This window comes from Biomphalaria glabrata, chromosome 2, assembly GCF_947242115.1.
Source record: "Biomphalaria glabrata chromosome 2, xgBioGlab47.1, whole genome shotgun sequence".
Classification (NCBI taxonomy): domain Eukaryota; kingdom Metazoa; phylum Mollusca; class Gastropoda; family Planorbidae; genus Biomphalaria; species Biomphalaria glabrata.
Genome location: NC_074712.1, coordinates 28,772,934 through 29,061,291, shown reverse-complemented (window position 1 = coordinate 29,061,291; position 288,358 = coordinate 28,772,934). Strand labels below are relative to the sequence as shown.

Below are 288,358 nucleotides of genomic sequence, written 5' to 3'. Positions count from 1 at the left end.
CACATGACGAGGCACTAGCTACAGGGGCCACCGCATCACACGATGCAATAAGTTCCATTGGACAAGTGGCGATAACATTCTTCTTCTGAAGGTTGCAAGCTTGAGTGTCAAACTTCATAACACGACCAGGTACCCATCGGTCGTTTCTATTAACAGCCAGTATTCTCCTCACAGGCAGTCTACTGCGAGCTTCCTTCGACTGCTCTATAAGGCTTGCGATAGACACAGGATCATTACCGTCTATTATGTCACAAATAATGGCTTCAGACTGTGCGGGTATGCTGGTACCTCTGGTTATCAAGACCCTATCTATCTATTCTTCTTCCATGTCGTTTCCCAGCAACGGAATTTCAAGATTTCCATATTGCACTGTGCCACCCCCAATGTTCAAGGAGAGTCCAAATAACTACACGAAGTCTAGTCCAAGAATACACTCATCCATGATATTGGCGACCAAGAATTCATGACTAAAAGGTTGATTTGCTATCTCAATGTTTACAGTGATCTGTCCTAAAACTGTGAAAAGTTCACCACTAGCTGTTTTTATAGACTAGCCACTTGTTTCATGTATTACGTTATTCTCAATAAGACTAGGATGAATTATCGATCTCGATGCGCCCGTATCTAATAGAAATCTGCAAAAACGAACTCCTATTTTCACTTGTACCCTCAGACTTCTATTTTTTCCTAGCACAGCTACTGGGATGATAAGCCTAGGGATTCCTGTGAATCTCGCTGCCTGTCTCCGCCCCATGATACCGGCAGAATCTAGTTTTCCTGGTTCTGAGATTGGATACTGGCCTGGTGACTACCCAATCCCTGTCTCTCTCTTGGTGGGCCTGCATATCCTCGGGTACAATTTTTCTGAATGTGGCCAGGAGCATTGCAACTCCAACAGTGAACGACCGGTCTATTTGGTCTATGCATTTGCTGAGATCGTCGGTCATCTATAGTTTCCACTACTTGTCTGATGATATCCGTGAGGTCCTCCTCCTGAACATGAAGCCCCTGACTGAAATGGGTCGTTTTTTATGCGTCTTTAGCTGCCTCAAAAGATAAGGCGTATACCAAAGCATCGCTTGCCTCTCTTTTTCCACTTAATCTGATAGCCTTCTTCAATTCGGGGTCACGAACACCATCAATAAACGGGTCTATTATGAGAACTTCTAAGATCTCCTGGGTCAAGGTTGGATAAGCCGGCGCGTGCCAGTCGTTCGATATCAGCCATCAACTCCTGTAGTGTCTCGCCTGGTTTTTGCTGCCGAGTCTTCAATTGCACTCTATAAACCTCCTTCATGTGTTCGTCCCCAAATCGCAATTCCTTTGTTCTAACAATGGCCTCGTAATCTTGCTGATCGTTAACTATCTGTAGCAAATCAGAGGCTTTCCCTCGCAAGGCTAACATTAATCCAGTTGCTTTTTTCTCGTTCGTACTCCAGTTGTTCACTTTAGTAGCCGCCTCAAATTGTCTTTTATAGACTGTCCACGAGAATGTACCATCAGAAATAGGTGGCTTGACTTTCCAAGTTGCTTCGCTCGATCCTGAATTTGTTTTTAAGCGTTGAACTTTGCCTAGCTCGACCTTGACTGCCTGGACCTCGTCGTTAAGGGCTTTAATCTTTTGCTCCATCTCTGCTGTAAGATGTGACTTCACAGCGGCTTCGCAGCTTTTGTAAACGAATGTATTAAAAATGCTTTAGAAAACCAAATTAGAATGTAAATTTGATCAAAATATGAAATGAATGGACTATATTTAGTATGTTCAAGTGTTAAAGTATAAAACTATCTGTGCGAAGAGAAGTTATATCATATTAGAGTTTTAGACCTAGGAATGGAATGTGCAACATTACGGTATTATCTAATGAAAGAATGTTCGTCAGGAAATCTATTGTCACAAATATAAGGAACTAATTTATGTAAAAAAATGATTTTGAAGCACAAATTTGAAGGTTAATTTTATTATATAATGAAATCAATGGACCTTTTTTGTATTTTCATGTTTCAAAGTAAAAAACTATCTGCGCAAAGTGTATTTCTTAAAAGTAGAACTAGATCTAAATCCTTTCGATCTTTTGTCATGTCAACATTGTAAACATGGCCTAGATCCATTAATACTATAGCTTTAATAGAGTCGGACAACTTTTTTTTTTTTGAGGGTCTTAAGTTTGTTTTAGTGCTACAATACATATACTACGGTCTACGTTAGTACCCAAGGAACATTCCTGCCTAGTTTGATCAAGATTGGTCAAGAGGTTTTGATTTCTATTCGTCATATACACACATACATACATACGCCTCACATTTTACTTTATAGTATAAGATATAAATAAACTGCTTGAATAATAGTTTATGTCTTCTATTTTTCCCTTGGCCTCTTCTAGATGACCTATCCGTTTAATATATCACTCGACATGTGTTTAGATAATCTGGTTTCGTTAGATCAAAGAAGCCTCTATCAAATGTTGGTCAACATCAGGAGTCAAGGTCAAGACAGTGACAGTAACTATGGACTCTCCAACTGTAGTGACACAAACTGGGATGCACTCAATGTTGGTATTAATTATTGTTACGATATTTGTTGCCTAGTTAGGGCAGCACATCTTACATAAATGTGTTTAGTTAGATTCTTGACCGAATACTATGTTTTAGATGTAGCGTTTTATGCCTAAACTAAATAAAGCGGTTACGTCTTACCTAAATATAGTGTTTAAAGTCTTATCGAAAAGGAACTATTCATATCTAATCAAATTATAGAGTTTAACGTCTTATCTCAATGTAGCTCTATACGCCTTATCTCATTGTAGAATCTAATTGGTCTACTTAATTTTTTCCTCCCTCTTCCAGATTATTTTGTTCCGACCTTTAAATTATAGTAATCTAACAAAACGAAGTTACAAACAGGCGTATTGAACAAAATGATCATTTAATAATCAAAATCATCATCAACATTGTCATCAAACTCCATTTGAGTGAGGGCTTGAGAGGCTCAAATCCTCTCTAGCAAAAGCCCTGGACAGAAACCTTGCTGTCTTGCATAGTGCATACATGTCACCATAGAGATAGAGAATTTTGGGTTTCCTACACCTGTTGAAACGGAGATCAGCAAGTCTAGGGCAGTCAAAAAGAATATGAGACACTGCTTCATCTTCTTCCACGAAGCGGGGGCTACGTGAGTCAAAATTTGACTATAGCCGTGAGAAATACGAGCCTACAGGACAGTGGCCTGTCCTGCACTGCGCTATAATAGCTTGCTCAGGCCTGGACAGCCTCCACCACGGGGAAGTGCGGTCAGGGTGCCTCATGCGCTTCCAGACTCCACGGGCTTTTTGGGACTTGTCCCAGCACTCAAACCACTTTTCCATTTCTGTTATTTGAATTATAGCCAGAGCATGCTGAAGACTCGCAGCCTGTTTGGTGGGTGGTGTTTGCCCTCCCTGATGGGCCAAGGAGTCTGCAAAGGTGTTGCCAGTCGCACCTATGTGACTCTGTACCCACTGCATTATTATATGGGTACCCTATCGTTGCTTTATGTTCTGTGAAGCCATGATGACAGTGTCGATTTGGGGGGGGGGGGTCATGGTCCAGGGCTTTGCAAAGCATGTAGTACCGGCGGTTTTGAGTCAGTGACCACAACAATCTGTGTTGCCTTCTAATGTCCCTCGCTGAGTTGAGAGTCAATGGCTTTTAATGCTTTATAGACTGCCATGGTCTCCGCATCAAAACTGGTCCAAAGATTTTGACTTAGTCAAAGCCCAAAAACTCGTGAATCTATCGAAGCCAGCCCATTATTATATTAAAAAAATGGGTTTGAAGGCATTAATGGTCTCCAGTGCTAGAATATGAAGGTCGATAGAGACTTAGCTTAGTGGCATTAGGGTCTACTAGTTTCATGCGTATGTCTGGGGTCGTTGGGCGACACCAAGGGGAAGGGTGATGAAAACGTTGAATTTTTTGTTTGTTGGTGAAGAGGCCAGCTTTATCAGATAGTCTAGTGGCATGATACATAAAATACTGCATCTGGATAGGCCTACGTCTTCTGCATCTTCAACCATCCACTAGTTTTCTAGCTGGGAGGTATTCATCCAGCCTTTTCTACCGCTCAAAGCAAGTCAGTATTGACCGTTTCCTCTTAAGGTTTAGTGGATCTACATTAGCCATTATTTCAGCCGCATTTACTGGGCTTGTCCTAAATGAAAATAATAGAATTTATAGAACAAAATGAACCATTGAATACTTAATGTTTATTTATAGAGATGCTGTTGAGAAACATTTAACATTGTTCACTTCTAAATGAACGTTTTTTTCAAATATCATTTTATGGAAATAGACTTTTGAGTCTTGTCTAAATCTAATGTTGGAAGTTACTCAATTATAAAAAGAAAAATGTATAAAACAGTAAAATATTGTTTGTAAAATTTTTGACATGTTTCGGATGTTCCTTCAGAGTTAACTTCCTAGTCCAAACCTCCCACAGAACGAAGGGGGATGGGAGCGGGAAGGGTTTGAATCCGGGACCATTGATAAATCTGAACGACAATCCAGCGCGCAAACCGCACGACCAGGCAGCCAGGCGACCATCCAAACATTGCAACATTCCTATGTCAAATCAAATCAAACGTATTCAAATAAAATTAACAACAATATTAAAAAAAAAGAAACGAAACGAAACATCAAACAAATGTAACTGACCAAATATTATTTTTATTTCAATAGAAATCGATAAGTTACCAAAGATACGATTCCATTCATTCATAAGTCATATTTATTTCATTCAAAAGATCTCAGAATCATTGTGCTATTTATTTATTTTATTAGATTTTTAAAAGAGTTATGTGCTATTTATATCATCTTATATCATTTATTGAATAGAAATAGCCTCCTTTATTGATGTATCTAACATGATCTATCATCAGGGTGAGTGTCTTGAACTGCGATGTTCTCCTGGCAAGACATTAAAGGCTGGAACTTGTACTTCCATATTTCAAGACATTAAAGGTTTGGTCTATAGAGTGAGGGCGTTACTTGTATTTACTGACAATGATTGTGCCAGTAAATATTTGACAAACTCCATCTTACTGGACCTGGCCGAACTGCAGGTAGATGATGTTGACTAGAGTAAATGTGAGTTTTGTATTCTTTCAAGCATAACAATATTTCGTAGCACGTGTGCTTCACGTGGAGGGGAATGCCTCCCCAGAACTGGACTCTAAAGCCACATTGACAAATTCTACGAGATAAACCATAGTCGTTGAAACCACTGAAGAGAGACAACCATTATGTGAAAAATAATGGCACCGATTTAACACGCGACCTTACGAATAACACTAGGCCCCTCAGTGTTGAGACTTTCATAGCTTGATGTCATTTTTGTTTCAACGAAGACTATGTAGTGCACTGCGAAATAAAAACAAACAACAACAAGCAAAATATAAACATCCTTTAAAAAACAACAACAACAAAGCTTATCAAAAGGGGAAGAATCCACCCTTAAAACAATTTCTATTATTCGATATCACAAGATAATTAATTACCAAAAATTAATTGACAAATTGGGTATTTTTTAAATTGATTCTCTTTTTTCTTTTTTGTAAAATACATTATTGTTTAAAGTATCAACTTGGACGAGAATACATAATGGAGAAGTAGCGTTAACAATTATTTTGGGGACTAAACCCAACAAATATAGCCAGATGTGTGAATATTGAAGGACTAGTTTTCCTTATTCACATTGGATCAAGTTAAAAATTGACACAATTATTCATTGTCGATAACAACACTAGAATCAATATAAAAAAAGTTAACCAATATCAATTAGTCGTAATTAATTTATTTTTTAAAGTATATAACGTGCACTATGCTAAGGAGAGATTAACCTAGTGTAGAGAATTAGATCGTTTGTTTAAAACTGTAAACTACAGACCAAGATACCTTTTTTTTTTTTAACTACTTGAATACTTCAATTTCAAGCAGGTCGGCCTTTCATTGCATTCAGACTCGAGCAACTTAAAAAAAAAAATAGCTAATGAAAAGGCAGCAGGGAAACCTTCTCCCAGATACCCCCTCACACCAACTGGTCCACAAAAGTGATTGAGCCATAGTGCACCAAGCATGAAAAGTTGCGTTGAACAAAAAAACTATTCATAAAACTATTTCCTATTGCACACATTTATTATTTGTTAGTCTAGATCAGCGATGCCCAACCTAATGCGATGAGCGGGCCATTTTAATTTCCAACACTCATGTCGCGGGCCACATCACCGAAAAGTTACAAAAACGAAATGAAAATGACCTGAAACAATTATTTTTAGAAACCTGTGAATCTAGTATTTACATTAATTAATGAGATATCTGAAAGTTATCTGTTTTCAAACGTCGGAAAAGTGCTTCATTTCTCTACTTAAAATGTGAGCAACTTTGAACTAACTTTACCAACGACTCATTTTCTGGTCTCTTTTAGCTAAATATTCCTATCTATCTTCCAATGTCTAGGCTGCTGAAACAAAGAATGACGTCATATTTGTGTTACAGTGATTATTTCTTGTTCATTTTCTTTACAAATAAAATAAACAGGACTTATCACCATGTTCCACGAAAAAAAGTAAAGATCCGTTTACTTTTCCTGGTAGATTATAAATTTAGAGTACACTTGTACTTTCTTCGGCTCTCTCATTCATAAACTTACAAATTTTTAAGGTTATAGTACCAATTCTACCAATCCATCAGAGAGAAAGTGGGTGCCTTAACTTAGGTATGATACATTTAAAAACCTTTTTTTTCTTCTAAAAAAAAAAGGGGGGGGGGGCGTTCTACACTTAGTGCCGACGTGTCAGCGGGCCGGATAGAACCACGTCGCGGGCCGGACGTAGCCCGCGAGCCGTATTTTGGGCATCACTGCTCTAGATCTATTACAAATTAATGACATGATCGATTCAAATAATTGATGCATTTTCTTTCAATATAAGCTTTACTTAAAAAAAAGAAGTATTTAAAAAAATGTTTGACTTGTAACTTGTGCAGATAAAACAAGATATCTCCACTAGAAGTGATGGCTACATATATGAAGTTGGAGTTGCCCAGGAATGGAATAGAACTGTCACTGATAGAGCAACTCCTGTCTTGTGGGCAGACATTTATGTTTTAGCTTCAAGGTTACTGACAAGAGATTCTTTTGAGAACATTGCTCTGGACATTTTCTTTGGGAGCCGATACAAGCTAGGAGGAAATACTTTTGTCTATTATAACCTATTAACTGAAGCTATCTCTAGCTTTACGAACACATCAGGTCTGAAGAGAGGAAATATTGGAGTTGATAAAGCTTACATTGACTTTCTGATTCTTGGTTTGAAACATTCCCTTACCCTGTCCTCAACTCTGACTTGCAGTTTTCTCACATTTCAACAAACAAACTTTACTGTCCAGTGGAACAAATTTAACGAAGTAGAAAACATTCTAGTGACCCTGGATGTGGGTGGGACAAAGCTAAACATTTCTAACATGTCAGATTTCAATAGCATGGAAGTGACCAGAAACAACGAATTACATGTTTGTGCTAAGATCTTGGACAAATATGTGAAAAAATCAAGAGAATCAAGGAATGTTAATAGACCAATGAACGAGGCTCTGAATATTTTAACTTATGCATGTATGGGTGCCTCAGAGTTATGTCTCCTGCTTACCTTGGTTACGTACCTTGCATTTCCTGAACTGAGAACTGTTCCAGGCATCAACAACATGTTCCTGAGTTTAAGTCTACTTCTGGCACAGCTGGCGTTGATTCTAGCTTCCAACAGGTACGAAATTATACTTCACAGCTTTTTTTTTTCTGTTTCTCTAATTTTCTAGAAAAAAATATCAATTTGTTTATCATCGATGAATATCCAACGTCTAAATTTAGCCAAAGAACAAACCAACGAGATAAAACGAATAACAAATAAAAAAAATCTAAAAGAAAGTCTCAATGCCTATACATGAAGTAATGAAAATAAAAGACATTTCGTTAAATGAAACAGTTTGTTACTTATGTGTTTTGTTATATATTGTTATTTTATTTTTACAGCTATGGACCCAGTACACTCTGTACATGTATTGGTATTGTGACACATTTCTTGTGGCTGTGGCACTTCACTTGGAGTTTCCTGTGCAGCCTTCACATGTTTAGAGTCTTTACTGCCAAGATTCCAAGTCATGTAACCAAAGATGATAACTTTTGGTTGCGGCTTTTGAAATTGACTTCAGTGTCATTGCTTGGTCCAGTGTTGATAGTGATTTCAGTTGTTGTGTACTCCTACGTCACGTCAAAGACCATTGGGTATGGACAGTATTTGTGCTATCTGGACTCCCCGAGTAGTATTGGTACGTAGTAAAAGCTTATATGTTTCAGCATTAGTACCTTCAGAGATGAAGATCATCTCGTCCAAGACTTTCGGACCAGAGGCATGAAGATGGCAGCCGGTTGGGTTCGAACTGGTTTCGAAACATTGTGACAACAGTCTGGAGCGCATTCCTGACAGCCATCTACATGCCCGCGTTGTCAGTGCATTCAATAGAAATACAAAGATTAATGAATCAATCTCTAATTGGCACTAACTCCTGAAAGCGTTGAACATGCTCAAACTAGCAAGTTTCAAGTTAAAATGATTAAGAGCTTTAGTCAATTCTTGAACAGGGGCGGATTAACCAATAGGCAATATAAGCATTAGATTAGGGTCCCTAATTAATACTTAGCACTGCTATGACCCTTCTAGATGCCATGCAAGAGTAGAAACAGATCACACTACCTGGCCAGTATGCATTGGGCTTTCTGGAATTGACAAGTTGAATGATAACAAAGTCTGCTTGAATTATGTGTATACCACAAACTCTGCATTACCAACACATACTTTTGGACAAAACCAAAGCACTGTGTCTAATGGAGGCATTCTAGGTCTGGGCACTGGCACCAGCTGGGTATGATACTGACACGGAAAAGGGACATTGGAAACATACTGCTGACACTTAGCTTTCAAAGTGCGGATTGTGATACTGACCACACTTTAGTGTCCTGCCGGACAAGACTGCTGTCTCCTAAGATCTACACATCACAGAGAAAAAGAAAACCACGCCTGAATACCACAAATACAAACAATCCTGATCTTGCATGGAATTTACGAACATAGTAGAGAAAGCTTTTAAAAACATTTCAGTGACTGAAGTAGAAAAACGTTGGACGTCCCTACTTAATGCTATGTACTGATCACTGGTCTTTGGGAACAAAATAATGAAAAAAAGAGGACTAGTTTGAAGCGAGTCTGCCAGAAATGGAAACTGATACATGGAACAAGAAAGTGGCCATGCTAAAATACAAGAGAGAGCCCACCCCCCAAGTAACTTAGAAGCGCTAGATCTACACGGAACAACTACCAAAGAATAGTGAGACAGTACGCTAACAAATACTGGCAGGACCTATGTGAAAACATCCAATCTTGTGCCGACTGTGGTAACACCAGAGGACTGTACGAGGGCATGACAAAGGCCTTTGGACCTCACACCAGCAGACGAAACCAAAACCAGTGACACATCTGGGCGCATACATTGTCTTCCGAGACAGCAAGAGCCATACAACTGGTACATATTATCTGGACTTATAAAGGGCCCTAAAAGAGCTTCATATCTCATATATCTTAGGGCCATTTTAAATCTAAATACGGCAATGTTCTTGAATTTTCTAGATCTGTTTTAGTACGTTATAAGACGCTAACAGTTCCTATCAGATTAGGTTCTTGTATGTTTTGTTTTGATTGTACTTTGTTTTTTTTAAAGTAAAACTAGTGGTTAAGAACATTTTAATCTTCTTAGTGGTTCTAGTTATTTTCAAACCAGTACAACAGAGTTGACCTCATTAGCGGTCATATAGAACGTTATATATTGTAATCAGGGGCGCCCGCAGGATTTATTGCAGGATTTATTGCAGGGGGGTGCAAGTTGCGACCCATGTTTTTTGCCGTAGCTTTAACTTTCTTATTACTTTCAAGAAATTCATTGATTTGAAGCTGCAAATATTGGCTCGAATTCAGATACTCATAATCCAGGGGGGGGGGATGCACGTGCACGACTTTGCACCCCCCCCTGTGGGTGCCCATGATTGTAATATGTTTAGATCGTCTAGTCAGTTTCTGAAGCGTTTTTGAAGAGTGCTTTCCATTATATCATGCAGGAAATGCGGTAAATCTTTATGCTAACCAGTCAACACTTTCATTAAACTTTGGCTGCAGCTAACCAATTAATACTTTCATTAACCTTTGGCTGCAGCTAAGTGAGAACTATGTCATTGGAGCTTCAGAGTTGAATAAAATGTATTACTTTAGAGTAAAATGAAACTTATTACTTTAGGGTAGAATACAACTTATTGCTTTAAAAATGTTTTTGATATTTGACCTCCCCAGGTGTGTCCGTGGTTGCTCCAGTCTGTTTGGTTTCATTCTGTAACTTGATATTTCTGGCAATAACAATCGCAAGCATACACCAAGTCAATGCACTGTTGACCTTTGTGTCCGTAAAGATAGACCAGTACCACAATCTGGTTCTCTACGTCAAGCTGTCATCTGTGACCGGGGCTTTTTGGATTGTGACCATTGTTGCTGAAGTCGGGGATATCGATGTGTTAAGGTAGGAAGTTATTAAGTTGCTTACAATAATAAATAGGGAAAGAAAAAAGCAACAACAAAATACAAAAAAATATACTTAAAAAAACAAGGTTACAAAGACTGTGTGAAACACAAGCTCAAAATCGGCCCCCGAAGTGGTCCACCCAGAGACAAATGACAGAGAAGAATGGAGAAAGAAGGTTGACTGATCGTGTATGGTGCCCCAGCGGTCCAGCAGACCAAAGGATAAGGAAAAGTGAATGTGAAGAATAAAGAAAGAAGGTTGACTGATCTTGTGTAGGTGAAAATGAGGGCAAAGTTGGATGTGAACCTGGCCTGATGTCTTATAATGAATGTCTAGTTGATCTAATTGTTTTGTAAAGGGTCAATCTATTATTCAAAGCCTCAAGACAAAAACATTTCCGTAAAATTTAAAAAAAAAAAATCTTGTAGTTAAGTGTACAGGGTGGTTTATTTGCTATCGCAGTTTACGCGATATTATGAAAAACTACTTATTAATTGTTGTTTTAAATTATGTCCAACTTATAGTCATACTCAATAGATTTTTTTCTTTAAAAAAGTAAACATTTTTTGTGTAAATGTAGTAGTTAGTATGATAGAACTTATTTATCTTAGCAATACAAATGTAAAGAAACTTATTTTTTTGACTAAAAAAAACAACAACATTTGCATAAATGTGTTACAAATATGATATATGGCCTTCTCCCCTACTAAAGAGCCTTCTGTGTTTGTTACTATTAATAGTGAATAGTTGTAAAAGTGGTGTATTTTTATGAAAAAACTGCTTGCATAAGTTATTTAAAAAATTAGATTTTTCGCTTTTAGAAAATAAAAAAGTAGCCGTTGCATCAGAACTCTGAATGGACTAATATGTTATGACGTCGGATTCTCACTATTTTTTCTAGTTTACGAGATCTAAACGGGACAGAAGGACAGACATTCCACACAAAACTAATAGCATCTTTTCCCCTTTCGGAGGCCGCTAAAAGAACAAAACAAATCTTACACAAGGTGTATCAATTAGTTTGGATCAGTCATGTCATTTAATATGTAATAGACCTAGACTAACAATAACTGTGTGATAGGAAATATTTCTTGACCAATTGTTTTTGATTAGAGCTATTTCATGCTTTTGGCTTTCATAATACGCTATGATCCCATCACTGTCTGGATCAGTTGGAAAGGGGTAGGGTGGAGAAAAATGGACTAATTCAGCTTATACCATCACTTCAGTCAAGTACAATTTCTTTTCCTTGTTTGAGATCCCAAACAAAATAATTTATTACCAATAGTTAATTAACTAATTGGTTAATTTTTAAAATATTTCTTGTGTTGTCAGGTAAAAGAAATAGTTGTGCAAAATTTCATCTGATTTGGTTGAGGGAGAAATATCGTGTACAAACTTTTAGCCAGACAGACAGACAGACAGACAGACAGATATTACCTTTGTAAAAAAAAATACCCTGCTCATATTTAAACTCATTGAAAAGTAGGTAATAAAATAAAAAATAAAGCTTTGGGTGCGTTTGGTATGAGTTAAAGTGAAATTTACACCCAACGCGTTCAATTTTATTATTTCATTTTCTCCTTTTTATAGTGCCTTTTAGAATGAGCACTTTTTTTTTTAATCAATAAAATGTTTATAATTTCACGTTAGGATCTTTTTCATTCACTGCCGTTACTGTTGTTACTCCAACAATGTAACAGCCAAACATACAGCCTATGTGTGCTATAAATAGGTCTTACCATTCGCCAAGAGAAGTCACACAGATGTGTAACGTTGTTGTTTACCTTAGTACATTTTCTATATAAAAACAAAATTTTTTAATTACGACTAACTAATTTATTAATTGATTTTTTAAAATTAATTCATGAGTTGTCATCGAGCATGAGCTTATATGCGAAAAATTGATTGAAAAAATCTAAAAAGACAAGAAACATACATTATGATATAAAATAAGCGTTGTGAAAATAAATGTATGTCTTCTGGATTACTTATATTCAAATATTTCTTCCGTTGGTTAAAAATTGGTTTATTGTGTGCCCTACTGCTTTTTTTCCCCCCTATTGCCAACTATACAGATTTTTAACCTTTCCTTTGTATTGTCAACTTTCTCTTGTACTGCCACTTAGTGTGCTCAAAGCTATACTGCAATAAATATATTAATATCATTTGATTCTCAAACTGTTTGACAGGATCCTTGCAATTCTGTTCAATGGACTTCAAGGTGTCTCCATTTTCATCTCCTACATCTGCAACCCAAGAGTTTATCATTTGTATTTCAAGAGGTCTCCTCAACAGACTTCCTCGGCGCCACCAACAACAGAGACACTTGACTAAATGTACACTACAGGAACTATATCTGTACATCGGACATTTTGTCTCATTACATTATTGTAGCCTTTGTTTAATTACATTATTGTAGCCTTTGTCTAATTACATTATTGTAGCCTTTGTCTCATTACATTATTGTAGCATTTATCTCTTCACATTATTGTAGCAGCATTGCATTTAACAAAACACTTTGGCTGCATTTCAATGTAATTCAACCATTAATTTACACACTCTCGGCCACTCTCAGCTATTCTCAATGTTGGGCCAACCCTCACCACCCCCAGAGATACAAATATATAAGAAAGTAAGACTTTTTGTGGTCATAAAGTACACAGTGTTTTATTTGAGTTCTTCTAATGGACTTGTACATCTAACCGTGAGCAAGTGCAGCCACGACTTGCTCTAAAGTCTCTGGTAAAATAAAAAAAAAAGTCATGCCACGTTTTTACAACCATCATTTATTGTTATGTCGCGTTGTCTAATGTTGTTCAGCTATATAGTCAACGTATGGGCAAGTAACTCGAATATTATACAAAGTAGGGTAATTAAATGGAGTTACGTCGCTTCATTTTTCTACGGTGATTTTGTTTCAGCGGGTTGGTAGTAATGCATTTAAAGGCGTTTACAAAAACTTCTGCAACGACTAGGAATGCTTGCACTATCTGGGTAGATCTAGGGTTTTGGTTGGAATAAACGTAGTTCTAGGATTTGGGTTGAAACAACTTAGATCTAGGGTAAATATACGAACAGATTTGTGAAAGTTTTATTTCTTTAACAGCTTTTGTTATAAACATGCCAGTGCAGTGTGTGTGTGTGTGTCTGTGTGTGCCAAGGTCTAGTCAAGAAATGTTATTGCATCGTTTTTGTAGAGAAAATGTTACTTAAAAGGGACTTAGAGTTGCCCAGTCAGACTCAAGGGTTGTCCAGTCAGACTTAAGGGCTGTCCAGTCAGATTCAATGAATGTCAAGCTAGACTCAGAGGTTGTCAAGTCAGACTTGTTCAGTCAGGCCAATATAAATATACTAGTCGACCGCCGGCGTAGCATACGCCGCTATTTTGCAGGGCCGGCCTTAGGCCACTGCAACCTATGCGACCGCAGTAAGGCCAACACTTTCATAGAACCCACGCTAATTTTAGGTGTATAAATTATTAAATTAAACCATTTTATAACTTATAACAGATTTCCCGCGGCCTACTGTTGATTTACCAGGAGCTCCTGGAAATCTCCTGAAATTGCAAAATATATGGAAAGTCATGGAAATCTCCGGATATTATAAAAAATCTTTTGAAAACTCATACAAATCTCATGAAATACATAGACAAAAATTGTCATTCTGGGGTGTCATTCAATATGGCAAACGCCAATCCTAAGCCCGATTAAAAAAAAAACACGTTATTATGCATTACCCGTAATTGTGTAATCTGGTGAAAGAAGCTTCTCGCGCCTCAAACTAATGAAGAAGTACTTGAGGTCAAGAATTCTCGTACATAGATTGAGCGTGATATACTGTATTAGTTCGCAACACGCAAGGCTCATAAAGTATTTCTGTACGTAGTAATGAATGAATAAAATGCTAAGACAAATTTATTTTCTAATACAAACTCTTAAATTTCACTTATAATCCGTATCCCTACCCAAATTTGGCCTCCGTTTCGCATAGAGCCCCACAACGGTTGAGTCCGGCTCTTTTGTTTAGTGAAGGGTGAATACAGAGTAGATTACTTGTTCTCCCCTCCTTTTTTTTCGCTGCTAAAGTTTCGTGGTGTAACTCTAGTCCGACATGCAGAAATAAAAGAGTGATCTTACCTTTACTTCTTTTTGTCCAAACTGTTGAACCATGAAGAGAATTATATATATATATTCAGCCCACGACCTAAGATACGCGCTATTTTGCAGGACCGGCCGTAGGCCACTGAAACTTATGCGACCTCAGTGGGCACCACACTTTCATAGGATCCGCGCTAATTCTAGGTGTAAATTATTTAATTAAACCATTTTATAACATATAACAGATTTCCCGCGGGCGCCTGATTTACAAGAAGCTCCTGAAATTACAAAATATACGAAAAAGTCCTGGAAATCTCTGGAAATTATTAAAATCTTTTGAAAACTCATCCAATCTCATGAAATATATATAGACAAAAATTGTCTTTTTGGGGTGTCATTCAATATGGAAAACACCAATCCTATGCTTGATAAATAAAAACAGCATTATGCATTACCAGTAATTGTGTAATCTGGTGAAAGAAACTTCTCGCGCCTAAAAATAATGAAGAAGTACTTGAGGTCAACAATTCTCGTAGATAGATTGAGACATTTGGTAATTCTTGCTATTGAACGTGATCTATGTAGGAAATACAATTTTTATGATATACTGTATGACTTCGCTACATGCAAGGCTCGTAAAGTAGTCCTGTACGTAGTAAAGAATGAATAAAATGCAGCGACAAATTTATTTTTCTAACACAAACTATTAAATTTCACTTATTATCCGTATCCCTACCCAAACTTGGCCCCGCGAAATCCGTTTCTCATAGGGCCCCACAATGGTTAAGTCCGGACCTGCTATTTAGTGACGGGTGAATACAGAGTAGATTACTTGTTCTCCTCTCCCTTCCTTTCTTTTTTCGCAGACCGCTAAAACTACGTGGGGTAGAAATAAAAAAGAGTGATCTTTCCATGACTTCTTGGTCACAACGGTTACGTCCGGCCCTGCTATTTTGTGACGGGTGAATACTACTTGTTCTCCCCCCCCCTCTTTTTTTTTTTCGCATGGTAACTCTTGTTCGTCCGACTTGCAGAAATAAAAGAGTGATCTTTCCATTACCTCTTCTTGCGTCTCCAAACTCTTGAGCCATGAAGAGAATTATATATGTATAGATATGTTATACCATTATAAGGAAGGAATTAGCTTAAAGGTATATAACTAGTACATAGAATCACAAACATATCAAAGATTTAAGTAGCTTTAGCTAAAGTAGTCATCTCAAAGTCTAATGTTGATAACAGATAAGTTCTATATGGTTTTTTTTAATATACAGAAAGAGAGAGAGAGAGAGAGAGAGAGAACAAGAAGACCACATACTTCATACTAAAAAAAAAATTAACTATTTTGAGTACTCAAATAAGCATGTAGCTCATTTTTAAAGTTATTAAATTGAACAATTGTAGAAGCCATTCATGTTAAAGCAACACAACCATTAATAAACTAAATAGAGACATAACCTTACAGTAAAAACACGTTCTGACCCATGCATCATCCTACAAGTAACAGAACCTGAAAAGGAGAAGAGCAGGCAAAAGAAACAATAGAAATTAAGAAATGGACGTGTCCTTAGTGAGACACTTGTGAGTAGTGACTAGTCAATTAGATTGGAAATAAGTAATCTAGAATAAAATATCCGAAGTAATGAATTTACATGAATTAGCTACCTTGAAAACATTTACATGAATTGTCTCTCTTTGAAAGTAATCTATTTGTATTGCAATATTTGGTAAAAAAACAACACCACCTATTATTATTAGTAATATTTTAGGTATTAGTTTACGTAAGACGATACCTAGAGTCATGCCTATATATTATTTAAAGAATTAGTAATAAAATGGAGATTACCATTATGTAATTTGTTTTACCAGGAGGCAGATAGTTTTTGAAATATTAGTAAAATGTAATATCTTTTGACAATATATAGTCTATGGAAATATACTATTTCTTTCTTAATGACCAGCACTAGATAATCTCCCCAGTAGTAGCCAACTTTTTCTGCAAAATGAGGGAGCTAGAGTTAGGTTAGTCTACACTACAGTCCTTACATTAAATAGCAGATAAAAAAATTAAAACACGTTTTTTTTTTGTTTTTTTTTTTTGCAATACCCCTATTCAAGAACTTCATGCAACCTTCAGGAATCTGGAACCTGCATGGACACTAATATCAAAAACGGCTCTAACATAGTTCCTAGAAATTTAACAGTTAATATATATTCATCAACATCATCGCATGGCCTCAACGCTCGCTGTAGGGGTGCTGTGGGGTGCTGTGACAGCTCGCTGTAGGGGTGCTGTGGGGTGCTGTGACAGCTCGCTGTAGGGGTGCTGTGGGGTGCTGTGACAGCTCGCTGTAGGGGTGCTGTGGGGTGCTGTGACAGCTCGCTGTAGGGGTGCTGTGGGGTGCTGTGACAGCTCGCTGTAGGGGTGCTGTGGGGTGCTGTGACAGCTCGCTGTAGGGGTGCTGTGACAGCTCGCTGTAGGGGTGCTGTGGGGTGCTGTGACAGCTCGCTGTAGGGGTGCTGTGGGGTGCTGTGACAGCTCGCTGTAGGGGTGCTGTGGGGTGCTGTGACAGCTCGCTGTAGGGGTGCTGTGACAGCTCGCTGTAGGGGTGCTGTGGGGTGCTGTGACAGCTCGCTGTAGGGGTGCTGTGGGGTGCTGTGACAGCTCGCTGTAGGGGTGCTGTGACAGCTAGTTGTAGGGGTGCTGTGACAGCTCGCTGTAGGGGTACTGTTGGGTGCTGTGACAGCTCGCTGTAGGGGTGCTGTGACAGCTCGCTGTAGGGGTGCTGTGACAGCTCGTTGTAGGGGTGCTGTGACAGCTCGCTGTAGGGGTGCTGTGACAGCTCGTTGTAGGGGTGCTGTGGGGTGCTGTGACATCTCACTGTAGGGGTGCTGTGACAGCTCGCTGTAGGGGTGCTGTGACAGCTCGCTGTAGGGGTGCTGTGACAGCTCGTTGTAGGGGTGCTGTGGGATGCTGTGACATCTCACTGTAGGGGTGCTGTGACAGCTCGCTGTAGGGGTGCTGTGACAGCTCGTTGTAGGGGTGCTGTGGGGTGCTGTGACATCTCACTGTAGGGGTGCTGTGACAGCTCGCTGTAGGGGTGCTGTGACAGCTCGTTGTAGGGGTGCTGTGACAGCTCGTTGTAGGGGTGCTGTGACAGCTCGCTGTAGGGGTGCTGTGACAGCTCGCTGTAGGGGTACTGTGACAGCTCGCTGTAGGGGTGCTGTGACAGCTCGCTGTAGGGGTGCTGTGACAGCTCGCGATTCGATGGTCCAGAACCTATAATGACATTTCATTGGGTGGCATCCATCGCCTCTCCAAAGATACAATGTCTTGCATGACTAATAAGCTCCATCTGCTCATTCCTTTTTACAATACCTCTTTTCAAGTCACATAGTTCTCGAAAACGGCTTTAAGGATTTTCCTAGCAATTTGATATTTGTATATTGTTGGTAAAAGAATTACTAGCTCGCGGGGAAAACAGTAGTTTGACCGTTATAATTTTTCTAAGTAAAAATAAATAAATGTAAATTTGGCTTGAGTACTAGACTCAAATCTAGAGTTAATCTAATCTCAGAGTATCCATCGCCCCCTGGCAGAATCAGTAACATCGTTCTAGCAGCTGGCGTGTTATAATCACAGGTTCGAAACCCGGTTCGAACAAATTTTTTTTTTCATTATATTTTAACTTTAAAATGGAAATATTCTATATATATATATTTAAGAAATGTATTTCAAAAATGTTTTTCTTGTTTCTAAATAATGTTAAGGGTTATGGACTAGGAAACAGAGGTTAGGACTTGGGTTAGGTAACACAGATTAAGGTAAAGGTTCGGAAATTTAAATTTAATTACTAAAACTCCTCGCGTGTTTCGACATTTGTTTACTTGTATAATAACTTTGTGTCTAGAGCAGTGCTATTTAGCCATTTTCGGTCCAGGGTTATAAGTTTCATAGGTCTAAACAACAAAAATATGGTACCTATTTTCTGGCTGAAATTTCCATGTACCGGAGAGCACCGCATCAAGAATCAAATATAGCTGCATTAATATGACTGAATATTGTGCCTGGTCGTGCAGTATGCGCGCTGGACTGTCGTTCTGTCATCTCGATGGTCCAGGGTTCATACACTGCCTGCTGCTAACCCCGTCATTCTGCAGGTGGTTTGGACTGAGAAGAAGATTACCTTCAACTCTGAAGGATCATCCTTATACTGTCATTTCTCAGCTCCCATAATTCATTTTCTTGCTTCCTGTTCCCAAAGTCTTCCTCTTAAGGTACAGAGGATTATATTAGTTCTCCAGAAGATAAAATGCTGCACATTAGACACTAGCTGACACTATCCCAGCGACATATTAGTTCTCCAGAAGATAAAATGCTGCACATTAGACACTAGCTGACACTATCCCAGCGACATATTAGTTCTCCAGAAGATAAAATGCTGCACATTAGACACTAGCTGACACTATCCCAGCGACATATTAGGTCTCGTAAAACTACATTTTCCCTTTACAATTTCTCATGTGATTGAAGAGGCCAAGCCTTGATACACAGCTGGGGTCACAGGTTGAGCATCACCAGGCGCTGTTGCACTTTCACCCTTCTTTCTGCTTCTAGTGTGTATACCATCTGCAACCCAGGACCTTCCTTTATCTTTGTTCTCCTTGTGGATCTATTCATATTACTGACACTATGTAATATATATTGATGACTAAATTAGGTCACACGTGCAAGTTTTCTCTCTTGTTATTTCTTCTCGTTGGGACAAATATGTGCTTCATTAGGCAGATGTCATCCTTTACAGAGTAAAAACTTTTTTTCAATTCCTTCTATTTACTATTTACTGCTTCTATTTACTATTAACTTAAACTTTAGTCATAGTTGAAAAGAAAGATTTTTAAATAATTTATTTTGACAACTTTTCATTATTATATTGAGATATAATTTCGCACTTAGACTCGTGCTGCGTGACAACACATTTGATTACAACTTTAGAAAGATCGCTTCATTAATAGTGCAATTAATTAGAAAAATAAATGCATTTACCGTTAAAGCCTAGTGTTCCATCTAGGGGAACTAATTACCAACATTTCAAAGCATCAAAGAGATGAAAGTCAAGAGTTTTGTTAGGTGCACACAGTTCAACGTTTCCATTCCCTCAGGACCAGGTTTTATAAGGCCCTAGGCTATTTGAGATAGGGACATTTCAATTTAGACAACAATATTAGCCAATTTTCCTTTGCTCTTTCTTCAAGAGGATTAAAAATATCAATGTAACCTATTAGAAGGGGGGGCATTGAGACATTTTGTTTTGCCTATAAGTAAATGCAGCACTGCATTCCCTTTGCTTTTGCAGCATTGGCGTCCACCAATTTTCTATTACACATGGCAGCATTGGCGTCCACCAATTTTCTATTACACATGGCAGCATTGGCGTCCACCAATTTTCTATTACACATGGCAGCATTGGCGTCCACCAATTTTCTATTACACATGGCAGCATTGGCGTCCACCAATTTTCTATTACACATGGCAGCATTGGCGTCCACCAATTTTCTATTACACATGGCAGCATTGGCGTCCACCAATTTTCTATTACACATGGCAGCATTGGCGTCCACCAATTTTCTATTACACATGGCAGCATTGGCGTCCACCAATTTTCTATTACACATGGCAGCATTGAAAGTATGTCCTATAGTTCTAGATGACATTTCCCCCAGGTTGATAGAATGAGTGCATTGATCCTAGCCAGACTATTTGTATTCTACAACACACAGACAAAAACACACACCCAAGCAACTCAAAGCAACACACAATCTCAAGTTTTAAATTAATACACACACACACATGAGGACATGAGTTTGACTTATTGACTTGGCAATGTGCTAAAAGGATGTCATTGTCAAAAGTATCGGCTATGCTAAACCTTATTTCGTCGCCTCGGGGAAGCAACAAATCTTGTGTGTTGTGAGTTTCTGTCAAATGTGCACATTTCTCTTGTCATCGAAGCCAGTTTATCTCTACTGTTTCTCAGGGCTTTTATTTAACTTGCTATCAAAGTTGGTAGGTCGTGATCAATGAGGGATATAAGGGTCAGTACGTCTGGATACTGGTGATTTGGATAGTTAGGTCATGATACTGGAGATCTGGATTCTGGGGATTTGGATAGGTAGGTCATGATACTGGAGATCTGGATACTGGGGATTTGGATAGGTAGGTCATGATACTGGAGATCTGGATTCTGGGGATTTGGATAGGTAGGTCATGATACTGGAGATCTGGATACTGGGGATCTGAATAACTAGATCTTGATCGATGCTGGCTTTCGATATTGACAAAACGTCTGAAGGCCAGGATAAATGCCATCTTCTGAATTGGTAGGTCATGATAAATATTGGCCAATCTGTAGTCAGCTTTCAAAATGTCGGCGAAAACAAGAACCGAAACGAAATTATTTTGTACAATTTGAATGGGAAAATATAAAAAAAATTGAAACCGTTTTATTTCTTAGAACTTCTTTTTTGGACGATAAAAAAACTTTGACTCAGAAACGATTATTGAGCAAAAAGGATTGTTGTGCAAAAAGGATTATGGAGCAAAAAGGATTATGGAGCAAAAAGGATTATGGAGCAAAAAGGATTATAGAGCAAAAAGGATTATAGAGCAAAAAAGATTGCGGAGCAAAAAGGATTGTGGAGCAAAAAGGATTATGGAGCAAAAAGGATTATGGAGCAAAAAGGATTATAGAGCAAAAAAGATTGCGGAGCAAAAAGGATTGTGGAGCAAAAAGGATTATGGAGCATAGAGGATTGTGGAGCAAAAAGGATTGTGGAGCAAAGAGGATTGTGGAGCAAAAGGATTGTGGAGCAAAAAGGATTATGGAGCATAGAGGATTGTGGAGCATAGAGGATTGTGGAGCAAAAGGATTGTGGAGCATATTATTAATTATATACAAGTGCCCCATTTTTTTTCTATACGCAAAATCTAAAAGCTTTTAATCAATCTCCAGAAACCTACCTTTTCATATAAAGACTACTGTTAGAGTCTCACAGACATTAAAGAATGAATCCATCAGTTAAGTGCTTCATGCAATCAGCACAACGATACAACACTTTCCTTGTTATCCATCTGAGATTGTGGAGAACTCTAAAAAAAGGTTCAAGTTCCCAGTAACAATCTGAGTCCCCACCACGATTATTGCACACACACTTGTGAAATTCCACCAGGGGCCAGTTGCACCTATATGTGAATACATACCCAGTGCTAAACCTATAAAGAGTTCAGGATGACCTTGCTCACTCAATTTTGAAAGTGAATTTTTTTTAAAAATAAGACTACCCAACGCATAGGTAATATACAAAATGGACAGACTGGCAGCTCAAATTTAGAACGGCTTTTTCTGCCGGGGACTACAAAATGTGTGCAAATTACTGCAATTACGAGAACTATTGTGCAGATAGTCAAATCCATGGCGATGTGACCTCTCTAAACACTAGTTTGTTAATAACCAGGAAGTGCTTTACTACTTTCTTATCGGGCCTCGTTTTGGCTTATTACTTTTCTTGTGTTTACAACACCGAGGACATAACAAACTTAAAAAAAAATCTTTTCAGCTTTCTTTCCATCTCCCCACAATCAGCATGTAGGCCTACAATTCTTTCATCAACTTCCCTGCCATTCCAATGTAGTGTTCCCTGGACTTCGACATCTCTTCATTATTCCGACATCTCTGTAGCATCAAGAGACTCAACGTCTCGTTCCCTTGTGTTGTCGTCTGCTAATGACCAGCTCACAGTCACGAAACATGGGACCTTTACAACTGTCAGTGGATACATTCACAGAGCTCTTTCTTTCAATCAACTCGAAAGATGTTTTTTTTTTCTAATATCTCACTACCTCTCTCTACCTCTCTTTTTTTCTCTCTCACTCTCTCTCCATATATCTCCCTCTTTTTATCTCCTAACCTCTCTCTCTCTCTTTCTCTACCTACCTCTGTTTATTTTTGTCTCCCTACCTCATTCTTTCTCCATACCTCTCTCTTTCTCTCTACCTACCTATCTTTTTATCTCCCTACCTCTCTCTCTCTCTCTTTCTCTCTCCCTACCATTCTCTCATTCTCTCTCCCGTCTCTCCATGTTCTTTCTCTTTCTCTCCTTTTCGCTTACTCCTTCATTTTTTCCTCTTTCTCTCACTTTTCTTGAGTAAATACTTAGTTCAAATGAACCTTTAGTTTTGATAAATACTTAGTTCAAATGAACCTTTAGTTTTGATAAATACTTAGTTCAAATGAACCTTTAGTTTTGATAAATATTTAGTTCAAATGAACCTTTAGTTTTGATAAATATTTAGTTCAAATGAACCTTTAGTTTTGATAAATATTTAGTTCAAATGAACCTTTAGTTTTGATAAATACTTAGTTCAAATGAACCTTTAGTTTTGATAAATATTTAGTTCAAATGAATCTTTAGTTTTGATAAATACTTAGTTCAAATGAACCTTTAGTTTTGATAAATATTTAGTTCAAATGAACCTTTAGTTTTGATAAATACTTAGTTCAAATGAACCTTTAGTTTTGATAAATATTTAGTTGAAACAAACCTTTAGCTTTGATAAATACTTAGTTCAAATGAACCTTTAGTTTTGATAAATACTTAGTTCAAATGAACCTTTAGTTTTGATAAATACTTAGTTGAAATGAACCTTTAGTTTTGATAAATATTTAGTTGAAACGAACCTTTAGCTTTGATAAATACTTAGTTCAAATGAACCTTTAGTTTTGATAAATACTTAGTTCAAATGAACCTTTAGTTTTGATAAATATTTAGTTCAAATGAACCTTTAGTTTTGATAAATACTTAGTTGAAATGAACCTTTAGTTTTGATAAATATTTAGTTGAAACGAACCTTTAGCTTTGATAAATACTTAGTTCAAATGAACCTTTAGTTTTGATAAATACTTAGTTCAAATGAACCTTTAGTTTTGATAAATATTTAGTTGAAACGAACCTTTAGCTTTGATAAATACTTAGTTCAAATGAACCTTTAGTTTTGATAAATACTTAGTTCAAATGAACCTTTAGTTTTGATAAATACTTAGTTCAAATGAACCTTTAGTTTTGATAAATATTTAGTTCAAATGAACCTTTAGTTTTGATAAATACTTAGTTGAAATGAACCTTTAGTTTTGATAAATATTTAGTTGAAACGAACCTTTAGCTTTGATAAATACTTAGTTCAAATGAACCTTTAGTTTTGATAAATACTTAGTTCAAATGAACCTTTAGTTTTGATAAATATTTAGTTGAAACGAACCTTTAGCTTTGATAAATACTTAGTTCAAATGAACCTTTAGTTTTGATAAATACTTAGTTCAAATGAACCTTTAGTTTTGATAAATACTTAGTTGAAATGAACCTTTAGTTTTGATAAATATTTAGTTGAAACGAACCTTTAGCTTTGATAAATACTTAGTTCAAATGAACCTTTAGTTTTGATAAATACTTAGTTCAAATGAACCTTTAGTTTTGATAAATATTTAGTTCAAATGAACCTTTAGTTTTGATAAATACTTAGTTGAAATGAACCTTTAGTTTTGATAAATATTTAGTTGAAACGAACCTTTAGCTTTGATAAATACTTAGTTCAAATGAACCTTTAGTTTTGATAAATACTTAGTTCAAATGAACCTTTAGTTTTGATAAATATTTAGTTCAAATGAACCTTTAGTTTTGATAAATACTTAGTTGAAATGAACCTTTAGTTTTGATAAATATTTAGTTCAAATGAACCTTTAGTTTTGATAAATACTTAGTTGAAATGAACCTTTAGTTTTGATAAATATTTAGTTCAAATGAACCTTTAGTTTTGATAAATACTTAGTTGAAATGAACCTCTAGTTATGATAAATACTTAGTTCAAATGAACCTCTATTTATGATAAATCTCGCTTTTTAGACAGTTATTTTAAAATTCGAACTCTAATAGAAATGCTCACCATCAAAGGTTTTTGAGTCTACAAACAACTTCTTCTACCACTACTACTAAATGTACCGTCGTAACAGAAAGCATTTACATTTTAATATCAAAATCTACAAATTATTTAATTTTTATCCACCACACTTATCGACATTGCGGGGTACTATCTGTCACTATCTGACAATGTCAAAAAGTAAATGACAGGATAACATAGAAAGCCACGTGTCACTGTACAGTTGTAGTTACTTCAAAGACATTTGTAATCTTGTTTTTCAATGGTATTACATGGATGTATACATCATGATATTACAAAGAAATTCATATTCCAAAAGTCGATGCAGACGCTTGTGAGATGGGATTTTGAATATTCACAAAGCACTTTCCGTTGTGACTAAAGGATCTACTGAAGAAAAACGAAATCTGAAACCATACTGCTATCAATCACTTTTGAAAGGCTTACAATTTCTGCTGTAACCACAAAGTCGTTAAAGAACCATATCTGTAAATTAAATTGAAAAGCAAAAAAAAAAAAAAAAAAAAAAAAATTAGCAAAAATATGTACAAATTTAGTTTTTAAATAAAGTCAAGTCTTTTCCTATGCGAGCACTGACCTATATACTAACTTCGTGGGAAACGTCTACAAGAAGAGCGACTCTCAACGATTTCTTGCAGACGATTTTACTAATAAAAATCACACATTGCACTCCTAACGTTTTAAAGTAACCCTAACTCTTACCAGAATAGTTTTGCACTTTCTTTAGTACCATTTTATTTATTTAATTTCGATTTTACTTCAGGCTGTAGTATCCGTGTGACCTGAAATTCAGAATTTTGTTTAACAAATCAGTGTTAATAACTCCTTGCTAATGCGCCATCTCCGGCATTTTCTACCAACCACAGACACGTGAAAGAGATGCGGTAGTGGAGCGGTAAAGCACTTGGCTTCCAGGGGTCCCGGGTTCGAAGGCTTGTGAAGACTGGAATTTTTAATTTCGGGATCTGTGGGCACCTCTGAGTTCACCCATCTCTTATTGGTAGCTGACAGTAGTTGGGGAAAAGTAAAGGTGGTTGGTAGTTGGGGAAAAGTAAAGGCGGTTGGTAGTTGTGGAAAAGTAAAGGCGGTTGGTAGTTGTGGAAAAGTAAAGGTGGTTGGTAGTTGTGGAAAAGTAAAGGTGGTTGGTAGTTGTGGAAAAGTAAAGGTGGTTGGTAGTTGTGGAAATGTAAAGGTGGTTGGTAGTTGGGGAAAAGTAAAGGCAGTTGGTAGTTGTGGGAAAAGTAAAGGTGGTTGGTAGTTGTGGGAAAAGTAAAGGTGGTTGGTAGTTGTGGAAAAGTAAAGGTGGTTGGTAGTTATGGAAAAGTAAAGTCGGTTGGTAGTTGTGGAAAAGTAAAGACAGTTGGTAGTTGTGGAAAAGTAAAGGTGGTTGGTAGTTGTGGAAAAGTAAAGGCAGTTGGTAGTTGTGGAAAAGTAAAGGTGGTTGGTAGTTGGGGAAAAGTAAAGGCGGTTGGTAGTTGTGGAAAAGTAAAGGTGGTTGGTAGTTGTGGAAAAGTAAAGGTGGTTGGTAGTTGTGGAAAAGTAAAGGTGGTTGGTAGTTGTGGGAAAGTAAAGGTGGTTGGTAGTTGTGGAAAAGTAAAGGTGGTTGGTAGTTGTGGAAAAGTAAAGGTGGTTGGTAGTTGGGGAAAAGTAAAGGCAGTTGGTAGTTGGGGAAAAGTAAAGTTGGTTGGTAGTTGTGGAAAAGTAAAGGTGGTTGGTAGTTGTGGAAAAGTAAAGGTGGTTGGTAGTTGTGGAAAAGTAAAGGTGGTTGGTAGTTGTGGAAAAGTAAAGGCCGTTGGTAGTTGTGGAAAAGTAAAGGCGGTTGGTAGTTGTGGAAAAGTAAAGGTGGTTGGTAGTTGTGGAAAAGTAAAGGTGGTTGGTAGTTGTGGAAAAGTAAAGGTGGTTGGTAGTTGTGGAAAAGTAAAGGTGGTTGGTAGTTGTGGAAAAATAAAGGTGGTTGGTAGTTGGGGAAAAGTAAAGGCAGTTGGTAGTTGTGGGAAAAGTAAAGGTGGTTGGTAGTTGGGGAAAAGTAAAGGTGGTTGGTAGTTGTGGAAAAGTAAAGGTGGTTGGTAGTTGGGGAAAAGTAAAGGCAGTTGGTAGTTAGGGAAAAGTAAAGTTGGTTGGTAGTTGTGGAAAAGTAAAGGTGGTTGGTAGTTGTGGAAAAGTAAAGGCGGTTGGTAGTTGTGGAAAAGTAAAGGTGGTTGGTAGTTGTGGAAATGTAAAGGCGGTTGGTAGTTGTGGAAAAGTAAAGGTGGTTGGTAGTTGTGGAAAAGTAAAGGCGGTTGGTAGTTGGGGAAAAGTAAAGGCGGTTGGTAGTTGTGGAAAAGTAAAGGTGGTTGGTAGTTGTGGGAAAGTAAAGGTGGTTGGTAGTTGTGGAAAAGTAAAGGTGGTTGGTAGTTGTGGAAAAGTAAAGGTGGTTGGTAGTTGTGGAAAAGTAAAGGTGGTTGGTAGTTGGGGAAAAGTAAAGGTGGTTGGTAGTTGTGGAAAAGTAAAGGTGGTTGGTAGTTGTGGGAAAGTAAAGGTGGTTGGTAGTTGGGGAAAAGTAAAGGTGGTTGGTAGTTGGGGAAAAGTAAAGGCGGTTGGTAGTTGTGGAAAAGTAAAGGTGGTTGGTAGTTGTGGGAAAGTAAAGGTGGTTGGTAGTTGTGGAAAAGTAAAGGTGGTTGGTAGTTGTGGAAAAGTAAAGGTGGTTGGTAGTTGTGGAAAAATAAAGGTGGTTGGTAGTTGGGGAAAAGTAAAGGCAGTTGGTAGTTGGGGAAAAGTAAAGGTGGTTGGTAGTTGTGGAAAAGTAAAGGTGGTTGGTAGTTGTGGAAAAGTAAAGGTGGTTGGTAGTTGTGTAAAAGTAAAGGTGGTTGGTAGTTGTGGAAAAGTAAAGGTGGTTGGTAGTTGTGGAAAAGTAAAGGCGGTTGGTAGTTGGGGAAAAGTAAAGTCGGTTGGTAGTTGTGGAAAAGTAAAGGTGGTTGGTAGTTGTGGAAAAGTAAAGGCGGTTGGTAGTTGTGGAAAAGTAAAGGTGGTTGGTAGTTGGGGAAAAGTAAAGGCGGTTGGTAGTTGTGGAAAAGTAAAGGTGGTTGGTAGTTGTGGAAAAGTAAAGGCGGTTGGTAGTTGGGGAAAAGTAAAGGTGGTTGGTAGTTGTGGAAAAGTAAAGGCAGTTGGTAGTTGGGGAAAAGTAAAGGTGGTTGGTAGTTGTGAAAAGTAAAGGTGGTTGGTAGTTGTGGAAAAGTAAAGGTGGTTGGTAGTTGATGAAACTCGTTAGAGCCGTATTTGAGATCAGCTGTCCACCCACCCTCCAAGGTATTGTAAAAAGTTATTAATTTTTAAAGACCATTCCTCATTTACGAAGGTGACGACTTTCTATTAAGAACGATTACTTTGCTCTTGATATGGCAACATTAAAAGACAGATTCTAGTTACCTGACAGGCTCATTGATCCAGACTTACAATACAAATGCTCATGAACTTTTATTTATTTATTTCACTCTTTAATGAAAATCCGCTGACGTGTGTCTAAAAGATAAATCTTGTCTAGACCTCCAGGTCCAATGGCGTAGCGGGGGGGGGGGGGGGCGGGGTTTGTCTGAGGTTTAATCTGGTGGCTGTTATTTGCTTTAATTATTTTTGGAGTCGAGTTTGTAATGCTAAACCATCACTTGCCCAGCGCATCTAAGTGGGGTTTTGCGTTTAAAATCCACATACAGGATTTGTGAGTTTGAAACTCCCAACTGATGGATTTGACGATAAAACTACCTTTTTGGATATAAAGTCTCAAGTCTAACTACAGTCACCGAATTTCATGAGCGTAGCCAAGAAAAGTTTACAGGTTACCCTCCCCCTTCCAACAATAAGAAAAGCAAAGGTACAATTACTAGCTTTCATGAGTGTAGCCAAATTGTTTTGTTGTTTTGTTTGGTTACCCTCCCCCTCGACTAAAACGCTAAAGCCAAACTATAGTTACCAATATCTATCAGTTGCTGAGTTCCATTTATAGAGTAGAGTGAATTGCAGAGTTTTTTTTTATACCTATAATTTTTTTTTTATTGAAAAGTAGCAGGATAATGCACTGTAGATACCTCAGAACATGTTTTTGTTTCCTTAGTTTTAAATAGCGAAATAATGCTTGGAGCCGACTGGGGAGCTCACAGCACTCCCTTAGACTTTCTGTCTTGCATGGTTTGGCTGTCTACTGTCTACTCCACTAACTTAAGAAAGAATCTATTCTAGTGGCTAGCAAGGTCGGGCTGTCTACTGTCTACTCCACTAACTTAAGAAAGAATCTATTCTAGTGGCTAGCAAGGTCGGGCTGTCTACAGTCTAATGCACTAACTTAAGAAAGAATCTATTCTAGTGGCTAGCAAGGTCGGGCTGTCTACAGTCTACTGCACTAACTTAAGAAAGAATCTAACTTAGTGGCTAGCAAGGTCGGGCTGTCTACAGTCTACTCCACTAACTTAAGAAAGAATCTATTCTAGTGGCTAGCAAGGTCGGGCTGTCTACTGTCTACTGCACTAACTTAAGAAAGAATCTATTCTAGTGGCTAGCAAGGTCGGGCTGTCTACAGTCTACTGCACTAACTTAAGAAAGAATCTATTCTAGTGGCTAGCAAGGTCGGGCTGTCTACAGTCTACTGCACTAACTTAAGAAAGAATCTATTCTAGTGGCTAGCAAGGTCGGGCTGTCTACTGTCTACTGCAATAACTTAAGAAAGAATCTATTCTAGTGGCTAGCAAGGTCGGGCTGTCTACAGTCTACTACACTAACTTAAGAAAGAATCTATTCTAGTGGCTAGCAAGGTCGGGCTGTCTACAGTCTACTGCACTAACTTAAGAAAGAATCTATTCTAGTGGCTAGCAAGGTCGGGCTGTCTACAGTCTACTGCACTAACTTAAGAAAGAATCTATTCTAGTGGCTAGCAAGGTCGGGCTGTCTACAGTCTACTGCACTAACTTAAGAAAGAATCTATTCTAGTGGCTAGCAAGGTCGGGCTGTCTACTGTCTACTGCACTAACTTAAGAAAGAATCTATTCTAGTGGCTAGCAAGGTCGGGCTGTCTACAGTCTACTGCACTAACTTAAGAAAGAATCTATTCTAGTGGCTAGCAAGGTCGGGCTGTCTACAGTCTACTGCACTAACTTAAGAAAGAATCTATTCTAGTGGCTAGCAAGGTCGGGCTGTCTACAGTCTACTGCACTAACTTAAGAAAGAATCTATTCTAGTGGCTAGCAAGGTCGGGCTGTCTACTGTCTACTGCACTAACTTAAGAAAGAATCTATTCTAGTGGCTAGCAAGGTCGGGCTGTCTACAGTCTACTGCACTAACTTAAGAAAGAATCTATTCTAGTGGCTAGCAAGGTCGGGCTGTCTACTGTCTACTGCACTAACTTAAGAAAGAATCTATTCTAGTGGCTAGCAAGGTCGGGCTGTCTACAGTCTACTGCACTAACTTAAGAAAGAATCTATTCTAGTGGCTAGCAAGGTCGGGCTGTCTACTGTCTACTGCACTAACTTAAGAAAGAATCTATTCTAGTGGCTAGCAAGGTCGGGCTGTCTACAGTCTACTGCACTAACTTAAGAAAGAATCTATTCTAGTGGCTAGCAAGGTCGGGCTGTCTACAGTCTACTCCACTAACTTAAGAAAGAATCTATTCTAGTGGCTAGCAAGGTCGGGCTGTCTACTGTCTACTGCACTAACTTAAGAAAGAATCTATTCTATTGGCTAGCAAGGTCGGGCTGTCTACTGTCTACTGCACTAACTTAAGAAAGAATATATTCTAGTGGCTAGCAAGGTCGGGCTGTCTACAGTCTACTGCACTAACTTAAGAAAGAATCTATTCTAGTGGCTAGCAAGGTCGGGCTGTCTACAGTCTACTGCACTAACTTAAGAAAGAATCTATTCTAGTGGCTAGCAAGGTCGGGCTGTCTACAGTCTACTGCACTAACTTAAGAAAGAATCTATTCTAGTGGCTAGCAAGGTCGGGCTGTCTACTGTCTACTGCACTAACTTAAGAAAGAATCTATTCTAGTGGCTAGCAAGGTCGGGCTGTCTACTGTCTACTGCACTAACTTAAGAAAGAATCTATTCTAGTGGCTAGCAAGGTCGGGCTGTCTACTGTCTACTGCACTAACTTAAGAAAGAATCTATTCTAGTGGCTAGCAAGGTCGGGCTGTCTACAGTCTACTGCACTAACTTAAGAAAGAATCTATTCTAGTGGCTAGCAAGGTCGGGCTGTCTACAGTCTACTGCACTAACTTAAGAAAGAATCTATTCTAGTGGCTAGCAAGGTCGGGCTGTCTACAGTCTACTGCACTAACTTAAGAAAGAATCTATTCTAGTGGCTAGCAAGGTCGGGCTGTCTACTGTCTACTGCACTAACTTAAGAAAGAATCTATTCTAGTGGCTAGCAAGGTCGGGCTGTCTACTGTCTACTGCACTAACTTAAGAAAGAATCTATTCTAGTGGCTAGCAAGGTCGGGCTGTCTACTGTCTACTGCACTAACTTAAGAAAGAATCTATTCTAGTGGCTAGCAAGGTCGGGCTGTCTACAGTCTACTGCACTAACTTAAGAAAGAATCTATTCTAGTGGCTAGCAAGGTCGGGCTGTCTACAGTCTACTGCACTAACTTAAGAAAGAATCTATTCTAGTGGCTAGCAAGGTCGGGCTGTCTACAGTCTACTCCACTAACTTAAGAAAGAATCTATTCTAGTGGCTAGCAAGGTCGGGCTGTCTACAGTCTACTGCACTAACTTAAGAAAGAATCTATTCTAGTGGCTAGCAAGGTCGGGCTGTCTACAGTCTACTGCACTAACTTAAGAAAGAATCTATTCTAGGGTATATAAAAAAAACGTCCGTAAGGACGAAGAATCAGAAGGTAATGAATATTAATTACGTACACAAACACACACACAAATATTTACATATTTATATGTGAGGGGGCCAGAAAACAAATTCTGGCTACACCCATGTCCAGGACAAATTCTGGCTACACCCATGTCCAGGACAAATTCTGGCTACACCCATGTCCAGGACAAATTCGATTATACTTCAAAGATCAAAGAAGGAGAAGAGCTCCCCGTTTACAGCAATGTATCTCATTAATGTAAGATTTATTTTCCCCTTTTCAACATCAAACAAATATAATTAATTACTTATTTATTCATTAAGGTCTTGACTGATTGATGTTTTGCTAGAAACAATGACAAATTGTGCAAAGTTTCAACTTGATCTGAGACTGGGAAGTGGGAGAAATATTGTGTTCAAAGTTGTACCATACAGACAGAGTGAGTTGATGTAAGATTTGTAAAAATGAAAACAAACGAAACATGGCCTAAAAATAAAATAAATATTTATTTTTCACAAGAAAATCTACAATGAGTGGCAGGTTTATTCTTTGACCTAGTTCCTCGTAATGTATAAGATAAGAAGATATGATAATCTCATCAAAATTTTAGCGTAATACACTTGACAAGAACCAAGTCTTCAAAGTCACATATGACGTCAGTCTCTCTAATGACTTAAACTCATTGCTAGCAAACACATTTTCTAAAATTTTGATTTGGTACGAGTACTGAGCTACTATTGACTAGCGCAATGCAATAAATAGATAATTGTATCCACAGACTAAAGCTTGTCCAATACACCAAAGTGAACAAATACAATTAGATCTGAAACTAAGCTCATCACCAAACAACACATTTCAAAGCATACAATTAGATCTGAAACTAAGCTCATCACCAAACAACAGATTTCAAAGCATGAAAACCAGTGAAAAAAAATTGACCAAGACACTAAAAAAAAATCTTTATATTACATCATCAATATTTGAGCTTCAAACCAAAAGTGATGTGGACAGATGTTACTTTTTGTTTCGTCCATTATTAAAGTTGTTTTTTTTAATTTCCCTGTCACAAAATAAAAATGTTAACAAATATCCACTGGTGTTTTGTAAAAAAAAAACCTGGCTAGGATTTATTTATAAATGATCATTAGCTCTCGCCAGTTCCTGTTCCCTGCTGCAATATAAAGGCAATTAGTGTTTGGGCTACTCATGTTTCATGTTAGAACAAAGGTACGCCATGTACAATAATACTTAGACCAGTTGGTCAAGTGAAACAATCCATTTATGTCCTGAAGCTGTGTTCTGTCGGACACTCTGGCCTTTCCCCTGAATCCGTGTTTATCTGGGTTTTTACGGTTATTCGAGTGACTTTGTTGTTGTTTTTTTGACCATGCTAATTCATGCAAACCATTTTGTATGTGTCTATAAAAGTACTTGCATGTATTTTTTTTTTAAATTCAACAACAATTAATTATATTTTAAAATTCTTTTCCGTGTAAAGGATACAAAAAGAGAGATTCATAATTTCAAAATTTTGTATTGAAGGTAATTTCATCCTTAGTCTCCCCTTAATAATGAAATAATGAACTAAACAAATCAACAGGTATCTATTTCGACGTCACAATGAAAAGTCATCATCTAACACAGACAATTATTTTAAAGTCATCATTTAACACAGACAAATATTTTAAAGTCATCATCTAGCACAGACAGATATTAAATTTTGTAAAGTTAAATGTGTCACACGTGTGTTGAACAAGTTGTTGATTGATTTCAAGTTAAAAAAATATTTGTTGACGAATTCCCAATGGAGGTTGTAATTGAACCGATATTTGTACATTGTTAATTTCTGTAGACAAAGAGCACCTTCATGTCAGTCCAATGTTTCTACAAACTGCACAATCACTTGCAGCGAAAGAGAATGTCAGGAGTGATAATAGTTTTCAAAGTGCATTTAGTTACACACGCGGTCAATGGGGATTAGCTTTGTCTAACGGACAGTGGACCTTTATTGATTCTCTACTTCATTGAACAAGTGTTTACATCGCTGTGACCTCTTTCCTTCTTATCTTTTTAGAGGGGATATGCCTTCATTTAACAAGTTCAAGCGTTTGAGTTTTGTCTTTCAAGGGAGCGAATAAAGCAAACTGTTTTCTAGCATTAGGTCATGGGAAGTAACTCAGCTAGTTATTGATTTCTAAATGGAGATTCAAACATAGTCGGAAATGGTCTCAATGGGTTTGGATTGCGACTAAGCTTGTCAATATTTTGTGGTTTAGTTTTAAGACTTCAATTCACACAGAAGGAGAATTTCGTCAAACTGAGTGTCATGGAATCAAATAGAGTTATAGCCACAAAATAAGTTCCGTTGTCAATATTACACAGGCAACCAATTGTTATATTAAGACACTTTATACACGTAGCAGCTTGCTGTAAATGTTCAATATGTAAACCAGTCACTTAGTGGAATGAAGCCAAATATTTGAAAAACAATGTAGCCAGATACTGCCAAAATCTGGCCAGAAAGTTCAAAGGAATGTAGTCAGAAATATATATACTGGTTGACTTTGGTTATATCTCAAGAACCTGTCTGACCAAGTGTCTGTAAAGCTTAGGAAGACCAAGAGGGAACAGGATCCATGGAAGAAGTGCTACTAACATAACTAGTGACATAAAAAAAAAAAAATAAAAGTTAGTCACTCGAAAATTTGAAATTTTTGAAAACCTTGATCAACGTTCGACTGCTCAACAAACTTTGGAGTGTTCTAATATCAAGTAACTAACTTATAAGGGCTCTAATGTCAAGACAACTTCCGAGTGCTCTAATGTCAAGACAACTTCCGAGTGCTCTAATGTCAAGACAACTTCCGAGTGCTCTAATGTCAAGACAACTTCCGAGTGCTCTAATGTCAAGACAACTTCCGAGTGCTCTAATGTCAAGACAACTTCCGAGTGCTCTAATGTCAAGACAACTTCCGAGTGCTCTAATGTCAAGACAACTTCCGAGTGCTCTAATGTCAAGTTTAAACTGTCGCACGTCCAGTAAACGTGAAATGCGACTATTGTGAGATGTTGCATGTTGAAATACAAAAAACAAAGACAGCTATTGTGAGATGTTGCATGTTGAAATACAAAAAACAAAGACAGCTATTGTGAGATGTTGCATGTTGAAATACAAAAAACAAAGACAGCTATTGTGAGATGTTGCATGTTGAAATACAAAAACAAAGACAGCTATTGTGAGATGTTGCATGTTGAAATATAAAAACAAAGACAGCTATTGTGAGATGTTGCATGTTGAAATACAAAAAACAAAGACAGCTATTGTGAGACGTTGCATGTTGAAATACAAAAACAAAGACAGCTATTGTGAGATGTTGCATGTTGAAATACAAAAACAAAGACAGCTATTGTGAGATGTTGCATGTTGAAATACAAAAAACAAAGACAGCTATTGTGAGATGTTGCATGTTGAAATACAAAAACAAAGACAGCTATTGTGAGATGTTGCATGTTGAAATACAAAAACAAAGACAGCTATTGTGAGATGTTGCATGTTGAAATACAAAAAACAAAGACAGCTATTGTGAGATGTTGCATGTTGAAATACAAAAACAAAGACAGCTATTGTGAGATGTTGCATGTTGAAATACAAAAAACAAAGACAGCTATTGTGAGATGTTGCATGTTGAAATACAAAAAACAAAGACAGCTATTGTGAGATGTTGCATGTTGAAATACAAAAACAAAGACAGCTATTGTGAGATGTTGCATGTTGAAATACAAAACAAAGACAGCTATTGTGAGATGTTGCATGTTGAAATACAAAAAACAAAGACAGCTATTGTGAGATGTTGCATGTTGAAATACAAAAACAAAGACAGCTATTGTGAGATGTTGCATGTTGAAATACAAAAACAAAGACAGCTATTGTGAGATGTTGCATGTTGAAATACAAAAAACAAAGACAGCTATTGTGAGATGTTGCATGTTGAAATACAAAAACAAAGACAGCTATTGTGAGATGTTGCATGTTGAAATACAAAAAACAAAGACAGCTATTGTGAGATGTTGCATGTTGAAATACAAAAAACAAAGACAGCTATTGTGAGATGTTGCATGTTGAAATACAAAAACAAAGACAGCTATTGTGAGATGTTGCATGTTGAAATACAAAAACAAAGACAGCTATTGTGAGATGTTGCATGTTGAAATACAAAAACAAAGACAGCTATTGTGAGATGTTGCATGTTGAAATACAAAAACAAAGACAGTTATTGTGAGATGTTGCATGTTGAAATACAAAAACAAAGACAGCTATTGTGAGATGTTGCATGTTGAAATACAAAAACAAAGACAGCTTGCATGCGTGTACCAGAATGGAAGTCAGATTTAGTGCTCTCAGGACAACTCCGCCAACAGATCGATCGAGAACGCTAAGCCCACCAGATCTTGAAAGAGTTTTTTTGTTGTTGTTTCCTTGAACAGTGACAACAGAGCAACCAAGTAGTTCCTTCCCTTTGAAAGCTACATCTATAATGCTTTTAACATTGTCCCATATTGTCTTCTCAAATTGTAAGACTATTCCATTGTAAACAGCGTGCGTTTTGTTTTTGTTATTGAATGAATAGAGCACATAATGAAAGGGAGACAATGTCTGTATGTACATAACAGCCTTGTGTTAACCACCAACTATGAGAGAGGCATTGCCTGTATGCCACATAACATATTTGTGCTATTACCAACTATGGGGGAGGAAATCTCTTTAACGTAGATAACAGCTTTGTGTAAATCCCCCAACAATGGGGGAGACAATGTATTATCATTGCATGACGCCTACGTTATTTATACACCTGGTCACCTTTATGCAACTTAGAGTTAGAAATAGGGAGTATCGATATTGAATACAGTTTCATGTAATCATTCCATAATATAGTCAAAATCGATACCAGCTGTACCAAACATACGCTCAATTATCATATGTATTCCTAATTCTGTTATGTCTAGTAGATCCAATCGTATGTATTCCTAATTCTATTATGTCTAGTAGATCCAATCATATGTATTCCTAATTCTGTTATGTCTAGTAGATCCAATCATATGTATTCCTAATTCTGTTATGTCTAGTAGATCCAATCATATGTATTCCTAATTCTGTTATGTCTAGTAGATCCAATCATATGTATTCCTAATTCTGTTATGTCTAGTAGATCCAATCATATGTATTCCTAATTCTGTTATGTCTAGTAGATCCAATCATATGTATTCCTAATTCTGTTATGTCTAGTAGATCCAATCATAAACCGTACAATAAAAGTTACAAGATAAGGAATAAATAAATGACATAATATAAATAAATTAAAAGTCCATAATAAAGACACAAATGTTATATTAATAGGAAAAATACCAGTCCAACAAGAGACAAAGAAAGCAAAGAATTATTACATAATGCGAAGACAATATAACACTATGTACACATATATTGGTCAAAGATAAAATTTTTCTAATATATTATGGATGCATTCATGAAGGTATTGCATGAGCTTGTAGATTGTAAATAAAAGAAATATCGGCTACATTGATTATGTACATAATTTACAGACCAGATGTTGTCATCGGAGTTATATAGGAAAATACACTGATCTTAACTTGCATTGTAGATGCAAACGATGTCCCAACAGATTTGTTAAATATTCTAGTATATATTAAAACCTGCCTTTGATGGCTAGACATGTTATATCACATCCGTATCAGACTATCATGCTCTTTGAAACAACAATATCGTACTACAGATGGCAGTCTAGAAGCTCGTGCCAACTATGACCCTTGACCTTTCAATTTCAATATTTAAATGCACAATGTTACTTAGGTCAAAGATTTTTGTACACTATCTATACACACGGATAAACGTATTAAACAATTCTTTCTACAAGACATTTCAGTTATTCGTTACAAATCACACAACTGATCTTCAAAGTAATTCCTAGCCGATGTATAATGTCAACTACAGGGCCATGACTGAGCCATGACATTGTTTTTCCGTACATTTTGTTGGCTCCAAGACAGTGTCTTAATATATAAATATTAAGACACTCAATGGTCTTCCTGACACCCAGCTATTTTCACATAAACGTGCTATCTAGGGCATTAGCACCACATATTATTCTTAAGCCTTCATGAACTATTATTTTTAGATCGACTGAGCCATGGTATTGTCATAGCATATTACTATTGAGCCATATCATATTAAGATTGATCCATCGTATTAATTTCACATAATAAGCCATGGCATCCATGTCACAGCCTTTATATATTTAAAAGAGTTTAATAAATTAAAAGTGATCCATAATAAGTATCTTTCATAAAGCAATGAGTCAATTGAGGAATGAGCAGAGTTATCTTCACATTTAAATGTATTATGCTAAAAGGGTCCCCTTCTGTTGTTCAAAGTTAATGACTCTAATGTTAAAACGACTACAATTTATGCGTATCTAAAACAATTTATTCTGCATGTGATCTCATAGAGTCACTCCAGACCATCATATCACAGAGATAGAGTGAGACACATCCTGCCATCACATTACATAGACATAGAATTAAGACACACATTATGCCATCACATTAAATAGACATAGAGTCGAGACACACATCATGCCATCGAATTATTTTGAACTGAGACACACATTAGGCTATGACATCACACACAGTCGAGACACACATCACATCACATAGACACAATACTAACACATTACATGAAGTTAGAGCGCAGCCACGTGGAGCTATCTACTCAAAGAGAGCGAGAGAGAAAGCCACAACTACCATATTACATAACCACACCACGCGCTACCATATTACATAACCACACCAAGTGTTCAGGTCACAAAACCACACACATTCATTGCATCACACAGAGGAAGAGTACAGCCACACTAGGCCATCACATCACAATACCACATATGGCTATCACGTTACATAACCAAACAAGGCCATCACATCACAATACCACATATGGCTATCACGTTACATAACCAAACAAGGCCATCACATCACAATACCACATATGGCTATCACGTTACATAACCAAACAAGGCCATCACATCACAATACCACATATGGCTATCACGTTACATAACCAAACAAGGCCATCACATCACAAAACCACATATGGCTATCACGTTACATAACCACACAAGGCCATCACATCACAATACCACATATGGCTATCACGTTACATAACCACACAAGGCCATCACATCACAATATCAAACATGGCTATCACATCACATAACCACACAAGGCCATCACATCACAATACCAAACATTTCTATCACATTACATAACCACACAAGGCCATCACATCACAATACCAAACATGGCTATCACATTACATAACCACACAAGGCCATCACATCACAATACCACACTAGGCAAAAACATCTCAATGACATTAATACAAAAGATTTACTTCAAAGAATGTTTTTTTGAATACTTCCTGAGAAACCAGGCACAAGCTAAAGAAAATAATAAAGTTTATTCTCTGTGTGTGTGTGTGTATACCTTACAACACAAAAATCACTCCGAATTTCCCACAAACTTTAGGTACTTGTTGTCTTCAAACTCTCTAGTGGATACAAATAGAAAACTATAAGCCTATAATCGATACTCTGATTTCCATTTCTCAATATAACCAAATAAATATCTGTTCTAGACAAGTCTGGGCAGTTATAATTTGCATATTGAAAGACAGAATAAAGAAAACAAAGGGGGGAGAAAGACAGGGGAAGACAATAGGTAAAAAGGGTTTGCAATAATACATGAGTTAACACGCTTTGGAAGAGCTGACATATTGGCGAGTGACAATGAATGTTAGAAGACGATGAAATAAGGCGTTACGAGAAAACATATTTAGAAATGATCAACAGAAATGAAATAGGCATACAAAAATAAACAATTTCTGACGATCACCATGGGAACAGTGCTCCAGGAATGTTCGCTTAAGGCAGCCGCAAGCCAGATCTTAATGACTGAATCATGGATTGAATGATTGGGATGAAGATTGGTTATTCTAGTTAATGACTAAAATTTCATTGAGTTGAGGATTTCTACTTGAGTCAATCCAATGTTTGATATCACGTTTTGATGGCTTTAAAAAGGAAATAAACATAAATGCTGAACGACTTCGTATTTTCAACTGGCTACTGATACTAGATAAAGGCATCTTTTATATTGTGTTAACAGGGCTGAATTTACGTAGATAGAGGCAGTGTGCAGGATTTCGCCCTTTTTTTTTTAAAACAGGGTAACGATACATTGAAGTACATGTACACTCGTTATATATATATATATATATATATATATATATATATATATATATATATATATTCAGAAGACCCACTTTAAGGACAAGGCCCTTGGTGGCGCACTGTCTGCGTTGCCATAAATCCGGCCCTGTTGTTTTTTTTATTATCTACGTACACTTGATGAGATATTTAGAAAAGCAGTAAACAAGAAAGAAACGGAGAAATCTGATGGGCAGATCTTTTGTGGTGGCCCAACATTTCAACAGACTTTAGAACAAGGTGGGTAGGTCAAATGCATCTTCTGTTCTGGCATAGATATTTAATTGTTATTCTAGATATTCATTTTTCGTTTGAATAACATAACACTAAATCACTTTTTTTTTCTAACTCTAGTCAAAGTCAGCCAAAGAGTAACTATTAAAGATATGTTTGCAGATGAAGACAGACAGAAGCTGAAATCTTATTCATTATGAAACGGAGCTTGGGAGAAGCTTTTCAATTGAACAACAAATATATTCAAAAGAAAATTAAAAAAAAAACGTTTTTCACTAGTTTTCACAGTATTGAGTGGTACGTAACCATTACAGTACTGTGAGATACTTAATCATTACAGTACTGCGTGATACAGAGCAATAATAGCAGAGAGTGGCTCTCAAGGTACAAATACTGTAAGGCACTAGACTGTTAATTTGATATTCATTTAGTAGTTACATATATAGAATCCTTTAGTGGCTTCATAGTCAAGAAGATTTTTTATAAATAAAATAAATAAATATTTCATCAACCATTCCTGTCTCATTACAGCCTAGTTCAGACTCTTCACTTTGTTCAAAAACAGAAATGTTTCCTGAACTAATCAGATAGTCTCCCTTTACTTCTATCACAGCAATGCTATTGCCACTAAACCTAGAAAAAAGAAACTGGGTGGTTACAGGATAGGACAAGGTCATCAGCATATTGCTACATGAGCAAAGTTCAAAGTTCAAAGAGGTAACGTGATTTTTGTCTGGCCACCAAAATGAAAATACAACAACCAATGAAGTTGAAAGGACTCGGTAATATATTGCAACACGCACACTTATAGACGAACACACTCATAGACATAAATAGAATCTCCACAAAAATAATAATAATGTCAAAGAAATGCCAGACTATAAAACTGGTGCAATGCAGACAACAGTCGAGTTTGTCTGATTGGGCCATAGATGAAGGAAAGATCCTAGGAAATAATTCTGAGAAACATGAAAACCTACCACTTAGTAGTTAAGTGCTAGCAAAGGTTAAGACAGAGGAGCGAGAGAGAGAGAGAGAGAGAGAGAGAAAGAGAGAGAGAGATGAGTCATATAAGACATCTCTCTAAAAGCAAGACATATGTCCAGACATCTCACCCAAAAAACAACAACTCTATTATACGAAGTACATTTAAAGGTCTATTCCATAGCCATTGCTAAAGAGTGATAAAAGTTGATAGGTCAAAGTAAGTAAATTTGTGAAAGTATTAGACGTCTCTTTCTGTGGTTAGAATAATTTAAGCAATTAAGTTCTATAGAATTAATGCTTATCAGGTAAATAGAATTTAAATAGGCCTATATATTATATTTTTTGTATTATTCATTATTAAAGCGAAAAAAAAAATATGACAATATCAAAAAGATGTTCTAAAAATAATTTAAAAATCATATCACTCGTTATCTTTTCAGCATCTAATTGTTAGCACACAATCGTTTCCGACTCTTCTGGAATATTTAGTAGGCCATATCTAAATCCAGTCCAATATTTAGCAGGCCATATCTAAATCCAGTCCAATATTTAGCAGGCCATATCTAAATCCAGTCCAATATTTAGCAGGCCATATCTAAATCCAGTCCAATATTTCTTTGTGTTACGCGTAAGAAATGAGTTCCCTCTCCAAAAAAGGAGAAACAAAGAGAAATGAGTTTGAGAACTTGCCTTTAGTGCAAAGTTTTCCCTTCATTCACCTGGTAATATTACACTCAAGTTTAAAAGCTTTTTTTCTATTGTTTTAAAATTTCACGTGCAATTATTTGGTAAACATGAAATGCACTTGGTCCTAGCTAATGTGCGCCTAGTTCACTTGCATTCTAACAAGTTTAGATAAAATGAATCTAGTCCAAAAAATGCACATAATGCATGCAAAATTCACCTAGTACACAAGGAATGCACCTAGTAAACAAGGAATGCACCTAGTAAACAAGGAATGCACCCAGTAAACAAGGAATGCACCTAGTACACAAGGAATGCACCTAGTAAACAAGGAATGCACCTAGTAAACAAGGAATGCACCTAGTCTCGTGAAATGCACCTAATCCAAGTGAAAGTCCAGTAGAAGGTCATCAAGTTCATGTGGTTTATCATCCCAATTTAAAAACAAACGCCGCGGAAGTCCTACCTATTCACAGCATCACGAGTCAAATAAACCACAAGAATTTTCTATGGCACTCTGGGAAGCCTCCCGAAGGCCACCCACACTCAGGTCGGAGCCCTCATTGGCGTCGTCCCACTCGCCGTCGACATTTCCTCCAGAGGTATCCTCGAATTTGTACGGGGGCGTCTCCCCCCTCATGTTACATATAACGTTGGATAACGCCTTGATGTAGTTTTTGGCCAAGGTCAATGTCTCAATCTTAGACAGCTTCCTATCCAGATTGACATGGGGGATAACTTCCCGGAGGCCCTGAAATGCGTCATTGAGCGAGTGCATCCTCATTCGCTCCCTTTCATTGCTCTCCAGCCGTCTCAGATTTCGCTCGCGAGCACTGACGCCTTTCCGCCTTTTAGCGTTCTTCCGGCCATTGCGACTTTTCTTTTCCGAAGGCTCGTCCAAATTTGAGCTGCTTGAGTCTGTTGGTGAGCCCGGATTGTCTCTCTTTCCTGCAGCTCCAGATCTTCGTTTGCGGGATGCAAAATCACTGCCGGTGTCCGTTTCGTCCCATGCGGAAGGGTCCAGGGTCAAGTCTTGATGCAGTTCTAAATCCATTTTGTTACTCTGTGTTGGTTAATTCATTACCTGGAAGAAGACATATAAATAATGAGCTCATTGTCTTATTACAAAATAAAGTTTATATCAATGTGTTTCTTGGAATAATTTAGATCTGTGTTCAGGGAGTTAGGGTTAGGGTTAGTTGGTGTTTTTTTTACAAAACGTATATCAACTCACTCTGTCTATATGTCTGACTGTTAAAAGTCTGGTAAAAAGTTTGAACATGTTTTTATCCCATTTTCCATTCTCGGATCAAGTTAAAAGTTTGCACAGTTATTCATTGAACCTGACAAGACATGAATCAATCAAAAAAAAATTCCAAATAAATAATTATTCGTGATTAATTATTTTGTTTGAAATCGAAATAAGGGAAATAAATGCAACTTAATGAGAGATGTGGATGTATATATGGATTTAATCACATTATTACTTTTGACGCGTTTTTTTTCTCCAACTTCCCAATCTCGGATCAATTTGAAACTTTGCTTAATTATTCACAGTCGATGACAATACAGGAATCAATCCAAAAATTTACCAATAAGCAGGGGCGGACTGGCTATATTGGCAAACGGGCAAATGCCCGGTGGGCCGGTATCAAATGGGCCGGTCTGGTCGCGACCAAAGAAAAAAAAATTCTTTGCAGACAACTTTAAAAAAAAAGTGACAGCAGCAAGACACAAAGGCCCGAACACGTTTTCTTGTGTTTTTTTTTTTTTTTTAAATTCTTATTACAATTAATTTTGTTTGAAATTCAACAAGAATATTAAGAAAAATACACTGTACACTGTACGTATTATCATTTGCAAAACGTTAGACCGTACTTTCTGCTATGCAGAGCGGAATGGACTGCTTTGATATCTTCATTGTGCTGGTCGGCATGGGCCTTTGATGGCACTTCCATTTTTTTTTTTTTTGCTCCTTCCCTCCCCCGTCTTTTAATGGTTCCAATGAAATTTAACCAAAAAGAGGGATGGACAATTAGCTCTTTAACAATACTTAATAGAAATTAACTTTAACACATACACACAGCCGCGAAGTTGCAAACCACCCAACTTGTTCACAGCTCAATATGGGTATAAAGCTCTACTTTCTGCGATTTGAAAAGAAAAGTAAGTTTCTTTTTGTTTTTTTTTAATAACATAGATCTAAAAATACAACACTTAAGGCTTACAAAAAAATGTTTAATTAAAAAATAAATCTAGATCTAAATCAATTTTTATACTATTATAATTAAGGACAAACTTATGCTTAGCATGAAGTCATTAATGATGAAAATTATTATAACTAGTCGACCGGTGGCGTAGCATACGCCGCTATTTTGCAGGGCCAGCCTTAGGCCACTGCAACCTATGCGACCGCAGTAGGACCCGCACTTTCATTGGACTCGCAATTTAATAGCACCCGCGCTAATTCAATGTGTATCAAATATTAAATTAAACCATTTTATAACTTAAAACAGATTTCCCGCGCCCTCCTGTCGATTTACCAGGAGCCCCTGGAAATCTCCCGAAATAGCAAAATATAAGAAAGAGTCCATAAAATATATGGAAATATATAGACAGAAGTTGTTATTTTGGGGTGTCACTCAATATGGAAAACACCAATCCAACGCGCGATAAATAAAAACGGTATTATGCATAAGCGTAATTGTGTAATCTGATAAAGAAGCTTCTCGCGCCTCAAACTAATGAAGAATTACTTGAGGTCAACAATTCTTAAAGATAGATTGAAACATTTGGTAATTCATGCTATTGAGCGTAATCTATGAAGGAAACAGAATTATTATGATATACTGAATGACTTTGCTACACGCAAGGCTCGTAAAGTAGTTCTGTACGTAGTAAAGAAGGAATAAAATGCATAGACGAATTTATTTTTTAATACAAACTCTTAAATTTTACTTAGTGTCCGCGTCCTTACCCAAACTTGACCCCGCGAAATCTGTTTCGCATAGGGCCCCACAATGGTTAAGTTCGGCCCTGCTATCTAGTGTTTGTAAAATGTTTATTTGTAAAATGTTTTACATGTTTCGGATGTTCCTTCAGAGTTGAAGATAGTTTACTTTTTAGTCCAAACCTCCCGCAAGACGAAGGGGGATGGGAGCAGGCAGGGTTTGACAGTCCAGCACGCAGCTATTTTTATCGACGTGTGAATACCCACGTGTTCTTCCCCCTTCCCTTTTGTTATTTCGTGGGGTGACTCCGCAAAAATAATAGAGTGATCTTTCCTTTACTTCTTGCTTCTCGTCCAAACTCTATTTAATGAAAGGAGATTTATCTTTTGATGGAATGGGTTGCCTGAGTCAGCCAGGGAAACCAATGATTTAGCATATTTTAAGTCACAGATCAACATGCATGACTAGATTGACACATGAAATGCGTAAGACGTAACAATCTTATTTTTTGAAGAAACGTCAGTAATCTATAAGTAATACCAAAAAGCTTCAAACTCATTAGGCTGCTATTGTTTTGTTTATAGTTTTCAGACTACATACATGTATAAATAGAATACATTATGTAATCCTACGAATGCATATATCCAGTTTTCGATGCATTATCAAACGTTATATATTTTGTAGAGAATTAGGCTTACACCTATAATATAACACATGGGCGTAGCCGGGAGGGGAGGGTCTTCAAACCATAACTTGCCTCAGACCTCATTGTCTGAAAGGGAAACTTTACTTACTGCCCCGGTGCTGCCAACGTAAACAAACCACAGTCACCAAATTTCATAAGCGTAGCCAAAAGGGGTTTGTGGTTTCCCTTCCCCCTCCAATACAACAAACTAAAGTATTTTTACCATTTTCTACCAGTCGCTGGACTCTACTTAATAGCAGATTTGGTTTTTGAATTTTTTTAGCGGAAGAGTAGCAGGCTAACTTGCACAGTAGATACCTCAGAATATGCATTTTTTAAGCTTAAAATAACGGAAATAATGCTTGGTTCCGGACACCACTGGGGGTAGCTCACAGCGCTCCCCAGGGCTCCCTAGCTGCCCTTTGCCGGTGTGTACTGTCTTTCCACTAATTATAGGAAAAGAGTATTCTAGGGTAGAAAAAAACGTTTGAAAGAATGAAAGATCAGAATGTAATGAAGATTAATTACATATACACACACACTAATATATATATATATATAAATTGCGGAGTGGGGTAAAAATCCCCCCCCCCCCCGAAAATAAATGACGCCATTTGTGGGCCGGTTTATATGGTAATGCCCGGGCCGATTTTGATACCCAGTCCGCCCCTGCCAATAAGTTAATCATTGTTCTTGTTCCATATGCTAGGACAAATTTGTACAAATGCTCCTTCTTCCCTTGTGCTATTAGAGCATGGAATGGGTTGCCTGAGCCAGCCAGGAAAACCAGTGACTTGGCAGAATTTAAGTCATTGGTTAACATGGATGACTAGATGGACCTAGGAACTCGCGTAGGACATAACCATCTTCTTTTTTGAAGTAACGTCTGTATCTTATAAGAAAAGATAGGATATAGATAGATAGTTAAATAGTTAAATATATGTATATTCATTTATATATATTCATTATATTTATTCATTATACTCTCTCTCTATATATATATAGAGAGAGATAGATAGATAGATAGATAGATAGATAGATAGATAGATAGATAGATAGATAGATAGATAGATAGATAGATAGATAGATTTAAAGATAGATATAAATAGATACCCTAAACATACACTATAATTTCCCTCCCACGCATATGACCTAATTCTTGTTGCATACATCGGGAATCTCTGAAACAAATAAAATTCACACACAAAATATAAAAAACAAAAATGAACAGAAAATCGATATTGTGCAGGGGCCCGGCTTCCGTTCAGTGGAATCCCTTAATAGCCAGTTGAACGCAAACCAGATGTGTCTGTCTGTGTAAGTTTAGGCCTTCCCTTTGTAATGAAACGTTGTGACTAGTGGGCTAGGGAGAACAAGTGTACAAGTGAGAGCACCTGTACAAGTGACAATGAGAAAACCGGAACGAGTGAGAGCACCTGTACAAGTGACTATGAGAAAACCGGAACGAGTGAGAGCACCTGTACAAGTGACTATGAGAAAACCGGAACGAGTGAGAGCACCTGTACAAGTGACTATGAGAAAACCGGAACGAGTGAGAGCACCTGTACAAGTGACTATGAGAAAACCGGAACGAGTGAGAGCACCTGTACAAGTGACTATGAGAAAACCGGAACGAGTGAGAGCACCTGTACAAGTGACTATGAGAAAACCGGAACGAGTGAGAACACCTGTACAAGTGACTATGAGAAAACCGGAACGAGTGAGAGCACCTGTACAAGTGACTATGAGAAAACCGGAACGAGTGAGAACACCTGTACAAGTGACTATGAGAAAACCGGAACGAGTGAGAACACCTGTACTAATGAGAACACCACTAGGAGGAGAACACCTTTAGGAAAAATACACATGCCAAACGCCTGCCAACAGACAGAAGAATTATATCATGCCATCTCTGAATTCCATTTTTAAGCAATTAGTTGACTGACTAGACGTTCTCTAATCAAGATCAGCAGTTCTACACTGTCAAAGTCCAAGCGCCAGGGGCGTAGCAGCTAGGAATTTTCCATTGTTTGGGGGTCTAAGGGGCTTGACCTCTTTTGGGGCCCCTGTATTTTGCATAGTATTTAATTTTTAATGTAATAAACACTCATTTGGAGCCCCTCTCAAGTGGGAACCCGGAGGGATTATCAAATTCTCCCCCCTCCTCCCCAACCCTAGCTACGCCACTGCCATAATAAAGTGAAGTTAGAAGTTAGAAGTTAGAAGTTAGAAGTTAGAAGTTAGAAGTTAGAAATACACATATATTAAAACATAGTATTCTATTTGTTTTCCCTTTCAGTTGTATATGTTTTGTGTTTTTTTGTGTGCTTTAAAATTCAAGAAAGTTAACAACTAATGAATACAGAATCATAGACAAGTCTTTTAAGTAGCATTAGTAGTTGTCTTCCTTTGACTAATGAAGAAGAGTTACTGAAGACAACATCCAATAATGAGCGGACCTATCATTGAAAGAGATTCTATTCAATGTGAAGACAGGAACGCATAAAAACGACCGACAGATCATGTCATGTTCAACACACTGATTGGTGAAGGAGAAGTTATTGAAAACAAAGTGACAAAGACAGTTTGTGTGGAAACACAAACTCGAAATCGGCCCCCGAAGTGGTCCACCTAGAGTCTTCACCAGGATTCGAACACGGGACTTCCGGTACCAAATACTTTACCCCTCAGCCACAGCATCTCCACATTTTCATTTAGCGTACACTTATAATTTTTTAAATAATAATTATTAACCTTATCCATACATTCAAAATTATCAACATGTTAGCCTACATGTAATAAAGAGAAACTAAAAAAGATTTATTCTTCTTACCAAATTTGATAAATTGGCAACACGAAAAAAAAAAATCTTGACCTATTTTAGCACTTTAGGGAGTGAGCTAGCTACAGAGTAAAGATGTATAGAAATGGCTTGACAAGCAAGACTTTCCCCTCGCAAATAAAAATTAATATCTCCATTGTCATTTGTCATACAAACTAGACATAGATCTATCTAGATATAGACCTAGTTTTAGATCTAAATCTAGATTCAAGATCTAAGTCTAGGTCTAGAACTAGATCTAAGTCTAGATCTAGAAATAGATCTAAGTCTAGATCTAGAAATAGATCTAAGTCTAGATCTAGAAATAGATCTAAGTCTAGATCTAGAAATAGATCTTAGTCTAGATCTAGAACTAGATATAGAATCTTGATATAGAATCTACTGTATCTAGACTAGAACTTGTATGATTTACACGTTTAATCTTAAAACTACTAGACCTAGGCCAATGTTATGATCATGAATAGTAGGCCTTTTGTTACTGGGTAAAGGTGTAGGTGTGCTGTTCGTATCCGATTCATTTCTTAATGTGATACTACTGTTTACATTATAAATAAATCTGCAACCCTAAGCTGTCAGATGATAAGTTATTGCCTTAATAATTTTATCAATACATTTATAATATATATATATATTATAAATATATTTAGATCTGGTTTAGACTTGTTTAGAATGTCAAGTGTAGGCCCCTAGAATGAGGATTTGTCAAAACTACGCGCTATATAGGTAGTTCGATTTTTTTAAACTTTCAACTAAAACGAGGTTCGTATTAAAATTATTTTTTAAAACAACATTTGAATCAGTATTTTACTCTATGAGTTAGTTAATAAATGGAAAATATATTTTATAATGATCCATTAACACTTTTACCATTGTGACCTTAGATGCAAATTTTTTGTACCAATGCGCGAATCTATGAATGAAGCCTGATTTATTAATACAAAAGTCTGTGACCTTTTTAAAAATTTTACCTACATAGAAGTTTTTCATTGAAAAGTGGTGTATCGTTTTGATAAATCTGCTTGCATAGATAATTTTAAAAATTAGATGGTTCACTTGCGGAAAAAAAAAGTAGCCCTTGCATCAAAACTTTGAATGATCTAAAATATCATGACGTCCGATTTTCATTTTCTCTTCTAGTTTCCGAGATCTAAACGGGACGGACGGACAGACAGGCCGCAAAAATAATAGCGTCTTTTCCCCTTTCGGGGGCCGCTAAAAATACAATGCAAATTTGTTAAATCCTACATTTTAACAACGGTTGCACCAAGCCTACTATTAATAACTGGTGCTCTAAGCCTACTATTAATAACTGGTGCTCTAAGCCTACTATTAATAACTGGTGCTCTAAGCCTACTATTAATAACTGGTGCTCTAAGCCTACTATTAATAACTGGTGCTCTAAGCCTACTATTAATAACTGGTGCTCTAAGCCTACTATTAATAACTGGTGCTCTAAGCCTACTATTAATAACTGGTGCTCTAAGCCTACTATTAATAACTGGTGCTCTAAGCCTACTATTAATAACTGGTGCTCTAAGCCTACTATTAATAACTGGTGCTCTAAGCCTACTCGCAACAACAAGTGCAATACGCCTACTCGCAACAGTTTAATGCACAAAGATTACTCGCAATAACTGATGCTCTAAGCCTACTCGCAACAGTTGGTGCACAATAACTGATGCACGAAGTCCACTTTCAGAAGCGAGTGCACCAAACCTAATCGCAATAATTGTTGCACCGAGTCTACTTGCAGTATCTGGTGCACAAAACCTAATCATAATAACTGGTGCACATAACCTACTGCCCGTGAGTATCACGTGAAATGTTAAGAATTGAGTTGACATGAAGATGTGAGAGACTGAATTAGATGAAACAGGTGTGAAAGTAGAACACGAGCTCTGAAGAGTTCAAGTCCCAAGTTAAACTTTATGACAAAAGATCATTTGACAACCTTCTACTTCTGATTATGATTAGACGACCAACACAGTCTATACACACACACTTCCTACAGTCTATTGAGTACATTTCGATATTTGTGGTTAACCATCAGTACTGCTGAGCAAGGAACTCACCAATCAAAGGGATGTGATCTTCCATGTCGTAACAAAGTTACTGGTCATTTCAAGACAGTAGAAAAGAGAGAGAGAGAGACCAGTGCAGACGTCATGATGTGTAACTAGTGTGTTGTAGTGTGTGTGTGTGTGTGTGTGTGTCTCGGAGTATTTAGTGTTTAATTGAGGTGGATGTGGGTGGCGTGGGGAGTGTAACTCGTAAGTTATTTGTTTTATATCAGAAGGCAAACTGAGGGATGGCTTGGCCTATTAAGTGTTTGAGTAAGAGAGAGAGAGAGAGAGAGAGATAGGAAATACACAGAAGGAAAGAGAGAGAGAGAGAGAGAGAAGAAATACAGAGAGAAAGAGAGAGAGAGAGAGAGAGAGAAGAAATACAGAGAGAGAGAGAGAGAGAGAGCCATAAGTGACTTGTCGAAAAAAAAACACACTGTTGGCGGGGAAAGAAACAAAACCCAAATCAATAGTCAGATAGTGAACATATCGATAATTCACCATTACTTAGTGACTGTCTGGTCATTCAGTGTGTAATAATCTGTCTGGTCATTCAATGTGTAATAATTCCTGGTCATCCAGTGTATAATATACATATCTGGTGTCATTTGTCTGTCTGGTCATTCAGTGTTTTATAATTTGTCTGGTCATTCAGTATGTTATAATTCGTCAGTTTTGTCCATCAGTACATTTTTATTTTGTCTAGTTATTCCATTGATCAATGTGTTTGTCTGACCAGTCATTATGTCTTTGATCTTCCGGAATTATTGTTAGTTGGAATAGTCGATATTTATATTTTGTTTCATACCCATACTCCATCTTTTTAACATCGGTCATTTTTATGGACATTTCGTTTTCTTCCGCTGGACTCCAGTCTTTTATTTTACCTTGTCATTTCGTCTTAGAGTTGGCCTCTTTTAATGCAATTGTTTAGTCATTTACTTTTCATATTTTGACATTTTAGTTCGTCAATAAATATTTGCTATTATAATGTTGCGTATTATCCGTCTAGTCATAGTATATAGTACTATTCCTATTGTCTGATTAGTCAAGTTAATATCTCAAACCAATCAATTGTCTCAATAGTCATGCTATATTGCACTTCAAAAGTCTGAATAGTCATGCTATATGCATTTTGTTTGTCTGAATAGTGTCATGCTATATTACACTTCAGTGGTCTGAATAGTCTTGTTATAATGCACTTTAAATGTCTGAATAGTCTTACTATGTCAACCTCAAATGTTTTTACAGACATGCTAATATAACATTTCTATTATCTGTCTAGATACACTGTATTAAATTTCAATTGACTGAATAGTCAAGTAATATTACACTTCAATTTTCTGAATAGTAAAGTAATATTAGAGTTCAATTTTCAGTCGTGCCATGCCATATTAATCCCGTTTTCTGATTTGTCCTATTAAATTTCCTTTTAACTGTCTGAATGGATGTGCTATGTTTCATAACCCTTGTCTGTCTAGTCATGTAATGTTAGACTTAAATTGTCTAAATAGACATGTAATATTATACTTCAATTGTCTGTCTGTTTGCATTTTTTTTAGATTCTGATTTTAGTGATCAATCAAATCTCTTAATGTTTTAGTTTGTACTTTTACTTATCTCAACTCTCTCCTCAACTCTCCCTCAACTCTCCCTCCTCACTCATTTTTCATCCTCTTATATTTGAATCATCTTTTATTTCATTATTCCAAAGCCTTTCAGATTTCCTCTTTCTCAAAAAAAAAAAAAAGTCTCAGACGACATCGAATGTGGGAGTTAAATGATTGCCTGGCTTCAGTTTCTAAAAATAGATATTGGCTCATAAAGTGGCTATTTAAAAAGAACATTTGACCAGAAATAGCCCAATACATGCATAGATTGGAGTTTGTTTTTTTTTGTTAAAGGGAATATCATAAAATGATTATTCAACGGAAACTATTGATCATCTGAACCCCGCCAGTGCTTTAGTTATTTGTACAGTGAAAACAGAGGCGTTACATTATTTAGTCATGTCTTTTTTTTTAAATCTTTTTTTTTACATCTGTCGAAACCTAAGGCTTTATTCAGTCGCGAAGCGATTAAGAATTATATATCATAGAAATGAGATGAAAGCCTAGACATGAGCTAAGGTAGGAACGATGTCGCCCAAAAAGCAGCTCTATCCTCTGCAGCTGATGTGTCCAAAGGATAGGCAGGCACCGATACAGTTTGGGATCAGCGGCGTCGCAGTTTCTGCTATAGTGCTTGCAAGCAACCTAAGGGTCACCAGCTCCTGAAGGTTGACTCGCCTTTCCCATTTTTCAGTATAACCGCAAGGCAGCAGAGTTTTTCTTCTCCTATCGGGAAAGCCAGCCAAGGCTTATGAGCCCCATCTGCTCGAAGCTTACTGGTTTAGGCGCCGCCTTTGTCACTTCTCTTGTCAGTAAATATCAGAGCCAGACGTGTGGGCCAGGAGTTGGAATGGTTGTTAGAAGCTTTTGAGACGTATGCTATTGGAGTGCTTATTTCAATACCACTTTCCGTTATAACAACATTACGGAACAATGGAAATAACAAACTATTAAATTCCCATTCTTTCAAGTTGGAAATTATGTTAATACCATTAAATTTAATTGATATTCTTTCCTGTGCATTCAAGTACTAAATTATAACCTTTTATGTGCATGCAAGTGTTACATTATAATCTTTCATGTGTATTTTAGCATTCAATTTTAATCTTTCATGTGTATTATGTATTCAGTTATAATCTTTCATGTATATTTTAGCATTCAATTTTAATCTTTCATGTGTATTCAAGTATTCAGTTTTAATCTGACTTGCTTGAGGATCAAACCTTAAAAAAATAGATTTATGTAAATTATCATAAAAGTTGAGCTCAATAACTGTCAGCATCTGTAAGAATTATTTTAACGCTAATCATGGCGCGGTGGCTGAGTGGTTAAGCGCTTGGCTTCCGAACCTGGGGTCCTTGGTTCAAATCTCGGGGAAGACTGGAATTTTGAAATCTGGGATTTTTAGGGCGCCTCTAAGTCCACCAGCTCTAATGGGCACCTGACTTTAGTTGGGGAAAGTAAAGATGGTTGGTCGTTGTGCTGGCCACATGACACCCTGCTCGCTAACCGTTGGCTAAAGAAACAGATGATCTTAACATCATCTGCCCCACAGATCGCAAGATCTAAAAGGGAAATTTACTTTTTTTTTTTAATCATGACACCCTCTATAGAATATGCCCAGGTCTCAGGTCTTAAAGAGGTACTAGTCACTAATGTTTGAAGATTTTGTTAAAGGACTTTGTGCCAATGTATGTGCGTTGTTTGTATATGTTCGTTAAAAAAGAAGATTCAGTCTACACTATTATCTCGTCAGCTGTTGGCTGTTGTCCGTTTAACTCACTTTAACAAGGATGACCTTTCTAGTTCTACGAATGACGTTTATCAGACAAAAACATAACTTTAGACAATTCATCAATGGATGGTTGGACAATTGATGGATGGACGAATACATAGATTTAGTGATAGAGTGATATATATAAACATATGTGATACATATATATGTACTGAGATTGATCGATCGATAGATAGATAGATAGATAGATAGACAGATAGAAAGATAGATAGATAGATAGATAGATAGATAGATAGATAGATAGATAGATAGATAGATAGATAGGTAGAGGTAGATAGATAGATAGGTAGATAGATGATAGATAGATAGATAGATGATAGATAGATAGATAGATAGATAGATAGATAGATAGATAGATAGATAGATAGATAGATAGATAGATAGATAGATAGATAGATAGGTAGGTAGGTAGGTAGGTAGGTATATAGATAGATAGATAGAACTTGAATCAATACGATTTTAGCAATCAATAGTAACTAAAATGGTAGATTGCTAAAACATGCAAAAAGTTACGCCAAAGACTTGCCTTGAAAGCTGCTACCACGGCGGCAATGAATTCCTAAGACCAGATACTGAAGTTTTGTGACATGAAAAAAACAACTCTATTTCATTAGCTTCTATTGTATCGAGACCGATCCCACAACTCCACAATCACATCTTCAGCACAGCTGGTCCATAAACATCTGTAGGGATACTTTATGAGGGACTGGGGGAGGGTGGGGGGCGATGAGACTTCAATATTCCAACACAGGATTAAACAAATACAATGATAGAAAAAAAGATAATTTGATGTCATAGCAGTCAGGGTCTTTCTAAAGTAGAATGGGGGAAAGTGGGAGGTAGTGGCGTCACCAGTGAGTAGGGTTCATGAAGGAGAGACTAATTATAAGATCATTGACCTTCTAGTTAACATTGATTTCTCGTGGGTTATCAAACCCTACTGTAATGTAGGATTCTTGTCTAGTAATTAGTTTGCAGCCCTCAACCTCTACATTATGAATAGAGACGACTGTTGCTACTCGTATTGTCAAATGTATCAATTCATTATCAGGTTCGTCACTCTATAAATAGAAAGAAAACTCATGAAATGTTTGAGGTTTTAAAAACAGCATCAACATTTTTAGTGTTTTTTTTTGCTGACTTAATAATCCACTAGGAAAACTGATTGAATGACCCACTAGGAAAACTGACTGAATGACCCACTAGGAAAACTGACTGAATGACCCACTAGGAAAACTGACTGAATGACCCACTAGGAAAACTGACTGAATGACCCACTAGGAAAACTGACTGAATGACCCACTAGGAAAACTGACTGAATGACCCACTAGGAAAACTGACTGAATGACCCACTAGGAAAACTGACTGAATGACCCACTAGGAAAACTGACTGAATGACCTACTAGGAAAACTGACTGAATAACCCACTAGGAAAACAGATGTAATTACCCACTAGGAAAACTGACTGAATGACCCACTAGGAAAACTAACTGAATGACCCACTAGGAAAACTGACTGAATGACTCACTAGGAAAACAGATGTAATGACCCACTAGGAAAACTGACTGAATGACCCACTAGGAAAACTGACTGAATGACCCACTAGGAAAACTGACTGAATGACTCACTAGGAAAACAGATGTAATGATCCACTAGGAAAACTGACTGAATGACCCACTAGGAAAACTGACTGAATGACTCACTAGGAAAACAGATGTAATGATCCACTAGGAAAACTGACGTAACATTCCACTAGCAAGTATCGTTTTAACAATTCAAATTTTTCAAGTGGACTTAAATCTAAATAAAAAAGGACTCATCCACCATCTTTATCACTCGTTGAATAAGGTCTAAGGTTAGGAGAACTCTCTAATGTTGCATTGTCAGGGGAGAATTGATTTGAAGTTCTTGTTAGTGTATTAACAGCACTATAATCCATCGATACAATACTGTACGAGTAATGAAGGCATATAGACATATATCAGACAATGATTCTGTATACATGTATCATAGAAATGTTTATATATATATAGTTATATATATATAAACACTTCTAGGATAAACAGCTGCATCATTCTAAAGCATCACTTAACATTAAAGCGTCTATAAACTTTCTATTCTTTTTTCCATTCTGTTTACATCAAAGACACACCAGAAAAACGTGTTCATGTCATGAAGCCTCGAGTCCGGGAGGTACAGACTGACGACAATCAACAAATCATACAACAAGCGACTGGCAAACAACAAAAAAACATTTTCTAAAAAATTACAACGGAACGACGCAAGGCTGAAAAAAAATCAATATTTTGACAATATCATATTCACGATGATGTCTTTATTTCTTTTTGTTTTGAAGAGTGGCACGACCACTCTCGATCAATACTAAGACTCCTTATAGAAAAGATTTCATTAGTGTCATATTACGAGGTTAGGCAAGCTGGCGAGTTTTGTATAGACACATTTTTTTTTTGGAATTTTTAATTCATCAAACATTTACGTTCTTCAAAACTGGTAGACATTATTGTTTAGGCCTTGTAGAGCTTAATATCATGAGCCATACAGAAAGATACATTTCTTATTCCCTATTCCAGGCAGTGGCACCCGCAGGATTTTTTGAAGGGTGGTACAAGTTGGCACTTATGGCTCAAAGTCGTAGCTTCAACTTAGCAGGAGATGAACGCTTCTCGTGCAGTTCTGATATTCTTCTTTACATACCAGCTCTTGTATCGCATAGGACGAAGACGAAACAGGATGAACAGAGCATTTAATTATTGCTCGAAAAGTGAGACGTTAATGAAGAAACGAACCAATAAAGCCGTTTTCTGTAATAACTCCCAAAATCCAAACATGTGGTTTTGGCCCGATGTATCTGTCGACCGCCAATTCTAGGCAGCACCAACCCAATACAAACTGCCCCCCCCCCACTGCCCGTATTTTGTTGGCTTCTTCCTCGAACGATGGCATGCAATTTACTTTTTGTATCCCCTGCCATCGTAAACTGGTGTGGACAGGTCTGTGGTTTGAGTCATCGTCCTGGCTTATTGTAGTGCTTCAATCATACGCTACTTTTATGTTTATTGATGACAAGTAGTGTGAATATAACAGTCGATAATATTACAACTGTAATAGATTAGGATCCCAAACCAGAGGCGTAGTGGGGAGGGGGGGGCACAATGCTCCGGGCGCTATCTTAAGGGGGGCGCCTATATTGGTTCATGGAAAATGGGGAGTGGGGCGCCAATAAAGTACTTTGCCCCAGGCGCACGTTTTGCTCGCTACGCCTCTGTCCCAAACCCCCAGCTATATGACACTACCCTCAGTTATATGACCCCCCCCCCCCCCACACCAGTTATATCATCCCACTACCCCAGTTATTTGACCCCACTCATCTAGTTAAATGGCGTCATTCACTCAGTTTTATGACCCCTTCCTTTCACACTACCAGTTAAATGAACCACTCCCCCCCCCCCACCACACATGCCTTAGAAAACAGGAGAAGGGTGTGACATGATCACCTGGAAGATCTTGTGTAAGAAAGACTTTCAAATGATTCGGCGTTGACCGAAACGACGCTGAGAAGATTCCACCAGACAGAAAGAACTCAGAGATGAATGGCTGACCAGTGCGAAGTGACATGGTTCATAATACTACTACTCACACAGAGAACAAGAAAGTCGCAGGCGGTCCAGTGCCACGTATGATGTGTATAGGCCATACATGACCAGTACATGATGTGTATAGGCCATACATGACCAGTACATGATGTGTATAGGCCATACATGACCAGTACATGATGTGCGTGCTGGTATAGCAGTACGTAACTATACAAGTAATTAACCAGAGAAGATATTCGATAGAATGAAAGACCAAATATTTTTATCCAACAGAATAGTCATTGCTTCACAATGTCTACCTAAAACTTGTTGAAAACATTTTTAGTCTTTATTATTATATTATTATTTTTAAACACGTTAATTTTTATAATAAATAATCTGAATTATCAGTTTCAAATATTAAAGTGTTTTTTTCTCGTGCATCTACATTATTGTTTTTTTATAGACTTGTTTAGTACCTGGCGCCCCGAGCAACAGAGCCCTTGAACCAAGTAGACCTAGAGTCAACAAGCACTACACCTACCATTTTCTAATACTGAAGGTTATGTTACAAAATATAATTTAGACACTTATTCAAACCGACCTGTCTATTTTTTTTCCCTGGATCTAGGAGTCTAAAAATAGATCTTGCATGAAGTCCCAGAATGCAACTAGTGAGTTCACGTTACAAGGAAAATATTCGCCACAGACCACGTGACCGTCCAACACGCGCTGATCCAATGTCTAGAACTAAAGGCTAGATACGGGATTACCGTTCTCAGTGCTGCTAGAAACTCAACAACAGAAGATGAAAGAACCATTCGGTGCTGACCATATGTCACTAGCGGCGGTCACACAACTCAGCTTTTACGCGCGTGTGCTGTCGCAGAGGAAGAAGGGGGCGGAGGGGGAGTGAGCAGAGTAATAATAATTACAACTGGCCTCGGGTTTGTAGAAGCGTGGGCGATGTAAACCAGAGCGCAACATCTCCATCCACCCCACTTCAACAACATAATTTTATTTTTGGTAAAGTCCAGCTCGTTTTATGGTGACGCAAGAAACCTATGCATACACACACAAACATATACAAACACACGCACAAATATATACAAACACATATACAAGTAGAATAATCGAGATGAAATGCGTTCAAAAAAAAAGAAACGGTCACTCTATTACTCTTACTGAATGGAACCAGAGCACCGAGGGTCAACTGTAGGGAGAAGGCGAGGCGGCTAGCAGCGACACGGTTGCGACATACCTCCGTTCACCCACGCACTTGAAAATCAAAACGTTTTTTTTTACAATTATTTTCGTTGGTGCTGCGGTTAGCCGAACCAGTGACGCCAATCTGGCTGTTTGAAAGCTAGGCACAAATGATTGCGTGTTTCTAGCATCAGGGTTGTGTGGGCGGACGTGAGGGAGGTAGAGCCCATGGCTACACTAAAGCTGGGGGGGGGGAGGTAGAGCCCATGGCTACACTAAAGCTGGGGGGGGGAGGTAGAGCCCATGGCTACACTAAAGCTGGGGGGGGGGGAGGTAGAGCCCATGGCTACACTAAAGCTGGGGGGGGGAGGTAGAGCCAATGGCTACACTAAAGCTGGGGGGGGGGGGAGGTAGAGCCCATGGCTACACTAAAGCTGGGGGGGGGGGGAGGTAGAGCCCATGGCTACACTAAAGCTGGGGGGGGGGAGGTAGAGCCCATGGCTACACTAAAGCTGGGGGGGGGGAGGTAGAGCCCATGGCTACACTAAAGCTGGGGGGGGAGGTAGAGCCCATGGCTACACTAAAGCTGGGGGGGGGGGAGGTAGAGCCCATGGCTACACTAAAGCTGGGGGGGGGTGTTCACTATCAAGAGAAAGAAGGTAACACACAAATAGACAAAGAAGAAAAAAAAGGTTAAAATATGAATTGACTAACGACTATTTCTGGACACAAAGATCTATATGAATGTGTGCTACAAGATAGGTGGCCAGATAAATAGATAGATAGATAGATAGACAGACAGATAGATAGATAGATAGATAGATAGATAGATAGATAGACAGACAGACAGATAGATAGATAGATAGATGGATAGATAGATAGATAGATAGATAGATAGATAGATGTAGATGGTCAGAATAATGTAAATAATATCTTAATAAAATTACCTAGACTCTAACTATAATTTAAACAAAAGTACTACTTTTGTAAGGTCAACATATATTCCTGTATATTTATCAAACATAGCTCTCTAAAGATTAAGTTTTACACTATCTGTTATTACCCTATATATTTTATATTAATAACCCGGAGAAATGATTTTTCATAAATATTAACTCTTAGAAGGTGAGGGCTTCTTGACATTTTGTTTCAAGAAAAAGTGTATTAACTGTAATATATGTACTTATAAAAGAGACCATACAGATGTTACAGCATCAATACAATTATGTTCAGACATAGCCTGTAACACTGACGGAACATAACCAACAATGATAAACCGATGTCAATGAACTGACTTTGAATAAGGAACACAATGAATAAACAGTCTTCTACACAAACATCTCAGACGTAACAAATTATGTTAGCCATATGACGTATACATAACGTGACAGAATTAGCAAACAGATGGCATAAAAAAGTAGCTTCTTTAAAGGACGAAATGTGACCAGTGGTGAGAACCCTCGAGATGCCCAATAGCACTGTATCATGTGGCCAGTGGGGAGAAGCTTCTAAGAGCCCAATAGCACAGCATCCTGTGCCCAATGTGGAAGTGGGGAGAAGCTTAAAGGAGCCGAATGGCACTGTATAATGTGCCCAATGTGGCCAGTGGGAAGAAGCTTATAGGAGCCGAATGCACTGTATCATGGGCCCAATGTGGCCAGTGGGGAGAAGCTTATAGGAGCCGAATGGCACTGTATCATGGGCCCAATGTGGCCAGTGGGGAGAAGCTTAAAGGAGCCGAATGGCACTGTATCATGGGCCCAATGTGGCCAGTGGGGAGAAGCTTAAAGGAGCCGAATGGCACTGTATCATGGGCCCAATGTGGCCAGTGGGGAGAAGCTTAAAGGAGCCGAATGCACTGTATCATGGGCCCAATGTGGAAGTGGGGAGAAGCTTATAGAAGCCGAATGGCACTGTATAATGTGCCCAATGTGGCCAGTGGGGAGAAGCTTAAAGGAGCCGAATGCACTGTATCATGGGCCCAATGTGGCAAGTGGGGAGAAGCTTATAGGAGCCGAATGCACTGTATCATGGGCCCAATGTGGAAGTGGGGAGAAGCTTATAGGAGCCGAATGGCACTGTATAATGTGCCCAATGTGGCCAGTGGGGAGAAGCTTAAAGGAGCCGAATGCACTGTATCATGGGCCCAATGTGGCCAGTGGGGAGAAGCTTAAAGGAGCCGAATGGCACTGTATCCTGTGCCCAATGTGGCCAGTGGGGAGAAGCTTAAAGGAGCCGAATGCACTGTATCATGGGCCCAATGTGGCAAGTGGGGAGAAGCTTATAGGAGCCGAATGGCACTGTATCATGGGCCCAATGTGGAAGTGGGGAGAAGCTTATAGGAGCCGAATGCACTGTATCATGGGCCCAATGTGGAAGTGGGGAGAAGCTTATAGGAGCCGAAAGCACTGTATCATGGGCCCAATGTGGAAGTGGGGAGAAGCTTATAGGAGCCGAATGCACTGTATCATGGGCCCAATGTGGCAAGTGGGGAGAAGCTTATAGGAGCCGAATGGCACTGTATCATGGGCCCAATGTCACCAGTGGGGAGAAGCTTATAGGAGCCGAATGGCACTGTATCATGGGCCCAATGTGGCCAGTGGGGAGAAGCTTATAGGAGCCGAATGCACTGTATCATGGGCCCAATGTGGCCAGTGGGGAGAAGCTTATAGGAGCCGAATGGCACTGTATCATGGGCCCAATGTGGCCAGTGGGGAGAAGCTTATAGGAGCCGAATGGCACTGTATCATGGGCCCAATGTGGCCAGTGGGGAGAAGCTTAAAGGAGCCGAATGCACTGTATCATGGGCCCAATGTGGCAAGTGGGGAGAAGCTTAAAGGAGTCGAATGCACTGTATCATGGGCCCAATGTGGAAGTGGGGAGAAGCTTATAGGAGCCGAATGCACTGTATCATGGGCCCAATGTGGCCAGTGGGGAGAAGCTTAAAGGAGCCGAATGCACTGTATAATGTGCCCAATGTGGCCAGTGGGGAGAAGCTTATAGGAGCCGAATGGCACTGTATCATGGGCCCAATGTCGAAGTGGGGAGAAGCTTATAGAAGCCGAATGGCACTGTACCATGGGCCCAATGTGGCCAGTGGGGAGAAGCTTCTAAGAGCCCAATAGCACAGCATCCTGTGCCCAATGTGGCCAGTGGGGAGAAGCTTATAGGAGCCGAATGGCACTGTATCCTGTGCCCAATGTGGCCAGTGGGGAGAACTTTTTCACTTTACGTTCCATTAGAAGCGATTTCTGATTATCTTTCTTTCTTTCTATCTATATCAATATATTAATATATCTATATTAGGTTCCCTGACATCTCAACATACAAGACATTTCATCATTGCAACATTTCATAACCATAACATTTCATCATTGCAACATTTCATAACCATAACATTTCATCATTGTATAAAGTGCTTTTTGCAAACATAAGTCCATGTAGGTGTAATTAAGTCATTAACATACTGAGCAAGTTAACCCTAACCCTAACCTTAACCCTCACCCTAACTCTAAATGATGCATTGCTATAATGAATAAATTATGCGCACGGCCATCCAGGCTAGTGCAGAGATGCGCACTTCTAGTAACCAGACGAGATAGTTTGCCATAGACCATGGATCCCTTCCTTTTTTTTCGTTTTACTTTGAACACTTTCTGGCTATAAAGTCAACGGCCCCCCCGCCGCCACTGGCCAAGTCATTCAAGTATCTTTTACGATAAATTGGATTTTTTTTTTTTGACCTGGGCTCTTTTTTATTCCTACATCCTGCAAATGCTCACATAATACTTCCCATCCTTATCTTTATGCACTTTCAATGAAACTGCCCGCATTTCAATAACCCCCCCCCTTTATAGTATGTGGTACGTTTAATTAGAACGGGCCACTTTAAATCGCCCCCACCCCCCCTCCCAAATACAATCCTTTCAGTCCTGTGAACTTTATTTCAATTTTCTCTTCACCGCCCCCCTCCTGCCCCTGAAAACACTTTAAGTATATGTTGGCACGTCCCGCTTTATAATGCTACACCTCCGAAACAGTTTTTTGTTCTCCAGTATCACTTATTCCCCACCCACCCCCCACCCCCCACTATATGCCTTAAAAATAGTCCTACAGACTTTTCAGCTTTATATCAAAATATTTGAAAGACTTTTCTGATGCTGAAATCAAATGTTAAAAATCATTTTAAGATCGCGATTAAATATTTCGTTTCAACTTTTATGTACATCCTGTTTTTAAAATGAAATTGTGAGAAAAACGTATTATAAAAATTATTTTATAAATTTAGCAAAAAGTTTTCGCTCGATTAGGGAATTGAACCCATGACCCTCAGATTTAGTCTAATGCTCTACCGACTGAGCTACACGAGTGTCATTTATATCAAAAGAAATTACGCACAAAAAGAAAAGTGCTTAAAAAACGTTTAGAGTATCATCTTGCACTTTTCAAAATGTCTGCCTTTTTTTTGTTCGACATTGCGACTAAAGTTTCTCGTATCTGGTAGATTGAACGGTTACTAACTGATGCGGTTAGGGTCATGAAAATATCTTAGTTGTTCTAGATACCAGAGATAAAAGGTTAGATTTTCATATTCTTTTGTCCACAGCAACAGGGAGAAGTAGTATTAGCGAATCAATCAAAGAGGGCCCTTTTAAATATAATATAGATTATAGATTATGACTCCTGGAATGTTGATGGATTTGAAGAAAAAAGTAGTACAAACCTTTTTTGTTTTGTTGCAAAATAAACTATTAACAAAACAAACTGCTCACAAAACAAACTGCTCACGAAACAAACTGCTCATAAAATAATTTGCTCATAAAATAACTGCTCACAAAAAAATACTCACAAAACAAACTGCTCACAAAATAAAATAAACTGCTTCTCAAAATATATCTTACTCACAAAGCAATATGTTCAGAATACGGATACACATCTGACACTTTACCATTGAACAAACCCGTTCTACAAAATATTACAACTTATTTAAATATCAAAAAAGTTTTTTTCAAATGAAGATTGTACACAACAGTTAGCAGTAAGCTCTTACCCCAGCAGACGCTCCAATCTTTTGCTATGGTAGAAGAAATGCCATCATAGTGATGACGTCGTCCTTAAGTCGCTACGAAATGGTTTTTTAATATCAACATAGGAACAAAAGGGAGGGCAAGGGTCCATTTTATTATCTCAACTTATTGACTTAAAACGGTGTTCCCACGGGCAAACGAGATCACAGTAGTTAGTTGTCATAATTCTTTATCAACACTCCATCAAGTGGAGATTGAAACTCAATTGCTTTAATAGAAAAAAAATGAATAATTTATGAGTTCAAATGAAAGGGAGTTAACTAGGAAAGGGTAACAATAAATGAGAAGAGAACTCTTGTTGACTTCATTACTTTTGACGTGAATTTAAACTGTACGGACATTTCCTAGAAGATTTAATTCAGTAATCACTTCCGGTTATATAAGATAAGTAAGAATAATAAATTTAAGGTACAATAGAATAGAAAAGATAGATTTTAAAAAATGTAGAGCTTATAAAGTAAACTTGTCAATAGGCACAGTACTATCAGAGTTCAAATACTGCTGAAAGTAGGTTGATCATTACAATAAACATATTGGCAGTGCGTGAACTGTGAATCAAATGCTCCGTGGACCATTAATTCTGGCAAGGAACTTCCAATTTTATTAAGTTTAAGAGAAACATCATTGCAGAAAGTTTTCCAAAACACTGAATCTGATAGTATGACTATAGTATTCAAATTAAGATCAGCACATGTAGAGTAGTAACATTAGCTCTTTTGATGATCCACGATTATTTAAAGGAGAATAATAAAGACTATGTTAGAAAAACAAAGTCGTAAAGGTCACGTAAAGGTCACTAATTATGACGAAAAAGTAAAATAAAACTTCTATACATAGGTCACAATTTTGAGAAGTGAGAATTCATTACAAAATCTAAAACTTAACTAAAGTAAGCAAAATATTAAAAAAAAATTTTTAAACAATTTTTACACAAGGGAAGAACTGCATATATCTCAATACTGTAAGATTTATTTCCTTTTTCTAAATAACAAAAATCTATTGGTTATTTTAAAAATTTATGTATGTTTTGCTAGGGACAACACAACGAATAATCGTGCAAAGTTCCAACTTCCTACGAGATTGGGAAGTGAAAGAAATTACATGAACGAAATTCGTACCAGACAGACGGAATAAGTTGATATAAGCCTTGTAACATGGGCTTAGCCAGGATTTTTTTCGGGGGGGGGGGTTCGGGGTTCAAACCCCACCCGAAGGGGGGCAGTTGGAATTTAGTGACTGATTTTTTGCTTTGATTTTGTTTATTTTAGTTGAGATTTTAATACTAAACCATCACTTGCCCCAGCACAACCAAAGGGTTTTTGAGTTTAAACCCCCTAGCAGGGGGGTTCGAGTTTAAAACCCCTACCAGAGGGGTTCGAGTTTAAAACCCCCTACCAGGGGTTTTGAGTTTTAAACCCTTTACTTGGGGTTTTTGCAGTTAACTCCCCCTCTTCTATAAAACAAAAAAAGATGCAAACGAAAATCCCCTTATTCCAAGAGCACTGCTAGTTAAGATTTTGATTTTAAATTCCCCTCTAAAATTTACGATAAACCCACTCTTCAATATAAAAAAAAGCTAATTACGCACTCAAAATGTTATGAGCGTAGCTAAATGGGTTTTGACTCAGTTTTGAGTTTAAACCCCACTTCAGCGGGGTTTGAAGGTAAAAAAATACCTCTTTAATAATAAAAACAAAGCAAATTATACACTCAAAATGTTATGAGTGTAGTCAAAGGGGTTTTGAGTTTAAACTCCCCTCCAGTGGAGTTTGAAGCTAAAAAGTACCTCTTCAATATAAATAAAAGCAAATTACTCACTCTAAAATCTATGAGCGTAGCCAAAGAGGTTTTGAGTTTAAACCCCCCTCCAGGGGGGTTTGAGGATAAAAAATACATCTTCAGTGTAAGAAAAAAAGCAAATTACGCACTCAAAATGCTATGAGCGTTGCCAAAAGGGGTTTTGAGTTTAAACCCTCATTTAGAGGGGTTTGATGCTAAAAATACCTCTTCATTATAAAAAAAAAGCAAATTACACACTAAAATTATTAGAGCGTAGCCAATCCAATCGGGGGTTTTGAGTTTAAACCCCTCTTCTACTGATGGCTTTTTTTTAAAGTTTAAAACCTCTCCAGATGGTTTCGAGTTTAAGATCCCCCACAACAGATGATTTTGACGATAAAACGTCTCTTTTTGATATAAAATCTAAAGCAAACTACAGTCACTTAATTCCAAAAGCGTATTCAAGAGAGGTTACACATTTTTACCAGTGGCAGGGCTCCATTAATAAACTGCAGTGAATAGTCATCTGCCTAAATTGAAAAACACTAAATGTGGCTCAACAAAGATGGCTAAGACAGATTTTAGGAGTCAGTTATAGAGATCGGGTCTAAATCAAGGAAATCCTATGCCGAACTAGGAGTCGACCCCTTAGTAAGATTGTGAGAGAGCGACGCATGAGGTATGCGGGACATTTTTTCCGACAAAATGAATTACGCATAAGAAGAGTTGCAATGATATCCTAGTACAACTTGACGCCACTCGTTCGTGGAGGTCCTCATGGTAGGTGGGAAGAGGCTTCAGACATTACCAGTGACAGATTTTTATGGAAACAGCTAAACAGCAAATGCGCCGAACGGCGCAGGAGGATCTAAGTCAGTAAGAATAGCACATTAGGGTTTTGAAATAAAACTTTTTAATAACAGGAAAATGCAGTGTAGATACGAATATGCATTTTGTTGGTTTTCAATATCAGAAATAGTGCTTTGCGGCGGGGCTTCGCCCCGCGCTGGGGGAGCTCCTAGCGCTCCCCCAGACCCCCTTGCTAGCAATGGCGGGGAATTTTTCCACTAACTCATGGAGAAACCTATTCTAGGGCACAATAAACGTCTTCCGAAAGAATGAAGGGTTAGAATGTAATAAAGATTATGTACACACACACACATAAATACATATAATTTTTTTTTCGCGGGGGGGGGGGGGGGGGTCGGGGGGGGGGAGAGAGAAAAAAATCCACCCCCAAACACCACCACCCCCCCGAAAAAAAATCCTGGCTACGCCCATGTAATATATATATACATATATATACATATATATGTGTGTGTGTCTGTGTATTTGTGTGTATCTATATATAATTAATCTTTATTACATTCTGACCCTTCATTCTATCGGAAGATGTTTATTATACCCTAGAGAAAGTTCTATTTCCGGTATTGAAAGCCTAAAAAATGCATATTCTGAGGTATCTACAGTGCATTATTCTGCATGGAAAACCTACTCCCAGATCCCCCCTCCCCCCACTGGTCCACAAATGAGATTGGACCATAGCGCTCTGAGCATGTTATAAGCATGAAAGTAGCGCTATATAAAAGCTATATATATATATATATATATTAAAAGTTTTATTTCAAAACCTGTGCTATTATTACTGACTCCTATCGCGCTGTTCGGCTCATTGAGCTGCAAGCTGTTTCCACAAAAATAAATCTGTCATTGGCAATGTCTGAAGCCTCTTTCCACCTGCTCTGAGGACCTCAGTGTGAAAGTGTGGCGTGAAGTTGTACTAGGATGTTCCTGTTTGCGATTTCCTCATAATGTCCTCCATGTCATTGCAACTCTTATTATGCGTAATTCATTTTGTCAGAATACATGTCCCGCAAACCTCATGCGACGCTCTGTCAAAACCTTACCAATGGGTCGACTCCCAGTTCGGCAAAGCATTTACTTGATTGAGACCCGATCTCTATAACTGACTCCTAAAATCCGTCTTAGCCATCTTTGTTGAGCCACATTTAGTCTTTTTCAATTTAGGCAGAAGACTATCCATTGCACTTTATTAATGGAGTCCAGCCACTGGTAGAAATTTTGTAACCATCTCTTCGCTACGCTCTTGGAATTAGGTGACGATAGTTTGCTTTAGATTTTATATCGAAAAGGGAAGTTTTATTGTCAAAATCATCTGTTGTGGGGTTTTAAACTAATTCAAAACCCCATTTAGTTACGCACGTAGAATCTGGTGATTGTAGTTTTCTTTAAATAATATTGAAGAGGGGGTTGTCAACCTCAAAACTCTCTGTAGGGGGAATTTTAAACTCAAAAACATCTGGAGTGGTTTTAAACTAAAAAAAAAAAAGCCATCTGGAGGAGGGGGTTTAAACTCAAAACCCTCTTTGGCTACGCTCATAGCATTTTGAGTGTGTAATTTGCTTTTTTCTTTTTATAGAATTTGTATTTTTCGCTTCAAAACCCGCTGAAGGGGGGTTTAAACTTAAAACCCCTTTAGTTACTCGCAAAGATTTTTGAGTGTGTAATTTGCTTTTTTTTATATTGAAGAGGTATTTTTTAGCTTCAACTCAAAACTCATCACCCTCTTTGGCTACACTCATAGAATTTGGAGTATGTAATTTGCTTCTTTTTTATATTGAAGAGGGGGTTTTATAGTAAATTTCGGAAGGGGTTTTAAAAATCAAAATCTTCCTTAGCTGTGCTCTTGGAAAATGGGGATTGTCGTTTGCGTTATTTTTTGTTTGTTTTGTTTTAAAGATGAGGGGAATTTAACTGCAAAACCCCCTGGTAAGGGTTTTAAACTCAGAACCCCCTTGGCTGCGCTGGGTCAAGTGATGGTTTAGTATCAAAATCTCACTAAAATAAACAAAATCAAAGCAAAAAATCAGTCACTAAAGTCCGTCTCCCCCCCCCTCTCCCTGCGAGGGGGGATTTCATTTCAGGGTGGGGGGTTATACCCCCGAAACCCCCCATGGCTACGCCCATGCCTTGTAATAATACAAAACAAATGGGAAACTGAAACTAAACATAGTTTAAATCAACAACATCTCTATAAGTGTAGGACAATTGTTGGAGCAAACTGTTTGTAGTTTCTTTTTTTTTTTTTCGAGATGTCAAAAACTTTTGATTCTTTGTTTTCATTCACACATATTTTTGTTTTGGTTTCTATTAACGACAGCCTAACTTATGCAGACAACCTAACTTATGCAGACAACCTAACTTATGCAGACAACCTAACTTATGCAGACAACCTAACTTATGCAGACAACCTAACTTATGCAGACAACCTAACTTATGCAGACAACCTAACTTATGCAGACAACCTAACTTATGCAGACAACCTAACTTATGCAGACAACCTAACTTATGCAGACAACCTAACTTATGCAGACAACCTAACTTATGCAGACAACCTAACTTATGCAGACAACCTAACTTATGCAGACAACCTAACTTATGCAGACAACCTAACTTGTGCAGACAACCTAACTTATGCAGACAACCTAACTTATGCAGACAACCTAACTTATGCAGACAACCTAACTTATGCAGACAACCTAACTTATGCAGACAACCTAACTTATGCAGACAACCTAACTTGTGCAGACAACCTAACTTATGCAGACAACCTAACTTATGCAGACAACCTAACTTATGCAGACAACCTAACTTATGCAGACAACCTAACTTATGCAGACAACCTAACTTATGCAGACAACCTAACGCAAGCAGACAACCTAACTTATGCAGACAACCTAACTTATGCAGACAACCTAACTTATGCAGACAACCTAACTTATGCAGACAACCTAACGCAAGCAGACAACTTAACTTATGCAGACACATTTTGTAAAACATATCAATCAGCATTTCTCCATTCCCCTCGCCAAAAAAAATGTTTTTCCCAAAAGATTATTTATTTATTTATTTCGTTTATAAAACAAAAGACACATTTTTTAAAAAGTCAAGCGGACTGATTATCCCGCAGGCATCCAGATTAAATTTAATCTGAGATTAAGTTCTTTCTGAAATCACTTTTGAGGCCATGGTCTGGACATTTATGTCAATATGGATTAAAACTAATTGACTTTAATCAAAGCCAATTAGTTGTGTATTTCAAAACATCGCGTGGCTACACAGATGAATTTAAACACTTGAATGTTAAAATAGAATAGTCTCACAACACACCATAGTGTGTATGTACAGTTCTGTCTCGGAATATAATTTTCCTTAAAACGGCTCAATAAAACACACACTAAAAACCCTAAGAAGATTCTTTGATGTCTGTCAGAGGGCGGTGTTGCTAGGCCACAGTTACCACCACAATAAATTGTGCCAGAGAATATATTTTTTTTATCCTTAAGAAATGTACAAAACGCTTTAACAATGACGCGTAGGACGTAATCATCTTCTTTTTTGAAGTAACGTCTGTATTATATAAGATAAGATAAGAAGACAAAATGTACGTGCATACTACATTCAAACTTTCAATGAGAATTTAATATTAGAAACTTGGCTTGTATTTAGTACAAATTTAAATAAAAGGGTGTCCAGTGTCTCACTATGCCCCAGAATGGACCAGAGATGAGATCATGGCATTCAGTAGAGAAAATAAAATATCAAAAATAAAAAATAAACAATTCTTAAACAACTTTTCGCCTTTCAACAATACAACAAAAAACCGTTACTAGGGGTCACTGAATTCAATACTATACACCTGTGTACATGCAATCGAGATTATCAGTAAAAGTATGTGATGTTCAGTTGCGAGTCCTGGCTTTATGAATAGAGCGAAAAATACTTCATGATATAAATGCAGGGCGAGCCTATCAACCGTGCCATAGGAATAATTATAAAGTCTGTCTCAGTCAAATTGGTTTCACTTCCCTGTTGTCTGTCTGTCTATCTATCTATCTGTCTGTAGTCTGTCTGTCTATCTATCTATCTGTGTGTCTGTCTATCTATCTATCTTTCTATCTATCTATCTATCTATCTATCTATCTATCTATCTATCTATCTATCTATCTATCTATCTTTCTATCTATCTATCTATCTATCTATCTATCTTTCTATCTATCTATCTATCTATCTATCTATCTATCTATCTATCTATCTTTCTATCTATCTATCTATCTATCTATCTATCTATCTATCTATCTATCTATCTATCTATCTATCTTTCTATCTATCTATCTATCTATCTATCTATCTATCTTTCTATCTATCTTTCTATCTATCTATCTATCTATCTATCTATCTATCTATCTATCTATCTATCTATCTATCTATCTATCTATCTATCTTTCTATCTATCTACCTATCTATCTATCTATCTATATATCTATCTATCTATCTATCTATCTATCTATCTATCTATCTATCTTTCTATCTATCTATCTATCTATCTATCTATCTATCTATCTATCTATCTATCTATCTATCTATCTATCTATCTATATATCTATCTATCTATCTATCTATCTATCTAATTGTATCCTATTTATTTCTCTTTGCGCCTATTTATAAGTCCATCTATCTCTAAATGTAGACCTATATATTTATACTCCTATCTCTAAATTAGGTAGCGACCAGATGTCACTTCTCATAGTTAAGTCGTTAGTTCGACCTTGTTGGAAATGTTGTCACACACACACCTGACACACGCTCTCCAGTTATTGATTTACTTCACCAGTCAAAGTTTGGCAAATTTTTATAGATGGAAACAAAGGAACAGAAGGAACAGAAATGGTTGAATGACAATATGCTGAGATGGTAGAGATAGGAGATGTCATGATTTTGTTTTCAAGGCTTTAAGGTTATAGAGTCTAATGTGCTATAAGAGTTAGACGGAGTTTAAAAGATCCATACAGCAACATTTTGTATTGACCACTCAGTCACAAACAATGGTCAATAGTTTGATCCTTATTAATTCTGTCTTAATGACTTCCTTTATTTAGATCCATCTTCCACTTCTTTCTCTCACTTGTTTAGTCTACATTCTTTATTCTGTCACCGCTCTATAATCCCTCTCTCTCTCTCACCACTCTTTCTATAATCCCTCTCTCTTTCGCCTCTTTCTAATCTCCCTCTCTCCATCTATTTCACCTCTTTCTATAATCCCGCTCTCTCTTTCACCACTCTTTCTATAATCCCTCTCTCTTTCACCACTCTTTCTATAATCCCGCTCTCTCTTTCACCACTCTTTCTATAATCCCGCTCTCTCTTTCACCTCTCTTTCTATAATCCCTTTCTTTCTCACCTCTTTCTATTATCTCTATTTCTTTCATCTCTCTCTATTGTCTCTGTCTCGCTCACCTCTCTCTCTAATCCCTCTCTCTCTCTCAACTCTTTTTAGAATCCCTCACTCTCTTTCATTATTCTAGCCTATAATCCCTCTTTCCCTATTTCCTCCCTTCTCCCTCTCTCTGCTTCACTCTCCTTCATGTCTCTATCCTCCTCCTCTCTATTTCCCTCTCACCAATCCACTTTCTCAATATGTTTATGTTCATACTTTTTTTAATTTACACTTTTTTTCAGCACAATATTTTTTGTGTGAAAACATCTGTTCTTTATATAAGGTTTCGGTCTACCTGAGTCTATTATTCAATTCCCTCTTATCAAAGTGATCAAATCAACAGTGACCACAGGAAATAAAATGTTAGCCAAATCTAGCCAAATCTAGATGTGTAAACTTGCCAAGACTGAAAAACAAAATGAAGCCAATCGATTCTGTGAAATGAGCTCACAGTTCTTAAAAGTTAGCAATACTAGATCTTGTATTCACATTTAGAGTTATCTTTCTGTTTGTCTCGTGCGTTAATTTTAAGTTCAAGAAATTGAAAATCACCTTAATGTGTCCACATTGATGGAATTACAGGTTTCCCTTAGATCTGGGCTTGTAAGCTAGTTGAATTGAAAGGGTTAAATAAAAGTTTGTTGAATTGATTGGGGCTATAAGCTAGTCGAATTGATGGGGGGCTATAAGCTAGTCGAATTGATGGGGGCTATAAGCTAGTCGAATTGATGGGGGGCTATAAGTTAGTCGAATTGATGGGGCTATAAGTTAGTGGAATAATTCGGGCAATAAGTTAGTGGAATTGATGGGGGCTATAAGTTAGTGGAATTGATGGGGGCTATAAGTTAGTGGAATTGATGGGGGCTATAAGTTAGTGGAATTGATGGGGGCTATAAGTTAGTGGAATTGATGGGGGCTATAAGTTAGTGGATTTGATGGGGGCTATAAGTTATTGGAATTGATGGGGGCTATAAGTTAGTGGAATTGATGGGGGCTATAAGTTAGTGGAATTGATGGGGGCTATAAGTTAGTGGATTTGATGGGGGCTATAAGTTAGTGGAATTGATGGGGGCTATAAGTTAGTGGAATTGATGGGGGCTATAAGTTAGTGGAATTGATGGGGGCTATAAGTTAGTGGAATTGATGGGGGCTATAAGTTAGTGGAATTGATGGTGGCTATAAGTTAGTGGAATTGATGGTGGCTATAAGTTAGTGGAATTGATGGGGGCTATAAGTTAGTGGAATTGATGGGGGCTATAAGTTAGTGGAATTGATGGGGGCTATAAGTTAGTGGAATTGATGGGGGCTATAAGTTAGTGGATTTGATGGGGGCTATAAGTTAAAGGAATTGATGGGTGCTATAAGTTAGTGGAATTGATGGGGGCTATAAGTTAGTGGAATTGATGGTGGCTTTAAGCTAGTAGAATTGATGGTGGCTATAAGTTAGTAGAATTGATGGGGGCTATAAGTTAGTAGAATTGATGATGGCTATAAGTTAGTGGAATTGATGGTGGCTATAAGCTAGTGGAATTGATGGGGGCTATAAGTTAGTGGAATTGATGGGAGCTATAAGTTAGTGGAATTGATGGGGGCTATAAGTTAGTGGAATTGATATGGGCTATAAGTTAGTGGATTTGATGGGGGCTATAAGTTAGTGGAATTGATGGGGGCTATAAGTTAGTGGAATTGATGGGGGCTATAAGTTAGTGGATTTGATGGGGGCTATAAGTTAGTGGAATTGATGGGGGCTATAAGTTAGTGGAATTGATTGGGGCTATAAGTTAGTGGAATTGATGGGGGCTATAAGTTAGTGGATTTGATGGGGGCTATAAGTTAGTGGAATTGATGGGGGCTATAAGTTAGTGGAATTGATGGGGGCTATAAGTTAGTGGAATTGATGGGGGCTATAAGTTAGTGGATTTGATGGGGGCTATAAGTTAGTGGAATTGATGGGGGCTATAAGTTAGTGGAATTGATTGGGGCTATAAGTTAGTGGAATTGATGGGGGCTATAAGTTAGTGGATTTGATGGGGGCTATAAGTTAGTGGAATTGATGGGGGCTATAAGTTAGTGGAATTGATGGTAGCTATAAGTTAGTGGAATTGATGGGGGCTATAAGTTAGTCGATTAATGGGGGCTATAAATTAGTGGAATTGATGGTGGCTATAAGTTAGTGGAAATAATGGGGGCTATAAGTTAGTGGAATTGATTGGGGCTATAAGTTTGTGGAATTGATGGGGGCTATAAGTTAGTGGAATTGATGGGGGCTATAAGTTAGTGGAATTGATGGGGGCTATAAGTTAGTGGAATTGATATGGGCTATAAGTTAGTGGAATTGATGGGGGCTATAAGTTAGTGGATTTGATGGGGGCTATAAGTTAGTGGAATTGATGGGGGCTATAAGTTAGTGGAATTGATGGAGGCTATAAGTTAGTGGATTTGATGGGGGCTATAAGTTAGTGGAATTGATGGGGGCTATAAGTTAGTGGAATTGATTGGGGCTATAAGTTAGTGGAATTGATGGGGGCTATAAGTTAGTGGATTTGATGGGGGCTATAAGTTAGTGGATTTGATGGGGGCTATAAGTTAGTGGAATTGATGGGGGCTATAAGTTAGTGGAATTGATGGGGGCTATATGTTAGTGGATTTGATGGGGGCTATAAGTTAGTGGAATTGATGGGGGCTATAAGTTAGTGGAATTGATGGGGGCTATAAGTTAGTGGAATTGATGGGGGCTATAAGTTAGTGGATTTGATGGGGGCTATAAGTTAGTGGAATTGATGGGGGCTATAAGTTAGTGGAATTGATGGCAGCTATAAGTTAGTGGAATTGATGGGGGCTATAAGTTAGTCGATTAATGGGGGCTATAAATTAGTGGAATTGATGGTGGCTATAAGTTAGTGGAATTGATTGGGGCTATAAGTTAGTGGAATTGATGGGGGCTATAAGTTAGTGGAATTGATTGGGGCTATAAGTTAGTGGAATTGATGGGGGCTATAAGTTAGTGGAATTGATGGGGGCTATAAGTTAGTGGAATTGATGGGGGCTATAAGTTAGTGGAATTGATGGGGGCTATAAGTTAGTGGAATTGATTGGGGCTATAAGTTAGTGGAATTGATGGAGGCTATAAGTTAGTGGAATTAATGGGGGCTATAAGTTAGTAGAATTGATGGGGGCTATAAGTTAGTGGAATTGATGGGGGCTATAAGTTAGTGGAATTGATGGGGGCTATAAGTTAGTGGAATTGATGGGGGCTATAAGTTAGTGGAATTGATGTTGTTACAAGTTAATCGAAGTGATCGTGTTATCAATTAGTGAAATTAATGTGTGTTATAAATTAGTCAATTAATGTGTGTTATAAATTAGTCAAATTAATGTGTGTTATAAGTTAGTCGAATTGATGGGGTTATAAGTTGACTACGTTGATGGGGTTAGCACATGACTAGTATTATAAATTGCCTACAGTTATTGGGTTATAAGTTAAATATAATGACTGGGTTATGAGTTGCCTAGATTAATGCTGGTACAGGTAGCTCGTTAGTTTCGTAGATTAATGCTGTTACAGGTAGCCCGTTAGTTGCCTAGATTAATGCTGTTACAGGTAGCCCGTTAGTTGCCTAGATTAATGCTGTTACAGGTAGCCCGTTAGTTGCCTAGATTAATGCTGTTACAGGTAGCCCGTTAGTTGCCTAGATTAATGCTGTTACAGGTAGCCCGTTAGTTGCCTAGATTAATGCTGTTACAGGTAGCCCGTTAGTTGCCTAGATTAATGCTGTTACAGGTAGCCCGTTAGTTGCCTAGATTAATGCTGTTACAGGTAGCCCGTTAGTTGCCTAGATAAATGCTGTTACAGGTAGCCCGTTAGTTGCCTAGATTAATGCTGTTACAGGTAGCCCGTTAGTTGCCTAGATTAATGGGGATGTACAGATTAGGTTGTACGTTGAACCTATTGTCATCATTTTGAAGATAACAAAAACAAAAAGAGTTGAAAAGATCTCTCCTACAATTGTACATGCCCATCAATGACCACATGCGTTGAACATTCAAACATCATTCTTATTTGAAGACTTTGTTTATGAAGATAAAACCGGCTGTCGACTAAAAAACGCGTTTTTACGTTAAACCATAAGCAGCCATTTCAACTATTTTTTTGTGCGCATACGACAATCTAAAATTATGACCTAAGATAGAATAAATAAGAATTGATATTGTCGTCATGTTTTCAAAATGATTTTCACGTTACTTTATAATTCATACAGAATAACAAAAGGTTAATGCAGTCGTATAAATATTGAAATCTTACCGAAACATATTTTTAAACTCACTTCATTCTGGTTAAAATTAATTAAGATTCATGTAACATTATTAACTCTTTCTTTCCTAATCGACAATACCATCGGTGATTTTTACCTCATTAAATTAAATTTATGTTTACTTTTTAAACTTGACTTTGAATTATTTAAAAAGAGCATGCATTTCCCTTTAATTCTAGACCAAACACAACATTTTCTGAAACAAACAACAAAGCTATTAAAGCCCAATCATAACAGGGTAGTGAAATAGTAGAGCAAAATGAAGAATTCCTTCAAAATGTGGAAAAATAATTACGGAGAGAAAGAGTTAATAAGGTAAAAAAAAATGTTCATTGTTATATGACAGTACTGTGTTTGTATATTTTGTTTTCTAGAGTTGTACTGTTTTGTTTGGTGTCTTGCACACATGGTTAGACAATTTCCTTTTGTATAATATAGATTATTATTATTATTATTATTAGTACTAACTGTAACTGTGTATGACTATGAGGGATAGTATTTTGGGATAAAAAAACAAAATAAAACAAAAAACACACGACAGCAAAGACGTCATTCAAGCTCAATTTGTATTACTGTATGAGTTCTTTGACCCTTGACGTCTTGCTCGATTGACGTGAACCAAAAATACAAATAGAAATAATGTATAAATTATTCATAAGCCTGAGCATAGCAGACCTGCTGACGTTTTCAATACTTAATGATGCAAGGTCAGGATAAACTTAGCAAAGGTTGAAGGGCTTCAGGATGGTCATAAAACAAGAAGTTATTTGCTTAAAAACTACCTAAAGCTGATTTGTTATTTAAATATACAGCCTTAGTTGAATTTAATGGGTGTCTAAGATTGTATTTCATTAGGCCCATGCTACGGTTATATTAAATAGTATTGGTATATTTGTTTCAGAAAATATGAAAAATAGGTTTTAAATTCTGAAATTTTAATTTAGACCTAAAAGAATAAAAAGAAAAAAAACACCTTGACTTAATAAAACTATTCGGGGAGTTAACACTGGGATTTCGTCCTGCAATAATCTATAACTTGCGTAAAGGAATTGAATCGTGAAATATAAACATGTTTCCTTCTTGAACGATAGAAAAACAATTATTAAACAAATAGATCTAGTGCCGGGTTTGAGTAAGTAGAGGCCCTTCAATAAAAATCCACTGAGTAAAAGTAATAACTAAATCATATCTTAGTTGTGAAGAAAAAGTAGAGTGCTTGTGAATGTAGTATTATTTCTCTTATTTTCTTATATTTAATAGGCATATTTTGTAACGAAAAACACGCGAGATATTTTTTAGGCCCCCCTTTAAGAGTTGGGCCCCGGAGCGGCCTCATAATCTAGTACTGCCGTAAATCCGTCCCTGCTTGTATAACTACTGACATTCTCAGATTATAGAGAGTTCTGCTTTGAGCCAGTGACTACAAATAATTATTGACCATGCAAGCATATTACAAACACAAGTTGAAACAATGATGTAATCGTAAGCTCCTTTGTCAGAATGTAGATTGAAGCTAATGCCTTCTCGTGCAGTGCGTAGGTGTAATCTGAGCCCATTGGCTTGTGTGTCTATTTGACTAGCTGTTCTAGAGGTAGCAGGTGCTACTCTTCAAATCGTTAGTATCTCAATACGCTTGTTATTCAGGGTTGTTTAATGTATACATTTTGTGCAACCTATTCTCTTAATATAACAATTGCAGAGTGTCTGACAATAGTCGAGTCCTACTATGAAGTTAGAAAACATCGGGAATAAGAGACTAGCTCTTCATTGACCCTTCTGTCAGGCAATCTCATCAACTACAGGAATAAGAGACTAGCTCTTCATTGACCCTTCTGTCAGGCAATCTCATCAACTACAGGAATAAGAGACTAGCTCTTCATTGACCCTTCTGTCAGGCAATCTCATCAACTACAGGAATAAGAGACTAGCTCTTCATTGACCCTTCTGTCAGGCAATCTCATCAACTACAGGAATAAGAGACTAGCTCTTCATTGACCCTTCTGTCAGGCAATCTCATCAACTACAGGAATAAGAGACTAGCTCTTCATTGACCCTTCTGTCAGGCAATCTCATCAACTACAGGAATAAGAGACTAGCTCTTCATTGACCCTTCTGTCAGGCAATCTCATCAACTACAGGAATAAGAGACTAGCTCTTCATTGACCCTTCTGTCAGGCAATCTCATCAACTACAGGAATAAGAGACTAGCTCTTCATTGACCCTTCTGTCAGGAAATCTCATCAACTACAGGAATAAGAGACTAGCTCTTCATTGACCCTTCTGTCAGGCAATCTCATCAACTACAGGAATAAGAGACTAGCTCTTCATTGACCCTTCTGTCAGGCAATCTCATCAACTACAGGAATAAGAGACTAGCTCTTCATTGACCCTTCTGTCAGGCAATCTCATCAACTACAGGAATAAGAGACTAGCTCTTCATTGACCCTTCTGTCAGGCAATCTCATCAACTACAGGAATAAGAGACTAGCTCTTCATTGACCCTTCTGTCAGGCAATCTCATCAACTACAGGAATAAGAGACTAGCTCTTCATTGACCCTTCTGTCAGGCAATCTCATCAACTACAGGAATAAGAGACTAGCTCTTCATTGACCCTTCTGTCAGGCAATCTCATCAACTACAGGAATAAGAGACTAGCTCTTCATTGACCCTTCTGTCAGGAAATCTCATCAACTACAGGAATAAGAGACTAGCTCTTCATTGACCCTCCTGTCAGGCAATCTCATCAACTACAGGAATAAGAGACTAGCTCTTCATTGACCCTCCTGTCAGGCAATCTCATCAACTACAGGAATAAGAGACTAGCTCTTCATTGACCCTTCTGTCAGGCAATCTCATCAACTACAGGAATAAGAGACTAGCTCTTCATTGACCCTTCTGTCAGGCAATCTCATCAACTACAGGAATAAGAGACTAGCTCTTCATTGACCCTTCTGTCAGGCAATCTCATCAACTACAGGAATAAGAGACTAGCTCTTCATTGACCCTTCTGTCAGGCAATCTCATCAACTACAGGAATAAGAGACTAGCTCTTCATTGACCCTTCTGTCAGGCAATCTCATCAACTACAGGAATAAGAGACTAGCTCTTCATTGACCCTTCTGTCAGGCGATCTCATCAACTACAGGAATAAGAGACTAGCTCTTCATTGACCCTTCTGTCAGGCAATCTCATCAACTACAGGAATAAGAGACTAGCTCTTCATTGACTCTTCTGTCAGGAAATCTCATCAACTACAGGAATAAGAGACTAGCTCTTCATTGACCCTTCTGTCAGGCAATCTCATCAACTACAGGAATAAAAGACTAGCTCTTTATTGACCCTCCTGTCAGGAAATCTCATCAACTACAGGAATAAGAGACTAGCTCTTTATTGACCCTCCTGTCGGAAAATCTCATCAACTACAGGAATAAGAGACTAGCTCTTCATTGGCCCTTCTGTCAGGCAATCTCATCAACTACAGGAATAAGAGACTAGCTCTTTATTGACCCTCCTGTCGGAAAATCTCATCAACTACAGGAATAAGAGACTAGCTCTTCATTGGCCCTTCTGTCAGGCAATCTCATCAACTACAGGAATAAGAGACTAGCTCTTCATTGACCCTTCTGTCAGGAAATCTCATCAACTACAGGAATAAGAGACTAGCTCTTCATTGGCCCTTCTATCAGGCAATCTCATCAACTACAGGAATAAGAGACTAGCTCTTCATTGACCCTTCTGTTAGACAATCTCATCAACTACAGGAATAATAAGAGACTAGCTCTTTATTGACCCTCCTGTCAGGCAATCTCATCAACTACAGGAATAAGAGACTAGCTCTTCATTGGCCCTTCTGTCAGGCAATCTCATCAACTACAGGAATAAGAGACTAGCTCTTCATTGACCCTTCTGTTAGACAATCTCATCAACTACAGGAATAATAAGAGACTAGCTCTTTATTGACCCTCCTGTCAGGCAATCTCATCAACTACAGGAATAAGAGACTAGCTCTTCATTGGCCCTTCTGTCAGGCAATCTCATCAACTACAGGACCATTGTTTTTTCACATTCGTTTATTCTGAGGCCAATATTTCTAAAGTCTAACCGGTTCTAACTGTCCGGCAAGTGGAAGACAAGAGTTCCACGAGGGATTCCTACGTATTCCTTCTCTGTACCGTCACTAACCATGAGAAGACCTTCACGGCTTACAACCCCGGTAAGGGAGAGCGGGCCTTTCTTTCTTCCACTCTACGTGCAAGTTAGTTCGCAAGAACTTGCTGTAGAAGCCCCCCCCCACCCCCGTGTTAATTGTGTTTACATGCTGACTTAACTATCTTCTCTAAAAAACGTTTTCACGAGGATGTCATGCCAGTAAAAGAGTACCAACGTTAAACATTCATTTCTAAGGATCGTCCAATGGAAAGATAGTAACATGGCACTATTCAGTTATTTGGATAAACCTGACAATGTGCAGACAGGTAAAAATAAGAAAAGAAATGATAGGTATGAACTACGAGGTAGATGGCTCATCTAAGGCCTTTTGTAACAGAACAAAGACCAGCCGCATACATGTCCAGAATTCGTTTGAGTTCGATGAACTCAAATAGGAGGAGGGGGGGGTGCTAAAAAAAAGTCTGAAATTCAAAATCCTTCCCCCCTTAATTCGGAAGCCAAGCATTTCAGCACTGGGCCACCATATCGTTAAGATCAGCATCAAGAATAGTGTACGATTTTAAGTGTGTCATTACGACAGAAGTCAAGAAAGAAAGGAGGGCGGGAACTGGTCATCCGAGTCATCTTCTGTGACCTACCCTCCTGACAGAATCAAAAGGTAAGGTATCAGTATCATGAATGTATGTCACATAAACATTTCAAGATCTAATATCATCGGAAGAAATAGCTGAAATTTACACCCACAACAGATATAGATAAACAGGTATTATAAACCTGATATTAATCATCGTTAGAGATATTTTTTGAATATCAAATGTCCTCTCAATTTAGATTTGGAAGTAAAAAAAAAAGGAAATTAATTGTCTAGACAAGTTTACAATTATTTGCTATTCAGAACTGGGAATAAAATCTACCTATCATGCTTCTATAAAGCTTATATCAACTTACTCAGTATGTCTGTCTGTCTGTCTGGTACAAATTTTGAACACGTTATTTCTCTCACACCCAATCTCGGATCAAGTTGAAACTTTGCACACCTGTTTATTGTACCTAACAAGACAAGAACCATTTTAAAAATTGACTAATTAGTAAAAAAATTAACGGTAATTATTTTTTTAATACAAAAAAGGGAAAATAATCCTCCAGTATTAAGAGATACGGCTAAACATGTGGGGTTTAGTCCCCTTAGATAATTGCACATGTAAATTCTCCCTTTTTCCGATCAAGTTGAAAATTTACAGTTATTTATTGTACCTAACAAAACATGAACCATTTTTTTTAATTCAATTAATAATTGGTAATGAATTATTATGTTTGATAGTCAAAAGGGAAATAAATTCTACATTGAGATATATAGTTGATAATATTTAGTTCTTCTAAGATATTTTTTTTCAAAATATTTGTTTATTTTTTTCTATTTCGTTTCGTTTTTGTGGTTAGAAATAATTGTTTCGGCTATTTGGCTGGTTTTATTTTTTAGTTCCATCGTGTCTTTAGGATGAATAAAAAAAACTCGGAGAAGACATATTTTCCAACTTATTGAAGAGAAAAGATTTACAGGATCTCCACAATTGAAGTTCAAATCAATGGTTGCAGACATGCTCACAAACACCGCCTACAAGCAGTAAAAAGGTTATCTGGAGATAGATTATCAAGAAATTGGATATCTGAAGATAGATTATCTGGAGATAGATTTGCAGGAAATAAGAATATGTGGAAATATATTACCAGGAAATAGATTATCAGGAGATAGATAGATAGATAGATAGATAGATAGATAGATAGATTATTGTAATTTGTATTTTGCGCGCTTCGTTTCATGCTTTAGAGGTTAACATTTTATTATTGGAAAAAAAAAACTATTTAAAAACAAAACAAATCAGGCAAATGAATCGTTCGGGCGTCAGTGCGGACTATTTTACTGGAAAATATAGTCCAGTCTGCTATTTGTTCCATGATGTCTTCCACCAATCTTCACTTCTGCCCTTCTTCGTCATGCCTGGTTTCCACGCATCGTTTTCACAAGTGATCGGTCATCGTATTGTGCGACCGCATCGCAGATGTTTCTGGCTTCAATGTTAGTGTCTATTGTCTCTGAAACCTCGTGTAGGTGTCTCAGGTCTCAATGTAGGTGTCTCAGGTCTCAATGTAGGTGTCTCTGGTCTCAATGTAGGTGTCTCTGGTCTCAATGTTGGTGTCTCTGGTCTCAATGTAGGTGTCTCTCGTCTCAATGTAGGTGTTTCTGGTCTCAATGCTAGTGTCTCTGGTCTCAATATAGGTGTCTCTGGTCTCAATGTAGGTGTCTCTGGTCTCAATGTAGGTGTCTCTGGTCTCGATATAGGTGTCTCTAGTCTCACTATAGGTGTCTCTGGTCTCAATATAGGTATCTCTGGTCTCAATGTAGGTGTCTCTGGTCTCAATGTAGGTGTCTCTCGTCTCAATATAGGTGTCTCTGGTCTCAATGTAGGTGTCTCTGGTCTCAATGTAGGTGTCTCTGGTCTCAATGTTGGTGTTTCTGGTCTCAATGTAGGTGTCTCTGGTCTCAATGTAGGTGTCTCTGGTCTCAATGTAGGTGCCTCTGGTCTCAATATAGGTGTCTCTGGTCTCAATGTAGGTGTCTCAGGTTTCAATATAGGTGTTATCTGGCCAAGAGAATGCGGGAGAACATTCTGAAGTCATGGACTGGACTCTCAGACTAAATGAGAACAGCAAAGAACTGGTCAGAGAACGCTGCACAGGTTTATTCAATAGGATAGACGCAACCATAAAGTGTTATTCTTAAGTTTATTTTAGCTGACATGTTTGTAATCAAATTTACTCTTGGGTTTTGTGATTGAATAATTCAAACTGCTCAAGAAAGTTGGCGATTTTATGTCTGGGTTTTCTTTTCACTTCGTTTCTCAGTTTTTTTAACGCTTATATACAACAGAAATAGGAAGAGAGAGAGAGAGAGAGAGAGAAACGACTGAGGGGAGGGGGGTTATTCTAATGTTGCTTCTCTCCCCTTTCCTCTTCATGCGAAGAGTCAAACAAACAAGATTCTGTGCTTCGATGTTGGCCTGTTTGTGGTCAAGGTTGTAACAGAGTGCAATTAGCAAAGCCGGTTAAATATTGTAATTATCCATCTAAACCTGTGTATATATGTCTGTGTGAGAGTGCATTCGACTGTGTTTGTGAGTGACAGTGTGTGTGTGTGTGTGTAATCGTTCTCACGTGTGTTGAATATGAGATGAAAGGTTGTTTGCCCCTTCGCGTGCACGCACAGACTTATTACACATGTCTTGTTGAGCTTAACCAGCACGCGAGAAACTCGCTAATCACACGTTTACATATAGTGTTCACACACACACACGTGTACACTTACACATATACACACGTTTACACATTCACACTTTTACACATACACACGTACACACGAATACACATACACACATACACACGTTTACACAAGGGAGAACACTTTGAAGAGTGAGTGGAGGGACAGATGTTCATCAAGATGTGAGAATTTTTGTAAGAGAGAAAAAGAATGTAAATGAAATAGAGAGAGAGAGAGAGAGAGAGAGAGAGAGTGAGAGCAAGAGCGACAGTCAGAGAGAGAAAGAGCAAAAGAGAGAACACGAGAGAGTGAGAGCGAGAGACAGAAACAAAAGAGAGAGAGAATGATAAAGATTGAGAGAAAGAGCGAAAGTCAGAGAGAGAGAGAAAGAGAGAGAATGAGAGAGAAAGAGAGAGATGCAGAGTGAGAGAAAAAGAGAAAGAAAGGGAAAGAGATAATGAGAGAGTGAGAGAAAGAGAAATAGGCAGTGAGAGAGAGAGAAAGTGAGAAACAACGAGAGAGAGAGAAAGAGAGTGAGAGAGACAGAGAGAGACAGAGAGAGAGACAGAGAGAGACAGAGACAGAGAGAGAGACAGAGAGAGAGAGACAAGAGACAGAGAGAGACAGAGAGAGAGAGACAAGAGACAGAGAGAGAGACAGAGAGAGAGAGAGACAAGAGACAGAGAGAGAGACAGAGAGAGAGACAAGAAACAGAGAGAGAGACAGAGAGAGAGACAGAGAGAGACAGAGAGAGAGACAGAGAGAGAGACAGAGAGAGAGACAGAGAGAGAGACAGAGAGAGAGAGACAGAGACAGAGACAGAGAGAGACAGAGACAGAGAGAGAGACAGAGACAGAGAGAGACAGAGACATAGAGAGACAGAGAGACAAAGTGAGAGACATAGAGAGACAGAGAGAGACAGAGAGAAACAGAGAGAGACAGAGACAGAGAGAGAGACAGAGACAGAGAGAGAGACAGAGAGAGACAGAGACAGAGAGAGACAGAGAGAGACAGAGAGAGACAGAGAGAGACAGAGACAGAGAGAGACATAGAGAGACAGAGAGACAAAGTGAGAGACATAGAGAGACAGAGAGAGAGACAGAGACACAGACAGAGAGAGACAAAGTGAGAGACATAGAGAGAGAAAGAGAGAGAAAGAAGGCGGCAGATGTGGAGAGACAGAAAAGATAATAGAGACAAACATGGTTATAGAAGAAGAGATCAAGATTGTAAGAAGCGAGAGAGAAAAGGAAGAGTCAAAGAAGGAAGTAACTGCAAAAAAGAGTTCAAGAAAATAAGGCTTAACAGGGGAGGGAAATCAGTAAAAATCAATAGAATAGTTGTCTTCCCTTTTTGTAGGAGAAGCTTTTAATTGCAATATTGTGTAAAGGCAAACCATAACATTAGGTTGAAAGAAAAAAAGAAGAGCGTATTTTTAGTAACATTATTACTATGCAATGGGACCAAAGTGTTCCCTGAAACATCCTGCTTCCGGTGAAATGATCTAGATCAGTGTTTCCCAAACTGTGTTCAGCGGAACACAAGGGTTCCGCAAGGCCTGACTAGGTGTCCCACGAGCTATTGGAGTCATTAATTAGTAGGCCTACACGTGAATTAATCCCACAGTAAATACAGAACAGAACCATTGATTCTATCAGCTCTACTCGGAACAGAACCATTGATTCTATCAGCTCTACTCGGAACAGAACCATTGATTCTATCAGCTCTACTCGGAACAGAACCATTGATTCTATCAGCTCTACTCGAACAAAGTCTATAAAAGCATCACTATGACCTTTGAACTGCTCTAGATTTGTCTCTAATTTGAACCAGAGATACAAAGATCTACCATGAAATGGGTTCTGTCTAAAGAGTACCCCCCCACACACACACACACACAAAACATGAGTACCTTACTTCCGTCTCCTACACGCGACTGTGAGGAGCAAAACATTTTCTGAGTTTGTCCCAACAAAAGACAAGGTCAGGTAACCAGATAGTGGAACTCAGCGTATCAATAGGGTGCCTGATACCAAGGAGTTAGATTCTTCGAAGACTCAATACCATCAAAGTGATCAAACATTAATTACAAAATAATTTTTTCATATGCTTATGGTACTTTCATTAATCTTCGGACTCGAAGACAAGCCTAATATTATTATTTTATCTGCATTTTATTATAGCTTTATACTTGAAATTAAGTAATATCTAAATTTAGAATATGGTTCAATTATTTAAACTAATAGGAGATAATCCAAACTAAAAAAAAAATAATCAGTGTTTCTTGTGAATTCTCAGAATGTGCAAAGTGTCCCGTTAAAGAACTGTTTGGGAAACACTGATCTAGATCTAGATTAGTTACAATAAATCCATAAGGATGGAACATACGTGATTTGTCTCTACCATTCAATAGAGTTAAATAGACTATATTTCTCCTTACACCTGTAGTCGCTCGCTCAGTAAACATCACTACAAAGTAGGTCACGTGACTGCCTAGCACGCACATCCCTACCTAGATGGTTAAACCCTGTCCCGGCCTTAATTAGGACCGAATTTGTATGCACCAGTTCAATGAATTTTGTCTTCGTTCGATGTGTGTGAACAGTTTATTAATTAGTTGATACATTCTATTGAATTTTGTGTGTGTTTAGACACAATCACTCCTACACAGGGAGGCGCGGAGGGTCCCTGGTTCGAATCCTGGTAAAAACTGGGATTTTTAATTTCGGGATATTTAGGCACCCCTTAGTCCACCCAGCCTTAATGCGTACCTGACATTAGTTGGGGATAGGTAAAGGCGGTTGGTCGTTGTGCTGGCCACATGGCACTCGTTAACCGTCGGCCACAGAAATAGATGACCTTTACATTATCTGCCCCATAGATCGCAAGGTCTGAAAGGACAACTTTACTTCTTCACATGTTTAGAGCCCCCCCCCCCACCTCGTCGTCCCTCTCGAAATGAAATCCCCCCCCCCCCCACCCTGTTGGGTTGCTTTATTTTTTTTTTATTTGAGGTTGGAAATGTGAAATGTTAGGACACGATTAGGCTCGAACTGATTTGTTTTATAAAAAAGTGAAAGTTTTGCTTGGAGACAGTCACGTGAGGAGGATTTAAAGTGTATCGAAAGTGACCAGAGAAGACTTTGGCAGCTTTAGAGTTAGGTCGGCTTTAGTTTCTGACGTAGATATTTAGATAATACGACATTCGACGGTTCCCTTCATTACGCATTAAACTTCTTTTTCGACAGCGTTCATCAGAGTCGACTACCTTTATAGTGTTGACCTTTGGCCTGTGTTCATTGGTTGGCTTATTCGAGTGTAGACTTATCCACACAATACGGAGGCGCCTAACACAAACTAGCCCTAGCCCGTCTTTGCCAAGAGGATTTGAGCTATAAAAAATCCTTCCTCAGAAAATAAATCAAACTACAGTCACCAAAGTCCATGAGCCTAGCCAAGGGGCATTTTGAGTTAAAAACAAAAACCCTTTAGAGGGTTTTTAGTTTCAAGCTCCCCTCCATGGGGGATTTGAGTTTAAAAACCTTGTCATCAATAATAATAATAAAAAACTAAAGCAATCTACAGTCTAATTCTATGAATCTAGCCAAAAGGGGGAGTGTTTGAGTTTAAAAACCTCATACTGAGGGTTTTGAGTTATCCACCTCCATGGGGTTTTGAGGTTAAAATCCCCTCATCAATAAAAAAAATAGTGCAAACTACAGTCACCAAATTCAATAATCGTAGCTAAAGGGTGTTTTGAGTTCACCCCCTCCAGGGAGGTATTTAAAACCAGAGCCAATAAAAATCTACGTTCTCTAAATTTCATAAATCTAGCCAAGGGGGGGTTGAGGTTAAACCCCTTTCCACTAAAAAGAAAAGAAAAGCCACAGTCACTAAACTACATATGAGAAGCTAAAAATTAGTTGAGTTGCTTCACCCCCCCCCCCGTCCTTTTTTTCCAATAAAAAAGTGAAGGATAAATAGTCACCTAATTCCATATATTTATATATATATTCATGCCTAGTTGGCTATGCCTAACGCCGGCCCTGTTCGGGGTATGGGATAACTTAACTTCAACAGAAGGAGAGCTAGTAGGTTGATCAGCACATTGCAAAAGAGCTATCACAACAACAAAACACTTGACTTTGTAGATACATGATGTTGCTACACCTGCATCTGCGACGGAAACACAATGAAAAGTGCGCGAGTTGACATTTAAATGAAGGTTAGGAAGTAGTTTTCTTTTTTACATTATTGCATTTTAGTGGGAGATCTCTCTCTCTCTCTCTCTCTCTCTCTTGACTTTTATTTTTATCATTACAAGGCTTATTTCAACTCACTCTGTCTGGTAAAAAGTTTGTTCATGTTATTTCTCTCACACCCGATCTCGGATTTAGCTGAAATTGTGCACAATTATTTCTTTTACATGACAGCACAAAAATCAATTTAAAAAAATAGTTATTAACTATTGGTAATTAATTATTTTGTTTGGTATCTTGAACAAAGGTAGTCTCTTTTGGTGAGCTGAAAGGTAGTAGACGTAACATGGCGCCTCACTGAAACGCTTCTAAGACCAGCCTAGGCGTCAACTTTCCTTGGCTGAAATAGAAGAGAGCACCTGGTTGCATGTGGCCTCAGAACGAGACAGCTGGAGGTCACTCACGAAGGCCGTGGGATACACATTTGAGACCAAAAGAAACAATCTGCTGCCGAGGACAAACGCAGACGGCGAAAGGAAAATCTAAATCGACCACCTAAGGACAATGGTTATGCTTGCCCTGGATGTGGCAAAATATGTAGGTCACAGCTGGGGCTGCTGGGCCACGCGGTTGCTTTCCTCACTAATCTTCAGACTCGAAGACAAGCCTTATTATTATCTTGTACAAGGGAAATAAGCTTGAAGCTAACAATAGATAGCTCTAAAACCTTCTATGTTTATAAGCACATCGTTAGCATTGTGGTAAAGTGTCGGGGAGGTTTAGACACTGAATTCAAATTCAGGTTTTCCCCCTTTTTATATTTTATTTTTTTAAATTATAAATCTATCTATATATACAATTCTCTTCATGGCTCAAGAGTTTGGACAAGAAGTAAAGGAAATATCACTCTTTTAGTTCTGCAAGTCGGACTAGAGTTACCCTACGAAAAAAAAAGAGGGGGGGGGGAAGAACAAGTAGTATTCACCCGTCACAAAATAGCAGGGCCGGACTTAATCGTTGTGACCTAGAAGTCATGGAAAGATCACTCTTTTTTATTTCTACCCCACGTAGTTTTAGCGTCGAAAAAAAAGAGGAGGGGGGGGGGGAGGAGTAGAAATAATCTACTCTGTATTCACCCGTCACTAAATAGCAGGGCCGGACTCAACCGTTGTGGGGCCTATGTGAAACGGAGTTCACCGGGCCAAGTTTGGGTAGGGGTAGGGATAATAAGTGAAATTTAAGAGTTTGTATCAGAAAATAAATTCGTCTTTGCATTTTATTCATTTTTTACTACGTACAGAACTACTTAACGAGCCTTGCGTGTAGCGAAGTCATACAATATATCATAAAAATTTTATTTCCTACATAGATCACGCTCAATAGCAAGAATTACCAAATGTTTCATTCTATCTTCGACAATTGTTGACCTCAAGTAATTCTTCATTACTTGGAGGCGCGAGAAGCTTCTTTCACCAGATTACACAATTACGGCTAATGCATAATGCCGTTTTTATTTATCACGCGTAGGATTGGCGTTTTCCATATTGAATGACACCCCAAAATGACAATTTCTGTCTATACATTTCAGGAGATTTGTATGAGCTTTCAAAATATTTTAATAATTTCCGAGATTTCAATGACTTTTTCGTATATTTGGAAATTTTAGGAGATTTCAAGGAACTCCTGGTAAATCAGGAGGCTGCGGGAAGTCTGTTCTATAAGTTATACAATGGTTTAATTTTATAATTTGTACACCTAGAATTAGCGCGGGTCCTATGAAAGTGCGGGTCCTATGAAAGTGTGGGGCCCACTGCGGTCGCACAGGTTGCAGTGTCTAATGCCGGCACTGCATATATATATGCTACGCCGCCGGTCGACTAGTGCATTTAAAAAGCGATCACTCGGATACCCACTTCTTTCTCCCCCCCCCCCCTCCCTTTTCCCTGGTCCAGACAAGTGATAGGATCATAGAGCATTAAGAAAGCTTAAAGCATGAAATTGCGCTAAACAAAAACAATCTGTAAAAATATTTGTAATCTCACATATTTATTATTATTAATCTAGATCTATTACATATTGATTTTCATGACTGACCCAAAGTAATACATATAACGCGAGTTATATGTCTAACCTGATTTTAAGCTAAAGATGTGTAGGCCTAGGCTCAATATCTATGTAAGTTTTTTAAACTGTATCCAAAAATGATATTAGGTAAGGGCATATGATATTAGGTAAGGGCATATGATATTAGGTAAGGGCATATGATATTAGGTAAGGGCATATGATATTAGGTAAGGGCATATGATATTTAGACAGCCCCATATCTCATTCTCCACTCGTTGAGTGCCTTACAAAGTAAATCTAATCCTACAAATAGTGTGTATTTGTTGAACCAAAGGAAACCGATGATCATGTATTGGAGTGAGCTCATTTCAGAAAGCACACTTTACTTTGGCTTCAAAATACTTCCTTTTTGTTTTGTTTAGACAATCAGGAATGATCAGAATACATGTCAACTTGTGAATTATACTAGAGCAAGTTCCATCATTAATTACATAATATTCAAGGGATGGTTGTTTGGTACATCCTTTTTGCCATCAAGTTTAAAATCTTGAATTCAGATCCAGTTCTTGCCTTTTAGGATTCACTTTCAGTAGATTATGATTATGAGATTACTTGACTATATGGCGAACAGTTTATTTCAGGAAGCTAAATAATGAGTTTTGCAAATAGTCAATGACATGGCCACTCGCCATCATCGTAAACACTGCGCTCTTTATCATCGGTTAAAAGTTCTTGGAAAATGTTTACCTAAAAAAATAACAATTGTACCTAAGCATGAGATAAAACTGTACTTACCAAAGTTTACAGAACAATAACAAAAAGACTTTTTTTTTTTTTTAGTTCGAACCGAAGTCCTTGAGCTATTTTTAAATTGCCGCGTAAGCCAATCAAAACTACCATCTGGAGCACCGCAGCTCAAGTGAATGGGACCCACAAATATTGATGCTGTATGACACCTACAGTGCGGACAAACAGTGCGGACAAGTCCCGGGGACTGCGACACGCTCCGGTCTTATCGCAAGTGTGAACCTGGTCCCGAAGTGAGCGGAAGATAGGACGCCTTGAACCAAACTCATTTGTGTTGGTCACGATAAGCACGTGTGTAGTTTCCACGGACTTCACTGTGGATGTAGATAGAGGCTAGAGGTTACGACATATAGAAACTTTCTTACGTCACGTGACTGGCTAGATGTGGATTATTAAAAGTTGTTTTTGTTTTGTAGAACTGCTGAGTTTAGACAGCTCAGTTACAGACATTATTTTACTAAATCATTAGATTTGGGTACCAAAAATTAAAAGTAAACAAATTGTAGAAAAAACAACTACTACTACTTGAACAGACAAAAGACAAACAAAGAAATAAATAAATTAACAAATATACAAACAAATATAAACAAATAAATTAACAAATATAAAAAAAATACACCAAAATAAGTATAAAATATACAAATAAAAAAACAGGACTGTAGAGAGAAACAGAGAGTGAAGGGTTCTATTACCTGTAGAGAGAAACAGAGAGTGAAGGTTTCTACTACCTGTAGAGAGAAACATATTGAAGGATTCTACTACCTGGGGAGAGATAAGTACACAGAGAGAAAGGTTCTACTGTCCTGGAAGAGAAAGCAAAGAGAGTGAAGGGTCCTACCGAGACCATTCGGTTCTTCTACTTAGGAAGAGACCAGTACACACAGTGAAGGGTTCTACTACCTAGGAAGAGACCAATACACACAGTGAAAGGTTCTACTACCTAGGAAGAGACCAGTACACACAGTGAAGGGTTCTACTACCTAGGAAGAGACTAGTACACACAGTGAAAGGTTCTATTACCTAGGAAGTATGGGTTCCTCCTGGGGGAGGAAATTTGTGTTTCCCCTTAGAGTGAGCAGTGAAGACAGTCCAGACATTAACAATGGACGTATAAAACAGCAAGGTTTCTGTCCAGGGCTTTAGCAAGAGAGGATTTGAGCCTCTCAAGCCCTCACTCAAATGGAGTTTGATGATGATGATGATGACTATCTATGAAAACACCAGTACACGCAGTGAAATGTTCCAGCTATAATTGAGTTACAAAAAATGTTAAGCCATTCCATTCGAAACAACTTTAAATCTTCGCAAATATAAAGGTATTATGTCTGTATCCTACAAGACCACGGACCCAATCAGGTGCAAAGTTAACATATTTTTTTATTGAGGCTCAAGGGCTGCGCGGCCTCACAATGAACAAAGACAACTCTTATGGTCACATTATCTTCAAGTTCATACTGACTGAACGAACAGTTTTTAACGAGCAACTTTTTTTTTCTCGCGCTACATACAACAAAGCAACTAAATAACAGACTAAATGAGTGAGCGATAATTGCGGTACATAATTGGACTAAACTTAACACATAGGTCATGGTTCAACAGATGTTGACTAAATGGTAATCTTTTTTTTTTCATACATTTATGTCAGAAACATCATTGTTATTCGGACTCCTCATTTTGTAGGGCTACACTCAAGGCCAGCGCTACAAGTAGCAGTGGGTCAATAGCATTGCCGCCACTCAATTCTTAGCATGAGATCCCATTAAGTGTGGGGCATTGCACGGTCGCACGTGCTTCTAATTACAACTCTGATACACGGATTAATCATTTAATCTTATCTTTTTTTTTTACATTCACTTTGATGGTGTAAAAAAACAGCAATGCCCTCAAGGCCACTCTAGGGTATTTTTATAATGAAGTCAAAAGTCATAACAGTTATCTGCTATTAAAATTCCGTTTTAAGTAGAAAAAAAAGTATTTAGAAAGCAAGAAAGATTAAAGTAGAGGAAGCGATATGGAGAAATGTGTTGCGGAACTATAATGATACTTACAAACAAATATAATGAGTCAATGTGTCAATGTGTCAATGAGTCAATGTGTCAATGTGTCAATGTGTCAATGAGTCAATGTGTCAATGTGTCAATGTGTCAATGTGTCAATGTGTCAATGTGTCAATGTGTCAATGAGTCAATGTGTCAATGTGTCAATGTGTCAATGTGTCAATGTGTCAATGTGTCAATGTGTCAATGTGTCAATGTGTCAATGTGTCAATGTGTCAATGAGTCAATGTGTCAATGTGTCAATGTGTCAATGTGTCAATGTGTCAATGTGTCAATGTGTCAATGTGTCAATGTGTCAATGTGTCAATGTGTCAATGTGTCAATGTGTCAATGTGTCAATGTGTCAATGTGTCAATGTGTCAATGTGTCAATGTGTCAATGTGTCAATGTGTCAATGTGTCAATGTGTCAATGTGTCAATGTGTCAATGTGTCAATGTGTCAATGTGTCAATGTGTCAATGTGTCAATGAGTCAATGTGTCAATGTGTCAATGTGTCAATGTGTCAATGTGTCAATGTGTCAATGTGTCAATGTGTCAATGTGTCAATGTGTCAATGTGTCAATGTGTCAATGTGTCAATGTGTCAATGTGTCAATGTGTCAATGTGTCAATGTGTCAATGTGGCTTTAGAGCCGGTAGTCGTACATCTGACATAATAAATGTATTGCGACAATTACAAGACAAATGCAGAGCCGAACCTATACGCTAACTTTGTAGACCTCTCCAAGGCTTTCGACACGGTCAGTAGCGAGATGGCTTACGAATACACATTTGAGACCAAGGACAGACGTAGAGTGCGAAAAGAAAACGTAAATCGTCCACCGGCGGACAATGGTTATGCCTGCGTCGTGTAGCAAAATATGTAGGTCGCAGATGGGTCAGCGTAGCCACGGGAAATACTGCATTCCTCATTAATCTTCTGACTCGAAGACAAGCCTTATTCTGATTATTTTAATGTCTTTAAAAAGAACGATACATATATATGTTTGGTATGTTTTGTATGTATGTTCAAAGTATTTTTATGTCAAGAAAAAAAGGTTATTTGTTGTCTCATAGATTTGGAATTTAAGTTTGTGGTGTAAGTTTGTTGTCTAATTATTGTTATGTACAATGACTCACACACTACAATGTGCCTGGGCTTTAATATTGTCACAATACAAACTGAAATAATGATTGAAAAAAAATATATGCAATTTTTTCTTCTCACAAAAAAAAATGGTTATTTAATTTAGGGCATCTCCAACTGAATATTGATAGCAGTGATAGATACCATCCTGTGCTTTTCGCAAACCTCACCTATAATTTATTGGTGATGGGAGAGAAAGCATGTCATTCATTAGTGTGATCTCAGGAATCTGATACATTTAAGTTTGCAATAGGTCATTCGTGCAATAGGCAAAACATTTATTACAATTTTGGTGGGGTTGGGGTGTGTATGTGTGCACTGGCGGATCCAGAACTTTTGAGTGGGGGGGGGCGATTTTTTTCCAAACCCTAACCCTAATGCCCAGTAAACCCTAACCCTATGCATAAACGTGCGTATATATATATATATATGAGAATTTTTCAAAAGCAGCATTTCTCAACCTTTGGTGAAAAACAAAACAACTGAGGCAGTGCTATAAGGTTTTCAAGGGAAGTTCGGGGCGAAGCCCCGACGACAAAAGAGTTTTCTTGCTTTTTTCACTGCAGAAAAGCATTCTCCTGACAGCTCACTATTCTTCATTGGAGTTCGGGGCTCGCCGCCAAAAGCGTTTTGTTGCATTCTTCACTGTAGAAACGCATTCTCCTGACCTAAAACTCATTATTCATACTATTAAAAAAGGACCTTTTGAATAATGTTGTACTTGAAAAATATTCTAATATGAATTTATACGCCCTTAATACATTGCACAAATTCCGACATGTTCCTTGAAAAGATAAGATACCCCACATCTTTAGATTTTGGCTTTGAGGATCTCCGCAGAAAAAAAAATATTCGATAAATAATATTCAATAAAATCAAAGTATAAATTGTGAGTTATAGTCCCAAATTTATTTAACTAGAAAAATATCAGATTGAGTAAAGGTTAGAAAAAGGCGAGCATGTAGAAATGTTTAGAACTCATCTCAATCGTGACTCTTAAACTGAAAAATTTCGTTTGAATTCTAATTTTTTGAATGCAAAGTCTTTCTTAAAATAATTATGATAAATTCATGTGAAATTACATAAACTCTGTCTGGAAATGGGAGGGGCGGTAGAGTGAAAACGATTAATCCTCTCTCCTTTAATTAATTTCTGCTAAAGATTGCATTTGGCATTAAAGAATAGGGGTGGGGCGACTCAATATAAGAATTTAATTTATAGTATATATAAATTATATTAGTGACAGATGTTTTTGTTTTGTAATTTCCTAACTGTAATACAAAAAGAAAAAGTATTCGTTTGTCCGATGGGGGAATGGCGATTGCATGAATCGCCCCTCCCACCTGGTACAACCCTTTTTCATTTAAATTTTACTAATGATAAAATTTGAGATTAGAGTGTGGTACGACATAATATACAATGGGTTCACATATCAATATGTAGTTTATATTATATAGATATTCAACTAATTTTCTTCACAAACTTTGATTCTCCATAAAAATAGGACCGCCCCCCCACTCAGAGGGGGGTCGGGGGGGGGGGTCGGCCGAGTGTGGGGGGGGGGGCGATCGCCCCTACAGCCCCCCCCCCCCTGGATCCGCCAGTGTATGTGTGTGGACAACGTATAGGAAATATACCATAGTTTTAAAATGTTTATTAATTTTTTAAAACTATGTATAAAATTTCTAGTGCCCAAACACCCCACACCAGAACACCCCACACCAAAACACCCCACACCAAAACACCCCACACCAAAACACCCCACACCAAAACACCCCACACCAAAACACCCCACACCAGAACACCCCACACCAAAACACCCCACACCAAAACACCCCACACCAAAACACCCCACACCAAAACGGTCACTTCAAAACGTCGATTACCGTTGGCAGGATATATAACAATATGCAACATAAAAATAAAAAAAAACTTTTTAAGCAAAAAAGCTTGTATTAAGTGTATCAGTATCAATTAGTTTGGATCAGTCATGTGATTAAATTAAATTTGTAATACATCTAGAGTAATCTAGACTAACAGTAATACATCTAGAGTAATCTAGACTAACAGTAATACATCTAGAGTAATCTAGACTAACAGTAATACATCTAGAGTAATCTAGACTAACAGTAATACATCTAGAGTAATCTAGACTAACAGTAATACATCTAGAGTAATCTAGACTAACAGTAATACATCTAGAGTAATCTAGACTAACAGTAATACATCTGTGAAATATTTTTTTTACCAATTGTTTTTGTTTATCTCAATTTCATGCCTTTAGCTTTCTCACTACGCTATGATTCTATAACTTGTCTGGACCATTTGAAGGGGGTAGGGGGAGAAAGAACGGGGTATCTGGGTGATCGCTTTTTAAATGTTTTTTTTTTAAAGGGAACGACCTGAATTCGAACTTGTGGGCTAAAGCCTTGTTGGGCTTCCCAAGCCAACGCCGTAACCACTGTACTCGTGAAGAGTCTATGACCATGGCAGATTGTACAGTTATCTATTGTTTCTAGTTCATGTTTATGTTCACTAAGCCTCAGACGAAAATCTATTAAGGGGACTAATTCAGCTTATACCACCATTCAGTCAAGTACTAATTCTTTCTCTTGTTTGAGATACCAAACAAAATAATTTATTACCAATAGTTAATGAAGTAATTAGTTAAATTTTTAAAGTTGATTCTTGTGTTGCCAGATAAAAGAAATAATTGTGCAAAGTTTCAGTTTGATTCGAGATTGGGTGTCGGAGAAATAATGTGAACAAACTTTTGGTCAGACAGACAGGCAGACAGACAGAGTGAGTTGATATAAACTTTGTAATAATAAGAAAAGAATTTGGGGTACTTAATTACTGTAGTACCTGTGATAAATATCTTGTTCTATTTCAATACAATTAACTTATGTTTATTACAGCAAGTGATAAACTAATTGGTACAGTTTTAATTGGTTGACAATGAATAAAAAAGCGTAAACAGCAAAGTTCAGTGAATTTAAAATTGAACAATCATACAGAGTGCTACTTAGTAATAAATGCAGTGTTTTGGACCTGGGGAATACTTTAGTGTTTTCTGTTGATGTTATTAGTATTAATCAAAAAATAATCGACTGGGCAAAGATCAAGTGTGCTTTGCATAGCTTTTTTTTCTGATGCTTTTTAATGTAATACTCTAAAACATAAGGATTATAATATTTCTCCATCCTAAATTCATGAAACACGTAGAGCGTTATCCTAAAACATCAATTATCCTAGCTTCATATTCCAAGTAACTATAAATAGCCCCTCATAAATGTGAACTGCAACAATGTGTGTAACACATTTCAATGCGTGAGTTCTAATTATCTTTTCATTGCACTGGTGGAACAAGAAGTCGAGCGTCAATCTCAAAAATACTTTGAATACAAAGTCAATGAGTGACACATTTTGTTTTGTTTTATAAAGGTTATAACAATTGTATTCTTACAGTGTCCTGTGCCATTTGTTTGTGTGGGGCCTGGGATGTCAGTGAAGTAGTAATCTTTAGGTCTACAGATGATACATTGGTTTTACTGAGAGAGAGAGAGAGAGAGAGAGAGAGAGAGAGAGAGAGGAGATTACGAGAATAATACACAAGAGGAAAGATAGAGGCGAAAAAATTATGAGAGAAAAAAAAAACAACAAAGAAATCGAACACAAATAAGAATGAAAGCCAAAACCATTGTGTGGTGAAATCAGAGTTGTCAAAACATTTTCTACGTTTTGAGATCTAAACGTGACAGATGGACAGAGAGACCACATAAAACTAATTATTTAAACAAATGTAACTGTTTTGTTGTTCTGTTTAAACCTATAGTACAAAATGAGAATTTTAAACAAAAAATACAAGCAATCAAGACGCTACGAATCTTGCAAAGCTTTCAGAAACTTAGAGAGCTATATAAAGCCTGTAGGTAGCTAAATAAAGAAGACATTCGCTTTATTTCTATTGTAGTCCAATCACTTCTTTATGCCTACAAAAATATATTCTATTACTCAAAAACTGCATAACAAGGCGTTTTGTGCAGTCAATCTGGCGCAGCCCTTTAGACGTGGGACATTTTGGTTGTGAAATGCTTTACTGAAATTATATATGATCATCGCTTTATGGCTTTAAAAACATAACATATATAAATCGTATGTTTTATAAGTATGTTTGTGTTCAAATTTATTTGTTTACGTAAAGATCAAACATTTATTTTGGTGCATTAGATTTTTGCTGAGATTTAAGTTTGTTTGTGTGATTGTTGTTATATCACTAACATTATAATGTGTGTTTAGGTTCCAATGACTGTCAATTCCGGGGATGAAAGTGGGGATAAGCTCCAACTTTCCAAGAAATGCCTTGCGTCTCTAAATGCCTCTGACAGTCAAATGCAGCTCCTGGCCTTCACGTGTGATTTTCTCAAACATCCGGCGAAACCTGTTCTTACAAATTGACAGGAGAAGGGATGAAAGGCGGAACACTGGCGCCTCAAAACCAGTTTAGCTTCTTGTTGATTAGACACGTCAGCCTTAATAATGCAACCTATCTAGGAGAAGGAAAACTCTGACTCCAAAGCTCCACTATCTGGCGATATTTCCCGTGTAAGTATCGGGGCTTGGAAATGAACAAGAGTAATAATAACCCCACTGCCTTTCCACTTGCATTTTATTAAGACGAAAAATAGTGAACAACCCCCTCCCCATCTAGGTGCTTTATGACGGAGGTCTGGATTGCACTACCCCAGAGGAGGTCTGGATTGCACTACCCCAGATGGAGGTCTGGATTGCACTACCCCAGACGGAGGTCTATGTCTCACTATGCTCTACTACTGGATACAAACCCATCAAGAAGTTTTTTTTCTGGAACTGGTGTATGACGTGAAGGGATTCTGGGTGTTTTAACATCAATTGTTTTCTGGATGTATTCCTTGAGAAGCGTTTGTAGTGTTCGCCACTTGAAGCTTTTACAATTTTAATTTTATATTACCTTTGCAAAGAATTGCCAACTATTATACGAAAAACATTTTTTAGGGTAACAGTCTCGCGCTTTTTATCATTACCAACAGTCCACGCTTTCTCTTTTTTTTAAGACTATGCGAACGTCAGATTGAAAATAAAAAGATTTTACTCAGGGACTGTGCACGCCCCTGGACAGGAACATTTCTTTCAAGGCAATGTAATGCAATGATACCCAAACTCCAGCCCGTGGACCACTTCCAACGTGACGAGGTGCTCACCCCCACTAGAAACTTCTGCCCAGAAGCCGATGCCGAAAACGTTGGACACCGCTGATGTAATGAATGAATAACTTACAGTAGATCTACATCCTGGTGTCTTGACAAATAGTTGCGGTAGTGGGTGTTGATGTCGCGTAAGTTGTTGTTGACGAGGTTTTAGAAGTAGGTGAACTAGATCTTGAGCCCACTTGACGTTCCTTGAAGGCAACACATGTGTAGAAATGTGAAAATCGTGAGCCATTTTTTTTAATCAAAGAAAGACATTTTACCTTATCTTTTGAGATTCTTAACAAGCTACACTGTAAACCATCGGTTCTACAAAAGGTGTCTCGCCACTGGATAATGGGGAACAAAACCTTAAAAAGCGTAGCCAATGAGCAAAGATCCTTACTCAGAGAGAGGCTTTGAGTCATAGCCTTCAGTCTTAATGTGTAGCATACAATGTAGCATTCAATCAGAGTTGGTGGAGATTAACTGGAACAATCTAATTTAAGTGAGCGGAGAAGGGCTCATTTCAGACCATTGTCTACTGTGTATTCTGAAACTGAATGACATCACCAAGTTTAGAATAATCGACTCCTCGGTTTGATTCTGTTTGAAATTCAATATTGTAATTCAAAGCTATAACCCTATTTGGTGAATTTATTTAAAATATAAGAGTTTAAATTTTGTAGATTATCTCCCTTTGCTTGTTTCATCGGGGAGTTATATTACGTTAATGTGGGAACAAAGAATCAGCTAGATTCTGTTAGATCCATTTATCGCTACTTGGTAGCTAGACAACGTTGCCATAGTAACACGTAAAACAAACACGAATTGACCTAATCGGTATGCACAAGTGAAAAGTATTCTAGACTTTGTCGCTCTTGTTTCATGAGTTGCAAGATATCTGAATTAATGTCAACATTCCAAACCAAAAGAAATAGGCAGTGAAGAATAGAACCAACCTGGCCCACTGCGAGTTGAAGGGAAGAGAGGTGTGGTAAAAATGTGCGCCCCTTATTTCTCGTCAACGGAATACGACATCAAAGAATCTTAGATGTAAAATATTAATGTCCAAATAGCAATAAATTAATAAGATTAGTTATCCCATCGAGCGCCTCCCCAGATGGCTAATTGGGGAATGCCCAACAGATATGGTAGGTACTAGAGAAATCAGATACCTTTAAAATACCTTTAAAAAAAAGAGAAATGAGCCAGATTTCCATCTGCCAGCTGAGTGGCCCACAAAGTCAGCTTGCATCTGAATGAATCAAACATCACGGTAATCAGCTGCTTTGTGCCCTGTAGTTGTGAATTGATTGCATTGAGATGTTGCGTGATGTCAGTAAGAATAGAAAGATCCGACAAAAACATTAGGTCACTGAGCTGAGGTATGTCTCTGTCTTTCATTGCCATGTACAATGCTATTTCCCGTCTCAGTTCAAAAAATCTCTGCATCACTTTTCCACGACTCAACCAACTTCCGTATGATACAGCAACTCTTCGTATTCCGTTTTTAAATCAGCTAGACATGACACAAACTGTCTGTGGTTGAGACCCCGTGCACGTATGAAGTTCACCGTCTTCACGACAACATCCATCACGTTCTTCATTTGTAGACTTTTGCCACAGAGTGCTTCTTGGTGCAGAATGCAGTGTATGGCTGCTAAAGGTCCCGCCAAGCTGAGCTGATTCCGTTTCTCTACCATTAATCCAACAACACCAACCTTCTCTGAACACATTGCTGATGCACCATCCGTAGCTACTGCAACAAGTTTTTCCCACAGTAGCCCACACACCTGTCAATACAAGCTTCTAGTTCTTGAAACACGTCGCGTCCAGTCGTCTTTCCTTTCATGGGGAGTAAGTCCAATAGCTCTTCAACAATGTTCAAGTTTTCGTCGACCCCACGAATGAATACGGCACAGTATGCGGTGTCTGTTACACCAGTAGACTCGTCCAGTGCAATGGAATATGCTACAAAGTCTTTTCAGCGGCACTCAGTTGCTGTTGAACATTGGTCGCTGACTCGGTGATCCTGCTTGCAACTGTGTTCGCGGGCCACGTGTTTGAGACCCCTGCTCTAGATGTAATCTATATTAGATTTACGTAAAAATATTGACTAATTCCAAAGAAAGGTCTTTGACTCTAGACTAGCAAGACGAGGCTCAAACTATTTCGGAACATTAATGTAGTATAGGTCTATATACTCTTGAAGCAATAATGCCTTACATTCGGTAATTCCCGAACGCAATAGTCCTTTCCAGAACACACACACAAACAAGAAGCAGTTCTACTATAACTTGCAGGGTCTCTCTCTCTCTCGCTCTCTCTCTCTCACTCACTCACTCACACACACACAACAACAACAACAACAACTACAACAAACAAACAAACAAACAAAAACAACAAAAAAAAAAAACTCTAATACTATAACAATCAAGAACGCTAGATTAAATTCCAATTAGCCTAACTAACTACAAGTCACCAACACAGAGGAGCTTCACCATGTTGATTCTGCACTGCTCAAAGGTGAGTTCATAAAAACATGTATTGGGGGTGGGGATATAACAATATTAACAATATTAGTATTTTTTTTATCGGGCGTTACCGGTGGTTAAATTTAAATAACTTAAGTTTCTTGTACCAGCATTTTATCCTTTCATGTATTGTATTGAATTGAAAAGTTTCTTAATTTTAACTACAAATCATGGGCGTAGACAGGGGCGGGGGTTCTTGGGGTTCACCCCCCCCCTCCCGAAATGAAATCCCCCCCTTGGGGGGGGGGAGTCGGAATTTAGTTACTGATTTTTTGCTTTGATTTTGTTTATTTTAGGTGAGATTTTAATACTAAACCATCACTTGCCCTAGCACAATCAAAGGGGTTTTGAGTTTAAAACCCCCTACCAGGGGGGTTCGAGTTTAAAAACCCCTACCAGGGGGGTTCGAGTTTAAAAACCCCTACTAGGGGTTTTGAGTTTAAAACCCCCTACCAGGGTTTTTGAGTTTTAAACCCCCTACCTGGGGTTTTTGCAGTTAACTCCCCCTCTTCTATAAAACAAAACAAAAAAAAAATGCAAACGAAAATCCCCTAATTCCAAGATCAAAGTTAAGGAAGATTTTGATTTTAAAACCCCGTCTAAAATTTACGATATACCCCCTCTTTAATATAAAAAAAAAAGCTAATTACGCACTCAAAATGTTATGAGCGTAGCTAAATGGGTTTTGACTCAGTTTTGAGTTTAAACCCTACTTCAGTGGGGTTTGAAGGTAAAAAATACCTCTTTTTAATAATAAAAAAAGCAAATTATACACTAAAAATGTTATGGGGTTTTGAGTTTAAACTCCCCTCCAGTGGAGTTTGAAGCTAAAAAGTACCTCTTCAATATAAATAAAAGAAAATTACTCACTCTAAAATATATGAGCGTAGTCAAAGGGGTTTTGAGTTTAAACCCCCCGCCATCTTCAGTGTAAGAAAAAAAGCAAATTACGCACTCAAAACGCTATGAGCGTTGCCGAAAGGGGTTTTGAGTTTATACCGCCATTCAGAGGGGTTGTGCTAAAAATACATCTTCAATATAAAAAAAAGCAAATTACACACTAAAATTATTTGAGCGTAGCCAAGCCAATCGGGGGTTTTGAGTTTCTTCTACAGATGGCTTTTTTTTTTAAAGTTTAAAACCCCTCCAGATGGTTTTGAGTCTAAGATCCCCCTACAGAGCATTTTGAGGTGGAAAACCCCCAACAGAAGATTTTGACGATAAAACTTCTCTTTTCGATATAAAATCTAAAGCAAACTACAGTCACTTAATTCCAAGAGCGTATTCAAGAGAGGTTACACATTTTTACCAGTGGCAGGGCTCCATTAATAAACTGCAGTGAATAGTCATCTACCGAATTAGAAAAACACTAAATATAGCTCAACAAAGATGGCTAAGACAGATTTCAGGAGTCAGTTATAGAGATCGGATCTAAATCAAGGAAATCCTATGCCGAACTGGGAGTCAACCCCTTAGTAAGATTGTGAGAGAACGACGCATGAGGTTTGCGGGACATGTTCTCCGACAAAATGAATTACGCATAAGAAGAGTTGCAATGATATCCTAGTACAACTTGACGCCACTCATTCATGGAGGCCCTCATGGTAGGTGGGAAGAGGCTTCAGACATTACCAGTGACAGATTTTTATGGAAACTGCTTGACGTCAAATGCTCCGAACGGCGTGGGAGGGTCTAAGTAAGTAAGAATAGCACATTAGGTTTTTGAAATAGAACTTTTTAATAGCAGGAAAATGCACTGTAGATACCTCAGAATATGCATTTTGTTGGTTTTCAATATCAGAAATAGTGCTTGGCGCGCGCGCTGGGGAGCTCCTGGCGCTCCCCCAGACCCCCTTGCTAGTAATGGCGGGGAGTCCACAATTTTATGGAAACAGCTTGATGGCAAATGCGCCGAACGACGAGGGAGGGTCTAAGTCAGTAAGAATAGCACATTAGGTTTTTGAAATAGAACTTTTTAATAGCAGGAAAATGCACTGTAGATACCTCAGAATATGCATTTTGTTTGTTTTCAATATCAGAATTAGTGCTTGGCGGCGGGGCTTTGCCCCGCACTGGTGGAGCTCCTAGCGCTCCCCCAGACCCCTTTGCTAGTAATGTCGGGGAATCTACAATTTTTTCACTAACTCTTGGAAGAACCTATTCTAGGGCACAATAAACGTCTTCCGAAAGAATGAAGGGTCAGAATGTAATAATGTAATAAAGATTATGTACACACACACACACATAAATACATATAATTTTTTCCCGGGGGGGGGGGTCGGGGGGGGGGGAGAAAAAAATTCACCCCCCCAAACCCCCCCCCCCAACCCCCCCCCCCCCCCGAAAAAAAATCCTGGCTACGCCCATGCTACAAATTCTCCCATGGGTATGGCGGTACGCGATGCACTTTATTAATTAGGCTGATTTGACCCATCATTGTGTACAGTTAATAAATTATGTATAAAATTATAATACATTTTCAATAAGTTTTAATTCGCATTCTTTAATAATTTTTAATATTTTACAAATTACCGGTGTTATTTTACATTAAAATTTTTGTTTGCAAAGCTCAAGTAATGTGTAAGGATGTTTTCAACGACAAAAATATTCCATTTTTTTTTCCAAACAATTATTTTATAACCCAGAACCGCACAGAATAAGCAAACTACTTGACTATTTAAAAGGTTCACACTGAGTCGAAAAAAGACGTGTACTACAATAGCAGTCTGGTGACAAATGCAACATGTGTATCCGGTTTTAAGAGAAAACGTTTTGGAATACATCTTGTCTTTTCAAGATAAGATAAGAGAAATCATATTTATGTGAAGTTGTTTTTTTCAGCATCTCTAGAAATTAAGTGGAAAATAAGGAACAGACTGATAGACGAGGAACAGCACATCTCAGATGACAACCAGGGAACCAAAGTCTAGGATGTGTCATCTCAGATGACAACCAGGGAACCAAAGTCTAGGATGTGTCATCTCAGATGACAACCAGGGAACCAAAGTCTAGGATGTGTCATCTCAGATGACAACCAGGGAACCAAAGTCTAGGATGTGTCATCTCAGATGACTACCAGGGAACCAAAGTCTAGGATGTGTCATCTCAGATGACAACCAGGGAACCAAAGTCTAGGATGTGTCATCTCAGCACAAACACTGTTCTCACGCACGTAATTCGAGGGACAGGGGGGGGGGGGGCGTTACAAAAAACTATAAAAGGGGTCCACGTGTGTTAAAAGTTTGGGGAGCACTGCTGTATTGCATCCCCCCTACTATAGGACTAGATGAACTACAAGTAGGTATACCTACTGCAGAGGTCATTCAGTGCTTCACTTCTAGACGCTCAGTTCTGTCACGTTGTCTGCACCTGCAACACCTACATTGACAAGACGAGACTGTTGGGGAGAGGCTGTAGTTAGATATGTACTTAGGAGGTTACAGTCTAGGAAATATCGAAAAAAAAAAACTAAATGGTTCTGAATGATCCGCACATGAAAACAATGTAATGTTGGCTAAGAAAAATGATCACGTGATGGCTTTAGGAGGAAGAGTTGTGTGTGTGTGTGTGTGTGTGTGTGTGTGTGTGTGTGTTGAAGAGAGAGAAGGAGCAAAAAAAAAAAAAAAAAAAAAAAGCAAAATATACAAAATCATTAGAAAAAACAAAGCTTATCTAAGAGAAAGAACTCCGCACTTACAATTATATCTCTCAATAAAGTAGAATTTATTTTCTTTATTCGATATCAAACAAAATAATTAATTACCAATAATTAATTGATTAATTGGGTACTTTTTAAATTGATTCTGGTTTCGTTAGGGATAAAAATAATTGTTTAAAGCTTCAACTTTATCCGAGAATGAGTGTGGGAGAAATAGCGAGTACAAACTATTTACCAGACAGACAGACAGGCAGATAGGCAGAACGACAGAGTGAGTTGATATAAAGTGTTGTGAATAGAGAGGAAGAAAGACACAACAGGTAGGCCTACCTCGAAATAAAAGCATATACATGAATAGAACAGTAGAAAATAGAGCAGCTATTGCGCAGCTAAGATAATTATGATTATGTAATTATTCTTACACTATAGTGTGTTCCTCATACATACATTGAATAATACAAATCCTTTCCTTGGGAGCTCGACTGTGAATCTAACATCCAACAAGCTAAAAAGCTTATGTCTGTAAAAGTATTTGTCACTCGTATCGCATAGTGTCTTCGTATTATTAGCTAGGTATTGGCAATGAAGAGAGAGAGAGAGAGAGAGTAAGAGAGAGAGAGAGAAAGAGAGAGAATACATTTAAAAAGATTAATGTAAAGGGGAAATCATTAAGGATGTGACAAGAGTTACGGATCGTATTCTCCGCCACCATCACTTCCCTATTCAAACGCCCTAGGACTAAACCAGTGGTTACCTTGTATTAAAGGTAGAAAGAGCGAGAGAAGGAGGGCGGTAAAAGGTGAAGGACACAGCCGTAACCAAGAAAAGGCGATAGATTATGAATTTTCAACATTAGCTTTAATAGGATTTTATTTTCTTGTGTGCTAGACAGATTATCTCGTCGAGTGGCGAAGTATACATTGAGTGAAGGGGCTACCTGGAGACATGGTTTAACAGGCCAAGCTGAAGATAGAATATTCTGCTGAGGTGACAGAAGATACTGTGTGTATGTGTGTGTTTTGTGCGCGTTTGAGTGTGTGTTTATACTGCTTTGATCTCTAAACGATCTGTCACAGCATTGTTGTCAATCAAAACTCAGCTCAAACTGTGACTTTTCTTCTTCTTCGACCACAAATTTAGTTCAATTTAGAAAAAAAACGTTTTGACAAGACGAAGAACAAAAGAATTTCTATTAATTTTTTGAATGATATGAAGTGAGCGATTGATATACAGAAAAAAAAAAAGATATATTTTGACAAACGGAAGGACGGACAGAGATACATAAAAATATTGACAGAGAAAAAAGAAAAAGATGATAGATAGATAGATAGATAGATAGATAGATAGATAGATAGATAGATAGATAGATAGATAGATAGATAGATAGATAGATAGATAGATAGATAGATAGAGACATAGAGAGATACATACATACACACATGCATACATACATACATACATACATACATACATACATACATACATACATACATACATACATACATACATACATGTTTGAGCCTAACTTAACAAATAGTTACAATAGCAGTATTGAAAAACAGTGTTTGTAGATTATATCTCTATGAAAACTATTGAAATTTAATCGATATTTCTAACACTACTGATAATTATCAGAGACTAACTTTGTTTAAGAAATATATCTCTACAAGTTCTCTGTTATCGAGCATCTTTTAATAACTGTCAGTAACTGTCTAGTCATGCTTAAATCCTGGGGGAGGGGGGAGCTCTTTGTGGCTTTAGTCTGACTTTTATGTTTTTTCGAAGACAAGCCTATATACATTTAGATTCTGAGTTTTAAAATAATAATAAAAACAGTTAGAGTATAGTACAAATTATTATAATAAGGTTGACATATTTTCTTAGAGACCTATTATTAAAAAAAAGCTAAATATTTGACTTTCATATGTAAGCGACCTGTGACCTGCACACTTTGTCACAGCTCAAGAAAGATGTGCGTTGGCGGCCAATCTTATTCTTTTGTGCTCTGCACCACAATAGAAAGACAACCTTTCTTTAGATCTTAAATGTGTGTGGATCTTTGTAAGAGTTTTCCAGATGGATGGAAATTCATAAGGACTTCTATAATCCCAACTAAAAAATCTCTAGGATTTTCACCAGGACTTGTACTTCTACATGGGGCACGGTGGCTGAGTGGTTAAGCATGGGTTCGAATCTCGGTGTAGACTGAGTCCACCCAACTCTAATGAGTTCATGACTTAAGTTGAGGAAAGTAAAGGCGGTTGGTCGTTGTGGCCACATGACACCCTGCTCGTTAACCGTTGGCCATAGGAACAGATGACCTTAACATCACCTGACCCATAGATCGCAAGGTCTGAAAGGAAAACTTAAAAATCTCATCAGGACTCAAAACTCCTAGACTTTGATATTTGAAGCCGCAAACCACCAAGCTACAACGATTTCTATACTTAATGTTTAATGCATGTTTGTGTGAACTGAACTGACACTATAAACACATCTTACTGGACTTTGTTTGATCATGTCAATGAGAAGAAGTCCATCCAGTTTGACTTTTTAATTCCATTAAATATTAATCCATTAACTTTTTTAGCTGCCGGCGATTCACGTCTGCTAAAAATAGCAGAGGTTTATATCAGGTCAAACACTCAGGTAGCCAGATATCAGGGACTGGAAGATTGTTAGGATCAGAACAACAATGTCACGTAAATGTGAAAGTTTATAACTAAGCAATATAACAATGTAGCGTGGCAATGTAATATAACAATTTAGCGTGGCAATATAATATAACAATGTAGCGTGACAATGTAATATAACAATGTAGCGTGACAATGTAATATAACAATGCATCGTGACAATGTAATATAACAATGTAGCGTGACAATGTAATATAACAATGTAGCGTGGCAATGTAATATAACAATGTAGCGTGGCAATATAATATAACAATGTAGCGTGGCAATGTAATATAACAATGTAGCGTGGCAATGTAATATAACAATGTAGCGTTGCAATGTAATATAACAATGTAGCGTGACAATTTAATATAACAATGCATCGTGACAATGTAATATAACAATGTAGCGTGACAATGTAATATAACAATGTAGCGTGACAATGCAATCTGACAATTTAGCGTGACAGTATAATATAACACTGCAGTGTGACAATGTAATATAACAATGTAGCGTGACAATGTAATATAACAATGTAGCGTGACAATGTAATATAACAATGTAGCGTGACAATATGATAGAACAATGTAACGAGATAATGCAATATAACAATGTATCGCGGCATTATAATTAATATAACAATCTAATATAATAACAGTATGCGAAAATGTTATAATTTTGTAATTTAGCAATGTAATCTTAAAAATTGATGTAAAAATGTATTTACAATGAAGTTAGAATGTATCTAAGGATTTAACTGAATGTATAACAAACTAAAACTCTAGTTTTAAAAGTGTATGGAACATTACACTTTATTCGCTGTACATTCAGTTTATATTATCATACTTAATTTTTTTCTATGATAAAATCTATCCATAATAAAAAAAAAAACTAAACTTTTTTCCTTTGATTGAGTTGTGCTTGATGAGCCTGCATTGATCAGGCCTCTTATTAAATTATGTACCAGAAAGAGAATATCCTTTCACTGGGACATCAAGACTTCGTCTGTTACATTCAAAGCTTTACGTTAGCCACAGTGGCTTAGCTTGGATGGGTGCTGTTTGCTAATCAAGCTTTCTAAAACAACACATCTATATAAAAACAACTTTTTAAAAACAGAACATTGTTTTTTAATTTTGTTAATAATAATATATTAAATCATGATTAAATGAAATCTTATACTTTTGAATTTTGTGTCTCCCGGTTCTGTCAGAAACACCTAGCGACGCCAGTGTCTATTTACTCTATCCCAAGGCATTTACTTCCAAAATTCTCAACTCTATACTTATAGAGATTACAAGAGGCCTCATATCTCAAATAGCTTAGGGCGTTATCAAGTATAAATTCGGTAAAAACTATACCTTATAACCCATACCCCAAGATCTATACTTTATAACCCATACACTATACCCTAAGATCTATACTTTATAACCCATACACTATACCCTAAGATCTATACTTTATAACCCATACACTATACCCCAAGATCTATACTTTATAACCCATACACTATACCCCAAGATCTATACTTTATAACCCATATGCTATACCTCAAGATCTATACTTTATAACCCATACACTATACCCCAAGATCTATACTTTATAACCCATACACTATACCCCAAGATCTATACTTTATAACTCATACACTATACACCAAGATCTATACTTTATAATCCATACACTATACCCCAAGATCTATACTTTATAACCCATACGCAATACCCCAAGATCTATACTTTATAACCCATATGCTATACCTCAAGATCATGACTTTATAACCCATACACTATACCCCAAGATCTATACTTTATAACCCATACACTATACCCCAAGATCTATACTTTATAACCCATACACTATACCCTAAGATCTATACTTTATAATCCATACACTATACCCCAAGAACTATACTTTATAACCCATACGCTATACCCCAAGATCTATACTTTATAACCCATATGCTATACCTCAAGATCTATACTTTATAACCCATACACTATACCCCAAGATCTATACTTTATAACTCATACACTATACACCAAGATATATACTTTATAATCCATACACTATACCCCAAGATCTATACTTTAAAACCCATACGCTATACCTCAAGATATATACTTTATAATCCATACACTATACCCCAAGATCTATACTTTAAAACCCATACGCTATACCTCAAGATCTATACTTTATAACCCATACACTATACCCCAAGATCTATACTTTATAACTCATACACTATACCTCAAGATCTATACTTTATAACCCATACACTATACACCAAGATATATACTTTATAATCCATACACTATACCCCAAGATCTATACTTTAAAACCCATACGCTATACCTCAAGATCTATACTTTATAACCCATACACTATACCCCAAGATCTATACTTTATAACTCATACACTATACCCCAAGATCTATACTTTATAACCCAAACACTATACCCCAAGATGTATACTTTATTACCCATACACTATACCTCAAGATCTATACTTTATAACCGATATGCTATACCCCAAGATTTATACTTTATAACCCATATGCTATACTTCAAGATGTATACTTTATAACCCATATGCTATACCTCAAGATCTATACTTTATAACCCATACACTATACCCCAAGATCTATACTTTATAACCCATATGCTATACCTCAAGATCTATACTTTATAACCCATACACTATACCCCAAGATCTATACTTTATAACCCATACACTATACCCCAAGATCTATACTTTATTACCCAAACACTATACTCTAAGATCTATACTTTATAACTCAAACACTATACCCCAAGATCTATACTTTATTACCCATACACTATACCTCAAGATCTATACTTTATAAACTCTCCAATATATACAAAATATTCTGTTCGAAATGTCTTGTGTCCGCTATTTCTGATACACTAAATATACTTATGGGCCATTAACCGAGACCACAAGTTTCAAAAGGCCTCAACACTGACCTGCGACGTCACAACCTGTTGGCAGTGGACACCAGTAGCTTGTTGCTACGTCGTACACACCTATGACGTGGCAACGAGCTATTGGTCTCCATGGCCCACAGGTTTCGGCGTTGTAGGTTAGTGTTCGTGTCTTCTATGACGATTGGTCTCGCATTGACCAATCACCGTATTCTTATGTCTGCTACTAGATTCCATCCAAGCGATTAGATTGGCCATCCACAGCCATCAGGAGAGCTGTATCAACTATAACCATTCGAAAACTCTGGACATTAGGGCTCTAGAGTTTATGATAATACATTGCCTTAAAAGTAAAGCACCCTCTCAGACCTTGCGATCTATGGGGCAGATGTTCATGATGTTCATCTGTTTCTGTGTCCCACGGTTTACAAGAATGTCATGTGAGCAGCACAACGTCCAACAGCCTAAACTTTTTCCCAACTAGTGTCAGGTGCCCATTACAGCTGGGTGGACCCAGAGGAGCCCTGTTGATTCCAAAATTAAAAATCCCAGTTTTCACCAGGAATCGAAGCCAGAACCTCTGGAAACCAAGCGCTTTACAACTCAGCCACTGCGCCTCCTAATACACTGACTTACTGAGAAAAAATACTGCTTTAAGTAACTGTGTAATGATATCAAGACATTTACATAAAGAAAAAAAAAGATAGATATGAGATTAACATTAACTTCAATTCATTAGTCGTCAGTTCAACTTTCACAATAAAATAGTGGAAATCCATGATGTAGAATTACAAAACGCAGTGATACTTTACATGCCAGGTATAGAGTTACAGCTTAATTAACAAGCTAAATACATAAAGTAATAGCTTTAAAAGTCGGGTCATTCAGAACATCGTGTATAGAGATAGCAACAGTTAAACTCTAAATATAGGAGAGTTCTAATTAAAATACACATAATTGTAATAGGAAGTTTACTTACTAATCTAATTCCTACATTTCCTCCTATCAGCAGTCATTCTGACATTATCAATTATTTAAATATGTTCCACAAAAACTTAAGTCTAATCCGGATCTTGGAGACTGATGTCTATCCGGTCAGATAGGGCTCAGAGAAAGAAATAAACGTAATGGGATTCGAATGGATTGTTTAGAACTGGTGAATGTCTGTCTCAGAGAGGAAGTAGGTCATTTTATGTCCACATTACCTTGGCCATTTCTCTCTCTCTCTCTCTCTCTTATGTCCGTGTTTCGCTATTATGAGATATCTTAAGTCTTGCTCATTGCATTGGTATGTATTCGCTTACATAGGTATTCGCTTACATAGGTATGCTCATTTTATGTATTTATGTTTATTATGTAGGTTCATTTTTATGTATTTATTCACATAGTTATGCATTCTGTTATATAGGTATGCTCATTTTAAGTATTCATTTACGCAGGTATATTTTTTCACGTACATAGGTATATTTTTTGTAATTACTTACATAGGTATATTTTCACTTACATAGGTAACAGAAGTATATTTTTGTGATTTTTTTAAACAGCTATGTTTTCACATGGGTAGGTATGTTTTTATATATTGCTTACATGGGTATGTTTTCACTTACATAGGTATGTTTTCACATAGGCAGGTATGTTTTTTATGTATTCACTTACATTGGTATATTTTTTAAAAATTACTTACATAGGTATGTTTTCACATAGACAGGTATGTTTCTCTATGTATGCACGTACATAGATATGTTTTCACTTACATACAGGGCCGCTGCTACCTATTGTGCAATATGTGCATTGCACGCAGGCGGCCCACTTAAGGGGGCGGCCAAATCATTATTCCAAGGTTACTTTTTTAAAAATTTAATTAAATAAAAAAAATTACTTAAATACTTTAAATAAATCCTAATTATTCCACTCTCTTTTGAAAATAGAATCGTCCATAAGAAATGACTTTGGAAACTAGAACAAATAAAATAGAGCAGCGCGCGAGGGATTACGTCCCACGGTTTGTTTCCATGAGCGCCTTCTACTCATTTCTGGCCTGTCGCGGGTTGTTTGTCATATTTGTTTTGATATGAATAGCCCGCCCTGGAAGTAGATCTAATACCAGTAATTAAAACCTTAATTTTAAAAACATTCTCACTGGGGGGGGGGGCGGGGCGCTAGTGCCTCCCATATGGAGGGGGGAGGGCGTAACGTCCTGACAAAAGGAGATGTTATGGAGTTTGTGTGTGTTTCCTATGAGGCAGTGAGAAGAGGTGAAGCGATTGATTGGTTGGTTATGCAGTGACAATGATGAAATTAACGTACCTAGTGTCAATGTGAGACTATCTTAAGACAAGGAAGGGTTAGGAATTTTTGTTGTTGTTGTGAGCTAGATTTGGTTTCAATATCAGTTTATTTCATTACTATTAGATCTACATCTCATCTCAAATTAAATCGTGAATAATAACAGTTATATTGAGTTTTTGTTCACAAAGAATTGAGTTCAAATTATTCAAAGTTTATTTATTAAACAATATAAAACGCCTTCATCGGTTCAGTAATACTAGCTGTTTTGGAGCTACTAGCCAACAATCGTCCAACAACAGGGGGGGGGGGGGGTGGCGGCAAAAAAAAAAAAGGTTCAGACCCCTTGCCGACTTGAGTGGAAACCTGCCACATCTTCAATTCTATCTCCAGGAAGAACTTTTGACAACGCTTAAAAATGACGTAGGCAAAACAATTTCCGAAAATAACAAAACAACAACAAGGTTTTAGTGAACTTTCATGAGGTCACTTTGGATTATTAGAAATGGAAAATAGAACCTAAAAATGAGGACTTTACTTTTTGATTACGTTCTTAGCCCTACTATTGATCTCATTGTGGAGGCCTACATCGCTCCTCGGGGCTCCAGCTTCTAAAGGTGGCTGGAACGAAAATGTTGTTATCTAGGGAATCGCCACCCAGGAATGTGAGAAACACTGTTTTATTTCAAGTCATTGTATAAGTGAGTTGTACTTTGAATTATTTACTTTGTATTAAACTCAAGAAAAATATTTAACGCTGAGTTGCTTTATTTGTTGCATAAATTTGTAAGCAACTCTGAATCCATGTATGTCAGATGATAGTGGATGCACATCTCTCCAAAATGCAATCGTGATAATTTTAATGAAACTGTACGGAACGTTGAACAAGTTTCACTGTCAATGGTTTTTGTAGTTCGAGTTGTTTGTTTGTTTTCGGACTATATTTGAACGTACATGAACCAACAAGTGAACAAATCAGAGTCCAGACCATAGAAGACTGTTGAGCAGTCAAAGATATGGAGTCATTGTATAGAGATCATTTCCACTCTTCAATGTAATAGAAGCCTACCAGCCGCAGATCATCAATTATACATTCCTCGTCGCAAATACAGAAGCATAAGTGAGTAGTCAGAACGAGATCAGTTTTTAAATTGTTCCTAGTGCATGGTTCATAGTACTTGAAGGGTACAATATAAAAGGCAAAAATGGAATGGTCTACAAAAAAAATGGATTTAAATCCAATGTCACTTTTGGAACAGTGTCCAGTTAAGTGATAATGAATTTTTTTTTCTAGAAAAAAAAAAGGGGGGGGGGGGGGAGGCGGCATTTTGAAATTTCGCACGCAGGCGGCCACAGCCCTCGCGGCGGCCCTGCTTACATAGGTATATTTTTTAAAATTACTTACATAGGTATGTTTTCACTTACATAGGAATATTTTTTGTGATTATTTACACAGGGATGTTTTCACATGGGTTGGTATGTTGTTGTTTTTTTATGAATTAATTTACATATTTTATATTTTCATGTATATTTCTATGATCATCTCTACAGAAATGCTTATAAAAGTACAAAGCTGTCTCATTTGGGTTACTACCCTTGCACTCCGGGGGACTTTGTTGTTGTTGTTGGTGTCCTGTCTAGTCGATCTATCTCCTCTCTTTAGACTCAAGGTGTCCTGTCTAGTCGATCTATCACCTCTGTTCAGACTCAAGGTGTCCTGTCTAGTCGATCTATCTCCTCTGTTTAGACTCAAGGTGTCCTGTCTAGTCGATCTATCTCCTCTGTTTAGACTCAAGGTGTCCTGTCTAGTCGATCTATCTCCTCTGTTTAGACTCAAGGTGTCCTGTCTAGTCGATCTATCTCCTCTGTTTAGACTCAAGGTGTCCTGTCTAGTCGATCTATCTCCTCTGTTTAGACTCAAGGTGTCCTGTCTAGTCGATCTATCACCTCTGTTCAGACTCAAGGTGTCCTGTCTAGTCGATCTATCACCTCTGTTTTAGACTCAAGGTGTCCTGTCTAGTCGATCTATCTCCTCTGTTTTAGACTCAAGGTGTCCTGTCTAGTCGATCTATCACCTCTGTTCAGACTCAAGGTGTCCTGTCTAGTCGATCTATCACCTCTGTTCAGACTCAAGGTGTCCTGTCTAGTCGATCTATCACCTCTGTTCAGACTCAAGGTGTCCTGTCTAGTCGATCTATCACCTCTGTTTAGACTCAAGGTGTCCTGTCTAGTCGATCTATCACCTCTGTTCAGACTCAAGGTGTCCTGTCTAGTCGATCTATCTCCTCTGTTTTAGACTCAACTTTAGACGAAGATTCACAAATGGTTTCTCTCCCTCCCAGTTCCCTCCCCTATTTCTCCTGTACTCACACATTATAAAGTCTCCCCATACTCACATTTACACTCCCTCCCCTGGTGGGTCATAATTATCTACTCTCCCAATGGGTTGATTTCAATCTAACAAGAGATTGACTCCCTTACTCTTCATGGATCTGCTTCTGACTGACCCCCCCCCCTGTGTCTATTATAATTTTTTTTTATCTTCCTCTGTTTTTTTTTTCTCTTTTTCTTTCCATTCTTACATATTCAGCATTGTCTCCATGGCGTAGAACTGAAGACTTATTGAAGTCGTCTGGTTTATACCGAGGAGATATTGGAAACGACACGAAGAACAAACAACCAGAAACAAAAAAACACTTGAGGGGATGAACATAACATTTACAGCTATGTCATTCAATTTTGTGAGGCTTATCTCCCTTTTTATATCAAACAAAATTAATTAACTACCACTATTTAATTAACTAATTGTTGTTTTTTAATTGATTCATGTTTTGTTAGGAACAAATTGTGCAAAGTGCATACTATTTAGTATCAGCACGCACACTTTAATTCCGCAGTGCTACAAAAGTGTACATCATAAACTTTTTCCAACCTTTACTCTATCTCATATTTTTCTAGTTAAATAAATTTAGGACTATAACTCACAATTAATTCTTGAATTTTATTGAATATTATTAATCGAATTTTTTTTTTCAGCGGCGATCCTCAAAGCCTTAATTCTAAATATGTGGGGTATCTTATCTTTTCAAAGAACAAATCGGTTGTATTTGCAATGTATTGAGGGACTATAAATTCATATTAGAATATTTTCCACATTATTCAAAAGGTCCTTTATAATAGAATGAATAATGAGCTGTAGGTCAGGAGAATGCGTTACTGCAGTGAAGAATGCCAGAAAACGCTTTTAGCGTCGAGGCTTCGCCCCGAACCCCACTGATGAATAATAAGCTGTAGATGTCAGGAGAATGCGTTTCTGCAGTGAAAAGTGCAAGAAAACGCTTTTGGCGCTTTCCCAGACCCCAAGCTTGCAAGAGAAAGGCCTCAACATGACTGTTTTTTTTTTAGTTTTTTTTTCGCTGAAGATTGAGAAACACTCTTATTTTATTCTCATGTATCGAATATATATATATATATATATATATATATATATATATATATATATATATATATATATATATATATATATATATATATATACATATATATAAATAAATAAATAAATAAATATATATATATATATATATATATATATATATATATATATATATATATATATATATATATATATATATGCTGTACGCACGTTTATGCATAGGGTTAGGGTTTACTGGGAGTTAGGGTTAGGGTTTGGAAAAAAATCGCCCCCCCCCCCCCACTCCAAAGTTCTGGATCCGCAAGTGTGTCAATTACAACTTTGTTTCCATTGCTCCATCTTTTGGCTGTTTCTCTCGCTAAGTCCCTTTTCAACACTCCTTCCCATCATTCCAATTTCACACTCTGCTGCGCACGTAACACATGCATATACATGTTTATACACACCACATACATACACAAACACACCGCATGTGTACACATGCATACCACATACACTATTATTTCCGTCTCATCCACTTGATGTAGATCTACCTTCTCTGCGTCTCTTGTCGGGGGTCAATAAGCTTGCGAGAGATATAACAGCCGCTCGCCAGTAGTGTTCAAGTAAATTAAGGTTTTAACAATGACTCACAATTCTAATTGGAAACTACAATTTGTACAAAGCTTACATCAGCTTACTGTCTGTCTGGTACAAATCTTGTGCACGGTAGTTCTCCCACTTCCTAATCTCGGATCAAGTTGAAACTTTAACATAATTATTTGTTTGGTTGTCTTTTAACAAAACATGCATCAATAAAAAAAAATTAATCAGTTAGCTAAGTGGTTTATTAATTAAAATTGTTTTATATATGTAGTGGAGCGGATACCGTTTCAGGAAACACCGGCCACCCCGATATCCACGTGACCCTTCACCCTAGATGGCGCCTTGTGTCCGCGCATGACAAGGCAGACCAACGTGGGCACTGTCCATTCGACCGGCATCTCTTATCGCTGTAGTGTCCGTATGCTACTGGACCTACGTCGTCTCCACTCCCTGTTCGTGTCTGGTTCTACACCATGTGTTTATGTATGGCTGCAGGTAATTGCATTTTACTTTTTTATGTTATATTGTAATTTTATTTAGTAGTCTACATAGAATATCACTATCCCCGGATTTCGTCCATATTGTTGGACTATCGTTATTTTTAGGAAATCAGTATGTAAATGTTTCCATTTGTTGAATTGTGTACCTTTAGTATACCATACGAATTAGATCCTATATAGAATGTTAAATGTCCATCTTGTTAATCTAATTCTACAACCAGTGTGTGGATACTGGCTTTTATGAACCAGTTGTTCTATTTAATTGTTATTGTCTTTTATTTTTTATAATGTTAAGGGTGTTCCATATCTCTCTTGTGTTTGTATAAGAGATGGTTGGCTTACACTATATGATTTTCTTTTCGTTTTTTTGTTAAGATTTAATATTTAGACTTTGATGTTGTGTGTGCAACTTGGTCTAACCAGTTAGGCTTATTAATTATTTTTAGTTAATGCTCATTAGTTATTATGTTTTATGTTTGCCTTTGGCAGGTCTTTAGTGTATAATAAAGTTTGGAATCGTCCTACGAGTTGCCTTCGTCATTTAGAATTTAGTTGTCTTCTGTGCCAAACCCACCACAGAAACTTGGTAGCACGAGTGGGGTCAGGAAGAGAGACAACACTGTTCGATCAGAAGGCGTCTCAGAATCTGCTTCCTGACAACCGAAACTAAGAAAGTGACAACCAGACGTAGATGTCAACAAGTAACAGTTAGTTTATTCCTGTTTCTGTACTTTCAAATATTTTCTATTTTTTGTTTTCTTCTTTTTGTTTCAGGGTAGTTAGATTTAGTTTAGTTTATTTTAATATAATTTGCTTATATTTTCTTAATTGTGATTTTACTTCGCTTGAACATTGTTTCTGTTGAGATAGATTTTGTTATTAGGTTACTATTATTGTTAGAGTTTCTTAAGACCTGCAGCCAGATGGAGATGGTGGAACCTAGTTCAGTGAAAGGGAGAGACTTGGGTCCCACGTGCAGTGGAGGAGAGCCGGAGGGAATGGAACGTGTCCCTAAAGGGATGTTGACTCGACTACAAGCTGAACTTGAGGCATTGAAGCTGGCCTGCCAGCGCCCTCACTACATCATAGAACCTGCTAGAAAAATGAGACAGTTCAGTGGGGATGGCAGAAATGTTGAGGTTTCAATTGAAGATTTCGTCAGAGAAATAAGAGATCTATGGGAACTTCGGCCTTACCTCTCGCCTCAAGAGAAGACAGCAACCATCATTGCGAATATAAGTGGTTCAGCTAGAGTAGAGGTAGATCTTCAGCCACCTCATATCAGAAGTGATCCAGAAGCTCTGCTCGATGCACTTACCTCTGCGTTTGAAGTAATCATACCTGTGCGAGAGGCAGAGATTACATTTCTGATGTCGCAGCAAAGAAGACGTGAGTCACTTCTTGAATTTTCTCACCGACTATTTAAGGAGTTTACAACGGCCATAAGACAAGAAAAAAGAGAAGGAATAGATTGCTTCAAGGAGGAAAGATTGAGGGACCAATATGCCTATGGAGTGAGAGATCCAGAACTTCGCAGAGAGCTGTTTAGGTTCATAGCGCAACATCCCCAGATAAGTTTTCAAAGTCTACGAAACTATGCATTCAAGTTGGAGAACCAGAACAAAGATGCAGCTCGAGCCCAAGAGCAGTGGTCTGAGGTTCTCTTAGCAAAATTGGCCAAGTTAGAGAAGCAACTTGAAGAGATAAAGGGGTCAGGCTATAACATTCTGCTAAGTTCAACTAACGCTAACCCAATCTCTAGTCAACAACACCAGGGGTCTGGTTATAACAGTCTGCCAAGCTCAACTAACCCACTTTCTAGTCAACCACATAGTCAACGCAGACCAACACAAAGACACACGAAACATAGCAACCAAAACAGAATTCGACCAACAGCACCGCCGGGTCTTGTGTGGTCAAGGACGAAGAGAGGATTCTTCCCATACACTGATGATGGATCACCAGTCTGCACCCAGTGCTGGGAAGTTGGACATGTAAGGCGTCACTGTCAGCAATCACCACAACTCACAGCTGAGGTTCAATCTGTGAGCAACAGTGAACCCATTGTTTCACAGCCAACCCACCAAGTAGAACAACGAACCAATGAGCAACAAGCTGATGCAATGTACAATACAGATGCAAGTCACTCAATTCAAACATCGAGAAATAGAAACTTTAACTCTGGGCAGCCAAACAAGAACAGGCATAACAGAGTCCGGAGGCCAGATAGACAAAGAAGAAACTACAAGCATTTTAACCAGCCACAAAGACTATTTCGCTCACTGCTCCCTATCACACTTTCTACAGCTTCCCAGTCATTATGTTTAGAGAAAGACAGACCACTCTGTATGACCGATGGAACCAGCACGTTACAAACTGGAAAGATGCTTGTCGTTCCAGAAGACACTGACAAGAAACAGTTGTTTCGGTTTTCAGAAACCTACTAGGCTGAACGCCCCGGGACGGGTCGTTTCAAGCTAGGGGCTCTGTAGTGGAGCGGATACCGTTTCAGGAAACACCGGCCACCCCGATATCCACGTGACCCTTCACCCTAGATGGCGCCTTGTGTCCGCGCATGACAAGGCAGACCAACGTGGGCACTGTCCATTCGACCGGCATCTCTTATCGCTGTAGTGTCCGTATGCTACTGGACCTACGTCGTCTCCACTCCCTGTTCGTGTCTGGTTCTACACCATGTGTTTATGTATGGCTGCAGGTAATTGCATTTTACTTTTTTATGTTATATTGTAATTTTATTTAGTAGTCTACATAGAATATCACTATCCCCGGATTTCGTCCATATTGTTGGACTATCGTTATTTTTAGGAAATCAGTATGTAAATGTTTCCATTTGTTGAATTGTGTACCTTTAGTATACCATACGAATTAGATCCTATATAGAATGTTAAATGTCCATCTTGTTAATCTAATTCTACAACCAGTGTGTGGATACTGGCTTTTATGAACCAGTTGTTCTATTTAATTGTTATTGTCTCTTATTTTTTATAATGTTAAGGGTGTTCCATATCTCTCTTGTGTTTGTATAAGAGATGGTTGGCTTACACTATATGATTTTCTTTTCGTTTTTTTGTTAAGATTTAATATTTAGACTTTGATGTTGTGTGTGCAACTTGGTCTAACCAGTTAGGCTTATTAATTATTTTTAGTTAATGCTCATTAGTTATTATGTTTTATGTTTGCCTTTGGCAGGTCTTTAGTGTATAATAAAGTTTGGAATCGTCCTACGAGTTGCCTTCGTCATTTAGAATTTAGTTGTCTTCTGTGCCAAACCCACCACATATAGAAAGAGAGGTGAATATTGCAGTATTGAGAGCTATGGCAGTAATTGTGGCTTGCTATGTATATTTTTATTTTGGCTGCTACAATAAGATAAATCTAGATAGAATATAGATGTCAGGACATTCTAGATCAGGGTAGCAGTATCAGGTAGCAGTATCAGGTAGCAGTATCAGGTAGCAGTATCAACCACTATATAAACTTGACTGGGTCATGAACATCCACACAAGTCTACATAGGAAAAGGTCCACTCTGGAACATAAGCCCATGACCCCATGACCCTTATCTTTTCCAGATACAAAATTCTAGATCAAGTCAGAAAGACGTACTTAGGCTCTCACTTGGACAAAGTCTTTTCAAAATGTAGCCTAAAACAGCGATACCCTGTACGTGGACCTCAACACTCTGTATTCTGATACCCTGTACGTAGACCTCAACACTTTGTATTCTGATACCCTGTACGTAGACCTCAACACTCTGTATTCTGATACCCTGTACGTAGACCTCAACACTCCGCGCCGAGTGTATTCTGATACCCTGTACGTAGACCTCAACACTTTGTTGACATAGCTCAAGTCTTCAATTCTCAATGCTGTCTACGCGCCGAGTGTATTCTGATACCCTGTACGTAGACCTCAACACTTTGTTGACATAGCTCAAGTCTTCAATTCTCAATGCTGTCTACGCGCCGAGTGTATTCTGATACCCTGTACGTAGACCTCAACACTTTGTTGACATAGCTCAAGTCTTCAATTCTCAATGCTGTCTACGCGCCGAGTGTATTCTGATTACCCTGTACGTAGACCTCAACACTTTGTTGACATAGCTCAAGTCTTCAATTCTCAATGCTGCCTACGCGCCGAGTGTATTCTGATACCCTGTACGTAGACCTCAACACTTTGTTGACATAGCTCAAGTCTTCAATTCTCAATGCTGTCTACGCGCCGAGTGTATTCTGATTACCCTGTACGTAGACCTCAACACTTTGTTGACATAGCTCAAGTCTTCAATTCTCAATGCTGTCTACGCGCCGAGTGTATTCTGATACCCTGTACGTAGACCTCAACACTTTGTTGACATAGCTCAAGTCTTCAATTCTCAATGCTGTCTACGCGCCGAGTGTATTCTGATTACCCTGTACGTAGACCTCAACACTTTGTTGACATAGCTCAAGTCTTCAATTCTCAATGCTGCCTACGCGCCGAGTGTATTCTGATACCCTGTACGTAGACCTCAACACTTTGTTGACATAGCTCAAGTCTTCAATTCTCAATGCTGTCTACGCGCCGAGTGTATTCTGATACCGTGAGGCAGTTCATGACAAGGGAGTTAACAAAAAAACAACATACCTACTCTTTTTTTATTACCTCCCCATTTCCTTCATTAACGTTTCATTTACTTTTGATTAATAATTAAAGATATCCCTTACCAACAGACTGTGTTGAATATTTCAAAACAATGGGCATGATTAATATCAGAAATTATGGGTGACGGGGAGGGGGGTGTGTCCATAAAAAGTAAGTGGTGAAGAGTTAGATCAGTAAAGTTCTCTTGAAAGATCTTTGGATCTATGGGGGTGATGATGTTCAGCTCTGGTCAAGTAAAGTAAAAGTTAAGTTCCCCTGTCAGACCTTGTGGTCAAGAGGGAGCAGTCATTTTCAAATGTCCGTAATTGAAATGCAAGAGTTTCTTTTATCAATAAATATAATTTTTATTTTATTTTAAATGATAGATTCTAAACATTTCGATAAGCCCATGAAGTAAAACTGTAGAGTGTAGATTCTAGAGGTTTAGCTCGATGGAGTGGTTATTGGTAACGAGTTTGAATCTATTCAGATCTAATGTAACTCTAATCTGAAAGTGTATTGGGACAGGCAGACAGACAGAGAGGTAGGTTATTAGATAGAAAGACTTAGAAATAAGTAAATAAAAAATATAATAGGTCGAAAAAAATGGACAGAAATTTAGACAGTCAGACAGACAGATAGATAGATAGATAGATATGATAGAAAAACAGATAGATAGATAGATAGATAGATACATAGATAGATAGATAGATAGATAGATATGATAGAAAAACAGATAGATAGATAGATAGACAAAAGGAGAATTAGAGAGGCAGAGAAAAAGAGATGTTCGTAAAGATACAAATAAAAGAAAGTTAAGTAAAAATGTTCTTTACCTCAATGTGACCAACACATGACTAGCCAAATGTCCAACTTGACCACTTCTATCTCTGTTATCACATGTACACTTCTAATTGTCTAACATCTTGGTTTCATCACATCTATCCCTTCATTTAACCCACACAACTAGTGAACTATACAAGCCCAATCTTCTTCCTTCATTCAACAAACTTACAATTTCGAATTTAAAAAAAACTTTAAAAAGTGGAAAAGGCGGGGGGGAGGGAGGACATCATAAAGAAAAGCGGTGACCAAAAAAAAAAAGGAGCACTAACCTCTTGATCGCTGTGTCTGTTCGACAGGATTATCCTCCCCTTAAAAGCACATCTTACAAAAAAGTGAGAGTACATCAAGGTCTATGTCGTCTGTCTTCGTTACAAAGTATCAATTGGCTCGCCCCCTGTCTTGCCCCCTGCCTCCCTTACCTTTGCCCTCTCCCCCCCCTCTCCTCCTCTATCCTCTTCCTGTGTCAACTTGTTCACGATGGTCTAGATTTAGATCAAATTAACTAGTTGAGGTGTGTGTGTTTCTTTAATGAGTGGAGAGATTTAGAGAAGAAGAAGGAGAGAGACAGACAGAGAGCAAGTGAAGTCGGTCAGATAAATAGAGAAATAAATATAGGAAGAGTGATGGAGACGGAGATGTAGAAGATGTAGAAGAGAAAGAAATAGAAGGATACAACTCTGTGGCTATAATAAACTTTGGGAGAATGAAAATATAACATTAAATAACCAAGAGTGAAAGGGAGAGAGAGAGAGAAGAGAGAAAAATGCCTAGATCCTGTTTAAAATAGAGAGAGAAAATAGAAAATAAGGAGAAAGCAGTACATTGAATAAGAGAGAGGTTAGAGGAGAGAGAGAGAGAGAGAGTGAGAAAGATAAGGCGCAAAGAGATAGAAAGAAAAAGAGAGAGAGCACGTAGAAGTAAATGAACTCTAAACTGAGTCAAAACTTAGGATATTATTAAAATTGATTTGAAAAGTTTAAGAATGAAAACAAATGACTATTGCTTTCACGTCTAAACGCCATCAAAGGTTTCATTCGACTAAAACACGTGTTGTCCTATTCACGAGCAACAAAGGCAAGATTTAAGTTGGAAACCATTAAAATAGTTTACATTGTTTCAATACGTTAGTCCAACCAAATGATAGACTTTAAATCAGAGGCGTTGCGAACATAACTGGCGCCCGGGACACGACACTTCAAAACACTCCATGCTCCTCTTCAGAAACAGAAATAGAAGTAATGAAATAGTATTAAAAATATGATAATAAATACAGACTTTGTAATACAAATAAGTAACAGCAAAAAGTTGTTAAAATCTATTCTTCCTATATGATGGTGATAATTGTATATGATATCACCAACCAAAGACATATTCCTTTATTTCCTCTTTGCGACTCAACGCAAACTGTTTAAATGGTCGATTGCTTGGGAAAAATGTAAGATTCCGTCTATACGTCTAACAAAGGAAACATATTTAGGTGATGTTAAAATGTCATAAACAATGGGATTTTAAAATAAAATTGCCACTCATTTTACATTTGTGCAAAAAATTTGGTAATCAGCTTACTCTATTGATTCAACCGAAAAAGAATTAACTATAGTTTCTATTAGGACAAGTTTGGATAGAGTTGATGGCGGGAGGGGGGGGTGACACCCTGAGCAAACCACACCGGGTGACTCCGACCCTAGTGACGCCACTGCTTACGATAGTTCAAGAGATCTCGTGATTAATGAGTGATATTTTCGCGTACATATTGTAGATGAAGTGTTTTACAACGTGAAGAAAAGTCTGATATAGAAATGACAACAGAAATGAACTCGGATGAAATAATAGCCTGCACATTCAGACAACATTTACAGTATAAACCCACGTCTGTTGCAATTTGGCAAATCTTTTTCTAAAATCAAAAAGGTTGAAAAACAGCTTAAAATTATACAATTCTAACAAAACATTTATAAACGAACAATATTCATATAATTTAATTACTTTTGTTTTTACATTCTGAGAATACATGAAACTAATCCCAATCGGATTTAAGGAGTTTTCAATATGTATAAGTTGATAACAACAAACAAGTGGATTTATATATATATATATATACAGTTACTTAGATCTAGACTTTAGCACTTTTTGTAGCTTAATAGTTTATACTCATTTTTTTTACAAAGCTTATAACAACTCACTCTCTCTGTCTGTCTGGTCAAATGTGTGTACACGTTATTTCTCCCACACCCATTCTCGAATCAAGTTGAAACTTCACACATTGACAACACATGAATCAATAAAAAAAAGTAACCAATTAGTCAATTAATTACTGGCAATGAGTTATTTTGATTGATACAAACAAGGAAAACTAATGCTTCAGTATTCACAGATATGGCTAAATGTGTTGGGTTTAGTCCTCATAAATAATTGTTAACACAATTTCTCCCTCACGCATTCTTCGATCAAGTTGATACTTTAAATAATTGTTTATTGTTGCTGACAAAACATGAATGAATAAAAAAAAATACCCAATTAATTAGTAGTAATAAATTATTTTGTTTGATATTAAATAAGGGAAATAACTTGTACATTATTGATATATATATATATATATAGTTTTTATAGCGGAGTTCTTCCCCTTGTGTAAGTCTGGTTTTTTTAAGTAAGAATTTTTTTTTATATATTGCATGTTTTATTTAGTTGAGTATGGTACGTGTGGCAAGACTAACAGTGAGTGCTTTGTTGTTCTGACACCTGGTTGGTTGGCAGAGACAAAAATGTGTCAATCACCTTAACCATCGATCGTAAAGGACATAAAAGCAGCTTAAAAAGGTTGTTAATAGACCAGCGGTAAAGGTAAAGATCTGATGTCTGTCGTGTGGATGGGCTCTACTTTGATGAGCAGGACTGAGGAGACAAAAAATGCAGAAAGTGAACTAACAAGTAGGCCTACCAAGTATCTCACCATCGACACTGTCATGATTTAGTTTAATGCTGACCAACTACGGCCAGTGGGTCATATCCGGTCCATGACACAATGATTAGATCTAAAGTTTAGTGGAAATCTTAAAGGAAAATAATAACATTGTTAAACATTCATTATCGCCAGCAAGAATAAACATTAAAAAGATGAAAGGAAAAAAAAATTAAGACTAGAAGTTTTTATAGAATTTAATTTAAATGCTTCTTCAAAAAACTAAACTTTTTATTCTTTGATAAATAGGCACAGAGATTCAGGTAAAGGTTTAAAGTTAAGGCAGAAAGAAAATCTAGTTTAAGATCTTTATTGGATTCGGAAATTATACTGGCTATATCAGAACAAAACTGACATTTCACTTTGTGAAGTATTGCGATATCTAAGATAAAAATGTTCAATGTCACTATTATTAAACTATTATTAGTCCCCGGGATGTGTATGTGTATTACTTAGTTATTTTAAACATAAATCTAGTGACGGTTCATTTCGGCGTACTACCGGCGGGGGGATGCAAGAACAGAATGCAATGCACACAAATTTACGTTAGAAAATTGTGTTATCCAAAACTTGAATGGTACAATAACTTTTTATACAGAATACAGATTAAAGTCACAATATAGGTGAATTGAAATAATATACATCAGGAATAACATCACAATATAGGTGAATTGAAATAATATACATCAGGAATAACATCACAATATAGGTGAATTGAAATAATATACATCAGGAATAACATCACAATATAGGTGAATTGAAATAATATACATCGGGAATAACATCACAATATAGGTGAATTGAAATAATATACATCAGGAATAACATCACAATATAGGTGAATTGAAATAATATACATCAGGAATAACATCACAATATAGGTGAATTGAAATAATAACATACATTCGCCATGAAAATATTTAAATAAGGCACAATGAATGTTTGCATTGCCACTTTTTAAAATATACTTTTCAATCTAAAAGATGGCTCCAGATATTGAACAGTGTGAAGGCTTTATTTATTTGGTGAAGATCTCCCTTGGATCTAGCTTACGAGAATATTTTGTCTGTTTCTGGAAAAGTAATCTACAAGATAACAACTTTTGTTGGAATAGAGGACCATAGATACGTTTGTTATGTAACAAGTGTCTATCTCTCATTGTTACACTGCCACGCTTATTTTATTCTCTATTAATTGTGCTCACAAAAGAGTTTCAAAGTTTATGGCGAATGTGTGAAAGTTCACCATCTGATAAGAGCAATATGAATTTTTTTAGGTGTATCCACTGTTTCATTTGTTTTGTTTATCCTGGTTCTCTGGAGTATTCTAAGATGTAGATCTAACTAGCTTGTCTGTTAGGCTCAATACATTTCTCAGTTCTCTTCGTTGGCTAAGCTACCACCACCACCACCACCACCACCACCACCACCACCACCACATCGCCACTTTAATATTGTTCGATCCTCTTTCTTCTAGCGACGTCTTCTGATTCGAAATTCAGCTCTGTTTCTAGTCTAGATATATTATAGAGAGAGATATGTGGTCCCCCGCTATGCATTGAGTGGTTGGTCAAATGATTGCTCGATTCTATTTGTATTTCATTGGTTGCAGTGAAGTTCAATTGAGTTTACTTGAAATTGTGGAGTTAAATGTGAACATCTCTGGTGCAGACGTCTTTTAAACTTCTATTGGGAATTCTCAAGATAAACTAACCAATGCCAAGGGCTATACATTGAATTTGATGTTGCCAAACAATTTAAAACAATCATTTAAAATACCTTTTTTAAAAAAGACAATACGTCATTCATACAGCTTAAGAGCTATTGTTCTTCTCTTAATAACTAATGACTTAGACTTAGAGTTTCTCAATCTGTTTTCATCTTATCAGGTGTCCACTGCTCTGAGATCCACTATGAAAGTGTGGTGCAAAGTTGTATGAGGACGTCCCTGTTTGCGCTTTCCTCGAACTGGCATATATGTCATTGCAGCTCTTGGTATGCGTAGTTCCTTATGTTGAAGAACATGTCCAGCAAACCTCATGCGACCCGCGGTAACATTTCCACATAGGATTTCATTGTTTGAGACCCGATCTCTTTAAATAACTCCGCTTAGCCATTTTGTTTAGCCACATTTACATTTAGACTTTTCTTAATTTTGGCAGAGGACTTCTATGTCTCGCATGCATAAGTTGCTGTTGGGATGATGATTGTGTTAAGTTGTATTTTGTCTCAAGTCCAATAGCTTGGCTTGTCCAAAAAGGCCGTAGCCTTTCCTCCTTGTCTTTCCTATTCGGCACGCTACGCATCCCTGGATCTAGATCTAGACCTAGTTCTCTAGCCAAATTTAAATTTATTTCTTTTTTACTTTCAAAATTATAACACTCCAACTAGACTTTGATTGTGTGGCCAACGAGCTTTCAATTCTTTTCTCAACGATAGAGGCTTCATCAACTGTTCTAGGAAAATCGTTACAACCGTACACCAATTACGCCAAAAAATATAGCTATTTATAGTTGTAGCTTTTTTCAGCAATACATGAAAATCTTAAATACCTACTTAAAAAAAAAAAAAAAAAAAACCATATTGGGGAATTCCCTAAAAATATTTTGGGTTTGCACCGTACATCGCACCACTGACGTCTTTGTCTTAGCTTGTTGAAATGTCAAGTGAACTCATTAAATTGTAATGAAATGTCTCAACTAAACGTAAGTTCAGCTTATTCACTGATTACATTTATTGAATGCCAAAAGAATGGACAGATAAAGAAATGAAAGAAACAACTAGATCTACCATCTAGAATTCTAGATATCAGTATGAAGTTTGTTTCTCTTTAATCTTTGCAGCATTACGCCATTAGTCTGATTAGTCTGATTAGTGTTATTGTCATTGTTATATTATTATATTATAACTTATATATATAAATTAAAAGTAAATTTATAGAAATCTAGATCTAGATTCTAGAATCAATGTATTAAATGATAATTATTAGATCTAGATTGACTAGATTTGAGATCTAGGTAATCTTCGTAAATATTAACATGTAGATTTCTAGGTTGATCTAAATCTTATATGATAATCTCGTATTATACTCCTAATGAAATGTAATACTTTTCTTTTTGTAGTATAGGGGGCACCAAAAGGGCTGTTAAACACTCCATAAACAATTTTCATTTCATTATTTCAAAAAGCTAGCAAACGGAAAAAATGTGGTCACAATAATTTGATGAAGTCATTAGCGAAAAGTACTTCTGAAAGATACTTCAACTGAGATGTTACGTTCTTTAGCTTGGATTACTTTATGCAATTGTTCCTAACTTACTGGTAACTGTTCTTATGTAAAACTGAATCACGTTGTGAGGTGTGTGTCTGCGTGTGTGTGTGTGTGTGTGCTGACAGGCTTTGCTTCAGCAGGCGCTTATCACCGTCGATACGCCGATGGGGACGAGAATGGAGTAATTTTATAGGAGATATATAAGGGCACTAAATGACATCTTGAATGTTTTAGCCTACAAATCATTGTTGACCAAGTTTAATTTGTGTTTAGCATTCAAGAATGTCTCAAGAAAGTGTTTCCGATAGGCCAGGAGATCTTAGAAAACAGGTTGAAAAACTCAACAAAGATTTCCAAAGTGTCAGCGGCTCGGTGGTGTCCACTTCCAATCTCCTCAATGAAGCCCAAAATGTTCAGAAAGACAGCACGTGGGCCTGGGTCGCGTGCAGCTGTGCAGTGATGAACCAGTTGCTGATATTTGGTACACTCAATGTCTACTCTTTGTTCCTGGTCAAGTTTCAGAAAGAATTTCAATGCTCAACAGGGGAAGCTGGTAAAGATAGAAGTACTTCTGAGAGAGATAGCCTTTTTTATGTCTTAAATTTAAATAAGTCTATCTATCTATCTATCTATCTATCTATCTATCTATCTATCTATTTTTGTCAGTCCGTCAGTCCGCCTGTTTGTCTGATTGCTTGTATGTATGTATGTATGAATGTATGCTGTATGTATGTATGTATGTATGTATGTATGTATGTATGTATGTATGTATGTATGTATGTATGTATGTATGTTTGTATGTATGTATGTATGTATGTATGTATGTATGTATGTATGCTGTATGTATGTATGTATGTATGTATGTATGTATGTATGTATGTATGTATGTATGTATGTATTTATGCATATAGTTTTGTACCTTTATTTCTTTTGTTTAATTGACACACACACTAACATGCTATAAAGAAGGCACTACAATGTTATACGCTCACACAATACAATGTTATGCACTCACACAATACAATGTTGTACACTCACACAACACAATGTTATACGCTCACACAATACAATGTTATACGCTCACACAATACAATGTTTTGCACTCACACAATACAATGTTATGCACTCACACAATACAATGTTATACACTCACACAATACAATGGTATGCACTCACACAATACAATGTTGTACACTCACACAATACAATGTTATGCACTCACACAATACAATGTTATGCACTCACACAATACAATGGTATGCACTCACACAACACAATGGTATGCACTTACACAACACAATGGTATGCACTCACACAATACAATGTTATACGCTCACACAACACAATGTTATGCACTCACACAACACAATGGTATGCACTCACACAATACAGTGTTATGCACTCACACAATACAATGTTATGCACTCACACAATACAATGGTATGCACTCACACAACACAATGGTATGCACTTACACAACACAATGGTATGCACTCACACAACACAATGGTATGCACTCACACAACACAATGTTATGCACTCACACATTACAATAGTATGCATTTTGTGAGCTAATAGCCCGATGTTCTTAGGGTTGTTTTTATGGGCATTGATGGAGGGAAAACATGGCGATAAAACACTTTGTTACGCTCCTGAACGTAACTGGGTGCGCCACATAAGATAACTTTATGCGCTTCCAAACATAACTCTAAGCGCCACTGAACATAACTCTAAGCGCCACTGAACATAACTCTAAGCGCCTCTCAACATAATTCAGTACGCCTCTGAAACTTTGTACGCCTCTGAACAGAACTATTAACGCCTCTGAACAGAACTATTAACTCCTCTGCACAGAACTCTGTACGCCTTTGAATGAGCCTATACACAAGAATTCTCGCGATAAATAAACATTTACTAATCCGCGAAACAATTGTCAGGCAGATGGTTTCAATAGTCAATGGTCAACAGGACAAAACTAATCCCACCCCAGGTGTCGACCCGGAAGTTGTGATATGTTTATAGTAGTAGTGTCACAGCGCTCCAACGATATAATCACTCACATCTAGGTCTGGAAGAAGTTAAAAAAATGTCGGGGGGGGGGGAGGGGGGGAGAGTATGCAGAAAATGAAAGAATGTCTTTTTGTTTATGGCTATGGGATTGTGACGGAGGGATTAGAAGTGACAAACGCCTGACACTATGTCGTTGATCCTGCAGCCGTTGAGTAGTTACCATTAGATCTATGTATTTTGACTGTAGTAGAATAAGCATTATTGTGTGTGTGCGTTTTTTAACGATATGGAACAGTTGGGTTTTTTTTAGGAACAATATAATATCAGTTCTTAGTCCTCCCCCTCCCCCCCATCCCAAATCAGATAGTTAAATGATAAAAGAATTTTAAAAATATTATTATTATATTATTATCATTTTTAAATTTCACCTCCTCAGCTTTGACTGTGATACATTGTGCGATGTTGAGGCCCTGAGAAAGGCAAACTGCCGTGTGTGTGAGTGTGTGTTTGGGGTGGGGGAGCCACTTGCTTTTTATCTTCTAAAAAAATGGGGGGGGGGGGTCGTCACATGTAAATGGTTCCGAAACAATGGTTGACACTTTGCCAGGTAACGTCAACAGTTACGGTTGTGTCCACTTCATGGTTAACTGTTATTCGCTTTCTTTTTTTGTGTTCAGCCTGGCTGGGCTCCATGACTATGGGGCTGATGAAACTGTTTGGTCCTCTGACCAGTTCGTTGGTCCTCTACGGTAACAACCGGGTGGTCATGATATTTGGGGCAGTCTTGTGCTCGGTCTCCATTTTTACTTCTTCGTTTGCCCCAACGTTTATGTAAGTTATCTAAGTTTATCTAGTTTTTTTTTTGTTTGCTTAAGTTTATCAAGTTTTATTTAAGTTAATCTAGATATATCTTAGTAATGAAGCTAATTTACCTGGATTTAAACTTAGCTAGATTTATTTGACTTTGTGAAAGTTAATTTATCATTTTGTGTGGAAGAGTCGCTATTGTTTTTATACAGTCTGTTTGTCCGTCTGTCTGTAACGTTTAGAACTCAAAATCCAAAACGCTGTTGAAAATTCGTGTATTCCCAATATCTGCTCTACTCTGGTCGCTGACAACTTTGAGTGAAAGCGAAACCTTTCTTTAAACAAAAAATAAAATGTGCAAAGTTTTTAATATTTTTGAAATGAATGTAAAAGAATGTAAATATATGTTCCTAGGTGTAACATCTATTTATAGTTTTCTTTGATTGAAAACCAGTACCCACGCAGACAATAGGCTAAAGAGCACTGGACTTGTTACCGATGTATGTCTTTGTAGAGGCCAAGCCCACGAGAGGTTCATCTGTATTCCTACCATATACCACCACTAATCGAGATAGGACCGCCACGTGCGACCTCGTGATGAACGATATGGCGGATAGGGCAGTTTAGCGAAACTTTTCTTATATCCTCTCCATATGCAACACTTGGTCGCTTGAAAGTGTTTGGTAGTCCACTGGAGGAAATGTTCCTTTTCCATTTCTCCACCAACAGACTTTTCCACGAGGTACCATGTTGAAAACATGAAAAGTTACCATCGACCAATCACCAATGTATATCAAAACATATTTGTACCTTACGATTGTCTTGTTAGTGTAATTGTTACTATTTGCTCCCTTTGGTTGGAAGAAGAACCAGGTTAAGCTAGGAAACCAGAAAAAGTTATTTAAAAAAATAATTTTTACGATATCGTCTAATTTAAAACAATCTTTAGCCTATTCCTTTTTCCTTTCCATTTTTTTCTTAACTTATCATTAAAGCTTCTTTATTTCACAAACAGGACATTGTTTGGAACCCTGTGTGTCCCCTTTGCACTTGGTGCCGCCTTTACTGTGACCCCATCAACTGTCGTACCGGTAGATTATTTCCACAAACATCAGGCGTTGGCCATGGGTTTTGTGGCTGCAGGGAGCAGTGTTGGGACGCTGATCCTTGCTCCTTTAATACAAGTAAGAGTTGGACTTTATCTTTGGAAGCCAATGTCGTGCTGATTTTTATTGTAGCATACACTAGCAAAATAAATGTCTCAAATGTGCGTGGTTTTGTAAGATTGAATTAAATGAATAACTAGTTTTATTAGTAAATATTATTGTATTAGTAAAGTAATAGTAATTTTAGCTCAACAACTATCAAATACTAACATAGTTCGTGCTGCAATAACAGAAAAGTGGCCCGCATTTTAACATACTCCACATAATACATAATAATAATGGCAATGTCTTTGATTCCGAGGATGAATGCAGTGTTTCACATGTCTATGCAAACCCAGCTGTCCGCTGGAGGTCTATTTGAATTTTTTTCTTTTTGTATTATGTGCCTACCTTCTCTCTCTCTCTCTCTCTCTCTCTCTCTCTCTCTCTCTCTTCATATAGATTCTACTCCCTGTTAGGATGAATTAGAACGGCTTGCTTTACAACGCATCCTTACACACACACACTTACTTATGGCCAGCCATTTCTAGTATCATCTTTCTCTCCCCTCCAAGAACTACCTCTTTAAAAAAATATTGCATACAATCTCTGACTATTCTTCGCCTTGTCTTTGTACGGAAATATTTGAAGGGCCCAATGATGCTCTTGAAAAAATGAAGTACACATTCTGTGCTATTAAACATTAGAATGTCGCTTTATAAAATGTTTTGGAAAGAAACTGAGAATAAGAAAAATTCTTTTGTGGAAAATTTTCCGCTGCCTTGTATATCTTGAAAGCTGCTTAGTTGCTCTCGGGCTAGACGCAAGGTAAAAAAAAAATACAAGTTAAATGTTCATATTGTTTCGTCTAGCCCAAGTGATAAGACTAGTGATGAGTGTATCAGTCAGTCAGTCAGTCAGTCAGTCAATCAGTCAGTCAGGGCTTTTCTCTTTATATTATAGATAATTAAAAAAAAATCCCTCTCTTTTTGATTAAAAACAATTATTGTCCTAGTGCTACCTGGTGTCCACTCTCGAAATATAAAGGTATCTAATCTGTTTAGTTAGTCTGAGTGTATCAAATATAGATCTGTGTAAATATTTTTTTAGCATGAATGCATCTCATTATGTGTATATTTTAGATAATGCTCGATGAACTGAACTGGAGATTAACATTCAGGATCCACTCTTCCTCATTGGCTTCACTCGTGCTGCTCAACTTCTTGGTAAAACCCATTGAGAAAGACAAAGCTGAGGACGAAATAAAGAAACCTTTCTTAAAGTCAGTCATACAAGACTTAGCCTTGTGGAAGAACAGAGTTTTTCAACTGTGGGCTTTTTCTATGGCCATTGTTTACTTTGGCTATCAGATTCCAAACATCCTCCTTGTGAGTTACTGCTAACTTGCCTTGCTTGTAAAGTTCTGAGCGATCGCGCTGTGTCTAAATATAAATTTGATTCCTTCAAATGTCACACCACCTCACCCATCCCATGCTCCAGTGTTTCCCTCCGCCTGAATAGGTGTTCCACGAACTACTGGAATAGTTAACTAGTAGCCCACCACATGAATTAACCTAACTGTTCCGCCTGGATAGGTGTTCCACGAACTACTGGAATAGTTAACTAGTAGCCCACCGGATGAATTAACCTAACTGTTCCGCCTGAATAGGTGTTCCACGAACTACTGGAATAGCTAGTAGCCAACCACATGAATTAACCTCTAAAAAAAAAATAAGGAGTGTTTTGCTAATTAGTCAGAGTGCACGAAGTGTTCCTTGAAGGAAAAAGGTTTGGGAAATACTATCTTAGTCTGTTAAACTGTTGGGGTATTACACATGATCTGTCTGCCGTCTTTCTCCATTCCTCTCTGTCTTTTGCCTTAAGTAGAATCTCTCCCATTTACCGGGGCATGTACACTGTTGCCTTCCCATCGCTTTCTAAGTCATTGTCCACTTCATACCTAATAATCATTATATTAATCTACCTCTTAATCTCCATTCACTCCAAGAGGCAAGCTACGCAGGGTTTCTTGGGATCAGCGCATCAAGGGCGTCTTACATTGTGATGGCCATGGGAGGAGCGACCACCGTGTCCAGACTAATCACTGGAAAGATTCTTACATGCCAACTGCTGAGTCGGCTCAACTTTAAGCAAACAATCTTCATTGTCATGGGCACGAGTTATCTTCTCTTGGCACACGTCACTACCATTGAGGTAGGAATTATTTTTAGCAGAGCAGCCGATAAACTCCATGTAAGAGAGTCCTTGAAAGGTTCAAATCCTCACTTCAAAAAGTGGTTGTGCACAATACCCGTATGTGACCATACAGGTCAAGAGGCTGATAAACGTCAACATAAACACAGACTGTCATATATATATATATACACATATAGATAGATAGATAGATAGATAGATAGATAGATAGATAGATAGATAGATAGATAGATAGATAGATAGATAGATAGATAGATAGATTAGACTTTCTGCAAGTAAATATATGCATATCAAACTCTACAGGGCCTGTATGTATTCGCCGTAGTCCGAGGGCTATTGGATGGTGCCCATAACGTCATGTTGCCTATGCTGACTGCCTCTATGGTAGGGCGAAAGAAAGCCATGCTGGGATGGGGCTATATAGCTGGAGCCATCTCATTAACCTACACAATAGGGCCTCCAATTGCTGGTAAGTTTTTTTTTTCTAGATGAAGAAGAGTGAGAGAGCATCCTTTGATCGCAGGCACTTATTGTCTATGTGGTTTATTTTAATGAGGTTCATACGTCCCTTCATAAATAAATCGCATTAAGTTTACGCCAAAACTTCTTCCAGTGCTTTAGAAATTGATAGGGAACAGAGGATGATCTAGAGAACGACGCCTAATACACGGTTAGGCTACTATCCGTGAAGAAAGAACCTCTAACAAAAGAAACTAACTGCAACTAACAAAATGTAATGAAAGTCATATCCTTGCACTTTCTTCAATGTTATAGTGATTGGAACAAAAACACCTAATTCATTTTTTAACTGAAGAAATAGATCCACTTCAGTTAGATGTACTGTATTGTCATAACAAATCTCATTTGTTAAACAGGCAGCCTAGTGAATAGGGTATTGACAGGCGGGTTTGTTTCACGCGACTGTGATAGACTGTTGAGTGGTCCACATGCTACATTCATGATACTAGGGATAACTCATCAACTGCCTTTCACCGATATATATTTAACTTATTACAGGATATGTCAAGGACCTGACAGGCAATTATAAAATGTCTTTCACTATGGCGGGTCTTCCTATGATTGCTTCAGGTCTATTGCTGCTTTGGTTACCATGGGCTCAAAGAGCAGCAAAATCTAACGCAGTGGAACCAACTACTGGCAGGTGAGGGACAATAAAACCATTGCTTGGCCACTCCCCTCTATGGTAGATAGCTATAAATAGTTGGCTTTTTTTCCTGGTGAACGAAATATATGTCGTGTTGCTAAGCTTTGTGATTTCAAATATGTGAGAATTGGTGTGTGAGCTTTCCAGAAGTGTCTAATCAAATTTCAAATATGTGAGAATTGTTGTGTGCGCTTTCCAGAAGTGTCTAATCAAATTTCAAAGCTTTTTTCATTTATAGCTCAAATTAATTTTTTTATTTAGTTGGCAACCGCAATCTTTCACTATAACGTCCTTGACATTGACTAGTAGGTCTAGTTCAAAATCTCTGCCAATTGTACATTTTTCTTAACGTCGCTTTCTCTATCTACCCCCCCCCCCCCCATTCCTTCATATTACTTTCTCTTCTTTTCCTATGCTATTGCATTATAGTGTTGACATAATGTAATTGTAAACCGAATCGTAAAAAATCACAAGGTAAACAAATTGTAGATTACCGAACTGATCTAGACATAAGCATTTGCTAGTTTCAGTGGATCAATTGGCATCACAGACTCTTAGCTCCTCAATGTTAAGGCCCCATTATTTCTTGTAAGACTACTAGAAGATTTGTCTCGGGGTGAGCCCTAAAAGACTATGCACTAACTTTGAATAATTTGTCTTTAGACTGAAGTGATGTCTCGGGGTGAGCCCTTAAAGACTATGCACTAACTTTGAATAACTTGTCTTTAGCCTGAAGTGATGTCTCGAGGTGAGCCCTTAAAGACTATGCACTAACTTTGAATAACTTGTCTTTAGCCTGAAGTGATGTCTCGGGGTGAGCCCTTAAAGACTATGCACTAACTTTGAATAACTCCTCTTTAGCCTGAAGTGATTTCTCGGGGTGAGCCCTTAAAGACTATGCACTAACTTTGAATAACTTGTCTTTAGCCTGAAGTGATGTCTCGGGGTGAGCCCTTAAAGACTATGCACTAACTTTGAATAACTTGTCTTTAGCCTGAAGTGATGTCTCGGGGTGAGCCCTTAAAGACTATGCACTAACTTTGAATAACTTGTCTTTAGCCTGAAGTGATGTCTCGGGGTGAGCCCTTAAAGACTATGCACTAACTTTGAATAACTCCTCTTTAGCCTGAAGTGATGTCTCGGGGTGAGCCCTTAAAGACTATGCACTAACTTTGAATAACTTGTCTTTAGCCTGAAGTGATGTCTCGAGGTGAGCCCTAAAAGACTATGCACTAACTTTGAATAACTCCTCTTTAGCCTGAAGTGATGTCTCGGGGTGAGCCCTTAAAGACTATGCACTAACTTTGAATAACTTGTCTTTAGACTGAAGTGATGTCTCGGGGTGAGCCCTTAAAGACTATGCACTAACTTTGAATAACTTGTCTTTAGCCTGAAGTGATGTCTCGGGGTGAGCCCTTAAAGACTATACACTAACTTTGAATAATTTGTCTTTAGCCTGAAGTGATGTCTCGGGGTGAGCCCTTAAAGACTATGCACTATCTTTGAATAACTTGTCTTTAGACTGAAGTGATGTCTCGGGGTGAGCCCTTAAAGACTATGCACTAACTTTGAATAACTTGTCTTTAGCCTGAAGTGATGTCTCGGGGTGAGCCCTTAAAGACTATGCACTAACTTTGAATAACTCCTCTTTAGCCTGAAGTGATGTCTCGGGGTGAGCCTTTAAAGACTATGCACTAACTTTGAATAACTTGTCTTTACCCTTAAGTGATGTCTTGGGGTGAGCCCTTAAAGACTATGCACTAACTTTGAATAATTTGTCTTTAGCCTGAAGTGATGTCTCGGGATGAGCCCTTAAAGACTATGCACTAACTTTGAATAACTTGTCTTTAGCCTGAAGTGATGTCTCGGGGTGAGCCCTTAAAGACTATGCACTAACTTTGAATAACTTGTCTTTAGCCTGAAGTGATGTCTCGGGGTGAGCCCTAAAAGACTATTCACTAACTTTGAATAACTCCTCTTTAGCCTGAAGTGATGTCTCGGGGTGAGCCCTTAAAGACTATGCACTAACTTTGAATAACTCCTCTTTAGCCTGAAGTAATGTCTCGGGGTGAGCCCTTAAAGACTATGCACTAACTTTGAATAACTTTTCTTTAGCCTGAAGTGATGTCTCGGGGTGAGCCCTTAAAGACTATGCACTAACTTTGAATAACTCTTCTTTAGCCTGAAGTGATGTCTCGGGGTGAGCCCTTAAAGACTATGCACTAACTTTGAATAACTTGTCTTTAGCCTGAAGTGATTTCTCGGTGTGAGCCCTTAAAGACTATGCACTAACTTTGAATAACTTGTCTTTAGACTGAAGTGATGTCTCGGGTGAGCCCTTAAAGACTATGCACTAACTTTGAATAACTTGTCTTAAGCCTGAAGTGATGTCTCGGGGTGAGCCCTTAAAGACTATGCACTAACTTTGAATAACTCCTCTTTAGCCTGAAGTGATGTCTCGGGGTGAGCCCTTAAAGACTATGCACTAACTTTGAATAACTCCTCTTTAGCCTGAAGTGATGTCTCGGGGTGAGCCCTAAAAGACTATGCACTAACTTTGAATAACTCCTCTTTAGCCTGGTTAACGTGGAACTGAGGGAAGAAGACCTGCACTCCCACAAACATTCATCTCACGAGGAGCTGGAGTTGATGCCCATTGATATACCTGACATCAGTCCCAAACCTAAGCTTAGCGGGACGCACAGAAAGTCTGAAGCCGTCACAATCGGGTAAACCTTTGGCTGTCCAGTTATTTTTGTATTTTAAATAACTTTTGAAAAACATTAGAATGGTATGGCTCTTGTTGATCGTTGGATACGAAGTCCCCTGAATCGGTTTTATTGGTTATTAAATATTAAGTATTACATAGTAAGTCACAGTTGGTTGTTAAATAGTAAGTAGTAAATAGTAAGTTACAGTTGGTTGTTACCTACTGGATGACTGGACCTACAACACAATGACTTGTAAGTTTTGTTTGTACGTCCATTATATCCCTGGCTCAGGACCATCGTTACAACACGCCCAAGTGCTCACCCAACGACCAGGGTTAGACCTTTGGTGGTAACTTCATTAGAAAGATAGTTAGAAGACAGAAGCTTCCCTTCATAAGTTCATTAGAAAGAAAGTTAGTTAGTTAGAAGACAGAAGCTTCCCTTCATAAGTTCTGACACAGAGAGAATTTCAAGCATTATTTGGTCATTGCAAAGAAGTTGTTGACCGCTGGCCCGTCTGCTGATTTGTTACAACGTGGATGTATGGCCGCAATGAAGGCATCGCAACAAAAAGAAACCGACGCGAAATGTTTGCTCGTTGAGCAGGGAATAAACACACTCATCAAATCTCATCAACCTCGCCTAAGTCATTATTTTTTTTTTAAATTGTATTTTAACCAGACGTTATCATCTCAATATACACTCCTTTGACAAAATGCTGTTTACATTTGTTACTTATGTAACATGTATTTATGTCGTTTTGACACAAAGGGGTACGTGGGCAAGTTTTGAATATATAAAGGGAGCCCCGGGTCAAATTAGTTTGAGAACCTTTGTCCTAGACCTAGTCCAAACTCCAAATATACAGCAGGATGACGAGTGTTGATCGCGTGCAGAATTCAAACTTGTGACCATCGAGAAGACAGTCTAGAGCACATAGCATACGGCCACGTGCATTCCTTCCAAGTTTATCTGATAGAATCTTCATAGATACAAATAGTTTAAAGGCTAGAAAATAATCTTCGCATATCATTTAAAAGGCGTACATTTCAATCAAATTTCTCCATTAAATCTTCCAGTGCATTATTCTGTCATGGTTTATATTTCTCCATTAAATCTTCCAGTGCATTATTCTGTCATGGTTTATATTTATCCATTAATGTCTTCCAGTGCACCATTCCGTAAAGATTTACATTTCTGGCACCATCGAGCGGAAAACAATTTGAGTAAATCCTTGTCTATGCCAGAGGCTCGTCAACAGCTGGATTCAAACAAATGGACCTACAGAATACGTAGTGAGCCAACGATTTCCATAAAGGTAAAGTCATTGAAACTGATGTGCTTAGCCAGTTGCAAACCAATGATTCGTGGGACATAACTTTTTAAATTTGACATGTTACAACATAAACACACGGCATATTAAATTTGTTTCGTATGTTATTTTTTACAAAGCTTCTATCAATTCTCTCTGTCTGTCTGTCTGGTCATAAGTTTGTACACTTTATTTCTCCGACACCCAATCTCGGATCAAGCTGAAATTTGGCACAATTATTGCTTTTACCAGACAACACAAGAACAAAATTATTTTGTTTGGTATCTCAAACAAAGGAAAGAAGTAATACTTCACTGAAGTGGTGATATAAGCTGAATTAGTCCCCATTATAGGTCGCCACTCTAAATTGAAAGAAAAACAATACATAACTATACAATCTTCTCTAGTCATAAGCACCTCACTAGCAGAGTGGTTAGTACGTCGGCCAGAGGATGCAGTTTTTTTTTTTTGTTTTTTTTTTTGTAAATGTTTTTAAAAACAAATCCCGGTCAAATAAAACCAGATATCCCTTTTATTCCCCACCCCTTTTCCCATTTTCCTAACTGGTCCAGGTAAGTGATAGGATCATAGCGTATTGAGAAAGCTAGAAGCATTAAATCGCTCTAAAGAAAAACAATCGGCAAAACTATTTCTAATCACACAGATTTATTGCTGTTGGTCTAGAGCTATTACAAATTTAATTACTTGACTGATCCAAACTAACTGATACAATTACACTTCATATAAGCTTTTTTAAAAGTATTTTTATAATTTTCTTATTAATATATATATACATATTGGCTATTGTGTCTAAATAGCGAATAAAGAATCGCATTTGAAAGAATTGCATTTGGTAAATTAAACCGCTGCGGTTTCGATCGTTAAAGTTTATTAGTTGTCCTAGGCACACAGAAAATAATTAATTGGTTCAAATTTCTTTTTTTTTTTCGTGATATCTCATCACATGAATAAATCAGGAGTCTTAGGAATATAATATATAGTACAAGAGATAGAATGAGAAATGATAGACCAATATCAGTTTAATAATAAACTGCTTTTAAAAAAAATTATTACCTTGTTATTAAAATCAATGCCTACTTTATGTTTAACTTCTATAGTAAACAAAACCTTCACATTTTAGTTGCCATTGAAAAATAGAGCGAGGAGACTGAACAGTATATGGAGGAATCCTAATCATCAAGACGTTAACTTTGGTAACCTGTCAAACTCTTGGTGCGAAATTTCAGCTTAAAATAAACTATTCCATTAATTTAAATTTTGGGTTTGACAGTGTTTTGACTAATTAAAGTCTGTTAGCTAATAAAGGGAGTAGAAAAAATATTTTGATAAATGTTTTGTTGATTTAAGCTGCTTAAGGAGAAATACTTGAATTAATTGAAGCTTCTATAAAAAAAACAACTTCGCTGTTATGTTCAGTATATCCAGAATATTCCGTAACCATGTTCTAAGCATCCAGAACTTTGCTGCAATTTTGTCAGAACTTTGCCAAAACTGTGTTCGATGTATCGTTACGTGTTACGTGTTGCCTATTGTACAGTATTGTCTGTGATTTATTGGACATTAAGCTGTTACGTTATTTTGGAGCCCTGAGTTGTCAAGCTCTTTAAGTTGGTGATGTTGTGTGGAGCAGTTTGCTGAGAGCCTGGATAGTGAGAATCGTTACAATATGTATCTGTGTTTGATATATCCTTTGCTGTAATGATGATTTAGTGTGTTATGATAGGTAAACAAAGTAATCTCTTGATTGTACTTTAGGGTGCAACAGAAGAGCCCGCAGCATCTCCGCTCTTGTTTCCTGTCTCAAAACGTAAGAGCGGACCCCTGACAGCCTCATATTCTGACAGTCAGTCAAATAGATCAGCATCCTTGCATTCGAAGGTGAGTGTATGCAGCAGGGATTCTCATAAATGGCGCATACATCTTCAAAGTGCTGGGGTCATAGATCTTAGATCTTTGATGTTTTATAGGTCATAGATCTTAGGTGAGTATTTTTTCATAGATCTGCGATGTGCTGTGGGTCATAAATCTTTGATTTGTTGTGGGTCATAGATCTTCAATGTTTTGTAGGTCATAGATTTTCGATGTATTGGGGGTCATAGATCTTCGGTGAGTATTTTTTTCCATAGATCTTCGATGTGCTGTGGGTCATAGATCTTCGATGTGCTGTGAGTCATAGATCTTCGATGTGCTGTGAGTCATAGATCTTCGATGTGCTGTGGGTCATAGATCTTCGATGTGCTGTGGGTCATAGATCTTCGATGTGCTGTGAGTCATAGATCTTCGATGTGCTGTGAGTCATAGATCTTCGATGTGCTGTGGGTCATAGATCTTCGATGTGCTGTGGGTCATAGATCTTCGATGTGCTGTGAGTCATAGATCTTCGATGTGCTGTGGGTCATAGATCTTCGATGTGCTGTGGGTCATAGATCTTCGATGTGCTGTGGGTCATAGATCTTCGATGTGCTGTGGGTCATAGATCTTCGATGTGCTGTGGGTCATAGATCTTCGATGTGCTGTGGGTCATAGATCTTCGATGTGCTGTGGGTCATAGATCTTCGATGTGCTGTGAGTCATAGATCTTCGATGTGCTGTGGGTCATAGATCTTCGATGTGCTGTGGGTCATAGATCTTCGATGTGCTGTGGGTCATAGATCTTCGATGTGCTGTGGGTCATAGATCTTCGATGTGCTGTGGGTCATAGATCTTCGATGTGCTGTGGGTCATAGATCTTCGATGTGCTGTGGGTCATAGATCTTCGATGTGCTGTGGGTCATAGATCTTCGATGTGCTGTGGGTCATAGATCTTCGATGTGCTGTGGGTCATAGATCTTCGATGTGCTGTGGGTCATAGATCTTCGATGTGCTGTGGGTCATAGATCTTCGATGTGCTGTGGGTCATAGATCTTCGATGTGCTGTGAGTCATAGATCTTCGATGTGCTGTGGGTCATAGATCTTCGATGTGCTGTGGGTCATAGATCTTCGATGTGCTGTGGGTCATAGATCTTCGATGTGCTGTGGGTCATAGATCTTCGATGTGCTGTGGGTCATAGATCTTCGATGTGCTGTGAGTCATAGATCTTCGATGTGCTGTGGGTCATAGATCTTCGATGTGCTGTGGGTCATAGATCTTCGATGTGCTGTGGGTCATAGATCTTCGATGTGCTGTGAGTCATAGATCTTCGATGTGCTGTGAGTCATAGATCTTCGATGTGCTGTGGGTCATAGATCTTCGATGTGCTGTGAGTCATAGATCTTCGATGTGCTGTGGGTCATAGATCTTCGATGTGCTGTGGGTCATAGATCTTCGATGTGCTGTGGGTCATAGATCTTCGATGTGCTGTGGGTCATAGATCTTCGATGTGCTGTGGGTCATAGATCTTCGATGTGCTGTGGGTCATAGATCTTCGATGTGCTGTGGGTCATAGATCTTCGATGTGCTGTGGGTCATAGATCTTCGATGTGCTGTGGGTCATAGATCTTCGATGTGCTGTGGGTCATAGATCTTCGATGTGCTGTGGGTCATAGATCTTCGATGTGCTGTGAGTCATAGATCTTCGATGTGCTGTGGGTCATAGATCTTCGATGTGCTGTGGGTCATAGATCTTCGATGTGCTGTGGGTCATAGATCTTCGATGTGCTGTGGGTCATAGATCTTCGATGTGCTGTGGGTCATAGATCTTCGATGTGCTGTGGGTCATAGATCTTCGATGTGCTGTGGGTCATAGATCTTCGATGTGCTGTGGGTCATAGATCTTCGATGTGCTGTGGGTCATAGATCTTCGATGTGCTGTGGGTCATAGATCTTCGATGTGCTGTGGGTCATAGATCTTCGATGTGCTGTGGGTCATAGATCTTCGATGTGCTGTGGGTCATAGATCTTCGATGTGCTGTGAGTCATAGATCTTCGATGTGCTGTGGGTCATAGATCTTCGATGTGCTGTGGGTCATAGATCTTCGATGTGCTGTGGGTCATAGATCTTCGATGTGCTGTGGGTCATAGATCTTCGATGTGCTGTGGGTCATAGATCTTCGATGTGCTGTGAGTCATAGATCTTCGATGTGCTGTGGGTCATAGATCTTCGATGTGCTGTGGGTCATAGATCTTCGATGTGCTGTGGGTCATAGATCTTCGATGTGCTGTGAGTCATAGATCTTCGATGTGCTGTGAGTCATAGATCTTCGATGTGCTGTGGGTCATAGATCTTCGATGTGCTGTGAGTCATAGATCTTCGATGTGCTGTGGGTCATAGATCTTCGATGTGCTGTGGGTCATAGATCTTCGATGTGCTGTGGGTCATAGATCTTCGATGTGCTGTGGGTCATAGATCTTCGATGTGCTGTGGGTCATAGATCTTCGATGTGCTGTGGGTCATAGATCTTCGATGTGCTGTGGGTCATAGATCTTCGATGTGCTGTGGGTCATAGATCTTCGATGTGCTGTGGGTCATAGATCTTCGTCGGGACACATGTCTGGGTGACGGTCGTGTGGTAAGCGCTTCAAACGGTCGTCAAGATGGTTCCAAGTTTGAACTCCACTCGCTTCAATTCCTTGACGACCTGCAGACGGCTTGGATTATTTCTCAAAGATATCCCAAACTATAAAACAATATAAGATATAAGATTGATATAGATTTAGAAGCAGATGCCAAGGAGATGGGCAAGACGTGGGGACAGTTGAAGAGACTCGCCCAGAACCGAGACGCCTGATGGAAGCTGGTTGGTGACTTATGCCCCTGACGGGATCACAGGCAGAGATAAGATGAATTATCCACCAATTATTTTTAAATACGATTTTAGCTACACCTCTGTTATAGAGCAAACAACTATTTCCTGAATATTCGACGGGGACACGACAATTCGTTCACTGACATTTTATTCACCGACAAATCGTTCACTTCTTTTCGTTCACGCGATAATTCGTTCACCAGACATTTCGTTCAACCGACTATTCGTTCACGCTACTATTCGTTCACCCAACATATCACTCACCGACAACTAGAAAATATAACATTAACAATATGTTACTTACCCAGTGAACGATTTGTCTGTGAACAATTTGTCGGTGAACGAATTGTCAGTGAAAGATTTGTCTTGTGAACGATTTTCAGTGAAAGAATTGTCTTGTGAACGATTTGTCGTGAACCAACTGTCGGTGAACAAGTTGTCTGTGAGCAAGTTGTCGGTGAGCGATATGTCGGGTGAACGAATAGTCGCGTGAAGGCATAGTCGGTTGAACGAAATGTCTGGTGAACGAATTGTCGCGTGAACGATAAGTCATGAACGATTTGTCGGTAAACGAAATGTCAGTGAACGAATTATCGTGGAACCAAAATTACTTTGTGTTAAAAACCGAAGAATTTAGAAATGTGATTCTGCGGCGCACATAAATGATTGATTTGTAGTTATCAATGAAAACATCCAATCTCCTGCATATTTAAAGTTTAAGGCATCAAACTGCAGCGTGTTAAATCAATAGTAATAAAAAGCATAATAGCTCTTGGAGTCAAAATTTACAAGTCATGTCATGAACCAACCGCCTTTGAGTCAGCACTAATCTTCCAAATCATGTTCTATTGCAGGACTTAAAATCAGAACAAGAGACCTCACAGATTAACTCTGAAAGCGGAGAGCATTTCCTGTTAAAAGAAGACGAGTGACGGAACTTAGATCTAGACTAGATCCAGAAGAATACCGGTACCTTAATACCGTGGGAAACAAACATCTTACCATTAGTTTTTACGACTATTGATGTAACTTAAACTATTATTATTACTAAAAAAATATACAATATAAACGAAGTGTCCATTATACAAGTCAGGTGGAATGTATAACGTTGTAGTTGGAAGTCAATATTTGTAAACGGTGTGGAGAAACTGTGTCAGTGGTGAATGTGAAAACTGTGTCAGTGGTGAATGTGAAAACTGTGTCAGTGGTGAATGTGAAAACTGTGTCAGTGGTGAATGTGAAAACTGTGTCAGTGGTGAATGTGAAAACTGTATCAGTGGTGAATGTGAAAACTGTATCAGTGGTGAATGTGAAAACTGTGTCAGTGGTGAATGTGACTTGGTTTGGCCATGCCTAGAAGGTTCATGATAAAAGCAGTGTTGAGAGATCAAGTTGAAACATCAAAGAGAGTTGTGTTGCTTGATGTAACATTCCTGAGCGCAGTCTTCCTTGGTTTTTTTATTTAGTACAGGAGCACTGTTACCTAACTTGGAAGTTTGATCTGACTAAAGAAAAGGACGCAATAGTGAGGGATAGAGAACTTTGTTGTCTAGCACATATATTAGATGCTCTTGTGTTAGCACTGGGCATTCACTTGGTTTGTTATTCCACTCCTATTTAATGTTAAGGTTCTATCAATGTAGGTTCTCACCTAGGAAGATGTTCATCTTTCACTGATCAGAAAGAATTCAATACGACGTTTTCCTTTCCGATATTAAACTATGACTTTGAAACTTTATACAGTAGCCGACTTTGTTGTGATTTCCTTTTATGATCTTGAGCTTCTTAGTCGGTGTATACGTTATGTAAGTGTTACCGCCGAAGTAGTCACCATGTTATTAATGATGTTGCTACTCAGACTTTTTGTTCCAGTCAAATTCTAGAAACGTGTTGAATCGTTGATCTTTTTCGTTTTATTCCATGCTTAATATTAAAGCTACGCAGTACCAGCTGTATCCCTTTTCCTTTGAAAGAGATCTCCAGCTGTCTTTTTCGGAAGCCTCTCGCTGCCAGGTGTTCTACTCTTTCTGTCAATGCAAGCTGGTGTCTTTAAAGCGTTTACGGATAGGAGTAGCTCCTCTGGTACGGTTCCAAAACATATAACTTTTAGCATACCTTCCTCCCCCATTCAGTATGCTTCTTGCCCAGCGTAGCTGCCGATCAGTAAGCAGTCTAGCCACACCGGCAGTAGTCAGATGCCATGATGGAGCGCAGGTACTTTTAGTGAATAAAATTCGTAGTCTCAAAGATCCAAAATAAAGGGCTTGTGTATTGACACAGCTTTGTCTAGTGGCAACGACTTCTCGGGGCAGTCCAACTAATACGTTTCTAAAGACGAGGGGTACGACATGACCTAAATTGTGCAGATGTGCTAAAAACCTAAAATAAAATTTAAAAAATCAAAGACGTTGCCAATGTACATTCAGATTAGCATATAGGTCAGTGAATCAAGGATTTAATTCTTTGTTAACTTGCTGTCAACATGGAGGTCGAAGTTACAGACTTTAATTTCGGTCGTGTATCCACCACTGTGGCCACATCATTAAAATTAAACCAGATCAGTTCATGTGACTATGGAATACCATTGCGAATGCAATAAGTTAGCTTTATACGCCAATGACAATCTACACAATATCGGTCAAAATAGAAAGTAGAGCCGTGATTAAGGCTAGGGAGGACATACACCCAATCTAATGGCATAACGTGACAGCAATTATTAGTATTTATTTACTAAGTAGTTGATCAAATAATCAACAAGGTAGTGATTCACCGTTGACCAAGTAATTAAACAAGTAATTAACCTAGCACCCAAGTAATTAGCCTAGTAGTCGACCATGTAATTGCCCAAGTATTGGACAAAGACTATCTTTTTGTCCTAGTCTTACTTAGACTTAGATCCTCCTGCGCCATTGGGCGGCAAGCTGTCTCCACAAAAGATCTGTCACTGGCAATATCTGAAGCCTCTTCCCACCTGGTGTCCATTGCTCTGAGGTCCTCTTGTTATGCGTAGTTCATTTTATCGGAGAACCGTGTCCCTCAAACCTCTTGCGACGCTGTCACAGCCTCATTAAGTGGTCAAGTCCCAATTCGGAATAGGATTTCCTTGTTTGAGACCCAATCTCTATAACTGACTCTTAAAATCCGACGTAAACATTTTTGTTGAGCCAAATTTAAGTCTTTTTTCAATTTTGCCCGATGACTTCCCTGTCTCGCATACATACCGGTACGTTGCTGATAGAAAGACAAGTGTATCAAGGAAATGTATTTTTGTCTCAAGTAGAAAAACAAGAATCAAGAATTGAATGGAACAAAAACTGCAATGTCAGAAAAAAGTGGAAAAAAAAATGTTGGAATATTTGTTGATGCAGATTAATATGAATAGATGCTTCACTATCCTATTCAACCAGTGGCAGAAGGGGACCGGATGACCTGTGCTACCAGTGGCAGAAGGGGACCGGATGACCTATGCTACCAGTGGCAGAAGGGGACCTGATGACTTGTGTTACCAGTGGCAGAAGGGGACCGGATGACCTGTGCTACCAGTGGCAGAAGGGGACCGGATGACCTATGCTACCAGTGGCAGAAGGGGACCGGATGACCTGTGCTACCAGTGGCAGAAGGGGACCGGATGACCTGTGCTACCAGTGGCAGAAGGGGACCGGATGACCTATGCTACCAGTGGCAGAAGGGGACCTGATGACTTGTGTTACCAGTGGCAGAAGGGGACCGGATGACCTGTGCTACCAGTGGCAGAAGGGGACGGGATGACCTGTGCTACCAGTGGCAGAAGGGGACCGGATGACCTATGCTACCAGTGGCAGAAGGAAAGGCTAATATCAATGCCTCAGACTCCTATGCTACCAGTGGGAGAATGAAAGGCTAATATCGATGCCTCAGACTCCTATGCTACCAGTGGGAGAATGAAAGGCTAATATCGATGCCTCAGACTCCTATGCTACCAGTGGGAGAATGAAAGGCTAATATCGATGCCTCAGACTCCTATGCTACCAGTGGGAGAATGAAAGGCTAATATCGATGCCTCAGACTCCTATCCTACCAGTGGGAGAATGAAAGGCTAATATCGATGCCTCAGAATCCCATGCTACCAGTGGGGAGAAGGAAAGGCTAATATCGATGCCTCAGACTCCTATGCTACCAGTGGGAGAATGAAAGGCTAATATCGATGCCTCAGACTCCTATGCTACCAGTGGGAGAATGAAAGGCTAATATCGACGCCTCAGACTCCTATGCTACCAGTGGGAGAATGAAAGGCTAATATCGATGCCTCAGACTCCTATGCTACCAGTGGGAGAATGAAAGGCTAATATCGATGCCTCAGACTCCTATGCTACCAGTGGGAGAATAAAAGGCTAATATCGATGCCTCAGACTCCTATGCTACCAGTGGGAGAATGAAAGGCTAATATCGATGCCTCAGAGTCCTATGCTACCAGTGGGAGAATGAAAGTCTAATATCGATGCCTCAGAATCCCATGCTACCAGTGGGGAGAAGGAAAGGCTAATATCGATGCCTCAGACTCCTATGCTACCAGTGGGAGAATGAAAGGCTAATATCGATGCCTCAGACTCCTATGCTACCAGTGGGAGAATTAAAGGCTAATATCGATGCCTCAGACTCCTATGCTACCATTGGGAGAATGAAAGGCTAATATCGATGCCTCAGACTCCTATGCTACCAGTGGGAGAATGAAAGGCTAATATCGATGCCTCAGACTCCTATGCTACCAGTGGGAGAATGAAAGGCTAATATCGATGCCTCAGACTCCTATGCTACCAGTGGGAGAATGAAAGGCTAATATCGATGCCTCAGACTCCTATGCTACTAGTGGGGAGAAGGAAAGGCTAATATCGATGCCTCAGACTCCTATGCTACCAGTGGGAGAATGAAAGGCTAATATCGATGCCTCAGACTCCTATGCTACCAGTGGGAGAATGAAAGGCTAATATCGATGCCTCAGACTCCTATGCTACCAGTGGGAGAATGAAAGGCTAATATCGATGCCTCAGACTCCTATGCTACCAGTGGGAGAATGAAAGGCTAATATCGATGCCTCAGACTCCTATGCTACCAGTGGGAGAATGAAAGGCTAATATCGATGCCTCAGACTCCTATGCTACCAGTGGGAGAATGAAAGGCTAATATCGATGCCTCAGACTCCTATGCTACCAGTGGGAGAATGAAAGGCTAATATCGATGCCTCAGACTCCTATGCTACTAGTGGGGAGAAGGAAAGGCTAATATCGATGCCTCAGACTCCTATGCTACCAGTGGGAGAATGAAAGGCTAATATCGATGCCTCAGACTCCTATGCTACCAGTGGGAGAATGAAAGGCTAATATCGATGCCTCAGACTCCTATGCTACCAGTGGGAGAATGAAAGGCTAATATCGATGCCTCAGACTCCTATGCTACCAGTGGGAGAATGAAAGGCTAATATCGATGCCTCAGACTCCTATGCTACTAGTGGGGAGAAGGAAAGGCTAATATCGATGCCTCAGACTCCTATGCTACCAGTGGGAGAATGAAAGGCTAATATCGATGCCTCAGACTCCTATGCTACCAGTGGGAGAATGAAAGGCTAATATCGATGCCTCAGACTCCTATGCTACCAGTGGGAGAATGAAAGGCTAATATCGATGCCTCAGACTCCTATGCTACCAGTGGGAGAATGAAAGGCTAATATCGATGCCTCAGACTCCTATGCTACTTGATGTATATTGTTGGGGGTGGGGGGAGGGGGGAACTACTAGCTCGTTGGCCATAACAGGAAAACTCTAGTTTGAATTCTAAAATTTTTCAAAGTATAGAAATAAATAAATTTCAATTTGTTTTTGTTTTTAACAAGGTCTAGATCTAGATACAACATCGGTTATTAAAGGACTATCGCGTTCGGGAATAAGAGCCGTTTTTGATATCCGTGTCCAGATTTTTAAAGTTTCGAGCCCATGTTTGAGTTTCCTCGATGGTACGAGTTAAGGTATTGTAAACAAGAAAATCATTAAAACTACATTTGTATTAAAAAGACAAAATCTCCTTTATAGAACTTAGAGAGCAATCGTTTTTCCCTATCTAACTTATGAGTGTTAGATTACAAAACAATGGGACCTCGCCCCATTCCCCCCAGAAAGAATCCTACTACACATTATAGCCAATAATAGGCCTTTAAATCTAGACTTATAAAAGGATGCGCAAAATTTTCATAAACATTTGTCCTTTCAAAAGCAATCTAGACCTGGTTCTCTAGCCAATTTGCAGTTTATTTATTTGCATACTTTGAAAAATTATAACGGTCAAACTAGGGTTTTCCCGGTGTAGCTAATGAGCTAGCATTCTTTTCACAGGAAAATCGTTAGAGCCGTTTTTGAGATCTTTTTGCAGTTTCCTCCACCCTGAACGAAGTTGTGACTTTAATAGAGGTATTGTAAAAAAGGAAGTTAAAATAAACCCTCAAGCACATGAACATTTCCTGAAGACAAAAACTATGTTCATCCACACACACTCTGGTCATGACAGACAGATAAGGAAAAAAACAACAACACAAATGACTTTTCTCTACACACACTATAATGTTCAGATAAGAAAATGTCCAAATAATCAAGTGATACACTTAGTGAACAAAAGAGATTTAGAAAACAAACAACTTTGTTACACCACTAGACCGCATGGGACATGTCTAGGCTGCTTTTATCAAATGCACATTTGACATATCTGTATCTAGAGAGAGAGAGAGAAACATTGGTTTGGTGAAGCATAAACAATTCAGTGGAATCAAATGAGGAAACAAACTGTTGAGAATGGTTCTAAAACTATTCATCCTGAACTCATTCTGCCTATACACATTTACATATCTACATGCACGGGTAGATGTGGAGAAGATAAAGAAACATTACGACAGAAATGCAGTTTAGAGAATACAGTTTGGATGTAGTAGTTAGGTCAAAAAAAAATGGGGGGGGGGGGTAGTTAATGGGGGCAAAAAAGTGGGGAAGGTTGTTGGCACTGACATCTCTCTGGAGCAATCTCTCTGGAGTTCTATACGAAGCCTTCAACGATGCTAAATTGTCAATTGCACATTGCATCTAGAACTTGATATTTAGATGCCACTAAGGCCATTGGAAATGAAAACTATCTCAATGAACAAGCCAGTGAATACAAAGTGGTTCACTACACTTGAAAGCACAATCCTATAAAGCTACCATGATTACTGTGGATGGAACATAAAGATATGGTGCTTACAAAACTATTGCAGTTATAGAGCATAAGCCAGTGTTACTACCAGTGTTAATAAAACATATGTATATTGAAATAGTAAGTTATGTCACACTTCAGTAATCTTCCTACACTTGACCTAGAGCATTTTAAAGCTAAGATAGTTTCAATAGTGTAGAAGCTCACCTAAAGCGACTAAGTTATTAATCAAGTAGAGAGCCACCAACTGACTATATGCTAACAAAGTACTTGACTAAGTAACAAAGTACTGCAGTAAGTAGTCACAAGTACTTGACTAAGTAACAAAGTACTGCAGTAAGTAGTCACAAAGTACTTGACTAAGTAACAAAGTACTGCAGTAAGTAGTCACAAGTATTTGACTAAGTAACAAAGTACTGCAGTAAGTAGTCACAAGTACTTGACTAAGTAACAAAGTACTGCAGTAAGTAGTCACAAAGTACTTGACTAAGTAACAAAGTACTGCAGTAAGTAGTCACAAGTACTTGAATAAGTAACAAAGTACTGCAGTAAGTAGTCACAAAGTACTTGACTAAGTAACAAAGTACTGCAGTAAGTAGTCACAAGTACTTGACTAAGTAACAAAGTACTGCAGTAAGTAGTCACAAAGTACTTGACTAAGTAACAAAGTACTGCAGTAAGTAGTCACAAGTACTTGACTAAGTAACAAAGTACTGCAGTAAGTAGTCACAAGTACTTGACTAAGTAACAAAGTACTGCAGTAAGTAGTCACAAAGTACTTGACTAAGTAACAAAGTACTGTAGTAAGTAGTCACAAAATACTTGACTAAGTAACAAAGTACTGCAGTAAGTAGTCACAAGTACTTGACTAAGTAACAAAGTACTGCAGTAAGTAGTCACAAAGTACTTGACTAAGTAACAAAGTACTGCAGTAAGTAGTCACAAGTACTTGACTAAGTAACAAAGTACTGCAGTAAGTAGTCACAAGTACTTGACTAAGTAACAAAGTACTGCAGTAAGTAGTCACAAAGTACTTGACTAAGTAACAAAGTACTGCAGTAAGTAGTCACAAGTACTTGACTAAGTAACAAAGTACTGCAGTAAGTAGTCACAAAGTACTTGACTAAGTAACAAAGTACTGCAGTAAGTAGTCACAAGTACTTGACTAAGTAACAAAGTACTGCAGTAAGTAGTCACAAAGTACTTGACTAAGTAACAAAGTACTGCAGTAAGTAGTCACAAGTACTTGACTAAGTAACAAAGTACTGCAGTAAGTAGTCACAAGTACTTGACTAAGTAACAAAGTACTGCAGTAAGTAGTCACAAAGTACTTGACTAAGTAACAAAGTACTGTAGTAAGTAGTCACAAAATACTTGACTACGTAATTAGTCATGTGACTTTGAAGTGTAGGAGAAAATTTTTTATTTGTAAGATAAGGGAAAAGTTTTAAAAAAGGTCAACACTATCGCAAATATTTGAATATTATCACTCTTTATACAGAACAAAGAAGGGATATATATATATATATATATATATATATATATATATATATATATATATATATATATATATATATATATATATATATATATATATATATCTTATGTAAAACATTGCAAAGAAGCTAGAAAATTGGATTAAGAACATTAAATACAAGTGCAAATGCACTGAGTTTTTTTGGAAGTGAAAAACAGAAGACCACACCACAAGTGGAACTGTATGAAGGCTTAAGCCAACAAAGTATTCCTGTTCACTTCTGTCTAGACATCAAGATGTCAGTACAATGTTGCTTTAATCTTAAACTGTCATCAATACACAGAGGGTAAACTTTGTAGTTTGTTATATCTGCATGCATATAACATACAGGTGACAGATGATTGCAGCTTATCTGTGATGCGATAAACTACTGGATATAGAAAGCACAGGAGTTTTGATTTTTTAAAAACAGTCTTTTGGGGAGGCAGCCTGTCAAAGGGATATAACTAGGAGCTTCAATTTTTGAAAGCTAAAAAAAAAAATCTGTCAATGGGGTTGTGCTTGTTGCATTGCTTTAGGCTACATTCATGGGAAATGAACAACTTATCAGCACTTGAAGTTCACTACCACAGGTAACGCATTTGTTGTGTTCAGAAAAAAATAATAAAAGAAACAAAGTTGGCCTATTTAATTAACAAAATAAACTTTTTCAAATTTAATAAAAAACAACAACTTTAAAATGACTGTATAAATGTTGAAAACATCATTCCAAAGAATTGAGAACTGAAGGTATTTTTACTTTCTCAATAGAACAAGAAAGCATACAGGCCTCCCTCCATAGACACTAATTGCACAAGTGTTTTTCAATGCAGAGTAGAACAAAGTCTGACATTCTGTTCAAGTGTGTAATAATAATGTAGAACACTGGTGAAATAAGATTAAATGCAATACAAAACAGTGGGTGAAGATGTCATAAAACATCAGTACAGTGAAGATGTCATAAAACATCAGTACAGTGAAGATGTAATAAAACATCAGTACCGTGAAGATGTAATAAAACATCAGTACAGTGAAGATGTAAAAAAACATCAGGACAGTGAAGATGTAATAAAACATCAGTACAGTGAAGATGTAATAAAACATCAGTACAGTGAAGATGTAATAAAACATCAGTACAGTGAAGATGTAATAAAACATCAGTACGGTGAAGATGTAATAAAACATCAGTACAGTGAAGATGTAATAAAACATCAGGACAGTGAAGATGTAATAAAACATCAGGACAGTGAAGATGTAATAAAACATCAGGACAGTGAAGATGTAATAAAACATCAGGACAGTGAAGATGTAATAAAACATCAGGACAGTGAAGATGTAATAAAACATCAGGACAGCATGCAGTACTTGAAATGCACCATATCATATGAAATTGATAAATACATAGGCTTCTCAAAAATCCCATTTTCTTTATAGGAAATGCAAAATTGTTATTATATAAATCTCTTTAGCAACAAATCAATTTTTGATGTTTGTTACAAAATGTGAATGATGAAAAAAAAATATATAAAAAGAAAAAAAAAATCTATTTAGTTGTTTTAAACTTTGAGTTAACAAAAATTGAAACATATGTAAAAAAAATATAATTGTAAAGCAAAGAAGACATTATCAAGGAAATGAGAGAATGCAAACTACATAGATACAACATAGGCAGTAATCCTAAAGTGTTCATTGTATTAGGTAATACAAACCTTCATATGCATTTACTTACATTAGCATTTGGAAAAAAACAACATTTTTACTATAGTACATTTTAGTATTTCTTAAACATTGTACTATAGAAAACAAAAAGAATTGATATGTTGTTTAAAAAAGCTTGTTATTTAATAATTTGTCAAATCAAATTATAATTCTGCAAATTCTTTTGTTCTTAGATTTAAAAAAAAAAAAAAAAAAAAAAAAAAAAGTAATTTAATTTCATGACTATCATTTTCTTAATTGTTGCAAAAAAAAACATGGAATGTCTTCTTAATTGTGTAATATAACAGAAGGAGTTAAGTCTGATAGTTCATCACTTTCTAGAGATTCAAGCTCTGAGGCATGAGATTGTTGGGATACTTCAAATTGAATACATGTGTCTCCAACAAAATATTCAACTGTACAATTAACGCTGGTCTGAGAATGGTCTTGGTCTTGTCTGGGCACATCGCTAACAGAGTCACTGTCCTCTGACTCTGAGCTCTGGTTGTCTAGCGTAGAAAACAATTGGGACAAGTACCGCTTGCAGATCTCTGACAGCGGTTTCACTTTGTCCCCAGAGTTATGTGTACTTCCAACATCCTCTGTTTTTAAAATCTGAGTTTCTACAACCTGTTTGCAGTTGATTGCTTGTGATGAACAACACGTGGAAGAAGAGCTTGCACCTGGATTGGTTAAATCCTTGCTCTCTTTGCAAATATCCAATGACTCAACTTTTACACTGGACGTAATATCTGCATTGACTTGACCACAATCTGATTCATAAGTCATTTCTTGTTTCACTTCATCCTCTCTGTTTGACCTCATAACTAGAACTTGTTTTGAATCACTCTGGTTTGTGAGACACTTAACTCCTAATGAAACAGGCAAGGCCTGGGCTTTTTCATTATCAACATTTAACAGCTGAGCATGAGGCACAGGACATGCTGCTGGATGAGGTTCTGGCTTTACTTTAGCCTGGACACTGCTGATTGAGGGCAACAGGAGAAGTGTACTGTTAGCGTGTGTGTTAATGAATGCAGGACTGGACAAAGAGCTGGAAATATTGTTCTGTGTCATGGTAGTACTAGATGTTGATATTGAAGTATGGGACTGAAGGCTTGGAACTTTACCCACTGAGACAGGTACAACATGGAGTTTTAAGTCATTGAGAGTATCCTTTCCTACCCCACACATTACTAGGGCATGGCTTTTACCCAAGCCAGCCCCTAAACTATTCCCTTGCCCATCTGGTTGTGTTTGGGACTGGAAATTGTAAGAAGTGTTTAGCAAAACTGGCGTGTTAAGGCCTGCCACAGGAGACAGAGTCAATGTGTTGGAAGGCAGGGGTGATGTTATCAGAATTTTAGAATTGGCATTTGGGCCCGAAGCTTCAGAATTGTTCAATGAAGAAAGTATAGAGTACACATTAGCCTGAAATAATGCTCCTTGGCTGGTATTATTTGCAGCAACCAATGGCTGTCCATGTAGTTTTCTATCTGAATTTTCCTGTTCCTTAAAAGCATCTTTCAGTGAGCTGGAATTTTCTAGTACCAAGGGAATTTCACTTGTTCTTGTTGTTTGCAAAGCTGCTGGTTTCAAATTTCTTTCAATAACAACATGCTTATCAGAGGTTGCTTTGACAGTGGTGTCAGGCACAGTGGCAGATTCCTCTAGAAACTTTTGTTCAGCATCACCACACCTAGGCATAGCAAAATATTTGTTTTTTGTTGGCTGAGTCTGAATCAGGTCTTTAGTTTTTCCTTTCATTATGACTTTGGCCTCTGCATTGGGTTTGATGCTTGATCCACTGAATAATCCTTTTATTGTGGAGTTGATGCATGATCCACTAAATAATCCTTTAGCTTCAGACACCACTAATTTACCCTCGGATGGGATTGGTGTTCCCACTGTTGCCTCCTTGAAGACAGTTTGTTTCCAGTTAGACTGTAGGTTCTCAACAGTTTTGATCTGTGTTCCCTGTTTTATAAATAAACGACGGATTGGGGTAGCTGGACCATGGGTTTCATTTCCAGGGTTATCAATTTGAGCATCACCCTCAGAAGAGACCTTTAAAGTCTCTGCTATTTCAACCTCAACTTCTTCTTGACTGGAATTGTCTGTTTGAGAGTGTCCAGACCTTCCATTTTTCTCAGCATTATCAAGTCTTGTGGCAGCCTCTAACAACAGTAGACAAGAAGACATCAGAGGCTCCGTAGATGCAGACGTCGTGACAAGTATTTCTGTAGGCTCAGCAGACTTGTCATTTTTGGATGAGTTACGCTTTGACCTTCTGCATAATATTTTGGGTGATCCACTTCGGAGTACAGAGACTGTGGAGGGTAATGTGCTTGAGACAATATTCAAAGGCTTCTTCTTGGAGCCCTTTTTGGTTCCACTTGAGAAATCAAGCATGGACTCATCACTAGATACTTTTCTTTTTCTTGCTATGTTAGTCTTATCAAATTTATCAGATGGTAAACAGTGCAGCTTTGCGTCTGGTATGTCTATGACTAGGCTAATATTGTCTACCAGATCAGTTTCTACTTTCTGGCCAATAACTTTCTTATCTTTTTTATCATTGAGTACTTGTGCTTCATCCATCCCAGCGCTGCTCATGGCAGCTGAGGCCAGCTGATCTAGGTTTGAGATCAAAAGACTTTTATCTGACTCTGGGTCATCTGGAGCACTTAGGATTTCTTTGTGAAGCATGATGGATCCAACACCTTGCCGCAGAACAATAGTTTTCTCTGTTAAAGTTAAAAAAAAAAAGGAATTTTAAAATATGTTTATTGTTTTACTTTGCTGTTCCAGTTTTAACTTAATTGTTTTTTTTGCCCGAGAATCCTTAGGAAATGATACATGCGAAAACTGTAACCAATTGAGGAGTTATAAATTGCTAGACTATATTTGGTATTACTATGAAATTGTGATTGTTAAATGCTTAAAACATATATTCTATATTGACTTTCTATTCTAAAGAAATGATTTCAGGTTTTAGTTGTGAAGTAATAGAATACTGAATTCAAAGTGAGGCACTGTTCACAAACACTTCCATTTCCTGACTTCACATGTTATGCAAGTAGGTCATACTTTTGACATGATATTTCTCCAACACCCGTTCCTGCATCAAGTTGAAACTTTGCACAGTCAGAGTTATTTTTAGTACAGTAAGTCATCCATTAATGAGGGGTCTGTTTAATAACAACTTGAAGTTACGACGGACTTTCACGAATAACCATTAATTCTGTTTATTTCCAATATATAGGACCAAATTTCAAGTGATTTTTTTTTATTTCAAAGAAAACTTGGAGCAGTGGCAGCACAGTGGTGTGTTGTGTATCATTGGGTGGGCTGAGACAGATCATCTCGGAAATGTAATTACTCTTTCTCACACCGTACATACACATGAGAACTTAGTTGTTGTTTTTTTTTACAATTTTCCTATTAAAACATATCCCATCAACATGGCTGACTAAAGACAAATTGGATTTAATTTCTATGAGCAACAATTTATATTTTTTCTCAAAAAAAACAAAAAAAAACAAACAATGTTGTGTCAGCTATGTATGCTTTATTCTTTATATATTTCACCTGGTACTCTTAAGGTCACCTCTGAGTCCACCATGCTCTAATGGGTAACTGATGTTAGTTGGGGGAAAAGTAAAGGCGGTTGGTCATTGTGATGGTTACATGACACCCTCCTTAACCGTGGACCACAGAAATAGATGATCTTTACATCATCTTGGTTATAAGGTCTGATAGGGAAACTTTTTTTTTTTAATTATATCCATGGGTTGCTAATAAAAGTGATTTATTTTTTGAGCTAATGTTTTTTGTATCTTTTCTGTTATGTGGCCCACGACACGAGTGATGGAAATTAAAATGAACCACTGGCCAAAAAAGGGTTCACATCACTGATTTATGTAATTAATAATTGAATAAAACATTATTACATGTACCTAATTTTGCTATTACTTAATTTCATAACATAGAACCGAACCCAAACCCTCACTTTAGACCTGACCGAACCGACCCGAACTATACTTGTCATTGAGCTGAACCAAACCCCAAACTTAAATCTGACTGAACTGAGCATAACCTTTAAAAGATGGATTCGATTCTCATCTCTTTAATTATCTTGTTCATAAATTTTTTAAACTGTTGCTGTCAGAGCTGATAATAAGATCTAACCACATAATTTGCAAAAGGGAAATTACTTTAAATACTATCATTTCACCCTTGATACACAATGCTGATGTAAACTATATATTTTGCTTCAAAAAAAATCTTCAGTTAATACTGACTAAACAAGATAAAGGTAGTTAAAGCATAGACAGCCTAAAGTTTACTTACGGGTCTTATCAGGCCCAGCAGAGTAATCATGATCGTGATGGAGGCCATACTCTTCTTCAGGTATTTCCATCTTGACATTTAACTTTTGAACAATTACCTTGCATTAAAATATAGAGAGTTAAATGTTAAAACTGCATGATAAAGAGCTGAACAGAAAACTATAATGTTCTTTTTAGTCTAACTTAGCAATAATTTGAAATTCTAAGAGAAAAATTAATAGAAAATTATTAGCTTATATTTTAAATTGTTAGATATTATTTATATTTAATTAAATAAAAATGCCTACAAATTTTAAGGCAATTGGTGAGATACTCTGGTTGATAAGTCAGATACAAAGCCACGTTTTACAAAGTAATTATTGCTAACCCTGCAGATTCTTGCATGCATCAGCTTCTACTACAGCTGGTTATAAATGTTTATTAAAACCCTCAAAAACAAATAATAAACTCATTTTGTCATAGTACAGTCCTATAACAAATGTGTGTGATTCTCTTATATCTTCATCCAGAATGTTTCCCCTTGCTTTACAAAAATGAAAATAATAAAAGGTGCAAAAGAGCAACACTAAAGGCTATAGAGAAATTTAGAAGGTTGGAACAATCTAATAAACTAGTGACAGAGAAATAGGACAAAAAAAAGAACAAAAGAAGCAAAGAAGTCTGATCCAAATTACTAATGAACTAGTCTCAAAACACCATCTGCCCCAGAATAGAGAAAAAAATTACCAGATTTTCAAACATAACTCCTGGAATTAACCTCAATTAAAATACAAATACATCATTAAAATACATTAAATAAACAAGAGCCTAACAGAGGAATCAAATACACTGGAGCTCATAGTAGGTGTGCTAGAAACAGCTATCCATATATACACAGATGGATAAGACTTCAGAGCCACCAAATGCTGGTCTAGATGTCCTCCTAGTCTTTCCTGAAAATAAGCACCTATCATAAGTGCACACTGTGGCAATTACTGCTCAAACTTCCAGGAGAAAATCAAAGTTATTACTATAGGATTTCAGAAAGCTGAAAACAAGCTCTATGACAGAACCAAAGCACCACCAGATATTGTTGTCTTTACAGATTCTCAATCCACTCTTCAAGCAGCAACACCTCATCTACCACCCCAAGAGAGTTGACAAAACTAATCATGATAATCCATCATATAATAATACAATTTAAGTCACATTACAACGAATCCCTGGCCACAGTCATTATGGGAAATGAAAAGGCTGATAGGCCATCAAAAGCAGGGTCATCCATGGAACAATCAGACAGACCAGTAAACTACCTCACTCTCAAGTCAATGTTAGCCAGCAATCACAAAGAGGAGTGGCTCAACCAATAGGCATCAGGAAGCACAGGCAGAGCTATGTACAAAGAAATGACCACACCAAACAAACTGGATAATATCAATTTCTTCCCCCACAAAGAGCAATCTTCCAACCAGTGGCGTAACTAGCAATGTGCGGAAGGTGCGGGCCGCATGGGGCATCATGTGGTGAGGGCCATCAAACTAAGGATAAACTTTCTCAGTAGAAACAACACATTGTACATATATGAAAAAACACAAACTACTGTATTTGAAATTAAATTTTGGTCGCTGTATGAACTAAAATAATGGACAAGTAAGTCTACCTTCAAAAACATGGATTGCCTATTTGAGACTGCGCACTTCAACATTAAAAACATTCTTAACTAATAGTCGGGACGACATCACTGAGGCCATTCTACCTTTGCCAAAAGCATGTAAAAGATCTGGCAATTAGCAGACCTCAAAGACATATTGGCCACAAGAAAAAAAATGACAGACGAAAAAGGTAAAGATTCTGTAATAACGCACAAGAAAAAGCTATGGATGGAAATCATTCCTCCTTCTTTCTGGTATCTTGTTTTGCTAAATTGATTTTTTGGGGCAAAGTAGCAATACTTAAACAATAAATACACATTCGTTTGGGAAAAAAAATTACTTTTCTCTGTTGGGGGAAGGAGGGGGGCATCATCACGAGCTGCCGCACTGGGCATCATATACCCTAGCTACACCACTGCTTCCAACTAAGAAAAGGACACATCTTTAAATTATCTTTGGAACAGAATAAATCCCAATCACCCATCCTTCTATGGACATTGTGACCACCCATCCCTCTATGGACATTGTGATCACCCATCCCTCTATGGACATTGTGACCACCCAACCCTCTTGGAACATTGTGACCACCCATCCCTCTAGGAACATTGTGACCACCCTTATGAGACTGTGAATCATATCCTATTGGAACATCCCCTTTTAATCCACCTTAGGAGGACAATACTACGACTACAGCCCAACATAACTAACACTCTGCATGCCAGTGCTGAACAACTGAAAAACAAAACATCATTTCATGCTTTTTTTTCCTAGGCCCAGTCAACAAAATAGCTGACAGTTCAGCAGCAAAAAGCTGGTGAGAAAAAGAAGATGAAAGAATAAAAGTTGGCTACAATCTTTTTATAAGGCGCAGTGGCTGAGCGGTAAAATGCTTGGTTCCAAACCAGGGGTCCCGGGTTCGAATCCTGCTGAAGACTGGGATTTTTTATTATGGGATCTTTTGGGCGCCTCTAAGTCCACCTATCTCTAATGGATACCTGACATTAGTTGGGGAAAAGTAAAGGGTGGTTGGTCGTTGTGTTGACCACATGACACCCTTGTTAACCGTGGGCCACAGAAACAGTACTTTTTTACAATCTTTTTAGGAGTGAAAATTATCTGCTTAACAAGTCATCATCATTATTTATTTTCAAAACCCTTTAGCACACGAGGCATCAACACACAAGCACCATTTCATTCTGTCATATACTGAAACCTTAAACTCTTTCCAATATAGCAATCAGCATCTGTCTCTACACTGTTGGATCCATTTTATGGATGTCTTAGTTAATTCTTCTGCCCTCATTGGAAGTATTTGTCCAACTTTTATCTTCTTGAATTCTACTGCAGCGGCTATTCTTCTTGTAAGTTCTCTGAGATAGTGATTGGCTAAAAAGAGTCACAATATTTGTAGCAAATTTTTGTTTTAGAAAGTTTCAAGCTTCATGCCCTTTGCAGTTTGATTTTTTTCTAGCTTTCTGAAGCATACAGGACACTAATCACATCAATTTTGAGATCTTCATGGTCAGACTTAACTGATAGATTTTCATAATCTTCTTAGCATATCTAAGTCAAGACTTTCTTTCCCTCTTCTATATATGACTTCTTTGAAGCAGTCTAAATGGGATGCAGTACTATTCATTACCATTTAAATGACCAAGCCTTCATAAGGGCTTTAAATGTATTTATCTGATCACCTGCCCAATCTCATTCAGAGAATAGCAGATATTAGATGATCTTGGCTGCTCATGCTTATAAAATGTAATTTTAGAACTAGACAGTGGCTCTTTAAAAAGCTACAGTCCTTGCTTTGGATGCTTCTGGGTGACAAAGAAAAAAATATTTACTTTATCTTCATGAGACCAGTCAGACTCTGACTCGGAGACACATTCTTCACTGGAGGCAGAATCCATTGGTCCAGTTTGTGGCTCATCACAAGCAATCTTTTCATAAGACTTCTCACACTGCTCTTTGGCTTCTAGAAATGCAATGAAAAATGTTTTCAATAAATTTAAAGAACAAAATTGTTCTTATTATCTAAATCATAATGACTTTTAAAATGTTTTCTTAAATATTTTTAATTTATTTTTATTTAAAATTATCAAAGAGCTTTTCTTTTTTAAGAAAAAAAAAAAAGCTAAACAAATATGAATAAAAATAACTTACTTCTAGATTTGGCTTTCTTTCTAAAAATACTCTGTTGGTCACTGCTGTGCAAGAATCTGTAAGTTCTGCAAGCATTGCGTCCTTTGCGCTCCAGAGCACTGGTCAGCTCAACTACATCATGAAGACTGTGTAGTGCACATCTAAAATTAGCTTTCCATCGCTTAGGTTCTGGTGGATCTCCTTCTCTATAGATACCTAAAGAGACAAACCATCCTTTTTAGAAAATTGGTGCATCAAGTGACAAAGAGCTTAGCTATGAAAACAAACATGTACTTATAGCTATATACTTTAGGCTATTGTCTTGGGACATATTTACAGTGTTATTGTTGTTTATTTTGTGAATGTCTGTGTCCAAACAAACAGTGACACAAAAATTACAGACCTGTATGTCTAGCCCATCTTTCAAACACATCACCATCTGTCTCAAGATTCCATCCTAACCGAGAGGCATGACGCCACGAGATTTGAAAAACTCCTTGGTGTCTATTGGTCCACTTTAATCCAAAGACATTTCCTAAGTCCAGTAACTCCATCAGCCAAGGGCGCATTCTTTGTCTATCAATGGGACGTACCGGTCGGCGAAGCTTTCCAGTTTCAGCATTGTCAATCAAAGGAAACTTGTATCCAATCTGTAAAGGAACAACCTTTTTACCAGAGGTTCCAGGTGTAGATATTGTAGAAACAGTTATCACTTCAATACTGTTGGCAGTATCTAAATCCTGACAAAAAAAAAAGGTACATGTACATATTAATCCGATTTGAAACTGACTTTCAAATTACAAAAAGATTTCATGACTCAAAGAAGTGATAAAACAAGCATTCAGGATAGAATAAGCTGAACAAACATTTTACACATGACCAATGTGTTCAAGGCAAATTAGCATCATCTATTTGTGATACCTTTCTGCCAATATTAAATTTGTACTACGTATTAAAATTAAAATAAATTGTAAACTAATCATAAGTGTTCACTACAAATATAATTCAGCTTTATAAATGTGTGTGTACAAGAGGTGCAATAAATACAACCTAAAACACAATATCATTTTTTTTTAATTATTTTAATCTCAATAACCATTATAGACTATATTTAGTCAAAAGTCTTCTTCTTGTTGTTGAAGGTGCTAATTCATTGGTGGTGCTGAGAAGTGCTAAAATTGTAGACCTTTTCTTGAGATGTTAGATGTTGCAAGAAGTTACTGTGACGTGCCGGGAATTCTATCATGTATATCTCTAGATCTCAATGCTATCTTAGAGATTCAATAAATGAAGATCCTTTTAAATCAATTACAGAACTTTAATTCAAAACTTGTAAGTGCAAGAATAGATATAATATATACAGAAATAAAACTGTATCAGAGGAATAACTTCGTTCAAAGCTCAATAATAAAATATATTCAGATTGCTACTTAGATCTAATAAAATACAAGACTTTTCTTTACAAATTCTAACTCAAAACTAAAATATATCCTCTCTATGAAATTTACATCATGACTGAAGGTACTCAATGGCGCCTTTTCTAACCTCCAATTTTTTACACTTGGCTTAACCAACAAAATCATTTTCTTCAACTAATTAAATAATTTCCTGTCAAGTATAATACATGGCATACAAGATGTCTGCTTACATCATGGGAAATTCCTATAGTTGACACGTGCTTTACAGGCATAGATATATTAAATTATTTAATATTTTAAATTGATACGTGACATAATACCCCCCGTTCTCTTTTATCATTTTGTATGATAAATAAAAAATGCGTACATATATAAAGGCAACATAATAAACATGAAATGTCATAATTCTGAGACCTGATAAATAATTACAATATTGCATGAAAATCATTTGGGTAATAGTACTAAATGTGAAACAAATTGCAATATATATGTGAAGCAAAATTAAAATTATAATTGTATGTCATGTATCTGTAATAGCATTATAATAGAAAATTATATATGCAATAATATTAGACATGAAACAAATTACAATACATTTAAATGAAAATCCAAATTACTATTACATGTAATTGAAGTAAGATGTTTGAAAACAAACAAAGTAATTGGTTAGATACATCTGGATAGTGTCCTTCCTTGATGAGTTTGAATGATAGTGGAGCGAGTGTCACACAATTTGGTATAAAACATATGTCGAATGAAAATGTGAAGTCTGAAACCATTTCTGAGTTGCCATTTTGGTTATGCGTGTGTGCTTTCTAAACTTGTAGAAAAGGCCTCTCAGTTTGTGAAGATGTCTCCATGCCATAATCAATTCACAAAAATTGTCTGTATGAAAAATGTGTTTGTTCTGCAAAAATAAGAACTGTCCGGTGCCGAAACTCAATTTTCTCTTAGACCACCATTGACGCTGTAAAATGTTTGGAGCAGAATACTGTGAATTTGACTGGTCAACAAAGCAATGTGTAAATAGTTCATTTGTTTCTTTCTGAAAATCTGTCCATTGAATAGATGAAGGATGAGAGTGTGTAATGATAATGTTACTGCCTTCTGAGTTGGCTGCAATGATGAGAACTGGCAATGTGTCAGGAACTTTATGTGGTGGCATGTCATTTAGTATGATGACCTTGTTATTGTGAGTTTGATTAGGTGTTGATAAGGTAACTTCTTCCAGTTCAGAAATGGGTGCTAAGCATGTAGAATGTTCAAAAACATCTTCTTGTAATTTCTCACATTCCTGTATTGATGTAAAAATTGTATCAGTAGCAGAGTCAGGTTGAAATGTTTTCTTTCTGTCTGGTGTATCTGAAGTTGACTAGAGATCAAATTCTTTGGTATCTGCTTCTGGTTAATGAGACTTATCTTGATTGTAGCAGGAATTGTCAATACTTATCAGAGTATTGGTAACTATTGATAAACATGTTATTTTGTTTAAGTCCTGAGGTATGGAGTCATTATTAGTGGTTAGGGATGGGCAAGTAGTAGGTAGGGATGGACATGTAGTGGCAGGTAGGGATGGACATGTAGTAGATAGGGATGTCCTTGTAGATTTGGTTAGGTCAGAAGGCATTGATTCATTTTTGTCTGTGCTAACTTTGTAATCTGGTTTATTCTTTGTTTCAATTAACTTTGTTTCTTCTTAATATTGGCCATTTGACAAACTGGACAATTATTCACATATTTCTTGACATCTTCTGTTATAGTAGGCCGGTAATATTCTTGAGAAATTCTCCTTTTAGTACTCTTTACACTCATGTGTTCGATTCCGAGAAAATCATGCTTGTCTTCAATAATGCCTTTTTTGTACTTGTGTGGTACGAACATTAGTACGATCAATTGTTTTATGCTTGTTGCAATTAGTCTTCTTGAGAAATCAATCTTTGAAATATAGTTCAGTGTCTAGGTCTCAATTCATGTTCGATTGGGCCTTTTGGTACATTCTTGTTAATGTTATATCATTCTTTTGTTCATTTTTAATTTCTGTATCATACAAGTCTAGTCATTCTCTTTTCATTTCTTCTAATTCTTTTCTTTGCTTTTCGAAGTCTTCGTGATCAGATCTACTCTTCAAACTCTTGTGTAATTGGTTCTCCAGACCAGGTGCATAATTCCTGTGGAGGAATACCAAGTTTTCTTTTTCAAGTTACAACCTCTGTCAGTAGTTTTATATTTGAAGACATGATGCAATGTTCTTTTGCGTGATGAATAAATAAGCTTGAGTTAATGTACAAATCTTGTAAAGTTAATAATGATGCTGTGTCACACAAACAAACTTTAAATAGACAGTGAAATATTGCGTAGTTATGCCGTATTAGGCAAAGAAACTGTGGTGATTATGTTTGTATATAGGATTGTAAACTGCAGTTGATACAACCTGGGTTATAGGATTCAAGGAATTCTATGTTTATTTATTAATTTTACTATTTTTTATTGGTCCATTGGTTGGGACAGAGTGATGGCCCCTGAGCTTTGTGATTGTTGACAGGGGACCGGAGTTTTTGTGATAGCATAGTAGGAGCCATTGTAAGGCACTTCTGATAGTTAATGTATAATTAGGAAATCAGCTTTGTTGGCGTTATCTACAGTTATAATTTATTTCTATTGCTTCATTAAATATTTCTTATTTCTAATGCATCCCTGGTGTTTCTTGAAGTATTGCATACGTAATGTATCCATGTCAAAGTCATAGAGGCTATTTTACAGTAGAAGTACTACTGGAGTCATGGAGATGTAACATAGACCAATTGTGCCGTATCAGGCTAACAAAGTAGACATATTATGTTGATATGCTGTATCAGGCTAACAAAGTAGAGATATTATGTTGATATACCGTATTAGGCTAACAAAGTAGAGATATAATATGTTGATATGCTGTATCAGGCTAATGAGCTTTCTTTCTCAGTAGAGGTGCTACTGGAGATAATAAATTGTAGTAATTGAATACTTTTCTCTTGTAGATCTAGTAGTGTCGTGTTATTAGACTAACTTTCTAGTAGAAAGGTTTCTACTTATGAATGGCAGTTAAATAATACTGTTCTTATCTACTGAGCTGATAATATGCATGTAGATCTAGAGAGTCGAGATGATAGACTCTATCTTAGACCTATACTTTAGATTTGATATCAATAAAACGATGTGTAAATGACCTTATGACACAGTAGATCTTTGATTCCAATTTGAAGAATTTTGTTCTGTAAATTGAAGAAAATGAGAAAAATTTTCTGTAGAATCTTTAATGATCTTTCATGATGATCTTTTCTGAATTTGAGTAGGTACTAGAATATAGCACAACTTGGCTCTTGAATATCTTTATGAGATTTAATATAATGATAATTCTTGACTTCAAACCTAAAGAACTTTAAATTCCAAAACTGGGAATCATACGAATATAATATATGGTACAGAAACAAAACTATCAGATGAACAACTTCGTTCAAAGCTCAATAACAACATATATTCAGAAAATATTATGTTTTCAATGTCATTGTTTTTATGCTCATTAAATCCTATGCCAAATGGGAGTTGACCACTTAATGAGGTTTGTGGAATATGGCCTTCAACAGAATGAATTACACACATACTAAAAGTTGTGATGGCATGGAGGTCAATACTAGGAAAGCAGAAACAGGGATGTCCTTCAATAGCTAGGCTCCACACTTTCATGGTGGACCTCAGAGCAGTGGACACCAGGTGGGAAGAGGCTTCAGACATTGCAAGTGACAGTGACAAATCATTTGGAGACAGCTTCACTCTCAATGCGGCGAACAGCACGGAAGGATTTAAGTCTATATCTAAGTAATTGTAAGACTTTTTGGTCTCTGATATACAAGAAAATATTATGTTTTCAATGTCATTGTTTTTATAAATTAAAATACAGATAATATAAAAAAATAATCCACTTACCATATTATTTATGCCCAACCATTTGACAAACAGGCCACCTGGAAAGCATTTAAATATGTATGAATTTTTTTTTAATAAACTAAATTGGCAACTTGTAATGCAGATTGTAAAGTAGTGAAACCAGACATACAGCTTCAATTAATTAAAATTCAATCTAATTATCATTTCAAACAATTATTTCTTTAAATATTCCAAAAGGAGTTCTGCAGAGGCGTATCTCATGTTCAGATAATTTAAATGATATGTTGTATCTTCGTATATGAGCATATTTTGTTTTTTAGCAATGACATTTAAAACTATTATCAAAACCCTCAAAGCTTCTTGCATTAAACAAATAAAGTTCCCTTTCAGACCTAGTGGTCTTTTGGGCAGATGACGTAAAGGTCATCTGTTTCTGTGGCCTCAAAGCTTCATGCATTATATATTTATATTAGTTTAATTTTGACATCATCATGTAAAACTGTTCAAAGGTTTTATTGAAGTTCAGTATTAATAAAATAATTAGCCTTCTACAAGGGTTTAGATTGATTAATTTCTGGAGCTAAAATATTATCAACGTCAAAGTAGATGCACATGTAGAAACAACAGATGTCAAGAAATTTTAAAAACAAAATACACCTCACATCCAAATTATAATAAAACATTGCATCTTTCTGTCTTATAGTCACTACTATTAACTTGAACTAACTTTCATCAGCCATCAACTCATATTTATAACCCAATTGTCTTATTCCTGGTTACACTAGAATCTATTCAGCCAATCTGAACAATCACACACACTCCATAACTAATATAATACTAAAGTTCTTTTTTTTTTAAATAAAAAAATATTTATGGCCCAACAAAAAAAATAATTTTCTAGTAAGATTTTGGTCTGCTCCTGAAAATGTTTGCCCATCATTAGAGAAATTGTAGATCTCCATTATATTAAATCTATTCTAAATCTATCATACTGATGCTCTAACTTAACTCTTTCAGTGCAACGTTACTCTCAGCGACTAACTTCACTAGCGCTGGTGAGTGTGGCGTTACTCTCATCAAGTAACTTGGTGTTATATATATAATATTTTTTTTATATAAATGCTAAACTTTTTATTTCTCTCTTTTTTATTTTCCCAATATGAGAGTAATTGTTCTTTGTTTTAGTAGCCAATTGAATGCAGGACCAACAAGTTTATCATATATTTCCTTTTTCTTTACACAGTTTAAAATTAATTCAAATTTTTTTAAATTTAGAATTTATCTTTTATAATACTTTAGTAGCCCCTTAATTTTCCTATAAAATAAAATTGAATATAATATATGTTCTATTTTCTAATAAAATATTTAAAAAGTTATATATGATACCACTCAAAGAATGAACAAAATCTGCAAAGAATCTTACATTATTATACATTTGTTCCTGGACTAGTTATGTGTACTTAATATATATATATTATTCTATATATATATTTTATATATATTAAGCTATCATGTTTTAATTTATAATGCCAGATCAATGATGATTATCATCATAATAAATTTATAAATTAAATACTAAAATAGATTACTACATCAGTAGATAGATCTAAAAGAATACAGCTCTAGAGATAATAGATCGAGATCTACTCTGGAATCTAATAATCTAGATTGTCTACAGTAGTAAATAGTATGTACACTCCAGACAAAATTATATCGACTCTATTATGTTTTGTAAAATGTTTTACATGTTTCGGATGTTCCTTCAGAGTTGAAGATAGTTTACTTCCTAGTCCAAACCTCCCCTAGGACGGCGGGGGATGGGAGCGGGCAGGGTTTGAACCTGAGACCATCCATAAATCTGAACGACAGTCCAGCGCGCTAACCGCACGACCAGGCAGCCATCCATAATAGATATTTATTTTATAGACTCTACTACTCCTCTAGAGATAACAACTAGAGTCTAGATCTAATCTAGATTTAGACTAGACAGATACTAGATGATTAAGATCTAGTGTAGGTGATAGTAGTAATTAGTAAAATCTTTAGAATCTAAAACCAAGTCACAGTAACTGAGTAAGTCTTAGACTTATTAGAGTCTTGATCTATTAAAATTTCTTAATAAGAAACACAAGAGTCAAGAAAAACGAATCTAGTCTAGATCTACTACTATCTTATAAGTATCTACTGATCATTATCTAGTCCTAGACCTAGGTCCTAGAATACTATTCTAGATCAAGATCATTGAAGATGTTTACTAATCACTAATCTATTCTAGACTAGAAATCCATTTATTATATTATAAATTCAGATTTAAGAGTAAGATCCATTCTGTATTCAGATTTATAGATCTAATACTAAAGCTAAAACAGATATAGTCAATACAGACTAGAGATCTAGATCTAGCTAGTCAGTAGTTTAGTAGACTCTCTCTCTACTGTCTCTAGCTTCTGACACTGACCAAGTTTCTGTGACAAAACGAAAGTGAAACTAGGTTAAATCATCCCAGTGATTAATTTAGTCATTTTAAGTAAAGTTAACGCTTTTAACTATTCTGGATGACAATGTTTACCAAAATCCTTACCACTATGAGAAAAATACGCTAAATATATTAAGAATATTAGAAGATATCCGTCTTTAAAAAAATAATAATTTTCAGCTTCTCGTTCATTACGGAAGTACCGATTACGCATTTCTATCAAGGGAACACAATCCAAAAATCACAAAGAGTTCTAGTATAAGTCTATGGTCTAGATATTTTCATCGCAAAGCTTCGTACAGATGGCGCTGTAGACATATTTTAATGTGATCGTTTTAATAGATCGAATGTGGAAGTTCTTGTTCTACAAATATAAAATCTATATAGATCCTGATCTATACGCTACGGTTTAAATTGTTGGTAACCTTTACCTATCCCTTAGTCTGTGAGACCGTTGGGGCACAATGCAAGATCTGCTAACCGTTTTTCTCAATCTTTTATGTTGTTTTCTCATCGCTTTCTCTGTCTGCTTCTTTTTTATTTTCCTGGTACTTTTCCCTGAATATATGTTTAATATGTCGGTAACACCCTTAAAACGGCCCGCATAATAACGCTACCCCACCCCAATACAATTTTCTAGCCCTTAAATTCGATGTCCTTTTTCTTTTGTCTTTTTCATTCTACAAACCAAGAGCCCGCAAACACTAACTATAGAAAATGCGCAAACATCTATTTTTGTATCACGTATTGGATAGAAAGAAAAAAAAATACTTTAAAAAAAAAGTTTACAAAGACAGTTTGAGTGGAAACACAAACTCAAAATCGGCCCCCGAAGTAGTCCACCAATGTAGACTAGGTAAAAAGGCAGGTTTCAATATTTTCAGAAAGAATATCAGAATGAAATGCAAATGACAGAGAATTTAAGAATGGAGAAAGAAGGTTGACAGATCTTATGTGGTGCCCCAATGTTCCAGCAGACCAAGGGACATGGGCGTTCGCAGGGGAGTGCAAGTTGGGGCACTTGCTCCCCCCTGGATTCTGAGTTGCCTAATTCTAGCCAATTTGTGCACCATCAATAACGTGCATGTATGTGTTTGGATTCTGAGAAGTCAAAATGTAGCACCAATTGTTGACACTTACAAATCTATGTACGCTTGCAATTCTTTGCATTATAAAGGGAGTGAAATATTATATGGCTAGTTAGTCGCGCCGATTGTTTTCATTTAGACATAAGTAGATTTATTATTACATTTAGCTAAGGCCTAGAATATGATTTTTTTTTTTGGTTTGGGGGGGGGGGTTGCATTGGAGGATAAATCCTTGTCAGCTGTCTTTCAATATGATAAATTTTAAAATTTCTTTGAACAAGAGTGAAGAATGAAGTAATCTTATGAAATGTATTTACCTCTTGCGGAGTTGCGGTCGGTGTTAGCGCTTGATAACATAGCAGGTTAAACAAGTGCACCAGGTTACGATGGCAGAGGATATACAAAAGTTTTTTACCATCGTCCGAGTCCAAACGGAGCATTGGCAACAGCAAGGAACAAAAAACAAAACAAAAAATGTGAGCATCATCCCAATGAATTCGCTGCATTATCTTGGTATTTTGTTGATGAAACAGCAGATATCTCAGGTCCTGTCTTTGGGCATTCTGTTTGTTGATGGCGATTGTATTCGAGAAGACTTTATTGTTTAGGTACCCGATGTTCAGAGACGCACTGCCTGTGTCTAGTGTCGTTATCAAAGAATACATTATGGACTAACTACTTGGCTAAGGCTACGATGGCTGCACGTGAATGTACATATTCAGAACTGGGTTCAGGCAAGGATTCGTGAAAAATATTCAAAAGCAGCATTTGTTCGTTGCGCTTCTTATCTTATCTTATATAATACAGACTTCTCACAGACTTAACCTTGTTATCAATAACCCAAATGACGTTTCAGTTATGCGTAGTGCTGTTAGTGTCATCAAGAAGACTATTTCTTCTGTAACAGTCCCTAGTGAGAGCGTTGGTACTAAATTGACCTCTTTTGTGTGAGATACAATTCACTGAGAAATACGAATCCATTCACGCTTTTAGTCACAACTTTGAGACGATCTTTGAGTGTTTCGCAGATCTTAAAATAACGTCTGCAAGTGAAACCAAACAAACTGCACATGTTCGCTTTAATCTTGTTTCTAATTGGTCTTTTCATTATCGTCAATTATTCATCTGTTCTTGAACCAGTTTCCCAGATTTTCCAGTCTGTCAAACTTAACAAAGTGGCCTCTCAACAGCAGATCAGCGGTCTCATTGTTCCCCTTTCAGACCTTGCTTGTAAAGGTCATCTGTTTCTATGGCCCACGGTTAACGAGGGTGTCATGTGGCCAGCACAACGACCAACCGCCTTTACTTTCCCCAACTAATTTCATGTACCCACTAGAGCTGGGTGGACTCAAGCGCCCAAAGAATTAAAAATCGCAGTCTTTACGTACCAGGATTCGAACTCGGGACCCCGAATCAAAAGCCTAGCGCTTTATCGCCCAGCCACAGCGCCCCATTGACACTGGTCTCATTAACTTAATCAAAATTAATTTGACCATGCTGTGGAATACTTCAGGGATGGCATGCCAAGTAAGGCGAGACTGTTGGCAGAAAAAATAGTTTTGAGTTGGTGCTGCCGAGAATTTGCAGTCGACAGACACACCAAGCAAAAACCATATTTTGCCACATCAAGGGCAAGCCTAACCATGACCACCGGTGGTCGATTAAGATTTTCTTTTCGCCGTCTAGGTCTGTCCTCGGCAGCGGAATTTCTTTTGACCTCATATGTGTATCCGCAGCCTCGATGTCTCATTCTGAAGCCGCATGCAACCAAGTGCTCTCTTTTAAGTCAGCTAAGGCAAGTTGGCGTCTAAGCTGTTCTTTAAAGCATTTCCATGAGGCCTGTATATGAAATTGTTTTGTTTTTTTTTAAATTTAAAACTGCTAACCGTGTTAATTAATTATTGTTTGTCTAAAGGCCAATCAGAAATATTAAATATCTTCCCCTACTACACTCTAATATGTATAACTGACCAAATATGTACAAATCACCATACTTTAAACTTTAAAGGTCTGAAACTTGTAAAATTTTAAGTGGCGCATCTAAATTAGAAAAATAAAATGGCGCACGTTACTACATATCCTAAAACATCAGATCATCAGATGAACTAAATCACCCTAATAAATATGCAGTCTTAGCTCGCGCTAATTACTGATGAGTATTTAATTATTTCACATTGTAAATATCCTGATATCCTCATTAGAGGAGTCGATTAGGCCAACAGAGAAGCAAAACAGAATCCCACGTTCAACCCGTTAGAAATCCTCTTTAACCACCGAATCCATTAAATTGCACTGGCGTGGATGGAAGAAAGCCCCAACAAACTGTCACTATCCACACATTGTTCTTCAAGGGCTGTTTTAAGGGCGGACAACTGCAAAGATGATGTTGTACAGAAGGAGGAATATGGGGGTGTTTCCCCAGAGTGCTCGACCTCCAACCTCGCCTTTAACTCGAGCATCTTAGGATATGAACCATTAGTAATATACTAGCAAAAGGATGTAAAAAAAAAGCTAGTACTGCTTGGATCTTTCCTAGACAGAACAATTCTTATCTCATAAAATACAGACGTTAATTCAAAAAAGAAGATGATTACGTCCTAATCGTCATGCATCTAGTTATACATGTTAACCAAAGACTTAAATTCTACAAAGCCATTGGTTTTCCTGGCTGGCTATTTGTTCAGATAGGCCGATGAAGGCAAGCTTCCGTGGGCATAAAGTTTCAAAAGTTTTCAAATCTTCAAATTATTTTTTTTTTAAATTAATTCTTTTCGTTGTAAACTACTATGGTCTATCTGAGATGAACTCCTATTGAAAAATCAGAGCAAAAAGAACTCAATCCTCCCGTAGTGCTCTGGCAAGAAACTGGGCCGTTCGGCGTAATGCCTCGTAGCAACCATACAAGTCGAGTGACTGCTCAGACACGTCCCCCCTTAGCTATCGGAGCTGAGGACACTCGGACAAGACGTGCGACACTGTTTCGACGCTCTCTCCACAGTGACGGCATCGGGAGTCATAGTTCGGGGGGAACCGTGCAAAGTATGCCCCAACAGGACAATATTCCGTCCTACACTGTGCAATGATTGCTTGTTCTGACTGCCTTAACCGCCAACACGGAACGTCACGATCTGGGTGACGCATACGCTGCCACACACTACGTGCTCTGTCGGATTCCTCCCAGGACTTTAACCACTTCTCATGTATGAGTGCTTGGATTTCTGCCGTTGCTTGTAAAAAAGTGTTTGGTACTTCGAGGTGTGTGGCTGCCAAAGCTCCCTCTCGTGCAAGGGTGTCTGCCGTTTCATTGCCCCTCACGTCGCAATGTGAGGTTGCCCACTGCGTAAAAACGACAGCTCCAATGGCTCGGCGGATGTTATCTGCGGAGCCGACTGCCTCTTCTATTACGGGCGACCCCCCCCCCCCCTCCGCCACCCATAGCTAGGAGACTGAAGCGAGAGTCGGTGAATAGCACTACAGAAGTTGCGCTAGATTCATGTTGGGTCATTCGGGCTCTAATAGCCTCTAATGCCCGAGTTATCCCTGTTAATTCCGCGTCCATGGAACATGCAGAGAGCCGATCTGGTTCTGTCCGGTCGGGGTAGACCTCATACCCAGATCTATCGGAGTCCCTCAATACCGACCCATCGGTAAAGCAGAAAATGGCATCTGATGGGTAGCACTTTAGAGTAGCTCATGCCAATTTTTGAAGTATGGCAGGTGTTAATCGCCACTTGGTGGTTCCCTTCTTCCCTATAAGGGACAGTTGTGCTCGGTCGAGTGATTCGAGGGCTGTTTTACTAGCGTGTACTTGAATTGTATAGATGTACTCAATTTGCGATCTAACTGCCCCTAAGTACATTGTGCGTAGCATGTCAGCTTTGACACCCCACTTTGTGCTGGCCAGCTTTCTGAGTAGCGCTAACTTTTCCGAGGCTTTTCTTTCGACTTCCTGGGCGTGCTGGAGCATTGACAGTTTTCTATCCAGGGTCACCCCTAGATATTTTGGCGTATTTTCACGTTGGAGTCGCAGCCCACCGAGTTGAAGCTCGAAGCTTCCTATGTCGTCCAGGACCTGAAATTAAGTGTTGAATTCTAAATTTGCAGTTATGAGAGTAAGGTCAGGTCTGGATTGGCTGCCATTACCAGTATGGAATAATGTTGGGGGAGTATGTTTATTTTTTAAGCAAAAGAGATTTGTGCTATTGAGCAACTCATGTAATTTATGTCCTGAAATCGCCCGCGATGACATTTGAGAAATGATATTTGTACTGTCGATGAGGTGGTACTGGAACGGCGAGACTATGGTCTATCAGAATATGACCAAACATTAATTCTGTTTTGCCTTTCAAACCGAAGACACTGTATGGGGTTTCTTCAGTTGCTAGATTAGGAAAGTGAATTTTTGGTGTGCTTTTTTTGTTGTTGAGAATCATGTCTTTGAAAAACACCAAAAGGGTTTTAATCTATTTCCTGATTGAATTCTGATTAATATAACTGATATGGTACATATGTATTGTGGGTCAATTTGATATGTGCGACTTAGTTGCCAATAAAGAATCGAGGGCTCGAGTTCAATCCCAACTCAAACTATACATCTGGAAAACATTCTCCACCCTACCCCTCAATCCTAATGTCTACAAAAAAGTATTGGGCCATAGTCCAAAGTATGCTGAGCATTCTATACAAATAGTCAATAGGCTACAACAAAAAAGTCTGGACAATTAATTGTGCATTCTTATAAGGTCGTTGCTGGTTAATTATTTTTAGATTTAACAGGGATATCAATCTGTGCTATGAAATTAAGTTAAAATAGCAACAGAAAAAAAGGAATAAAATTATTAGGCTTACATAAATACATCAGATTTTTATGAATGACTTAATGCGTTTAGGCTCTAATGAAAAACTAGCCTATGAACCTACCTATCAATACAAAATAATATTTAGCCCTTAAATCTTTGATTTGAAAGGCAAAACAGAATTAATGTTTAGTCATATTCTAATAGGCCATAGTGGTTACACTTGTAATCTTATTTGATATTTGTATATCAGTAATGCCTAACCCTATTTGCCCTCTGGTGGCTAAATACATTTGTGACACGTAGGCCTATGTTACGGCCATATCACATAAATGCAACTTAGTCGTTTTGTTATGCACTATGGAAAGATGTTTGGAGGATATAGCCCCCAGGCCGTAGGTTAAGCATCACTTGTAAATATCCATGATTTTTCAAAATGACCACAATTTTTTAAAATAGCAACTTTTTCTTACTTTGTGGATGTCTGTGTATTTTAAAACTTATATGTCTTATATGTTATTTTAAAATAAAAAAAATGAAAGCATATTGTTATGACTTTGCCATGCGCACCACCATCCAGGCTAGTGCAGAGATGCGCACTTCTAGTAACCAAACTAGAACAGGATGTTGACATGAAGAGACTAACGATTTCCGCCCAAGGAGAGAGCCAATATGGAGATGCTGTACTCAAGGCAGATGCCCTTTGTGTTTGTCATGTCTCTATGTAAATAAACGTCTATGTCCTCGTTGAGTTGCCTCACTTAAGTTATTACAATATCAAAGCTATCTAGTACTTGTAATCCAAGTAAAATAATTACTATACAATTGAGTCATTGTCACACACAATTGCTTCTCAACAAAATCTAGGTAATATTTGGTTTGGATATTTATATTACTTGTGTTGGTGTGTATGTGGGCTGAAAGTGGACTGTTTCACTTTTTAAGCATTCTCTGTGCCAGTAGTACAGGGATACAGTTTGTTGAATGTGTGCTTGTCACTGTGATCAATATTAGGAGTGGCCAAAAATACAATTAACTATTGTCTTCCTGCAAGAAAATGTATAATTTAATATTGTTTTTTATAACTAATTCCAAACTTTTATCCTATAGAACAAAATTAGTTGCTTGGATATAGTTTTAGTAATGTAAATACATTTAAAAAAACAACAATGTCCACATCTCAAAATTCTATGACAAAAACACAACAACTTTAAAGACTGCATAATTCTTAAATTTAAGTTATTAACATCAGAACCAGTATGAGGAATATATTCTTTTATTCAATGGTCAACAACATTTAGATAAAAGAGGAAATCTGGAGTAAGTTCAAACTGTAGATGAGACTCAACAATGACCTCATGACTTCTGTTTATAAAGCTAACTTACAGAAGGGTGCACCACAAATCACAGTGTCAAAAACAGAGAAAACAAACTGAGACAATATGAAAATTTAGGCAAAACATCAAGCAATAGACTAAAGACAGTAAACAATGGAGAATGAAGATAGCAACAAAAGAGCAAGACACACATTAAAAAATGTCTGAGAAATTGAATAACAAACAATTTCTTTTGTTAAAATATTTTAGATACGGAGATTTATTTACAAAATACAAATAAACATTTAACATTTTAAAAAATTTACAAATATGAGACGAATCTGTGGACTTCATTTTTATTTGATTAGGTTTTTTTTATTAAGACATTTTATTTATGTATTTTTTATTGCTTTGGCACAACATAATAATTAATACTGAATTCATGTTTATTTTTTCAAAGTATAAAGAAAATAAATGTTCTTTGCCTTATGGTTTAGGTGGCAGATACTTCTCAGCTTCACTGTTACTATAACTATCAATTGTGGACTTGATCCATGGTAAAAAGACTTTCACATTTGCATACACACCAGGAGCTCCTGGCTGAGCGCAGCCAGCACCCCAAGAGGTAATACCAAACACAGTGTAGGCATCTAGAGTCAGAAAATAAAATAAGACATTTAGTTAATTGAAACATTGTAGTGTAACTAGTATTACACTATTTCCTTTCAGCCCTATGTTGCACTCTTTATGTATATAGCCGTCTGGTTAAATAGTGCAGCAATTTCATGCATGTGTGATATTAACAGAAACCTGGCACAAAAAAGAAAGATAGTTGCCATTTGAAAATGTAAATTGTAATTTTTCAGGTACATTCAATTCTAAAGTTAAAATACACTAGTGGTTACAATTGTTTTCATGTCTGTGACCACCATTGGACAACAGCTTAGTCTGCATAGAATCTGGAAAAATATGCAGGTTGCATACGCATGTGAAACACTGCACTCATCCTTAATCTTCAGAATTGAAGACATTCCCATTTTTATTATTATTATGTCTTTGATCAAAGTAGATCAATTGTCAAGCTAAACAGAATATACATTGATATAATATGTTAATGACAAAAAACGTTTAGCAACAATGTCAAGGTAAAAACAATAATAAGTAGACACTAGATATAGTAGTTTAATCTAATAATAATGATGTATTATTATTTTTTATGGCTGATTTTAAAAAATTCAGATAGATATATAACATGCTTGTTTCATGTGTTTTAGATACACAAGTCAATATCTCATTTTCAATCTTCTTTGCATTGAAGTAGTCTAGCAGTACCAGGAAAAAAAGAGAATGTGCAGACCATTAGCTGGATGAGATAATAAGGATGGCATAAAAATTAATTGTTGAAACAAATAGATTTCTTGCGATCCAGCAAAATTCAGGATCTAACAATTTAACATAATGGATTTATATTTCAATTAAAAAATTTTAAAATATATTTTTTTTAAAGGACTTTTTATCAAAAGGAGATGACTGCAGACACCCAGAATTCAATGAATCTATAGCAAGACAAAAGGAAGAGTTCTTTAAACTAATAAGATGTTGAATGGATCAAGGATAGCTGTAAAAGAACTTACTTTGGAAATTACAAACTAAAGGTCCTCCACTGTCACCATCACAAGTATCAATACCACCCTCCCTGTAGCCAGCACATATCATTCTGTCAGTATATGATCTTTCTGTGTAGTGGTTATTGTAAAGCTTGTAGCATTCTTTCTGATCAATGATGGGCACTTTAGCAGATTTTAGAATGTCAGGATAGATCTTGGCTAGAATAAACAAGCAAAATTAAAAAAATATTTAAAAAAAAACAACTACAAAAGCTTATCTAAGGGAAAGAACTCTGAACTTTCAACTGTATCTCAATAATTTTGAAGCTATTTCCCTTATTCAATATCAATCAAAATAATTATATACCAATAATTAATTGACTAATTAATTAATTTTTTTATTGATTCATTTTTTCTTAGGTATATAATTGTTTAATAAAGTTTCAACTTAACCAGAGAATGGGTGTGGAAAAAATAATAAGTCCAATTATCTAAGGGGACCAAACCCTAAATATTTAGCCATATCTGTGAATACTGAAGGATTAATTTCCCTGGCTGGTATCAAACAAAATAATGAATTAACAGTAATTATTGGATAATTGTTTTTAAGATTTATCAATCATGTCTTATCTATGCCAATGAATAATTGTGCAAAGTTTCAACTTGATTCAAGACTGGGTGTGGAAGAAATAGTGTGTACAAACTTTTGTAACAAGCAAAATATAAAAATCTTTTTTATTTTTAAACAAAGCTTATCAAAAGGGGAAGAACTTTACCCTTAAAACTATATCAATAGTGTACATGTTATTTCCCTTATTTAATATCAAACAAAATAGTTTATTACCAATAATTAACTGATTAAATTTTTGTTTATTAATTCCTATTTTGTTAGGTGCAATCTTATCTTATATAATACAGACGTTACTTCAAAAAAGAAGATGATTACGTCCTATAAATAATAATAATAATAATTATATTAATAATTATATAATAATAAATTATTATTGTAAGAATCAACTTGGTAGGAGAATGTGTGAGGGAGAAATAGCGTTAACAATTATTTAAGGGGACAAAACTCAACAAATGAATAATGTGTACACACTTTTTACCAGACAGACAGACAAACAGACAGAGTGAATTGGTATAAGCTTTGTAAAAATACAGCTGAACTACTACAATTAAGAAATAGAAATAATAAACAAAAGTTAAGTGTCTCAAACATTTCATTACAGTTTACAGTTCTAGACTCTAAATAATTATTAGAATGCCAATAGTGACTATTTATTTTTAAAAGTTTAAGCAAGTTACAAACTTATTAATAATATATGTAAGTAACTATAATAGCCTATTGATTGTCAAATGTGAAGATATTTATCATTTAAACATCTCTACCTGCATTTAGTGAATATGACTAATAAAACAGAAATATTACCTGTAAAATCATTCCCTATAAAATCCCCCATAAACTTTTATTGAAAAAAAATAACATCCTCAAGAAAGATCAAAAGATTTTTAATAAATGTTTAAAAATCCTCTCAATGTTGATTATCTAATGTTATTCCTTATAAGAAAGTTGCAATAACAATATATATATATATATATAGTATTATATTATTATATATAATAATATAATCAGTGAGGCTCACCAAACCTTGACAATAAAAAATCCTTCATTTACAAAATGGCAAGAAAAGCTCTTGGCATTATTACTAGTAAAAAGTCTACCTATTACCAATCTCAAGTTTTACTTATAACTCTATGGTCATTTTTCTTTGAGAATCTCATGAAATTCATTTGTGTTAAATGCTGGAGCAGAATGATAACAAGAATAGAGGCACTATAATAAGAATAGAGGCACTATAATCATGATAAAAATCATTAAAAAATTGTAATATATAAGCTTGAGATGTTTTTTTTTTTCCAGGAGAAGCATGAAGCTAATTTGAAACAAGAAGCAATACTATCAGAAAATAATCATAAACTTTTGATAACTAGTCTAATTCTTTTTTGAAGAAAAGCTGTTATTAAGAAATATGATAATTAGAAAAGTTTTCAAGAGTAAAAATGTCTGACAAGAAAAAAATATTCCCTTAGAAAGACTCTTTTTTGATATAGGCTATGAAGCTTTGTTTTCCAAATTCCCAAAATTCATGTCAAATACCTTGAAATGCTCTTCCCCATCCAGATATCATACAATTCTCATTTTTGTCATAGCGAGTGTCAACATCTGGAAGGCATGCTGGCTGGACATAGTCATTGAACTGAATGCCTTGTCCATTAACAGGTTTGATTTTAATTAAAGCTATGTCATAATCCTTGATGCCTTCTGGAATAATATAGATTTTGTTTTTATTTTAAGTAAGGAAGTACAAAGCGTTGAATAAAAAAGTAGAAGTGTAGGATTCGTTTTTTATGTTTAAATATTAAATGTACTTTTGTCTTTTATTTATTTCAATGTTAAAAATAATAATATGGTTATATCCCCCCCCCCACCCCCAATAAAAAAAAATCCAACTAGAATTAATAGTACCTTTTCAATATCAAGATTGACAGCCACTGTTATGACATGCCTACTTAAGACTGACCTATATATTGTCCATGAATTAAAAGTTGTTCTACACTAAAGACTTGTTCTCCTTGGTCTTTTTCTTTTTTATTATGATCTCCAACAGTTACCTGGAAAGATGATTTACGTTCTTTTCTGAAACAAAACAAAATCTTATATCTTGAAGATTGTTGATTGATTGACATAATTAATTAAATTTCATAACACATTTTTTTTACCCTAATGTTTTCATCTACATAAAAAAGTAAGTGACTAAGAACCTTTTGATTACCAAAATTGATTATGATATTAACTATTTCTATATATTTAAAAATATAGTCTCTATGAGCAATATTGTTAAAGAAGAAAATGGAAAGCTTTAAAGTATTAGAAAAAAAAATTGTTTTATTGTGATTTTAAAAAAAAAGGCTATCTGATCAATTGCCTTGCAGCTATGCCCAAGCATAAGAAAGGCTTTGGGAGTCAAACATGAGAAACAATCAGGAGCCAGTGACCCTTAGGCAGCTTGCAGCACACAGTGCTACACCCTAGTAGAACTACTGTAATGCCACTGATAACAAACTCTATTGCATCAGGAGCCAGTGACCCTTAGGCAGCTTGCAGCACACAGTGCTACACCCTAGTAGAACTACTGTAATGCCACTGATAACAATTGCTATTTTTTGGAAACATCGGCTGCATTGAGACAACATTCCAATCAAAGCTTTTGCTCCAGCTTTCATATTATTTCTGTTAAATGAAACATAGTTTTTCTGACTGAAGGAAGCCAACTAATCTGATCAAGTTTTTAATACAATTAATTCATAATATGAAAATAAAAGACAAAGTTATCTAAAACTTACGCAAAGCAATGAGCTGCACTCAGCAACCAGTGCTCACTGATGATGACAGCACCACAGTGATGGGAAACAAATCTAGAACTGTACACCTTATCCACCCTAACCTGCCAAGGGTAAGCTCCATGTTGAGCATAGACACCTCCAATGATTTTCTCATTTTGCTGCCTGCTCAAAGTTCTTGGTGCATTTAAATCATTGTCTATGCTCCTGCGCTCACGGTCAGCTAACAGATCCTTGTGATCCAATGGACGAAAACCACAATTTCCAACTTACAAAAGAAAAGAATTATCACTTTTAAGGATATTTTATAAATGTAGTATGTGTGTGTATTTAAACTGGTCTACATTTTTAAATACAAGTAGTTTTATTTTTACTTTATGTTTCATATCTTTGTTTATGTCTGACTATGTGCACAAAGTCTTAGCAAATACTGTATAACTTTATAATTGTAAATGTAGATCATGTAAAAGACTTCATATGAAAGTATAATAGAGCAAAATACCATCAAATAATCAAATATAATAATTGAAAGAGCACATCTCAAAAATAGTTTTAATGTTATGTTCAATCACATTAGGTATAGACATTTCATTACAAGTTGTTGCCCACCTTCAGTTGTGGAATCACTATGGTTTATCTTTTAGAACACTTCTTCTAGTGGCTGTTAAACCTTAATCTGGAGAACATTCCTGCCCACATAGATCACAAGTAAAAGTGATGCCTTCTTGGGTGCTAGAAGAGCCAGTTGTTTTCCTAATTGGCTGGTTTTTCTTCCAGCGATAAGTCACCCATACCTCATTGTTCTTTTCTTTTCTTGCCATCAACTCTCTCAATATAGTATTATAAAGAGTTCCCAGACATCCAACAATGTTGTATCCTTCATCTGACATGCTTTGATCTAAAGTTTGCAAATGTCTGGCTTTTACTCAATTGTCTATTACAATTATCAATCAAATTCAATTTTTCAAATTTCCTCACAAATAGCAGAATAAGTTGTTGTTTTTTTTTTTGACAATCACCTTCATGAAAAGGAGTTTCTATACTTAAGACTGTTACTCAGACCTCATAAAGATTGGGGATATTTTTCTTTTTATTTCCTGGTATAAAAATGCTACCCTTGAAAGATGGTTTTTACTATTCAGACCACATTGGACCAAATAGAGAAATAGACTGTCAAGGTACAGAAATCTTTCTCACAAAGTAGTCATTACTATCTAAAAAAAAACATGCATACATTTTTTTTTTACACCTAGATGAATGTTTTCACAAATGTTGAGCTAGTGAAATAAGTCACATTGTCTGAAAGATATGACTTTAATCTAGAATTTTTACAGACTGTAATTTACTGGCATGATTAATCAATTACACTGTAAGCCTTCTTTGTAAGTCTTTGTCCTCCTTGCTGGTGTCTTATGATGTATATGTCTCATCTGTGTATCTGGTAGCTTTAGTGTTATGTCTTCCTTATAGTCACCATCTGTATCCCCCACATCAAGATCTTGAATTACTTCAATTATTTGAGAATATTTAAATAATAGAAATATTTCATTTCAGTTTACAACCCACATCCCCCAAAATAGAAAGTTGACCCATTTCCAGTGATATGCTTTGTGCACAAATGTATCACAAATGTATCTTTTTTTGAGAACAAAGACATGCTTAAAGCTAATAAAGCTATTATACAAGATAATGTAATCTGTAAGTGAAATAACTGCTCTGAAAGAAAATTATTTTTTTTTACTTTTGGTACTAGGCTGATTAGTTGGGACAGCTCTGTTTCTGCAAATAACTCCAGCCTGCTCCCCACCATGACAATCATGCTTGTTGGTTCCAATCACCCCATAGCACTGCTTTATGTCAGTCTCACTACCAGCACAGTTCACATCATCCAAGATATAGTTAGTGGATGTTGTATCTCCAAATTTAGATTTAACTGTTGCCTCTCCTCCTTGACTGAAATAAAGCAAATAACAAATAGTTAACATTTTATTATATGTATATATAAAAAAGAAATCATTTAATTTTTATTTTAACTTTGTATCCAATAAAAAATCTAGTTTGGATCCCCTACAATTTTAATAAAAAGTCATATTAATGTATCTATATGGATAAAAATTGGTACAAATATTATGAATGTTTAGTTTAATATATTATTTGAACATAGAAAAGGAAGTCATCAAATTTTTAAAATATTAAGTTAAGTGAAAATTTTTTTAAAAGTTTTTTAAAGTATTTTCGGTACCAGTTGCTAAAATTATAATGAGAAATACCCTATTCTATCATCAATTCAAAAGTATATTCTATACCCTTACTTAAGAAATAATAAATTCTAATAAATTAATAAAATGTCAAATATTTCTTTTAATAAAAATAATTTAAAAAGTTATCCCAGGTGAGTCTTGTTACCTAAGCTCTCTGCTTGATAACAAGACAAGAAAGTTTGAACAAACACACACACAAAATAAAGAGAAATCTTGATCCAACTGGATAAAATTACTATAACTTTTGAAATTAAATAAGATCTTTTAGAATATCATATTGTAACAAAAATGTTATTCTATTGGAAACTTATGGGCATAAGTTGTAATATATTAAACTAATTTTAAAGCTCCTTTTACCCAATAGTATAAAACACTGATTTCTTAAAATGACCAACAAACATTAATGAAACCTTTTATCACATTGGGTTAAAAATAGAGACCATTTCAGTGAATATATAACAATCTACATCTCCCTTTAAATGTTTGAAGGGCTTCTACATTTCATTAAAGACAAATCTACTTTTTATCTGTCCCTATAGAATTCTTGCAATATTAAAAAAAAATTTCTGTCATTACATACTGGCCAGCAAGAGTATCTTCACCACAATATTTTTAATGACTAAAATCAAAAACTTTATACAACAATTAAATTAATCAAAAGTTTATTTCTATATGTTTATTTGTCTTTACCTAAAATTCAACATTCTACAAACGACAGTGGCATCGTTCTCATCCCATTTATCATCACAAATGTAATATTTTCTTTGATTGATGACTAGGGTAACAATTCCTTCATGTGGACCACTGCCACCTTCTAAACTAACAATGATGTTAGCTGAAAAACAAATTTTAGCAGCTTATTCAGATTTTAAAATGTTAATAAGTAGTCTACACCCCAAATAAAATGGGTACTTGACATTTTTGGGAGATTGTTAAGGTTGTTGTTCACTGTACTGGCCACATGATATCCTCATTAACAATCATTATTCAAAACACAAAACAGATGACCTTACCATCCTCTACCCCATGGAACACAAGGTAAGAAAAGGAAACTTTTCTTTACTAAAAATGTTTACAGCATTTGATCATTTATCAAAATTCATTGAGCTCAATTTGGGGGTGGGGTGGCTGAGTGGTTAAGTGCTTGGCTTCCATACACAGGGGTCCTTGGTTCAAATCTCAATGAAGACAGGGATTTCTAATTTTTTTGTTTTTTTAGGGAGCCCTTAAGTCCACCCAACTCTAATGGATACCTGACTTAAATTGGGGAAAGTAAAGGCGGGTGGTCATTGTGCTGGCCACATGACACCTTGCTCGTTAACCATTGGCAAAAGAAACAGATGACCTTAACATCATCTGCCCTATAGATCCCAAGATCTGAAAGGGGAACTTTTCTTATTTAGCTCAATTTAAATCTGTATTTAATACTTTTTAAAATGATTATTACTTTCAATAAAATTATGCACAAATTTAGCAATGTAGAGACATACTAGATCAGTCATTTTAGCAGAAAACCATCATGTCTCACATATGTGCAGACCTAATAATTCATTACACACTACTGCTAGCACAAAAACAAATGGCATTGTAAGTTGTATATCATGAAATGGAATATTGTTTTTTTTTATCATTTCAATCATAGATACAAAAAAATGAGAGAATAAGCTTTGACTTAGATTTCTTTTTGTTACAAAATAGAATATTTTTCTCCCATATTCTCCTGAAATAAAATAGCTTAAAAAATTGTTGATATATTTTAAATTAGAGACATTCCTTCAATAAAGAAGATAATTACCTTAATTATTATATCAATCAATTATTTGCAAGAAATAGAAGTCTATAAAATTGATTTCTCTTCAACTATCAAATAGCCAAAAATTTCAAATAAAGAAGAGAATTCTCAACAAGATTTCAGAGAGAAACAGCCTATGATCCCCCTAACTTGCAAGACAAGAGAGAGAAAATAAGTATAGGTTAAATGCAACAATGACAGAATGATTGGTAAATATTCAGATTTACAATACTAAAAAAAAAAAAAAAAAAAAAAATCTTACTTGCAGCACTGGAGGGTTTAGCTGTAGTACTAGTAGTTGTTTTTACATGTTGACTTGTGGCAACAGTTGAGGGCTTGGTGGTTATTTGTCTTCTCAGATGGCACACAACACCAATATCTTCAGAATGGTCACAATCAGTTACTCCCCACTGAGCATGTTGGCAGTCACTCAAGGAAGACTCTGTGCCTTGGCATTCCATGTTATCTAGCCATATTGGTCCAGAGCCTTTGCCAAACTTTCCTTTGCTGGCTATTACACCACCATACCTAATTTTGAGTGTTCAGAGTTAGTAAAGGTGAGGGGGAAAAGTTATTTTTATGTTAAAGTTTTTAAAACTAGTTTATAATATGATTATATTATAAATATTTCAAATTTAATTTATTAAATTACTTTTCCTAGATAATAACTGATTTGAAATTAATTTTAGCTATTTTTCTCTAATTACTTGTATTTATAGACAAAATGGGATGTCAATAGGATGAACTAATTATTGCTGTTGCCTTTTCTTAGCCTAAGAAAAACACAACCACACAATCATTTTAACTCCAAAAAGAAATTATTAATGAAGAGGAGGACATATGATGAAAAATAGATTATATTTTTTTTAAAAATTACTAAAGGTAAAAATACATTTGAAATCTAGTATTTAAGTAAAATGCAACGGAACAGCAAAGACATCACTAAAAGAGACATAATTGGTTTTAATTAATATCAGGATTTATAGAAGTTTGTACTAAATATTGCCATTTATTTTTTTAAACCAAAGAACTTAATTGTTTTTTGATACTATGTACATGTTTTGATATTTTCTTACAAAGTGATTGTAGCTATTGGAAAAAATTATTTCCAGATGAAGCTCAATATAGTGTTCTATATTTGGTTTTATAAAGAATTTTGATATTTTAGGAATGGTGAAAAACAAATCAGTATGTTGGAATGAAGTTATGCAAAAAAGTTTAAGCTGATAAATATCGAACAGACATTAAATTTTGAACATAAATATAGACAAATGTAAAGAGATTCTAAAATACAATTCAGTTAAAAACTATGAACATATCATTGTAAAAATATATGAATATTAAATAAATAAATATTATTTAAAATAATTAAAGAGAAATATTAAAAGAAATTACTTTTAAACAACTTTTTTAACAACATTTAAATAAAAGAGATTTCTGATTTTATATAATATTTAGTAAAATACTGATTATTTATAGACAAACTATAGAGAATATTTATAGGCAATTTGCAAATGAAATAGAATTTGTAGATTTATCTCACCGAAAACCCATTTGCAAGCAGATAACAGCAACTTCTTTTTCATCCCAATGATCACTACAAACTGTCCCCGGTAATCCATTTCTAATGACCTCAACTCTTCCTTCCCATGGTCCACTACCATTCACTAGTTTAAATTCATTGTCTGCAATATAAAAATGTATTAAACTATTCTTATCTTATATAATACAGACGTTACTTCAAAAAAGAAGATAATTACATCCTACGCATCATGCATTTAGTCATGCATATTAACCAATGACCTAAATTCTTTTAAGTAACTGGTTTTCCTGGCTAGCTCAGGCAACCCATTCCATTCTCTAATAGCGCTAGGGAAGAAGGAGCATTTGTACAAATTTGTCCTAGCATATGGAACGAGGAATGTACCTTTATCATTGTGTCTTTATTAGTGTCTTAAAAACAACGCACAAAAAAACACCAGTGGTAACTTTTAATTGTTATAAAAATTTGTATACTTATTTTTACATTTTATATTAAATAGATAGTTAAAAAAAAGGTAAGTTCCCCTTGAGATCTATGGGGCAGATGATGTAAAGGTCATCTGTTTCTGTGGCCCATGGTTAACGAGGGTGTCAAGTGGCCAGCACAATGACCAAATACCTTTCTTTTCCCCGAATAATGTCACGTATCCATTAGAGCTGGGTGGACTCCCCAAAATTTAAAATCCCAGTCTTCATCAGGATTTGAACCAGGGACATCTGGTTGAGAAGCTAAGCACTTTACTGCTCAGCCACAGTGCCTCCAAACAGATAGTTAAGTCAAAGTTAATTTAGTGACAGTAAATGTCACTCCAATTTTAAACATGTTATACTTTATTTTGTAAAATATTAAAGTGAACAACTTACAGACACAATCCTGTTCATCAGACCTGTCTCCACATTGATCTGTTTTGTCACAAACCATGTCAGCCTGTAAACAACCACCATTCTTGCATTTGAACTGATCAGAAGCACATACTGATTCAAACGAAAAGAAAAAAATTAGTAAGAGAAACATTGATATACTTATAACAGTAGCAAGCTATATATATAATGTTTGTTTAACTAAGCCAAAGACTTAAGAAGCTTAGAAGAGAGCACTAAGAAGCAAAATTTTACTTCTAACAATGTTCTGAATGCATTGCACATTCATGTTATCATCATCAGCTTTAAACATTTTGGTTTTGGTTAGCTACAACAATTTGTTTTTATAATCATTCAAGAATTATAATTATTTTTGTTGTTTCCAATAGAAAACATTTGTAACAAGTCATTTAAATTAATATTTCCCTATTAGTAATTTTCTTTAGACATATAAACGTTTAATTTTTAAGTGAAAGATTTGCTACCTTTAGAAGTCAAACAGACGACTCCAGCTATCTCATAGGCTTTACAATCATGATGCTTCCACTGACTCTTCGTGCAGTTTTCAATTGACTCTTCATTTCCATGACACTTTACATCATCCAAAAGAAAAACAACTTGGTCTGTTGGGTGTTTGAAATAATTCAATGTTGTTGTTTTCTCTGCTTTCCTTTAAAATAATGATTGTTTAGACAATTTTTCTTGTTAGTAACTTTTAAAGAGATTTTATTTCCAACTTTAATATTCAAATGTAGGAATAAAAGATTTATGGAATGTCAATGTCAGCATGATTTTAACAAATATGTAACTAAGTATTAAAATATCAACAAGGATAAAAAAAAAAGTATTTGAAAATAGAACATAATGGGAATGATAATCCAATTAAAAACAACACTGACCTATATCCAAGCATTCTGCAAACCACATGAGCATCATTAATGGTCCAGAGATCATCACAAATGACACCTTTTTCTCCCATGTAAGTAACTTGAACAGTACCAGAATTTTCATTACCATCTACCAAAGAGACACTAACACTCAATTTTTCTCCTGCAAATGAAAAGAGTAACAACATATTGAATATATTTTAGTATGACAAAATAATGAGGCATGGTTGCTGAGCAGTAAAATGCTTGCCTTCTGAACTGGGGGTCCTGGGTTTGAATTCTGGTGAAGACAGGAATTTTTATTTCAGGACCTTTAGGCACCTCTGAGTACACCCAATTCTAATTGGTATCTGAATTTAGTTGGGGAAAAGTAAAGCAGTTGGTCATTGTGCTGCCCACCTTTGTTAACTTTGGGCCACAAAAACAGATGACCTTTACATCATCTGCCCTATAGATTGCAAGGTCTGAAAGGGGGAACTTTACTTTATGACAAAATATAAATGTTTATCATGTGCCGAGATTAAAAATTTAAAATTGAAGAGAAAAATTTACAAAAAAAAAAAAAAATCCAAATTTTTGATTTAATGCTGCTATAAGCAACTAAAAAAAACAAGAAAAATATTTAAAATACTTTTTTAGCGGCCCCCGTAAGGGGAAAAAGCCGCTATTAGGTTTGTGCAAAATGTCCGTCTGTCCGTCTGTCACACTCAGATCTCGAAAACTAGAAGAGATATGAAAAATATTATTTCATCATTAAATGCGGCTTGAAAAGTTTAGGTGCAACGGCTACTTTTGGTTTTCTAAAAGCAAACCGTTTAATTTATAAAATTAATTATGCAAGCGATTTTTTCATAAAAATACACCAATTCTAAAACAATTACGTAAATGTAAGGGAGGCAATGTTACAATATGCTAACAAAGATGGACAATTTTTGTGTATTTTCAGTATCACTAAGTCAAATATATTTTAAAAATGTACACGAAATGTTTACAACAAATATAAATAATAGTTAAAGATGTTTTTTCTGGTCAACTAGCTGCTAAAATTAAAAGAAAACATTTCTGTTTGTTTATAAAGGCTAATAATGCATTTTGTATGTAAATATCACGCACATTTTTTTTAATGGACTTTTTATGCAGCGATTTTCGTGCAGTAGCGTAACGTCGCTACATGATCAGGTGCTAAACCAATTCCTTAAACGTTTTTAAAAAATCAGATTTTATTTATTTTTTGTTTAGTGCCCCCATCCAAATAAAAGAAGATTATTTTTGTGCGTTTTGTCTGTTGGTCGGTCTGTCCGTCACGATTAGATTAAAAAAACTAGAACTCTAAAAGCTATTGAAAATCTGTTTACACTTTAATGTTCCTCCCGTAACATCTCAATAGTTTTAAGTATCTAAAAATTGATTGTTCCGGATTTTTTTGTGTGCAAAACTAATCAACCCCAACAAATGTTTGTTTGCTCTTCTAATTTATATTACATTCAATTTCCATGCTTAAACGTTGCAAAAACACATTATCAATAATATGTTGTTCCGTTTTTTATGTATTTAGCATATTAATGCTAAATCAAAATCTCTATAAAGACTTATATTTCATTAAGTGTAAAAAAGTTCCGGATATTGTTTTATAAAGCATGAATTATGCCTAATGATTGTTTGAAATCGCATAATTTACTAATATTACACTTATATTATTTGACAATGCGTCACTATAATTTGGTTATCAATATCAAATTGTTCCGTATTTTCATCTTTAAACAAATTTTTAAAATATCGACAATAGGTTGTTCAGGGCTTTAAAAAAAAGTAATTTACTAGAATTGATTACTGAAAATTACTTTTTAGACATTTTTTTTTCTTGCTAAAACATAACATAGAAGTTTTGTAATCGATAAAGAAAGTTCCGGATTTTGTTTCTTACAAATCGTCGCCAGAAATTTCCGAATTTATTTAAAAATCTACTAACGCCAAATAATTGTTTGAACTCCCTCTTCTAATTAATAAACAAATAATCTTCTCATTTACGAAATAATGTTTTTACGGATTTTTATGAAAAATATTTTAACTCACTACTCTCTTACTGTACATTTAACTTTCTACCTAAAACATTATAAAATCTAATTATCGTTAATATTATGTTCCGATTTTTAAGGAAAACAGAATCCAAACACCAAAGTAAGGTATGAAAATCTCTCCACATGGCTATAGTACATCTAATTTTTATACGAGACCATCCAAAAAATTTAATTAACGGTATTACATTTAACTGAAATTCTCTTTTTCTTTTACTATTTATACAAACATCCGGAACAATCTATTATATAAACTTTTCAATTGTGTTCATACCTAAAAATTATTGCGATGTTTTGAAACGTAAAATAAAGGTTAATCAATTTTTAATAACTTTTAGTTGTTGTTTTTTTTTATATCAAGATGACAGACAGACCGACTGACAGACAAAACGCAAAAACAATGTGGCTTTGATCCTTTTTAAATAAATTCTATTAGAACTCAGTGCACCAATGTCTATGAACCCTCGTTAAATATCTCGTGTAAATAAAGACATTTTTTTTTATGGTACCGGTACTAGCCTATTGTGAGGTAATGGAATTTTTTTTCTCTGACGTCATATGAATGGACTCTTTAAATGTAATGTCAAAAGAACGCACTCGGTGCACCAATGTCTATGAACACTCAATAAATGGCTCGTAATGATAAAGGCGATTTTTAGTCTAGCTAGGCCGTGTGACGTAGTGTTTTTTTTTTCTTTTGACATCATATGGAATGAATTCTTTAAAAGAAATGCTAAAAGAACGCACTCTGTGCACCAAAGTCTATGATCACTCGATAAATGGCTCGTAATGATGAAGGCGATTTTTAGTCTAGCTAGGCCGTGTGACGTAGTGTTTTTTTTTCCCCTCTGACGTTATATGGAATTAATTCTTCAAATGAAATGAAAAAAGAACTCGGTATAGTAATGTTTATTAAGCCTCGTTATGTGACTCGCGTTTAAAAAAGGAATGATATCTTGATTTAGATCTAATCTAGATTTTTTAAAACTAGATCTAGATTTTTATTACAGTATATCTAGATCTGGATTTATATTCTAATTAAAATTATTCTAGATTCTAGATCTAGAATTTCTAGATCTAGTTTAGACTAAAATAGACTAGATTAAGATGTAGAATTTCAATTTCTAAACTTAAAGTGTAAAAAAAAAAGTGTAGATTTTCATTTCCAAACGTTTTGATCAATATTGTAATGTTTTAATATACTAAAACTAATCTACTATTTTTTATTTAATTTAAATTTACTGCAAATGAATCTTTGAAACATTATTACTTTTGACCATCAAAATTAAATCACCTCTTGAATTTTATTTGCGAATATGCAGATCCGACAGGGATCCGACTTCGACGGGGGCCGCCTCTGAGTTTGTGTAACACAAACTCTCTTTGTAATCTTGTTTTACTTATATTAAGTGTAATTGTATCAATTACTCTGGATGAGTCATGTGATTAAATTTGTAATAGGTCTAGGCTAACAATAATAAATCTGTGTGATTAGAAATATTTTTTAAAATTTTTTTTGTTTATTTTTTCTTTACCTTTCTCAATGCACTATCACTGTCTGGATCAGTTGGGGAGGATGGGGGGGGGGATATGTGAATTGTAGAGTGATTGCTTTTTAAATGCTTAAGTCTCCTCAAGGGGATTAACTCATCTAATACCACCACATCTTTCCTTGGTTAGATACCAATTAAAATAATTAATTACCAATAAGCTTTAATAAATGTTGCCCTGACATTTCTAATTCCACATGTATTTTTATTTTTTGTTATTTCATTTAACTAATGTAATAATCTTTTTGAGCCTTTGATTCTTATATTCTAAGCATAAGGTTACTAACATTTGTTCAAAATGGTTGGATTAACATGGATCAATTAAATTATCATTTCAAGATTTTTTTAAAGTATGAAATCAAATAATAAAATTAACTATTCCTAGAAGTGTTGCCATAAATCTCTATTACTAACAAAAGCTGACCTAAATACTTAGCCTAAAAATAATCTTAAAGCAAAATTGTTTTGAGCACTTCCTTCAATGTTACTGCTACACTTATATTGTGTGGATTTTTTAATGACAGATCTAGCATATTCTTTGTACACTAACAAGTGTAAAATATAAGCATGACCCATAGATCAAAAGCTAAGAATCTACATAAATAAGCTCAATTTTTACTATAACAGAAAAAACAAAACAACAAGAATATGCAACTCAATATCACAACACAATATTATAACTTGAATGGCTCGCAAGATAAAATTCAATTTTCTTAACTGAATGTCTCAATCTCTTCACTTTCCCTTTTATAGAGAGAGCATTCTGCACTATTAATCTTCTTGAAAATGCTTTTAAGTGAAAGATGGGGAAGGAAGGCAAACTTCTAGTCTCTACTTTGTGATTTGGCATTTTCTGAGCGTTTTTTAGCCTTACCAGAAAGAACTATTATGTTCTTAGGTGGTATTGTCACACATCAATGTTTTTACCAATTTCACCATATTTGCTATCTTGATTTGTGATAGTTGAATTTTTATGCTAGTAGAGATTTATAGGTTCTATCTTTTCATATCAAATACAGATGTCCCTTCAAAAAAGAAGATGATTACGTCCTATGAATATTCATAAGTCAATCTAGTAATGCATGTTAATCAATGACTTAAATATAGTTTTAGTAAAGTAGGCTACCTAAATCTTAAATTCATGACATTCATAAAACTTTCTTCAGGCTAAACCAGACTGTACAATAATTTGTTTTTACAATATAACAATAACAAACCATAAAGACATTCATTTCAATTGATAATGCTTCTATAAGGTAGCCATAGTATTACTCTTCTGTCTTGCTAAAAAAATAACCTAATTTTTCTATCAAAAATCTAGGTTCTTGGTTTTTGTTTAAAGTGGATGGGTGCTATATTTTGAAACTTGTTAAAAAGTCTAGTCAGTGGGTACTTCAAAGATAAAGAAAGAAAGACTAACTTCCTGGTTAAAAAAACATATGGTCAATCACTATTAAAATGTTTTTAATCAATAGTATTAGTCTTGGAAACAATGATAGATTCTAATTTCTCTGGTTGTAAACACAACAAACATCAAAATAAATAAAGCACAGAAACATCCAGAAATAAAACCAATTGAAGAAATAAATCCAACAAGAATATAGTTAGAATCACATTAGAAATGATATTAAATAATAGTTAAGCTAAATTAGAATATAAAATGAGCCATTGAACCAGCCCCATCGAATAGGTTGCATCCCTTTTATATAAGAAAAGTAATCCTTTAAAGCCTTGAAATGTATAGGACATTATGATGTAAAGGTCATTAGCTGTTTCTGTAGTCCATGGTTAATGAGGGTTATCTGTAGCCAGCACCATGACCAACCACCTTTACTTTTCCCCGACTAATGTTAATTACTCATTTGAGCTGGGTAGACTCAGGGGCACCTCCTAAAAATCCTGAAATTAAAAATTCCAGTCTTCACCAGGATTCAAACCTGAGACCTTTTAGTTCAGAAGCCAAGCATTTTACCTTTCAGCTAAATGCATCCTCTAATTCTATTTCTAAAGCACATGATGTCTTAAACAATTTTTTCCTTTGCAGTACTATTTGTGAATGACATCGCTTACTAGTTCTCATTCTTGTGTGTTAGTAAAGGTAAGTCAGCCCCTCAGTAACTAGGGCCTACTTGTGAATGTGACATGTACTATTTGAAAGAATAAAGAAGCAACTCAAAGGGAAGCAGTTAAATAAGTTAATATAGCTGTACCATTTTTACATTCCAGTTCATCAGAGAAGTCTATGCAATCATTATTTCCATCACATCTGAGAGCTGGAGCTACGCAGTAGCCATTGGCACATTGAAATTTACCAGCACATGTTCCTAAAGCAAATTAACACAAAACATAGAAAACATTTTTTAAAATTTTGTATAGAAAAATATTTTAGATTCTTGAACAACTTTCTTATAACTATAACTAGTCTTTGCTTTGATATAATTATTTATTTGCAGAAAAATAAGCTTGTGTATTACAAGGCTATCTTAAATATTTAAAAACTAAGAAGGTATTTCAAAATTCACTCGTATCAGTTATCTTTCAAATGTGTCAAAACATATATAGAATTCATAATCATATGATAAGAAAGCACCATGTTTTTCTAATTAAAATGTACCAGAAATTGAAGAGAATGAAATACAATACTATACAGGGGGCCAAAAAGTAGTTTTACAATTATTAAACTACCTTTTATATGGTTGAAGTTACTTGATTAATAATATTACTATAACACATTCCTCAGAGTGTAAATCTAACTAACATAAACAACTTTTTCCTGTATAATAACAGTTATAACTAATTTCCCACTATTCTAGTGTCAGATTTTCAAATAAATAGTTTACAAAATAACTGTACAGTTACTTTTGGGCCACCCAGTATATTTAAATAGCTTTTTTTTTCCTGCTCTTTGTGTCATATAGACAAATGTAAAAGTTTAAATTATTAGTAACTATGAGCTTACTTTGAGAAACCAGTTCATAAAAATTAAACAATTCTGTTTTGACTACACTCCCATTCAAAGTATTGTACTGGGAGAGGTTACATTTTAGGTTTATGGAGCTGTACACAAAGGATCGACAGATGTACTCAGTGCTCATTATACACAGCTTGGCACACTGCATAAAATAATTGTAAAATACATGAAGACATCAACATAGGACACAAAAATTCAGTATTTATTTTACACCTCATTTTCTTCTTTGTGCTATCAGATGGAAAATTCTCTGGATGTGACGCATTGTCCGCATTAATATCTTAACAGCAATGAAGAATATTAAAAGAATAGTAATAATCTCTTTTTTGGTTGATGCTTGATAACAGGCCCCTTGTTATTTGAATAGATCTCCTTTGTTAAAAACATTTTTTCAAATATCTGTTTTAAGTTCCCTTGTAAGGGTTGTGTGACAGGAGAAACAAAGATATGTCAGAATAGTTGACTAGAGTGTGGTGAAAGCAGCACAATTAACATTTTCAATGACTTTTTCTGCAAGGTTCATTTGATTGGAAAAATAACATGACCTAAGGATGTTTGAATTTTAAATATGGAGCTTCATTTCAACAATAAATGCTTTATTATTAGCCAATACATTTTGTTGCCTACTCAAGTAGTTCACATAACCCATAGAAGAGAAAATCACCAGACTATTCTTTTATGTCATTGAAACCTCAATGGAAATCACTCATTTCTAAATATATTTTAAAAAATGGCATATGTATTTGTAAGTGTTGAAGTGTTTACCTTTTCTTCTGTCACATTTATGTATGTTGCAAATGTGAAAGCTTGAGAAGTAATGGTAAGTTGTAATGTAGCAGATGTAGTCACTTGAAATTTGTCTAGATTATATTCTGTAAATAGAGTGACCTATTTTTTTATACCATCATCCTGTACACAAAATATTTAAATAGTTTTTGTAAAAAATAAAATAAAATCTTTTAATTTCACAGTTTCAGTTTATTTCTTATTATTCTTAAAATTTTTAAATTGTATGTAACAGAAAGCAGGTAAACTAGTTTAGACAATGGTTGAATTATGGATATTTTAGTATCTCAATAATTATACACCTTACCACAGTTTTCTTCATCTTCACCATTGTCACAATCTATCTCTTTGTCACAGTGAAAAGCTTTGGGAATACAGCTGAAATACAATTTTGTTTAGAGTAAGTCTTTATTAAACACATATTTCATATTTGAGTGTTGTCTGTTAATATTTCAAATTCAATTTTTATTATCCTAATAAAGTGATTAAAAAGTACTATAACTTACAATTTGATTACACCCAAACAAGACTACTGCACTAAACTTCAAAATTAGAGATGGGAAATGAACTGAACCTGAACCGAATGAATTGAACTTGAACCTCACTTATGACTGAACTGAACCGAATACGAACTTTAAAACTGATAGGTACAAACTGAACTGAAAGAACTGTCCTTACCTTGACTGAACTGAATCAAAAATTTTAAAATATTTTTTAGTATGAAAAAACAAAAAACTTATTTTCACAGTTATTTATAATTTTTGGAAAACTCAGCTGGATCATTTGGGGTTGTCCTGTTTGATTCACCACAAATTGTACCGTAATATTTAAGATTTGTGTATTAATGTAATGGTAGAGTTGAAGAAACAAAAAGGAGACTCTGAATGTAGAAACTACCAGGAAAATTGGACAGATCTTAGCCTTTTTAAGGAGCACGAAAATAAGCCAATATTTTTTATTGGTATAGAGGTGTTTGTGGCTGATTATAAAGAATGTAACTTTAAACAGCATTATGAAATAAAAAAAAATATTGTGGCATTCTTAGTTTGAGCCAACAAGAAATAAATGTTAAGAAACGCCTAGAGATTAGAGGATTGATGAGAATATTTACCAAGAAGGGACAAGAAAATGAGTTGGCAGTAAGGGCTTGCTACAGAGTTGCTCACATTTTAAGTAGTGAAATGCTTTAGAGGGGTTTACTATCAGTGAAGGAAGAAATTAATATTATATTCATGTGGGAGGCATGGTGGTTGAGTGGTAAAGGGCTTGGCTTGCAATATGGTCAGTTCCAGATTTGAATCCTGGTGAAGACTAAGATTTTAATATCAGTATCTAAAGGTTGCCTCTGAGGCCATCAAGCTCTAATGGGTACCTGACGTTAGTTGGGGAAAAATAAAGGTGGTTGGTCATTGTGATGGTTATATGACACCCTTGTTAACAGTGGACCACAGAAAATAATGAGTTTTTCATCATCTGCCCTATAGATCGTAATGTGTGAAAGAAAAACTTTTTAAAAATTATATCCACATGTTTCTAATAAAGTGCTTTTTTTATGTAATTTATTATTTTTTTGTTATGTGGTCTGTGTTGGAAATTAAATGGCCCAACAGCCAAATAAGGTTTCACATCCCTATTTTATAAACATTATTACATGTACCTAATTTTGCTATTATCTAATTTCATCGAACCGAATCTGCATCCGAACTTTAGATCTGACTGAATTGAACCAAACCCTAACTAAACTCAAGCTGAACCGAACCCAAACTTAAATCTGACCAAACTGAACTGAACCCGAACTTTAAAAGTTGGGTTCAATTCCCATCTCTATTAAAAATGTGAAAACATTAAACTTTCCAAGTATTATATAATTAATCACAAAATTTTTATCACAATTAGATATAAATATTTTTTTCCACAAGTATCTTATCTTTGTTATTAGGCATATGTTTTTTAATTGATACTTTTACAATATCTTTATTTGAAATATACTTATTTAAAATAAGAAAAATAAGAACAAATCTATTACTCATTTTGTTTGCTGCAGAAGAACTCTTCAGGGGGACAATTCATTTCTTCCTCCACAACTATAACAAAGTAAGAATGTAATTATTATTCTACATTTTCTGTATTATTGCAGAGTAATTTAATCAAAAAATGTGCACCAAAATATAGAAACAACCAACCTGGAGATGTCACAGTGGTCATTTCATAAACCTCTGAGCATTTTTCAACACTACAAAATCCAAAAAGTCCTTGTATATGGTCTGTCCAACACCAAGGTTTGGTATCATTATCTGGATTTCTGCAGTAATTATGATCGCCTAAGCCCTATTGAAATACAAACAAATAAATAGTAACTTCACAATGTTTGAAACAGCAGCTACAAAAAAATTGCACTACATATTGTAATATTACATGATGATAAGATTTGTGTGGTTTCTCTGTTTGGGACCCCTCAACTCAAGAAAACATTAAGAAACTAGAATATACACAACATAGAGAAGTGAGATCTATAACAAATAAATATTCACATCTGATTATTAAAAACATTAAAATTATAGTCTCTTCAAGATAGAAGATGTAGAAGTAAAGTAGCAATTATACATAAAACACAGAACCATACTCTTCTAATACAGATACAAAACCAAAATAAAATACTCAGAAAGACACAAAGATAAAGGCACATTTCTTCATCTTTATGGTAGGACAAATATATAGCAATACTCTTTCTTCCCTAGTGCTATTAGAGCATGAAATGGGTTGCCTGAGTCAGTCAGGAAAACCAGTGACTTGGCAGAGTTTAAGTCATTGATTAACATGCATAACAAGATTGACCTAGGGAAACACGTAGGATGTAATCATCTTCTTTTTGTAAGATAAGATTCCAGAAAGATTCATATTTATCAATATGCACAAACACTGATGTTTGAACAACTTGAAAATGGTCTAGAATCCTATTGAAAGTATAAAAAAGCTTTCAATTGCCTGCATTGTGTTCAAAATAAGTGCTGCAACTACATTTGACCTTCTAAAGCAAATCTTTTAGTTGTTCTTTTACATACATATAAACTATTTTTCATAATATACCTTTCCAGGATGAGTATTATCATTAGCTTTATATGAGTCAGCCCAATTTAAGCATTGACTTCCATGTTCAGTTCTTGTAGCAAAGCCTCTATAGTCAGATCCAGTACCAGTGTAACAATCTAACAAAATATATTGTATTAAAAGATGGTTACACGGAGTATATTTCTGAATATTTCAATATAATCTATATATGCTAACTTTTATTTGTTTGTATTTGGTATAATGGTGTTTTCATATTAGTGGAAGGATTTAAACCTACAGATAACATTGTAAATATTATCTGATGCCTTCGAAAGCCTCTTTTAGCAGCATTTCATAATAAATCTGCAGATCCTTTTTCTACTTATAACACTTTTGGTGTCTTTCTGATATAGCCTACATCAGAATTATCTATTTATACCCGACCAAGATTAACTATACAAGAGAACATAAGCATTCACACTATGTAAAGTCTAAAAAGTATATTATATTTCTATGTAACGATTTACTAAAGATACCCAAGCAGCAGTAAATCTGTATATATTTGAATATTTGATATTTCAATAATTGGTAGATTTTACTTCATTACAGACAAACTAATCTGAACAAAGTCTGACCATGCAGAATGCGCACTGGACTGTCATTTGGTCATATCGATGGTCCCTGGTTCATACCCTGCCCGCTGCCATCTCCCTATGTCCTGCAAGAAGTTTGAACTAGGAAGAAGATTCTCTTCAACTCTGAAGGAACATATTAAACATGTAAAACATTTTATAAAGCATTTGAAAACATTATGCTTTTGTAAACTGAACCATAAGATTTGGACATGTGCTGAATCATTACAGCCCAAGTCTTTTGGTGGTACCTTGAGTTCCTATGTAAAATTATTAAAATAATTGGTTGGGAATAAAACTGATGAGCCTCAGATGTTAATACTGTATATTCTTTTAAATTGATTTCACAATAAATTTTAACAATAAAGAAATGCATGTATTATTTTTATGATGTCATAGCCTATTAGATAAAAAAATACACACAACTAAATTCTTACTTATTAGGGGTGCACCAGATAGTCACTCCAGCTCCGGATTCTGCCGAATATCCGGCATTTTTTACTATCCTGTGCTATTCGGCTCCAGTCAGATATCACTACCGGATAGTAAACCGGATAGCAAAAAATACATCTATTTAATATGCATAAAGTGGACCTCGTTCCATTAATGTCTGTTGTAGAATGTATTAATGTTTATATTAAAACAAAATAATGTGCTTAAAAATAGAGCCATTATTAATATGCACCAAACATCGTTTATTATAAAGACAAGGCGTGTTAATAACTTAATATAATAGAAATGAAACTTTACATACTAAATGCGCTTTACATACAGAGCAGCAATGGCTGACACTTTTTTCAATTTGTCTTGACCTTTGAGTAGGTTAGTTAACATGTTAAAATGCTACATTCCTTGACTACATCATGCTGACCAGACGTCAGTCTAGTTGTGCAGGTATATCTCCAGAGGTAGAGATTAACAACTCCCACCCCTTTTGTTTGTTTAGTCCATCACATTGAGTTTTTTTTATAGGCAGGTGACCACAAGTTAAATACGATGGACATAGGTTTAATGTCAGCGTATTGACACTCTCTAGAGGTCACACCTTTCGAGGAAACTGAGTTTGTTTATTTAGTAGTTAATCTTTATTAGGGGGGCTGGACTACAAGAGCCACACCTCTTAGGTAACTAAGTATATTTCCAGATGAACAACTCCCTCCCCCTTTTATTTGTTTAGTTCATCACATTGAGTTCATTGATTGACAGGTGACCCCAAGTCAGATACGATGGACGTAAGCGCTCTCTAGAGGTCACACGAGGGAACTATGTTTCTTTACTTAGTAGTTAATCTTAATTGGGGGGGGGGCTGGACTTCAAGCCAAACATCTACACGGGTAACTGGACAAAGAGTTTGCTTATTTGGAGAAAAATCTTAATCACGAGGTTGGGCTAGAGGCCACACCTTTTCAAGTGTGCCCAGTTACTTGAACATAAATCTTTAAACTGGACTAAAGATCACATGCACCTAAACGAGTGACCTTTAGCTACACAGAACACAAACCGTGAGATTATATAGTCCAGTAAGCCAGTAACTAATTATTTTGTAGAAGACACGACCAGGGCTATCTTTAAATGGAGAGCTAAACACCCCTACTCTTTATTTTATTTCTTTGGTCCTTGACACCCAATTTATTGATAGACATTTACCATTTATAAGCCAGAATGAAAAAACACAACGTACTAACAAAGGATATTACACTGTCAATAAATATTAAGATTAAATAATTTTTCTAACGTGTTAACTTGAATATTAGTCCAGCAGTTAAGTGTCTTGATTTGATAACAATATTCTTAATAATTTGTGACAGTCAATTAACTCCTTGTTATTACTATTTTTGTTTACTTAAGATGCGTACTTAGCCACAGTGTATCAGGCCAAGACGACTTTTACACACCTGACATCCATAGGCTTACTATCGTTCCCTTTTGTAACAGTTACTGAAACCACGAATAAAATAATTAATAAGTAATAATTTAGCAAGATGTTTCTAACATACGTTCTTTGCATTTAATGTTTCTTGCGTACGTTCTTTGCACAATAAAATAAAACAAAGATGTGCATGTTTGCGTGTGTATTTTTTGCCTTGTATTAAAATCTTTAGAAAGAAAGCTAATTTCATTGTTTAATTCTTTTGACTTAATAAATAACGAAAACCTTACAGTAAATTTTAAAATCGCATAAAAAAATTGAATAATAGTACTGCAGTTAGATCTAGCAAACAAAGAAACAATATGCTGGAGCGTAAAAAAAACAACAACCCTTGACCTCTAACTAGTGGACGGGTATAATTTATCTATATGCTTCACTGACCATGCCAATGTGTTATCTTTTTTGACTGACACCCATCTCTATTGCGTTCGTATGCTCAGGAAAAAACAATGCTTGATGGTTAACACAAACAACTATACACACTACACTAGGACTACATATGTAGGCTCACTAGGTATATCTGACCAGGTTGTTGGTCTGAAATTCATGAACACAAACATCCGACCACTATACAAGGCAGATTGCACTTTACTTATGAGATTTACATTAGTAACTAGTTAAATATATACTAACATTATTTACATTGACCTTCCTACACACATCCTTTACAGTTGGTGGCATCGTACATACACACAGTCACACTCATGCTATACAGATTTTTAGAAATACTGTTGAGCTTGAATAAATCAATCAGTATCAGAGTTTAAAACAATAAGGTATATAAAGGAAAAAAAATAAAACCAACCAATATAGATATGTTATTTAACAGTTTCGTAAAATGTTCAGCAACACAAGCTATTAACAAGACACTTAGGTATCCGGCTCCGGCACCGGCAGAATATCAAATTTTACTATCCGGTCATATCCGGCCCCGACGGGATATCAAAAAGTACTATCCGGTGCACCCCTATTATTTATCACATGTTAAACTCATTCTTTTTTATAATTATATGTTACAAAAAAAAATTTTTAAATGGTGACTTATCCAAACTCAAATAAGTTGATATTTCAATATATTTGCTGAAAGAAAGTACTGAGACAGCTTTATTAATCCTTTTTGACAAGTCATTTCTAATAAAACAAAGGAATATTTATTGCTTTTTTAAGTTTAGGGTTTAACAGAAATTCTTCAAGCTAGTAGGCCTACTTTTTGGAATGAATCTCATCAAATGTCTGAATTTTTATAAACAGTTTTGTTTAATATTAAAATACAAGATATAATGACTAGATAAAAGCAAATCTTTGTAAAATCCTACCCTCTGTTGGTTTTGTTTCCACTTCAGTCTGACAGATAAAATTAATGCCTGATGCTTTCTGGCAAACATCAGCTTTCCAGAAAAAATAGTCCACAACTTCTGTTTTTTTTATAGGAGTTTCAAATTCATCCGAAAGAGTTAAGCAGTTGGCTTTGACGTCATCCTTAGGTTCAGAAAGAGTATTATTAACTGAAGGCCAACCTAAGTTTTATAATACAAAGCAAAAAAAAAACATAATTAATTGGCTGTCAAAATAATTATAATAGTTTATATTATAGTTATAATGTAAAAAAATCTATTCTAGTTAAGAAAAACATTTTTCATACCTGGAAACCAAAAAGTATCTGTTACAACTGATCTAACATTTCTACTGCGAACGCTCTTCTGATTAGTGAGTTGAACAAGCTTTGACCATTTCCATATATTTTTAAACTTTCTCCCAGAAGTATACCACTGGTGTATTTCTAAGAAAGAATAAAAAGAAAAAAACAACTAACAGTTAATAAATATTATTATAGTTAATTTTTTTAGTTGGCTTGTGTATTGTTTAACTATTTTGACAGTGATGAGTCTTTGTCTTGGATTGTTTAGTTATGTTGGTGAGTCTGAATGACATGTTAGTAAAGTTGGTGAGTCTGAATGACAGGTTTGTAAAGTTGGTTAGTCTGAATTGCAGGTTAGTAAAGTTGGTGAGTCTAATGACAGGTTAGGTTTCAGCACTTAAAAATATTTTGTTTAGGATGCCCATGTTATAAAAAAATTAATTGAAATGAAAATTTTTTATAACAACCAACCTGGCATAAGATTTTTCAAAGTATTAGACAAAAAGTGATTTTCACTTTGAGACTGGATGCTTACAAGACTTGCATTCTTTTCAGCACAGAAATTCTCAGCAGTTTGAATATCTTTGGCATTTTGATAAAATGAATAACACTTGCCATAACCAGACATCCACCCATCTGGACAGCCTGAAATAAAGCATTGATATCTAGGGGTTTGACAGTGGGAAAGTTTTTTTGCTTGTACTGGTATAAAAAGTTTTTTTTTGGTTATTTTACCTGCTTATAATCATGTTACATTATAATTTTAAAAATTTCCTTCAATAAAGAACATAATTATGTCATAACCACATGTTAATGTAGTTGTGCATCTTAATTAGCAATGTAAAGACTACTTAGTTATATATTTTCCAGACAGTCTGTTCCAAGCATTAAAAGCATCAAGGAAGAAAAAGCACTTACTCAAATTTGTCTTAGCAAATGGAATAAGAAATGTGCATTTATCTTTGTATCTTTCTGAGAATTATATGAGATAGTGTTTTTGTATTTTATTTATAATTCAGCATTTAATGTTTTCTTGCTACTTTACTTTTTTGTCTTCTGTCCAGGAGAGTTACTCGAAGTCTAATGTTAAAATTCATTTTTTTAAAGCTTGACTTGTTTAGGACTACATAGAGAAAGAAAACAAAAAGACTAGAACAGGCAAAAAAACAGAACAGTAACTCATACCTTTCTGAAATGATACTGTAAATGAAAAATTCCCAGTAAAGTTTTTAAATCCCTTTACCAAGTTTACTATTTCCTGAACTACAAAAGAACATTAAGTTGGTTTTTTTTTCTGAATTAGGGAGACTAAAGGCCTATATTTTTTTCTGCTTTCCTTTAATAACTCCATTTCAAACGAAATTAGACATAAGGAAGGCTCTATTATAAGTTTCCATATTTTGACTAAACTAGCTAGTACCAAATATATCAATGAAAATTATTGTAAATTTAGATGCATTTCAAAATTTGAAAGAATTTTACAAACATTCTTGATGTAATTTTGGTGCAATTAGACTTTATCATAATAAAAGCATTACCTTTATTTGGATAACACAATACAGCTGCAACTTCAGAGAGAGAGCAATCATGTTCAACAGCATATTGGCAGAGGTGTAATGCCTTCTCTGTCCCTGTGCAATGTGTTTCATCCATTAGGATCTCTGCATTATCCCATTGTGATTTGGGTAGTGTTTCACTTATACCTGTCACTGCATAAGCACCTCTATGTAAAATTAACGAAAGTGATTTTATGACATCGCTCTTTAAATTTCAGCTCAAAATCTATTAATAATCAATGGTAATTTATACTCTGTGAGCTTTTGAAATTATCATCAAATATTTAAGTAATTTGAAGATGTGACTTTTTAATTTGTTAGTTAATGTTAGAAGAATTAAATTTGTAAAAAGTGCAGTGTAAGTTTAATGTACTGCAATGGACTTTTAAAATGAGAAATTCAAATAAGGAAGGATGCATAATGTGGTGAAAAAAAAGAAACAAACAAAAATAAACAAAAAAATCTTTTTAAAATACAAAGCTTAAATTGGGTTAAGGGAGCACATCATTCAACAATGTCATATCTCTCAATATTGCAGGTTAGTTTTATCTCCATTTTTCTATATAAAACAAAATTAATTAAGTACCACTAATTGATTTATACTACTTGGTTAAATTTCTGACTGATTCATGTGTTGTCAAAAAATTTCAACTTAATCTTAGAATGGGAAGTGGCAGAAAAAAGTGTAAAAGAATCTACCCAGACAGACAGACAGACTAACGGATGGAGTGAGTTAATCTAAGCTTTGTTAAAAGAAAAAAAAGCGCACCTAGTAAAGCCCATCTGTCTGCATGCTACACTTCCGTCATCAATATCCCAGCTGTCATCACAAACATAGCCCCATTTCCCAGCTCTGTAAACTTGAACCAGGCCAGATGTCAACATCTTGTTGTTGCCTCTTAGACTGAGGAAATAATTGAAATGCAAATAGAAATAACTGATAAGTGGCTATTACAACTTCTAAATATGAAAAAAATAGACTAAACATATACTTGTACCAAATAATACATAGAATTCTGTACGCAGAAAAATATTTAATCCAATTGAAACATTTAGAACAGTGATACCCAACTTTCTTCAGCCCGGGGGCCAAATAAATTGTCATAGGCCACATCATTGAGGAAATGGAAATACAATAGAGCTGATGACATTTTGATTAGAAACAAGTTGTATCCAACATTATTTCTATAGCTACTAGTTGGATGTTTCAAGGTATTTTACTGAAACCAACTTCTGAACGACAGGCTGCAATGGAAGTACACCATTAAAACAGAAATACTTTATGTATTTTTTACAAATAGTCAAATCTGAACAGCAAGCTACCTCTCATGCTGCTACCAAAAGAAGTCAACTAGAAATGGCAAGGACATGGTTCATTTATTTTTTTATCATATATTTTATAATTCCATTTATTGTATTGTGGACAGAAGTTCTGATGGGCCAAGTAAATCTGCATCGCGGCCACCAGTCCGTATTTTGAGCAATACTAATTTAGAACACTGAATGCAATTTGTTTTATTTGAAAGTCTACCAACCGTATCCATTCCCCAGAGCTTGGAAATGTCAACTTATCTTTAGTAGCAACCTCTCCTCTGGTAGAAGTAGAATTATTTCTAGAGTTAATTCTCGCCTGTAAAACAAAATATGAAAAAAAAAATATTAGCATTTAAATTACAATTGTAAAAACATATTCAATTGTTCTGACAGATCTACTTTAATATCATTGAATATTTGTATAGTTCAGATTTTCATAAACATTCTTAAAACTTGTTCAATAACAAGATGTAGGAGAAATGAAAACACAGTGAAAAGAAAGTTTTCAATAAACTCTGAAGCCTATAATTATGGTAATTAGGAAATAATATTGAGTTTACAAATTCAGGCTTAATGATGCATCATAATGACACTTAAAGGTAATCAAATTGGACATTTAGATTGATTAGGATAGCCTTAATGGCTGAAGAAAAAGTCCAACTCCTTAATAAAGATTAAAAAACTCCTACTTTGGAGAAAACAACACAAACATAAGACATTTAGCAACAAAAGGTCAAGAAAAAAAATGATTTAAACCTTTCACCCATTTTTCCCAAAGGAAATTGTCTGTATTAATACAAAAGAGCTGATGACAAGATGAAATAAGGGGGAACAAAAAAATAAATCAGTTCCTGATTATAATATCAAGTAAATATTGGAATACAAATCTATAAAGTTATCAATAGGAAAAATAAAATTCATATTATATAATAAATATAAATCAAGATTTTCAATTTGACTTTATCCTATAATCTTTCAATTGATCAAAGTCATGTATTTATATACATTTTTTATTATCTAATTATGGTTTTTGGATTATGGTGTAATAGGCACTATATGTATCTTAAACCATTTTCTTACTATTTTTCGTACTCCAAATAAAATCCTTGTTAAAACTGATATTTAAAAATTTAAAATAAGAAATATATCAGATTTAAAACTAATCAAACTTATGCAATGTAAAGATTTGTTAACCAGATAAAGTAAATTAACAAAACATCTGTTTTAATAAAATATAGAAAGTACATTTTAACTAATAAAAAATGTTATTTTTCAAATAATGAAATTATAATATGCATATATTTACATTTTAAAAAATCTTACCAGTAAATCAGGGTTTCTCCAGTCTGATATTAAAAGAAAAAAAAATTTAAAGAGGCTTTGTAATATTTTTTAAATTTTATTAATGGTTAACAAACAAATGTTTTTTTCTAATTTAATCAATTTAAAAATTACTTAAAAGTCCTTTAGTCTTTTCAAATGAGATGAGTAAACATATAAAAGTTTCAAAACTTTATTTATAACATAAACAATGGAAATGTAAAAACAAATGTAACATTAATACTCAGAATAATAATAGCATTTTTTTTTCTTTTGAATACAAGGAGGGGCTTGTTTGGTAGAAAGATACTCAGATATTGTTGGTAAAATAAGTCTGATTATCCCTATGCACTTAATATTTATATATAGATTTATAGCCATACCATCTAACACTATTCTCTGTTGATTTGGGCTTGATGAATATGAGTAGGATGTCTCATAGTAATGTATATGCCTACTTGTTTCTAACCTGTTGAACTGATGAAAATATAATATTAAAGATAAACAACGCTTCTGAAACACTTCAGAAATAAAAAATGGTTCTTGTCAATAAATCAAATGAAACGAAAAATATAACTATTTCATTTTGATATCATCAAAGTCATTAAAAACTGTCCCCAAAAGTAAGCAGTTATTTTATAACTGTGTTTCTATGGTCAGATTTACCTAATTTTACCATTTTAAATTAAAAAATGATTTAACTGAGACCTAATGCTCCACTGGGTAGCATTGTGGCTGAGTGGTAAAGTGCTTGGCTTCATAACAGGGGTCCCAGGTTTGAATCCTGGTGAAGATTGGGTTTTTTAATTTCGAGGATCTCTGGGCACTCAGCTCTAATGGGTACCTGACATTAGTTGGGGAAAAGTAAAGGCAGTTGGTTGTTGTGCTGGCCACATGACACCCTCGTTAACAGTGGGCCACAGAAAAAGATGACCTTTACATCATCTGCCCTAAAGATCGCAAGGCCAGAAAGGTTTACTTTACTTTACTTTAAAAAAAACACAACTTCTAGCATAAACATATAAAAAAAAACAAGAAACCCAGCTTTGACTAAAAGGTAAAGTAATTAATGTATTGTGCACTGCTCTACATTCGATAAATGGACTACAAATATTGGCAATATAATCTATCACCTGTTCTCATAATCTTATTAGGGTTTGATTAATTAGTAGATCTAGTTGTGTAGCTACCAACTTAACAAAGGTTTCCTATCAAAAGATTTTTTTAAATTTGATTTTCACTTAACACAACACAAAACCATACATTGTGGTAAACTTTTAAGTATAAGCTTCAACTTTCAGTTTTTTAATGTTCATTCTCATTAATTCCATACATGTCAAGGGCCATATACATGTGTAAACCACAGAAAGATATTTAAATTCAAAACAAAATAATAATAATAATAATATGAAAATGCACAGAGCAGACATAGGTCAGTGATATGGTTATAGGCACAACTCTGTTTTGAAAAAAAAAAAAGAATTTTAAAAGAAACAGTTAAAATAATGTCAATTAAACCAAGGGGGCTAAATATTTTTAGATTCTTATATAGGCTTCTTCCTGCCACAAAACAGAGGAGACCACTTTGGTAGTGAAACAGATACCAAGAAATACCAGTTGCTTCCCGTTTAAGTTTACTTGCACGCTTTTAGGAGATTTTACAATGTATCTGATAAAACGTCTTATAAAGTATTATATTTATAGGCTATATCGTATTTGTATTTCATTGATGAAGCGACTTCGTTATCAGGTTCATCATTCAGTAAACAGACATGTAGAACTCCATGCATCGATAAAGAAAACACTCATTCAGTCATGGGCGTAGCAAGGAGGAGATGGAATTTTGTGACATTTTTAGTGGCCCCCGAAAGGGAAAAAGACGCTATAGATATTTTGTGTGATATGCCTGTCCGTCCGTCCCGTTTAGATCTCGTAAACTAGAAAAGATAGTGAAAATCCGATATCATAATATTTTAGTCCATTCAAAGCTCTGATGCAACAGCTACTTTTTTGTTTTCTGCAAGCAAAAAATCTAATTTTTTAAATCACTTATGCAAGCAGTTTTTTTTCATAAAAATACACCACTTTTACAACTATTCACTATTAATAGTAACAAACACGGGAGGCTCTTTAGTAGGGGAGAAGACCGATTACCATATTTTTAACACATTTATGAAGATGGTTTTAGAATTTCTGTTAAAAAATATTTTTTTACATTTTTATTGTTACATTATGTAAGTTCTGTCCTACTAACTAATACATTTACCCAAAAATAATGTTTACTTTTTTTTAAAGAGAAAAATATATATTTAGTATGCATAGTATGCATATAAGTTGGGCATAATTTAAAACAACAATTAATAAGTAGGTTTTCATATTATCGCGTGAACTACAGTGTTGCTAACGTGAAACGTAGAACACATAACTAAATTTATTAAACAATCCTCTGCCCCAGCGTAGCCAATGGAGGTTTCTTGGATTAAACCCCCCTCTTATATAAAACAAAAAAAAAAAACTTATGCAAATGAAAATCCCCAAATTCCAAGAGCACAGCCAAGGGGGATTTTGATTTTAAACCCCGATCCGAAATTGTTTTACGATAAAACCCCCTCTTCAGTATAACATTAAGCATACATCAGTCATCAGATTTGTGTTAATATTAGAAGATATTACGTCATTGTTTGTTGTTTATGTTTTATGCGAAAGCAAAGAATCGGACGGAAATAAAAAGTTAGTTATATATGTCTACCTTGATAAAGACAGTCTCGGTATTATCATTATTAATTAGTAACGTCTACAGTAATGTATTACTAATCTGTGACAACAGAACAAAGCAGATATTCAACAAAGCATACAAAAGTGGGAAAGATCCATATCTCGCTATGCTCGAGTATAGAAATACTCCGATAAGCGGACTGCTTTATTCGCCATCACAACTGCTGATGAGTAGAAGACTCAGGGACATCATTCCAACTGATCCCAAACTATTGAAACCATCGGTAGCTGAAAATGCAGAGACATTACTCAACGAACGACAGAGGAAAAGCAACGTGAGGTACGATGCAAAAGCAAGGTTACCTAAAGACTACTCTGTCGGGGAGAAGGTGAGAGTTCGTCTAGGACAAACATGGCAGAAAGCAGTTGTCATTAAGAAACATCCATCACCCAGATCTTACATCATAAAGACAAATGATGGGAAAACATACAGACGAAATCAACGGTTTTTAAACAAGAGCTACGAAGAAGACATCTCTGGGTACTATGACACCGACGAAGACAATGAACAGCAAACTGTTAGAACAAAAGAAACAGACAATTATAAACCAACATCTAGAGAACTTGCTGTGCCGGTCAAGACAACCAGAAGTGGTCGAGTTGTCAAAATTCCTTGTAAATATAAGTATTAAGAACTTTAAAAGGAAGGATGTGATGATAGCTTCAAAAGGAAGGATGTGTTAATATTAGAAGATATTACGTCATTGTTTGTTGTTTATGTTTTATGCGAAAGCAAAGAATCGGACGGAAATAAAAAGTTAGTTATATATGTCTACCTTGATAAAGACAGTCTCGTTATTATCAATATTAATTAGTAACGTCTACAGTAATGTATTATTAATCTGTGACAACAGAACAAGATTCTTTGAGCGTAACTAAGAGGGGTTGTGTTTAACTCCCTTCGGAGGGCTATAAGTTAAGATCCCATCCAGTGGGTTTTGAGTTTAACCCCCCCCCCTCCAGCGGGGTTTGAAGCTAAAAAATACCTTTCCAAATAAAAAAAAAGCAAAGTAGTCATTCAAAATTCTATGAGTTTAGCCAAGGGGGGCTTTGAGTTTAAACCCCACTTTTTCTGAGGGTTTTAGGTTTAAAATCACCTCCAGATGGTTTTGAGTTTAAAATCCCCCTTCAGATAGTTTTGAGGTTGAAATCCCTTCTTCAATATTATTTTAAAGCAAACTACAGTCACCAATTCTATGAGCGTAGCTAAGGGGGTTTTGAGTTTGTTTTTTAAAAAAATCCAAAGGTTTTTTAGTTTAAAACCCCCAATAGATGGGTTTGACGATAAAACTTTCCTTTTCGATATAAAATGTAAAGCAAAATACAGTCACCAAATTCCAAGAGCGTAGCCAAGAGAGGCTACACATTTCTACCAGTCGATGGGCTCCATTAATAAAGTGCAGTGAATAGCATGGAAGTCATCTGCCGAAATTAAAAAAAAGAGTAAATGTGGCTGAACAAAGATGGCTAAGACAGCTTTTAGGAGTCAGTTATAGAGATCGGGTTTCAATCAAGGAACTTGTTCTCCAACAAAATTAATTACGCATACCAAGAGTTGCGATGACATGGAGGACATAACGAGGAAAGCGTAAACAGGGACGTCCTCGTATATCTTGGCGCCATATTTCCATGGAGGACCTCAGAGCAGTAAACACTAGGTAGGAAGATGCTTCAGACATTGCCAGTGACAGACTTTTGTGGAAGCAGCCGAATGGCATGGGAGGATCTAAGTCCTAAGTAAGTAAGAAAACCAGATACGTTTTTTATTATTATTATTTTTTAATAGCAGTATAATGCATTGTGGATACCTCAGAATAGTGCATGTCGGAGGGGCTCCGCCCCGAAACCAGCTGGGGGAGCTCACAGCGCTAAATAAGCCCAAATAACTTATACCTTATAAGCTACTACAAAGTCTAATAAATGCTCTTTCTGCCCTAGTGCCTAGCATTGAGCAGGTTGCCCGAATCAGCCATTAAAACCTACACGGATAGAAGCATCGATAAGATAATAAAATCTATTCTAGTGTGCTAGCACGCATTTGTTATATATCGTGGTATAGTTATAGTTATAAATTACTGAGGGTTTATTTTTTTTTAAATACATATCCACGTGTTTATCAAGTTGAATCAGGCTGATGACAAAATGGATTGAATATTTTTTTGTCTTTGTAATCAGTACAAGAAGTACTAAGAGTGTTAGACATTTATAGTTTGTATTGTCGCCGCTTGACAGCAATAATAATTTCTCCACTTTTTTTCACCATATCCCCTACTAGAAATGTAATCCTATTTAGACAATTCTAATGTTCAACACGAAGGAGTGTACTATATTCATAGGTTGCGAAAAACTTGTTCATATAGTCGAAGATGGTTACTTACTCAGTCTTTGAGACTCTTACGACGTATCTGTGTATATTTCAATTACAAGCCCACTCGACCTCTTGACCTCTCTAGTTTCTCTTGTGACAATCCATGTTTTCAAGTGCTAGCTTATTACGCCCAATTCTTAGTACGCTGCATGTTCAAGAGGATACTCATTACGTATAACAAAAAAAAAGTCACTAATGACCAAGTAGTTGTCCATTGCAGATTGACGTCAACTTTTATGGGTGTGATTTTTTCCCAAAGATATAGACTACATAAACAAATTTCTAGAAAAATTGTTAGAGCCGTTTTCAAGATCTGTGTCAACTCGTGTATTTTGTTTTTTTTTGCTTTTGTTGTTTTTTAATCAATGAAGAATTAGCAGTTGATAATTGGAATTGGAATTTTAAAAAGTCAATGCTGGTAGTTTCATACATTTGATTATCTACACTTCACCACTTCTTCACCGATCTGTTGATCTGTTTGGGCACCACACATGATCAGTTGAATGTTTGTGATACCAAAGATCTTTCTATTATATACATCTCGATTCCATGGCTAGGATCCTCCTCTCTAGTTCTGCAGTTAGCGTCCAGTAGATTGCCTTGACCAAGCATCGCATCAGTTTGACTGAAATGCTGCGGTGAGCATGAGCTGTGCCTTTGTCTTTCTACATTGTTCTGAGATAAGCTATTGCTGCTGTGCATCTTGCCATTCTAGCCAGTAGTTCAGCTTGCTGTGCATCATGCATTCTAGCCAGTAGTTCAGTTTGATGTGCATCTTGCCATTCTAGCCAGTAGCTCAGGTGTGAAACAATAGCTTCGAGCTATTTAAAACTTCAATTATAACAATGGCCAGTTTTTTGCCTCCGTTACTGATGTCCATTTTAAAGCCTTGTTCGCTATTATGATTTGTAGAGCATTTGTTTCGGAAGTATGCGCATTCTGTCTGTCTGTTTGGGTGTGATATTTTACACGTAATTTCTCACACTCTTTATTCTCCGATCAAATTGAAGCTTTGATAAATTATTCATTGTCGATGACAGCACACGAATCAATAAAAAAATTACCGATTAGTTAATTAACTATTTGTTCTTAATTAATTTTGTTTTAATTGATAATGTACTAGGCTTAGTGGAGATACGTTTTATGCAGATAATTAGGTCTTTCGCTAAAAAATGTTATACTAACAACAGCTTATTAAACCTTCTATTTTTTATAAGTATTTGTATAGCTCAGTGGCTAACGCGTCGGCCTTCCATAATGAAGGTTCGAGATTCCGATTCGAATTCAGACTCTAGCAACTTAAAAAAAACTTTTAAAAATCAGATCGAAAACATTCTCCTAGATGCCACCCCTCCAGAAACTGGCCCACTAATGTGTTTGGACCATATTGCACTGAGCATTCTAAAAGCACGAGATGCGCTAAACAAAAATAATTAATAAACATATTTCCTATTGTACAAACTAATTATTGTCAATCTAGATCTATTAACAAGCAAAATATATATATAAAAAAAAACATGCTTTTTAAAAATCTTATAAATGAGAAAGAACTGCACATTTACAACCATATATCAAAACAGTAAAAGATTTTTTCACTTATCTATGTCAATCAAAATTAATTAATTAATACTAATTAATTAAAAAATAAATTCTTTTTTTTTTATTGATTCGTGTTTTGTTATGGATAATGAATAATTGTGCAAAGTTTCCACATGACCCGAGAGTGAGAGAACAAAACGTATACAAACTTTGTAGCAGAAAGACAGACGGTGTGAGCTGATGTAAGCTTTGCAAAATTTAATTACATAATGGATTCAAAATAATTGATGCAATTTCACTCAATATACCGGTAAGCTATGTATTTTTAAAGGTATTTTTATACATGACTTGCTGCCAATCAAAACGAGCCACACGACCCCGAACATTTTAAGTAGACAAGCTTAAAGACGGCAATATCGCAGCACAGTTCCAATTAAAACTAAAGAACCGTTTCGTGGCTCTTGCAGATATACTGACCCTTGAAGAAGAGTGGGCCAACTTTAAAGAGACCACTATTGAGTGCGCGGAAGAAGTTATCGGAAGGAGGCGAGGATCATACAAGGAATGATGGATACAAGACAGAACATGGAAATTGATCGATGAGAGGAAAGAGGCCAAACGTAGACGAGATCAGAAAAATGAAACACAGGCTCGCAGCCTAGCGGAAGAAGCCTATACGGAAGCAGATCTGAAAGTAAAGAGAAGCTGTCGGCGAGATAAAAGGGACTGGATTGAGCAGAAGGGTCAAGAGGCACAAGCAGCTGCAAGCAGAAATGACTCAATAACTCTCCATCGTATTGTCCGAGATCTCACTGGAGCAAAGCGTGGACATGGAGCACCGGTAAAAGACAAACTAGGCAAAACTTTGCTAACAAAAGAAGAACAGGATGCAAGATGGGTGGAGCACTTTAATCCACCCTTAACCAACAGTCGCCAGACCTGACTTACACATTCAAGGACCCATCTCCGGACAATGATCTCAAGATCAAGACAGACTCAGAACTGCTGAGGAGGTTACCATGGTTATTACAGTGTTAAAGAACAACAAAGCACCAAGGCTCAACATGGTGTTAGCAGAAATGCTAAAACATGGGGGACAGTGCATTGTTAACAGAATGACTGATCTCTTAAATCTCTGTTGGCGAACTTCAAAAGCCCCTGAGGACTGGCAAAAATGAGTGATTGTAAAGCTTCCAAAAAAAAGGGAAACTTGGCAGACTGCAAGAACTGGAGGGGCATTACTCTCCTCTCTGTCCCAGGCAAAGTTTTCAGCTCTGTTTTGTTGAGGCGGCTTCAACAGTCTGTAGATGAGAGACTCAGAGAAGAACAAGCAGGTTTCCGAAGAGGCAGATCATGTGCAGAACAGATCTTTGCTGTACGAAATATCATAGGACAAAGTCTTGAGTACCAACAACGGCTAACGATCAGTTTCGTAGACTTTAAGAAAGCGTTTGATAGTCTCCACCAAGAATCACTATGGAAAATAGCTAGAGAATACGGCATCCCAGAAAAATTCGTCCAGATCCTACGACACCTTTACAGTCAGTCTAGTTGCTGCATTAAAACAGAAGAAGGAACAACAAAGTTTTTTAACATCGAGATACATGTGAGGAGTGCATCTTATCTCCCTTCCTCCTAGCCATCGACTACATAATGAGGAGAGCAATGAACCAGACTGCCTTTGGTATTCCATGGCGTGAACAAAATCGAATAACGGACTTGGACTTTGCTGATGACGTTGCACTACTCGGGGTTACAAATAAAGGCATACAAGAAATGACGGAGAGCCTAGATAGAGAAGCAACGAAAATTGGCCTCCGCATTAACTTAGATAAGACCAAAATTTTGCGAGTGGGATATAAGGCAAAGGGTGCCCCCGTCAGACTTGGCGAGTCAAAGCTTGAAGAGCTGGACAAGTTCACTTACCTTGGCAGCATCATAACAAATGATGGGAATGCCTACCATGATGTAGCGTGCCGAATAGGAAAGGCAGGGAGCATTTTCCAAAGGCTGCAGCCTATTTGGACAAGCCAAGCCAATGGGCTCGAGACAAAAAAATACATTCTCAACATGATTGTCATCCCAACAACAACATATGCATGTGAGACATGGAAGTCATCTGTCAAAATTGAGAAAAGACTAAATGTGGCTCAACAAAAATGGCTGAGACGGATTTTGGGGGTCAGTTACACAGATCGGGTCTCAAACAAGGAAATCCTATGCTGAACTGGGAGTCGACCACTTTGTGAGGTTGTGACAGAACGTCGAATGAGGTTTTCGGACATGTTCTACGACAAAATGAACTACGTATACCAAGAGTTGCGATGAAATGGAGGCCAATACGAGGAAAGCGCAAGCTGGGACGTCCTCGTATTACTTGGCGCCACACCTTCATGGAGGACCCCAGAACAGTGGACGCCAGGTGGGAGGAGGCTTCAGACATTGCCAACGACAGATCTTAATGGAGACAGCTTGCTGCCCAATGCGCCGAACGGCATGGGAGGACCTAAGTCTAAGTAAGTAAGCTGCCTACGGCTACCATCAGTGATCGGTAGATTTATCTTGACTGTCCAGCCAGCCAAGTTAAAACGAAACAATACAGTATTTGTAAATGTACCTTAGTGTCAACTGAGAATTGATCGAAAGGGCAATCACCCTCCAGAGAATCACGTAATTTTTATACTGTACCATCAGCTTCATTAAATAGGATTGATACAATGTTATTGTATTGATCGAATTGATCGAAAATTGATCGAAAGGGCAATCACCCTCCATGGAATCACGTAATTTTTATACTGTACCATCAGCTTCATTAAATAGGATTGATACAATGTTATTTTATTTCTATCATACGTATAATTGGTAACTCCGGTTGTTACTACTCTTGTCTTTTTTACAAGGTTTATATCCTCTTCCCCTCCCCCCCCCCCACCCGGGTCCCAGCAGACTTCGACAAGTGATAGGACCATAGCGCATTACGAAAGCTAAAGGCATGATATTGCGATTTTTAAAAAAAAAAACGATTGGTAAAAATATTTCGAATGGCACGGATTTATTAGATTTAGTCTCGATATAATACACATGACTGATCCAAATCAATTGATACAATTACATTTAATGTAAACTTTTTTTTCACTCTTTTTTTAATCATGTTTTTATTTTGTGAATGTAAAGGCAAGGTGCTTCGGGCAGGATAATTTAAGCCATGTTAGGCCTATAATGGCGCAGTGGTTTAATTTATTTTTTGTGACTTTTTGGAAAAACGGTTATGTAAATTTCCGAATGTTGTAGTAAGAATCAAAAAGATTCACAAGGAATATCAGTTTATATATGAATTATATTTTAAAATGTAATAGAAAAGGATAACAAAGTTTGTATTATTTTTATTTCGTTCTATGTTATAGGTTCACTGCACACACTACATTCTTAACAAAAACTTGTTTTTTTACGCATTTTATGTGTGTGGTAAATATGTGTACTTAAAAACATCATGTAGGCCAAGGTTCATTAGAATGTGAAGTAAATTATATTAAGTCTCTAGCATTGTTTTTCATTTTTCTGCGTGACTAATAAATCAACATCCATTCTACATTTCACACTTAACTGGACTGACATGGCGTATTCCATCATTTCAATGCACCGCATTCTTAAGACAATTTTTTTGTTATTTTTTTTTTTTTATAAATTAACGTTGTGTTAACAACTATGAATAGTTGGGCCAAATGTCTACTTCATTTGAAAATGGGAAGTTTGAGAAAAGAAAGGGTATACAAAACGTAATAATGAGAATACATCCACATCCACATATACATTCACATCTCTCAATAAGTATCATTTATTTCCCTTTTTCAATACCAAACACAATTATAAATTACCAATAATTAATTAACTAATTGGTTAATTTGTAATTGATTAATATTTTCTTAGATACAACAAATAATCGTGCAAAGTTTCAGCTTGATCCGAGAATTCGTGTGGGAGAAATAACGTGTACAAACATTGTACCAGACAAACATTAATATAAGCTTTGTAATAAATAAATACCAAAATATGTAGGTCTACAGTTGTCTACACAGTTTAGTAGAAGCTATAGAGCTAGTCATGGAATGCAGAATGCAAACAGACTGCATGGGCTCTAGGTTTTCTTGCGCTTAGATAATTAACCCTTACTCTGGCATGTTTTTTTTAAATGAAAAGAGTAATGACCTATAAATATATGGTAAATCCATTCAATGCATTACTTCTGTGGTCTCCTAACTCTTTTCACTCTTTTCAAGGGCGTAGCCAGGGGGGTGTTTAGGCATGGGCGTAGCCAGGGGGGGGTTCTTGGGGTTCAAACCCCCCCCGAAATGAAATCCCCCCCCCGGGGGGGGGGCGGAATTAAGTGACTGATTTTTGCTTTCATTTTGTTTATTTTAGGTGAGATTTTAATACTAAATCATCACTTACCACAGCACAGCCGAGGCAGTTTTGAGTTAAAAACCCTCTAGCAGGGGCTTTTGAGATTTTAAAAACACCTATCAGGGGGTTTTGAGATACAAATCCCTCTACCAGGGGGCTTTGAGTTTAAAACCCTCTACAGGGGGTTTTGAATTTTAAACCCCCTACCAGAGGTTTTTGCAGTTAAATCCCCCTCTTCTATAAAACAAAACAAAAAAAATGCAAACAACAATCCCCAAATTCCAACAGCACAGTTGAGGAAGATTTTGATTTTAAAACCCCATCCAAAATTTACGATAACCCCATCTTCAATATACAAAAAGCAAATTACACACTCAAAATTCTATGAGCGTAGCCAAAGGGGTTTTCAGTTTAACCCCCTCCCCCTTCCAGTTGGGGTTTGAAGCTAAAAAGTACCTCTTCAATATAAAAAAAAAGCAAATTACACACTATAAAATCTATGAGCGTAGCCAAAGGGGTTTTGAGTTTAAATCCCCCTCCTCCAGATGGCTTTTTCTTTAACGTTTAAAACCCCTCCAGATGGTTTTGAGTTTAAAATTCCCCTACAGAGCGTTTCGAGTTGAAAACCTCTCTCTTCAATATTATTTTAAAGCAAACTACAGTCACCAAACTCTATGATCGTAGCTAAATGGGGTTTTGAATTAAAAAAAAAACAAAAAAAAAAAACCAGATATTTTTTAGTTTAAAACCCCTCAACAGATGATTTGACAAAAAAACTTTCCTTTTCGATATAAAATCTAAAGCGAAATACAGGCATGTAATTCCAAGAGCGTAGTCAAGAAAGGTTACACATTTCTAACAATGGCTTGGGCTCCATTAATTAAGTGTGAATAGTCTTCTACCGAAATTGAAAATCATTAAATGTGTCTCAACAAAGATGGCTAAGACAGATTTTAGGAGTCAGTCATAGAGATCGGGTCTAAATCAAAGAAATCATATGCCGAACTGGGAGTCGAATCCTTAGTAAGGTTGTGACAGAGCGTCGCATGAGGTTTTGCGGGACATGTTTTCCGACAAAATGAATTACGCAAAATAAGAGTTGCGGAAACAGCGAGAGGGTCTAAGTCAGTAAGAATAGCACATTAGGTTTTTGAAATAAAACTTTTTAATAGTGTTACGAATCTCACTATCCAGGCTCTGACTCGTAGCTCGTCACGGTTGACCGCTCGTCTAGCGCTGGCCTGGGGCGATTTGCGTCGGCTGACTACACTCACACCACTACCCCCATCTGTGCCACCACCAGGTTTATAACACTGCCCCCTCCTTAGATCTGTCCGTCCCGGGCAGAATCAACAATCATGACATTGGCTGTAGAGTTTCATCGCTGCAGGCGGGGGTCGATCGGTGGCGGTTGGCTTGCCTCTTGAGCTTGACGGAGCCATCCATGTTGCAGTTAGCAATGGTCGCTTCCTTCTTCTCCTCCAGTTTGTCTTGACCTGGTTGTATGGACGTCGTGCTTTCATCGCCATCCATGTTGAATTCAGAAAACGTTTTCTTCTCCTCCAGTTAGCCTTCATCTGGTTGTATCGACCTCGTGATCGCATGGTCGTCCATATTGCACTCAGCAAAAGTCGCCTTCTTCTTCTTCTCCGCCAGTTGGTCTTCATGTGGTTGCAGTGATATCGAGGTTGCATCGTCATCCATCTTGCATTCAACAAAAGTAGCCTTCTTCTTCTTCTCCGCCAGTTGGTCTTCATGTGGCTGCAGTTATTTCTTGGTAGCATCACCATGCACGTTGGACTTCGCAAACGCCGCCTTCTTCTTTTCCTCCAGTTGATCGTCCTCTTGTTGCAGTGACGTTGTGGTTGCATCGCTCTCTTGTCGGTCGGTACTGAGGACAGCCACTTGACACATGGAGAGGTATAAGATGTAAGGGCTGGGGATACCAAGATCGTTGGCCAAAAAGGTGACTTCATAGGACTTTTCAGAGAAGGACTGGGATGGGTTTCAAATCCACAGGACAGGGGATTGTGGAACAGGTCATCATCTTCAGCCTTGTCTGGAGTGCATGCTCGTGGGGCAGGTTGGCAACACTCCTCATGCAAAGGTCCCTCGTCTTCGGCTTCAGGCTTCATTCGGCTTTCTTCACCACCATCAGGACCTCTCTCTCTTGTCTCAGTATCGGGCCGATGACTTTCGTCTTTCAAATGTCCATCAATTTCAACGTCAGACTGCCTTGGATTCTCTTTACCACCATCAGAACTTTCCTCTCCAGTCTTGGCAGCTGGACCAACGTCTGTTAGGTTCGGACCTGGCTGGTATCTCTCGACTTGGATATGTCTCTCAACGGCTTCGTCAGGTTTCAATGGGTCCTCATTATCACCACCAGGGCTTCTCTCACTGAGCTTAGCATCTGGACGAACGTCTGTAGGGTCCAAGCCTCGCTGGTAGCTTCCATCATGTAAACGTCCCTCAGCAACAGGCTTGTAGGCAAAATCAGCGTTCTCTTGGTCTGTTTTGCTGTTTAAGGTGCTCATATCAGGTAAAGCTTCAGCACAAGATTCGTTCGAACTATGGGCAGCTTCCATTGTCTCTTCATCTGTCTCTTTCGGCTCCACAGGTCTGTACTCCCTGTTTTCAGATTGACAGGCAGCACCACATTCATCAGCATTGCCGTCGTCACTGCATATTTCTTCAAAGCTTTGGGTGGGTAGTAGTTCATTGTTTAACGATGGCGCAGCTCCTTTATCTTTCAAGTCTCTTTGGTCGTGCAGGGTTTCTTCCACCTCGTCCATCGTTTTGACCACGGGGCTCGTCACTTCTTTCACTGAGGTACCCATCTCTTTAATCTCTCTACAGATGTCCTCTGTGTACTTCTTCAGTGTCACACTCATAGCCCGAATGAACTCTCCAAAATCTGGTGCGACTTCAAACAGATACGTGTCTGGATCTTCCTCTTCTTCAACTATACATTCTCGGAGGCGTGCTTGTAAGGTTTCTTTATTTCCGCTCGTTTTCAGATCTCGATCACGGAGTTCTTCCTTCAGTTCTCTAAATTCAAGTTCGTACAGCAGTTTCAGACGAGCCATAGTAGATCCGATCCAATCCGATTCCGATCCGATCCCACTTCTGACACCAGTTGTTACGAATCTCACTATCCAGGCTCTCTGCAAACTGCACCATACACCACCAACTTAAAGAACTTGACAAGTCAGGGCTCCAAAATAACGTAAAGGTTTAATGTCCATAAATAACAGCCAATACTGTACAATTGGCAGCACGTAGAACAGTACAAATAGCTCTGCGATAACACCGTTCCGCCGTATCAAGTCTTGCACTGGCCTCTCCGTCTCGTTCCGGGCTTGCACTGGGTTCAACAGTTCAGGACTGACTTCACACACTAGGCTCGTTGTGTCGGACTCGATCGCAGACCAAGATCAAGACGCCGTTCGTCTCAACTGTACTTGATAGTACTCCGCACTGAACCGTCGTAATGCTCCGTACAGAACCACACCGCTGAACTGTGCTGTAGTCGACCGTGTTCTGAACTCTTGTCGTGAACCTCCTTTCTGAACCTTGCTGTATTGAGCCCCTTTTCTCGACTGTCTTGACTGCGACACCTCCGCTCTTTATATAGGGTCCCTACTGGCCTTCTCGAACCGGACAGAACGCCGCTCAACGTTTCTAGGTGGTCAGATGACTACAACTCTCGTGACGCTCATGAGCTCTGTTCACGACGGCGATCCTTCCCGTACCGTCCTGTTGATACTCGACTCGGTTGACCGTCGTAGCTCGTCACGGTTGACCGCTCGTCTAGCGCTGGCCTGGGGCGATTTGCGTCGGCTGACTACACTCACACCACTACCCCCATCTGTGCCACCACCAGGTTTATAACAATAGCAAGATAGTGCACTGTAGATACCTCAGAATATGCATTTTGTTGGCTTTCAGTACCAGAAATAGTGCTCGGCGGCGGGGCTTCGCCCCGCGCTGGGGGAGCGCTGCGAACTCCCCCAGACCCCATTGCTAGCAAGGGCGGGGAGTCTACAATAAACAATAAACGTCTTCCGAAAGGGTCAGAATGTAATAAAGATTAATTATGTACACACACACACACACATATATATTTTTTTTCGCGGGGGGGGGGGAGGTCGAATCCCCCCCCCCAAAACCCTCCCCGAAAAAAAATCCTGGCTACGCCCATGTGTTTAGGGGTTCAACCCCCGCCCCAGAAATGAAATCCCCCCGCAGGAGGGGGGAGACGGACTTTAGTGACTGATTTTTGCTTTGATTTTGTTTATTTTAGGTGAGATTTTAATACTAAACCATCACTTGTTCCAGCGCAGCCAAAGGAGGGGGGTGAGTTTAAAACCCCTACCAGGGGGGTTTGCAGTTAAATTCCCTTCTTCTATAAAACAAAACAAAACCAAAAAATGCAAACGACAATCCCCAAATTCCAAGTGCATAGCTAAGGAAGATTTTGATTTTAAAACCCCCTCTTCAATATAAAAAAGCAAATTACACACTGAAAATGCTATGAGCGTAGCCAAAGGGGTTTTGAGTTTAACACCCTCCCCACACACACACTTTCAGCGGGGTTTAAAGCTAAAAAAAAAAAAAGGCAAATTACACAGTCCAAATCCTTGAGTGTAGCTAAAATTGGTTTTGAGTATAACCCCCCCCCTCAAGTGGGGTTTGAAGGTAAAAAAAATACCTCTTCAATATAAAAAAAAGCAAATTACACACTCAAAAATCTTTGAGCGTAACTAAAGGGGTTTTAAATTTACCCCCCCCCCTTTTCCAGTGGGGTTTGAAGCTAAAAAAAAATACCTCATCAATATAAAAAAAAGCAAATTACACACTCAAAAATCTTTGAGAGTAACCAAAGGGGTTTTAAATTTAAACCTCCCTCCAGTGGGGTTTGAAGCTAAAAAAAAATACCTCATCAATATAAAAAAAAAGCAAATTACGCACTCAAAAATCTTTAAGAGTAACCAAAGGGGTTTTAAGTTTAAACCCCTCTTCAGCGGGGTTTGAAGAGAAAAAATACCTCTTCTATAAAAAAAAAAGCAAATTACAGACTCAAAATGCTTTGAGCGTAGCCAAAGAGGGTTTTGAGTTTAAACCCTCCCCTCGTCGTGGTTTGATGCTAAAAAATACCTCTTCAATATAAAAAAAATGTAAATTGCACACTAAAACTCTTTGAGCTTAGCCAAGCCAAAGGGGGGTTTTGAGTTTAAACCCCCTTCTTCCTCATGGCTTTTGTTTTTTAAGTTTAAAACCACTCCATTTTTTTTTTTTTTTGAGTTTAAAATCCCCCTATAGAGAGTTTTGAGGTTGAAAACCACCTCTTCAATATTATTCTAAACCAAACTACACTTACCAAATTCTATGAGCGTAGCTAAATGGGGTATTGGAGAGAAAATCCCCCTCCCTCAAAAAAATAACCGGAAAAATAATCCTGGCTACGACCATGAGTTATCACTGTTGTAGGTTATCCTATTTTGAAACAAAGGGAAAGTTCGTGTAATCCGTAAAGCCGGCTATTACATCCCATTTATCGCGTCTTGTTAAGTTCCGATTAACCGAAGTCGACAAAGTTTGGGCCATTTTCCCGTTTTAGATCTAGTATTTAGATCCAGGCCCCCATTACTATTTTTTTAAATTATAGTTGTATACAATGCAATAAATTAAATCTCTTAATACGGATTTTGATTTTCCTCAAAAAAAAAAAAAAAAAAAAAAAAAAAAAACAGAGAAATAAAACCACTTGGCATCTAAATCATTCATTAAAAAAGTAAATAATTGCAAATCAATTTGAATAATACTAACCACAAGACGACTTTGAACATCAAAGGCTGTTGGTCGTCGAGAATTTCTTCCTACTTGTCGTCCTTGATTTGATCTATTTCGCTCTCTTTCTTGTGAAGAACGATTCCTATTTCTCTCTAATTGTGACCTAGTTCGCTCTCTTTCTTGTGAAGAACGATTTCTATTTCTCTCTAATTGTGACCTAGTTCGCTCTCTTTCTTGTGAAGAACGATTCCTATTTTTCTCTAATTGTGACCTAGTTTCTAGTGATGTTCTACTTCTGTTGCTCTAATTTAGCGAAAGAGGAGAAAAATGTAGTATAAGATTTTTTTTGGTGTCAATTCCTATTTTTAGTTCAAAAATATTTTAAAACTTAAAATTCATATTCATATAAAAAAAAAATAAAGAGAAAAAAATAGCCAGTATGAGGATCGCACTCACAAGATTCGCGTTATTAGCGTGACGCTCTATACATTTAGCTACCCAATCATATATCTATGTTGAGTGGTAAAGTGCTTTGTTTTCGAACCGAAGGGTCCCATAGGTGAATATTTTTAATTTCGGGATTTTTAGGACGCCTTTGAGTACACCCTGCTCTAATGGGTACCTGACATTAGTTGGTCGTTGTGCTGGCCACATGACACCCTCGTTAACCGTCGGGCATAGAAATAGATTACCTTTACATCATCTGCCCTATAGATCGCAAGATCTGAAAGGGATACTTTACTTCTTTATTTTGCATCGTCGAGGCGTTGCCCATATGGCTGCCATAAGAAGCAAGGCATTGCCTATGAGTTAGTGAGTTATCAATGTCTACTCCGTACGAGTATGAAGCTTCATTTTATCTCCGACGTTTACATTAAATAGGAATTCAGCGCCATAAAGTGGCACTGCAGGCTCGCAGAATATAAGAGGAAACAAAGTCTGCAAGTTAGTTATAAGTAAAATGTAATAATAACTATGTCAACTAATCGACAAACTCATTGTGTTACTCTAATGTGGCCGAATAAAGAAAAGCCAAATCCTTACTAGATTATTCTGTCTCTACTTCTCACTGCCACTATCAGAGCTTCTTGTTCATATTAATTAAAGTTCTAATTTGGATAGCTATTAGCCCTCTCTCTGTCTGTCTGTCTGTCTCTCTCTCTCTCTCTCTCTCTCTCTCTGTCTTTCTCTTCACTCCTTTCTCATTATATGCAGACCTAAATAAATACGTATATACTTAATCCAAATAATTGAGCCCTACTCTGTAAAGCGGTTTGGAACAGTGGAAAAACAAAACAGCATGAATATAAGTCATGAATATAGCTAACTACTTTCGAAACATTATTAAACTTTACACAATGCTCTTAAGACATATATAATTGGATGCATATCTTGTGGCATATAATTTGTGGGCCAGATTATATAGAAATGCTTTTTGACACCCAGTACGCCCCGTACTTACTTCTATGCTAAGAGATCAAAATTATAACGTTTAAGCATAAAATTGATGTTCGACATACCCGTTCTTTATGTGCCGAGACTGATGAGAGGAAATATATGCTCAACAGAGAGAGAACACATAGTTTGTAAATCATTTCTAAATTGTATTTCATCCAATGCTGGATACTTGCAGAGAAATATTGCGTTTGGACTCGTAATGATCAATTTCTGTGTCTATTGACACAATCCTATAAGGTATCTTCAGAAGTATCTAGATGTAGCTATTTACACTATCTACTAGACTATCTACTACTTAGCAACGAGAAGTTCTACGGGTCTGCATTGCGGCCGAGTTCAACAGACAGACACCACAGCGCGACGTAAGCTAATTAATACAGCGGCTTAAAGTTGACGTCAAATAACAAAACAAAAATGGAACAGATTACAATTGAAAGCAAGACCAAAGAGAGAGAAATACTGACAAGTAGTGACAAGTTGTGATAATAGGTTGGAGGGGATAGGACCTACACTGAGAGATGAGTAATGCGTGAATACTCAAGCACTTTTTTGTTTATGTTCCTTTAAGGTACTTAGAATTAAGAGATTCAGGACATTGGGTTAAGAGAGAGAGAGGGGTGTTAGTGAAAAGAAATAGTTTAAGTGGCTTTACAGCTTGACACCAGTTAGTAGTATCTCAATGCCAAGTTTTCATAAAGCAGGTTTTAGTGTTGTAGGCCCATGAGTAAGAAACAAAATTTCCATGCGTAATTATCATGTGTTCATTAGGAAGTATAATATAAAAAAACAAACTTACCTGCTAAAGCTTGTCTAAAAATAGCATTTGACAAGTTCTATAATGAAGGACAAAGTAAAGTACATATATGGTTGTATGTGGTCGGGGATAGGTGCATTCCTTCTGTCATGGGGTTCTTAGTTTATCTGGGTAAACCCAACTGAATTTAGTGTCCGTCTGTAGACTCACACAGGCAAGACGGGTATGTGTAGATAATATTGTAACAAAGATGGCAAGTTTTTTATATAGACCATGTTAGACAGCCTGACGATGTGAATATAGAGCATATAGGTTAGACATAGAATTATAGATATCGCTATACACTTCAGGCTTTCCACTCTTTAAATAGACCAAATAATTGTTACTAAGGCATGTTTATTGAAGTGTATCCACATTAATGCTCACCTGTAGGTGATACTAGGAGATAATATCTGACAAAACAAAGCTGAGGATATAGTTCTGGGTAGCTAATATTTGAATGGTTATATGCGTAAATGTAATGATGTATCAGAGGGGTGTGCAACCTTTTGCAATCGAGGGCCACATTAAAGAAATTTGGACATATATATATATATATATATATATATAATATAAAAACAGTAGTTTTAGTTTAAAACCCCCAACAGATGATTTTGTCGATAAACCTTTTTTCGATATAAATGTTGTGGGGAGGACATGATATACCGGTAGGCTAAACTTGACCAAGCACCGGTCAGCAAAGGATCAAGTTGACCTCTGCCCGGGAAGCGGGGATTTGAATTCCTTTACCTGCTGGCAGCCTCCATTGAAACTTGCTGTTGCGCACCTACTCCAATACGACCCTGTGTAATCCTGTTGAGTTCTTCATAGGTCCATTGTGTTTATGTATGGCTGCAGGTTTTTTTAAATATCTATTAAACACTTGAATTAAGCATCCTGAGTTGCTCGTCATTTGAGGTTGTTACGTTCTGTGCCAAACCCACCACAGAATCTTTTGGTGTCAAGGAGTGGGATCCGAAAAAAAGATACAGTCTACCAGACCTTCCTGTCAGACGATAAGTGGAGCATTCGGACCTTTCCAATCAAGTCAGAAGTTGAACAAGTACTTTTTTATTATATTGTACCATTTCTAGATATTCCTGTTGTCTCTTTTACTTTCAGGGTAGTTAAAGTAGTTAGTTAGTTTAAGTATATAATTGTATTAAGTTAGTTTAAGTATACTTGTATTAGGTAACTCAAAAACAAAAAAAAAAAACCTGCAGCCAATGGAGAAGAACAGGTCAAAACACAATGCGGTGGATTGGGTGAGGTCGATCCTTTGGGCAGCAAAGGAGAGCCAGAAGGAGCGGGAGTGGACCAAACCGAAGTCGCTGCCATCCGGGATCAGTTAGAGGCCCTGAAACTGGCCTGCCAACGGCCTCTCATTATCTCGGAACAGACACAGCGGATACGCCAGTTCAGCGGTAGGGGCACTGCCGAAAAGCCAACGGCTGAGGACTTTGCAAGGGAGATAAGAGAGGCATGGGAGCTCAGGCCTTATTCTGCACAGGAAAAGGTGGCAGTCATTATGAGCAATGTCAACGGCCCTGCCAGGAAGGAGCTCGATTTGCAGACTTCAAGGACAAAGAGCGACCCTGAAGCCTTGTTGGAAACCCTCCTTGAGGCGTTTGCTCAGACTATGCCAGTGCGAGAAGCCGAGGTGGTCTTCCTGAGATCACGTCAACAGATAGCAGAGTCCCTTCGAGACTTCTCGCACCGGCTCTTCTGCGAACACTCGGTGGCGGTAAGCCAACAAAGGCGGGAGAGAGTTGAGTGCTTCAGCGAGGCAAGGCTGAGATACCAATTTTTCCACGGGCTGAACGACTCTGCCTACGTAGGGAACTGTTGAGACTGGTTGAGGAGGAACCAGCAATAACATTCATTGCAGTTAGAAACCAGGCCCTCAAATGGGAAAGCCAGGACCGAGGAAACTCCCAACTACAAAACTAGTGGTGCGAACTGGTAAGTTCCCAATTGAACAGGTTCGGGGAGTTATTGGAGGCTTTACAGCACACTCAACAAGCAAATGGGCAGAGCAGCCCATACCCCGACCAGCCTCTCCCCCAAACACAGGCAAGTCACCAAGTTCAATGGGCAGTTAACCGCCCCACAGCACCTGAAGGACTGATTTGGGCACAAACAAGTAGGGGATTCTTCCCATACGCTGAGGATGGAGCACCAGTCTGCATCGACTGTTGGAAGTCTGGACATGTGGCGAATCAATGTCTGCAATCGTCACAACCTGAAATTCTGATTCACTCAAGTGCTATAGGCTGTTCTGTCAATGGTCTATTGCCCCCTGTTTCAGAAAATCCACCCACGATACCTAAAAGGCAGAAGTTAGGAAAATGGTGTAATTTTCACAACAGCCGCTCACACAATTTGTATGAATGCAGATCACAGCCAATCCACACAATTGCCCCCCTTTTTCCTGGATACATGAACCACCCATCTTCATCTGGACGTAATCCGCAAGTTGAAGAGGAAGTGCTAATCAATGGACATAGGGCTAAATGTCTATTAGACTCTGGCTGCTCTTTTGATGCCATTGTCAGTAGATCTTTTGTAAGACCTGAAGACATTATGGATGTATCAGTGACCCTTCAATCTCTTGACTTAGACATCCCACCCAAAACCGTACCTCTCGCTAAAGTGCATGTCAAGTCCCGTTTTGTCCATGGTACAATTACAGCTGCTGTTTTAGAATCCTCATTGTATGACATTGTACTTGGATCGAGATTCATAAAGCTGAAAAGTCCCAAAAACTCCACTATTAAGCTGCCTTCAGCGCATCAAACCGCATCCTCTCGGCAAGGTGTTAGAGACACCCAAGACGTTTTTAAATCCAATCACACTAAAAAAAATATGACGCCATAACATCTGCCTATTAATGTTGGCTCTCGATGTAGAGAGACCCCCCCCCAGGTTGCGAGAGAAACAGTCAAGTCTCCCCCCCCCCTCCGAATTAGTTAGCAGGAGCAAACTTGCCATTTCACCACAAGTCAACCAAGTAGGACAACGGGCCAATAAACAGGCTAGGCGCACCAGTGGTGCAAGTCACTTTACCCAACCATGCTCTGCATCCAGAGACAGAAAGTTCGAGGCTTGTCAGCCATGCAAGACCAGGATTGATAAATTCCGCAGACCATGTTCATTCAGGAGAAACCAACAGTGTCACCAGCAACAGAGACTTTTTGGTTCACCCCTCACTACTGCACTACCATCAGGTTCCCAAACATCAAGTTTGGGAAAGATTTTAGTGTCCTCAATTACCAGATGGAGAGCCCACAGCACCAGCTACAAGCTTCATACAAAGAGAAACCTGATAGGCCACCCTGTACAATCCAAGGTTCAAGTACACTACAGGCCGGAAACATATACGGTGTCCAAGAAAATGGCTGTTCGGAAAAGAAACAGTTGTTTCTGTTTCAAGAAACGTACTAGGCTAAACGCCCCGGGACGGGTCGTTTCAAGCTAGGGGCTCTGTTGTGGGGAGGACATGATATACCGGTAGGCTAAACTTGACCAAGTACCGGTCAAAAAGGATCAAGTTGACCTCTGCCCGGGAAGCGGGGATTTGAATTCCTTTTCCTGCTGGCAGCCTCCATTGAAACTTGCTGTTGCGCACCTACTCCAATACGACCCTGTGTAATCCGTTGAGTCCTTCATAGGTCCATTGTGTTTATGTATGGCTGCAGGTTTTTTTTTTAGTATCTATTAAACACTTGAATTAAGCATCCTGAGTTGCTCGTCATTTGAGGTTGTTACGTTCTGTGCCAAACCCACCACATAAAATCTAAAGCAAACTACAGTCACTGAATTCCAAGAGCGTATTCAAGATAAGTTACACATTTTTACTCATTAATAAAGTGCATTGCAGTAAATAGTCATCTGCCGAAATTTAAAAAAAAAACCACTAATTGTGGCTCAACAAAGATGGCTAAGACAGATTTTAGGAGTCAGTTATAGAGATTGGGTCTAAATCAAGGAAATCCTATGCCGAACTGGGAGTCGACCCCTTAGTAAGATTGTGACAGAGCGTCGCATTAGGTTTGCGGGATATGTTCTCCGACAAAATGAATTTCGCATAAGAAGAATTGCGATGACATCCTAGTACAACTTGACGCCACACATTCACGGAGGTCCTCAGCGCAGTTAGGGAGAGGCTTCAGACATTACCAGTGACAGATTTTTTGCTTGACGGCAAATGCGCCTATCGGCGCTGGAAGGTCTAAGTCAGTAAGAATAGCACATTAGCATTAGGTTTTTGAAATAAAACTCTTTAATAGCAGGACAATGCACAGTAGATACCTCAGAATATGCATTTTGTTGGCTTTCAATACCAGAAATAGCTCCTAGTGCTCTCCAGACCCCCTTGCTAGTAATGGCGGGGAATCTACAATTCCACTAACTCAAGGAAGAACCTATTCTAGGGCACAATAAACGTCTTCCTAGAGAATGAAGGGTCAGAATGTAATAAAGATTATGTACACACATAAATACATATAAATATTTTTTTCGCGGGGTGGGGTCGGGGGGGGGGGAGAAAAAATCCACCCCCAAACCCTCCCCCCGAAAAAAATCACGGCTACGCACATGATATATATATATATATATAAACATGGGCGTAGCCAGGGGGGTTGGGTTTCGAACCCCCCCCCCAAAAAGGAAATATCCCCCTTAAAAAGGGGGGGGGGGTCGGAATTTAGTGACTGATTTTTTGCTTTGATTTTGTTTATTTTAGGTGAGACTTTAATAATAAACCATCACTTGCCTCAGGGCAGCAGAGGGGGTTTTAAGTTTAAAACACCCTACAAGTGGGTTTTGCATTTAAACTCCCTCTTCTATAAAACAAACCAAAAGAAAATGCAAACAACAATCCCCAAATTCCAAGAGCATAGCTATGGAAGATTTAGATTTTAAAACCCCCTCCGAAATTTACGCTACCCCTCCTCTTCAATATAAAAAAAGCATATTAAACACTCAAAATTCTATGAGAGTAGCCAAAGGGGTTTTGAATTTACCTGCCCCCCCCCCTTTCAGCAAAGTTTGAAGCTAAAAAATACCTCTTCTATTGAAAAAAAAGGAAATTACACACTCAAAATGCTACAAACAAGTTACAAACAGGCCTATTGAAGAAAATGTATCACTTACAATGAGATTTTTTTCTTTTTTTAAATATTTTTCGAACATTTTTGTTTTCGGATGCGATCCTCAAAGTCTTAAATATAGTTCGTCCATCGTGGTTCGATGATGGCCACTTTTTCATCCAGGGGGCTGAGGGCTTTGCACTGGGGTTTTATGCCTCCTCATGTGGCTGGTGAGACCTATGTGAGCCCGGAATGTTCGGCCGCACACTGAGCAGGTTATTCCAGCTGGAGCTAGTGTCGTGGGCCTTGCTTTTCTTTTCTGGCGTTTTTCTTCTGCCAGCATTGTTCTTTTTTCCTCAGCAACCTGTGCGCCAGTTTTCACAGCGCGACGCCATGATGCTCTGTCATGTGCCTCTGTCTCCCAGGTGCCTGGGTCTATGCTGAACGCCTTCAGAGAAGCTTTGAGGGTGTCCCTGAAGCGCTTTCTTTGACCACCTTGCGAGCGCTTTCCTTCGCTTAGTTGGCCAAACAAGAGTCGTTTAGGGATGCGGTGGTCTTCCATTCTGTAGACGTGACCTGCCCATCGCAGCTGGGACTGCATCAGGATTGTGTGGATGCTTTGCAGACACGCTCTTCGAAGGACTTCTGTATCTGGTATTTTGTCTTGCCATTTGACATTTAGTATTTTTCTCAGACATGTCATGTGGAAGTGGTTTAGTTTCTTTGCATGTTTACTGTACACTGTCCATGTTTCTGAGGCATAGAGCAATGTAGGGAGGATGACGGCTCTATAGACCCCTAGCTTGGTGTTTGTGGTGATACCACGTCTGTTCCAGACATTTGTAGACAGTCTGCCGTAGGATGCACTGGCCTTGGCGATACGCAGGTCGATTTCACTATCGATTTTCCATTTCTGGAGAGTGTGCTGCCAAGATATGTGAATTTGTCCACTGCGTTTATACCCTGTCCATTTATAGTAATGCTTGGATCCGAGTAGGCTTTCCCAGGAGCAGGTAGATATAAGACTTCAGTCTTGTTCGTATTGATGGTAAGGCCAAAGTCAGAGCATGCTCTTGAGAAGTCACTGACGATGCTCTGAAGATCGTTTTCAGAGCAGGCATTTAGGGCACAGTCGTCAGCAAATAGCAAGTCTCTGATTACTGCTGCGTTTGTTTTTGTTTTTGCTTTAAGCCGCCTCGGGTTGAATAGGCCACCATCAAATCTGTATGATATATTTATCCCGTTGTTTTCTCTATTTGTGAATGCATCTGTCAGCATAGCGGAGAACATGATACTGAACAGTGTAGGTGCTAGGACACAGCCTTGTTTTACCCCGTTTGATACTTCGAAGGGCGCTGATGGTTCTCCACTTTCTTGGACACGAGCCTTCATGCCATCATGAAATAGTCTCACCATGGTTATGAATTTTTGTGGACAGCCATACTTTGACATGATCTTCCAGAGTCCTTCTCTGCTAACAGTGTCGAATGCCTTTGTTAAGTCGACATATATTGAGAACAGGTCAGCATTTTGTTCTTGGCATTTTTCCTGGAGCTGCCTTGCTGCAAAGATCATGTCAATGGTTCCACGCTCTTTTCTGAAGCCGCACTAGCTTTCTGGTAGTAGACCATATTCTATGTGTTGCATGAGCCGATTTAGTAGGATGCGTGCAAGGATTTTCCCAGCAATAGAGAGAAGAGATATTCCTCTGTGGTTGTCGCAGATCTGGCGGTTTCCTTTTCGCTTGTATAAATGAACAATTGTGGCATCTTTAAAGTCTTGTGGTATTGATTCTTTTTCCCACATAACTAAGAAGAGCGTATGAAGTCTTTCAATCAGGGCTAATCCACCTTTTTTGTAGATCTCTGCGGGAATGGAGTCAGCTCCTGTGGCTTTTCCGCTTGCGAGCTGTTGAATGGCAAGATCGGTTTCCTTTAGCGTAAGGGGGGGGGGTCATCCATTTTTTCATTTATTGGTACTTGCTGTAGCCTGTCTATGGCCGCTTCATTTATGATGGAAGGTGTATTGAGAACCTTTTCGAAGTGCTCTGCCCAGCGTTTTAGGATTTCTTCCTTATCTGTTAATAGGATTGTCCCATCAGCATTTAATAGAGGGGATGAGCCTGACTTTGTGGGTCCATAGATTTCGTTTATGGCATGGTAGAAGTTTTTCATATCGTGCTTGTCAGCAAATTCCTGTATTGTTTCCACTTTCTTGATAAGCCAGGTATCTTGCATTTGGCGTAGCTGTTTTTGCACATTTTTGCTAATGTTAGTGAATGCATCTTTAGTGGACTTGGAGTTTGGATTGTTCACACAATTTGTGGAGCTTGTGCTTTTCGTCTAATAGTTTTCTGATCTCAGTACTGTTTTCATCAAACCAGTCCTGATGCTTTCTCTCCATAGGACCGAGTATGTTTATTGCTGTGCTATAGATAGCTTCTTTGACGCATTCCCAGCTTTTATCAACATTTGATTCAGTTAGAATGGTGGACTTGAGGCAGTTCTCTATTGCATCTGCAAGCGACTTTTCAGTTTTGTCATCTGCTAAGCTGGTCGTGTTTAACCTTTTTAGGGGTTTTGATTTTTGCGGACGTCTCTTTGGTTGGATACGAATGTTTAGTTTTGTGAAGATGAGGCGGTGGTCTGTACCACATTCTGCACCACAGCAAAATTTGGTGACACGAATGTCCTGACGGTCAGATTGTCTGGTGATGACGTAATCTATGAGGTGCCAGTGTCTTGAGCGGGGATGCATCCAGGAAGTTCGCTTTCTCATTGGAAGACTGAATATTGTGTTTGATATGAGCAGCTTGTGTTCAGCACAGGTCTGGAGTAGTAATAATCCGTTGCTGTTGCATTGACCTATCCCAAATTTGCCTAAGACTCCTTTCCAGATGTGATGGTCAGAGCCGACTCTTGCGTTGAAGTCACCGAGAATGAGTAGCTTTTCTGTTTTTGGAATATCAAGTAAGGTGGAGTTTAGTTCTTCGTAAAACTTTGCTATGACATCATCTGGGTTGGTCATGGTGGGTGCGTAATAGCTAACAATGGAAATATGTTTCTTTCCGTTTTGTAAAGGCAGCTTTAGGGTCATGAGCCTATCACTAATTCCTTTGGGAGGCCCGACTAGTTTGGATACTATTGATGTTTTTATGGCAAAGCCGACTCCAGATTCACGTCGTACTTCAGTGCTTCTACCGCTCCAGAAGAAAGTATATGCAGCTCCTCTTTCGCAGAGTTCACCTTCATCTGCAAGCCGAGTCTCGCTTAGTGCTGCTATGTCTATGTTGTATCTGTGGAGCTCCCTGGCTACTAGTGCAGTTCGTCTTTGTGGTCTATCAGATGTGTCGTTGTCAAGTAGTGTGCGCACATTCCATGCGCCTATGGTAAGAGGAACTATCCTCGTCTTTTTCTTTGAATTTCGACCGCTTGAGTAGGGTTCCCGCCAACTGCGGTAGGCTGGCTAGGGTAGTTTTGAGCAGACAATTTTTGGGGCACCTTTTCTAGCCCTGTCCTCATGCTATGGAGGTGAGCAGTGCACTCCTAAATAGGGCTGTTCAGACACTCAGGGGGCTGCCGGACTCCACTGCTTCTCTGTGTCAGTGGTGAACGACCATATGGCAGGGTGCCCACACCTACCGCTTCACTGCTTGTCTGTCGCCACAGGACTTTGGTTTGGTTGTGTTGGGGGGGGGGTGACAAGTGACTTGCGCTGGAATTTGGATTAAAGTGAGGAGGATTCGCGCAACACGTCGACCTCACTCTCTCGCCCTAAAGCCCGTCCTTTTCCGGAAGCAAGATTTGGTCAAGACGTCCGGGGACAAGTTTGGGTGCAGTGGATGACCAGAGACTTTCTGTGTGTCTTGTCCTGCTCTTGAGTACTCCACAGCACTGTGCTGGTACTTGCCATTCTGTCCGATTAGTCAAGTTTTGTGACGTTACGCACAGGCCGCCAAGTCCAGACTTCACATGCTAGGTTTGACAGAACCTCAGTGTACTGAGTGCCATGGACACGTCAGATACCCTCTACCTGGTTTAGCCGGCCAGTCAAAGCCGTTTCCGGGTTGTGGACGCTGCGCATGCTACAGCTTCTGGGAGCCACAGGTGAGAGTTGGGTACCGAGTGGGGACCAAAAGTGAGCCAAGCTACCCTCAGAAAGAGGGTACGACTGCCTGTCCACTAGAGGTGCTACCCCTCCTCAAAGTCTTAATGTAAATCTCTTGGGTATCTTATCTTTTTTCAAGGAACAAATAGGCTTTATTTGCAATGTAGTAAGGGTTTATAAATTCATATTAGAATATTTTTCAAATAAAACATTATTCAAAAGGTTCTTGAATTTAGATATTTTTGGCGTTTAACCATCGTTCTGTTGATGTCTTATGCTGACCAAAACACGAGGCCTCACTTAAAATGAAGATAATAGTACAATAAATACGCTTAATAAAGATATACTTACGTATATGTAGATGTCAGGAGAATGCATTTCTGCAGTGAAGAAAGCAAGAAAACTCTCATATATATATATATATTCATTCAGTGCTTTTTGTTACGGTACGCACTGGTACAGGGTACCAGCACCTTTTTTAATGTTGGGAAAAAAATATTAATTTTCTTGTATGTTAACGTTTATTATTAATTTATTAGTTAGAAGTTAGGCAATCCATCGCTGAGTACCGGCACCTATTTTTTTATTACAAAAAAAAAAGCACTGAATATAAAAAGTTCTGTAAAATCTAGTGCTTCCCTCACATATTTATCTGTACATTATATAATCTCTTTTTGTTGTGAATAAATCTTTATCCATTGAAAATTCAAGCTTTAATCCTTGTTGTTTGCCTTTAGCTGTATATATGTGCCTGCACGTAATTATAATCTTTGTGGGAGTAGGGTCTTGTCAAACAAACCCCCCCCCCCCCCACCTAGACATAAAGAGAACCAATACACTTACACGTACTCCACTTCTCACACTAGGAACACACGTAATCATCTTCTTTTTTGAAGTAACGTCTGTATTTTATAAGATAAGATAAGAAGAAATGTATTTGGAATGTTGTTGTGGGTACCTTAATAGATTTATCCGAATATATTAAACCTAACGTCGATCTCCATGAGAAATAAAAGGGCCTCAATTTTCTTGTATGTAGCCTATAAGGAATTGACGTCTACTAGTAGCACTATATACGAATGTAGGGTATTCACGACAATGCTTTAGATTAGTACTAAAGTTTAAGGTGTATAAGATGTTGTTGTTTTTTAATCACGATATGTTGCTTTTAAAGAGAATATTATAAAATGTAAAACAATTTTATACTGGCATTCATGCTGCCCTTTCTGTGGCCGGCGGCCCAACTGAGGTAATTGTGTACCGGCCCACACGACATTTAAAATTGCCCGAATGCCAATATAGCCACTTCTTTCCTGATAAGAATTAATTATTTACTCCCTATTTTTAAGGAAACATATAAGTTTAAGCATTTTTAAAATGTTGTTTTAGTTACTCAGATCTTTAGAGTAATACTTAATTAAATGCATAATTTTGTACGATTGTCACATTTAGTTTAGATCTGGAACTTATCTAGATTTGAAGTAACGTCTAGTATATCTACATTATCGAAATCTATGGGATTTTTCGCATTTATTATGATATATATTCCTGATGTTTCAGTCATAATTCAAGTTTGGCAGCTTTTTAATGTTAGATAACTCTAAAATAGTTTTATAACTAATCATGGCCTTTAAGAGTTCAGTGATCACATTCATGTGTAAGATTTGTTGCAGGACTAAATATAATCCGGTAAATGATTTAAAATATTTAGAGTCTAGATCAAAATCCAGATTTTATTGTTTTCTTCAGATTGAGTCATGATCGACTAATCTAAACCCCTCTACTTTCGGGAACTAGAATCTAGATCTCTGGATTGAAATATTCTAGATTAGAATGAAGTCTTAAGACTTAAGTCAAGTTAAGTCACTTAAGTTGAGTTAAGACTAAGATTAATTAAGAGTAGTAAGTCTAAGACTAAGTTAGAAGTAAGTAGACAAATCACAAGTAACTTCAAGTACTATAGTAATAGAGACACTAGACTCACTAGTCAGACACTAGAGTTAGAGTCTAGATTCCTAGATGATAGATTTAGATCTTTCCCTCTTCAGTTCAGGCTCTTCACTTCAGGCTCTTGCTCTTCCGAAAAACAAGTTTAAAACGCTGCTGCCGCAATTTTTACGTTTGAATTTTTATAGCTCCGTAATGGTTAGTCTACAAACATCTATAAACTCGTCATCCATTTGTCAATAAAAATAGCTATATTATTAATAATATTGTTTTGTTACGCTACGGTGGCTACACATAGTTACAGTAAAATATGATTGAAGATTCAAGAGGGTCAGGCCAATGAGCTCCAGCGCTAACAGTAACGAACACCATTCCCCGCTCTGTACACTAACGAACAATGTCTGTACACTAACAAATACCTCTTAGTTAAATTTGCATTTAAAAATAATATTATCTTCAATTTTTTTAAATCTCATAATCAATTTCTTTTTAAACCAACTCAAGACCGACAGATTAATCATTAGTGATTACAGATTAGTGTCACTTTTCCCTCTTTTAATTGCTACCTTCTCTGCTAAACTCTCAACTTTACAAAGGGCCATATATACTGTGACCTACCTAGATCTAGTTGACCCAACAAAAAAAAAAAAAAAACAACTGTGCAACCCCGCACGTCTAGCCCGCTCACTCCACTCAGTGAATGTGACCTAATTTGGTACCTGATTGATCAATAATTGTCCCTCCCGCTACTTTTTTTTTTCCGTTACTGTGTTGATGATACCATGCTAGGTATATAATTAGAGTAATTAGAGCGACAAGGGGTGGAAAAAAAAAGAGAGAGAGCAGTATTGTGCTACTCACACAAAACATAAAATTTAATAACTTTTTTTTTTTTTTTTTGGAATCAAACAACTTGGCTTATGAATCAAATTTATAAATCAGCTCCAAAAACAGAATAAATATTGCCAGCTCATTAGCATAGGCTTAGCCAATCAAAAAAAAATATAGTCTTAACCCTAGGAAAAGGTAGTAAAGTCATCCTGGTAACGTAAAAAAACATAACAACCTGACTTACACATTTGAAATTCTTTTTTCTTACATAAAAAAATAGCTAAATGGAAGGAAATTGGGTTAGAATTATTGGAAAATGGACAAGCTCATTATACAGCATGCTAGTTTCATATTAAATATCAAAATAAAGATGTATAATGACCACAAAAACAGCAAGTGTTCGAATTCATGTAATGTCTGGATTAAATAAACTACTCTAGATCTACTCATAGTTAAGATTTTATTTTAAAATAAATTACAAGTAAGTGTCACTTCATTCGCCTACTTAGGCATCTTAGTCTTAGGCTACTTAAGACGCTGACACTGAATGCAGTTTTTATGTAGGGAGGTGAAATAAAAAATTTATCTTTGAAAAACAATTTTTCGTTAAAATACTTTAACAGAACTTTCCAATGGTGTATAAATTATGACTGTATATATGCTTAACAGTTAGAAAGTTTTATAATGATTTTTTTTGGTGGCGTTTTGACCTAACATTGTTGACATGGAACAAGTGAGAGAAGGGCAAGACACCCCTCAGGTCAAAAGTTTAAAGTTGAGGTTGAGTTTTGTAGATGATCAAGATCTACTTGTTAAACAAGAAATTTAATAGTTAAAGAGTAGATCTAGATCTAGTATTAGTAGTAAGTTTCTAGCTCACAAAGCTGATTTCATTTATATGTATGAACTTTACTTGTTTAGAATGTATGTAAATATTGAAGGAAATTTAATTATCAGGTCCTGGACAAAATGGCAGCATAGTGATGGCAGAAAATAAAATATTTTAAAAGTGTGATCAAAAAAGTCTGAAACAATTTTTTTCGTAGGCGCTTTAAAACTCATGCGCATATTTTTAGTACACAAAAACTATTTGAATAATATATGCAGAATATTAGGCCTTACATGACCAGAAGTGGTTTTATGTATTTTAAGAAATTTCTTTATGAAAAACTGTAAATCCCATTTGGTACAATACTAACCGTATTTTTAACTTTTTGATATACTGCGCATAAGATAGCGGGATAAAACTTGGTAGAATTATAGCCAGCCATGATATCTAGCGTGAAAAAAAAATTTATGTTTGATTATTTTCCTGGACCCTGTATTGGTAAAAACAAAAAAGGGGTATTTTTCATATTAAATTAAAAAATATTATATTTAATTAACTTTAAAAAAAAAATCCTACTTAAGCATTAGATAGGCCATTATCTAAAGTAGTTGATAACACTTCTTTAAAACCTCTCACATTTTATTAAAAAGGATTATCATAAATTTCCAAGTGCAGCCTGTGTAAAAAAACATAAGCAATCTCTAAATTATCGGCCTAGCTACAAGATACTACAATGTACTAACTAAGTTTATTACTAAGAGACACACTTTGAAAGTATGCTGAACAAATCGAAGGTGACTACCAATGTGGTTTCAGACCTAATAGATTCACAACTGATCACATTTTCACCCTAAGTAAGATGTATACTCGATAAATGCTATGAATTAGGGGTGCATCGGATAGTACTTTTTGATATTCGTCTGGAGCCGAATAGTAAAATATGATATTTGGCCGGAGCCGAATGTCGTGCGCTTGAAGTTTTCCTTTTGTGTTTAATATTTTTGTTTTAGCGTATAGGAAGTAGTTTGCATTAGGTGGATTTTGTTGTCTAGACTATTGTGTGTATGTTTTTGTCATCCTTTGTTTCCGCAGTGGAGGGAGCTTCTTTTGTTAGCTGGTTTTCTATTTCCCCGTTTTAATGGTACGTAAGTACATAGTTTTAGTAAGTAGGCTAATCTTTCGGTATGGGTGTCACTAATGAAAAGTTCTTTATTGTAGCGGCATCGCTAGATCTAGGTTTTCTTTTCATTTTAGGGTGTTAGGCTTGGGGCTATGGGAAAGAGTGTTGCCAGGGCCGGTCTTAGAACACTGCAATCTATGCGGCCACAGTGGGCCCCACACTTTCATAGGCCCTGCCATTTTAACTTTTTATTAAAGTTCCTCTCCTGAAGTTCTAAAATATACAAAAAAAAATCATGAAAATCTCCTGAAATTATTAAAATCTTCTGAAAACTGATGCAAATATCCTTAAAAACAGAGAAAATTGTCATTTTGGGATGTCATTAAATACAGAGAACCCCAATCCTAACTCGCGCTAAAAAAAACGTCATTGTCAGCTTTCATTTAATAAAAATATAATAATAACGCGAATTTTTACCAAAACAAGAAGTTCAAATACTTGACTTTTAAAGTCCCTGGCATAGAAATATAGATCTAAATCTATCTCACATTTTAAAAAAAAGACAAAAGCGATATTTTGCTACTCGATAGTAGGCCTAAATATAAAAGGCAAGATACAAATATTTATCGGCTTTTTGTTGGAAAATTACTATCTACTGTAGATGGCTCGTAAAGTTAATTTGACATTCCCTTATTCGTATTATTTGTTTTCCTTTTTTATATCTTATTGTTTTAAACTCTGTTACTGATTGATAAATTAAAGCTGAATAGTATTTATAAACAGATAGGCCTAATTAACTAATCTGTGTAGCATGAGTGTGTGTTTTGGTACGAGGCCACCAACTGTAAAGGGTGTGTGGGGGAGGGTCAATGTAAAATATGTAAGTATATAATATATTTAAATAGTTACTTAATGTAAATCTCTCAAACGTAAAGTGCAATCTGGAAATGTAAATCTCTCAAACGTAAAGTGCAATCTGGCTTGTATATTGGGTGGATGCATGTATTCAATTGTATTCTTAAATTTCAGACTAACAACTGATTATCAGGCTTGTAATTTAAAGTCCAAGGACCGCTTCTGGTTCTGGCTTCAAGGGCTTAATACTGATAGTAGCTCTGTTAGTTAATAGTTGGAATCTGAAGCTTTGTAGGTCAATATTTATTGTTTTAGATTGATCCTTTTGCGGTAAAAGATATTTTATTAACAGTGAGAACATCAATTATACCTATTTATAGCTTGAATCTTAGATGATGCCGAAGTATAGATTTAATTGTATTATTATTGATATATATCTGTGTTTAGTTCTACAGTTGTATAGATCAACTATAGAAGAAAAAACTCATCCTCACCCTCCCTAGAAAAAATAGACTGTATGTTCGACTGATTTTAAAAACCTGGTCAGATAGACTTAGTGGGCCTACAGTGCCTACACATGTAGTCCTAGTGTAGTGTGTATAGTTGATGGTGTTGACCATCACATGTTTTGTTTTCCTTGGGAATATGCAATAGTGTTGAGTGGTGAGGCAAGAAAGATAACACATTGGTATGGTCAGTTAAGCATGTAGATAAATTATACCCGTACACTAGTTACAGAGGTCAAGTGTTTCTTAACATTCCAGCATATTTTTTCTTTGTTTGCTAGATCTAATTGTGATGCTTTAGATCAGTTTATTTTCTGCGATTTTAAACTTTACTGTAAGGTTTTCCATTATATTTTAATTCAATAGAATTAAACAATGAAATTAGATTTCTTTCTAAAGGTTTTAATACAAGGCAAAAAATACACACACACACACATGCACATCTTTGTTTTATTTTATTGTGCAAAGAACATATGTAAGAAATATCTTCCTTAATTATTTCTGATTTTATCGTGGTTCCTGTAACTGTAACAAAAGGGGCTCTGGGTGTCAGGTGTGTAAAAAATCGTCCTGGCCTAATACACAGTGGATAAGTAAGCATTGTAATTAAAAAAAAAAAAGTAATATCGAGGAGTTAACACTCCCAAATTATTAACAATATGATTATCAAATCAAGACACTTGACGCAGGAGTAATATTCAACAAGTCAACATGTTAGGAAAAGTAAATCAAGGTGATATTTATTTACAGTGTAGTTTGCTGTCTTAGCACATTGTGTTTTTCCATTCTGGTTTAAAAATGGTCAATGTCTATTAATAAAGGACTAAATAAATAAAATAAGGAGTCAAGGGGGTGTTTAGCTCTCCATTAAAAGATAGGCCTGGTCGTGTCTTTTATACTAATATACACAAATCTGAGCCTTGTACTTTTTTTTCTACAAAATAATTAGTTACTGGCTGGTCTTTGAAATCTTTCGGTTTGAGTTTTTTTTTTTTTTTTTTTTGCAGCAAAAGGGTCACTCGTTTAGGTGTGTGATCTTTAGTCCAGCTTACTAATTGAGCTTTATATCCAAGTTACTCGGCACACATGAAAAATAAAAAAGGGGTGGCAGTTGTTCATCTCTATCTCTGGAGATATACCTGGTTACCAGTATAGAGGTGTGGCTTGAAGTCAAGCCCCCTACTAAAGATTTACTGCCAAGTAAACAAACTCACTTTTTGTAAGGTGTGACCTCTAGAGAGTGTCAATATGTCGACATTAAACCTACGTTCATATTATTTGACTTGTGGTCACCTATCTATCAATAAACTCAAAGTGATGGACTAAACAAATAAAACAGGGGGTGGGAGTTGTTCATCTCTACCTCTGGAGATATACCCGCACAGCTAGACAGACGTCTGGTTAGCGTGACGTAGTTAAGGAATATTATATCTTAACATAATAACTAACCCACTCAATGTTCAAGACAAAATGAAAAAATGTGCCAGCCATTGCTGTTCGTATGTAACGCGCATTTATAATGTAAAGTTTCATTTCTATTTATATCAACACGCCTTATCTTTATAATAAAAGATGTTTGGTGCATATTCATATAGGTCCTATTTTTAAGCACATTATTATGTTTTAAATAAAAACATTAATACATCTATAACAGACATTAATGTAATGAGGTCCACTTTATGCATATTAAATAGGTGTACTTTTTACAATTCGGCAAACTTTGTGGCAGTGATATTCTACCGGAGCTGAATATGGCCGAATACTGAAAAAAGGCCAAATATTCGGCCGAAGCCGGAGCCAGAGCGAGTATCCGGTGTACCCCTACTATGAATATACCAGTACACCAACTCTACATAGATTATAAAATGGCTTATATCATCATCATCATGTGGTGGCTGTCCAGTCGAGTGCTTGGCTTCAGTTCGGGGTTCAAATCCTGATAAAGATTTTTAATTTTGGGATCTTTGGGTGCCTCTGAGTCCACCTAGCTCTAATGGGTACCTTGCATTAGTTGGGTAAAAGTAAAGGTGGTTGGTCGTTGTGCTGTCCACATGACACCCTTGTTAACTGTAGGCGAAAACCGTAGGTGACAGAAACAGATGACCTTTACACCATATGCCCTATAGACCATAAGGTCTGAAAAGGGCACTTTACTTACTTTTACTATGACAGGGGTAAAAAAAAATTAAGGAAATTATAATATTATATGTTTTTTTTCTTTATTGTCTTCATTGGCAGGTTATGGGCCAAAGAGTTCTTAAAAATAAGAAACGAATTATCATTTTTGTTTTGGTTGTTTGTTCGTTTTAGATTCTGACTTTTTTTTTTTTAATCTAAGAAAAACGTACTGCAACCAGGATGGGAATTTGTATTTAAAGGTTTTTAAAAAAAATCAGTGAGTTAATTTTTTTAGAACTTGGTTCAATGTAAATCAACAACATTCTTAAGATATAAACAAAGAATTAGCAGTTTTGTTAAAGTGTCTAATTAATAATGTAGAAAAACAAATTTCAAATTTAGTATTATTCATTTTTAGATGTTCCTTCTCAAATGCTTTTTATAAGAAGAACAATTCTTATAGAAAAATGTAACATTGTAAAAAAAAAAAACATGCATTAGAAAAATGGGATTTTGAAATATTGTTGTTCTAGAAAACAGTCTCTCCAACATATGTTCATCACACACTTTTTGTTTTCTCTTCTTTTTAGTACATTTTGAGGTCCTTTGTGACAAAAAAATCTTTTGAAGAGAAATCTATAGAGCAAGTGTACAAACCTGAAGATGAGGTCAAAATTCTCAATATTTTAAATACTTTTACAGAGGAACAGCTGAGGTTAGTATACATTGTGTTTATTCATACCTAGGTGGCTGCATGCATTGTTAAAAAAAACTTCTGGGGCCCAAGTATTTCTCCCTTATCTATTGTAGCACAATGTGGGGGTTTTTAGCTAAGGATTGTTTGTTCGTTTTAGATTCTGACTTTTTTTTTTTAATCTAAGAAAAAGGTACTGCAACCAGGATGGGAATTTGTATTTATAAATTTAGCTGTAATCTTATCAAAGTATATTGCCTGAATCAGTAAATATTTTTGAAGAATTCTATTCTATGTTGTGTCATTCATTTCTAGCAATTATCAAAATTCTTTATATGTTGCAACCCTCTCAGCATGGTTACAGTTAAATTCAATATTTTGTTGGTAAGGTAATGGGGTGAGCAGAGTTGCTACAAGTACGCATCTTGTGTATTTTGTATGCAAATGAACACGAAAATACGCGAGTACAGTTTTTCATCTGATAATACACATTTTCCCCCTCTAAAGAAAAAAAAAATGCCTGGAAATGGACTATTCTTATTAGATCTGCTAAGAGATAGTTTGTTCCCTGACTTGCATAATGTATCTTCTGTGGCAGATCGAAAGCTACTGTTATAGTCACTAGCGACTAGCTAGGTAAATTCCAAGAATGAAATCAGGGGCATTGAAGGCTGTGTATGCAAAAAAAAAAAGTTTTAAATATGCTGATAAAAATTATTAAATTATTGATTCCTTGTTCCTTCAACACATCTGTTTCTTTTATAAAACAACTTCAAGCATCAGAAACCAGAATTAATAGCTTTATCTTACAACAGTTATTCAACAGACTCAATAGCCCAGCATTTATATAAGAAACAAGTTCAATGACTAATTAGGATTATCTGCCTGAAAAAAAATAAAATCTTTAAAATGTTTTTTATTAGTGATTGTACAGGATGCAAAAGCTTTCATTGCTAACTCTGCAAAGAATGGTCTGAAAGAAACAAATCTGAATTCTTTAAAAATATGATATTTCCAGTGTCTGGATACCTTATAAAGAATTGCCTTAAAACAAAAGTACTTTTATAGAATTAGATGTCACTGATCCAGCGAAGCAAACCTTTATATCTGGTTTAACTATAATTACACTTCTAACATTCAATTTGAATGAATTTTCTATTGCCCCTATTTTGGAATATGGAATACACTTAGGAATTATAATCATAAAATCATTGCAAAGTGACAAGAACGGTACAATTCTAACGTATTCTAGAAAAGTCTATAACAAAGACAAAAAGTGTAAATATTTTGACAAATGTACAAAATGTCTTATGTAACTTTATTCTGTGTTAACTTTAGGATTGCTACATTTCGTGTATGTTACGTGCTTGGATGATTTTTAGTCTTTCCTGAGTATATTTCTTTATATTTAGAAAAATACACATTTGCCTCTCTAAATACACATTTCCAGGTCTGGGAATACACATTTCCATTTTGGCATGTAGGCCTCTCTGGGTGAGGTGATGACTTTTTTGTTGACTTAAAGTCCCAGATATAAATTTTAACTTGTCGAGTCAAAGCTTGAAGAGTTGGACAAGTTCACATACCTTGGCAGCATCATAACAAATGATGGGGATGCTTACCATGATGTAGCATACCGAATAGGAAAGGCAGGGAGAATTTTCCAAAGGCTGCAGCCTATTTGGACAAGCCAAGCCATTGGACTCGAGACACAAATACATCTTCTTAATACAATCGTCATCCCAACAACAACATTTGCATGTGAGACATGGAAGTCATATGTCAAAATTGAGAAAAGACTAAATGTGGCTCAACAAAAATGGCTGAGACAGATTTTGGGAGTCAGTTACACAGATTGGGTCTCAAACAAGGAAATCCTATGTTGAACTGGGAGTCAAACACTTAGTGAGGTTGTGACAGAGCGTCGCATGAGGTTTGCGGCACATGTTCTCCAACAAAAAATGAACTAATTATACCAAGAGTTGCGATGACGTGGAGGCCAATATGAGGAAAGTGCAAACAGGGACGTCCTCATATAACTTGGCGCCACACCTTCATGGAGGACCTCGGAACAGTGGACACCAGGTGGTAGGAGGCTTCAGACATTGCCGGTGACAGAGCTTTGTAGAGACAGCTTGCCACCCGATGCGCCAAATGGCATGGGAGGACCTAAGTCTAAGTAAGATTCTGTTACTTACTGCTGTTTCTAATAGAGGAATGCTACTATTTAGAAGATGGCTTTTTTATTTCACAGACTATTTTTTTCTCATTTGTATAAAATAATTTTTGATTGCATCTTATAATCATCTATACCACTACATATGTACCTTTTTATTCTTTTTTTAAGGCAGGAAAAACATTTAATTTATCCATTAGTTGATCAAATTGTTGAGTATCGAAGTAAAATTGGCCCTTTTACAACTCTAACTGATCTAAAAAAAGTCAAAGGTGTTGGACCACATAGGTTCAAGGAAATCTGTGAAAAGTTCCTGTCTGATACTGTCCAAGCTTCTCAGAAAAAAAACACAGGTACTAAAGCCAGGACTGAAAAGCCTGTTGAGAGCTATTTTAGCCCAGTGATTAAACCAGAAATATTGAAGGTAAAAACATTTTTTTTTACTTTATAGACTTCATGTTGCTATTAACTATGGCATTTTAGACTTCGATATAGAGATGTTTTCATAATATTAATATATTGTCACACAAGCAGCAGGATATTTCTATAAATCTGATTTCAAATTATGCTGTGGTCACAATATGCTTTGGCCCTTAAAATTTTGAGCTCCATTTGTAGTTGAAATTTTGACATTTTCTTGAACCTTGGGCTTAGTTACAAACTTAAAAGAAAGTTTTTTTAACTTGATAAGTAAGAACATGGAAGTATTAAAGTTTACATTAATTTTCCTATAATTAAATCATGACCCTGCACATACATTTTTTAAATGGAGATTTTCAACAAGGCAGATCTTGTAAGTCTTAAAAAATATCACAACAGAATTATCAATAACTTAATCTTAAAATTGGTTCGAATTGCAGAAAGTGAAAAAATAAAGGCCAATAATTTATATGCACACAGTTTGTCAATTTTGTTTTATGATGCAGGCTAAGTTTATTTTGTTTTCAGCACAATTAACTGACCATTCCTGCATCACTCTAAACCATTTCAATGCAATTTTAGTCTTTTACCCATTGTCACAGGTTTATCTTGCTTTGAATATATAATGTTTAAATATGTTGTGAATTCTCTTCTTGTGGATATATGTGCTGAAGAAGTACTAATTCATTGATGGCGCTGAGAGGTGCTAAAATATTAGACTTCACTTGAAGTTGTCAGCTGATAAAATGAATCAAACTTTACTTGAAGATGTCAGCTGATACGATGAATTACTGTGGCATGCCGGGAATTCTATATCTCTAGATCTAATATTATCTAGTAGATTGAATAAGAGAAGATCCTTTAATTCAAATACAGAACTTTAATTATTACCTAGGAAACACAAAATGTATTGTACAGTATTTACAAAAGTAAACTGTATCTAATATAAAACATTCAAATTAACTAAGATTCTAACTCAAAAGTAATACATCTTAACCCTATGAAATCTCCAGATAGACTGGCGATTCTAGATTCTGCTTCTTTGTTCTCCACCTAGCTTGTTTTCTTTCTTCCGGTGGCGTAACCAATCAAGTCGTAGCTTTCTATCACATGACAAGTGTGTCTTTGGTTCGAGTGACAGATGTCATCACCCAAGTCTGACCTCCAACCTGGACCTGCATTTATTCTAAATTATTAAATATTATTTATTTATTTATTTTAAATTAATAAAATATTAGACAATGATATGTGACACCCATAATGCTGCTAATTTTTTTTTTACGTTTCAACCATTACATACATTTTTTTTTTGGTATTAAAACAGTTAAGCTAACATACAAATTCACTTAATATTATATACTGATGACATTCTCCTCTACACATCCATCACAGAAATTGAATTCTTATGAAGCAAGAGAACTTAAGGCTACCTTGACTTAGATCCTTCCATTCCGTTCGGCAAATTGGGCGCAATAAGGAAGTTTAAACATTCCATACTTATTATCCATTGAAAATAAAATTTGTGTTTCAATAGCATTTTTACATAAATTTGTTCCTTATTTCTGCGAATTCAGACGTCCTGACATACTTTATAATCCCATTCATTTAACAAAAAAGCTTACTAAATAGTGAGGGTCTGTTTGTATATTAATACTAGATAAAACTTCATGTGTTGACCTTGTGTTTATGTGTTTGTTGTTAGTACATATGAGCTATTCCCCTTGGTATGAAAGCACATATAGTGTTGTTTGTAACCTGTGTAATATGAGAGTGTGTTATTAAAGATTATGATGTATCCAGCATCTAGTGTTGGCGTTGGCGTCGCTTATTGAGTTCAGTATTAAGCTTATAAGTGTATTATTTAAGCTAACATCATGTTGAAAATATCTTAATGGTAATAAAGGCCAATAAGGAATCATAGAATACAATTTGGCTTTGTGTTACTATTTCAGTTTGAAGAAATCTTAAACAAAATTTTGAAAATATTGTAATTGTGACGAACTGGCCGAAGGATTGTATTAATAAGTTGATGAATTCATATGAAATGAAGAAAGAAACATCTCTCTGTATTTTCTTCAAACTTCTTTAATAACTTCTTCAACTTTCACATTAAATTAACTTCTTAATTCAATAACAACTTGACACTTTATAAATAAAACTTAAAGATACATAAAACTTCACTTAGTATAACTTCAACTACTAAAACTTTACTTAATGGACCCGCTAATATCACAAAACTTATTACTAATCGAGGACTGAGCGAGGACCATCGCTCTACAAGAACTACTACTATGCGAGGACCCCGTCTAACTGACTTTCCCCTTATTTATACTTTCTTTGATCGTACGTTCCAGAATCATGGAACCTTCTCAGATAATTATTTTAGTAACTTTGACCTTTTAGAAGCTGGCGTGTGCTATTTTTTCCCTTAACCTCTTTCTTTGATTGGATATCTAAAATTAACTTGTTTACGCTGGACACTTGCACTGGTTTGAACTTGCTTCTAGAAACTGGTCGAAATAGGTCACAGACTCGACTCGTGACATTACCCCCTTGCCTTTTTAGCATTTTGTATGCAATATAAAATGCGTAAAATAACATTATTTCTATTAAATATATGCACTCAAAAATCCAAAAGAATTGTTCCTATAAAGTACAGAACTGATAATTCAAATAATTGTTGCATTACATTTACATTATTCAAAATTCAAAATATTGTACATATTCAGCATATATAATTAATATTATAGAAAATACATCTTAGTTCCATACATCACTTGTTTCTACATGATATTTGAGCATGAACTTTCTAACTCTTGTAACTCAAGAAAATATCAAAATTATACAACTTCACAATACTGAAAAATACATGTCATCTCATCATATTACTTGCTAATACAGAATATCTGAGTATTAACTTACTTTTCAATATATGAAATCTAAACATGTACAATGCCAAATTACTCTTTTCGAAAACTATTATAACAACAGTATTAATGCAAATATACTAAGTAATAAACAATTGCATGACATAAGTATTAAAATAAATCTTGACCCAGCTGTACAGTCTTGTTAGATTTGCAACTTCCTTCTTTCCAGGTACTTGAAACAATTCTAGTCTGTCTGTACATTTCTTTTGTTCCGTCACTTGAAACAATTCTAGTCTATCCGTACATTTCTTCTTTCTTGGCTCTTTATAGTTCAAAATACGTTTAACAATATTGTCATGTGTTTTCAGAGTTTTGTTCAACTCTGCTGTTGAAAAATGTCACTTTTGGTTTCAATACAAACTTGCTTAGTTTAGCTACAAATGTACGTTGTTTCAATCGATACAAAATGTCTCTCAGTTCATGAATACGTTTCATTCTAGCTTTAGCTTTAAGCAACATACAACTATTGTCCTTACAATATTCTTTGCTTTTCATATGTTCAAACAAGAACTGTCCAAAATCGACACTAAATCTTTCTTTTAGTGACAGTTTACGTTGTAAAACGATTGAAGTAGAAAACATTGAGTTTGAATGTTCATGTATGCATTGTTCTGATAAATCCTTTAAGTCTTTCTGCAGTAAATCTCTATTGTGCGAAGTTAGAAAATAAACATTTGAGTTGGCAAGTTTGTCAGTTTTTAAGTCAATCACATTGTCTATAAATGTTGATATGTCAGGAACATCATGAAATATCTCAGTATATTCTTCACTTGTATTCAACAGGTCTTTCATACTTTTCATCTTTAAATGATCGATGTCAATGTCTTTGATAGATTCAGTTTGTTTTGATGTCGTTGGTAATGGTTCATTTATATTGTCTTCATTTTCCTCTTGAATTGTTTCTAAGCATGTAACATTATCTTCTAGTTCTTTTGATAAGTTTTCATTATCTGTATCCTCGTTGTATTTCTCAAACATATGAACATGAAACACTTTGATATATTTGTTATTGTTGATTTCATAAAGTACGTTTGAAATCTTTCTGATGATAGTAAATGGACCTTGCCATGTATAAATCAGTTTGTTTCTCATGTCAGGTAACCATAACTTCACTTTGTCTCCTTGTGTAAAATTTCTAAACTTTCTGTATTCATTTAATGCTCTTTCATTTTCAATGTTGACTTTAGCTTCTTTAGTTTTTTCACATGGCTCTATGACTGTAATATTTGTATCAAAATCTTGTTGAAATGTTTTCGTATCTGAATTATTTTGTTTTGACTTAGACAGTGACTCATTCGAAACAAATATGTTTGAATCTATATTTGATTGACTTTCTTTGGAAGTACTTATGTTACTTTGTTGCTGAGTCATATCACGGATGTTGCATAAATTGTCCATCAATGTTAGACGATTTTCTTTCTTAAAGTTAAATGTAAAATTGTTTAATTCATCAACATTTGAGTCATTTTTGTCTGCTATAATATTTCCAACTGGTTCGTAATTTTGTTCAACTTTCATATTCTGCTCATGAACTTGGTTTCTCTTAGAATTGTTCATTTGACAAACTTGACATTGACTAACATGTTTCTTAACATCTTTTGTAATGCTCGGCCAATAAAATTTGTCAAGAATTCTTTTCTTTGTCCTCGTCACACTCGCTAGTTTGGTATGTAGAAAATTGTGATTCTCTTCAATGATGTCTTGAGTATATTTCAGTGGTAAAATGATTTGTTCAACAAACTCATAGGTATCATAATTAACACTTTTCTTCACAAGTATTCCTTCTTTGAAATAAGGTACATTAAGTCCTGGCTGCTTTACAATTGTTTGTGCCTTCTTGTACATTCTTGTCAAAGTTCTATCTTTCTTCTGGTCAGCTTTAAATTCTTCATTATTAAATAGTTGAAGTTCAGTAGTATTCTTGTTGTACTCATAAACAATGTAAGGTCCTTCAGTAATGTTTGTCTCTTTTTCTTCAGTTTCATTTCTTTCTGTTTCTTTTATTTCTTTAAGTTTCCTTTCTTCTTCTTCTTGTATTTCTTTAAGTTTTCTTTCTTCTTCTATTCTTGCTTTAAGTTTTCTGTCTTCTTCTTCTTTTCTTTCTTGAAGTTTTCTTTCTTCTTCTTTTCTTTCTTTAAGTTTTCTTTCTTCTTCTTCTTTTCTTTCTTTACGTTTCTTCTCTTCTGCCTCTATGTCTACTTGTCTTCTTTTGTCGTCCCTTATCATTTTTCTTTCTTCTGCCTCTTTTTCTTCTTGTTTTCTTTTTTCTTCTCTAATCCTTTTTCTTTCTTCTGCCTCTTTTTCTTCTCTAATTCTTTTTTCTTCTCTAATTCTTTTTCTTTCTTCTGCCTCTTTGTCTTCTTTATGTCTTCTTTCTTCTGCCTCTTTGTCTTCTTTACGTCTTCTTTCTTCTGCCTCTTTGTCTTCTTTACGTCTTCTTTCTTCTGCCTCTTTGTCTTCTTTACGTCTTCTTTCTTCTGCCTCTTCGTCTTCTTTACATCTTCTTTCTTCTGCCTCTTCGTCTTCTTTACGTCTTTGTATCTCGTAATTTACTTTTTGAGTGCACCATTCCTCCATTCTTTCTTGTGGCATGTTACCGTAAGCGGCTACTTTGATGTATGCTTTCCACAGGTACGAGACTAAAGCCATTGTAATAACTTAATAACTTTTCTATTTATAAGTACTGCCTACACTAGCGATGACCGACACCTGTCCACAGGTGAGAGGTTAACTATGGCTGACCTAGTTAAATATCGATCGGTGTCTCCTCTTGAGGAATGCAAGTGGTCAGTATTTGTAAACAAACTAGTGTACAACTAGCTTTAGTAACGTTGCTTTCACAGCTTAGTAGACATAGCTTTCACAGCTTAGTAAATGTAGCTTTCACAGCTTAGTAAATGTAGCTTTCACAGCTTAGTAAATGTAAAATGTAAGGTACTGACCTTAAAACAGATGATCTGTCTTGCAGGACGTCCTCTATGTCAACTATTATGTAACCTGTTGACTGGAAGTGTCAATCATAAAATACTTTTCGTAGCAATGAATGTACGTCTTGTTGAAGTTTTCTGAAAGAGGCTTTTCTTGTAATGCTTAGTTGAGGCTTTGTCGTTACGAGAGGCTATGATTTATTTGTTAGAGGCTTTTCCTTTTAAATTCGTAGTACTTGCTAGAATGTGCCGACTTTATGCTTGTCTTCGTCGGTGCCTTTATTTATAGATGCCTTTTTTCGCCAGGAGGTGCCAATATATGTGACGTGTGTATACTTCGATGTCGCCTTTATTGGTTGATGCCTGTATTCATCGATGCCTTGCCTTATTTATCGGAGGTGCTGTGACGAGATGTTAATTAGTTAATATTTGGCTTGTTTATTTATGTCTAGGGGAAATTTTATTAATTTTATCCCGCTCACACATAAGATTTTGTACAGGCACACCGCAACTAACAGTAAGAACAGACCAATATTATAAGTTCATAAATAAGAATAATTTAATGAATGAAAGTTTACAAAGGAAAGTGATCAAATAAAATTATAATTAAGAAAATAAAAGAAGTAAAGATGCTAATATCTAAAATAACTGCTCATCATGGATTGCTAATTATTGAGTGATTGGAGGAGAAGAATGTTCCTATGTCTGCTACTTATTTTTCTTAGCTGCTAGCTCCTGGGTCGTCTTCTGGCGGTCGTAGGACTGGCCCTCAGAAGGATGAGTCATCCGGCTCTGTCTTAGGACGTCGGCTCGGGATATCCCTATGCTGTAGGCAAACTGGCTCTATAGGCGAGGCCGCTGCCTGTTTAGCAATAGAGATGGTTGGTGCTGCAAACTAAGTTGTAGTGGGACGATCTCTCAGCTGTGATCTCTAGCTCGTAGAGAGCCGTGCTAACTCAACACCAGTTTATCTTCTGCTGCGAAGGGTGCTCTAGTCTGTCGGCATTAGGCAATAACTATTGGGCAGTGGACAGTTTGGGCCGGGTACTGGGCAGATGATACTGGGCAGTATAGGGCACTGTGGACACTGGGCAATATGTTAGGGCCAAGGACAGTAGGCAATGCCTTCTTGCTAACAGGTATGTAATTGGGGGGGGGGTGTATCTGGTGTGGTCTGCCTCGGTTACAGCTTTCTATGGAGATCTGGTAGTTGTAGCAATCGTGTGTAGTAACCTGGGGTAGCAATCAGGGGTAGCAATCAGGGGTAGCAACCAGGGGTAGCAACCAGGCCGTTTGTCCCTAATGAAATCTCACAACTAAACTTCCTAACAGAGGAGACTGCATGAATCCTAGCGGGCCTAATTTGGAATGCTTTGGTCTCTCTATATATATAGATGGGACTTTTCGTTTAACGGGTGGGGAAGAAAGCTAGCTGATTTTCTCACATGTATCGATGTACCGGAGATGTCAGGCGTCAGGTCAGATTTATGGTCAATATTCGTAGCCTACCGTGAGAGTAAAGTCTTAAGCGAACATGTATCTGTCCAGCCCGAGTGCAATGCTATTCTTAGAGCGATGTGTATCCTGCGGGGGGGGGGGGGGTAGGTGTGAAAAGTTATTAGGCCGCGGCGTGTAGCGCGGGTGCAGCGATGTCCAGCGGTCAATAATTAAAAGTTAGCCCTCGAGAGGCTAGTTAATGTTTTACGTCGAGATTCGTCCCGTGAGAAACGGTGCGAGGGGAGATAAATCCTACGAGAAATTAGTTATGGGTGGACAAGAAAATAATTGTTTTATTGTTGAAAATTAAAGTTTCTCACGGTTTGCTGGGAAAAACTAAAATGAACTTATGTATGCAAGTTTCGTATCGTCACATACCCACCCACTTAAAAAGTATTCGCAGAATACTGATACTGCTTGCATACAAGTTTCATTTGAGCTTTGTTGTTGCCCAATCTAATTGTTTAAATTTACTGAGGGGTGGTACCCATTGAGGCCTGTGGGCTCAAGAACGCAGTGCCGACTGAGGAAATCAGGCGCTGCATTTTCATTTCCAGGAACATGTTCAACCTGGAAGGAGTATGGTTGCAATAGCAAAGACCATCTCATAAGTCTGGCATTTAGATGCTTGCTGGAGGATAAGTAAGATAACGGCTTGTGGTCAGTTTGCAGAGTGAAGTGCTTTCCATATAAGAATGCCTGGAATTTCTCTATCGCCCACACCAGTGCCAGGCATTCTAGCTCTATTGTGGCGTAGTTGGATTCTGCCTGGTTCAGCTTACGGCTTGCATAAGCTACTGGAAAAAGTGTGTCACCGGATCCTTCGGCAGTTTGCATCAGAACTGCACCCAGGCCAGAGCCACTGGCGTCTGTCCTCAACACGAAAGTGCGGGACAGGTCAGGTAGCTTGAGCACTGGTGATGAAGTGAGGCATTCCTTGAGTCGTTGGAATGCGAGCTCACATTCCTCATTCCATGTCACCTTGTCTGGTCGATCCTTTTTTGTTAGATCTGACAGTGGGGCAGCGATAGAGTTGAAGTGTGGGATGAATTTTTGATAGTAACCACACATCCCGAGGAATTATCTCACTCCAGTTTTTGTGATCGGCTTGGGAGCCTCGAGTAATTGAGCAACCTTTTCGTCGTCTGGCATGAGCTGGTTTTCTTGAATGACATGGCCCAAGAACTTGAGTCTTGTGAAACCGATGAGACATTTGGAGGGCCGAGCAGTTAGACCCGTCTCGCGGAGCCTTAGCAAGAGGGAGGAGGTGAGAGCTATGTGTTCGGACCAGGTCTCCGTGGCGATCAGAATATCATCTATGAAATTTTGGATGCCTGGACTTTCGATGGGAGCTAATAGCTTTCTCATCATGCGCGTGAACACGCTAGACGAGTTATTCAGACCAAAGGGGACCGTTTGAAATTCATAGTGCCCTTGTGGGGTGCTAAAAGCTAGCAAAGGTCTGCATTCTGGCTCAACTTCTATTTGATAGTACCCTCGGCTTAAGTCAAATTTGCTAAAATACCTAGCGTGACTTAAGTTGGCAAAAATTGTGGCTGGGTCTGGAAGAGGCTCCGCTTGGAATTCAGCTACTGCATTGAGGCGTCGAAAATCAATGCACATGCGATGGCCTCCATCTGGCTTCCGAACTAGCACCACTGGAGCGTTGTATGGAGAGACCGAAGGCGCTATAATTCCAGCTTTTAGAAGCTCTTCCACCTCTTGTTTGATGACCTCAGATTTGGCGTGAGGTAAAGGGTAGGCCTTTACTTTTATGGGCTCAGCACTTAACAGCTTCATCGAAAACCGCTCAAGCGATGTTCTGCCAGGCTTATCCGACAAGACGTCATGGAACTCCCCCAGCATAGATTTGACCTCGGCCGTTTGCTCGGCGTCTAGCTGTGGACTAATGGTGACGTTCTCGTGTGTCTCCACTGCATGGAGGGGGTACTCCACTAGGTCTTTGGGTTCTTTCACATCCTCTGCCACCGCTATAGCCATCAAGTCTCGGGGAGGGTCTGTCTGTGAAGGCCTCTCTAAGTAGTGCTTGAGGAGGTTCACGTGATAAGACTTCTCCTTGCGACCGACTTTAATGACGTAGTTGGTGGGCGATACCTTTTTCATCACCTCGAATGGGCCTTGCCAACAAATCTGTAACTTGTTTGTGTTCTTGGGCAGTAACAAGAGAACCTTATCTCCGACATTGAGTGACCGTTCTTTAGCCCTCCTGTTGTAGTATTTCTCTTGTCTTTTACGTGCCTTGATGAGGTTGCTTCTAGCCAGGGACCGTATGTCTTGTAGCCTTTCTTGGAGGTCCTTCACATATTTGGACACCGTTTTGACTTCATCGTTGAGATGATCTTTGGTCCAAGTTTGTTTTAGGATTTCTAGTGGGCCACGGGGATGAGATCCAAAGATGATCTGGTATGGCGAATACCCTAGACTGGCGTGAGGTACCTCTCGGTATGCGAATAAAGCAGCAGGTAGGTAAGTGTCCCACTCTTCTGGTTTATCATCGATGAGGCGTTTAAGCATCGTTACCAAAGTGTGATTGAACCGTTCTACAAGACCATTTGCTTGGGGGTGGTATACCGAAGACCGGAGATGTTTTGCATTAAAGAGAGCATACACCTCCTTCATTAACTTCCCTGTGAACTGAGAACCATTGTCTGTTAATATCTCTTCGGGAAAGCCTATCCGAGTGAACATATTGAACAGAGCTTCAGCCACATGTTTAGAGTCTATGCTTGACAAAGGGGCGGCCTCTGGCCATCTCGATGCTTGACATATGACACAAAGAATGTAGGCGTTTCTTTTCTTCGTGCGGGGTAGAGGACCAAGTATGTCCACAGATACTCGTTTAAACGGAGTTTCGATCAAAGGGGTTTTTCCCAGAGGAACGGGCGGAATGCGATTCTTTGGTGACAACTTTTGGCACTGTGGACATGAGGCGACATATCGTTTGATGTTTTCGGTCATGCCAGGCCAGAAGTAATGGAATCGGATCCTGTTGAGGGTCGAGCTCTGACCTTGATGGGCACTTAAAGAGGAGGCATGACCTGTTTGCATAACCTGCTCCCTGTATGGTTTGGGCACAACCAGCTGGTTGCAGGCATCTGGTTCTTTACCTCGTCGATATAGTAGCCCTGTTTTAAAGAAGAATTGTGCCTTGCCAATGGCGGGTTCACCGACTTGGGCGAACCTAAGATATTTTTGAAGCGAGGGGTCTTGCTTCTGAGCTTCTCTAATCTCAGTGGGAATGGTATTGACTTTGAGGGAGTCAGATTCTTCCACTTGTACCTGTGATCTGGTGAGAACAGGTGCAGAGACGCTGGGGTATGGTGGTGTTCCTAGAAACACGTATCGGCAGCCTAATATGAGATCATAGGCTGGGGATTTCATCACAATCGCTTTGATGCGACCGCGGACATATTTTGACTCTACATTTATGAGAGCCATAGGTAGAGTCTTGGGCGGACTCTCCAAATCAACTGTTTGGATTTGTGTAGTCTCCTCGATGTAGTCACTTGGGCTTACCAATGACTCCCTAACTACAGCTTCCACCAAGCAACCTGTGTCGTTGAGACAAGTCACAGCTCTCCCGTTGACCAGCGCCTTTTCGACACTTGGTGGATGAGGAGACTCACCTGACTGAGCGCTTACTGCGGCCAAGACGAGGGCTTCAGCATCACTCGGTGCAGGATTGCGTATACTGTTTAGAGTATGGGTGGGCTTACCTCTGCTCCGACAGTCTTTAGTGTCGTGCGAGTTAATTTTATGGAAATTACACCATTGTTTAGGGGGCGGGTGAGAAGATCTATAATTAGCAGGGTTCGGGGTATTGGGGCGAGGATGAACGGCCTGGTTGTTTTTGTGGTTGGGTGGGTTGTTTTTCCCTTGGTGGGAGTTAGCTCTATTTGTGCTTGCTTGGGGCTTTGAGTCTTCCGTCTTTGTCTTAGTGTCACGTCTGGCAGCTAAGTATCGGTCTGCAGCAATTGCAATGTCAGAAGGGTCAATCACCTGTTGCTCATTGACATATATACGAGTTTCCTGCGTTAAGCAGTCTCGAAGCTGCTCTGCTAGAATAAGGTTTCTAAGACCTTCAAACGTTTCTGGCATTTTGCTGAGGGCTAGCCATTTTCCGAGGTATTTGTCCAGCCTGTCGCAAAGATTGACATACGTTTCTTTGCGCTCAAGGCGGGACCCTCGAAACTTCTTGTGGTATGAATCAGAGGTTAGCTCAAATTGAACCAATAGTGCCTCTTTTAGGGCTTCAAAGTCCTCCCGTTGGTATGAGGGGAGCTTTGTGTAAGCCTCATAAGCTTTGCCTCTAAGGCATTGAGCTAGTCTAAAACACCACCTATCCTTGGGCAAGCTATAATAGCGTGCCACCTCTTCGAATCGTGTTAAATAAACTTCAACACTTTCGCTCTTCTCATCGAAGGGCTCGAAGGGGATGTTGGGTGAGCTACTTGAGGACCCTTGGCTGGAAGCTGGGCTAGCAGGCTGAGAATCAGCGACTGTGCGAGCCGTCTCATTCTCTTGAGCTATTTTAGCTCTTTCGGTTGCCTGTCTTTCCCGTTCCATGGCTAACTCGTGCTCATTTTTTTCTTTATCCCTGGCTAATTCGTGCTCATTTTTCTCCCGCTCCATTGCTAACTCGAATTCTCGTTCTCGAGCTAACTTCTCCTCTAATTCCCATTCATCCAACTTTTGTCGGATGTAATCAGAGCGGCTAGGCCCCTCTAACTCTAACAATGCCGCTGTCTCTGTCAGCTCTTGTATTTTCAGTTTTTTGTCAGAGTCGGTCTTGGACCTTGTATTGCTGGCCATTGTGTATTTATGAGGGAAATAAAAGGGAGACTAATAAGACTGAAAAGATAGATATTACTGAAGTAAGAGCGCTATATGAAGCCCGTATGAAACAACCACGTTGCCCGTAATGATAATATAATATTAAGCACAGTGATGCAACTTAAAATAACCACAAATAATAATATTAAACTAAGTTAATACGTGATAACATCTAAAGTAAAATAGATATAAAATAAAGACTCTAGCAACACTCTTCACTCCGTTTGCAATCCGTTACTTTAAGATAATGAAAGTATATTAGATATAGGAAAGTTCTACTGCTGTATGCCTGTGCCTGTCTAATAAAGGATTCTAGTTTCAGATACCCGGACGGGACCACATTTATATGTGACGAGATGTTAATTAGTTAATATTTGGCTTGTTTATTTATGTCTAGGGGAAATTTTATTAATTTTATCCCGCTCACACATAAGATTTTGTACAGGCACACCGCAACTAACAGTAAGAACAGACCAATATTATAAGTTCATAAATAAGAATAATTTAATGAATGAAAGTTTACAAAGGAAAGTGATCAAATAAAATTATAATTAAGAAAATAAAAGAAGTAAAGATGCTAATATCTAAAATAACTGCTCATCATGGATTGCTAATTATTGAGTGATTGGAGGAGAAGAATGTTCCTATGTCTGCTACTTATTTTTCTTAGCTGCTAGCTCCTGGGTCGTCTTCTGGCGGTCGTAGGACTGGCCCTCAGAAGGATGAGTCATCCGGCTCTGTCTTAGGACGTCGGCTCGGGATATCCCTATGCTGTAGGCAAACTGGCTCTATAGGCGAGGCCGCTGCCTGTTTAGCAATAGAGATGGTTGGTGCTGCAAACTAAGTTGTAGTGGGACGATCTCTCAGCTGTGATCTCTAGCTCGTAGAGAGCCGTGCTAACTCAACACCAGTTTATCTTCTGCTGCGAAGGGTGCTCTAGTCTGTCGGCATTAGGCAATAACTATTGGGCAGTGGACAGTTTGGGCCGGGTACTGGGCAGATGATACTGGGCAGTATAGGGCACTGTGGACACTGGGCAATATGTTAGGGCCAAGGACAGTAGGCAATGCCTTCTTGCTAACAGGTATGTAATTGGGGGGGGGGTGTATCTGGTGTGGTCTGCCTCGGTTACAGCTTTCTATGGAGATCTGGTAGTTGTAGCAATCGTGTGTAGTAACCTGGGGTAGCAATCAGGGGTAGCAATCAGGGGTAGCAACCAGGGGTAGCAACCAGGCCGTTTGTCCCTAATGAAATCTCACAACTAAACTTCCTAACAGAGGAGACTGCATGAATCCTAGCGGGCCTAATTTGGAATGCTTTGGTCTCTCTATATATATAGATGGGACTTTTCGTTTAACGGGTGGGGAAGAAAGCTAGCTGATTTTCTCACATGTATCGATGTACCGGAGATGTCAGGCGTCAGGTCAGATTTATGGTCAATATTCGTAGCCTACCGTGAGAGTAAAGTCTTAAGCGAACATGTATCTGTCCAGCCCGAGTGCAATGCTATTCTTAGAGCGATGTGTATCCTGCGGGGGGGGGGGTAGGTGTGAAAAGTTATTAGGCCGCGGCGTGTAGCGCGGGTGCAGCGATGTCCAGCGGTCAATAATTAAAAGTTAGCCCTCGAGAGGCTAGTTAATGTTTTACGTCGAGATTCGTCCCGTGAGAAACGGTGCGAGGGGAGATAAATCCTACGAGAAATTAGTTATGGGTGGACAAGAAAATAATTGTTTTATTGTTGAAAATTAAAGTTTCTCACGGTTTGCTGGGAAAAACTAAAATGAACTTATGTATGCAAGTTTCGTATCGTCACAGGTGCCATAAATGTGACGAACTAGCCGAAGGATTGTATTAATAAGTTGATGAATTCATATGAAATGAAGAAACATCTCTCTGTATTTTCTTCAAACTTCTTTAATAACTTCTTCAACTTTCACATCAAATTAACTTCTTAATTCAATAACAACTTGACACTTTATAAATAAAACTTAAAGATACATAAAACTTCACTTAGTATAACTTCAACTTCAACTACTAAAACTTTACTTAATGGACCCACTAATATCACAAAACTTATTACTAATCGAGGACTGAGCGAGGACCATCGCTCTACAAGAACTACTACTATGCCAGGACCCCGTCTAACTGACTTTCTTTGATCGTACTTTCCAGAATCATGGAACCTTCTCAGATAATTATTTTAGTAACTTTGACCTTCTAGAAGCTGATGTGTGCTATTTTTTCCCTTAACCTCTTTCTTTGATTGGATATCTAAAATTAACTTGTTTACGCTGGACACTTGCACTGGTTTGAACTTGCTTCTAGAAACTGGTCGAAATAGGTCACAGACTCGACTCGTGACAGTAATCTATACTATAAAGTAGAATGTAAGGAGTATGTATGTCCCGAATAGAAATCAAAACTATTTGACCAATCTTGAGGAAACTTTGCACAAATGTTTCTTGGGGGCTAACTGGAATCAAACTAAAGACCCTCAAAAAAAAAGTTGCCCAACTCTATGAAAGTATTACTATTTCATGGATCTAGGCCATGTTTACCATGTTTAGATTGAAAGGATCTAGATCTAATTTTTAAAACTACACTTTGCACAGATAGTTTTTTACTTTGACACATGAAAATACAAAATAAAGTCAATTGATTTCATTATTTAATAAAATTAATCTTCAAATTTGTGTTTCAATAGCATTTTTACATAAATTTGTTCCTTATTTCTGCGAATTCAGACGTCCTGACATACTTTATAATCCCATTCATTTAACAAATCGGGTAAACCTGTTTTAATTGTACTTTTATTTTAATCTCACGCTTCTTTCATTTTTAATAGATATGAATGTATCAGTTCAACGGGTAAACCCATTTTCACAAAACTACTTTTATTTTCTGTGGCGAAAGAGAAAAACTTGAAAGGAACATTAGCTAAGTTTAACATACATCTAAATCCACTAGACTAGTAAACACAAACACAAACTTAAGGCCCGCAGGCTGCAGGTAATGTCGGGCTAGTTACCTATATATTAAAATTTAATATTTTTAAATATCTTGAATAACATTCCACTATGAATTGAACTTTTTCTAGTTGTAATATCAATATCACAAAGGCAATGATATTGTCAGATATTTTTTAAATAGTACACATAAAAAAAGAAATCATACTTTGAAATCATAAAAATGTATGTTAGCTTAGTCCTTTAAATGTTCATCCAGCCATCATGGGAAAAGTTGTATACTGAACAAGTTCACTAAAAACTTATAAATATACCAATTGAAATCACTGTACATTGTATCATTGTTGTTAATTATATTTTTTTCCCCATGTTAATAAAGGAAATGACTTTTATCTAAAAGAAAAATTCATTTCAATAATTGATTGAGAAAATTGAAGCTATAAAATACTTAATTTACTGAGCTTTGTCTCATATTAATGATCAGGAAGCAGACTTATTGCTACCAGAAAAGTTGTGTCTGTGATTACAAAATAAGTTCCTCTATTTCAGACTATTTCTTCAGTGACAAGTGTGACTGTGTGTTTGGATGCTATTTATTTTACAACAATGGATAGAGATCTTAATGTTTCTAATTGGAGTCATGTGATGTTAACTGGATCTGATTTGCAACAGCAGACTGCTCCAAAGATTCTTGAGCAGGTATTTATTGTGGTGTTTTACATACAATGTTTAAAAATAGACAGGCCTGTTGTCACAACGTGTGTTGTGGTGCCGGGGATTTCACTTGAATTAAAATAGTTGAATAAATGACGATCTAGGATTCACAATAAAAGATTCTTTGTTAAAACACAACTCTGGAACTTTATTTAAATATAAAACGTAAGTACAGCTTATGTACAAGTTACAGATCAACAAGCACAAATAACATTACAAAGGCTTTAAATCAGAGCTCTTAGAGACGCGACTGTCTCCTAGGAAATTCTTTCATCGACTGCCGTTCTTTCTACTCTCGTCAATTCTCTGGCGCTAAAATGTCTTTATTTATTTTCAAATCAACCAATAGATTTGCAACATCGTAATTACGTCTCGGGTAAAACCTGAGGCGCTGTCAAGGATCTAGATTTGTGGGGTAATTCCTGAGGCTCAGTCAAGGGTTTATATTTCTATTTACACATAAGCTTTTAAATGTGAAATATACAAATAAATCTATAATGGCATCTGTGACATATTACCCCCCCCCCCTCCATTTAGCATTTGTATGGTAATAGAAATGCTCATATGTATTAAAATATTTAAATATACATAAGATACTATACATGAAATTATAGAAAAATGGTTGAGGTAACATATGACAATGCTCTGAAAAATAAAGTCAACTTGAAGATAACATTAAAAAAAAAATGTAAATGCAGTGTCAGGTATATGAGAACAAAATTATTGATGACTTAGAACACCTGTTTCACTATTCAAGTGGTTATGAAAATGAGACAATATCAAAAGTTGTACAAAGCATAATACTTGAATGAATTAAATCTTGAATTGAATGAGTTACTTCTCTTCATGGTGCTTCATGATAGAATTAAAATATGACAATACAAAACTGATATACTACGCCTGTGGAAGAAAAATGTATACACAATTATGTAAAGAATTAAATACATCTGGAAAGTGTGTCAGCGAAAACATTCTCACGTCCAGGAATTGTCTTGACCTCAAATTGGTAGTTTGTGAGTTGTAGACTCCAACGAGTTAAACGACTGTTCGCTAACTTCTTTGAGTTCAGAAATGCTAGTGGTGCATGATCAGTTAGGAGTGTGAAATGAGCACCTAGTAGATATCTGGAGAACTTGGCTATGGCCCATACAATGGCTAGACATTCACGTTCGATGGTTGAGTATCTGGTTTCAGCTGGTGACAACTTCCTGCTGATGAAAAATACTGGGTGCAAAGTCTCTTGGCATTTCTGCATTAGGCATGCACCTATAGCTGAAGATGAAGCATCTGTGGCGAGGTAAAATTGCTTCTCTGGATTCGGAAGTTTGAGAATAGTGTCTCTTGAGAATTCAGCTTTAATGTTCTCAATAGTGGTATGTAACTTTGTAGACCATGGAATCTTCGTTGGCTGTCCTTTCTTAGTGAGTTCAATCAATGGAGCTATGAGTGCTGTGTAACCTGGTATGAAATGTCTGTAGAAATTACACAGACCCAAAATACTTCTCACTTGCTTTTTACTGGTGGGGACTTTGATGTCTAGTATGCGTTGAATAATGTTCTCTTGTGGTCTCAGCGAATTGTAGCTGACTCTATAACCCAGGAAGGATATTTCTGACATGGCTAGTTCTACCTTGCTAGGCTTTATGGTAAAACCATGTTGTTTCAGTATGCTGAAAACTTCTTGTAGTCCTTTGATATGTTCGTTCCATGTCTTATGGAATATGCAAATGTCATCTATATATGACACTGTGTCAGAGCGATTGCCTAGTATGCTGTGAATGGCTCTATTAAAGGTGCTGCGGGCGTTGACTAGACCAAATGGCATGAAGTTGAAATGGAATAGCCCATAAGCTGTGGTGAATCCCGTAAACTGTTTGCATTCTTGTCTGACTGGTATTTGGTAATAACCTCTGGACAGGTCTATTTTGGTGAAGAACTTTGCCTCTGAAAATTTGGTCATAAGATCTTCAGGATTTGGCATAGGATATGAGTCGAGTTGGGTTATTTTATTCAACTGTCTGAAGTCGACACACATTCTTGGAGTTGTCGTTTGCTTCCGTTTGACAAGAACTATTGGTGCGGCATATGGAGAGTTGGAATGTTCAATGATTCCTTGCTCTAATAGTTGGTTAATTTCTTGTTTAAGAAAGTCTCTGTAGTGTACTGGTAATGGGTAAGGTCTTGCTTTTGTAGGCTTGGAATCAGTAAGCATTATATTGTGTTCCGTAATTGACGTTTTGCCTGGAACATCTGTAAATATGTTTGAATTTTCTTTGAGAATGGTAGTCAGTTCTTTCTGCTTTTGCGGTGTCATTGAATTGATTTTGATGTCTTGCCAAAATTCAGTTTGTTTGGTAGTTGTTTGTGGCATATTGATGTCGTCAAATTCAGACGTGTCATTTTCATCTTCTTCTGGTATGACTGCAAGACATGATATGGCTCTTTCATTTTGTTCTGGGCTTGTGGTACCTTCTGTTATTGTGTTATATTTTTGTAACATGTTGACTTGATAGATTTTCTTTTTGTTGTGTATGTCTATCTCATAGTCAACATCTGTTATCTTTCTGAGTACGGAGAATGGACCTTGCCATTTGATGAATAGTCTGTTGCTTTTGTCTGGTAGTAACAGACATACTTGATCTCCTGGTTCAAATTGTTTCAGTGTTCTGTTTCTATTGACTCTCATTCTGGTATTGGAGTTAGCTATGGCTGTGGCTTCATTTGCTTTTTCACATGCAGATATGACTATGTTTCTGGTATCTTGCACATGTTGAAACGCTGTCTTGGTTTCTGATGAGATTGAGTTTTGGCGAATAATAGCTTCTTTGAGGATTGCCATCGGTCCTCGTGGGTTGGCGCCATAAACCATCTCGAAAGGTGAGAATCCTGTGGTTTCTTGAGGACTTTCTCTGTATGCAAACAGAGCTGCTGGTAGCAATAAGTCCCAATTCTGCGGATTGTTGTGTGCTATTTTTGAAATGCACCTCTTCAAAGTACCGTTGAATCGTTCGCAAAGCCCGTTGCTTTGGGGATGGTAGGGCGTTGTGAACTTCATCTTGATGTGGTACATGTTCATGAAGTCTTTGGTAATGTCAGCTGTGAACTGTGTGCCTCTGTCAGAGAGGATAACTTCTGGGAAACCAATTCTGGAAAATATCTCTGACAAAGCTCTGGTGATGTCAAGCGCTGTAATGTTGACTAGAGGTACTGCTTCTGTCCATCTTGTACATGTGTCAATCAATGTCAGGACATATCGATGGTTTCTTGCTGAGGCTACTGGCATAGGACCAATCAAATCAACTGAGACTTTTTGGAATGGCTTGTCTGTCAATTCCATATCTTGAATTGGTGCCTGTGATTTGTTTTTCTTAGGTCCTTTCACTTGGCAAATATGACATGACTTCACGTATTTCTTGACGTCTTTAATGGTACTTGGCCAATAAAATTCTTTGAGGATTCTGGCTTTAGTTTTGACTACACCCATATGGCTGGCGTGTGGAATGTTATGTCCTGTTGCCAGTATTTCTTTCCTGTATTTCTGTGGCACTATTATTTGCTGAATGGTATTGTCTTTATGCATGGCATTTTTCACCAGGAGGCCATCTTGAAAATATGGTTTATTTGGTAGATTCAGCTGTTTGTTTGCTTGAGCCTTCTGATAAAGTATTTGCAATGTTGGATCTCGTTTCTGTTCTTCTTTGAAGTCATCATGTGTGAAATATGACTTGTCTTGATGGACTTCAGTTTGACCAGTTAGAGTTCTTGTATCATTGTTAGAGACTCTGGGCATGTAGTCTTGTTCTTCAAAGTTCAACAATGGACATTCGGGAATTGGAGTCGGACTTATGACCGGTAGGGATGGGCTTGATGTAACTGGGGGTGTCCATGTTGAATGTTCTTGATTGTTGCTGGCTACTGGACTAGTAACTGGTTCTGTTGCATTCTGCATAACTTGCGTAACTGAGGTAGCCATGTGATTATTTTGGCTAACTTGTTCAGGTGCCAAATGTTCTTGTTGTCTGGACATGGATCTTGTCATTACTGCCAAACATTTTTGACCTTGCTCTATGGCATTTGTCCATTCAGTAAGTTCTTGAGGAGTGCATTCTTTAACTCCCTCTATGTTTCCAATGATTAGGTCCACTGGTAGATTGGGTGTTACTAATGCTTTTGTTTGACCACTGAAGAATGGTGTAGTAACATAAATGATGGCTTCAGGTAACTTGCTGACAGTTCCGTTGAAGGCAGTGGCTTGGACGTGGTTGTCTGTGAAACGGTTTGCGTGTACGAAGCGTTCATGTACTAATGTGGACGTGCTTCCGGTGTCACGAAGAACTTCCACCTTCTTGTCTCCTACAAAGCCTGGATAAAATTTGAGACCATTGGACTTTGCAATGACTGTCATAGTTGAATGCTCATTGTAATATCTTCTGTTATATGAGCTTCTGTTAGGCATATATTGTGGTCTGGAGTCCTGTGAATGACTTCTGTAGCGAGGTTTGTTATCTGGTTTATTATTTCCAGGTGCTTTGTTGAGATTATATTGCTCTCTATTGCTGTATCTTTGAGTTGGTGATGTGGGTCTATCGAAATTTTGATTTATGGAGACTGCCTGTTTTTTCCAACATTCATGAGTTTGGTGACCCTTTTTATGGCAATATGAACATTCTGTGGTTCTGCTGCAGCATTGAGACGTGAAATGCCCTAGTTTATAACATTTGTTGCATTTGATTTTGTCATCTGACTTATATCTTGCATTTTTGTCTTGAGCAAAGCAGACAAAATTTTCTTCAACAGATGGTTTGACTGACTTGTTTGGATAGGCTGCTTTATATTGTCTGATGATCTTGGTTAATGTCTGGATATCAGTAGGATTTCTCTCTCTAATGTAGGATTGAATATCTTCTGAGTGAGCATGGGTGATGTTGTTGATAATAATATGTTGACGAAGAGCTTGGTAACTTTCTTCTATTTTGGCCATGGATACCCATCTATCAAACCACATTGACATATTAGCTACAAAAATTTGAGGATCATCATTTTGCTGTGGCCTTTCATTATAGAATTTCTTTCTATAGTTGGCTGAAGTTGCTCCGTATTGGCGCAGTAGAGCTTCCTTGATATCAGAGTAAGTGCTGCGTTCATTGATGGACAGTTGTGAGCAAATGTTGACAGCTTTGCCAGTCAATAGGGTGAGGAGTGAGCTCGACCAATGTGCTTCAGGTAGACCGGATGTTGTAGCTATTTCTTCAAATCTTATGAGATACGAGTCCATATTGTCAATGTTTTCGTTGAAAGCCGATATTTTGTTCATTAATCTGTATTTGTCAAACATATTTGAGTGACCTTGAGTTGGAATGCTTTCTTTGTTTTCTTTATTTTGTTTTTCGAATTCCATTTTTTCTTTTTCATGTTGCCTTTGTTTCTCGGCGTCTTGCCTTTGTTTTTCAGATTCTTGCTCTTGATATTCTTTCTCTTCTTGGCGTTCTGCCCACAGGTCTGGCTTAGGAATTTGCTTCTCTTTTGCTAATTCCATCAATTCAAGGAGTCGTTGTGTTCTAGAACTGGAAGCCATATTTAATTTTTTTGTTAGTTTCTTGTATTGGAGCAAAATGTACAATATCTGGATTTTGGCTTTATCTCAGATATAATAATAATATAGTGACAAAGTTCTTGAAGCCTCAATTTGCTAATAATGCTTGACAGTAAAATTGTATTTCACTGGAGTCGTAAGCTTCGATATATAGATCTATTGAGCCGAGTACTTTTTTTTACTGGTTTAACAGTTGGTTAAATCTGGTCTTCTGTTTACTTTGTGCCAGACAAATGATAATTTACTGGTCTTCTTTATAATGACTATAATGCCAGTTATTTGCTTTACTGGTCTTTTATATTGCCAGTTATTATGTATATTGGTCTTATTCCTTTTGCCAATTACATATAATAATAGATTTCGTGAGTTAGACGTAACTCTAACGAAAATCTTTATAAAAGAATTATCGATAACCAACTGACCTGTTAAACACAGAAATTCTGTCCTCCGTTAAATAAGAATGAAGTTCCTTTGAAGAGTTTAGAAATTGGTCCTAGATCTTGAATAAATTTCGTTAGAAGTTGTCCATAAACTTTTATTAGTCGGAGTGCCAGATGTCACAACGTGTGTTGTGGTGCCGGGGATTCCACTTGAATTAAAATAGTTGAATAAATGACAATCTAGGATTCACAATAAAAGATTCTTTAAAACACAACTCTGGAACTTTATTTAAATATAAAACGTAAGTACAGCTTATGTACAAGTTACAGATCAACAAGCACAAATAACATTACAAAGGCTTTAAATCAGAGCTCTTAGAGACGCGACTGTCTCCTAGGAAATTCTTTCATCGACTGCCGTTCTTTCTACTCTCGTCAATTCTCTGGCGCTAAAATGTCTTTATTTATTTTCAAATCAACCAATAGATTTGCAACATCGTAATTACGTCTCGGGTAAAACCTGAGGCGCTGTCAAGGATCTAGATTTGTGGGGTAATTCCTGAGGCTCAGTCAAGGGTTTATATTTCTATTTACACATAAGCTTTTAAATGTGAAATATACAAATAAATCTATAATGGCATCTGTGACACCTGTTATTGAAAGATTCTATTCAAGGCAAAGATATATGGAAGTAGAAAGACACTAAAAGATCATGCATGGCATCCCAACTGTTTAAACAAATTAAGAAATAGATGGAGGTGATTTGGATTTATTCTATTCATAATAAATTGATTAGAAACCAAACCTCATGTCCTTTATTTTGTTGAGTCATATGGAGTACCATTTATATATTACACAATGAAGGAGGATTTTAACAATATAGGGGAAAGATAAATTACACAAGCCATCTGTTTATTATAATGGCTAATACTTTATACTATTATTATATTTACTTTCAAATAAATCTCTTAGAAATTATCTATGCCTGTGTTCAATCTCTAGACAATCTTGGTGATGTCTAAAACTTTTTTTTTAAATGGCAAGCTTTCTCTCTTGTAATCCATCTACTGTCTTTCTCTTTCATTCATTCTTTTTCTACTCCCTAATCATTCCTTAATTCTACAATAAAACCTGTGAACAGAGAATGTGCTGCTATTCTTGTTTCTAGCAGTGTTATGAAGAAGTCTTATCACATTTGTCTGTATGTGTGTTATTTGACAAAAAATTAGTTTATGATATTCTTACATCTACTGGTTATGATTTTGTTTTCTTGTTTTAGGCTCTGGCTGTTGTGGAAGCACTTCCCAGCTCCAATTTTTACCTTTTTGAGACACGGTTTTCGAGAAGGTTTTCTTTGAGTCACATAGACGTATTTATGTTTGTAGCTCAGCTTCAGATGGCACTGGTAACACTGCTGAACAAAGAATTTAAAGAAACTCTGCAGCATAACGTTTATTATGTCAGTGACGTTTTCACAAGAAAAGCTTTTGGCCTTAATGTGGGTGGCGAACAAGTCAGTGGCAGGCACATTCTTAAACTTATAGAGGACAATCAGTATACTGATGTGGTGTCTGTACCACCAGAGTTGTGGAGAAATTATTATAACATGGAAACTTCTTTATATAAAGAGAGATATTGCAGTTGTTTGCTTGTTGCTCTTGGTTTTTTTCAACATTTCTTCAGCAAAAGCATTTACAAGAATAGCAGTCCTCCAGCTTAGCTTAAAGCACAGTGTATTTACCAATATGTCTGTGAAATAATATGTCTGGTGTAATGTGCAAATTGTGAGACAAATTTCCTTACGGACAATAAAGATTATTATTATTATTAAAATGTGTACAATAAAAATATATCTTAAGAATTGTTTTTTGCTTGTAATGTTTGAAAATGTTTCTGAATTTTGTTTTGCATAGAATATGCTTTGGAAACCTGTAGCTAACAAGTGTTATCTTTTAGTGATTTGGACTAATATTTGAAAAATAATCTCAAATCTATAAATTGTGTTAAAAGCTTTGCCATTTAACATCAAAATAATTGTTATGGTAGTTTAATGGAAACTTGATATAAACAGATGCGGATAATAAGAATCACAAAATAACAGAGATCTATTCTTTCACTTTACTCCATCAATGAACATAATTGAAAGAAATTAAAATTTAGTGTAAATGGTTTTCTTCAAAACAATTTCATGCCCTAATTTTACATTGTTTAACAGTTTTGTTTTTCGGATAACTAAAAGGCTACTAAGATGTCCTAAATTTAGCTGACATATGCTTTTTTTTTCATGTTGACTTGCCAAAGGTCACTTCTGAAAATTATTAGCTCATATTCCTTTTTAATACTCTCAAAATGGAAGCCTTCATGCATAGGGTAGTAACATTTTTATCACCTCCCTTAATGACCTCGAAGTCTTATAAAATTTATACCTTGACCATATTGTTTTCAATAAAAAGAGCTATAAATTTATTTATTGACATTTTTTTAAGCCTAACCAAAATTTTAGTGGCCATCTAGTAAAGTACCTGTATGGCAAGTATACTGACAAACATGCTGTATCCTTTCAACTGTATTCTACTTAAGTAACATTGAACAACAATTTACTGTAGGAAGAATTCTACTGATGATTGAGATACATTTTATTTCAACCACGAAAAAACATTCAACATATTTCTGACATGAAATAGCACAGTTTTATACATCAAACAAATATTTCTACCTCTAGTATGTACATGCTAATGTTGGCCCACATCAGACTATTTAATAGCTATCAACATCTTCTGGTTCATCTTCTAAAGGTTTAAAAGATTTTTTCTGTCTCGCTTCTCTTAGTTTCTTTAAATCATTAGCATAACTCTGTTCTCTTAAAAGCTGTCGTTTTTGCTCTTCCAACATTGCCTTGTGTTCATTTAAGGCTCGGCTTGTATTGATTAGCTGAAGCAGCTCTTGACGAAGCTGTCTGTTTTCAACTTTTATTTTGCTGGTATGTTCTGTTAGACATTGTAGTGCCTCCTAGTAAAATAAGAAAGAAAGAGTCATATGTAAAAGGTTTAGTTAGTTCATCTGAAGGCATTATTTGAAATAAGCTATGTAACACATAAAACATTTATTGAGACAATATACTTACTTGATTGGCTTTTTTCTCAAGAGACTGAACTCTTGTTTCTGAATCTTGTAGATATTCTTTCTTCTCTTTTAAAAAGTCAGATTTCATTTTTTGAACACACTGCGTGTGATGAGCCCTCAGTTTCATAACCTCCTGCTCAAGCTCTTTAATTTTATTTTGCTGGTCAGATTGTAGATCCTGGAAGGTAGATAGTACAAGTAGTGTACAAGTTATCCATACTGAATTAGGAATTATAGATAAAAGTGTCATTGAATAGTAGATAGTACAAGTTATAAATACTGAATTAGGAATCATAGATAAAAGTGTCATTGAATAGTAGATAGCACAAGTTATAAATACTGTGTAAGGAATTATAGATAAAAGTGTCATTGAATAGTAGATAGCACAAGTTATAAATACTGTGTAAGGAATTATAGATAAAAGTGTCATTGAATAGTAGATAGTACAAGTTATAAATACTGAGTAAGGAATTATAGATGAAAGAGTTGTACAATTCTTTACTTACCTTATATTCCTGTAAATCATTTAATTCTTGATGAGTTTTTTCTAACAAATGTTGCTTTTCCAAGAGAATATTTTCAAGAGCTACATGTAAAAAGATAATATTTTGGGAAAAAAATTAATTAAAATATATTTTTTTTTAAATTAGTGCATTCTATTTTTAGTTTAATTCTAAGCAATAAATAAAGAATGCTGGTTTTAAATTGTTTGGTAAACACATAATATTTTTCATACAAAGTTAAAAAATATATTTTCAAAATACCTTTTTTCTTTTTATCAAAGTCCTCTTCCATTTTCCGCTTCTGTATCTGGATGTTTTTAATTTCTTCTCTGTTATGATCACTGAGGGTTATAATAGTGGTTTGTCTTTTACTGGTCTTCTTCTCCATGTAACTCATATACTCATGCTGTCGTCATACAAGAATTGACAATGAAAGTGACAGGACATAATAAAATAGTAAAAAAAAATATTTTTAAAAGTACCAGTAAATGCAAAAAAAAAAAAAAATAAGTAGTGAAGGGTTCTCCATAGATGTTTTTCTGATGTTGGTAATTACATAGGGTGAATATTATCAATACAGGTAGTTAAACTTTTTAGATTAATGGAGAAAGAAAGTAATTGAAAGGGGAAAAAAAAGGTGTTAATATAATACAAATATAAGATATTTTCAGTTTTTTTGTTTGTTAAAAATTATATCAGGACTATTGCAAGATTATGGTTGAAAAATGCATACTGTTCAGGTTTTGAATTGGAGATCAGTGTAATAGTTGTGATTTCATGTTTCTTTTCTTTCACTTGCTCACCACACATAAACTCAATGTGAAGAAACTTAATTTTTAAGCAACTAACTTTTATAGCAACTAACAAGTAATTTTATTAATAAACTACACGCCTTTGCCTTTATATAGATCCTTAAGTCTACATGTTTCTAGCACATTACTCATTCAAATATAAACCCTTGTATGCTCTAACAAACTCTGCTATCAACAACTCATGGTTTGCCTACAGTCATTAATTAAGGTCAGACACTATACACACCTGTATGTTTGTCATTAACACTGTTACAATCATTGTGTTGACAGTCCCAATAATGTAAAACATGGCAAGGAAGCTTAGTTATTTATTTTTTAGGGGAATGAGAATCAAAATACCTTTGACTTGTTTAGATTCTCATAAAACCAAAGGATTTGTTTTATATACTGACTACTGGTACATAATTATCCTGAAAAAATTAGATAAAGATAATACTTACACTTTCAATTCGAATTTTTTGTGCTTCATTTTGCAACCATTCATTTTCTTTTTTTCTATAGTATGTTAAGGTAATCAACTATGTCAATTAAGATTAAATGAACCATCATCATCATCACTCAATCACTCGTGGAACATAGGGCCTCGACAAAAACACGCCACTCTCCACGGTCTCTTGCTAGCTTTTTGATGGTGTCCCAGCTCTTCCCATGCTATTTAAATACTACCCAAGTCATGAGCAAGTTTATATAAAATATAAAAAAAAATTCAAAAGAATTTGTAAAAAGATGATAGAGATATTGTATTTTCACACAAACAGGTACTGCAAATGGGTACTCTATTTAGTGAATAAATGTAGGTAAAAATGTTTCAATATTTTAAGCACAATTGTCAAAAGCTATCAAGCAATTAATAATCACAATCCTCCCTTAATACCAAAAGTACATTTTAAGCATGATTGCCTGCCCTCACTCACGCCCAATGCAAGAAGTCCAGCTTGTTGCTGAATACATGATGATGATGATTTGGCATGATTTTCTTCATGTCAAAAAAAGATGGAACAAATTGATGGCAACATCTTCTGTATGCACACAGTGTAGCACCCTCATGGAAACATCTATAGTTGTAAATAGGTGAACAGCTAAAAGGAACCATAACCTCCCATGGGTTTTTGACATACAGAGAACATTCTATATGGTATGGAAGACAAATACTCTCCTTTCCCAGTGTACAGTACCTAATAACATTGTAACCTTCACATGGTTAGTTGCTGTACTTTGTAAGAATAGGAAGGACTCATTCATGGGGCTTGTCTTCAGCTTCATTACAACAGGTGTAACCAGGGAATAGCTCAAGGAGCCTAAACCAAGCAAATGACATCATTAAATGATCATCTATTTGAAAGGGAACAATCCAGATCTTTGAAAGAAATCAATCTAGGACTTATGGTCAACTATTTTCATTGATGGAAACTGGATCATTAATAAATAATACAAACCACTTCCTATTATGTGTTGTGTTACAAAAAAATGTATAATTCTGTGCAAATAGCATTCTTATTTGAAAAAAAAAGCAAACTACTTTTGATAAGACATCTGGAATCACATAAAAAAAAGTTCTTGTTTATATAAGAAGCAGGTTAAAGAAAACTATAAGGAAAAGATAATTTTTTTCCCACAAAACAACAAGCAATCAAGATAATATTTTTCAGAATAACTTCAGAAATAAAATAAAAGTAATTTAATTACAATTTAATTTTTTGTTATAAAATATAAAAGATACAAATCAACAACTCTGTTTTTTGCTTCTTCTAATTGTAAGCTCACTTTCTCCAACCTGTTCTGGCAAAAAAAAAAAAAAAAAAGAAAAAAATTTTTGTAAGCTTTTATTATATACTGACAAGTAGTAAAAAGATTGTTTATTTTATCTAGGGCTTTAATTTTATTTGCTTATAAATAGGGTTATACAGGGTGGGGTATAAAGATCTCCCACATTACGAATGAATCTACCAAAGAACCCATTATCAAGAGAGAAAAATGTTAATATTTCTGAAAAGTAAATAAAAACTAATTTGTTTTACTGGGTTTTAAAAATTGTTTTCTGGTCTAATATGGAGGCATTTCGAGAGTGCAAAGGGTGACTCTTACAGATAAGTTGTTTTCATTATACAAAGCCATTATGTTCACCAGCCCGATTCATGATAGGTTATGAAAAAGAAATAAAAATTGTTATAATAATTGAAAATGATAAAGCCTAGCCTACTGAATGAAGCAGATCCCACCTCGATTCTCTACTGCTACTACATTTCTCAATCAACTAGAAACTCCAGAAATTAAAACAATTTACACAATTAGTTTTTCCATTCTCTGCTTCATTTTGTTTCATTATGCTATACCATACTGAAGTCAAACCAAAATACTTAAGGACGGCTGCCTGGTCATGTGGTATGCGCTCTAAATTGTCATTTGGTGATCTCAATGGTCCAAACCCTGCAAACCATCATCCCTCACAGTCTTGTGTATGTTTGGGTTAGGATTTCATCTTCAAATGTGAAGGAACATCAAAAACATAATATGTAAAACAAAACAAACCCTCTTTTTTTTAACTACTATGCCTTGTCTGTTGAGATGCATATGTTGTTAATGGTTCATATACCTTATATAATAACTGACTCTTTTTTTTTACAAAATAACTAGGTTTGGTTTACACCCTATTGGCCAAATCAACATGCTTTTTATATAGGGCCTAATGTATTTTTTATGGCAACATTAAGGCATAGAGTCCTGTGAAGAGGACCTTAAAAATGTGAAATCTAAACTTTCACCAGACATACATATATATATTTAAATTCTTAAAAAAGGTAAATTATACCATGCTATATATATATATAATAGATTATCAGAATAAACATTATTAAAAACACTTAGATCACTAGATCTATATCTACTAAACAAGAACCTGGGTCTTCATCCAGGGGAGGTTTAAAAAAAATCATAAGCATATATATATATATATATATATTTAGTTAAAATCATCTATGTCCTGGTTTGTCTTCCTGACATAAGAACAGAATAAAGATAAAATGAACCAGAGAGATCCAATACTGGCAATAGGGGAACATTTATCACATGACACATGCTAATTAATAGATCTGTTTACTTGCAAATACTTGAATTTCTTGAAATACTTATGACTTATGCTAGTAATACTAATAGGCGGGTGTAATTTAGAGAACATCTGAAGACAATAAAATGGCGGAACATTTGATGTAATAGGCACATCACTGGGATCTTTCTTTAGACCTAGATCTACCTTATGGTTATCAAGAATCTAGATCTGCTAGACTATATATAAAGTATATTCAATACAGCACTTAGATCTACTTTTAATTATTCTAAAATTAAAACTAATAAAAAACTTACTCAGATTGCAAAATAACCTCTTTTTCTGAAGGTAATGGCGTCTTAGGTTTATCAGATGAAGCACTTTTCAACTTGTCTCCATTTTTCTTTCCTTTTCCCTTCTTGCCTTTCCCCTTCTTTCCCTTTTTAGGAGGCATAGTTTGACAAAAAGGTTTTAAATGATCTTCCTGCTGTAGGCAGCAGCCATAATACGTTTCTTTTCGTTACCATGACGACTGTTCATATGCTTTAAATCTACCTTTAGTTTCGAATATGTTGTTCTGCAACATTTTGTTGCACTTTAGATTGATCTATAATTATTTAAATCTAGTTAGCTTATTCACATATTATTTAGATTGTATTTGTCATTGATCAATTATTTTACTCAACTGAAATATGTTAAAAGATTTGTTAACTCCATAATTTCGATTCTCCAATTGCTTGTATATAGGTCCGTGATTCCCCAACCCAGAAATACATCTGATGACACTGCACTATATAAATTATGATCAGTGTTTAAATTTGAGTAAAACAATACATTTTCCCCTACCCATTCTAAATTTAGACTATCATTTATACTCAAATTAATATAATCTATATCTAAATTTGTTTGTTGTTGTTGTTTTCGCATAGATTCACACACACTAGATCTAGATTTTTATTCTTGATATAGCTGATTCTAGCTGGTGAGTTTTTTGTAGCTCGATTTTCTATGTATTTAATAGCAGAAAAGCTAGGAAGTTTAGACTGGCAACACAGAAGAGCGCGCACGAAACTAGCTGTTTAAAAATGGCTACTTCTTCCGAAGACGACAATGATGATTCTAACAAATACGACCCAGAATTAGATTTCTTATCTTCTAGTTTTAACCCTGAGCGAGCCCTTTTTACAGACGCCATAAAGGTTCCATATCCGGATATTAAATCCTTTTCAAGTTTAAGAAATTATCAGAGTGCAATAGAGAAACGTCGAAATACACAACTTGAACAAGGTGAAGGGAAAGTGACACAACAAACCAAAGGCAAATCTGATCATAGTCATACTAGTCATAGATCTACTAGTCAAAGCGAATCTTCCCGTCGGAGATCTGACGATCAAAAGAGAACCCATTTTCTTTCTGAAAAAATTCACAGCAAAACTAGTTATAGGTCCTCAACACTTCCAGAGCCAGAGGCGAGTTGGAAGACAGACAAAGAAGAAAAAAACCTATTTGAAAGAAGGAAAGCAGAAACAAGTGATAATTATTATATCAATAATGCAGAGAAGCTTTCTAAAATTTCAAAAACATTGGATGCTGGATCTTATAGATCTAGAAATTCAAGTGCATCGAGCTCCAGTAATAGCCTTTTTATGCCAACAACTTCGAGTACTAAAACAAAAGTAAGCAAAAAGTTATTTAAATTATTGATTTTATCAATATTTTTATCTGTTGTCTATTGTAAAATTAAATTACTATAATACACTTAACATCAAGCATTCACTTAGATCTATAGTAAAGTAAAGCGGGTCTCTTGAAATGAAAAAACTGAGAGTATCAATGAATTCCTCATCTTTTTGTCTTTAAAAATAGATGATTTAATTTATCACTAAGCTTAGTTAAAATTAAATCTGAGGTTAAAGAGTTGTTGGGTGGGTCAAGCGTACTTTTCTTGACCAAATTTCCCCTCTTGTTAGTATGGTCGATCTAGCTGATGGAAATCTCAAGTAGATCAAAGAAAATATCTTTACTAAAACATTTTAATCACTTTCTTTTCTGCTCCAGTGCATGAACACCAGCCGTTGTCACCTTTCCCATGCTCCACAACTTCATTCTAGGCTTGTAACTAATGTTACACAAAGGTCATTCGACAAAACAGTTTTACCTGTAACTGGCCGCGCTAGAAATAAAAAATCCTTCTGTTGCAGGAATAATTTAGAAGGGGAGGGAGTATAGGGGGCATGGTAGGTGGTTTTATACATTTTCCCTCTTTTCTAACATGCTCAGTGGACACGAGGAGGGGATCCACGCCTTACTCCATACCTAGCGCAAGTCCACTCTTCTAACAGCTCAGTGCAAGTGATGTAACTGGCTTGACACAAGCTCCCATTAGATACAGCAGTCTTAAGCGTACCTGGTCGATACATAATTGTTAGTGCAAAGTTACCTCTCCTGTGTTGAGCAACTGTCACAGTGCATCAAACTGATGTCACACCTATTTTTTTGGTACAGTACTTGGTCAATCAATAAATTCTACTATTTTGATCTTAAAAACTAGATTTGCTTATAAATATATATATTGATTTAATCTGCATTTTAAAATTAGACATTTTTATCCTGATATTCTACATACTCAATCTTGTAAAATTCGGCATAGTTCTCAAAGACCCCCAATTAAATACCTTCAGACTCAACATATTTATATTTCCTTAAATCTGTTTTCATGCAAAATATATGAGTCTCTGAGCTAATAAGTCATCAGACTAAAAAATAGCCCTAAGCCCTTAACCCTTCTCATTCATTATCGGATGGTAAAAACAAATTCCACACCTCTTGAGTTTAACCTGACATGAACTTTGCCTTTATAAGGAAAAGGAGGCAACATGTGTTGGAAGTGAACAAAATAGGTGCTTGCGCAGTAGCAATATAGCAGATCAAGTGCATATATATACCATTGGCGACTGTTCGAGCCCAATAAAAAATGCCTTACTCTAAATATTCATATTATTGACACATTGACACTAATTTTGCCAGGAAACTAAATTTCTTTTGGCATGGATCTAGATCTATGCCTGAATATGTCTTTGAATTCCGAATGACCTATATCATGAGCGTAGTGCAGTTGTCAAAGTAATTCTTCTCACCTTTCTCATGTTAGGAAAGCCTGCCACAAAATCTTTCGCTTTTAAACAGAAAGATGGTTGTTGAGGATCATGTCCATAACAAACATACATAAAACTGAATTTCAATTTTATTATTGAAATATAATATTTAATATTAGGCCTACATAATGATATCGCCTTTAGGAATCAGCAAGCAACTACATATTTATGCTGTATTATCCAGCTATTCATTATTAGACATGCACTCTTTTTACTAGGATTAAGTGAATCTAGAGCTCAGTGGAACAACATGTTAATAGTATCTGTGCAGTAAGTTAAAGAATTATTATTCACTAAATAAAAGTGGTTTCACTGAGACTAAATCTGTATCTCATTTTTTTCAATTGTTAAACTGAAATGTAAATCTTGATCATTAAATGTTTGACTACCTGGAACAAAATGATTACTGGTGAGTGGAAAAAAATTGCAACACTGACAAGGGCATTTAGTTCTTTTTGGATTAAATTAGAGCATTTATTATATTATTTTAAAAGATTTATTGTAATGACTAATTTTAAAAGCTATTTTAAATTGTGCCTATATGACCACAAATCTATGCATTTTTCAGGATGTTGTAGGACACAGATCTAGTTCATCATCAAAACAAACTGTTCAGCACTCAAAGCCATTACAAACAGAAGAAAAGGCAACAACTTCACAATCTAAAGAACAATTAAAAAAGAGAAATGTGTTCACCCGAATGAGCAATGGTATTTTATTCATTTGGTCATTGTGAATTTTGATAACCAAATTTTATTAAACATTTCATTTCTAATTTTTTATTTTTGTAGTGATATGTGCATAATAATAGACTACATCAATGTATAATTACATGTTCAGGATATTTAGTTCATAAAGATTTTAAAATAATTTTATGAAAAAAAGCTTTTGTACTGTATAATATATTAACATTATTTTTAGATGAGAATGAAAAAAGCATTAAAACATAATATTATTTTTCCACAGTGGAAGGGCCATTAATTTTATTACAACGCTGTGTAAAAGAACGTCTCCTTGTAAGGGTCATTACTAGAGGTGCTGTCTTTTTGCATGGAATCTGCCGAGGTTACATTGTAGCATTTGACAAATATTTCAACATGGTAAAATGATTGGATCAGAATTCCTGAAGTATTTAAATGATTTTATTAAAATAAACTAATCTTTATCTTTTGCTAACCAGAATAAACAAATATTGACTTACCCTTAACATTTTTTTCTTTTATTAATGCATCATAAAATTTCATTTCTTAGGCCATGATTGATGTAGAAGAAATTTATAGGCGACCTGCTAGTTCAGGCAAAATTAGAGCAGTAAGTATGAGTTCGTTTGTACGAAAATTTGAATATTTTAAAGTCACAAAGTGCTGTTGCTAAACTCAGTGTATCTAAAGTAGTCAGTAATTAGGTGATATGATTGTTGTCAGCATCACTGAGTATCCAATTAGGGTCAAGCTTGCACCCATTTATGACCCTTTGACTAAATGGAAGGATTTTACCCAGAGGAGAGGAATGAGAGATTGGCTCTTCACCTATCCAGGCCAGGAATGAGAGATTGGCTCTTCACTTATCCAGGCCGGGAATGAGAGATTGGCTCTTCACCTATCCAGTCCAGGAATGAGAGATTGGATTTTCACCTATCCAGGCCACGAATGAGAGATTGGCTCTTCACCTATCCAGGCCAGGAATGAGAGATTGGCTCTTCACCTATCCAGTCCAGGAATGAGAGATTGACTCTTCACCTATCCAGTCCAAGAATGAGAGATTGGCTCTTCACCTATCAGTCCAAGAATGAGAGATTGGCTCTTCACCTATCCCTTTGTTCTGATGCTCCCCGTCAACTAGTTGATCATTTAATCATATCTGTTAGCGTTTAGCCAACGCTATTGGTTCCTCCTTCCCAAGGTAGGAAGCCGAGCCCATGAGGGGTTCCTATAATATACTGCCACTAGCCGTAGGAAGGCAAACATCACCTAACCCTTGCCAGGGAGTGGTGTGGTGGATTTAATCGGTTAGCAAAGCTTTCTTACATCCTCTACATATGACATGTTTGTTAACTCAAATGTGCTGTTGAAACCCACTGGAGGCAGTGTTCTATCCCAGTAAACCTATCTGATTCCCTTAAAGGACATTTCCACAGGGGTGCCACGATGAGGCCAGGAATATTTCCCCAGATTTCTGTCAGTCAGAACTGAAGTTTTATTGTTTTAGATGTTTCTATTTTTAATGCACTTTTAAGGTTCTAGGTATTTCTATAACTATACTCACCATTGCTACCTATCTTTTTTGTATTTTTTGTGTGAATCACAATATGAAAGATTTTTTTTATTTGTTTATAAAATTCTCCAGACTTTTCACTACTAAATAATTATTGAAATTTCCTTTGAATTTTAATTTCACATTATCGATTGTACTGGTGCAGATTGTTCACCATATTGTATAATATTGGAATAAGTGTGTAATATTTCACTTGTTACCAACTCTCTTAACATATATACTTATGATAAAAAGGCACAAAGTTTATTGATATATATGCAGGATACAAAATAAAGTAGCACATTTTCTAGTGTTGAATAAAAATAAACTTCCTTAACATTGACAAGGTTATAGTGCCATAAAATTTGTATTTTAACAATAAAAATGTTTATAATCTGACAACTTAATTTTTTTTTCAATGTCTGGGACAGAGGGGGGAGGGCTAAAATTCTGGAGTAGAGTATGAATTTTTTAATTTTAGATTTGACTTTAGTTAATTTTTTATTGTTGATTGGCTATATGGAAACCTCTCTTAACAAAGAAATCAGAATGGGGTGAACTGAGCACTGAAAGATTGCTATACAAAAGCAATAATGCTAGTAATAAATCTGGCCAAACTTGTACTCATTGTTGCCCCACTGAGGGAAGAGGACAAATTCTATTTGACTGTCTCCGTTTTTCTTCAATTCCATCTCAGTAGGTCTGGAAAGTCATATGTTCTTGTAGGGAGACATATGTTCATAGACCACAACTGCATGTTTGTTTTGTTGTTAAACGTCATAAACACACACAAAACATGATTACAAAATGAGCTATAGTTATCAAAAGCTTGTGTGATAACACTAACTCAATTTTCCCGCCCCTCCCCCCAACAGATCTGCCTATGGGTCCACAATGCAGGTAGACTCATAAATTTCATATTTTTAGCAAGAATATCAGAAGCTATGAACTACAGGAGCTACAAATAATCACAATCCTACCTCCCTCCATACAAATTGTTAAAGCATCCATGCCTACAGTCACTAACATCCAATGCAAAAGGTCCTGCTTGTTGCATGTCTGAATAGGGCCAGCATGAGTACTGTATGATTTTCTACATGTAGGCAAAGAGATTTATTGCAATATTGGAGTCCTAGAGAGTGTGGACTACCTACTAATGAAAGCCAAATAGGACTTTAATGTGTACATTTATAAAGTAGTCTTACAAATTGAAGTAAAAGCTGTTTTAGTTTTAAATTATATAGATCTGGAATTCAAGGAATATTCAAGTTCTGTTCTTGTTTTGATTTTAACAAAATGATTCTACTTTTGAATTATTGGCTTTAAGAGTAATTGCTAACATTCATACAAGTGGTTTGTATTTGTTGTCAATATTGCTCATTGTATTCATTTTATTGAATTGAGTTTAAAGATGGAAACTCATATTGGATCAATTTCAACTCTACATTTCTTTAGTGTGCTACTAGAAACCTTCATATTTGTCCATGAATTGAGAGACAGCTCCAAGTTGTCTAATAAATATTAGAACTCTTGAAAAAGTTACCTGTAACATTTACAGCCAGGTCTTCATCAGCCTTATAAAAAATGTACAGCAACTATCTGCAAAACATTTTTCCAACTAAAATGTTGAGTTTGTAGACAATAAAAGAAAATGTTCCTATTCTGTTGACTTTACATCACTGGAAAAGCATTTTTTTTTTTACTAGTGCCATTATCAAAAAGATGTAATAAATAAACATTTTGTTTAAAAAAAAGTTATCTTCTACCTGGGTATAGGCTGATAGTAAAGTGGTTTTAAAAAATCTTCAACTCAATATCTCATTATTTCAATGTCTTAGTTCATTCTTGAGTTAATATGCATTTTGAAAGAAAGAATTAGTAATAAAAAAAAACAACCTTGCTACTCAAAAGTATTTAAATTATTTTCTTTGTTTATTCCTAGAATTATTTTGCCCACTGTCTGAGCATTGACTTGACTTGTTTTTCTTCTCAGAGAATCTCTCACAAAATATGTGCTGCGCAAAAAGTTTTGCAGAAAGAAAGAGCAGTATGTGAATCAGAATGGAAAGAAAAACAACAATCCACAAACAAACAGGTGATGGAGACTAGTAGCAGCTTGCAAGCCTTAAACCTTCTGTCCTCACTGATTCCTTCTACATCAAACCAGCCTAGATCATCTGCACAGAATTATAGGCCTTCTCCTGCAATACAGTCAGGCATTGCTTACCCTGATAAGACTAACCCTAAAGGCTTGGGAACAGCCAAAGGTCAGGAAGTTGCTCCTAACAAGAAATCTAAAGCAGTGGATGTAAAAATGAAACTCAAAAGTATTTATGAAGGGGTTGATATTCCGTTTTCCCCCTTTGAAAGGGAAGCTCTTATGTTGGGGATTCCAGATGAAAATGTGCAAATTCGGCATGTAAATCAGCTGTTTATTAGGGGAGATAATGTTGTCTCTTTGTCTATTGTTGAGAACTGTGAATAGTCAACCTAGATCAATGTGCTGAAATTATTAATTAACTCAAGCTCAGGGAGATAGAAGTAACTTGAAATCAATAGTTTTGACTGTACCAGGTTGCATTTAGTTTGGATTGTTTTTATTATTCATTTTTTAACTGGAGTCAAATAGAAATGTGTAATGAGTGCCCATGAGTCTACTTCTTAGTTTTAAAAGTTTATTTCTTGTTATAAACACAATAAATGTGAGAAAGATCAATGGCTTAGGAACTTTAGTTTGCATGAATCAGAAGCAGGTGTATTTTTTTTCTCATATTCGTCAAACACTACTTAGCTACTCAGCTTTCTAAATAGTAGCAACATTTTTATCCCTTCAAGTTATTTCCCATTTTACTTCCAAGACTTAACGACTTAGCCTGTATTACCAGTGTTTCAGTTACAGCTTTTGTAGCTTTTGAATCTGTATTTCATTTGTAGATGTAAGGAACTCAACTCTTTACAATGTCTATCTTAAGAGATTGGAAATAATCTCTTATGTTCAGAGGTAAGAAGATTCCTGAGCACTCTTTTACTAATGGAAGCTGCTTCAGAATTATTATTTTCAAAAACTTAGTTTGAATGGGATTTTATTTTCAATGTTTGATAATCTGTATATAGCAGGCTAGTAGCTATTGTAAAATGTATTTTATAACTATTGCTTTGGAAGGAAATTGTGACTTTGCTACTTTTAGTACTATTACCGAGGCCAACCCAATGAGAAAATATTCCATTTAACCTTGTTTGAACAGCTGCTTTAGTTCAAATGTTTTGACTGTGTTCAAAGTTTGCATTATAGATTTGAATGTTTGTAAAAAAAAAAAATGTTACCTTAAAATTTGAAATTAAAACATTTACATTATAAAAAAAAATTGTCTTTGCATTTCTTGTACATTGATAAATTATTTGTTGTTTTTGTTTTGAATTTCTGACTTGTGGCAACTTATACATCGACTTCACAATGTCATTCCAATTGATTTTATCTCACAGATTTCTATAGAACAGAATCACTCTATGTCATATCACTGTGTCATTCCTATTTCACAATAAAATATATTTAATTCCTCCTCTCTCTTTCAGGAAGTGTCTCTAGT

The 288,358-nt window shown here is 36.7% G+C and overlaps 10 protein-coding genes across 26 annotated transcripts; 5 read left to right on the top strand and 5 right to left on the bottom strand.

Moving 5' to 3' along the window:
• Positions 1-2,389: 2,389 nt before the first annotated feature.
• On the top strand, positions 2,390-13,416 carry LOC106064767 (adhesion G protein-coupled receptor E3-like). Its single transcript, XM_013223391.2, has 6 exons — positions 2,390-2,549; positions 4,914-5,096; positions 7,018-7,790; positions 8,057-8,352; positions 10,422-10,644; positions 12,840-13,416. Exons 1-6 carry the CDS (start codon positions 2,412-2,414, stop codon positions 12,982-12,984), a joined length of 1,758 nt encoding a protein of 585 aa, XP_013078845.2. The 5' UTR covers positions 2,390-2,411; the 3' UTR covers positions 12,985-13,416.
• An 18,654-nt stretch (positions 13,417-32,070) lies between these two features.
• On the bottom strand, positions 32,071-123,518 carry LOC106064754 (protein dimmed-like). Of its 8 annotated transcripts, XR_008776528.1 has the most exons (3): positions 90,595-90,946; positions 42,148-42,911; positions 32,071-42,087 (listed from the first exon to the last, which is right to left on the bottom strand). XR_008776528.1 is itself a non-coding variant. In XM_013223368.2 (2 exons), the coding sequence occupies exon 2, from the start codon at positions 42,879-42,881 to the stop codon at positions 42,306-42,308; it is 576 nt and encodes a 191-aa protein (XP_013078822.2). In that variant the 5' UTR covers positions 42,882-42,911; positions 123,389-123,518; the 3' UTR covers positions 32,071-42,305. The 8 variants fall into 8 exon arrangements, 7 of the variants coding, with proteins under 7 accessions (XP_013078822.2, XP_013078821.2, XP_055875878.1 ...); XM_013223368.2 differs by lacking the exon at positions 90,595-90,946 and adding an exon at positions 123,389-123,518 and having other exon boundaries at positions 32,071-42,911; XM_013223367.2 differs by lacking the exon at positions 90,595-90,946 and adding an exon at positions 123,110-123,295 and having other exon boundaries at positions 32,071-42,911.
• On the top strand, positions 117,388-120,925 carry LOC129924549 (uncharacterized). 2 transcript variants are annotated; one of them, XR_008776527.1, is made up of 3 exons: positions 117,388-117,625; positions 118,120-120,346; positions 120,841-120,925. XR_008776527.1 is itself a non-coding variant. In XM_056019901.1 (2 exons), exon 2 carries the CDS (start codon positions 118,554-118,556, stop codon positions 120,075-120,077), a length of 1,524 nt encoding a protein of 507 aa, XP_055875876.1. In that variant the 5' UTR covers positions 117,388-117,625; positions 118,120-118,553; the 3' UTR covers positions 120,078-120,829. The 2 variants fall into 2 exon arrangements, 1 of the variants encoding a protein (XP_055875876.1); XM_056019901.1 differs by lacking the exon at positions 120,841-120,925 and having other exon boundaries at positions 118,120-120,829.
• Positions 123,519-128,701: 5,183 nt separating the features above from the next.
• On the top strand, positions 128,702-147,197 carry LOC106064755 (monocarboxylate transporter 12-like). Of its 4 annotated transcripts, none has more exons than XM_013223372.2 (12): positions 128,702-128,782; positions 129,622-129,901; positions 132,036-132,189; positions 133,181-133,349; positions 134,453-134,698; positions 135,321-135,524; positions 135,828-135,993; positions 136,542-136,686; positions 139,266-139,418; positions 140,571-140,718; positions 142,489-142,611; positions 146,314-147,197. In XM_013223372.2, the coding sequence occupies exons 1-12, from the start codon at positions 128,768-128,770 to the stop codon at positions 146,389-146,391; spliced, it is 1,881 nt and encodes a 626-aa protein (XP_013078826.2). In that variant the 5' UTR covers positions 128,702-128,767; the 3' UTR covers positions 146,392-147,197. The 4 variants fall into 4 exon arrangements, with proteins under 4 accessions (XP_013078826.2, XP_013078825.2, XP_055875874.1 ...); XM_013223371.2 differs by having other exon boundaries at positions 129,622-129,913; XM_013223373.2 differs by having other exon boundaries at positions 128,739-128,888; positions 129,622-129,913.
• A 7,621-nt stretch (positions 147,198-154,818) lies between these two features.
• LOC106064756 (uncharacterized) lies at positions 154,819-172,071 on the bottom strand. 2 transcript variants are annotated; one of them, XM_056019897.1, is made up of 7 exons: positions 171,928-172,071; positions 169,386-169,423; positions 164,411-164,747; positions 164,029-164,223; positions 163,710-163,840; positions 160,236-160,332; positions 154,819-158,629 (listed from the first exon to the last, which is right to left on the bottom strand). In XM_056019897.1, exons 1-7 carry the CDS (start codon positions 172,034-172,036, stop codon positions 156,171-156,173), a joined length of 3,366 nt encoding a protein of 1,121 aa, XP_055875872.1. In that variant the 5' UTR covers positions 172,037-172,071; the 3' UTR covers positions 154,819-156,170. The 2 variants fall into 2 exon arrangements, with proteins under 2 accessions (XP_055875872.1, XP_055875873.1); XM_056019898.1 differs by lacking the exon at positions 171,928-172,071 and adding an exon at positions 171,092-171,381.
• Positions 172,072-178,966: 6,895 nt separating this feature from the next.
• Positions 178,967-228,993, bottom strand: LOC106064757 (atrial natriuretic peptide-converting enzyme-like). Of its 2 annotated transcripts, XM_056019896.1 has the most exons (30): positions 228,598-228,993; positions 227,349-227,380; positions 227,114-227,294; positions 210,582-210,675; positions 210,202-210,224; positions 209,100-209,194; positions 208,334-208,468; positions 207,547-207,731; positions 206,480-206,653; positions 206,012-206,149; positions 205,686-205,886; positions 201,847-201,965; positions 200,943-201,087; positions 200,786-200,843; positions 199,067-199,137; positions 198,739-198,845; positions 197,962-198,115; positions 197,213-197,326; positions 191,390-191,540; positions 190,976-191,160; positions 190,494-190,604; positions 189,631-189,772; positions 188,350-188,615; positions 186,986-187,130; positions 185,776-185,987; positions 184,038-184,302; positions 183,215-183,330; positions 182,791-182,955; positions 180,657-180,848; positions 178,967-179,672 (listed from the first exon to the last, which is right to left on the bottom strand). In XM_056019896.1, exons 1-30 carry the CDS (start codon positions 228,688-228,690, stop codon positions 179,509-179,511), a joined length of 4,233 nt encoding a protein of 1,410 aa, XP_055875871.1. In that variant the 5' UTR covers positions 228,691-228,993; the 3' UTR covers positions 178,967-179,508. The 2 variants fall into 2 exon arrangements, with proteins under 2 accessions (XP_055875871.1, XP_013078831.2); XM_013223377.2 differs by having other exon boundaries at positions 227,114-227,380; positions 228,598-228,992.
• A 7,711-nt stretch (positions 228,994-236,704) lies between these two features.
• On the bottom strand, positions 236,705-238,903 carry LOC129924673 (craniofacial development protein 2-like). Its single transcript, XM_056021156.1, has 2 exons — positions 238,877-238,903; positions 236,705-237,883 (listed from the first exon to the last, which is right to left on the bottom strand). Exons 1-2 carry the CDS (start codon positions 238,901-238,903, stop codon positions 236,705-236,707), a joined length of 1,206 nt encoding a protein of 401 aa, XP_055877131.1.
• A 1,175-nt stretch (positions 238,904-240,078) lies between these two features.
• LOC106064759 (transcription elongation factor, mitochondrial-like) lies at positions 240,079-273,743 on the top strand. 4 transcript variants are annotated; one of them, XM_013223381.2, is made up of 6 exons: positions 240,106-240,214; positions 243,225-243,273; positions 247,322-247,446; positions 249,773-250,025; positions 265,745-265,894; positions 273,162-273,743. In XM_013223381.2, the coding sequence occupies exons 2-6, from the start codon at positions 243,271-243,273 to the stop codon at positions 273,600-273,602; spliced, it is 972 nt and encodes a 323-aa protein (XP_013078835.2). In that variant the 5' UTR covers positions 240,106-240,214; positions 243,225-243,270; the 3' UTR covers positions 273,603-273,743. The 4 variants fall into 4 exon arrangements, with proteins under 4 accessions (XP_013078832.2, XP_013078835.2, XP_055875869.1 ...); XM_013223378.2 differs by lacking the exon at positions 243,225-243,273 and having other exon boundaries at positions 240,079-240,214; XM_056019894.1 differs by lacking the exons at positions 240,106-240,214; positions 243,225-243,273 and adding an exon at positions 242,528-242,647.
• A 757-nt stretch (positions 273,744-274,500) lies between these two features.
• Positions 274,501-279,905, bottom strand: LOC106064760 (basal body-orientation factor 1-like). The gene is made up of 7 exons (XM_013223386.2): positions 279,681-279,905; positions 278,041-278,094; positions 276,761-276,815; positions 275,770-275,914; positions 275,512-275,591; positions 275,007-275,183; positions 274,501-274,891 (listed from the first exon to the last, which is right to left on the bottom strand). The coding sequence occupies exons 1-7, from the start codon at positions 279,815-279,817 to the stop codon at positions 274,640-274,642; spliced, it is 900 nt and encodes a 299-aa protein (XP_013078840.2). The 5' UTR covers positions 279,818-279,905; the 3' UTR covers positions 274,501-274,639.
• Positions 279,906-280,230: 325 nt separating this feature from the next.
• On the top strand, positions 280,231-288,128 carry LOC106064761 (U7 snRNA-associated Sm-like protein LSm11). Its single transcript, XM_013223387.2, has 5 exons — positions 280,231-281,039; positions 283,087-283,228; positions 283,485-283,618; positions 283,770-283,829; positions 286,765-288,128. The coding sequence occupies exons 1-5, from the start codon at positions 280,449-280,451 to the stop codon at positions 287,254-287,256; spliced, it is 1,419 nt and encodes a 472-aa protein (XP_013078841.2). The 5' UTR covers positions 280,231-280,448; the 3' UTR covers positions 287,257-288,128.
• The last annotated feature ends 230 nt before the right edge of the window (positions 288,129-288,358 follow it).

Bases quoted from the DNA above. Each gene is read 5' to 3' on its own strand.
- LOC106064767 (XM_013223391.2), top strand. From the start codon at position 2,412: ATGTGTTTAGATAATCTGGTTTCGTTAGATCAAAGAAGCCTCTATCAA. The intron at 2,550-4,913 runs GTTGGTATTAAT...ATCTATCATCAG, and splicing joins CAAACTGGGATGCACTCAAT to GGTGAGTGTCTTGAACTGCG. The intron at 7,791-8,056 runs GTACGAAATTAT...TTATTTTTACAG, and splicing joins TTGATTCTAGCTTCCAACAG to CTATGGACCCAGTACACTCT.
- LOC106064754 (XM_013223368.2), bottom strand. From the start codon at position 42,881: ATGGATTTAGAACTGCATCAAGACTTGACCCTGGACCCTTCCGCATGG.
- LOC129924549 (XM_056019901.1), top strand. From the start codon at position 118,554: ATGGAGATGGTGGAACCTAGTTCAGTGAAAGGGAGAGACTTGGGTCCC.
- LOC106064755 (XM_013223371.2), top strand. The intron at 132,190-133,180 runs GTAAGTTATCTA...TTTCACAAACAG, and splicing joins TCGTTTGCCCCAACGTTTAT to GACATTGTTTGGAACCCTGT. The intron at 134,699-135,320 runs GTGAGTTACTGC...TCACTCCAAGAG, and splicing joins AGATTCCAAACATCCTCCTT to GCAAGCTACGCAGGGTTTCT.
- LOC106064756 (XM_056019897.1), bottom strand. From the start codon at position 172,036: ATGCGTAATCGGTACTTCCGTAATGAACGAGAAGCTGAAAATTATTAT. The intron at 164,748-169,385 runs GTAAGTGGATTA...TTTTTTTGTCAG, and splicing joins GGTTGGGCATAAATAATATG to GATTTAGATACTGCCAACAG. The intron at 160,333-163,709 runs GTAAATATTTTT...TTTTAATGCAAG, and splicing joins ACTGGTCTCATGAAGATAAA to GTAATTGTTCAAAAGTTAAA.
- LOC106064757 (XM_013223377.2), bottom strand. From the start codon at position 228,690: ATGAAATACAATTTAGAAATGATTTACAAACTATGTGTTCTCTCTCTG. The intron at 209,195-210,201 runs GTAAGATTTTTT...TTTGTTTTACAG, and splicing joins GGAGAAACCCTGATTTACTG to GCGAGAATTAACTCTAGAAA. The intron at 190,605-190,975 runs GTAGCAAATCTT...CGTTTGAATCAG, and splicing joins CGTCTGTTTGACTTCTAAAG to TATGTGCTTCTGATCAGTTC.
- LOC129924673 (XM_056021156.1), bottom strand. From the start codon at position 238,903: ATGCATTCTCCTGACATCTACATATAC. The intron at 237,884-238,876 runs GTAAGTATATCT...AAACTACCCTAG, and splicing joins CTCCTGACATCTACATATAC to CCAGCCTACCGCAGTTGGCG.
- LOC106064759 (XM_056019894.1), top strand. From the start codon at position 242,573: ATGATATCTAGCGTGAAAAAAAAATTTATGTTTGATTATTTTCCTGGA. The intron at 250,026-265,744 runs GTAAAAACATTT...CCTCTATTTCAG, and splicing joins TTAAACCAGAAATATTGAAG to ACTATTTCTTCAGTGACAAG. The intron at 265,895-273,161 runs GTATTTATTGTG...TTCTTGTTTTAG, and splicing joins CTCCAAAGATTCTTGAGCAG to GCTCTGGCTGTTGTGGAAGC.
- LOC106064760 (XM_013223386.2), bottom strand. From the start codon at position 279,817: ATGCCTCCTAAAAAGGGAAAGAAGGGGAAAGGCAAGAAGGGAAAAGGA. The intron at 278,095-279,680 runs GTAAGTTTTTTA...TTGCCAGAACAG, and splicing joins GAGGTTATTTTGCAATCTGA to GTTGGAGAAAGTGAGCTTAC. The intron at 275,915-276,760 runs GTAAGTATTATC...GTATGACGACAG, and splicing joins AAAAAATTCGAATTGAAAGT to CATGAGTATATGAGTTACAT.
- LOC106064761 (XM_013223387.2), top strand. From the start codon at position 280,449: ATGGCTACTTCTTCCGAAGACGACAATGATGATTCTAACAAATACGAC. The intron at 281,040-283,086 runs GTAAGCAAAAAG...TGCATTTTTCAG, and splicing joins CTTCGAGTACTAAAACAAAA to GATGTTGTAGGACACAGATC. The intron at 283,229-283,484 runs GTATTTTATTCA...ATTTTTCCACAG, and splicing joins GTTCACCCGAATGAGCAATG to TGGAAGGGCCATTAATTTTA.